We start from the raw sequence: 288,358 nt of genomic DNA, 5'->3' as shown, positions 1-288,358 counted from the left end.
TGTACCCCACGAAGATCCTACCTATATAATTGCCAAATCTAAAAGTATGGCTTGATACACTGATGAAAGAATTATTCTTGGGCTCGACAAAGCTCTTTTTGTTTCGCGTAACTGTATCAGAATATTTGTAGAAAGTGATACACAAAAATAAGTAAAAGTAAACTTTTCAGACTATTCGTTCGCTGTAGCTTACAGCTGAAGGCCAATTCATGGAATATGGCTTCGTTAAGCAATGTGTATTTCACGTGTATTTTATTTTTAAAATTTGGTTGTTCGGATGTCAAAAATTCAATGAAAATGAAAATAAATAAATAACCAAACGACCAGGAAGGATCCTTTCCTTTTGGCGTTCCTAGTGAGGAACCGAAACGGCACCTGGGAATTACATCCTGCCGTATGCAGTTTGGAGCTTGCACAACTAGCACCGAGTGTGTGTCATGAATGCGCCTTGGCTAAACGGTTGACTTAGACTTATACTCGTACCAATATAGTCAAAAGAAATAATGATCATTTAAACTTAAACGCGTTTTTCTCAAAATGTTGTTTTCAAAGTCGGTGACCAACATTGCTCGAAAACGCCTAAACTGATTAGTCTCAAATTTTAACACGAGCTTCTTAAATATATTTTTTAGTAATTAATCGAAGATTTTTTCGCACCGATAAATAAACAATTTAACGAAAAATTTTGGTCACAAATCGTTTTTTTTTTTCTTTTATTGAGAAACCGCCATTTTGTCAAAAAAATGTATATTGTTCATTCCTTAAAATAATTACTAGACTTAACATTACTTTAACGAAATCTGTTTTTGTTTTTTCAATTTCAGAGCAACCAGTTCAGAGATATAGTGGGCACCGCAAAACGTCTTTTTTGAGAGGAGCTCCTGGAGATCAGCTGTAGCCCCTTTCCAAATAAATATTTTTACTAATACTAAGTCTTAAAATACAATTAAAAGATAACTTAATATGTGTAATCAGAAATGTAAAAGTTTTCTTAGAAAAAATTCTGAAAAATTCTTTTTTTTCGCCGTTCTAACTGTATATAAACCCTTAAATATAATAAAATAATTAAATTTGTAAATATATATAAATTTGTGTTGCTACTCCTCCAACTTTTGATAGGTGTCTTGATGCTATCATACAAATGTATGGGCCTATAGTTAAATGCCGACAGACGACCGCTATTAGAGAGAAACTTTTTCTCTCATTTGTAAATTGCAAATTACAACAAAAAAATGATGATATTCCGATAGTGATATTTTAATTTTTTTCTCACAATCTTCTGGAATCTATTCAAATCAAGGTGGATTTAATAAGGTGACAGCATTCACCCAGCTGAATTTTTCGCCGTAGGTATGGCTTACGTCAAAGTGATATGCTTTGTTTGTATGTATTGGTATGTCTACATTCGTATGTTTACATTTGCTTGCTGATTTTGACATGATGCTTGCACCAAACGCAACAACAAATACATGTAGTGTTTTACTTATATGTGTTTGCTGTCACCTGTAATAAATTCGCCTTGATTCAAATGATATACAGTACACAAAAATACTAAATAATATGGCATCACTTCCAGACTCAGCTGATCAATTGTCAAATCTATCCGCATTCACAGTTGCATCAATAGCTCGTGTTTTCGTAATATATATAATAGGGGGGTTTGCAAGCTGAAATATAAGCTTACTTTCAATTAAATCCAAACTCAACACAAGATGTCAATCCCTCCAGCAAGTGGCATTGGACGCTACTACAAGCATTCGGCGAAAATTATCCGCTTCGTCCGTCTGGGTTGTACAAATCGTCCGTTTTACCATATTGTCGTTATGGAGGTATGTACTACAGCAGTACTCACTAATTTATACTAAAACTTAAAATCCTTCCAGCGTCGAAAAAATCAGCATCAACCAGTCATAGAACAAGTCGGCACTTATGATCCAATGCCGAATAAGCAAAATGAACGGTTAGTTTCTTTTAATTTTGAACGTATACGCTATTGGTTGGGTTGTGGAGCCCATCTGTCAACACCAGCGGCAGAGTTACTGGGTATTGCTGGTTTTTTACCTATACATCCGCGCACTTATATGACCGCCTGGCGTAATAGGCAACGAAGTGCAAGTGAAGAAAATCAAGAAAAGGATGCCGTTGTTACATAGCACCATATAAACAAATAATAAATTAATTTAATGTTTGTAATTAAATATATAAATATAACCAGAAAACGCAAAAAGAGCTATAGATTTGTTAAACGTATGTTCGTTTAAAAATTAGTACATGCAAATACAAAGGCGTCAAGATAAATCATTCCACTTTTTCAATATTATTATGTCAGTATATTTTCGCATGCAGCTAGAAGCTCCATATGCACACAATTCAATTTGGCATTTGTGTATATGTATATATATATCTCTTCTTGTGTTATATATACCATTGTTATTGTTGTAGCAGCATGAACATTCCCCATACATGTACTGAAGTGACAAGTCTCTGGCTGGACATATATCCGAGTCGTTCCGGTAACGTAGAACCGACTTTTGTGCGAATGTTATGTACAGTACCTGCTTGACAGGTGTTCGTACCAGGTTTTTCTTCCGGATTTGTGGTGTGCTCTTAGAGTTCTTCTAAAATTGGACTAATTACACTTTTTACGATGCCTACTCCAAATGAAAGATGGGTTTTATAAGGTTTAAGACAGAAAATGTACTCAGAGGAGCATGTTAAGAGATGAGCGCTATTAGTATATAAAATATACAAAACAGATTGGCAATTCCCAAAAGCAATAATGAAGAGCATTAACTCTTTTTATTTCTTAAAGCGTTATAGACGAAATAACCAATTTTCGTGACATAGTTAGAAATTAGCATCCCGCCGTGGTTGCGCATATTGGATATTGCAATGCATTTTGTCTAAGAAATAAAAGAGATATGACTTTATTTGAATACGTTTTGAAAATCATCCACATTTAATAAATCGATTTTATTCGCTTTCGTTTTATCCAAGGCGCATTCGTTAAAGGTGGTGGCACTAGACCAACAACAATGTTCTGTACGTTTGATTGTCAAATCAAAGTATTGGGGAAACTGCAAAACAAATAATGAATTCGCCCTCTTTCATTCTGAGCTGACAGCCACATGGACACGACAAAAGAAAAAAAAAACAACTCAGCTGATTTACCAACACCAACGCCTTGGTTTTATCATTTTCTAAATAGATTAACAAAGCTCAAAAATCGAGTGCAAAGTTTTCAAATTTAGATTTGTAGGTATGTTTTTATTTTTTCAAGCATTAAAGCCAAAAAGTATTTACTTCCACTAATTTTTTTCGTTACAATAAAAATTTAAGCTGATAATACAATACAATTTTAAAAGCAACAACTAAACTTCTTAGATTTCCCCGCTTAAGTGCAAATATAACCCATCCAACACCTTTATGACCATCCATATTTTTTCATTACTTTCCACACGAGTAGGATTTTTACTTTAATTAGAAAAATGTAATCTACGTTTTTTTTTCTTCATACGTTTGCTGCTAGTGTATGACGCATTTACAAAAGAAGAAGGCCAAGTGCGAGAATAAATATTTAATTTAAAATTCTAATTTCTTTTTAGTGAATTTAAAAAATTTAGCCCTAGAAATACGACGATACCGCATATGATTAATGATTTCAAGTGTAAAACATTCTTTGCCTCTGTTCAGTTATTCGTGTCTTTTTGTTTACTTGGTGATTTTGTTCGTTCCACAGATTGTTGTTGTTGTTTTCTGATCCTTTCTGCTTTGAAGACAAGCAATTATTTCAAAATAAGGCGTAATTTAAAACACATATTATCGTAATTTATTCTTGTTTGGTGATGCTGGTGATGGACTCCTTGGCTTTAGAAGCCATCTTATCAATAAATTCATCAGCAGCTGAAAAAGAAAAGAATTTTATGTATTTATAGTTGATGGTTCAGTAATTATTACAAAACTCTTGATTCAAAAAAATAAGATATGAAATTGCTTTTGTATTAAAGTATTAAACGTTTAAAGAGGCTGCAGTAAAGCAAGGAAAAGTCGCATTCTACTCGTAAATTCCTTACAAAGAGACGAACTATAAATGAGGAACAGTGACTCAATCACTTTCGGGATATTATCCAGAATTGATTCCAACATATACACCATCTCTTCACTAGCCGCTTCATCAGCTTTTCTTTTGATCTGGGCTTGCCGAAGTAAAGAGTTGTTCAAGGGTCAACTTAGACCCCATACATTTTTCTGCAATGTGCGGACCGTTCCGAAAATATAGAATCGATACTAGTAGGGATGTTATTCAAGGCCTGGCGATATTCCATCGGACTTATAGGTTGTCATATGTAAATGATGTTCAGGGGACACCGGAATCATCACTACGAACTGCATCGTTTGGGACCGAATTAATTTTAGTACACTTCTTTGATTATATGACTTCGCGTTAAAGCGAGGGGAAAATATATAGTCTTTAAACCTAAAATATTGGTGACTGTTAAATTTAATCGCAACTTATGATTGCTACCCGAAACCGAAGTAAGGGTAAGGTTAGGTTAGGTGAGTCTGGCTGGTCTGAATAGATATCACATAGACCACAAGGGACCGTAGTGTTACCAGAGTTGACGGACTGGTGTTAAACATAGTTCGTGATGCATGCCTTGGCGGGTTTTAATAAACAGTTTAAACTTTTGTCAGCAATATCCTTCCGAGATAAAAAGTATACCGATCCCAGGCAGTTGTAACAAGTTCTGCTTAGAGCAGGACAGTGGCAAAGGAAGTGTTCTAATGTACCCCTTTCTTCTTCGCATAAGTTACACGCGTCGTTCTGGATCAAACCCATTTTAGCTGCGTGATATGAAGTGAGACAATGTTCACTCAGTATTCTACTCTAAGAAAGAAAGTCCTTTGGACTCCTCGCCATTCAATTTCCAACCTAAATTCCATTAATCTTCTCCATTATATCAACAGCCCTGGCTGGCAGTAGATATCTGCCTGTTGAAGGTCTCATAATGGTATCAAAACAGCGTTTCAATGCTACTTGAGGAGTGCCTACCTACTCCAACCAATATTTTACATTCCTTCGTTTAGGAGTGATAAAATAAAGTTGGTCGTTTTCGTGTTGCATGTTTGTAGCATTATTTTGGCAACTTCGTGGGAGGTCGATGCTTCCCATATAGACTGTGCTTCCAGAGTTAGTTCCTCATCTAGTTCCGCCTTTAAAACTGAGAGTGGGGGATACATGTTCGACGTATTCATCATAGGCAAGCGGGTGTCTGCCTTAACAAGCTCGCAAACTCTCTTATTCCCCCTATTCCCTTGTACCCTAGTACCCAGTAACCCATGTGACCTATCTATTCTCGTCCATTTTGGATCTACAGTGTTGCATGCATTCCGAGCTAGTCACTACAGCCCTTATTGCTTTAATACCTGCTTGACTATCGATGAAGATGCGAGTGTCTAGGGGAGTAAAGTCCCACACTAATTCAGCTACTTAGGTTACAGCAAAGATCTCAGCTTGAAATATGCTGCAGTGATAAGGTAGTAAGTGTACGGAAGTACAATACATAAAATCCTTATTTTTTTACTAAAGACTAATATTTAATTGTCTTTGACACATCATTTTTCATTAAAAGAAATAAAAAATTGTAAGAAGGACTATTTAGCCAAGTTTAGCAGAAATATTAATGGTCAAAGGTAATTTTTATCATCATATATCAGTGATGTACTGCAGAAATTTTAATAAATCGTTTTTAACCCTCCATTGGACATATTTTTTAAAGCCTACGGTTGGGCACTCGGATCGGGTATTTTTTTCGTACTGTTCGAGAATACTTTTTAAGTGATTATATCCATAAATTGATAGAAAATTCGATTTTAGGAAGCTACTCGGCAGCACAAGTCGTTAGCTATAATAGAAATATGTTAAATTTACGGCCAAAGCCGAAAAAGTTGGAAGAATGTCTAAATACATCTATTTCGAATTTGTACGCAAAACCGTCAGCCCGATGCGAGTGCACCAAAAACGTTAAACGCGTTTTTTTCGAAATCACATTTTTACAAAACGGCTGGACTAATAAATCGAATAAATTTCGACCGATCTCTTCAGTCTCTTATTTTAAGGTTTTTAGTGCGTAGAAAAAATTAACAAACTATGCAATTTTCCGCCGCTAAGGCCAACTTTGTGTATATTAATAAAGAAAATATAGAAATATTTTACCTCGGTGATGCTTCAGAAAATATGGGCGTACGACGCTTTGATAGATGACGTAGGAGCCGTTCTTTTCAATTGGCAGCATGCACCAGATGAGAAATGCGCACTGAAAGTTAAAATAAAATTCATTGTAGTTTTTAACAGGCGAAGAACCTATATATATAGTTTATTATAAATATCATAAAATCATAATGTAGAAAAACATTGCGAAAATTTTGTAATATAGATTTTCGAAATTTTGAAAATATGCTCTATATAAAAATCTACAATTTTTTTTATGGGGAAAAAAGCAACATAAAAATTAAAAAACTTATTTACGAGTACTTCCACTTTGAATCAAAAAAATTGTCAAAAAGAATTTCTGTTCTCATTTAATTTACGAGAACGTTGATAACTCGCGAAACCTCCTGGACACATAAATAGCACATCTTAAAAAATTCCAAATAAAAGCAAAAATAGTAAACAAATCAGATAGTTAAGTAATAATACTGTTTTACCAGTTTAGTATTTTGTACTATATCCACCGTTTTTGACTACTTATTCAAACATTCGCTCCATGCATGAAGATGCCTTTGGAATCGAAAGCCTCCTCAACTGCGGCCCACAAATCATTAAAATTTTAAAATTTTTGTTAGCGATTTTGACCTTAACATCATTCTAGAAATTATCTATTGGATTAAGATCAGGGCTCTGCGCCGGCCAATCCAATACATTAATTTTTTCGCTTCTGAGCCATTGCTTGACTATCTCTGCAGTATGCTTTGGATCTTTGTCCTGCATAAATGCCCAATTTAATGGCATAAACTCAAACACAAATGGCTCCATTTTATTCTGGAGTATATCCAGATACTGAACTCTATCCATTTTACCAACCACGGAACAATCGGCCCAACGCCATGCCAGGGAAAAGCTCCCCAAACCATGATGCTTCTTCCGCCGTGTTTAATCGACTTTTTTGTGAACCTAGGATTTAGCGCATGATTTTTTGGACGACGTATAACAGTTTTCCCATCTGGTCCCATCCTATTTATATTGGTTTCGTCTGTACAAAGTACGTTTTTCCGAAACTGAATAGATTTGTCTTTGTGGGCTTTTGTAAAGGCAAGTCGGTGTTTGATATGTCTTTTTGAGAGGAGTGGTTTTTCTTTGCTTATGCGGCTAAACTGCTGGGCTTCGTTAAGTCGCCTTCATACAAGCTTTCTGGACACCGTAGACCAGATTCTTGATCTATTTCAGCATTATTTGCCGTGCCGATTTAAAAGGATCTGGTTTGCTCTTGCTTATTATAGCTCTATCCATATTAACATCAGTTTTTCGCGGCTTTGGATTTCTTTCCATTTTTTTGCTTAGATAGGATCAATCTTAACTAGATTAAGAGCATTAGAAACGATTTTCCGAAAGCATATCAACATTTCAGCTATTTCTGCATAGGTTTTTCCGTTTTGACTCATACGGTATATAAGAGCTCTTTTCTCCGGCGTGCAAGGTTTTCCACGTCCCATTTTTAAGAAACAAAAAATTATACTAAAAATCGCTGAAACAATATTAAAGTTTTACTCTCCGCTGCACAAGTTAAAATGTGCTATTTTTGTGTCCACTTCAAAACAGCAATAAGCATAAATAAACTGGAACACAAAAAATTCTATCGAAAAAAAAAAAACGGTAAATTCCTCGCATAAATTTAAGCTTAATAAATGTAAACAAACACATTTTTTTGAGCAAAGCAGAGTTCGTACTAAAAACTTAACTTAACACATAAGGTTCCCATTTGTGCTATTTATCTATTCATGGCTGTAATTGTTAGGAGCCGTATTTTAAATAATATAAATACATAATAATAAAAAAATAGTGAAACCTGAAATTATAAATTTAAATTTGTACATGTTTTATTTGAAAGCAACATTTAGGCGCTCCTTTTGCTAGACCCTTCATTATTGTTTATATGCGCAACAAATATGCAACTTACCTTAAGTAGCCAGTAAAAAGGTATGACAGAGGTCAGAAAACCGGAAAAGTATTCAATCAGTGATAACATGGCGTATGTCACCCAGTAAATTAACCATCTGGTATCGTCCAATTTTGTACTCGACTCAATGGCATGTATTGAAATGTAGGCAGGATAGGCAACGCCAATTGTATTGCACAGCAGCTGAGCACCATAGCCGAAAATCAAATACAAAGCACAGAATGCAGACGCACCTGAAAATGAAAAAAAAAACATTAGAAAATCATCTAAAATATGCGCCTGAAATATGAACATTTTATAAACTATTTCAACAACTCATTTATTCAATATTTCGTTTAGACGAGTCTTGACCAACCAATTGCCACATTTGTTTGCTCCCGATATATTTGCAATAGCTTCTCTTGTAGTGGCTCAAACATTGCACTTAGATAATGTCTGAGAAGGGCCTTTAATATGTAAGTACTACAAAAATATTTTCACTAGCACAAAACTCAACACACTGACGCAAATAATTTCTACACTATTACAGCTGTTAAAATACGTCGAACAACTGAACTTAATGGGTCGTTTTGAATAAAAAAGGTTCAGCTGTATTTAGCCGCTAATGGAAATATTGTGTCTTCTTTGCCACGTGAAATAAAAATGGCTCAACACAGCAGCTTGCTAGTACTACAGCGATATTGAGAGATAGTTGAGCTGAAATAAGATCACAGCAAAACAGGGAGAGAACAAAGGTAACCAACCAACGAGCCGCCTATAATTACCGTACATTACATACATACACCAACTAAATGTTTTTTTCTGCGTGCTTAGCAAAACGCGAATAATGGGTAGTATGAAAAGTTCAGTTACAAATCGTCGATATACGACATTATACTTGAATATATATTTATAATTAATAATAATATTATTTTTTATTTTAATTATTATTACTATTATTTTTAATTAGTATTATTATTTTTTAATTATTATATTTTTTTTTATAATTATTATTAGTATTAATGGTCAGGTGCGTAACTACCATTCGAAGTGCGTAGGTTAGAATCCCGTGTATGAAACACCAAAAAAATTAAACAAATAATAATTAAAATAATAATTATTATTAAAAAGTAATAATAATATATTTTTAATTATTATTTTTTTAATTACTATTATTTTTTAATTATTCTTATTATTTTTTAATTATTTAATTTTTTTTTTAGGTTGTACATATGTAAATTTACATTGTATAAGCTTATATAAATAAATAAAATATTTTTAATTATTATTTTTTTAATTATTATTATTTTTTAATTATTGTTATTATTATTTTTTAATTATTATTATTTTATTTATTATTATTATTTTTTAATTATTCGTACTATTTTTTTTAATTATTATTAGTATTAGTGTTTCGGTGCGTAACTACCATTCGGAAGTGCGTAGGTTCGAATCTCCGTGTATGAAACACCAATGATAGAAAAAGTTTCTTCTAATTGCGGCCACCCCTCGGCAGCCAATATCAAATCTTCGCCGAGTGCATTTCTGCATTAAAAAAGCTCCCCATAAGCTCCATTTGCCGTTTGAAGTCGGCTTAAAACTGTAGGTCCCTCCATTGGTGGAACAACATCAAGACGCATACCACAAATAGGAGGAGGAACAAACACTCGGCCAAACACCCAAAAAGGTTCCGATTTATATCCGGCCAAGGACTGTCACCCTAACAGTATTCTCCAAATATTTATGTTACAACAAAAAAAAAAACAGCAACGGTATAGAGCTGATCTGCAGCACTGAACCATTGCTCCCTAGCCGCAATCGATGGAGGAGCAGATAGATATTTCAAAGCAATTTTTTTCAACAGGGAATGTGGACTTTGATAAAAGTACTTTAAATTTTACAAAAACTGAAAGTTATTGCACATTTGAACAAAAGAATTAAAAAAAAAAATACAAATTTTGGCTGTTTTTTGCCGAAATTGATCCAAAACTGAACTGAACTTTTGTGGCCCGGTTATATTGTGGCCCCGTTCTCTAGTTTATGTGCAATGTAAGAAATAAATCCTTTCTTGACTTTGCGCACATTTTTAAATATTTCTCGTAGAGAGAATACAGGCAAACTTGGATAGGCGAGAGTTTAACGCGTCAAATCTCTTTTTTTGTGCTTTTGGGGGATTTCCCACTTAACCAAGTTTCTGACTTATATTGTGGTGTACTTCTTAATACTGTTCGTTCTACAAATGGAGGGAATTAAATTTTTTATATGAGTAAACTATTAAATACAATTAACAATGCAGACAAGAATGTTTCGATCAAGCAATTCATCATATTTTTTCCACGCATTGAGACTGTGTTTAATTATAGAGAAAATACTGTGTTTAATGATAGTAGAAAATAAAGATAAATGCGTTAAAACCACTTTACATGTACATATATAGAGTGTTTACTGTACGAATATTTCCCTGTGCTACTGTATACATATGAAATTAAGGTATTATAATTGGATATCACAACTCATAAACAAACAGGCCTGCAAAATGAAATGTCATGTATAATAATTTTGCAAGTGTATACGTTTACATCCATACGAGCATAAATATACGAGTGCCCTTGCACTTTACTCAGAGACTATCTGACTGAATTATATTATTATAAAAATGTAGATTGGGAAAGAGTAAGAGCACATCTACATTGTGGCAAACATAACACAGATAAATGCGTACGATATGCATATAAATGTTCGTATTTTGTGCATTATCTTCTTACGTGTGTGTTTTTATATTTGAAGCATTGCGCTGCTGATTTATATTTCAGCAAATACTCAATACAAAAATAAATTCAGCTTTCATCAAACTGTTGCGTTTTGTATATGTGTGTTTGATGTAATATTTACGGACATACATATGTGTGTGTGTACCAAACTCAAAAAACATAATACATGACATAAAATCGATTTAAGTTCAATGTCTCTTCATATAAACCTTTTTGTTTTTAATTTTGTAGAAAGTTAAGATCAAATTACGCAAATAAATGTGTATAAGTATGCTGGATTTTTTCAATAACAAGTATCACAACACAAATTTAACCTGTTATCTTTAGAATATACATATTTTACAAGTTAGATTTAGAGTTAATATTATAAAACTTGATTTTTTTGATTTTGAAAACGCAATGTTATGGCACAAAAGTGGTCAATGTTCTTTGGCTGTAGTTCTTTTATGAATGAAAAACTGACCACAACCAGAATTTATGTCCGTATACGACTTCTACACCAATAACAACAACAACCGTATACGACAGAAGAATTATTTTGAACTCAGAACTCTATCAAAGGACTAAACAACCACTAAAAAATTATCAACAAAAACTAACAAGCTAAGTAAACGAGATAATTTTCTGAGCCAACAACAACTATTCGCAATGATAATCGGTTCTACGTATTTGATATAGCCGGGATTTTATCCGTTACTATTACAACCATTACAACAACAACCAAATTGTACTTAAGACTTAAAATTTGTATAAATTAGATGTAATAATTGACAATTCTTCGTTCCCGCCCTTTTTCCCCGTGCCCCTGAATACTGCATAACCGCTTAACGAAGCTGGGCGCATGCGTTTTTGTCTCAGGTAAGTAAAAGATCTAAATAGCCTCTATTGGAGCCTGCAATTTTGTCTAATTTATGAGATCATTTATTGGGAATTTATGTTTTTCCCAGGTTTATTACTTATGGCATATTAAAAAAGTCCATTGGAGTGTCTATTCTAAATAATATTTTTGTGGATTTCATATTCCAAATATCCTAGTTTGTATGCCTAAAATAAGACAATTATTAGAGATAAAACAAAAAAAGCGTGACTTTCTTTTTCATCTTTTTTTTTTTGTAATAAATAGTTTAATGTGTTTTTAAACAGGCTTACATAAAAAAACAAACATTTCTTTACAAATGTGAATTATTTTAAATTGTGGACCTGCACGGGTTTTTGTGTGACTATAGTTGGTGGTTCAAGGGTAGTAAAGGGTTATACAAAGAGATCCGCGGGATAGTGCGTTCTGATATGCTGTTCACTAGACAGGGCTAGTTTACTGGGGCGGCAGCCCTTGGTCGGGAAAACCCCCGAGTTATTCCGGTAACGTAGAACCGGCTGCCATGGGAATGTATGCGTTCAGAGCTGAGTGGTTCGAAGCTATTTGTTAACGATTTGTTTTGTTTTTTTGAGAAACTGTGTGTTGCAGGAACTATGCATTTGAGAGAACCTTTTTCCTTTTGTTGGAATAATTTTTAGAAACTAACAAAAATTAAGTAGTTATAAAGCACTGAAGGCCCTAGTAGCCTGTGTGTTATATTGTATATATCCCCTATAAATAATAATAATAATTAGTTATAAACCAAATATAAAAAACAAATCAAAACAAAATTAATAAACACACCCGTTCCAAATTGAACAATTGGCTCACTGAGCGCCTTTAAACGTTTTTCACGTCTTCGCCATTTAATAAAGTATTCCCAAATCCACATGCTTGTTGATCAGGGTTTCACAACAGAAAACAACGAGTCACCGCTCCGTACTTTGAAGGGTGATGTAGGTTATACGCATCTGCTTTTGTATTATATTATATATGAATATGTTTGTATGTGTAACTAAAAAGCGAGGTGTGTCAATTTGTACGAAACCCTCCAGAAACTATTGGAAGACACGAAAAGCTACAAGGGTAGCACACAAACTTTTCCTTCACTCTAAAAACATTAGTTTGATAAGGAATATGTGCCACGTATGAATTTATTTTTAGCACGGTTAAAACGATTTACACCTGCTATCACTATGACGTCAGTTGCTTATTGCGCTTTATGTTAAGAACACTAATTTTTCGCTTATAAAAAATGGGATAATTAGATGAAAGCAACAAGCAACTAACATAAATGTGATTTTCTGAACCGAACCGATAAAAGCCTTTGTAGTAAGCAAGAGAAAAAAATTGAAAGAAGCAACACGCAATCATGAGTAATTCTACTGCCCGAAAGAGAAATGCGAATACGACAAAAAACTAGTACAAGAAAAGTTGGTAAAATATTAGGTATAACAAATATTGGCCGTACTTTAAAATGTTCGGTTTATGTGCAAGTGTTTAAAAGTAAATTTATATTAGTAGCGTATGCTATATGAAAAGGTTATATTGCGCATATATGCATTAATGCACACGTTGACATCATAACATAGTCAATGTCGGCATCAGCAAACTACTATGCCGTACTTACCCAAAAATAAATATAATCTGGGAACGTTTGTTTTTGCTTCGACAAAGTCAAATGCCTGTGTCCAGGGCTTACTGCGGTCACGGAGTGCTTTTTCCACAGGTTCCCGGTACTTTTCTACTAATTCACAAGCCCTCTGTGCCATCGTTGATCACTGTTAAAAATTTAGTTGGCTCTCAAATTTATGAAATAACTATTGCTGCCACTGCTTCACCGCAAATTATTTGCCAGAGTACGATTCTTCAAATTTTCCAAAATCAAACTTTTTCTCTTCTTTTTTGACGTTTTGGTTGCGCGTGGATACCATTGACGTTAGCAAATGAAACGCCAATAGTGATGTTGCAATTAATAAAATTGGTCTGATAAAAATTGTATAAAATAGATACATATAAGTACATATGGAATCACTTTATTAAGTATAAATTAATAGTTTTATAAGTTATTACTTTTATATTTTAATTAATAATCATTGAAAACTTATACCTATATTCTTCAAATTTTAAATCGCAACTATTTGCAAAACAAAATGGTAATCACTCTTAAAGTACGTTCACATATGCAGTGATTAGCCATATGACAGATTCGCTGCAAAATTGACAATCAGCTGCCAGCACTGTTTTGAAAGGTTTTTCTTTATTGAGATTGGTTTGTGGGAATACTGTTTTTTTGTTTAATTATGATTAACGATATTTTAATATTAATAATAATTTTGGTTGGTTTAATTATTTTTAACGATATGAAAAAAGGCAAAGAGAAACTGTAGTTCATTTAATTGGGCCATTTGCTGATATTAATAGACGTTTGCCTTATCATAAGCAATAAGAAGCTAAAGCGTCTAGGGACACACGCTTTTTTCTGTAATATGAATACCTAATTAATAATATCTAAAAAAATGTTCATTAGAATTATGCCTACAAACATCTTTTCTTTGCCGGTGACCATTTTATTTAGTGTTTACATTGACATTTCTCCTTACATTCGTAATAATAATTATGGATAACACAGAAAACACAGAGTTTTACTAAAAAAAAGTATCTTTAGAATCTAATAATACGTTACTTATAAGTAAATGATCTACTTTTCGTGTGTCCTCTTATTACTTATTATAAAATGTAATATCGAATTTCGTATGCGTATTGCTGTCACATTTTGAAACGTCGTTTACGGATTTCCTCCAACTGTTTATTATTAGCAGCCAATTGCGCAATTAAATTAGCTATTCCTTCTCCTTGTCTTTTCTTCATATCGTTAATAATAATTAAACAAACCAAAAACACCGAAATATTCCACCAAAATAATTTCTATGAAGAAAAGCCTTTCACAACAGTATTGACAGCTGATTGTCAATTTTGCAGTTAATCTGCCATATGTGAATGGGTAGATTAATTTTGTAGATTTATTCGTAATTAATGCATATGCGAAAGTACTTTAAGGTAATTTTATAATCTCGTATTACGGATTAAAATTTTAAGGCAAAAAATCAAAAAACAAATTTAATAAGTTTTGTAAGATATTTATGTTAAAAAAAAGTATATAGTGAGAAGTAAATTGTAGGTAGTATTTCGGGCCTGACAGCAGTATAATACAACACCGGATTACGAATAGGGATGGCTCGAGTCGACACTTTTAAGTATTACAAGATACTCCGTACCGAAATATTTGTGTTGCTAGCAAGACCGTAAAATAGTCACAAATATAGAATAAATGAAATTTAGCAAACCTCACCAATCAAAAACACTGCTACAACAACAACTAGTGCAGGGGCTGAAAGCTGGGGGCATGTTGATTAATACGATATGAAAATTTTGTATACAGGATCTACGACAGGGAAAAGTTAATGATATAAATTTTTTGTAACACAAATATTGTGTTCACAAGTTTTATAAAAAGGAAGATTCAATTTTGAGTTTAAAAAACTAATGAATTTTTTTTTCTAAATTCGCATATTATCTGAATGTGATCATTTTTCTTTATTATATCGCCGACATTGTTAAAAGCTAATGGCAAAAAATTTAAAAAGAGCATTTTTTAAATTGCAAAATTGGTATTTTAAAATGTAAGTGCTTGTAATACTCGTCTTTATTTGCCGAACGTTATAATTATGCCATTGAGTCCAGCACGACAATTTTAAGTTTTTTATAGAGCTTTCCTTAAACGCACTTTTAGTTGCTCCAAAAATGTACTAAATCTGAATTTAGGGAAGTTCATTTTCTTGGTACAAACTGTGTGGTTTTGGCGATTTCATTTCAAAACGCAATGAATTTTTCTCAATTTGAAATATATGTACATGTGCGTCAACAACCATATCAACATAAAAGCTGAAGTTTTTAATCGGTATCGAGTACCGAATAGGAAACATTAAGTACCCAAATTTTATTAGGTATTGGGTACCGAAAAACCAGCATAACTACAGATAAAACGGGAATGAAAAAAATACAGGATTAATGACAAAAAGAAAAATGATGTAATGAAAGAAATGTTTAGCGAAATAGGATAAAAATGTAGTTTTCAAAATACACTATGGCTTAACTCTGGAAATCATGTGATTTAAAATTTTAAGTAAGGTATTAAAGTGAATCATAGCTAAAGTATACGCAAAAACTGACCTCATGCGTTGAAATGTCATGTCCGTCCGTATGTTTACGAATGCTGGAGCTCGGGCGGTAATTGAGATAAATTGACACACATTCACATTCAATGATCGTATTATGGTCCAGCAGGCATTTAAGCAATGTATGGCCGTAACACAAAAGTCCAAAATCTACAACGGAATTAAGAGTTTGTGCAAATGTATTTATTAAATTAATTTATGCGAAGACATACCGTAATGTGCAACTTTTCTTTTCAACGTTCTCTGAATCTTATCAGAAAGGTGGCGAAAGACAGAAGTATGGGGAAACAGTCAAACCTCGATATAACGAACTTCTGAATAACAAAATCGTCCCTATTGTGAATCATCCTTAAGGATGTTGATTTTTCCTTCTGTTTTCGTGCATTTTATTCTCCTTATAACGAACTTCCTTATAGCGAATTTTTCTTTACAACGAACGAGAAATTCGAACCGTTTCAATCTTCATATAACGAATTTATTCAAACTATATTTCTTTATTGAGCCGTAAGCCCTGGCAGCTAGTGCTCCTTTTTTTTTATTGTAAAATAATAATTTATTGTTATTTTCCATATATTAAATAAATAAATATTTCTTTATGCGTCTGTATACAGTTTTTTTCTTTTACAAAGAAAAGTATGCTGCGTTTATAGCGACAATTTTTAAGCATGACAATTGATTGCTAAGTCAAGTTATAGCTTTGACAGACGGTGGTGTTATTCCGGATTACCTGGGCAGATAATCTAATTAAAATATGTATTGTGACAGGCGGATTAGTGAGCAGCCGATTTATTTATTGAATAGTTTTGTCAGTACAAGATGGACCGCAGACAACAAATACAGGTATTAGCTGCCTTGATACTAAAAAAATAATTATTTATTTTAAAAATATCTAAAGTTTTAATTTCTCAAACTGCTACGGAATATCAAAAAAATTGCTGTTATATCGAACGAGTTAGTGCAAACTAGCAGGGCCACATTGCACAAAAATAACAATAAACACACTCTTCTTCTTGCTATTTTTTGACAGGTAACCTTGGTGTGTGATTGCTTGGTCTTTTTGCTTGAACGTATTGGCGGGGTTGCTATGCCAAATTCGAATTTTTATAACATTAAAAGTAATAGAAATAAATGCAAAATAACATCTTTGACTTGGAAAATTTACAATAATAAATATTTTTAATATATTCTTCAGCTATGCTTTTTAATAAGAAATATCTTAATTCTCAGCTGTGGGCATTTTTAGACAACCAGCTGAAAGTGTTTTTACTTATATAGGGGTTGGTGACATTCCAGCATGCTTGACTGCGCTTTGTATGTGTTAGTGCAGTGGGGTGGCGTCGTGACACACGTATTTGTTGTCGGCTACACGTACGATGCTTGATGAAAATCAAAAAATTTTGATATTTTCGTTTGACGCTTACTTTTTTGATCGTGTCGGAGTCTGATTGACAAAACAGCAGTGTTGTATTTATCATTGAGGTTAGTATTTAACGTGCGGTTGCCCAATAGTATATTACTCGTAAACACCTACATATACTAAAAATAAGCACAATCCGTATGAAATATGTACATAAATAAGCAAAAAATTTAAAAATTTATATGTAAATGAAATTATTTAAAACTGATATACATAAGTAATTTAATAATAATAAAGTTGTGAACCCGAAAAACATAAGTTATAATTAAAAATATGACTTATTGCAATTTTTTAATATAACACATGACCAAAAGCTCTTCAAATGTTTCCGAGTCCATTCGCATACAATTTTTATATTCGTCTTTACATGATAATTTTAATTCACTTAAAAGATGCTCATGAGTAAACTTTTTACGTACAAGCTTTTTATCCACACTTTTTTTTATCTCTTTTCTTCATTTTTTTTTAAAAACTGCAATAGTTGCAAGTAATAAAAATTCATCATCCGATGACGACATATTTACTTCTAAATACAACTGTGGATTGATCGCTTTTTGTTTTGAACGTCACCGGGCAAACGACAAGCACCCGACACGCACACATATAAAGTGCTGGACAAGCAATGCTGGACTGTTTACAGGGGCTAATAAATCTTTACAATGCATTGCACCCAGTCTTTCTTGTTCTTCTGTTTAAAATTTTCATTATTTTCCATTCACAATAGATATTAACTGTATTTTTTCGGCAGTGTTGCCGTCATCCCCCTAATCGGCTTAAATTGTGGGAATTAAGTCTAATAGTTGATCCGAATTAGTTGTACTTAATTCCTGAGCAAATTCCGAATTAAGTCGTTAATCCCGATCTGTCTTTGCTATTACTTTATTTTGCGCGATTTTGACAAGTCTGACCTCAGGCCCCTTCCCAATACAAAACAAACGAACAAAAGGAGGAGAAATTACATGTTTGTGAAAATTCAGTGAATGGTTTGGTAATATTGTGACTTAATATAAGATTTAAACTAAGCCAACTATTGAAATCGAAGTATCGTGTGTTAAACCGCGAAAGCACAAATGAATAAAAAGCTTCCAAATGCAGTTTGTTTGCGTTTTTAAAAACGTATGTGTGTATGCGTATAATTTCTTGTGTTTGGTTGTTTCCATTGCTTTCGCATACTCTTTCTCTACACAAACAAGCAATTCTCCTTTCCTTTTATTTGTTTATTCATGGAGCCTGACGATACAGCGAATTCCGAAGGCGTTACCTTGTATTCTATCATTCAAGAGGCAAATCTATAAAAGGGTATGTCGGATGATAAGAACAACTTATTTGATTTTTTTTCCTCAATGGAAAAGAAGTTTACTAAATAGCACTGTACAAAAAGTTTTCTTATCTTACTTAATATTAAGAAATTTTTACTCACACCTCGAATTACGAACGTGCCGAACAGGCAGAATAGTTTGCAATGATAATTGAGATATCGATCCTGTGGAAAACATGCTTTCAAGTCACTGAAATCATTATTCCCAAGAATACAGGTAATACTTTTTTAGAAAGAAGCAAATGACTCGATGTTTATTAAATTTAATAAAAAAATGTAAACGACTTGTAATGAGATATGTTTTTACTGTTTACCACTGCAGAAAGAACAATAACAAAAACAAAGCTTGCTGAAAAAATATAGAAACAAATAGTTTTCTTATCAAAATATGCTCACAGCTAAAATGATGCAGTGTATTTTATATTTTCTCTGAGAATGCAAAAACGGTGAAATGCATTTTTTTCTATTTAACTTAGCGTCTTAAGTCATTCTAAAAAAAATGTTGTAAGGAAAATTTGAAAAATGTAAAATTTTTAAAATGGGAAAACGGACCTCACTTGAAAAAAGGGAAGACGTTATTCGTCATTATAAAGAGGGCAAAAGCCAACGAAAAATTGCAGAAATTGTTGCTATTAGTTCCTCAACTCTCCAGCACATTATAGAAAGGTTTCGCCACGAAAATAGGATAGGAGATAAGGACAGAGATGAATTGTTGGCAAAGTTGAAGAAAAACCCAATTTAAGCGCTCCAAAATTAACGAACGTAGTCGAAAAATACTTATGCAAGATCTGTAGCCCTGAAACTGTTCGTTGGATTCTGCGCGAAGAAAATTTTCATGGAAGGACTGCCCGAAATAAGCCGTTGATTAATGCTCGTTATAGAAAACAAAGAATACAGTTTTGCAGACAACATTTGAACAAAGACATTTCGTTCTGGAAGTCCGTTGGTTTTGCGGATGAAAGCAAATTTAACCTTTTCAGATCTTTTGAATGACTTTTAATATAGTGCATCATTTAAGCGTGACCTCAAAACTGTAACTGAATTATTTTAATTTGCCATATCTTTCTTATAAAGAAACATTTTTTGTTATTAAATAAAACATGTTATTTAACAGTAAAAAAATATAAGATTTTTTTTTGTAATAGAAATACCATAAAATATATTTGATATTTTAATAATTGTTTTTGGCTGCACGAAATAAGCTGTGAGTCACTGTATATTTGCACGCAAACTTTTATTTATTTCCTGTATTGACGACACTCAAATGTCGAATTCGCCAAAAATAAAGTAGTGGTATTCGGTAGGCGCCGCCTTCTGTGAATCATTCCTCATTTTTCCGCCTGCATAATGGATCCCCGTCTTTAAATGTAAAGACGAGTTTAGATGGCCATATGATCACTAATTACGGCTACTAAGCCCTAATTTTTCGTTCTCGATTACGGTCGTCTGATATAACTTAATAAATAAATAAATATAAGGTTGGTTATAAAATGTCTCTATCCACATGAATATTAAATATATTTTGCATTTCGTATATACATACGAGTATATATGTGCAATGCGTGCACTTTATTTTTAGGTTATAAGATACATATGCGTTTATGTAATTACATCCGTATTTAGTTTAAGCTATAAATGTCTTTTTTTCTTTCTTGCCTCTCACGTTTGTAATATGGTAGTGAATATTTAATTATTTCTGCGACTGGATACTCCACAAACAATGCAAAAACAAAAGCAACCAGTTGCGTAAGAAAAAATGCTATTATAATCTGGCCGATCTGTAATTGGAAAAGTTACTTTTAATTTTGAAATATTAATATGAAGACTAAAATTACCAAATAAAAGCGATTTATATAAATTGGTTGCCTATAGTAACCGCCCATTAAACGCAAGACGACCAGGTGCCAGAGATAGGCTTGATATGAAATTTTTGAAAATACCCGAAGAAAGGGTAGGCAGCAGAATTCATAAGCGATCCCTATTAAAAAAAAAAATACATATATAATATATATTATATGAAAATATGTATAAATGTATCCATATATGTGTATTGAAAAGTAGCATTGCAATAATAAATGCCTTGAATTTTGATTCTATCGGGGCAGCTAATTTGTTGTTTTTTGTAAGGACAGATTCGCTGCCATATGGTATATCTAAGGACTGAATTAATATTTAACGATAATTTTCATTTTTGGTGTGCAAATATAAGTACAGGGTCCGGCACTCGAAGTGTAACCAATTAAAAAGGCCATAAATTTATTTTGAAAAATTACTTTAATTCAACTCAAAGTAAAAAATTTGTGAAAATTATACAAATTTAAGAACCAATTTACTTTTGCTCGATATGACCACCTTTTGTCTTGAGTATGGCCGTGAGATGGTCCAGAAACGAATCGCAAGCTGCCCGAATGTGACTTGCAGGTATTTTGGCCCACTCATGGACAATGGCGTTTTTCAGCGCCTCGAGACTGGTGAATCTTTTAGTTCGGACCCTTGCTCTCCAAAATGGCCCTAAGAGAATAATTCATCGGACTCGCGTTTGGTGAATTTGAGAGGTGTGGATGTTATGAAGTTCGGAGTTCTTGGTTCACTCTAGCTTTGTGTGACGACGCCGAGACGTGTTGAAACATCCATGCTCTGCCACCGAAATGTTTGTCTGCCCACAGCTTCAAAGCAACCTCCAGAATACTTTCCCGATAATATTTCGCATTTACCTTGACGCCAGACTCGATGGAAACGATTGGAGAGCGCCTATCTGCGGTTACAGCAGCCCAAACCATTACCTGTGGTGGGTACTGCCTCCTGGTGGACAATCGATGGCTCAAATTCGCGTATGAGCGGTCGGCAAAATAAATCCTATGGTTTTGGGAGTTTGTGAAGTGCTCAATTTGAAAAAGTTTCTCGTCAGAAAGCTTAAAGTTCGGAAATTGACTGCATTCGGTCAAGCGAAGCCACTCCTTCGCTCTTTCAAGTCTGACTTGTTGCTGCTTTGGTGTGAGATCAAGCGGCTTTTGTATTATATTTTGGATCTCTTAAGGCTCGACTTTGAGATCATTTTTCGGTATGCGGCGGATGCTACGGTCAGATATTTTCAGTTCTTTCGCCATTTGATTAGCACTTCGTCGGGGATTTCGTTCAAGTCGCTTCTTCACTTTTTAAACCATTCCACGTGACGTTGCAGTCTTTTTATGACCATCTTCATGACATTTCGCGATGATACCAGTATAATTGTAACGAGTAAGGGTGCGATAAACAAAAAATTTATTTACTTTGAGGTGCTCGAGCCCTCGAACAATCGCCAAATATAATGCGATCACACTATTGAGTTTGAAATCCATTACTGATTTTCTTTTTTCACGTTTACTCTGGGCAAAATGCTTCCGCGCCTTTGTAAACAATACTCTGGACTGTCATTTAGCCAACTAACAGACAGATGATGCCCGTGCGTCAGTTGCGCGAGCGGTCTGAATTTGGTTACACTTCGAAAGCTGGACCCTGTAGATGAATAAGTAGAAAATAATCAGAGCTGTAGACTCATTCAATTCTCAAAAACAAACAAAAAATCCATAAAAACGTCCTTCACACCAATTTAAAAGGGACCGCAATAACTTTTGTGGCCTCGCTGTTGAGTACAATTGTAAAAATTTTTAAGTATTAGTTTGGGGAAAAAGAAATCCATTATTTTAATTTTTATTTTTGTGCTAATGGTTTAAAACTATTTTATGGTCGATCTGTAGCTCCTGGGCGATGCACGAATATTAACATGCCGGTCAGCTTTCTGTGATTTTATTGACATTTCGACGACAGGCCTGGCTGTGCGAGGTGCGTTTTTAACATAAAAAATGCCAGAACGGAATCGTCGAAAGCAAAATTGCACTAATTAACTGTTACAGTACCGGCCCCATAAACACCATTCACAATTTAATTTATCGCTGTTATAGAAAAACTGTAAAACGTACTAAATTTTCCTTTTGTTGACTTCTTCGATTGTTAACACCCTGTAACCCACAACTGAATGGATCAAGCATAAAACAAGAAATGAATTTTTAGTATGAAATGTCACCTTGACAACGAGCGTAAACTGTAAATTGTTTGATCGCTACTTTACGATATAACGATCACCACAACCATCTACCGAGAAAATAATGGATTTCTTTTTCCCCAAACTAATAGAAAAATGCAACTTACATCCCAACTTGAGGCACATCCCAAAAACTACTGCACAACATATTAAAACCCATATATTCCGATACAAGCTGGCAAAAAGAGCTACCCAAATTGAAGGGTTTTCAAATTCGAACGACATAAAAAAGGCTCCGCCAAAAAGTAAACCAAAAGCCATTGGGAATAATAGCCACCAACTGAGTTCGTATCTCATTAGCCCACGATATTGTTTGGAATACTTTCGTAACTTCATATACAATTCAGCAGTTACGAAGCCGAAAAAGTAGCCACCAATATTTGTGTAAAACGGCGTGTATGCCTGGTAAAAGGTTTCAGCGTTGCGGAAAAACATATAACGGTAGTTTCTAAAATAGTAAGGCAAATGTTTAATGAGGACATCGGTTGAAATTAATTTGACACAGCTTACTCTGGATTCGTATGGTATATAGGTTTAAGTTTCAAAAAGTATGTAATAAATCCTGTTACCGTAAAGGTCAATACCAAGAGGATGGCATATATAACTCTACGAAGTTTGGGAAATCTGAAATACGAGTACGAGTAATGAAAGAATATATGAATTAATGAATGCTTGAATTGATTTTACTTACTTGCTTACGATGATTAATACAATAAGAAATAGTTCGAAAAGTTGCATGTCAGCAGCAAGATACCAGGTATGGTGCGAGCACTAGGTATGTACATACAGACAAAAAAGTAAATACTTATAACTCAATTAGTAAAATAATAAAAACGAGTATAATAAGGTACTGATGATACAGGGGTTAGGAGTAGTCAGAGGCCCGAAAAAATTATGATTTTTAACAATTTTGTTTTGCTAGTTAATTGCTTTATTTTAAAAAAGCATCAATACATCATGTTTCGACTTGACTTTAGCAAAATTTCAACAAAAAAATTAATAACTGTAAAAGTTATCATTGCTTGTATGGAGCCCGTTTCTCCAGAAGTCTCTTGCGGTAATCATCACAAGTCCTTAGAAATTCATCTACAATCAATCGGACAAGAGAAATTTGTTTTATTAATAGATAATCTTCTGTCTGATCGAAGTTTTTTTTTAAATTAACAATATGGTGGCCTCAGGAAATATTTTTCAGATTTTCGAGAAAAAAAAATGTTAAAAAAAATCGAAATTTTTGAAAAAAACCTTCGATCAAGAAAAAGTTTTTTATGTTTGTCAAAAGCAGTATACGTTTTATTGAAATCTACCAATCGGTTTTAAAGTTACAGTGCTCACCAGTTGAAAAAACATAGTTTTGAGAAAAACGCACTTAAAGTTTTGCTATCTGCTCCGGAGCGCCCGAGCGCCTTTGTTAATTGTTGAATAACTCGAAAAGTATTTGTCGGATTCACTTAAAATTTTCACACAATATTTTTAGGATAATATATTTTAAGAAAATGCAAAAAAATCAATTGTTTTTTTAATTCTGACTATCCCTAACCCCTTAAATAGTCAAAATAGAATAGTGATTTTTTTGTTAAATATTTTGCATAATAAATAGCGAGTACTGAAAAAGTGTTTCCGGTCATTGACCGGAATGTCCTTCAGGATGTCGGTAAAAGCCTTTTGGATGACCTGTACAGACGCAAAACGTTCTCCTTTCATTTCCAAAAGAATATTCCGAATAAATAAAAGTCGTAGGGAGCCATATCAGGCAAATACGATGAGTCATTGATGGTTAAAATGTGATTTCTAGTCAAAAAATCAGTCACAAGAATGGATCGATGAGATGGTGGATTACCATGCAATAAGCGCCAGCTTTCTCCTTCGCGATATTTAAGGCGAATTTGACGAATGCGATGTAACAAACGCTTCAAAACGCAAGATAGAAAATTGCCTTGACGGTTTTGCCCGTTGGCACGAACTCCTTGTGGACAATTGCCTTGGAATCATAAAAACAAATGAGCATCGATTAAATTTTTGACTTCTCCAAACTTTTGACCACCCCAAACTTTGGGTGGTGCCTCGTCTGGGGCCTTCCATTCCGCACTTTGATGCTTAATTTCAGGTTCATGTTAGAAGCACCACGTTTCACCTCAAGTTACAATGTTGTAAAGGAGGTTCTCGGCTTTTCTCGCCTCTTTAATGAAGTCTTTCGAATGTTGAATTCTGAGCAATTTTTGGTCCTCCGTTAGCTTGGGCGGAATGAAACGGGCACAAACCTTTCGTAGGCCCAAATGATCAGTTAAAATGCGATAAATCCATGTTTTGGAGATATTCAACTCCGATTCCATGAATTTCAACTATGATTTCGGTTCATTTTTCGTGATTTTCGAGTTTTCGGTGATTACTGATTTTGGGCGGCCCGGCCCATATGTTCATTGTCATTGATGTCCTCACAAACATCTCTGAAACGTGTAATCCACTCATGAACTCTGGTACGAGATAGACAATCATCGCCATTTACTTTTTTCATCAATTCAAATGTTTCGGTAAACGTTTCACCGATTTAAAAACAAAATTTGATATTAACTCTTTGTTCGAAACTCATTTTTGTACCAATGACACAAACCTACTGACACTTTAGACCCAATAGCTTCCCTTCCACTGAACCGATTGTCACCAAGCTTTCGCTGGAAGTCAGCTAGGGATGTAACTTCCAACGCACTAACTCATTAAAAAGATGGCGCTATCAAAAACATTTTTATGACGCCAGTCTTGTTTATTTTGGACTTCACCTTGTATATTCAAAGGCTTTAAAAAAATTGCTGAATTTGCATGAAATAAGCCATTTGGGAGCTCTTGGGTTCGCTCAGTACAAATTTAAAATTTGCTTTTGAAAATATAAAACCCTAAATGAAGTCTGCGTTTTAAAGAAATTGTTAAATTTTTCTGAAATTGCATAGTTTGGGTTTTTTTGCTACTTTGAATACGAATCCAAAATTTTTAATGTAATAATTTACCCATTTTTAAATCCAAGAACAGGGAGCCTTAAAACGAATTGGATTTAATTTGTTTGGAAAATTCTAGCTGATTTAACAACTGTTAATTTTTAGAGAAATTGATAGTTAACTTGACTTGATAGGCATAAAATTCGTGCTCAGTGTGTCCCAAAACCTAAAAAATAACATTTTCAAAAGGATTTAATATCCAAAAATCCTTTAATAGCTGTCAACACACATACTTCTTCCTCATAAAAACGCAAAAACCAGAATCTGGAGGCTTTGTATTAATTTGTGCTTTAACAATTTAACACACGGCACTTCGATTTCATTAGTTTGATTAGTTTAAATCTCACAAATCACAAAATTATCAATTTTCACCGAATTTTCACAAACAAACTTTCGTACTTTTGTTTGTTTTGTTCCATGATTCAATTATTAATATTGCGAACTGAGCTGACATCAGACTTGTCAAAATCGCGAAAAATAAAGTAACTGTTTTTTAATGGCGTCATCGTAGATACTCAATTCGCCTTGGCCAGCGTCGTTAGTTTTTTAGCAAATAAGTCGTTCAAAGTTTTCAATTTTTTTTGCAACCTTACAGTGACATTTACCAGCTAAAAGGAACGTTACCATAATATTGAAAGCTAATATGGGTGGCGGCCGCCGTGGCCGAATGGGTTGGGGGACGTCCATAAATTACGTGAGGTGTTTTTTTCAATTTTCTGGACCCTTCCTCCCCCCCTGGTGAGATGTCGTGAGATTTTATTCAACCCTCTCCCCCATCCCCCAATCTCACTTGAGATTTTTCAAAATGTGGGTTTCGTATGTAAACGCGTTGGATTGTTATTGTAAAAAGAAAAAAAATTTGCTTCGTGCTTTTATTTACGACTAGTTAAGACTAGTAATCAATATTGCTGAGAGTTATAAGTGTAATAAAAATTTAACAATAGAAGACTTAAATCATAACTACTGCGATTAAAAAAAGAATATCTACTCTAATTCAGTCCATGGAGAATCATGCGCGGTTTCAAGAGAGACTATTGGGACCAACATGTCCATATGATTTTCAGTAAAATCATGTGCTCCTTCAACTTCGTTCTAATCTAGCCACTCTAAGCCGTTGACGCTTGCGCACAGTAACTAATTAACTCGTCTTGTGACAATCCGTGAGGGTCGCACTTTGCGGAACATACGCGCTTGCTTAGCTGGTGCAATGTGAGCTGCTCTTCTGTGCTCTGCAGCTCTTGTGATAGATGCGAAGTAAATACCGCATGTACTGCAGCATATTTTCTCTAAATCATCACGTATACTTGGGCAATAGAGATCAATAGGCGTGCTGATGAAGGCATTCAGCGGTTGAATCGGTACGCGTATTAGAAATGGAGCAAATGATTTTCCGTCATGTTCTTTAAAGTCCGGAATTGTCAAACGTCAACCTGAGTGATAGGGCGTTCGGCTCATAGTGGCGCGAAAACAACCGACGGGCTACACTGTACCGCAAATTCAGATTAAATTGAGCTATTTGGTATAAAACAAATATGGTGGTTTGACAGTAGTAATGTATAACGTCGAAATATGAATGAAATTATTTTCTTTCGAACGAATTAGTGAATGATCTTAATCATACTACGATTACGCTTGAGATTAAATCTTAAGCATGTACAATTTTTTTGTTTCAATCAGAAAAAAAATTGCGTGATATTTGCCGAGACCCCCCCTCTCTCCAACGTAAGATTAGATGAGATTTGACTCGACCCCCTCCCCCCCTTAAACATCTCACGTAATTTATGGACGCCCCCTTGGTGCGTGACTACCATTCGGAATTCAGAGAGAGAACGTCGTTTCGAATCTCGGTGAAACACCAAAATTAATAAAAAGTTTTTTCTAATAGCGGTCGCCCCTCGGCAGGAAATGGCAAACCTCCGAGTGTATTTCTGCCATGAAAAAGCTCCTCATAAAAAAATATCTGCCGTTCGGAGTTGGCTTAAAGCTGTAGGTCCTTCCATTTGTGGAACAACATCAAGACGCACACCACAAATAGGAGGAGGAGCTCGGCCAAACACCCAAAAAGGGTGTACGCGCCAATTATGTATGTGTGTGTGTGTAATATATGATTTTCACCTTGAGCCAAAATGCTGAGTTAATTCAAATGCAATTAAAGTAAAATAAAGAAAGTAAAGTCATATGCACTTCAATTTGAAAATCGTCACAAATCAGATTGACACAAACAACGCTTGAATGTTAGAAAGCATATTTAGTGGCCGTTTCAAAATAGTCGTGTGCGATAACACAAAAATTTTCATATTATTTTTTTAATTTTTGGACGTAGACGTTCGTTAAGCCAAAAAATTATCCATCACTAAGAAAATTAGAGAGCAAAGTGACAGTTCGATGCAAGGGAGACGCTTATTTTGTGCTGGATAATATTTATATTGGGTTGAACTTTTTGTAAACAAAGAAATTTTTTTTTGTGAAATTTGGTATTTTGTGCACTTTTGCCTTTGCTCTGACTTGAAATTTACAGTTTATGGTGAGAAACGATAAAATGGAAACTCAACCTATACAGTCACTCAGACCTCATTTGATACTGTTCTATATTTCATACTCAATATTTTGCGAAAATGCATTTCTCAACATAAAAAAATACAAAAAAGTGTACACTCATTTCAATGTAATGCAAAAACAAAAAACATACAGAGAATTCACGCTGCAGTTTAAATGATACAATTTAAAACAGTGCAACTATTTATTTCCAATTTTTTTAATTTTATGGTATTCAATACAAGGGTACCCAACCTTTTTTATCAATTACAGCTTGAAGTCTACGTGGCGTGGACAATTTGCTTGTGTATTCTGGACTAATTTGGCGCCACTCTTGAATTATCGCCTTTTTAAGATCAGATTTGTTATGGATGCCAAGCAAGACGTTCAAATGAAATGAGTGAACACTTTTTTGAATTTCATGGCAAAATGAAATAAAGCAAAATAAATAAGATTTCTGCATACTCTGTTTTTCCCTTTCAGCAAAATATTGTGAAATATAGAACACTTCACAAAAAATCGTAACTGTATCAAATAAGGTGCGAGTGACTGTAGATGATCTTCAACCTTTTTTCGCCAGTGATGGCAAATTGTACTTTTTCTTCTCTTTGCGGAGAATTTGCGCTTATTTGGATTGACTGCTGGTTATGATTAATTTTGTTATCGAACATTGCTAATAATTTTCTTATTTTTCGAACAGTTGATTTGACAGCTATCAACCATAAGACTATAAATCTTATGGCCTATTCGGAACAGTCCTTCTAATTTCTCACGTAAAACATGGCCTACTACTATAGGGCCCGACTACAGTGCGAAGCCCATCACTTACACTCTCCTGCAGCAGGTAATTGTTAACGCAGAAAACATTCTGCCACCAATATTCGCGACAAAAGACGCGTTCTGCTTCCACATAATGTCTCCAAAATGGTCCATTTTGTAGACGCACAAGTATAGATGAATTGAAGAGAATTAGCATTGCTAGTGATGGTAAAAGCCTTAAACATGAGAATTGCATTATGAGTAAATTGAATTAAGATAATAAACATTCAGATGCATTTACCTCAAATACCTGTGAAAAAAAATTTTGAAGTAAACAATAATACAATTGCTTATGCTGGTGTCGGTGGTAACGAAATTTCTTTCGATAAAGTTCACATATAATAGAAATCCGCTCATAACAAAAAATATTTGAATTATAGCTGCGCCATTTTCAATTATGGCTGTTTCCGGACGATAGAAAAACTTCTCGAAGAATTCAGGGTTTTCAACTTGTATGGCCATGAAAAGTATTAAAGAGTGCGCAAATAATACCAGAAATACTCCTATTACTCGCAAGCCATCGAAAAATTGGAGGTCCGTTGCGGTTTGGCTGCGAGTTTTCGACGACGCGGTTAACCGGTAAAAATTCCGACAAATCGAAAATGAGCTGAATAGTTGTTGGGCTGAAAAGGGAAAGTATATATCACTGCTGATACAATTGGATAGTTTAAAAAATAATTAAAATGAAATAACAATTTTATTTAGAAAACGAGAAACGAAATAGTTATACAAGGTGAAGTCCAAAATAAATAAGGCTGGCGTCATAAAAATGTTTTTGATGGCGCCATCGTTTAAATAAGGTAGTGCGTTGGAAGTTGCATTCCTAGTTGACTTCCAGTGAAAACTTGATGACATTCGGTTCAGTGGAAGCGAAGTTATTGCGTCTAAAGTATTCATATGTTTGTGCCATCGGTACAAAAATGAGTTTCGAACAAAGAGCTAATATCAAATTTTGTTTTAAAATCGGTAAAACGTTTTCCGAAACATTTGAATTGATGAAAAGAGTTTATGGCGATGATTGTCTATCTCGTGCCAGAGTTCATGAGTGGATTACACGTTTCAGAGATGGTTGTGAGGACATAAATGACAATAAACAAACGGGCCGGGCTGCCCAAAAACGGTAATCACCGAAAACTCCATCGAAATTGTTCGTAAATGTATCGAAAATGAACCGAAATCATGGTTGAAATTCATGGAATCGGAGTTGAATATCTCTGAAACATTGGTCATACAAAAGGTCTGTGCACGTTTCATTCCGCACAAGTTAACTGAGGACCAAAAATTGCTCAGAATTCAACATTCGAAAGACCTCATTAAAGAGGCGAGAAAAGACGAGAACCTCCTTTAAGACATTGTAACTGGTCACGAAACGAGGTGTTTCCAACATGAACCTGAAACTAAGAGTCAAAGTGCCGAATGGAAGGCCCCAGACGAGCCGTCATCCAAAAACCGCGTTTGGAGAAGTCAAAAATCAAGTCGATGCTCATTTGTTTTTACGATTCCAAGGGAATTATCCGCGGCCGTCGTAGCCGAATGGGTTGGTGCGTGACTACCCTTCGGAATTTACAGAGAGAACGCAGGTTCGAATCTCGGTGAAACATCAAAATTAAGAAAAACATTTTTCTAATAGAGGTCACCCCTCGGCAGGCAATGGCAAACCTCCGAGTGTATTTCTGCCATGAAAAAGCTCCTCCTAAAAATATCTGCCGTTCGGAATCGGCTTGAAACTGTAGGGCCCTCCATTTGTGTGGAACAACATCAAGACGCACATCACAAATAGGAGGAGCAGCTCGGCCAAACACCCAAAAAGGGTGTACGCGCCAATTATATATATATAAATAAGTGAATTATCCATAAAGAGTTCGTGCCAATGGGCCAAACCGCAATGAAATTTTCTATTTAGGCGTTTTGATGCGTTTGTTGCACCGCATTCGTCGAATTCGCCCTGAATACCGCGAAGGAGGAAGCTGGCGCTTATTGCATGATGATGCACCTCCTCATCGATCCACTCTTGTGACTGATTTTTTGACTAGAAATCGCATTTTAACCATCAATCACTCACCGTATTCGCCTGATATGGCTCCCTGTGACTTCTACCTATTTGGAAAATTGTTTTTGGCCGTGAAAGGAAAACGTTTTGTGTCCTTAGAGGCCATCCAAAAGACTTGTACCTGAAGGACATTCTGGTCAATAACCTAAAACACTCTGTCGAAAAGCTTTTAGATCGAACAAAACAGTGTATCGAAGCCAGAGGGGACTATTTTGAATAAATAAACTCGAAGTTATCAGAACAAAGCTCCTGTCCTTTCTCTTTTAGCTCAGTCTGGTTTATTTTGGACTTCACCTTGTAAGATTTAATTTTTCGTGAGCTCATTACGAAAATATTATATTTACCTGGACTTTCAAGTGAATTTTTATAAAACTCTTCATTTCGATTATTTACAGACTGCCTGGTTTTCAAGCGATAATCGTATAGGGTTGAAGAGATTGAGGCCAAAGTGATAATGCCGAAAATGGCATAAGCAACAATGTCTAATGCATCTAAAAGAAAAGTCCCTTAAAGTAGATTATATTTTAAATAAAAACTATCAAAACATTTTACCATGTTTCAATGTTGTATTCGCTTGCTCGCAGTATTCAATGCTTGCACGCAATCGCAACCCATAATTATGTTGGAACTCGTAATTAAGACAACTTCTGAAGATTTTCCCATACTGAATGCGGTTGTCAGTTTCCCGTTTATGCACGTTAATGTAGTAGTTAAGAAGCTGGAATTTGCTTTGAATGTATGAGCTTTGACCTACAATTTGCTTACATATGATTTATAATTTCACAACGAACCTCAATGTCGCGAATTTCTCCACTTCCCGACAACTCGTTCAGACGAAATTTGGCGAATGGCTGCAATAGTTTCTTACAGCGTTCTAGGCATATTCCGAAAAACAAGTGATCGTGTCTGAAGTGATGTTTATCGTCTGCAGAGAACCTGGCAATTTTATTCCAAAGACTTGAAGATTCATTTACAACAACTTCCGCGTATACGACACAATACGTCGGCTTCGTATGGGAGCGGCTGTTTTCAACTTGAAGACACTGATCGTAGTCATCGAACTGATAAAGTGGAGGCATTTCCTTGTAAATAGTCACTGAAGATTTATAATTTAATAAAAAAAAATGTAAATACAGTAAATTTGAATTTCCTACAGTTACTTACTATCAAATTGTCCTACAACAGGGATAACATTTCCCCAAAAGAAAATGTTGTTAAGGAGGAATAAATTAAAATAAAACATTCTACTTCAGCTGCTTAAATTGTTCTAAGCTTCTGATTGGAAAATAAATAAGAATTGTATTTGCAATTCACTTTGAAAATTTTTGCATGCGATGTGTCACGCTTCAACAGTTCTAGTCAAGCAAAACGTGCAACCACTAATTTTAGTTTGATTCGATTTGAAGATTCACTTTCAATCAAAAGCGCAATAGTTTTACTTGCTGCCACATTTGCAAAGAGATAATTTATAAAAAGGAAGGAAATGTCTAAAATCGAGCGGAACTAAACTTTATATACGAGTACAGGGTTCTTCATCTATGCTTTGTAATTTGCACTCTCGATTTTTTGACTTTAACAGTTATCAGAACGTGTCAGAAATTTAGATTAAATGAATAGATCTATTGTGCAGCCATGTAGCCTACTCAGGCTATTACAATAATAAATCCTAAAACTGCTGTAGGAAGTTTGAATTTATAGCCCCATTTCCCAGATAATTTAGTCTGCGTCGTGTCACTGCTGGGCAATCGCATAGAACATTTTCTGCTCTCTATCGCACCTCTCCTTTCCATGTGATAATTAAGTTTACAGTGTGCTGTTAGTAGTTCTGTGTAAAGTTGTATGTCCTTTCTGCTTAGGTTAAGGATTGCTTCTGCCTTTATCCGTTCTGGATCTATGAGTCATTTCAGAGCCCGTTTGGGCTCTTCGATTAAGCCTCGTTGTTCCTGCACACGCAGAAAGGCACTTTTGAAGCTGTTATTTATCCCGCAGAAAGGTTCAGGGCCTATGAAGGGAGTGTTTGCCCTCTTTTTCTCTAAAGTGTCCGCAATTTCATTCCCCTCGTGCCCCTCATGTCCTGGAACCCACATCAAGGTAACAAAGTTTTTTGATGCTAGGGTGTTGAGGATTTTAAAACATTCCCAGACCAACCTTGATTGGAATGAGAAGCTATCCAGCGATTTTAGAGCAGCTTGACTGTCAGAGAGAATGTTAATATTGGCGCGTGCCTCTCCGTAGACATTCTCTGGCACACAGCTCTAAGGCGTCGACCTCCGCCTGGTAAATGGAAGTGGTTTTTCCCATTGCAACTGCTTTTTTGAAATGTGGTCCGACAATTCCAGCCCCGGCACTACCGTCTTCCATTTTGGACCCATCAGTACACCACACCTGTTCGACCAGTTTTAGGAATATTTCATTGAATTCTAGTTTCTTTTCCATCTTGTCGTGAACAGTCAGGCACAGAGAGTTCAGGATTGAACCCAGAATCCTTACATGTCCTGTAAGATTGCCTTCTTTGAGATGGAGTAGATTAGGAAGCTTTAGATTTTCACCGATTGCCATCTCTTTGGCTACAAGATATAGTGGAATGAGTCCAGTGGCCATTCCTAAAGCCGCTGTGGGGCATGTTCACATTGCTCAACGCTCAGACAGGCTATTCTGTATACTTTGTTAAGTGTTGTCTGAGTCTTTGTTTGGTATACTTTTGGCCACCATACCAGAGAGGCATAAATGTTCATTGGCACTACTATTGTTTTATAAGACCATGCCATCATCTTTGGCTGTAGATCCCATGTTTTACCGTATTTTGGCATACGCATATTGCTCTCAAAGCTTTGTTTGTGATGTACGATAAGTGATTTCTCTGGGTCAAGGTTTTATCAAGGATTACTCTCAGTATTTCATGCCTCCAGATAGAGTTAAGTCGGCCTGCCCTAGTTTAAGGGCCCCTAGACTTAATTTCTTTCTTCGGTTTAAGAGTACCGCACAAGTTTTGCCCTTTCTCCCGACACCAGTTTTGTGTAATGTCGAGAGCTAGTTGCATGCGATCAGTTATGGTAGAGTCCAATTTGCCTCTAACCATGATGACTAAATCGTCAGCAAAGCCCTTCGTATCCGAGATCGTCGAGAGTCTGTAGGAGCTCGTCAATGATCAATAGATTGTCGTTCTATTCCTCAGCATATTGAGAACCCATGTTATGATTAGTATATATATTTTCTTTCTAACCACACTTTCCCCAATAGAACTGAAAGAAGCATTGTCGAATGGCCCCGTAATATCAACCGATGTACAGAGGCCTTACCAGCCAACGCCTTTTCGATCAGTGAAAAGATAACATAATATGTGTAAAAATTTTTAGATCTATAAATTTAAAAGTTTTCTCAGTTTTTTCGACCTTCTAACTGTATATAACCCCTTAAGTTTTTACCTTTTCACACATTGTTATGATAAATCAGTATTAGAAACTGTGTGATCCTTCCGTTTTATATACCCACGAACATGTTTTGTTCAGTATTTTATGGGAAAAACAATGGGACATATTTTTTTAAAACACTTTAACACTCGCTTAAACCGCGTTCATATCGGTTTTTTTTTTTGTTTCTTCAACTCAAAAGGAGGAGACGAAGGAAGAAGACGGAAACCCATGGTGAAAAGAATTGAGAAGGTGTGCTCCATAACAGACCGTTTACGCGGCTTTGAACGGATTTGACAGAATCAGTTGATGGGTTGACATCACTTGTGATGTGACTGGGATTGTGTTGGTGATATAGGTACGAACAAAATTAACCAATGACACTTCGTTGTCGAAAATTTCGTGCTGAATTCGGCTGTCGAATCCTCTGTTACGTGGCAACCGATTTAATCGCCCAATCTGGTTTTTCACCATAAATGAAGAGCAAACCTTGTAAATCTATTGTCCTTGATGGACACCGAGTTGCTTGTATGGTGAAAAAAATTGAGAAGGTGTGGTCAATTTGATGGATGGATGGCAAGGCTGATAGATATACCAGGTTTACTCTTTAACTATAGTGAAAAAGAAAATTGTGAGGGGAACTTGGGCTGCCTCATCAGCCGAATGCTGCAGTAGTTGTTCAGACGGATGTTATACTGTATTGATTGTTTTCGTATATCAATCTCAGTTTTTTAATTTTTTCTTTAGCCAATCAAATCGCTGAGAGCTGATTAACGGCCCCACCTTCTGAATTTTTTCACTATTAGCTCCTGGTGACGCTCAAGCATGCATGTTCTGCAGCTTATATGTGTGCGTGTCGGGTGCTTGACGCTAATATCTAAAATTTTGGATTTTCATCATGCAAAAGCCGACAACAAGTATGTGTGACACGAAGCAAGTACGAGTGTCACCCGACACGCACATATATAAGCCTGCTGGACATGCATGCTTGAGCGTCACCAGGGGCTATATGACTAAAAACTAAATAAAACAATTGCAAGCAACGGAGTTACCGTTTATAAATACGACGGATTATACCGAAAGAGAATTTGAAAAGTTGAAACAACAAAAGATTGCATGTATGAACGCGGCCTTAATTCGCGGTGAGCGAGGTTTTGCTTACTTCCAACTGCCTTTTTTTGTAATATAACAGCTATTCTCTCATTTCATGGCACCTTTTATTGTGGCTACATCGCAATCGACCGATGACTTCAAGGTCAACATAACCCAGGCCACGGTTTAAATTACGCCTAATCTATGCGACAGAGTCACTAAAAGTTAAAGCTCTCAGATTCGTGCCACTGTGCGAAGCCACGCCGGCCATTTGAACAATGTCATATTCCATATATGCAAAATGGCATGCATAAGCTTTTCAAATAAAAAATAATTTCGCACACCTTTTATTCCATTTCGACCGAGTGGCCATATGTACAGTTTTCTAACTGATTTTCTTACCAAGCTTGTTTACACCGAACATGTTTGAAACTATTTGGGAATTCAATTCAATTCAAATAAATTTGTCAGACAATTATTTCTTAATATTCTAAATAATATTTCTGCAGGTATTTTATCATGACAGTGGGTTAAAGATCGCCATTTGTAGAGTTACCCTCACATATTTCCTGTTCACCAGTGCAACCCTGTGCACGAACAAATGTAAAAGAAATTAAGAAACTCAGAAATTAACACGACATCACGACATCATTTAACACTTGGTCGTCTAAGAATCGGTACGTTTCAATATTACTGCGCGGTGTGCAGCCAAAATCTAGGCACTTGTAAAGTTAAAATTTGTAGATAAAGAATAATTGTATAGAGTTCCATAGATTATAATAGATTTGCTGTGGGAAGTGTATTACACATTGGCCGAATTTTAGGCAAAGTGAACAAATGTGGTTGGAAAAATATGAAAGGAAAAGAAATTGAGGCCGCCTTTGCTGCAGCGGCGGTTGTCTCATTGTGATGTGCCACCAAGTCAAGCGCACTGGTGCGGCGACGTCGGCAGCGAGTTGACGTTTGCGTCGATGTTAGCAGAGTGTGGGCTAACACAAATACAAGCATGGAAATTTATGCGACTATTTAGAATACATGTGGAATGGATGAACGGAGTGGGCAATTTAATAACTTCGATAATGTCTACGATAAGAAACTTTGTTGAAACTGACATTAATTCTTGTTTCCTATTGATATTGCCATAAAGATTACCAATATTGTAGGCGGAAAGAAGTAGTGAATGATTTGTGAAACAGAATGACATTTGTAAATGAAATGGCAACACTGATGTTTGGTACGTGGAGGTTTTGTCGGCTTTGGATGTATGGCGACAAGCGTCGCAGCATTTTCGACTCTGTCACAGTTCGCGTCTACGTTGGCGCATAATGCCAACGATGCTGCGGAAAACACGTTTTTCTTTTCATTCTTGCTTTTCAAGTTGCAAATGCCAATGAAAGAAAAATAAAACTGCATTTTTTTAGGTTCGATTCAGAGTTAATTTTCTTTAAAGTCGTGAGTGTCGAACTGCTTTCAACACATTGCAGCCAAGAGATAGCTAAGTTTTGCCACGCAACATATAAATTAGTTGGAATAAAATCCAGTGATAAACGGAACAGTGCAGCACTTTCGCTTTAAAATACACATCTATGTGCATAAATACAGCAGACCAAATCATTAATATTGCCTATATTTACTGGGTATTAAAGTATGTAGGATCGGGATGCATAACTAATATGGAAACACATTTGTTATGCTCTTTATTTGAATAAATTTTTTTATCGTGACAGTAAAAGGTTGATAATAGCATTGCCACGCATGTTAATTCTCCGTATCACGTTATCATTATCATTGACTGAAAAGTGCACAATATGGAATGCAATTTATGAAAAAATAGCACATCAAATAAGAATGTATAGGCATTATTCGTATATTTTTGAAGATCATAAGCGTGCGAAGACATAAATTTCTTAGTGCAAATAACATTTATGACATAAAACCAATACGTCTACATGAGCTCCTTTGCATCTACTTGTATTTAATCAGAGAATCGGTGATAAGCTTAAGAAATTTTGAATCAGGACTTAACTAGTTATCTTTTTTTTGCTTTTGAAGTAAATTGCAAAATATACAAATAAGCATGCTTTTGTTAAAAAAATGCGTATCTACCTTACTTACGGCTTGCTCAATTCAATTTATTTTCAGTAGAGGACAGCCCAAGTTATCAAACTGGATTTCACCGCGGTAGCAGTTAAATAGGCCGGATTTTTTGGAATTTACAGTACAGTAAGTTGATAAATGTCGCTCTTAAATAGTATATCTAAGTAGAGTTAAATCCAATTAATTTATTTAAACAAGTGTACTTAATGCAAATATGCATATGTAAGTGCAGAGCTGATCACTTCACGAACATTTTCATTGTAATGAAAAGTTTCGTGGGTTTAGAGAGAATTCGTGTGTGGACATATGATCTTTGTGTTAGGAGTGAGGGCGCGTAAAGGAGTTAAATTTATGGCAAACTGGTAATACTAACACCAACAACACTAGAATAGCAGGTTTGAGCGGTGAAAGTACGTGATAATGTAAGCGACGAGTTTCTGTATATATGTACATACAAATATTTTGCTTCTACAATGTTATTCTGTTCCGGAGTGATCGTTACTATACCGTCTTGTCTTTTACGACTTCGCTTAGTAATGCAAGTGTGCATAAGCACGTTTTCAGTTGACTGCGGATCACGTCACGTCTGCACATTTTTGAAGCGAAGAATATTTTTTGTTTCAAACAAATCAAATTTGAAGAATGCCTAGTATTGAACTAATTTCCCATTCCGGCAGTATATGTATTTTGTTTGTGTACTGTATTATGCATTCACAAAAACTACAAGTATTAGCAAGTTGTGGAATTTAGCAGGGCGCCATAAAGTCATCTCTTATAAAAACGCTTACTTAATTCACCCCAGAGTTGTAGAAAATCTTCTAACTTTTGATATTTCTTAAACTTCTTTAGAACCCGCAAATTTAAATATAACCTGATTTTTATTCACATGTGTGTTAGTGCTGTTAAATAAAAGGGTATGCCTGAGTTTTTGAAACTCCAGTTAAAATTGTTTTTCCGAGTTTTATTGACACCTTTCTTAATCAGCTAATTTTTAATCGCTCAGCCATGTGACAAAAAGCGAAGTACGAGTATTTGCAAGTAGAAGTTGACAGCTGTTTTTTTTTTACAACGCACGTGGTTTGAGTAACACATTTTAAAACTCAACTGATTACTGTAAACAATAATCATAGATAAACATATGATAATTCCGTATGAGCGTTGTTGTAAGAGCATGAAACATTCCCCTTTTACTTTGAGTTCTTGACAGCACAAAAACCGGGTCGCCCGGTAAAGCTAACATAGCCGACTGCAAATGAAGCGAATAGCGAAAGGGCTCATCAGGCTTTTCTTGCTCCAGAAAGTAAATCTTTCTTATTTATAGCCTCTGGGCATAGAAGTTGTGTAGCATTGTAATATTGCACTCGGTTCTTGGATTATGGAAATAACCTTTTCAGTTAGACCTTCAGTCATGCTCTTACAACAAATAAAAAACATACTTCATTAGTTATCAGTTTTTTGTAGTAAATTTTATACTGTATTTTCAGTGCTTTTAAATATTTACATAAATGTTTAATTCCTTTCCAATATCCGCCTTGCCATGCAGTGTCTGGCTACGAAATGTACAGAGTCGTCAGTATAATCATTACTAAAGCATTTGGTGATAAGGTGGAAATATGAAAGTCGTGATATGAACAGTATAAAAAAAATGTGTATACACAATGAACGAGTGGGTAGAAGAAAAAACACCGCAGCCGCTGTCTCTAGCTGGCGTGCAGTAAGTACGCTTAGCTTCACGCAGTTGCTGACGTGATCGTTACGATCAGAAGCTTCCAAATTTGTGAAATGGTTGAATCGCGCTGACACGTCGACAAAATGTGTTTTCGGCGCTGCCAGCGCTATGTTGCCGATGGCGCTGGTAATTGTGACTGCGATGCTTATAACTTTGGTGCTGTCTTAGAGCGATTGCGTTTTATACACAAACAAACATCGAACAAAATGGACGTTAATGCCTTTGTTTTTGTATTTTTAGAAAAAAAAAATTCCAATACCAATTTCTTATGATTTTTAGTAACTAATCCTTTAGCTTAAATTAAAAAGTAAAAATAACACAGTAAAAATATAGGCGAACAAACAAAATATGTATATGACTAAATTATTTCAAGTCTATAAGCCGCAGTCAGTGAGTGAGCTATGCAGTCACACGTTTTACTAGTATGCTTTGAGAAATAGAAAAAAAAATAATTGAGGAAAAATTGTTGGTTGGTTTTACCTGTTGTCTACTCAAGCAGTCAACTGTTTCGAATACTCCAACAGGCCGTTCGCACGATCTACGTTAACTTGAATAAAACAAATATAAAAACGCACCAATACACTTGTCCATTGTACCGGCTTTACTATGCCGTGTCGTCTACCGCTACCGCCTCTTCTGCTGCGCTCCGTGTGAACGAAAGCTTGGCCAGTGTCTTGGCGAATATTTGTTTGATACTGGTATTGGTGGTGGCGTTGATGACGGCGGTAGATCCTATCCGGGTTTTCTTTATTTCTCCACCACATTCTTTTGACACATTTTCGTACCACAACTTGAAAGCAATGCAACAACTATTTAGCTTATTGCTATTAGCTAGTTGTACGGCGGCGGCGGTGCTATAGTTGTGCCATTCGCATACAAATGCCTGTCTGCATTTGTAGATTTGTAAAAAGAGGAATATGGGCTAGGTATGGTGCTGGTGCTGGTGCTGGTGTTTGGTATTTGGTGTTCTGCAACCAAAAGACAAAAAATGAAAAATAAAAATAAAAACTTAGTAAAATATAAATGCCAAGAAAGCTCACAATGACAATGGTCCAAATTGCCGTTTGCTGGCTTGTTTCTTGATACCAGTGCACTACCACTACCTTTGCTATGTTTGGATGGTACTTTTCGATTGTTGCGATCAGTTTCAGTTACACTGTACTATGAGGTAGGGCAATATTGCTAAACGCATTCTTCTCGGTAATAGGTAGGCGTTAACTGCAATGCTACTAAGATTCAACTCTTTTTGGTTTCGATTAATGACAGAAATCGATCTTGCAAATTGCTCTATAACCAGACATTGGACTGCAGTATGCATTTGTGGCTAACGCTCAACACTCTTGTGTTGTTAAATGAATTTAGTTATTTTTTGTTATGTTCCATCTGTGTATATTATTTATTAAGAATTGAATTAAACTATCTCCGACGACGAAGAAGAATATTATAATTTAAAAGTTGCTAGTTAGTGTCCCCCTTTGGACATATAAAGTGTATGATGACTTTAAACCGTTTTTGTAAAAAGAAAATTAAATACGTAAAGCCATGCAATGAGCATTTCCTAGAAACGTAAGAAATTTCATACATCTGATTTTCTTTTTACACGATAGATTATTATTTCGATTAGCTGTTTGTGCATTGCGATCTATTCGAAACAGTTTTAGGCTGTTAATAAATCTTAAAACCGCTGTAGGCTTAATTTCTACCCAGGAGGTTTGGATCTATAGCCCCATTTCCTATTTTTGCCGCTGCTGGGCATCTATCGCACCTATCTTTTTCATGTGATAATTAAGTTTACAATATCCTGTTGGTAGTTCAGTGTAAAGTTGTATGTCCTTTCTGCTTAGGTTAAGGATAGCTTCTGCCTTTATCCGTCCGGATCTATGAGTTTGTTCGATTGCAGCATGACCGATTGGACTCTGCAGTAATCGATTAAGCTTCGTTGTTCCTGCTCACGTAGAAAGACACTTTTGAAGTTGTTATTTCCGCAGAAAGGTTAAGGACCTATGCAGGGAGTATCTGCCCGATAGATACGTTCCCAAAAAATTCGTCAAAAAAACAAAATTCGTGTATAAAGAGAATTAGGTGAAAACAATATTAAAAAAATACCATTTGAGTTCACTTAAGAATTTATTTCGTGCTTAGACATTTTAAATCATTCAATTACTATAAGAAATAAATTATTAAACAGCGAGAGCAAAATCTGTCGAGTCTCAGATACTTTTACTGATACTAATTTAAACGCTTCGTACATGCGTCGAAAAATCTCACTCTATTTGCTCTATTCCTATATCTTTGCGATCCTGCAGGCAAGCAAAATGCTTAGGGAATGCGGGAGCGAAGGAGATATTAACATTTTCTCCGATAAACAAGCCGCGATCAAATCTCTGACGACGCCACGGTGCAGAACGAAACTAGTAAACTCCTGGAAGGAGGAGATCAAATCTCTTAGGTGTGCAGTTAACATTTCTCTAATCTGGGTTCCATGACATAGGTACATAGAGGGAAATGAAATTGCTGATGAGCTTGCCGGGAAGGGGACTGAATTGGCCTCAGAGACGTTCTACCCGGGCATCGGCATACCCCCGACAGTTGTTAAAGGAGAACTGCATAAATTATTTCTCAAGAAAGCGCAGAAAAGATGGACATCTATTTCTTCATGTGTTATTTTGAAGACAATTTGGCCCCAGTACAATATGTGGAGGACTCAGAAAGTCGTTTAGACTCCTCGCCATTCAATTTCCGAACTCGTAGCTGTGTTTACCGGTCACTGGACGATCGGCACATACGTGGAAAAGCTAGGCTTACCATTTAACTTCCATTGCAGAAGCTTCAGAGAAGGAGACTGTTGAGCACTTTTTCTGTAAATGTCAGAGTTTGGCAGCTAGACGATTAAAATCACTGGGTGCTCCTTTATTCGACAGTCTGGGGCAGTGCCTAAATCCCATCAATCTTCCCTGGCTGGCTGTAGATATCTGCCTGTTGGAGGTTTCATAATGGCTCCAAATGGCGCTTTAGTGTTACTTGAGGAGTGCCAGACTGGCATTTCAACCATTTCACCTACCTACCTACGTGCTCTATGAGATTCAAGAAAATTTAAAAAAATGTTGAAAATCGTGTTAAAACAAAACAATTCGTGTAGGAAAAGAATTTTTTTCTTTTAATACGTGTAAGGAGGAAATTAGGTGTATATCATTTCCCCAATATTCCAAAAATTTCAAACAAAAAATATTTCGTACAATTATTGTTAAAATTGTAAAGGTGTTTCATTTATTTTCAGTTGAAGTGAAAAACAATAATATAAATTCTTACTTTCTTTTTCACCGAATTGCTTCATATGAACGTCTTATAACGCCCAAATAATAGTCCTGACCTTCTGCCAAAAACTCGTGGTGTGCAATACCGTTGTAATCTATAAAATCCGTAATCATCGCTTCCTTTTTTGACTGAAAACGGTTTTTCTTTTGTCAATCTCGTCTTCCGTTTCGTTGGTTTCACTCGCATTAATATCAGGTATAAAATTACAGTTGTCAATGTTATAATCTGCTTCTGTATCAGAAGGATTCTCCTCACTGTCATTTCTGTCATCCAAATAGTCTTCTATCTGTTGCTGGGAAACATTTTTTGTCCGGTTTTCCATTTTTGACCCTAAAAAAACGAAATCTGTAACGTAAAATACGAAGTGGGGTAACTTGGGTCCCCCAAACGAAAAACTTACCTTATAATTATAAATAAATTAATAATAGAATGCCACTAATAAGTTTTTATACAGGATTTAAAATAAAACTCGACTACCTAAAGGGAAAAAGAGAGATAGAAATTATTTACGAAGTTATTAAAGAAAAACTAATCTTGGGGGACCACCTAAAGTCCCCCACTCCGTACTCTAAGGCTTAAATCCATAAAAATTTAAATTTATTTAGAATATTTTAGCGTTTTTGGTTTGTTTAATTAATATTAACAAAAATGTTGTAAATAAACTCAGCTGATATGTCTTCTTCTACTAGTTTTTGCAAATGATTGGAGAATTTTCGTTTACGCTCTATATTGGATTGATGGCTGGTGATGGCTTATTTTGTTATCGAACCCTACCATTTACTGAAACATGTGCCCAGGAATTTACTTAAAATATTACTAAATTACTAAATTTGGTTCATATAATAAAATAAGTTTTGCAAGCTGCTATAACGGAAAAAATTGTTAGTGTTATTAAACAGAAAAAAGTGGGAGGAGCATTAAAAGTGAAGTTGACTTAATTTTATTTAGAATAGGATTACTGGAAATCTAATGAATGCATATTTAAACGAAATCTTACCTAAACAAAAAAAAGAAGATATATTTATGCAATTTAGTCAAATTAGGCATGGTTCACCTAGGGCTGATATTGGCGACAGCTTCAGCTCACTTGCTATACCAGTACTTTAGTTATCTTAAGGCCTCTTCTAATCGCCATTTCTTGAATTCGATATCTCTGCTCGGCTAACGAGACAAAAAATTTACATGTGAAAGTTATCGAGCAAGATTCGCCGTTAGTGAGAGTGATTATACCTCATAAAACTGGTATGACTCATTATTTTACAAAAAATGTATTTTTAGGCAGCTCTATTCCAGCGCTACCCTGTTAAGAAAAGCATTTTTCTAATTTGTTGTGATTAAAGAAAAGCAAACGAGCAATGAACAAATGAACAATGAGCGATTAAATTTGGTAAGCGTAAGCATAATCCCTAAAATATCCCTCCTTATATCTGGAAACGCAGGTCTTAACATGCCGGTTGTGAGCTAACAGGCTAAAAACAAAGTTTCTTGAACATCGCTAAACTGATGTGGCTTCACATAAAATTCTCTCGCTTGGTGAGCGGAATGATTCTGTAAATAAATTAATGTATATGAATATGGCGTCGAAATTCTAAAAAATTTTATGTGGCTTTTGCCAAAGAGGTTTGTGCTCAGCATTGAAAAGTAGTAGTGGAATCGCGGTAAAATTTCATGTATAGCTGTGTTATTCATCTACCTTAAATTCAATTATAAAATATATTAAGTTCAATAGAATAGAAAAAACTTCTTCGAAACGACGATCATTGAAACTAGCGTACGTAAAATGTGGAGAAAATAGGACATCAAAAGGTTTTTCTAACAGCGGTTGTTCCTTGACAGGCAATTTGGAACGCCCACAATGTATGTATATTGTGTATTTGTATTATAAAGGGTGGGGTGATCAATTTAGAGGTGTCGGACAATCTTTATTATTTTTGTGTAGTACCATTCATTACATTTATTAAGAAAAAGTCTTTCAAATGTTGGCAGCAACTGTGACGTAATTTGGCCATCCGTAAACACCAATTTTGAATGACCCGCTGGAGGTCTTCGGTCGGTAGTTCGTGAATAACTGTAGGAATGTTGGCTTCCAATGCCTCAATCGCAGCTGGTTTGCCCACAAAGCATTTAGACTTTACATACCCTCAAAAATAAAAGTCCAAAGGTGTGATATCACACGACCTTGATGGCCAATCCACTGATCCGAGACAAGAGATAAATTACTCACCGAAACGACGGCGCAGTAAATTTATTGTTTCATGGGCTGCATGACAAGTAGCGCCGTTTAGTTGTAATCAAATGTAGTGGAGATCGCGGGCTCCAATTTCCGGCATCAAAAAGTCATTTATCATGGCGCGATAGTGTTCGTAATTACATTGGCGCCAGCCTCGTCTTTAAATAAATATGAGCCAATGATTCCTCCAGCCCATAGATCGCACTAAACGGCTGTTTTCAATCGATGTTATGGCTGTTCTTGAATGGCTTGATTTGTCAAAGAACCCTATTGGGGAAAACTACCTCCCAATCTGATCACCCTTTATGATGAAAAGGGCTCCCATGAAACCATCTGCTATTTTGCTATTTGGCCTCGGTAGTGTAGCGTAAGTGCACTAGCCTGCCATCCAATAGCTTATGGGTTCGACGTAAAGTACGGTCCTCGCACTTTTCCAATTTTACCTACTTGCCCTGTTTCTAACAAAAAAAAAATCCTGCAATTCCATTCTTCAACCCGAAAAACGTATCCTTTCCATCCTTGCTCCCGCACAATAGTCAGCGCATTATTTGCATTGTGGCTGCTAAGGCAAGCAAAAAACAAAGAAAAGCACGCAGTTGCACATTGCATCCGTGGCGCCAGGAAGAGGAAGCGGGCCACTGCGGTAATAGTGCAGACACACAAAATTTCGCGAAGTCCTTAACCAAATGCGATCCTTCTAGCAGAAAAATGTGAAACACAGATGGCGCTCCAAGCAGCAAGAAGGCGTTGTTCTTAAGCAATCACCTACCCTGTCAGAAATCAAAACAGATTAACGAAACTAACGGAAAACTGAGTCTTGTCGAGGCCAAATGCCCTCAAGAGGAGTGAAAAAGGGGAAAAAAAAGAATTTCTAAGTTTATGTAAGCTAATATCGCATGCCCGATTCATTAACGGCAGAAAACTTTAAGTCGTATTTTACACCCCTCCGAAAGCTTACTGATAGTCCTATCCGCCTTGAGACCCACGATCCATTGGATCGGTAGCCTGAGAAAGTTGTTCGTTACGCTAGGCATCCATTGAATAGACGAGTAATAACATAATAATAGAGCCAACTGGGAGCGAAAGTTAACACAAAATAAACGCAAGGATTAGCAATAATCAGGGTAATTGGACAAAATATTGGTCGCTATCTGAATACATAAATAGTATGTACGTGGAATTTTTCTCTTACTTTTATCGAAGCGCACGGTAGTGCATATGTATGTGTGAAACACTCCGCGCCTCGTACATATATAAACACCTAATTATAAAAAAAAATATGAATCTACATATGCCAACACAAGTAAAGTTATTAAATTTGGTCGACTCCTTTGGAAGCCTTATCATAAGCTTTTTTATACAATAGTTTTTTTTTTTTTTGTAATTTATTTAACTTACACTCATTTGTGGGCTGTTTAGCTGAACTAAACGCTTCGATTTTTGTATAATCATATACAGTTATATATGTACGTACATACATTTGTATGTGCTTCGGTGTAATTATCTCAGAGTAGTTGCTTATCAGTCGTGCAGTCGAGACCCTCAATGTAGTTGGTGTTTAAGCGCCAAGTAAAATGTGTGGCACATAAAAAGAAAACAGAAATATGAAATTCTTATCAGTTTTCAAAATATTATAGAACAAATAATGCCTTTTTCTGAGACGTGTACGATTTCACAATTCAGATCTGCACATGAAGTTGTCATTCACTGACAAAAGTAGGTTGATAAGAAGAGAGATATGCTCCCTGGAGTGAAGCCTGATAATGCAGCAGAATTTATAATACGAAAATTGAAGTTTATTCCAATTTAAGTCTAATAAAGATAGGAAAGTAAATACCTTTTTGAGGGAAAATAGTGATGGTACTGCTAAGTCTCTGTACATAACTGGCAACACATAACTAGCGGTGCCGATGGGCAACTTATATACATATCTTCTCAATGAGCGGTTTGCCCTCCTAAGCGACAGTCAAGTTTTAAGTGATTAGGGGTAGTCTGAGGCCTGAAAAAATTATGATTTTCAATAATTTTTTTTTTGCTAGTCAATTGCTCATTTTACAAAAATAAAAACATTGCATTAATACATCATGTTCCGACTTGATTGTAGCAAAATTTCAGAAAAAAAAAAAAAAAAATAATAATAATTGTAAAAGTTATCGCTCTCTGTGGGCATCCCGTTTCTCCATAAGACCCTTGCGGTGATCATCACAAGTCCTTGGAAAAATCAATCGGACAAGAGAAATTAATTTTACTAATAGAAAATCTTGTGCCTGATCGAAGCTTTGTTTTTTTTTTAATTAACAATATCAGGAAATATTTTTCAGATTTTCGAGGAAAAAATTGTTAAAAAAAATCGAAATTTTTGAAAAACAAAAATCCTTCGATCAGGCACGAGTTTTTTATGTTTTTCAAAAGCAGTATAAATTTTATTGAAATCTACCAAGCGGTTTTTAAGTTACAGTGGCCACCAGTTCAAAAAACATAGTTTTGAGAAAAACGCGTTTAAAGTTTTGCTATCTACTCCGGGGCACCCGAGCGTCTTTTGTTAATTCTTCAATAACTCGAAAAGTATTTGTCGGATTCACTTCAAATTTTCGCACAATATTTTTAAGAAAATGCAAAAAAATCAGAGTTTTTGAAAATTCTGACTACCCCTAACCCCTTAAGGGCCATTTTAATATCGTTTGCAGTAAAGTGTGCACTAGTCCTGAAGTCCATAGAGAGACAAAACTCTCTAGGGACGCGCAATCGCAACCAACTCCTATGGGTGCCAGGCCATAAAGCAGCGATTAGCCAGAGAAGTGACGGCGGCTACTAAGCTGCAAATTGTGGTGGACGACACACCATGCAAGAGGAGCTCAGGAGAGCATCCACATTGATTCCACTAGGTCCTTGCCAGGAGGTTATAATGTTGAAAAGTTCAAACATACACCTGCACGTGAACATCAACCCAACTTTTTTTTGTTATATTATTTTTTATTATGTTTACTATTATTTATAATTAAAAATTTACTAAAAATAGCAATTGAAAACTGAAACATTCATTCTCGCTCCTTTATAGTGGTACTGTAACGACTTGGAACGAAAAAGGACTCTTCTCTTTTTTAAGTAATGCAAGCAGCAGTGATGGAGGAATCAAACGGTTGGTTTTGTATGAATACAATCACTTAGTTCAATCATTAAATTGCATATTTTTCGCAGTAGAGACCGTTGAACAACAAATCAACACCAACACTATCACCAACAACCAGCAACAAGAGCAGGCCCAGCTCGAGCAACCATCCTCACCCACTTCTGTCGCTACGCCGACAAGCACCAATAGCGGCACCACCAACAATCCAACGCCAACATTTAGTTATGACGACTTGTTCCCGGCATTGCCAGCGAATACCGCCGCTCCACTGAGCAGTAACGCTGGCCCACCCTGTGTGCGTGTAACGACTACGCAAAAAACCCAGGTCAGTATAAAAAACTGTTAGATTAGATAGATTTTATTTGTATATACATAGATATGCATGTATTATATTCGTATACTTTTTATATTCACACGTATATGGACGATAGGTGTTGCACGTGTCTGGCGATGAGCGAAAAACTACTGAATCGGACAAGTTCGGCGAGGGTGAATCGAAGCGTATCTGTCAGCAAATTTCAAAGGATACAGGCGCTCAAATTGAAATCGCCACTGGCAAAAATCAATCTCTGACCTTCTTGATTAAGGGCAAGCAAAGCGAAATCTTGGATGCACGTCGTCGCATTCTAATGCATTTCTCAACTCAAGCCAGCAAACAGGTATCGATACCGAAAGAGCACCATCGTGTCATTCTCGGCAAGCGCGGCGAACGTTTGCGTGAGCTGGAGCGTGTAACCGCAACACGCATAAATATCCCTACTCAAACGGAGGAGAGTGAGGTGGTCACCATTTTGGGTACTAAGGAGGGTATTGAAAAGGCCGAGCAAGAGATCCGCCAATTATCGGCTGAACAGTATAAGAAGTGCTCGGATCGCACTTCGGTGCCAAAAGTGTATCATCCGTTTATTGTTGGCCCCAACAATGAGAACCTCGCCAAGTTGATGGAAGAAACCGGGGCGAAGATCAATGTACCGCCACAATCGGTACAAAAGGACGAGATTGTGATTTCGGGCGAGAAGGATGCCGTAGCCAATGCTAAGGCTAAAGTGGAAGCTATCTATAAAGAAATGGAAAAGAAGTGCTCCACTGTTAGTGTTGAAGTAGCGAAGTCGCAGCATCGCTATGTTATCGGTCCGAAAGGTTCAACGTTGGCGGATATTCTTCGCATCACTGGAGTTTCAGTTGAAATGCCACCCACAGATTCGCCATTGGAGACAATAACATTGCGCGGCCCGCAGGTGGCATTGGGTAACGCGTTGACCGTGGTTTACCAGAAGGCCAACTCCGTTAAATCGGTGGAAATAGAAGCGCCTAATTGGACACATAAATATGTGATCGGACGCAAAGGTGCCAATATGCGTCAACTGGAGGAGGAATGCCCCAATGTGAATGTCTTCTGTCTGGATGATAAAATCAAACTAGAAGGCGATCCCGAACGCGTTGATCAGGCAACAAATTATCTCAACGATATTGTACGCAACTACTTGGACCACTACACTTACGTGGTGATGACAGTGAATCCATCCTACTATAAGCATATCATTGGTAAAGCTGGCGCAAATGTGAACCGCTTAAAGGACGAACTGAAAGTGAATATCAATATTGAAGAGCGTGAAGGTCAAAATAACATACGTATTGAAGGGCCGAAGGAGGGCGTTCAACAGGCTCAGCTTGAATTACAAGAAAAAATCGACAAACTGGAAAATGAAAAGTCAAAGGATGTGATCATCGATCGCCGTTTGCATCGTTCGATTATTGGTGCCAAGGGCGAAAAGATACGTGAGATCAAGGATCGCTATCGCCAGGTTACTATCACCATACCAAGTCCTCAAGAAAATACGGACATTGTTAAACTACGCGGCCCCAAAGAGGATGTCGACAAGTGCCACAAAGATTTGCTGAAACTAGTTAAGGAGATACAGGAGTCATCACACATCATCGAGGTACCAATATTTAAGCAGTTCCACAAATTCGTAATTGGAAAGGGCGGAGCCAATATCAAGAAAATACGCGATGAAACTCAAACAAAAATCGATTTGCCAGCGGAGGGGGATACGAACGAAGTGATTATGATCACAGGAAAGAAGGAAAATGTACTTGACGCCAAGGAACGAATTCAAAAGATTCAAAATGAGTTGTCCGACATCGTCACTGAAGAGGTGCAAATTGAGCCGAAATTCTACAACTCCATCATTGGCACCGGCGGTAAACTAATTTCAGCCATTATGGAAGAATGTGGCGGGGTTTCCATAAAGTTTCCCACTAGCGACTCGAAGAGCGATAAGGTAAGGAGTAGTACCAAATGCTTTACACTATTAATCTACTTATCGTTTTGTGGTTTATTCGATAATTCTTGAAATCTATAAATCTTATACGCCATTTATTCCAGGTGACAATTCGTGGTCCAAAAGACGATGTGGAAAAAGCCAAAGCTCAACTTCTCGAACTTGCCAACGAACGCCAACTGGCCTCATTTACTGCTGAGGTACGTGCCAAGCAACAGCATCATAAATTCCTAATCGGTAAGAATGGAGCTTCCATCCGCAAGATCCGCGACGCCACTGGTGCGCGCATCATTTTCCCTTCCAATGAGGATGAGGATAAGGAGGTTATAATAATTATTGGCAAAGAGGACAGTGTGAAGTCTGCCAAAGAGCAATTGGAGGCCATCATCAAAGACATCGATCAAGTTACCGAGGGCGAAATTTCCGTCGATCCCAAGTACCACAAACATTTCGTTGCAAAGCGTGGCGAAATTTTGCATCGAATTTCGGAAGAGAACGGTGGCGTTATGATTTCCTTCCCACGGCCAGGTGTCGATTCTGACAAGGTTACCTTGAAGGGAGCCAAGGATTGCATTGAGGCTGCGAAGCAACGAATCGCCGAAATTGTTGCCGACTTGGAAGCGCAGGTCACCATTGAGGTGGTCATTCCGCAGCGACTGCATCGCACAATAATGGGTGCGCGCGGCTTCAAGGTGCAACAAGTGACCTCTGAGCATGATGTACAAATTAAATTCCCCGATCGCGATGCTACTAATCCTGTTGAGGGTCTAGTAAACGGTACCAATGGTAGTGGTGAAGATTGCGATGAAAATGCCGAACCGGTGCGTGAATGCGATATTATTCGCATTACTGGCCGCACCGAAAAATGTGAAGCGGCAAAACAAGCATTGATTGGCTTGATACCGATCGTTGAGGAGCTTGAGGTGCCCTACGATTTGCATCGTACAATCATCGGTCCCAAAGGTGCCAATGTACGTCAATTTATGTCAACCTATGATGTGCACATTGAGTTGCCGCCCAGCGAAACAAAGTCTGACCTGATAAAACTCAGCGGTACGCCGGCGCACGTGGAGGAAGCTAAGGCTGCTTTAGACAAAATGATCGAAGAGTACGAAGCAGATCGTGCTGATCGCGAGCTGCGTTCGTATGAGCTGAAAATCGATGTGGATACACAGTACCACTCCAAATTGATTGGACGCCGTGGTGCCGTTATCAATAAGTTGCGCGCCGATCATGACGTGCAAATCTCGCTGCCAAAACGTACAGATCCCGATCCAAGAATCATTACCATCACCGGCTATCAAGCCAATACTGAAGCAGCGCGTGATGCCATTATGGAAATCGTCGGTGATTTGCAGGATTTGTACCGCGAAGTCATCGAAGTGGACTCCCGCATACATTCGCACATAATCGGACATCGTGGGCGCACCATTCGAAAGATCATCGAGGACTATAAGGTAAGCACAAATTCATACAAATACGACTTGAAAACTTTGTGCACATATCAATAATTGTTCGTGACCCACAAATGTATTCTGAATTCTACATATGAGTGGGGGAGGTCAACACGTTTTGGAATGGAGGGCATAGAAAAGGGAAGGGGTGATTATTTTACATAGCACTATTTTTCTCTATGTAATTATAAATATTTGCTTAGTTTCAATCAAATCGGTTCATTAAACTATTGTTGAGTTTCGAGTCGTGTTTAAGTTCAAGTTCAAAAAAAAAAAAAAACAATCACGGATCATTATTCGAGTAGATCTAATTACAAGGGCACTGTCGGAAGTAAATTGAAGACGATCAGCGCTCAGGCCGAAGGATTCCCACTCTGGAGAGAATACAGAATGTGTGGCCAACATCAGACCTTTAAGCTGTTTTTCAGCGTTCTTGAAGAATTCTACTGATTTGCTGACGTAATAAGGATTGTGGCTGCGATTTGTTTACAAAAGGGGTAGAGAAAAACTGATAAACAAAAAAATGAATTCAGTGTCTGTCCATGTTACTTCGTTGCCGTCGGAACAACGACTGATTGTATTAAACTTAGCTCACTTTTAACTCTTTTTTTTTGTTTCATTCATCGCTTTCTCTCTGGCGTAACCCCTATGACATAAAAGCCAGAGTTACTCTCACAATATTGCTTGGGATGGCCAAAACCTGTAATCTATCATCCTTGGAGGCTTCCGGTCTTGTTTGAAAAAGAAATAAATCCAGAAATTTTTGACTATCATCTTGGTATATCTCAAATCAGCGCATGATAGGCCCCGCTAGTGCTCACTGCCCTGCAGAAGCCCCAGAGCGGCGACTGTTAGCGAAATTTTTTGTATCTGTAACAAGAACTGTAATGAATTTATGAATCGAATTGTTACTCGATATAAACTTTGGTTTCACCCTTTTGATTCTGAGTCGGCGCACGAGTTTATACAGTTTCAGAAAAAGGTGTTGCACGGCCTAAGAAGGTCAAGCTGTGTATCAATCGGCTGGAAAAGTTGATGGTTGCAGTTTTTACATTTTATTTTTCAGAAGGCATCTTAGTGGTTGCAATACGCCCGTTTACTAGAGTAATGATTCCATAATCTACGTTTAGCGCTTGCAGGTCATTTATTTTGAAAATGTGAGAAACTTTTAAAGGTACATACTTATATATTATATAATAAATTATATGCAAGTTCTGAGGAGTGTATTATTTATGCTTAAAGGATAGTACTTCGTAAAAGAAAATAATTTCATATCTTATTTCACATTCATTCCGCGCATTTTTTGATCTTCTGTCATAGCTCAGAAATTATCCCTTGTCATTGGCATGAAAACTACATTATCACAATTGATTTGTTCCTCTTCGATTATTGAAGCTAACAGCGTTTTGTCCTATATTACAGGTGGACATCAAATTCGCTTCTTCGGACGATGCTCAAACTAATCGCAATGCCGTAACAATTATCGGCAAAGAAGAGAATGTCGAAAATGCCAAGGAAGTTATACTCAATATGGCCGAGGATTATACCAACGAATATTTGGACAATTTGCCACCTTCGCCACAACCTCAAACAGTGGCAGCCTTCCTACCGGGTGGTGGAAACGAAAATGGTTTTGTCATTAAGGATGCACCATGGGAAAGAGCTAACGACAGGCAAGGCAAGAGCTCTGCACCCAACACTCAGTCGCAAGAAGATTTCCCAGATTTCGCAGCTGGCGGTCCCACACCAGTGGCTTCGCCCTTAACATCGGCATGGGGACCGAAAAACTAAACGAAATTAATTCAAACAAAGAAAAAAATACTAATCCGTAAAAAAAGAAGTTTACAAAAAGCAGACAAAAAAAAAACAGTAAAAATTGCAAACGCATCAAAATATATAAAAAATATGAAAAGATAGGCAAACGATGAAAGAAAATTCTTGAAACACAAACACAAGAAAACTGAGAAGGAGGAGCATATTAGGTAGGAGATCAGCAATGCACATACGCACACTCACCAACAAAAGTGAGTGCCAAATCGAAGGTTGTCCATAATAGCGTTTTTGTTCTAAAATCAAATTTGCGTTGCAATGACTTCACTAGAATCACTAAAAACAAATCACTAAACAAACAACAACAACAATCAACATCCCAATTTAAAAGACAGCATCGAAACATTAAAAACAAGTGAGGAATTTTATATGCTTGTAATTTGCAATTTACGCAATCCTTTGCAAGCTAAGTCCCAATGGAAGTGTAATGTGTATAACGGTTTAAAAGTAGATGTTAGCATTACGTAGTTATCGACAAATAAGAGCAAAAGTGTTAAGTTATAAGAAATGTTCTTTATTTGCGTAGGTTCACATAACCGTTAGTTTTTCGTATTTATCAGACAGAATAGCTGCCGGATTTTTTGACACTTGATCTTGCGTTGCCTAATTGCGTTAATATTATGTGAGAAATTTTTTGTTGTCGTTTGTTACGCCTTTGGAAGTTAACCGTGGAACAGGGCATTTCAATATCATACTCACACACTCACACCACGTACACATGTTCATTCTTATTTTGCATATCGTTGGTGAAAAGCTCAGCAGTTCAGTTATAGAGTTGACCTCTTTTCTATCAAACGCGCTTTTCATTTACATACGTAAACGCTCCAACGAAAAAATGGAAAACTTCTAAATCCCAAGTAAATCTGTAATTACTTTTTCGACTACGTGAATATGCTAAAAGAAATGTTATATGCATACATACATACATTAGGCTTGACTTGGTTATTACACACGCATAGATGCATGCAAGCATACATTAACCTTTGTCTTTTCTAGTGTCTGTAAAGTAGAATGTTTTTAAAAAGTAGATTTTTCAAATATGTTACAAATGTCTGCCCTAAAATGTTTTAATTTATATATATATACATACACACATACATATATAATTTATATAGGGAGCGAAGATTGCAAGTGGAAAATGCAACGAAGATATGAAATTATATTGAAAAGATAATTTTTTTAGTATAGCTGAAGAGAATGCAGATGATTTTAGTATTTGCCAACCTTCTTTGTATTGATCTTTTGGATAATCATGAACCGGAGACGGAGACGCTTCAGCAGAGAGTTAGTTAGCTGATGGCAATATTTTTTTCTTTAAATATAAAATCTTAATTTTGCGGAGTAATGTAAAAATAAAGTGTTTTATATTTGTATTTAATTATATATCAATTCTATATATATTATCTATTATATACATAATATAAAACGATTATATTATACCTATGCTCATTAAAATGCGAAATGTCTCTTTCAAATCCTACGAACCGATTCACATTATTATGCTGCCTATCATTGGTACACACAGCCACACACACACACAAACACACACCACAATTGAGTGCGATGGGGTCTTGCTTAACATAAAACTCTTTAAACTATTTCGAGAGCATAACTTTATTGCATAGCGAAGACCTTACAATTACAATTTAAATTTTCTCTTGCGTTTTCTTTTGTTGTATTTTTTGTATTAAGTCGAAAGTCGAAACAAACTGCGTTGTCATTTACAAGTATATATGCATATGTGCGTATATATTTGAAAGCAACAATACGATACCTCTTTACACAGTTCTCCAATCAAATAAAGCAGAAAAACAAACAAAACAAAAAAAAGAAACAAAAAACAACAAAACAAAAGAAAAACTGTATTCCTGTGCAATTAAAAGTCTTCATTTTTTCGGCTTATAGTTTTACATTTTTGTGCGATTTATTATAATTATTATTTTTTCTAACGCAATTTACACAATTATATAAAAATATGATATTTTTTTTGCAAAACATTTTAAACTTAACTGAGTTAAGGAGTAACAACGATTTTTATAAAATTTATGCATTGAAACCACAAATACAATACACAGAATATACATAAATAGTATAGACGTTGATGAGCTCCTTAACGCAAATAAATACGATTTATATTATTCATTGAATATAAATAAAAATGGAAAACATAGTTAAAATAAAAAACAAAAAAATACGTAAAACCAATTTCAGTTTGTGTTTTATTTTTTCTTTGCTTTTTTCATAGCAATTTACAACGATGTATAATTTTTTTCTTTTTTTTTTTTGTGGAATTTCGATTCCCATTATTTTTTTCACATTTTCTTTTGCTTCCTTCACTTGAATACACAGCTTATTGGTGAAACGAAGTAATGAAGAAACAAGTTTTAACGGTACAACCTGACGTATTTTTTTATAAGCATATACACATAAAGAAAATAATCGATTCCCATAAGTTATATTGCAGATTGCAAAAAAAAAACCAAAACCAAAACACGAAATTTAATTACATTAACATACATATGTATATTAAACATACATACATACATGTGCATATTATACAAATCATTTATAAGTATATGTACATATATATATACACACATATATATATATTTTCCTATATTCCAGACAAAATTAAATAAATAACAAATAGGTGAAACAAAACTAAAAAAATAAAAAAATAAAATTATTATAAATAAAATAAAATGAAACACATATACAGCGATTTAACTTAAAACTACAAAAAAAAAAGAAAAACGTGAAGTAAATTAGCATTTTGTCTCTTTTTGTTTTATATAAAAACAACTGGTTTGATGAACAAATGTTAAACAAAAAATTGACTGTAGTGTTGGAAACACTGAAATTACTTGAGCCAACAGCAACAACAAAGGCAGCATATTATGTGACCATTAATTATAAGGACATGTGTTCATGAAACATACACACATACAATTTATATACATACATGGGGGTACTAAATGGGTGTGTCATAATCGGTTGTAGAAAAATATTACAAAACAATTATTATTTTCCAATTTTTATTAAATATTTAATACTTTTACTATACAGTCTTCACAATTTTTGCTTTCATGTTTTATCATGTTTCATGTTTTATTTGTTTGTTCCGTAAATTCCTGATGAACTAAATGGTATGTCAACAGGAGGTTTCGTTGTAAAAATGCTTGAAAACACAGTTTAATACATTTTTATGATTGTTGCTTTATTAGACAGCAGCGGCCCTACTCATTGAGTTTTATAAAAATAAAAAAAATCAATGAATTCGAAATTTTTCAATTTGCGCCCTACACAAGGCGAATCTAATGATTAATAAATTAATGAATGCGTCTTGTGACCTCTATAAAATTAATATATTTCTGAGTCATACTGTATTGTTATTTCTAATCAAAAAAATAATAATAAAACTGATAGAATAATGTAAAGTTTTGATAAAAACAGAAACATTACAACTCACAAAATAATAATTTGTTCAGAGCGAAAAAATAACACTCGGAAAAGGAATTTTATTTTTGATCAAAAAAAATATAACGCGGATCTTCATTTCAATCATTTTGAAATATTAATATTTTAATTAATTAATTAATTAATTTTATTTTATTGTTATTTCTGATTAAAAAAAATTAAACAAAAGTGATAGTTTAAAAAAAATTTTTGATAAAACAAAAGAATTAACACTAAAAAAATAATTACTTCACATTATTTAAGAGCGAAAAACAACATTCGAAAAAGGAATTTTATGTTTGATCAAGAAAATTATAACTAGATGCATTTTAAGTGCTCAGCGGTTATTAACCCTTAACGGCCTAGAGCTTTTTTTTTGTAATACTCGCTCGAAAGACGACGGAAAATTGGGTGAAATTCTAAAACGTTTATAAGGATGAAAACTTAAACTAAACATTTAAATTTATTTAGATATGAATTTAATATATTTACTTCAGGGATGTTCAAAGTTGCAATATTTGTTAAAGAAAACTACAGCGATGATAAATAAATGAAATGAAAACTGAATTCCTTTCATCTCCCCGTATTGGGGCCTTTCGTTTTCTATCGCATAAGTACTACATATGTCCTCGTAGCGTGGCCTTTCGGCCATTAAGGGTTAAAAACCGAAATAAGAATCACCTTAATAAAAAAAGATGTTCAAAGATATCGTTCAAAAACGTTTAAGACGTAAAAGTTTGATAAAGAGTAACACAAAATATACATATATAAAGGGTGATCAATTTAGAGGTATCGAATTTTAAATTGAAATAAAACAACGAAATTTCAAATTGATTGGGCAATCTTGATTATTTTTGTGATTCATGACATTTATTTTTCAAAGATAATATCGGCGGACGCCGTAGCCTAGGTTTCGAAATAATAGAAAAAGTCGAAAATAATAGAAAAAGTCGAAAATAATAGAAAAAGTCGAAAATAATAGAAAAAGTCGTCTAATAGCGGTCGCCCCTCGACAGGTAATGGCAAATCTTCGAGTGTACTTTTGCCATGAAAAAGTTCCTCATTAAAATCATTTGCCGTTCGTAGTTTGGTTTAAAACTGTGGAACAACATCAAGACGCACAACTAGGAGTAGGAGTTCGGCCGAACACTTAACAGAAGTGGAAGCGCCAATTATTAATTTTTTTATTTTTAATCCCTTTCAAATGTTGGCCGTAATTCGTAATTCGGCCATCCGTAAGCACCAATTTTGAATGGCTCGCTGGAGGTCTTCGGTCGGTATCTCGCGAATAACTTTAATAATATTGCCTTCCAATGCCTCAATCGAAGTTGGATTATCCACAAAGCATATAGACTTTACATACCCCCACATATAAAAGTCCAAAGGTGTGATATCACACGATCTTGGTGGCCAATCGGCCAATCCATTGGTCTGAGACGAGAGAAATAAATTGCTCAGCGAAACGACCACGCAGTAAATCCTTTGTTTCACGAGCTGAATGACAAGTAGCGCCATCCCTCGTCTTGTTGGAACCAAATGTTGTGAAAATCAGGGCCTTCAATTTCCGGCATCAAAAAATCGTTTATCACGGCGCATTAGAGTTCGCCAACCACTGTTACATTGGCGCCAGCCTCGTCTTTGAAGAAATACGGACCGATGATTTCTCCAGCTCACAGGCCGCATCGAACGGTTGTTTATAATGGATGTAAAGACTGTTCTTGAACGCCTTCGGGTTGTTCTTCAGTCCAAATACGGAAATTGCTTTCAAAAAACCCCTATTGGAAAAACTACCTCCAATCTGATTACCCTTTATATATTCCAAATTATTTTGTTATTGGTACATTCGAAACTCAATTTTTTTTCATTAAAAATTTGAAAATAATTTGAGGAAAGAGTAAATATTTCGATTAATTGCAAACACAATGACTTATTTAAATTGTTGCCAGCAACTCATTTTGTTAATCCAGTTTTCCAAGGCCATGTTGACGGTTTCTGGCTCATCCCACTAATGGCTTGGTCAGTAGTTGCCTCTTCACAGTTTGGCTCATTTCTGGATTATTCGCGTAACATAAATCTTTAGCGACAACCCACAAAAAAGACTAAAGCCGGTTCTAAGACAGGCGACCAATTGGCATCATCAAGATGCTTAACGAAACGATTACCGAACATGGAGCTCTAAAGACGATTGTCTGCTGAGCTGTTGGTTATGGTGCTACATTCTGCTGAAACCAATGCTAATTAAATGATGGCATCGAAACGGCTTTTCCAGTGGCATTTTCGTAAAGAGACCACTGATGTCAGCACTCCAAAGTCTGTGGATGTCGAGTTGAAAACGTATATCGCCTGAATTTTGTTGTTGTGAAAAATACGTAATTTAAAAAGAAACCGCCAACCGATGGCGTATTACACTGTACGCTTACATACATACGAGTATACTTCACAGTGCGTTTAATAACTGTACCACAAGGACTTATTGACAAGTTTAGTTCATTCCACTACAAAACCTATAAAAAATCCACAAATATTTCAAATATAGTGGAATTTAAAAAAAAACGACAGTTTCATCAAAATCTCAAATTTTTTAAGCAGAATTTTTAAATAAAGTGAGAGTCAACAAGTAAAAGGAAAGTGGATCGTTGCTTTTTGAATTGGCAGTCGAGTACTCGAATTTTTTTTATGCAAGAAAACTCCTAAACAAGGCGCATTCATTAAAGGTGGTGGCACTAGACCAACAACACTGTCCTGTACGTTTGATTGCCAAAGCAAAGTATTGAGAAACTAGAAAAAAATACTGAATTCGCCTTGTTTCATTCTGAGCTGACAGCCACATGGACACGGCGAAAGAAAAAAAACAACTCTGCTGATTTACCAACACCACCTTCAACAGATTCGCCTTAAAAACTCCCAACACAGAAATTTTCTATTTCGAAAATCCACGCGATTCTTGAATTACTTCAAATTTACACTTTATTACACCAACATTCATTGAGATTTTTTAACTTTGTGTACTCGTATTTTCCCGAAAATTCTGATCAAAAAGTTTGAAATTCTTTTTTGATTTTTTTTTCAATTTGCCTAATGCTGAAACCTGGATTTATGTAAGTGATATTTTTTTGGGAAATAAAACTAAATAAAATAAATAAATAAAAAATAAATAAGTCACTGTGTACACTTAACATTTTTCATGTTTTTTTTTTTATAAAAGTATTCTTCCATTTGTGGCACAACATCAAGACGCATACCACAAACAGGAGAAGCAACTCGGCTAAACACCTAATAAAAAGGTGTAAGAGCAATTATATGAGCCATTTTCTTTGAAAGTGGTGTAAGTCCATTTTATATTATATGGAGATATTTAAGGGTTTGCATTTGAATGGTTTGAAAAATATTGGAATATGTTAAAGCACTGATTTTATGTTTTTTAAATATTAAATTGATTTAAATTTATAATGTAATTATTTTTTAAGTGTGATGAACAAAAAAGAAAACAACAGTGATTTGAAAACAACAAAAATGTATACTCTTAATGACTTCAGAAGGACTTAAACCACTTTCAAAGTTTGCAAAAAGTAAAAAAGTGAGCCGTTTTCTTTGAAAGTGGTGTAAGTCCATTTTGACAAAAAAATTAGTAATGATAAAAGCAATGAAAATTTTAACAGAATTTTTTGGAAAAAGTTGATAGTAAATTTCATTAATTTTCATCATTAACTAATTTTTTGTCAAAACGGACTTGCACCACTTTCAAAGAAAACGGCTCATGTCTTTGAAGAAAGTGGACATACACCATTTTCAAAGTAATTCTATTTGTAAATTCACTAACTACGAAAATTTGTAATGATAAAAAAAAGAAAATTTTAACAGATTTTTTTGGAAAAGAAAACGACTCATATATAGATTTATATTTTTTTAATTTTTTTTATTATTAATATTACCGTTGTTATTATGATTATTATTTGTATTATTTGTAGGAAAAAACAGCAAACTAATTTTTATAATTTTTTTGTACTGCTATACATTTCTAAATTTTAAGTATTTTTTTATTTTTCTTATTTTCATTGATGACGATTCATAATTTTATACTGAGAATAACTCAAATTTAAACTTAAATAAAATTATAACACAAGCCGAAGGCCCTGGTAGTGCTCCTTATTTAGTGTAAAAATAATTTATTGTTTTTCCTCGTTATAAATAAATAAATAAATAAAAATAAAATTATAACAGCACCCATTACAAAGTATGCTGCAAGGGATCTTAATTTTTTACTGTAATAATATTTTTTTTATTATTATTATTTTTTACCGAAATACATAAATATGCCCATACATATTTTCGATCTATATTACAATATTAAATACCTTCATTTATAAAAAGTTAAATCCAATACGAGTATATTTACATACATACAAATGTAGATTCATATATTTTAAAATGATTTACCAATATTTCGCTCTAATCGATTAGACTCACTGAATTTACAATAAATATGTATTAACTATTAAAAAAAGGAAGCAAAAGGACTTAACAGCATCAAGATGAAATAAAAATATAATAAAATAGTTTTAAAAGTTAATTTTACGTTTTAAGAGGAATTAAAAATTCTGAAGATTTTTTTATATAAGCCAACAAAACTTTAAAAATATATATATATATATATAATAAATTCATAATACAAAAGAGTGGATTGTATAATAAAATTATTTAAAGTCGTTGAGGTTATGTCTATGTAAATTTTTGTATTCGGGATGTGTGTTGCATTTTTCTTGCCAGTTATATGGGATGAGATGGGCTTCAATTCATACCGCTTTTATTATATTGAAATTCTTCTTTTTCGTAATTGTCACAATAACCGCTTACGCGATTTTGGCCGAGTTTAACAAAGCGCGCCAGTCGTTTCTTTCTCCAACTAACCGGCGCAGGTTGAAAACACCAAGTGAAGCCAAGTTCTTCTCCACCTGATCTCTTCACCACCTTTCATCTTTCTCTGCTACCACCAGCTGATACTGCATCGAATACTTTCAGAGCCGGATCCTTTGTATTCACTCGGACAACATGACCCAGCCAACGTAGCCGCCGGATCTTTATTCGCTGCGATATGGCTATGTCATCGTAAAGCTCATACAGCTCATTGTTTCATCGCCTGCGATATTCGCCGTTGCCAACGTGCAAATCTTTCGCAGAATCTTTCTCTCAAACACTCCAAGCGTCGTTTCATCGGATGTTGCCATCGTCCAAGCTTCTGCGCTATACGTTAGGATGGGCATGATGAGAGTCTCGTAGAGCGTTAGTTTTGTTTGTCGAGATAGGACTTTACTACTCAATTGCCTACTAAGTCCAAAGTAGCACTTATTGACAAGAGAGATTCTACGTTGGATTTGAAGGCTGACATTGTTATCGGTGTTAATGCTGGTTCCTAAATAAACGATGCCTCCTACAACCTTGAAGTGTCTCTTACAACTTTCAACAGTGCTTGATGACAGGAGGTACTTCGTTTTGTCCTCGTTCACCACTAGACCCATTTGCTTTGCTTCTTTATGATGATGTCAATATCATCGGCAACCTGATATTATTGCGCCTGAGCGATTAAGTTCTGCGGCTCGCACGCTCCAACATCAGGTTAAAGAAGTCACACGACAGCGAGTCACCCTGTCTGAAACCTACTTTGGTATCAAATGGCTCGGAGAGGTCCTTTTCAATTCTGACGGCGCTGCTGGTATTGAGCAACGTCATCTTGCATAGCCGTATTAGTTTCACGGGGATACCAAATTCAGACAACGCGGCATATAGGCCTTTTCGTACTGTCGAATGCAGCTTTGAAGTCGACAAAAAGATAGTGTGTGTCGATTCTCCTTTCATGGGCCTTTTCCAAGATTTGGCGTATTGTGAATATTTGGTCAATGGTAGACTTTCTAGGGCTAAAGCCACACTGATAAGGTCCAATCAGTTGGTTGCCGGTAGGCCTTTCACACAATATACTCGCTAGAACCTTATAGGCGATATTTAGTAGAATAAACCCGGGGTAATCGGCACAGATTGTAGTATCTCTTTTCTTGTGGATTGGGCAGAGCACACTTAAATTCCAATCGGTAGGCATGCTTTCATCCGACCATATTTTTCATAGAAGCTGATGCATGGACCTAACCAGCTCCCCGCCGCCGTGTTTGAATAGTTCAGCCGGCAGTCAGTCGGCGCCCGCGGCTTTGTTGTTCTTTAGCCGCGTTATCGCTATTCTCACCTCGTCATGGTCGGGTAGCGGAACGACAATTCCGTCGTCAACGATTAATATATTGGGATCTTCACATCTGTGACATGCGCAGCTATCACTATTTAACAGGTTCGAGAAGTGTTCTCTCCATAATTGCAGTATGCTCTGGATGTCAGTCACCAGATCTCGCCGTCTTTGTTCTCACAGGAAAACACCCCGGTCTTAAAACCTTCTGTAAGCCGCCGAAATTTCTGGTATAATTTTCGGGCGTTGTTCCTATTGGCCAGCATCTCAAGCTTCTCGCATTCACGTATTTCGGCCTCTCGTTTCTTCTTTAGGATAATACCTATGTCTCTGGCTGTCTGTTGTGATGGAAGGATTTCGATCAGGAGACAGCCAGGTAGATTGGTTTATCTTCTTATCCTGGAATCTGGTGCTGCAGACGACCATGTTTCGGGCCCTGGTGAACTCGATCAGCCTCTATCCGTTACTGGATGTTTCGTTGTGGATGCTGAAATTTCCGTCTGTTGGACCAAAAATTCCCTCCTTGCCCACCCTGGCTTTGAAGTCGACAAGCATGATTTTTATGTAATGGCGGGGGCATCGTTCATAGGGTGCAAATGAGCGATGTGTTAAAAAATCGCCGTTTGATGTGGATTATTGCGAGACGCTCGTTCACCGGAGTGAACGACAGTACTTAGCGACGAAGTCTCTCCCCCAAAACAAAATCCAACACCGAATTTGCGCTCCTTTACATGACAGCTGTAGTAGACGTCGCAAGGTCCTAAGTTTTTTCTGCCTTGCCCCGTCCATCGCATCTCTTGAATGGCAGTGATGTCAGCCTGTACTCTCACGAGGACGTCAACCACCTGGGCAGAGGCTCCTTCCCCATTAAGGAATCGAACATTCCAGGTGCATGCCCTCAAATCGTTCGTTTACAGCGCATAACCAGCTATCCTGGGAAGCTTCGCCTTCTCACGTTGGCTCGCTATCGAACGGGTGTTCGGAAGCTACGCAGAGGATACTTGGGCTAATCCCGGAAGTTATGTATTCCCAAAAGAGATAAAAAGTGATATAAAAACAACGCAAATTTTCATATTCATATTCCTACTCTTAGACTCCTCATAAGAATGAAGTTCGTCATGGTGAAAAGAGTTGAGAAGATTTGGCCAATAACAGAACATTATTCGGCTCTCAGCGAATTTGAAAGAATCGCTGATAGGCTGACGCAACTGGGGTTACGAAGCGGTTTGTTTACGAAAAAACTAAGATTGTGTTAGTGGTATACGCTTCATTACCGTCTGAACAACGACTGGACGAATGGACGAGTGTGTGAATGCATGTGAAATGATCGTGTAGAATTCGGCTGTCGATAAGATTGTGTTAGTAATAGACGAAAAAAAATCAACACAGTCTATGCCCACGTTGCTTAATTACCATCTGAACAACGCCTGATTGTACGAGTGGGGGAATACATATGAAATGATCGTGCAGAATTCGATTACCGAATCACCCGTGACGTGACAGCCGAAATTCCCCTCACAATTTTCTTTTTCACCATAGTTATTGGCCAAACCTTGTAAATCTATTATCCTTGGAAGTTCGTTAGTAAAATACGCAAGCAGTCTAAAAAACCGGACTTTCTTCCTCTTAGTATTTCCCATATTTTGGCGAATGTTTGCATTGAAATTGTGGCATATCAAAAACAAAAAAAGCTGTTGAAACAACAAATTTTAGCATCTTTATGCTGGTTTGACTTTATTTTTAGCACCCTGTGACAAAATATAATATATTTATTATGTTTGATTCACACTGTGCCAGCTGCTTGGCTCACTCGTTGACAGGAATAATTGAAGCGATTACCAAAACAACGAGACTCGTTATTTTCTGAAAAGTAAGAGATTTTCGTGAAAGAGTGCAATTACTTATCTGCAAAGAACAACGGATTATAATAATAAATCTTATTAATTGGCTGCATATTGCTTCCATTGAACACATTGTTTCTTCGATATTGAATTTCAAGTGCCCAGAAAAGTGAAGCAGGTTTAGCATAACAAGTGATCAGCAATAGAAGCAACGAAAAATGGAGGATCGTAAGTGAATTTTCCGTTGCGAAATATCCATAGCCAATATGAATAGTGGACGACTTAACATTAGAAAAAGCAAAGTGTAGTTCTAGTATGGGATTTTGTAATTGATAAAAGACATTGAGTGAGTTATGGCTTTCATGTGATTTACCATACGAAAAAGCATGTTTACTGTTAGTGCCTTTGAATGGGTTTGCGCAAATGAGTCACGTCCACTTCGACCGGGGCACTGTATTCGATTTTTAGCCATTGTTTTTACTACTTTGTTATGTTATGTATTACAATGTTGTATTAAAAATTATAAAAACAAATTTCCTATACGTAATTTAAACTTATATGTATTGTAAAACAGAACTCAAAACATTGTGATAAAATTATTTGAACTACGTGGCATATCTTTGTCATATTGAACAGCCTTAAAGTAGGAAAGCCCAAATAGCAAACATACAAACAAACAAAGGCGTAAATCAGCTTGGCGACCGGTAGGCGTATATTGCCTGCGCAGGTCTCCACAGCCCGTTCACACTGTTTATGTGTTGGGTTTTGTTTTCAATTATTTATTTATAGTTGTTTATATCTATTTTCTGTTTTATACTCTCTATATTGCTATTCCTTACGATAATTTACATTTACACTTCAACGTCCATTCGCACACCTCTGTATTCAGTTTAGAAAAGACAGAAATGCACATAAGTCGCTTCTTTTAGGGCTGTGGAATGCCTTACGAGTCGTGACAAAAAAGGGATTATATGAGATTATTTTTGTTCCGACCATTCCTGATAATTAAGGGAAGACTAAGATCGCGTGAGAAACGGGGCGTAACTGACGTTTAGGTAGTCAGGCCATAGCTGCAATTAGTGGTGCCGTAGCCATAACGCCATAGCCGTAACCATAACCATAGCCGCGTTTATTACAGTATGTGTCGATTAGTCATGCCATAACCATATAACCACATATATATATATATATATTTTCGTATAGTTCCTAGATGAAACATAGGGCCAAAATTGGTTTCTGTAAGCCGTTATTTTAAGATGAGTAGGGGATTGGCCATCTGCCTCCGATTCTGGATCCGGGGCTGCCGGACTGCCTCCAGGCTGGCATAGCGTAGGAATTTCCCCGTCGCTTGTGGAAAGGTTATCCCGCCTTTACTCAGTCGCCAGTTTTAAACAGGGGATGTCACGTGAATGAGAGGTTGACATTTGGGAGGGAGAGGCTATGTTTTCGCGTCACCATCCCCATTTGGTCATCTTGAATATTTTATGATGAGCTCCCCCCTACCATAATCATGAACAGCTGATATTGAAGTGGAATTAATGACAAAAATTGCATTTTTTCATAAAAACACGAATAATTTTCCACTAAGTCAATTTATTTTTCGTTGTCCATTTCTAATATTTAAATTTTAACAAAGCAAAGGTCAAGTATTTCACAATTGCTCACGGTTAGGGGAAAAATTCAAAAATCCATAGAAGGCTTGAGAAACTGCTATAATATTCGTCGAAGGTGAAGATAATGTTTCATGATATCGTTACGATGTTCTGTGATTCCTATCTCGTAGTTAGCATATGACAGCTTAAACATAATCAATGAGATCAGAATCTGCGTGAATCTAATTTGTGAAAAAATTGGGTATCAAATTTTGAGACGTTATATATTATATAATATATATATAATATAACCAGTCAGCCGTTTATATAACTGACGCGTACACCCTTCCAGGGTGTCTGGCTGAGCTCTTTCTCCTATTTGAGGCGTGCGTCTTGTTGTTGTTCCATAAATGAAGAGACCTACAGTTTCAAGCCGACTCCGAACGGCAGATATTTTTTATGAGGAGCTTAAAGCTTTAAAAATAATATATAAAATCTCTATAATAAGTGATGTTCACGCAAAAATGATCAATAGTCAAAAATATATATTCCCATGACAGCCGGTTTTATGTACCTACCCGAATAACTCAGGTTTTTGATGACCAAGGGATGCTGCCCCTAATTCCGATTTGTCTGGGGAATTTCACCCTTCATCTTTTATTTGGTCTACTTGCGAACACAGCTCTTCAGTTAATGGTACGTGTTTTAAGTTTTCCTCAAGTATCTGTTGTCATTTACCAGTGTTTATCGTTGTACCTATTAGAGTCAGCTGTCTAAGGCTATTGTAAGAAATATACTCAACGACTATTCTGTTTCAATTTGATTAGCCTTACTTCGAAAACACATTTTGCTGAATTTCGCCTCAAGTAATATACTTTTAGTCAACCAAGTTAGTTGATTTATTTTTATTGTCTTTTGACCACGGGAGGTGATTTTGACGTATTCTTATGATAAGAAGTGAGGCGAATGGTTCACGATTTAATTTCGGTACCATTTTCTGCGAATTCACCTTCTTGAAACATTGCCCTAATCTTCTAGATTATCAATTTAATTTTGCGTAAATTCCAAACGTTGCTTTTTCCCAATTCTGCACAGTTCTTTAAGTCGGGCAATTTAAAACAAGAACCTATGAGTATAAATGCATTACGTTTCAGAAACATCAAGCGTTTCTACTGCAATTGAGTTAAAACTCAGATAGTTGATTTTTGTTTACCTTTGAGAATTTTTGACACAGATGGCTACCAAGATGTCCGTAGTTTTATGTAAAGTTAACCATATTCAAGATTTAAGTTAGCACAGTTGTTATTGTACTTAATACTGGGCATAATTCCTTCGTTTATTCCATAAAAATATATTAAAAAATATAGCAAATAGTAATTTTAAAGGGGTGCCTCTTTACTCACCTGGCAGGTGGTTCAGGCTCTAGGAAATGTGAGAAATGATTCCTACTCACCTGGCAGGTGGTTCAGGCTCTAGGAAATGTGAGAAATGATTCCTACGCTAACGCCCATACGAAAATTGCTTTGCTTTGTTCCTTGACTGGAAGCGTGGAAAGCTCATTATGAAGGTATTGCAGGGAGACATCAAAAGTGATCCCGTGACTGTCCTGATAGCAGTATTTTGACAGTTCTGGAGATTTGGCCACTGCCAATCACCAGGCGACCAATAGGGCGCAGCGCAATGAGTGCAACGGGTGGTGCCACCTTAAGGCCTGTTTAGACCTTAAGATACATAGGGAGTGGTCCAAACGGTTTGTGGCCATATGTTGCTTCTCGCGTCCTTAGCTCTCACGGCTTCTACCTCGCGCAATGCACTGGTACAACCATTTAGCACCACAAATAGAACCTCTACGGTTTCTCGAAGCATACCCGAGCTACAGACCAGAGTTCCTTGGAACTTGACATCGGTCAAATGCAACTCTTGCAATGTTTGTTCGGAGATGCTCTGGCATACGCACCATTTGAGATTGGACACGTGACTATGTTACCCCCTTCTGTAGAGCTCTGCACTTAAAATGTGCCCCACGCGTGCCTCGCGCAGCGAATTGCATCTCACATCCCGAGGAAAAGATTATCCAGTGATACCGTTCGACCAAAATCCACACCAAATAATCAGCCGTTGTGGAGGAAACGGCTTCTACGTCATGTACGTGTGGATTTTCCGGCCCGCTAATGCGACACTTCTGTTAACATAGCTGCCGAGGTGAAAATGGGCTTCATCTGAAGATATGATTTTTCGTTTGAAAAGTCTTCAATCGCTGTTTTTAGTATTTTTTAATAATGTTCCAGCGAAAAGAAATGCATTTTATAAATGCATAACTAGATTAGGGGTTGGTTTGGATTGTGTCGGTACTTTTGAATACTTTTAGTGACCTTTCGAAATTTCGAAATTTTTTTTAGTGTTTTTTCAAAATTTTTCAGGACATTTAGGAATGTTACAGGTCAATGATACATATATAGATATATAATAAATATTTATAGAATACCTTTTTTTTACTAAAATTTCTTTTTATTATAAAATATATACGCCTGTTTCGTAGGCACGAGATAATGACACTTCGAATTTTGCTCACAAAAAAAAGTAATCTTAAATAAAAATAGTATATAAAATATAATAACTAAATCTATAAAATAAACTAGAAAAGTAACTCAGAACTACGAGGTGAAGTCCAAAATAAACAAGACTGGCGTCATAAAAATGTTTTTGATGGCACCATCTTTTTAATGAGTTAATGCGTTGGAAGTTACATCCCGAGCTGACTTCCAGTGAAAGCTTGGTGACATTCGGTTCAGTGGGAGTGAGAGTGCGTCTAAAGTGTCAGTATGTTTGTGTCATGGGTACAAAAATGGGTTTCGAACAAAGAGCTAATATCAAATTTTGTTTTAAAATCGATACAACTTTTACCCAAACATTTGAATTGATGAAAAAAGTTTATGGCGATGATTGTCTATCTCGTGCCAGAGTTCATGAGAACGTGTAAACGTTTCAGAGATGGTTGTGAGGACCTAATGACGATAAACGAACGGGCCGGGCCGCCCAAAAACAGTAATCACCGAAAACTCCATCGAAATTGTTCGTAAATTAATCAAAAATGAACCGAAATCATCGTTGAAATTCATGGAATCGGAGTTGAATATATCCAAAACATCGATTTATCGCATTTTAATTGATCATTTGGGCTTACGAAAGGTCTGTGTACGTTTCATTCCACACAAGCTAACTGAGGACCAAAAATTGCTCAGAATTCAATATTCGAAAGACCTCATTAAAGAGGCGAGAAAAGGCAAGAACTTCCTTCTCAATATTATAACTGGTGACGAAACTTGGTGTAGCCAACATGAACTTGAAACTAAGCGTCAAAGTGCCGAATGGAAGGCTCCGGAGGAGCCGCCACCCAAAAAATCGTGTTTGGAGAAGTCAAAAATCAAGTCGATGCTTATTTGTTTTTACGATTCCAAGGGATTCCACAAGAAGTTCGTGCCAATAGACCAAACCGTCAATGCAATTTTCTATCTAGGCGTTTTGAAGCGTTTGTTGCATCGCAATCGCCCTGAATACCGCGATGGAGGAAGCTGGCGCTTATTACATAGTAATGCACCATCTCATCGATCCACTCGTGTGACTGATTTTTTTTTACTAGAAATCGCATTTTAACCAACAACCACTCACCATATTTACCTGATATGGCTGCCTGTGACTTCTACCTACTCGGAAATTTGCATTTGGCCATCAAAGGAAAACGTTTTGCGTCCGTAAAGGCCATCCAAAAGGCTTACACTGACATTCCGATCAATCACCAACTCTTTCGAAAACCTTTAGATCGAACAAAACAGTGTATCGAACCCAGAGGGCACTATTTTGAATAAATAAACTCGAAGTTATCACCATTTTGGCTCAGTCTTGTTTATTTTGGATTTGACCTTGTATAACACAAACTGAACATCTGGTACATAACGGATGTTATTTTAGCCCTCAAAGTTAAAGAAATCGATAGTTGAAATTGCAAACGCTGTATGCACCACCCTTTGGCAGGTCCAACAAACATATTTTATTAAAATAAATTGCATTTCTAATTAGCAATTTACCAATTTTTCGCATTGTCACACTGCAACATATATTCGATTCAAATAATCGCTCTTCTGGTTTAACGTATTTTGTTGACTTTAGTCTTGCTAGTTGGTTTGTTGTCTTGGTGAAGTTTTGTTTATACCAGCATACATATCGTTTTGTGTGTATGCCTAGTCCTAGTAGAGGCTGCCTGTTGATGTAGCCGTTGTTAAGTTGTATGGCTGAGTCATAAGTTTTCTGTTTACGTTGTTGTTATTGTTATTGTTGGTTGCTGATGTGTTAACCAACTGATTGGTTAGTGGCTTGTTCTGTGTAAACGGCTATTTGGTGAAGTTGCTGTTATGGTTTACATACATACGTACATACATACATATAAATCTCACATCGTACTCCCCAGCGCTAAGTGCCAGAGTGGCAGTGGGGCTGAGTAGCGTTAGTAGATGCGGGCCGACTGAAATAAGCGGTTGGAGTTGCTGACATAAATTGTTATTTCGCTTTGTTGGAGCATTTGCACACGCTTTTCTACTCGTATTTTCGTTATTTTCTATCTTTTAATACTGGCTTTTATTACGATTTGCGGTTACTCAGTCAGATTTAAGCTGCCGTCGGACGAATAACGAACTAATGAAGTTGGTATTGTGCACGTATTGTTGTGTATTGGGCGTGCGGATGGCGATCACTTTGGTTTGACGCAAGATAAATGCAATATATTACCTATAATTATTTCAAAATGGCAAAAATGAAAGTAAAACAGTTCATATTCGATTTTGTGCTTAACTACGGAATTCGCTTACAGTGACTATAATTTCGAAAAGCAATCGCTACAGATGTTAAAATATTGCCACATAGTATACAAACTGCCCCAAATAAAACAAAAAAAAGTATTTTTGCTTAAAATGACATGTGATACAACAACTGCGATAGCTGAGAAAAAAGAGAAAGTATTTGTATTCTGACACTACATATGTGCGCTTAGTAGATCATGAATGATAAAGAGCGATCGTACACACATACATATGTACCTACAAATCTACTAAACTATTTACCATATTAATAATAAGAACAACGATTTCACTTTACGCTTTGCTGACCGCATGTGCTTGCCAGTGGTGTTCTTGTCGTTGTCGTCAAAATGACTGACTCTGAGCCAGTGAGTCTGGAATTCATTGAAGATCCATATTTGCCCAAATTGGATAATATAACTCCATCGCTAGATGAGCCTACCGAATTGGATGATCATTATGCCGATTTGGCCAACGATTGGACCAACGAGACTGAACAGTATTTAAGAAATTTAACATTAGATCAAATTTTCTACGATGTAGATTCGGATTATACGAACACGCTTGAGCTTCAGGCTGTGGAGACAGAATTTATAGCAACAAAATTAGCCAAGCAATTGCCTTCATCTTCGATAGCAAAACGTTTTCGATTGCGTTTCTTTACAAAACGCTCAATGCGTGAGGTTAAAGTAACGTTTATTGATTTCTCCAAGCCTTATTTGGCCAAGATATCGAGTAGTGAGAATTACAAGAAGTTCTTAAATATTGGCACTCCATCAGCTACCACAACAACAACAACAATGACTAAAACAAACAACACCAAAGGTACGCATCTTTTGATTTTCATGTCGACTTTAAATCGCTGAAAATATTAGTTTGGGTAAAAAGAAATCCATTATTTTCTCGGTAGAGCGCTGTGATCGATGTCTCGTAAAGTAGTGATCAAACAATTTACAAATTATGCTCGTTGTCAAGATGACATTTCACACTAAAAAAATTATTTTGCTGTTTTTTGTTTGTTCCATTCAGTTTTGAGTTACAGGGTGTTAGCAATGGAAGTCAAGAAAGAAAAAATTCGTTACATTTTACAGTTTTTCTTTGACTAAGGGGAAAATGCAAGCCAGGCCGCTGAAATTGTGGCTGCTGAATGGTGTTTATGATGCCGGTACCGTAATAGTTAATTACGTGCAATTTTGGTTGCGCCGATTCCGTTCAGGCATTTTTTATGTTAAAGAAAATGTTGATAATGTCGATAAAATCACAGAAACAATCAAAGTTGACCGACTTGTTATTAGTCGTAGCATCGCCCAGGAACTAAAGATCGACAGTTTTAAATCATTTGCACAAAAATAATGTATTTCCTTTTCCTCGAACTGATATTCAGAAGCAGCATCTTTCAGAGCGCGAGAAGGAATTTAACACTCAAAATTCATAAAAATTGAATTACTAAGTGAAGAAAAAGTTCTCAACGCTTTTTAAATTTCCTACGACAATGAAATTAACAGAGTTATAATTATCTTTATGCAAATTAGTTTAGATTAGATTTGATTTGAAGTTTTGCATTCGACCTCAATGTCTTTTGTGTCCTCTACTTATCATAGTACCTCATTCAAACCGAGTTCCCTTATTGAACTTAAGATAGAGCTGGGTTGGGGTTGAGCGAATATTCCTTTCTTCTGGCTGCAACTGACTGAGATGTCTCAACCGTTTCCGCGCTATAGCGTTGCGTCCAAGAAGCAGGTGAATTGGAATCTTTGGGGATTGGTCACAGAAACAATAAGAGGCAGTGGACCATAACCCAATCCTGTGCAGATTACTGTGCAATCTGCAATGACCTGAGAGAATGCCCGTGAGCTTTCTCAGTTTATCCTTAGAGAGGGCTATGAGTTTCCTAAACCTCCTTTGGTTGTACCCCCTTATTGTTGTTTATATTTCTCAATCTGTTTTATAGTGTGTGCGTAATAATTTTCTAAATATGTCATTGTTTGGTGTATTCTGCGAATTTGTAGTCTGTTTGAAGCTTTGCGTTGCTATCCAAATTTCTATCCAAATAAATTGCGCTTTTCTGAAATATATTTGGAATATCTGACATACATTTGTGAGTTTCTGAAATTTATTTGTGAGTTTCTCAAATTCAATTGCGCTTTTCTGAAATTCATTTGTGAATTTTTAGAATACATTTGTGAGTTTTTTTGAAATCAATTTTTAGTTTTTGAAAGCCATTTTTTAGTTTTTATAATATAATACATTTGCGCCTTTCTGAAATTCATTTGTGAGTTTTTGAAATAATTTTGTGTTTTTTTTTTAATTCATTTGTGTTTTTCCGAAGTTCATTCGTGTTTTTCTGAATATCATTTATGAGTTTTTGAGTAATTGTGTTTTTCTGAAATTCATTTGTGAGTTTCTGAAATACATTTGTACTTTTTTTGAAATTCAATTGAGTTTTTCTGAAATACATTTGTGTTTTGTGAAATTAATGTGTGTATTTTTGAAATTCATTTGATTATTCTGAAATTACATTGTGTTTTTCTGAAATTCAGTCGTGTTTTCCTGAAATACATTTGCCTTTTTCTGATTTTTCTGAAATAAGTTTAAAAAAGGTGTAGTACTCTGCTCTTCAGTCAATAAGTGATCTCTCACACGTTTTCCTTTAATACTGATAATAAATATCAGTGCATAATTAAACCGATTTAAAAAAAAAAAAAATTCTTAAACTATTTAATTGAAAGTAAAGAAAAAACTTCCTGGCACCTCAAAGTAACAAACCGAATCGGCAAAAGCGTGAAGAAACTATGTGCGCAGTAATTTAATGCTTGGTTTGTTACTATTTCTACTTTTCTTTTATATACGAGTATATTGCCAAATAAAAATAAAGAAAACTAAGAAAATTTAGCTTTTGAATAACTTTACTGAGGTGTATTCAACTATGCAAAGGCAACGCCGGCGCAAACGCAACTAATAATAATAATAATTTAACAAAAAATTCCGACTAGTTTTGGTTTTTTTTTTAATTTTTTCGTTTTGTTTTTTTTCTGGGTTCATTATTACCACCAGTGAGTTCACTCACCAAATTACGGTGTTTTTTGTTTTTGTTTTGATTTATTCGTGACTTTTCGTGTGTTTTCTGTACATATGTACACGAGTGTATAGTCTATATGTATATACATGTGTGCGTGCTCCTTTGTAAGTTGGCATTTTTGAAAACGGAGTTGATTGGTCCGCTAGTGGTCACCAAACAAATTCTGTCTTACAAAAGCCGTCTTATTATTTGTTGTTGTACTCAAGATAATTTCACTCAGTGAGCCATTCTGCAAATAAAAGAAATTTGCTAAAAAGAAAAAAAATAATTTTTTAATACATAGAAATGTACAAACCTATTGCAATTTCATATTAACGATATTTCGCATTTATTTCTTTCTTTGGCTGCTTTCGTTTCTCTCCCTGCTGCGTTCAAATTTGAAGTTTGTGAGTATACAAATATTTATATTTATAAGCCTATAAATTCAAAATGCATCAATAAATAGTTGAGTTATCTGTGTATATTTTTTGCTAAATTAAATTGATCCTCAGCTTATGATAGAGTATTCGAGGAGGTTGTCTTTCAAGGAGGTACTTACATATATAAATGTGAAAATGGGATTTTTAGTAATGCTGCATGATTGTCCGAACCATTTAAACTCAACCAATTTGCTTAATCTACATTATTTTCATTGGTTTTACTACATTACATTTTTCATTATTATGCTAGGCAAAATATTTGTATGTTTTCTTCATTATTGATCCACATTCAAATAAAAAAAAAAGTTGTGAAAGTATGAAACTAAATTTGAAACTAACCTCTAAACACTTCACAATGCAGATACTACTTCAAAGCTGTCGGAGCCAGCATCTCCAGTTGCATCTGTTGCATCCGCAGATATAGCTGCCGAGTTTGCTGCACTTAGCGTTGAGGAGCAGGAGAGGCAACACGCCGAATGGAGCCAAGTAAGTCACAAAGTTAATATTTACTTTTGTATGTATGTATGTACATCAATAAATATAATTATGTTGTTTTTGTTTTTGCTTTGTAGGAGCTTGCACGCGTTGAAGAGGAAATAAATACATTGCGTACGGTGTTGGCATCGAAAACGCGACATGCTTCAGATTTGAAGCGCAAATTGGGCATTACCATGTGGAAGGAGATTACAGACGATATGAATCAAGGCCTGAAGAATGTCAAAGAGAGCTCAGTGTAAGTTTGTTTCGGTTGTAAATTTATAAATTGAAATTGTCAATCGTGGCAGTAAATTTAATTAGTTTGGCAATTTATGTTATTTGATATTTTGAGCCAATATCTTTGAAGCAATGAATTCTCATTGAGCAATGATCATGTTTGACAGTATTTAATTTTTTTTGTAACGCTCACATAATGGTTATTGTTGTTGTTGTAGGTTCATTATTTTTCATTCTTAGTAGATATTAACTGCCATTTTTCGGTAATGTTGCCATCGAAAATTCCTCTAATCCGCTTAAATTATGAGAATTAAGTTTAGTTGTCAATCCGCATTTTATAAATCGACACAAATATGCGTATGCGCTGACGACATTGTAATTCTTGCGAGAAATAGGGAGGCTGTTCAAAATGTTTTCATGCGGCTAGTGCAAGCTACAAGACCAGCGGGTCTCAAGATAAATTAAGAAAAGACGAAATACATGATACGATCCTCTAATGACCGGTACATTAGAATCGGAAGTTATATTATTGAGCTCATGCAAGAGTTTAAATACTTAGGCGTAGTACTTAGCATAAATAAGGATCCGTTCTTATCAATATTAGACCGTATTCAGGCATCTAACAGATCATACTTTGGCAATATCAAACTTATCAAGTCTTCACTGATATCAAAGGTTGTTCCTTTGTAGCTCCAGATGTACAAAACTATAATAATACCGGTTCTTCCCTACGACTGTGAAACATGGGTCTTTAAAGTTAATTACGTGAATTTACTGATGCGATTTGAAAGAAAAATTCTCAGAAAAATATTCGATTAGAAGACTGTACATACCGTATCCGGTACAACCACGAGCTCAGTATCTTATTCGCGGGACGAAATGTAACGTGTTTTTTAAAGTCACTTAAATTACCGTGGTATGGAGACGTCCTAAGAATTAGCAGTGAAAGAGCGACCAAATAAGTTTTTGAAACATCCTGAAGGAGCGAGCCAAGGCGACGATGGTTGCAAGTCGTAGAAGACGATATGATAAAAGATGAGAATCTCACAACATAGAGCGAAAGCGGGCTGTCGAGTAGGATGGAGACATATTGTAGCATGGTCCATTCCGTACTGCAATGCCAATATAAATATCCTAATCCGCTTTAGTTGCACTTAATTTTTGAGATACGTCCGAATTAAGTCGTTAATCCCGATTAGCGTCACCGTCTGTCTAGGCTATTACTCTAAACTGTCAATCTTTGTTCATAGGCTTTGATATTGTAGGGGCCAAAAGCAAAAACAAAATACATGGCTTTGGTTATGTTTGCTCTGGTTATGGTGTATATGGCACAACTGTAAGAAAATTCACTAATTATCCCATGCTAACTTTATAATACATATAGATAAAGGGCCTTTCAAAAGGCGCGCCTAGATGCTGTTTTAAAATAAAACATGCACAAATTTAGATGCTCTCAGGTTTTGCTATTTGTATTGAAAATAGGTACCGTCTAGAAATTATTCACTACTGACATCTAGGCGTCACTTTTGAAAGACCCTTAAAATATATATTTTAATTTTTGTATGCAATTTTTGTTTTTATATTTTTATGAATATTGTTATGCAGCTTTTTAAGTATTTAGCTGAAAATTTCTTTTTTTTACTTAATTTAATTTAATTGTATTATTTTTTATTGATTTTTAAGTTTTCAAAGCGTCGAACAGAGCGTTGGTAATCTGACAAAGGCCGTACATGATGCCCCAATGTAAGTAAATGGGTCGAAAAATCTGTCCGCAAATTGTCTCTACTCTGACTACTAACTAAACAACTAAACTTTATTACTTCTATTCTGGCTTCAATTTGCACTAACTTACACATATCCATGTACTTACTAACAATCTTACTAACGGACATTAAATAACAAAATAATTACATCTTCTTCTTCTTCTTAGCGTCACAGTCCTTGGTGAACCATTGCTTCCTTCACAGCTTCTTGCAATCGATCTCGATTTACAGCCACTTCCCTCCAACATTGCACGCGCATTTTCCTAAGATCAGCTTCCACATCTTCTAGCCACCTTCTCCTCGGGTTTCCCCTTTTTCTTTCTCCAATTGGGCGAAGATCTAGTGCCTTTCTAAACAAAAATAAGTACCTACATATCTACAAATGTGGTATTAACTCACTATGTTGCCTCTTCTAAACGCACTTTCTCTCTAGTTTCAAAACTATGTCAAGGGGGTAAAAACTCATTATTTTGTTTAATTATTTTCAAGGCTGACAAAGCCGCTGAGCAATCCAGCTTTTCCTTATTTAAACCACCTTAATTATTTTCATTTGTGGCGCGCGTCTTGTTGTTGTTCTAGAAATGGTTCCATTTCATTTTACCTCACTTTAAGTCTAATCAGAACTACAAATACCAAAAGTAACTGTTAAGCGGTAGAAGTTACTTTTTTTTGAAAGGTCTTGCATTTAGATTAAGAAGCCCTCCGCTTGCACGAAAGATCAAACTTATAGCATCAGCAGACAAGTCGTTACTAAAAATGTTGAAGTTTGTAGGTGAGAGACCAGGATTGAAATTAAAATTAGAATTGGTCGAGCCAAGGAGCACTAAAAGATTTGCTGGCTCCTAAAACACTCAGGCCAATTGTATTTAGAGCTATGGGAAAGACCAGGATACAAATCGTGAGTTTTAGACATTTAGACTTTTTGGCTGAGTTTAAAAGTTCTTTGACATTTAGTTTTTCTGTAAACTGCGGAATATTTGACCTCAAGAAAGCAGAAGAAAATACATTTAGAGGCTGATTTGCGATAAATCTTTCTATTTTTTAACCCAATGTACAGCAAGGCGCACAGTCTCTTTAGCAAGGATATGCGGAGGTCTGCTTTAAATCCAAATGCTTGACGTAAAACAGTCAGTAGTTTATAAATACGTCTGGATATTTAGTATTCCTTGACAGTCCCAATATTTTCATCGCCAAACTTCCAACTGTATGAAGCAGGAATTCTGGTGCACTCTCTAAACGCCATACATTTAGGCTTAGACAAATTAACTTTAAGGCCCCCTTGGAAAGCTATAATCTCGCTTTGCATCGCCCATATCCTGTAGGTCGGTCGGAGACTCGGCTAGAAGCACTAACTCGCAGGCACTTAATGCAACGATTAGACACATTTATTCCACCCGGCAGAAATTCCTTTAAATCATTTAAGTAGAAGGAAAACAAGAGCGGACTTAACAGGCAACCTTGTCTAACTCCTTGATTTAAATACAAAAAGTGAGGAGAAGAGTTCCACATGCAGCCAAATCTGCTTTGTTGTATCTGTGTACAAAAGTTTTAGAATTTCGATTATCCGGCTCGAAAGGCCATAAGATGCAAGTTTATAAAAAAGCATACCTAGCGAGATAGTATCGAATGTACATGAAAAGTCAACAAAAAATGCTAAAGTGTTCTTCTTAGTCTTAAAGTTTAGATGCAGAATTGAAGACAGATTAGAAAGATTATCTATTGTTGAATATCCTCTCCGAAAAACATTGCAAGAAGACCAGTAAAGATTTTGTACTAAGTATCAAGCAGAGAGAGAGAGGCCCCTATAATTTGGGGGGAGGCATGGATTCCGTTTTTTTGAACAGACAAAAAAGCTAACAAGTTTGAACAGACAACGAGTTAGCTTTTTTTTTAATATTGTGTTGAAAATCGTCGTACAAAAAGCTTTCAGGTGCATATTTATAAAATTCGTTACTTATACGATTTAGGCTAGAGGTTTTATTGTTTTTTGCTTCCTTTAGCACATATTTTAGCTCGTACCTTTCAAAAGGCGCATCCAGAAACGGATTCGAGATGGCCGGCATGGTTTGATGTATAGGAAGCGCGCCATCCTGGCGGAACAATAAAGATTTGAAATGATCGAAAAATTCAGATAGTAAAGCGCTATTATAAACTCTGGGCGAAGGTTTTTTTTATGGAATTAGCGAGGCGCCACCGTTCACTACTATTACTGTCTGTTTTTAACTGGTGGATCTGATTACACTGGCACTCAGGCGCCTTCTGACTGCATAATTTGTTGTAAATGTTTCGGCAGTTTAAATATTTTGCTCTGTCTGAGTCTAAGTTTAACTTACGAGAATGGTTAAGGGTGTCCAACAGAAATCAATATATACAGTCTGTGTCAGAACTTCTTGTTGTAACTTCAAGATATATTTCGTTCTGCTTTTTGCTGCCTAATAGTCCCACTCAAGGGCTATGACACCAGTGCTAACTCAGGTTAGTGTCGTTCGAAACTTTCCCGTAAACGCAACCAAACAAAAATGAGTGAGAAGTACGCAAAGCGTTTTGAGGCGGTATTTTTATGGACGCATTCGAAAGGCCGAAATTATCTTACGCCGGGGCTGCAAAAGTAATTAAAAAATCAAAAAAAAATTATTATGATGTGGAGTCAGCGGTATAAGGTGTACAAAAATGTTGAAGACTTTTCCGAGCGCGGCTTGAAGTGAGTGACGACAAAAAAGCAGGATAAAGTGATCGTTCAACTTTTTAAGCGGGACCCTTCTTTGTGACTACGCCAAGTACGATCAGTTCTTGCTAAAAAGGGAATAGATGTAAGTATCAGCACCATCGAACGACGACTGAAGGGGGCGATCATATCCTAGCGTCCCACATCATCAAAACCACTGTTCTCAGGAAATACATTGAAAAACAACAAAACAAGAAAATATCGTCACAGTATTGGACTGGCCTTCTCAGTCCCCAGACGCCAACCCCATTGAAAATGTGTGGGGAACTATGGCATCGTACCGGAAGGCCAGTCCATGATTTAAAGCAACTCGTGCGTCAAGTTCGCAAAATCTGATCCCCTTTGTCGACGAGCTACGCAGAAAAGCTGGTTCAAAGCATGAAGAAAATGCCAGGCTTTACTCGACAAGCTATACGCGACACGTAGTTTTGTACCTACTTTCATGTAAAAAAATTTGAATCTTTAAATCTTTTTTACTTCATGAATAACCGCGGTTCCTTTTTTTGTGACACAGACTGTACTTATACTCACATAATTAAGCCACTTCATCTTTTTATAATATTTGCAATATTTTTCATGCTAAGTGAATACTACTTTCACATCGCATTCTAACAAAAAACCATCTTGGCCTTCGGTGAAGATTTGCGTTTAATTCGCTTGGGGCTCGATGTGTTAGTAGCGCGGCACTCTTCATTGACTTTCTTCGATAGTATTTTTCTATGTATGCAATTTGGTGTTGTTGTGTAGTGACAGCTTGAAACAAGGATGCTAGATTTCGAAGATTTACTCTTTAACTATGGTGCAAAAGAAGATTGTGAGGGGAACTTCGGCTGTCACGTCACTTGGGAGATTCGGCAGCGGAATTCTGCACGATAATTTTACATGTATTCACACACTCTTCCAATCAGTCATTGTTCAGACGGCAACGAATCAATACGAGCGAAAAATATTTTGATTTTTTTCGTATATCACTAACACAATCTTATTGTCAGACGAAATCTCCACGATCATTTCACATGCATTCACACACTTGTCCAATCAGTCGTTGTGCAGACGGCAACGAAATGCCATTGGTTAATTATTTTCGTATATAACTAACACAATCTTGTTTTTGTGTAAACAAACTGCTTTGTGACCACAAGTGGCGTCAACCCATTAGCTGATTCTGTCAGATTCGCTCAGAGCCGAATAACGGTATGCTAAGTAGCTCACCTTTGTCATCTTTTCACCATAAATATTTTCCGTATATCACTAACTCAATTGCCAATCATCGCACTCGTCCAATCAGTCATTGTTCAGATGACAACGAAGTGCACCACCAACACAAGCTTAGTTTCACTGTAACACTTCCCAAGTGACGTCAACCCATCAGCTGATTCAGTGAAATGCGTTCAGAGTCGAATATATGTATATCTGTCTGCTATGGAGCACACCTCTAAAAATCTTTTCACCCTGGCTTGAGAAGTTCCTGGTCGCGTCGTTCCGGTAGCATTAACTCGTCTGTCGAAGGAGTAGTATTTGATATGTGTTTTAGTGGTATAATTTATTTATATTTAACAGTTAAAACTATGCCCTTCTTATAGCAGTAAATATATGTGTGTGTGTGTTTCTATATGTTTTTTTTATTTTTACTCTAAAATTATAGCCGCCAATGCGTATTTCAAACACTAATATCACTAATCTAGTCGTTTAGACTTTTAACAACTCAATAGAAACGTAAAATATATTTTTATAATATCAAATTGTTTTTCATGCCTATATTAACTTTTACTTTACAGTTTCCAACGCACCGAATCGGTGCTCAAGTCGACAACGGAAAAGACCGCGTCGGTTTTTGGTAGCATAACCAGCGGCATTACATCTAAATTTTCACAAATGAAAAATTCCGAATCGATGCGTTCGATCGAAGAGAAGGTTGGCTCAGCCTATGAGAATGTTAAAGTAAGCTATGAACACAACAATTTTTTGTGTCAACCCCATGCGGTAACTATAAACTATTTTTACTCCTATCTATCAACTTTCAATACTATAATTAATTTATCTTTTGCCTCCTACTCCTGCCACAACATAATAATGAACAAAAACCTGGGACACACAACACTCTTAGCTAATGCAACATTTTAATATTATATTTTACATACATACATACATATGTAGATATGTATATTCTTTGATATGTTCTATGTTTTAAGAACTGTGCATTTAGTCGATGGAGCGCTAAAAATTTTGATTTGGATTTACTAATATTTTTATTTTTTTATGTTTATCGAACGTTTTAAATATTTATAATGAGGCCGAACAGCACCAAATGGTTTCATTTGTAAAAGAGTTGATCCCCCGAAAGGAAGATTCATTCGTGATTACTAGAATACGCGTGCCCAATTTCGTTCTGAATTTGCCTTAGCCCATGCCAGCCTTTTTCAATGTGTGGTAATGCGGTTTTTTCAATGAATTGAAAAAAAAAAATTCAAGTCTTACGTGCGTAAACGTCTTCGAATCGGAACTTCGAATTACCATTGCACCCATTTATTTATGAACGTCTTTCTTCAAATATTTTGCTGTACACTTAACATATAATATTTGGACTTATAGGGTGTGTACATAGGAAGACTGCTTCAAATCGTTTTTCATTCACGGAACGCATTTTCTAAAAAGGCTAGAGGAGTGATATGCAGCCAAATGCTGCTACAACAACAACTAGTGTTTCCATGTTGCAAGTGCTGTTGCAAGAATTGGAGAGTTATGTTCATAGAGATTGTAAAAATCCACTACAGAAATAGTTAGAGCTCTATGGAGATGTTAGGGAAGAGTCGCAACTTGCGCTGAATGACCTGACCACTAAGAAAATGCACTTTGTGTTGTTAATGTTGGTTTAACTTTTTTTTTGTTTTTTTTTTTGTTCTTTAAGAGGCTATATACAGATAGAAGGACGAAAAAAGCGAATTCGCCAGAAATTTTTCTGAGAAAATTTTTAATGTATTGGTCTAAAAATTTGTACACATATTACGTTCTCTTTTAATTGACTTAGTATTAGTAAAAATATTTTTTTTCGAAATGAGCTACAGCTGATCTCATTAAATTCGTTTTGAACTGAATCCACTGAAGTTAAAAAACCAAACAGATTTCGTTAAAGTAATGTTAAATCTAGTAATTAATCGAAGGAATAGGCAAAATAAATTTTTTGGACTAAATGGCGGTTTCTCAAAAAAACAAAAATCGGTTTTTGACCAAAATTTCGGCATTAAATTGTTTATAAAAAAATATTTATCGGTGAGAAAAATTTTCGATTAATGACTAAAAAATATATTTTACTAATCGGTTTAGCCGTTTTCGAGTAATGTTGGTCACCGACTTTGAAAACACCATTTTGAGAAAAACACGTTTAAAGTTTGCCGTGTACTTTCAAGCACTCTGAAACGCCTTTTCAAATTTGCGTGTAACTTCGAAAATATTCACCGGAATGATATTAATTTTCTGTGTGTATTCTTAAATATATGTACAGGGTGGGCCATGTAAAATTTGCTTTTTGAATCGGCTATAAAAAAAAAACTAATCAATATTTTTTCAAACTTTTTTTTTATTTTGAAGATTGAACATTGTCATTTATGAATAAAAAATAATATTGTTCAAATGGCTGCCACGGCTGGCTTTACAGTAGGCCATTCGATCAACCCAATTTTTAAACACATTTTCGATTGTTTGGGCTCCAATTTCATGAATGGCAACTTCGATTTCGTGTTTCAAAGCATCAAACGTCTCTGGATGGTTCGCATAGCATTTGTCCTTAACGGCTCCCCACAAAAAATAGTCCAACGGGCTTAAATCACAGCTCCGAGGCGGCCAATTGATATCGGAATTTCGGCTGATTATTCGGTTTTAAAAAACGGTAGCCAAAAAAGTTCGAGTGTAACTTTGGCAGTGTGACATGTTGCACTATCCTGTTGAAACCAAATGTGGTCCATGTCATCCTCTTCAATTTTTGGAAACAATCGTTGAGCATGTCACGGTAACGCTCGCCATTTACTGTAACCGCGGCTCCTCGCTCATTTTCGAAAAAAAAAAAAAAAACGGCCCGATGATGCCGCCAGACCAAAAACCGCACCAAACAGTGACTCGTTGTGGATGCATTTGCTTCTCTACAGTAACGTGTGGATTTTCTGAGGCCCAAATCCGACAATTTTGCTTATTGACGTAGCCACCGATGTGAAAATCAGAAAAGAAGAAGAAGACTCACCACTTTGGAAATAGGTTTTCAATATTTCCCAATTTTGTTCAAGCGTATAGCGTCCCATTTCGTAAATGACTAACCTTTATGTAAATTATGAACTGCCATATCAACACTCCTTTATTACCACAAAAAAAATTTGAACAATCAAAATAAGCAGCGTTGCTTTTTATTTTCGGTCTTAATGGACGGCGTATCCTTAATCAAACATGGTTGCATTTATTTAAAATGTTTTAAAGTTTAACAGTTTATGAAATGCTTTCACAATTTTAATGCTTGTTTAATCGATTAAACGCACAGTTTTTTTATTTTTATTTCGTGTCTTCTGTCTATTGCTCTTAATGGGAAGTTATAAAACCACAAAAAATACTATCAACATACTTACACACAACTTGTAGAAATCTTAATATACAGTGAACCAAAAAGAAACTGGGATTCCAATATTCAAAAAATTCAAATTTACAAAATAAAGAAATTATTCACAGATTTTTAAGAAATCATTTGCGTGTAATTCATTTCATTTTTAACTATTAACTATTCATTTATTCTATTTAGTATTAACGGTAACTCCGTTTATTTAAGGTAGTATACAAAAACATTTTTTTTTTACATATTTTCGACAAGCCACCTATCTTTTTCTTAAGATGCTTACTTTGCCGCCACAGTACTACAAAAAATATGTCCAAAAAAATTGTTTTTGTATACCATTTGATGTCAATAATAACATACTATAAAATCAAAATGATCGAATTTTATTCTCTTAAAAAAAAAATTCCTAAAATATATCTATAAAAAATTAGTATTTTACCTTAAGTAATAACCAATCGCAATTGCTTAATTTTTCAAAGTCAAACAAAAAGTGGGACACCCTATTTTTTCAGCACATTTGAGTAATGTGTATTCCGTTATTTTTTTATAAGTTAGTTTTATTTCTGACATTTTGCCATTTACGTCGCAAGTTTTTAGGGGTGAAGATGAATAGGCAAACATCGAGTGATTTAGAAGAACTGATGGTGAAATGCCATTCCAAAGGAAAAAGGGTGCATCAAATCGCGAAAGCTTTGGAAAAAACCAAATCGATTGAAAAAATGTAATGAAAACCATTATTTTCTTAGAAAGAGTGCTACTGGAAGAGTTTCCAAAATTAATTCGAATGTGACCAAGAGAAGAATTTTACATTTAATAAACGAGAACCCGAAAACTGCTGCAGTTAATATTACCAAATCACTTAAAAACTCGTGAATTATGGACGTACACCCACAAACTATCAGAAAATTTCTGCACAGTAACGAATACAGAGGATCAAATCTCTTGAGTGTGTAGGTAACATTTTCCTAATTTGGTTCCAGAACATAGGAACATAGAGGGAAATGAAATTGCTGATGAGCTTGCCAGGAATGGGACTCAATTGGCCTCAGAGACCTCCTACCCGTGTATCGACATCGCCCTTACAGTTGTTAAAGGGGAACTGCACAAATTATTTCTAAGGAAAGCACAGAAAAGATGGAGCTCTATTTCTTTATGTGCTATTTCGAAAACCATTTGTCCCCAGTACAATATACGGAGGACTCTGAAAGTCCTTTTTAGTCCTCGCCATTCAATTTCCAAACTCGTAGCGGTGTTTACCAGTCACTGGACGATCGGCACACCCGCGGAAAAGCTAGGGTTATCATTTAACCCCCATTGCAGAAGCTGTGGGGACCTTTCAGAGAAGGAGACTGTTGAGCACTTTCTCTGTAAATGTCAGAGTTTGGCAGCTAGACGATTAAGATCACTGGGTGCTCCTTTCTTCGACAGTCTGGGGCAGTGCGTCAACCTAAATCCCAGCAATCTTCTCCATTATATGAGCAGCTCTGGCTGGCTGTATCAAAACGGTGCTTTAGTGCTACTTGAGGAGTGCCAGACTGGCACTTCAACCATTTTACCTACCTACGAATACAGAGCATTCACTCCTAGAAAAAGTCTGCTTCCTTCAAGGATTAATGCGAGTGAAGTATGCTTAAGAATACGTAGCAAGCCGAATGAATTTTGGAGCAACATTATTTTAATTGACAAGTCGAAATCCAACGTATTTGGGTCAATTGGCTGCAGTGACTTAAATTAAATTATCTACAATTATTCCAGGAGCACATTTCCAAAACTGTCGACAAAACAATGTATTGCTCCATCCTCCTCAGAGCTCAGATCTCAATCCCATTGGGCACTTGTGGGCCCACATGGAAAGATAATTACGCAAGCGGCCATAGAAACAGTCATTGAAGAGATATGGGAAAATATTCTAAGAAATGTCACCAAAGCTCTAGTAGACCCCATCAACGACGTCTCCAAGCAGTAATTAGTGCAAAGAGATACTCCCCAAAATATTAGTTGATTAATTTTCTTTTATTTCCATATTTTCATTACTGTCCCACTTTGTATTTGAGTTGTAAAATTAAGTTAGTTATTTCGTTTACTGGAAAAGGTCCAAATAATTTAAATCAAGGCGTATTCATTAAAGGTGATGGCACTAGACCAACAACAATGTTTTGCAAAGTATTGGCAAAGTAGAAAACAAAGAATGAATTCGCCTTATTGCATTCTGGTTTGACAGCCACATAGGCACGGCGAAAGAAAAAAAAAACAAGTCAGCTGATTTACCGATACCACCTTCAATAGATTCACCTGGATTTAAATGTTAAATTTTTTTTGTTTGTTTTTATAATAAAATAATGAATTTAATACTTTATATTGGCTTTTGCCTCTTTAGCTTTTGAAAATCGATTGAATCGTTCTGAAGTTATAGAGGATTGAAGTCAGAACTAACAAGTCTCCCAGTCTATTTTTGGTTCACTGTACATACAAATTATGTACATACATAACGGTGCCTCGCAATAAAAGTTGCGGGTTTCTCCACTGGAAATATAAAATTTATTATATTATTGTATATTCAACAAAACTTTTTAACTAATTTGAAAGGTTAAAACAAAAACCTTTCCGTAATTTTATTTAATTTTCTTACTTCAACAAGATTTTTCTTTTATATACATATTTTTATGCAAATCAATATTTGTTGCCTCACAAAATTTGAACGATATCGCTTTTAGGCTTTTTTCAGTGGCAGGTTAATCATCTACCCTTTCAGAAATCAAAATAGATTAACGAAACCAACGCAAGACTGAGTCTTGACAGGGCCTGTGCTCCCGAGAGGAGTGAACAAGAAAAAAATCGTCTTTAGGTGGAAAAATATAACATGATATTATTATATTGGATCGTTTTGAAAATACTTCCAAAAATCGATTTTTTTTTTTAATTAAAATTGGAAACCTTAAAAAAATAATTACTGTCGAAGCTATTTTTGCGGAAAGTATGAGGTCAGTCCATAAGTTTGTGCGTAATTTACCCATAATTTCACTTTTGTACGATTTTTGCATACAAAAAATTATTCGCGGAATACAACGGAACTATTTATATTTTCTTTGATATATTGTGCACTCAACAAGTGATTTCAATCGCGGATAGGACCACGTGTTGTTAAAAAATAAAATGGAATCTTCGAACGCGTATAAGAGGTATATTTTGTATTTTTTTTATAAAAGTGGTAAAAATGCAACAACTGCTGCTGCAGAAATAAACACTGTGCACGGAGAGGATACCGTGAGTGTAAGGATTGCGCAAAAGTGGTTTTCAAAATTCCGAAGTGGTAACTGCGACGTGGAGGATGCCCCGCGCGCTGGTCGTCGTGAAGCCTTTAACTCCGACGCCTTACTCGAACTCGTGGAAGCTCAGCCAAATTTGACAGTCGATATGATAGCGCAGAGGTTAAATTCATCGCATGGAACAGTTCACAGGCACCTGGTTCAGTTGAGAAATGTTTCAAAGCATAGACTTTCCGTCGCCAACCTTCAGCAGAGAGTGAATGCGTGTTCTCAGCTGCTGCAACGGCTTGAAAATGAAAGTTTTTTGAACCGAATCGTTACTGGTGATGAAAAATGGGTCCTTTACAATAATCTTGTTCGCAAACGCCAATGGTTAGATAAAGATGAAACACCAGAACCAACCCCTAGAGATGGCCTTCACCCCAAGAAGATTCTCCTGTCTATTTGGTGGGATATAGCCGGTATTGTTTATTATGAACTTCTGGAACCAAACCAGACGATAACTGCTGATTATTATTTCCATCAGCTATCAAACCTGAATGAGGCACTTAAAAAAAATCGGCCGTCTTTAGTGAATTTTGGCTCCAAGGACAAACAATTTTTTGAGCAGGGAATTAAAAATTTGCCTAAACGTTGGGAAGACATTGTAAATAATGAAGGAAAATATATTATTGATTAATAAATACTTTAAACATCTGTTTTATTAATTTTAAAACGACCTTTAAAAAACGCACGAACTTATGGACTGACCTGATACTCGTATTACAAATTTCCAATTTTCACTTTCATAAAAGTTTTCGGATGTGGTTTAAGCGCCAAACAAAAATACCTCCAGAAACCGTCTTTTTTTTATAAAATTATTATTTAAAAATATTTTTTCCATAAAATTATCTTTCATAATAGAAGAGTTTATTCATAAAAGGTCTACACACAAATTTTTATTTTTTATTTTATCAACGGAATCAAAATAGAAGTACTTTCAAATCGGTTTTGCGCACGTAAATCTTAATATTTTCTAAACTAATTTGGCTTAAGTCTTAAAATATACCAAATACATTTTATAATTCCGTAGGAGAAATAGTACCGATTGTTTTGTTTTTTATGGAGAGGGATGCACTCTAACCTATATTTACGTTTATCTATACATACATATTTGTGGACTTATGGAAAAGCATTTTTCTAGCTTCAGGAGCTTTTACTCCAGATTAATGTATGCTGATCTTTCATAGGCAAATTCAAATAAAATTTTTTTTGCTACTCTTTATGTATGTTACTTTGTCTAAGTTCCACAAATACGTATGTATTTATGTATGTGTATGCACTAAATGAAACCTAATATTTTATTATTTCGCCTGCTAAACATCTTCAATTCCCTGTTCATGACTAACCAATTGTTTATCTTTCTCGTTTCATGCCATGTCTCCGTCATGTGAATTCTCTTCACTGTTTTTGTCGCCATCCCTCTATACATAGACACGAGTGTCCACTTCACGTTCGGGTTCGATTAACAGTTTCCCTGATGCCTTAAATGAAAACAATTCATCGTCCGGCCTGAATTCGCCAACCGATTCTGTTACAAAATAAACGCGAAACATTGCAACTCCTCTATTTAGTTTTAATATTACAAACCCATTTGCCGTAATTGCAACTTTGTATCTTGTACTTGTATTCATACTATATTGTAATTGTAATTGCAGTCGAACAGTTTTCGCAACAATTGCAATACAACTACAGCACACACATGAAGAAACAAAAACGAAACAGCTGATCCACTGTCCTCATGCAGCCATGAGTGAAAGTTTTGGAATTTTCTATAAATGTACGTAGTATTTTTATTTTTGCAATTTACCAGCAAAGAAAAAGCAAAAAAAAAATAAAATAAAAAACCCAACAAAAACAAAAGCATAGCAAGAAAATAACAACAATTTGTATACACACTTACTTTAACCCTGTAACTTAGATACATACCTATATTTATATGGAATTTTTCAAACTACTTAAATGCTAAAGCGATGCAAAGAAATTAGACGAAAACCTTAAACAAAAAAATAATTAGTTTTGGAGCTCTTTTTGCGGAAAGTATTGCAAATTTCAAATTGTCACTTTCATAAAACTTTTCGGATCTGTGGTTTAAGGGCCCAACAAAAATGTGAAGCAACTGTTGATATTTTAAGCTGAACCCCAATCAAAAAAACAAAAAAAGTTTAACGCATGTGTTTTTCATCTTTACAAGTATTTTTAATCAACTAACTAAGCAATAAATACTATTTTCCCATCATATTTAATTTGGTTAAAAAATACGATGAAATGTTAAAATAGCTTATGAATTAATTTATGTATGTACGTTAGAAATTTTTTCTTCATTTTCAATTATTGTATTTTGCTTTTTGTTTTAGGCTTTAACCCGTGTAATCCAATGGCGTTTATAATGTTTCTGTTTCTGTTTCTGTTTAGCACTTAATGCATACATAAATATTTGAAATCACTACTTCGCATTTGTTTTGAAAAATGTTGCGTTAATTAATAAAAAAAAACTACATAAGCGTGAATTGTGCTTAAAAAGTTGAATAATAAGCCGAGTTGTGTGCAGCAGCATTTTTGAAATTTATTTCCATAAAACTATTGATCTAAATATATTCCACTTTAATCATACAATAATATTGTTAAGTGTATTTTTGCTAAATAAATAAATAAATAAATAAAAAACAATTGAGTGTACATGTATACATACATACATTGACCATACTTGTATTCACGAACAATATTAGTTTGTGCTTTTGTTTTGCTTAGCCAATGGAAAATATGAACAAGCAAATAAACAACAAATTGTGAAATGAATTTGTGCGCCCACTTCATTGAAATGCCTTTAGAGTTAAAAGATTGACAGCAAATGAAAAATAGTTAAATAAACAAGAGAAAATGAAATATTTACTGAATTTGTTTGTTTTCGTAGCTGGTGCTATTCCATGATTCATGACTATTAAAGGTTGGCTCACTTTTGACATTAGAATTCTGACACTCCCTTACAAAACGTCGTATTTAAGAAGCGCGAAGAAAGTGGAAAAATTAAATATCTTTTTGGTAAAAACGGTAGAAAAAAATGTTCTGCTTTTACCTAAATTATAAATGGTACAAACGGGAATTGCCAGGAATGATATTAAAAAAAAGGTTATTAAGTTAAACCCAGATTGATATTTTGTAAATTAATTAATAATTAATTTTTAAATTGATAACTCATCACGAATCTAGGAAGTTTCGCCAATATGACGCTATTTATTACCTAAGCATTATGACCGTAAAGAAAGCATTTCAGAGGAGAAGCGAACTCATCATACATTTATGTAGGTAGTTGACTAAAAATAAGCTGTGAGCATACCCACCTCTTTCTTTACTATGCTACACCCACGTAAGTTTGGAGTTTTGACCCCCAAGTCGTGATTATTCTTGCACTCCTAAGTACTACGAACTACCCCGGATATGAAACAAAAAATGATAGAAAATGTTGTTTGTAATAGCGGTGGCTCCTCGACAGGCAATTGCATCCGAGTGTATTTCTGCCATGAAAAAACTATGGTGCTTTTCCAAAGACATATTAATTTGGGTAAAAAAAAATCTATTATTTTCTCAGTAGATGGCTGTAGTGATTTATCGACATCTCGTAAAGTATCGATTAAACAATTTAAAGTTTATGCCCGTTGTCATATTGTCTCAGATGACATTTCATACTAAAAAAATCGTTTGCCGTTTTTTGTTTGTACCATTCAGTTGTGAATTACAGGGTGTTCACCATAGAAGTTAACAAAGAGAAAAATCGGTTTACATTTTTTCTTTCATAAAGGCGAAAAAGCAAGCCAGGCTGCTGAAATTGTGGCCGCTGAATGGTGTTTACGGTGCCAGCGTCATCACATCGACTCTGCTATATGCAGCATCAGTATGGGTAAAATCCTTAGAGGTAAGGCCTGTAGAAGACCATACGAAGCATTGTCCAGACTTTGGGCACTGAGGGTGATAAGCACATACAAACCCCCTCGGACGAAGCTGCAATGGTGATCGCAGGCATGACGACTATCGATATATTGTCAGAAGAGCGAGCAAGCGTGTACGCAGCAGTGTCGAACTAACATAGCAACGATAACGAAAACAGAGAAGGCTATATGCTTAGTCAAGTGGCAAGAGCATTGGGAAAAACTCCACAAAGGGTAGGTGAACCTATACGCTAATCCCAAACATCGAAAAATGGCTAAATCGAAGCTATGGTGAGCTTAACTTCCACCTAATACAATTCATGACAGGTCATGGTTGCTAGAATGGTCGCCTTAGAATACGTGAACTCGCCTGTATGTCCAGTATGCCACGAAGAGGAAGATGCAAGGCATGTGTTTTGCGTATGCTCACGATTTGCGAGGCAATTTAGCTGCACTATCAGAAGATCCGATAGTACCAGGAAATATAGTCGACATCATGATGTCTTCAAGGTATGCGCGAGATAAAATTTCGTCGGCAATCAGCGATATGCAACATGCATTAAAGCACGCAGACATACACGAGGTAAACGGCAGCTAAACAGACGATACTTGACAAATACACGGACTCTAAAGTCGAAGTGTTACAAGTATGGTGGGAGGGGGTGGACAGGTCCAACTGGGGTGGTTTCCTTCGGGAATAAACAAATTTAGGGTCTTACATGCAACGTTGACGGACTGCATGTGAAGAGTAACAGACGTAGATTCTAGTGCCCAACCGCCTTCCCGACGTTTTACTTAAGTGTTGTACCGGGAAGGGATCGGTACATTGACGGTAGGAGGTTTAGTTTGGGTAGAAGTTCTACACTGACAAGGTACTGGCTTTCGATGCATCCTCCTTGTAAAAAAAAGGTGCCGATACTGTAACGGTTAATTACGTGCAATTTCGGTTTCGTCGATTCTGTTCAGGCATTTTTCATATTAAAGTTGCACCTCGCAAAAAATTGTAATCGTGGGTTCCATGTGAACAAGAAAAAAGTGCTGCCAAACACAAATGTTAGATTTTGATATGCATCGACAACAGCTCACTTCAACACTTCAAAGTGAACAAGACAATTTAGCAAATAATCTATAGGTTTTTTGTCAAATTACCTGAATTTTCAAATTAAAATGTATTCGTTGAACGATACGGATTTACATACTTACTTACAGTTTGTCTTACAATTCTTTTCACAATTTAATTTAATGAGGTAGAATCATTCACTCGCTAGCGGTAAATCTTGCTCGATAACTTTGTTGTTGCTTTTACATGTAATACATTTTTCGTCAAATGAGCAGTGCAGGGGGAGATAGCACACAGAGAAGTGGTGAATAGAAGAAGCCTATTGTATCATTATTTTCTTCGTAGACTCCCTTATGGAGTTCCTGAATTCCTTTTTTTTTGTAGCACAACACTTTGCTGGCACCTTCCATTTGTTCCTGTAAATAAAATTAGTTATTTTAACGTGCAATATGGATTTGTACTGGTAAAGAGTCGTTTACTTGTGAAAAATGCTCATCAATTGAAGGTTATACTTTTTGTTTTCAAATTACTGATGGCACTTCATTTCGATGATCTTTCCATATATTTTTAAGGACCCACGCCCTCCCTTTTTTTCTAAGGTCATACGAAAAATCTCTGCGAAATAGATTTTTTATATATTTTTTTTTTATGCGAAATTTCTTAGAAATATAAAAATATTGTTAAAGGAAGTTTTGACTGATGTGGTGCAAATTTTATTAGTTTGGATTTTAAAAAGGCAATATAAGAAACCTGAAATATTTGCTTAAAGGGTTTTCCAATAAGAGGTGTTATTTTGATATTCAAAGAAAAATGCTATTTTTTAATATAAATGATCGGATGTTTATTTCATTATAAAGAGGAAGGTATGCCGTTAATAGTGGAAATTAACATCAGGCAAATGACCACCACGACCACACTTACAGGACAATATCCTTTTCATGAAATTTTCCATAACCGAATTGCAAAGTGGCTACTATCACGAATTCCATCTTTGAGGTCTTGAATCGACCCTGGGCTGTTGGCGTAGACCTTTTTCACGTGGCCCCAAAGAAAAAAAGTCACAAGATGGCCAATTGTGATCACCTCTTCGAGAGATAACACGGTCCGGAAACTTTTCCCGTAAAAGATCAATGGTTTCGTTGCTTGTGTGGCACGTAACGCCATCTTGTTGAAAATAAACGATGACCAGATCAATACCATCTAATTCCGGCCATAAAAAATCGTTAATCATCTCTCCTGTTTAACACCTAACACCTGTTATTGGAAAACACTTATATACACATTCTTAAAGGTGGTAGCATATGCCGATGACTTGGTCGTAATGGTTTCAGGACCCTCCCCTCAGTAATGACTGAAATTTTGGAAGGTGCATCGGTGGGTAGCTCTTCAGAAGGGCTACAACACCGTTAAATTAGAGAGACTGCTGTCCTCTGAAGGCAAACAGGGTTTTGAGGGTTGTGCTAGGGCTATCTTTCTGAGCAGGCAAGATCGGAAGAGGGGAGAGTTGGCACGGATATAGGTACCTCTGTTTCCATTGACCGATCCTAGAAGGAATCTGGGCGGGGGTTTTCTCTAAATCTGCAAATATTTCAGTCTCTTTTAAGCTGCCGGAAACGAGCAGCGTTTTTCAAGCAGAGGTCTTCCCGACCTTGCAAGTATGCTTAGGGATCGCTGTTGAGAGGGAGACATTAATATTTTTAGCGATAATCAAGCTGCGATCAAGGCCCTGTCGCTGCCGTATTGCAGTTCTCTTCTGGTTAACTCCTGTAAGGAGGAATTCAAACGTCTCGAACGTGCAGGAAACATTTCCCTTATCTGGGTTCTTGGGCACAGAAATATAGAGGGAGAAAAAATTGCCGATGAGCTTACCAGGAAGGGGTCGATAGAACCGGTTTCAGTTGTCTCCTTCTCAGACGTCGGTATCCTCTTGACCGTTGTTAAAGGTAAACTGTACAATTTCTTTCTTAAAAAGCGTTTGGCCTCAGTACGACAGAAGCAGGACGTTTTACATGCTGAGAATCCCACGTCACTCAATTTCCAAATGCGGTGGTCACCGGTTTCTGGGTGATCGGAACTCATGCGGTGATGCTTGGAATTCCGTACAACCCCTATTGCAGAAGCTGTGGGGCTCCTGCAGAGAAAGAGACTGTTGAGCAAATGTCCGGCTCTGGCGTCTAGGCGCTTACCTTAGCGTGCCCTTTGGGGATGGCTTGAGGAAGTTCTCCAGCCTAGATCCCTTTCTCTCATCGACCTCATTAACAGCACTAGATGGCTGTACATAGATGGTTTTCTCTTCCCTATATTTTTTCGCAGGTAGTGATCCACATTATGGTATCAAAATGGCACGTAAGTGCTACTTGTAGTGTACCTGTGGCACTCTTGCCATCTAACCTACCTAACGCATTCTCAATTTCGAAAAATTCAGTATTTTATTCACATTAGATGGTTTTCTTACCAGAAAAGTATACACCCTTTCGTTTTTTTCAGTGCGCTGATTTGTCAGCTGATCGCCCGGCGAAAAATGTTGTGCAACAGCTGACAAGTTTATTTTGTTTCTTTCACTTCAATGTTCGAAAAATTAATTACCTTATTTTGTATATTAAATAATTAGTAGTTATAAATTGAAGTTAGCATGTTTTCCTTTTTGAAAAGTCGACCCGTATTTTGGGCAAGTGTCACGGGAACCACGGTTGGAGTGGCGTTCTTTATCAAGTAAGTGACTCGTTGAATTTGGTGTCAGATTGAACAGAATTTGTATTTAATTTTATTAACTAGGGATTTGATGCAAGGTGAGAAGTTCAACAATCCGGTAAAGGCAGAAAACAAAATCGTAATTGTGACTGGGGCAAATACGGGCATCGGTAAAGAAACCGTGCGCGAGTTGGCCAAACGCGGTGCCACCGTTTACATGGCTTGTCGCGATATGCAAAAATGCGAAGAGGTGAGCAAAATATCAGCTGTGTTTATGAATGTGGGTTTACAGGCGTTATAATGGTTTCTTTTGTTAGGCCCGTGATGAAATCGTTTTAGAGACCTATAACAAACACGTCTACTGCCGGCAGTGTGATTTAGCATCGTTGGAGTCGGTGCGAAAATTCGTAGAGAGGTCAGTGAATGTGTTGAATTTGACAACTTGACAAGGCGACTTAATTACTTTCTAAATTTATACAACAGTTTTAAAAAGGAACAACAACGACTGGATATTCTGATTAACAATGCCGGTGTAATGCGTTGCCCGCGTTCACTGACGAAGGATGGCTTTGAAATGCAGCTAGGCGTCAATCATATGGGCCACTTCCTACTTACAAATTTATTGCTAGATTTGTTAAAAGTATAAGGAAAATAATATTATCCTGCTACATATTTGAATAGGAGTTTCTCGTTTTAGAAATCTACACCCAGCCGCATTTTGACTGTTTCTAGTTTGGCGCATACGCGCGGTGAAATCAATGTAGCAGATTTAAATAGCGATAATTCGTACGACCCTGGCACGGCTTACAATCAAAGTAAATTGGCAAACGTGTTATTTACGCGCGAACTCGCTAGGCGTTTAGAAGGTGTTGCATTACAATTACATTACAACCTGTGCATCCAAATAGTAGAATAATTTTCTTACACTCCTTCTTCAGGCACCAGAGTTACGGCTAATGCGTTACATCCCGGCGTAGTCGATACGGAACTTTTCAGACATATGGGATTTTTTAATAGTTTCTTCGCAAAGTATAATATTTGATGTTTTCTCATAAGTTCACATGGAAATTTATTTAATTTAACGATTTCAGTTTATTTTTCAAACCTTTGTTTTGGCCCTTCATTAAATCTCCTCAGAATGGTGCTCAAACTACACTTTATGCTGCCCTGGATCCGGAATTGGCCAATGTATCTGGAAAATACTTCAGCGATTGTAATTTAAAAGAGGTAGCACCCGCGGCATTGGACGATGCTTTAGCAAAGTGGCTGTGGGCCGTAAGCGAAAAGTGGACTAAGCTGAATAATTAAGTTTATAATTGTATAAATTTAGTATATAAAAGTCTTTATTTTGCAAAATATTTCTTTTTGTTAATATATAATGTGCTGAATCACATAGATGTATTTTTGTTCAATGAAAAGAATGCAATTTATAAAATTCCTGACTTAAACTTTAAGAAATTAAAGAGTAAAGAGCCTTGAAAAGAATGCAATTTGTAAAATTCCCCAGAATTAGCTTAAACTTTACACACTAATAAGTAAAGAGCCTTACCATATTTTATAAACCCGGTGCATGTTCTTAATAAAATGCATAGGGAAAAGATTCATAAAAGAATTATATTTTTGAATTCAAGATCATTTATTTTTATAAACTTGTGGTTACATAGATTGCTCTAATAGCCATAGTAATATGGGTTGTATGGCTTCTATTGGTTTAATTATTTATTTTAATTATTCTTTAATAATTGGAGATAACCGAGGGCGATATTCGATTTCGAGCATCTTTTTTGGATACGTCATTTTTCAAGAGTCATAACCACTTCCTAAGACTTAAAGAAAATCGTTCCCACGACAGTCGGTTCTACGTAACCGGAACGACCCGGATTTATATCCGGCCCCAGGATTGTCACTTCAGCAGCATTCCTCGTATATGCACGGGGAATGTTTATGCTGCTACAACAACAACAACAACTTCAAGAAAATGTTATTACCACAAAGTTATGCCAAATTTAAAGAATATTTCCTTATGGTGTTAATGGTAGTCAGAGGCCCGAAAAAATGATGATTTTCAATTTTTTTTTGTTAGTCAATTGCTTTATTTTAAAAAAGCATCAATACATCATGTTTCGACTCGACTTTAGCAAAGTTTAAAAAAAAAAATTAATAATTGTAAAAGTTAGCGCTGTTTGTGTGGGGCCCGTTTCTCCAGAAGTCCCTTGCGGTGATCATGACAAGTTCTTGGAGATTCATCTAAAATCAACCGGACAAGAGAAATTAGTTTAATTAATAGATAATCTTGTGCCTGATCGAAGCATTTTTTTTGGAAAATTAACAATATGGCGGCCTCGGGAAATATTTTTCAGATTTTCGGGAAAAAACCGACAAGTAATTGTTTTTTTTTTTAAATTAACAATATGGCGGCCTCAGGAAATATTTTTGAGACTTTCGAGAAAAAAAACCGACAATTATTGTTAAAAAAAGTTGAAATTAAGAAACAAAATCCTTCGATTCAGTATACATTTTATTCCAGTAAAAAAAAATTAAATAATTGGCGCGTACACTTCTGTTAGGTGTTTGGCCGAGCTCCTCCTCCTATTTGTGGTGTGCGTCTTGACGTTGTTCCACAAATGGAGGAACCTACAGTTTCAAGCCGACTCCGAATGGCAGATGTTTTTTATGAGGAGCTTTTTGGCAGCTTTGGCAGAAATACACTCGGAGGTTTGCCATTGCCTGCCGAGGGGCGACCGCTATTAGAAAAATGTTTTTATTAATTTCGCTTTCACCGGGATTCGAACCAACGACCTCTCTGTGAATTCCGAATGGTAATCACGCACCAATCCATTCGGCTACGGCAGCCAGTATACATTTTATTAAAATCTATCAAGCGGTTTTTAAGTTTCAGTGATCACCAGTTCAAAAAACATAGTTTTGAGAAAAACGCATTTAAAGTTTTGCTATCGAACTCTCGAGCGCCATTTGTTAATTGTTGAATAACTCGAAAAGTATTTTTCGGATTCACTTAAAATTTTCACACAATATTTTTAAGATATTATGCTTCAAGAAAATGCAAAATTCTGACTACTCCTAACACCTTATGCTAACTGCTAAGCGCCTTCAAATTACATCAGATGGCCTTTATGAGAATATTTGTCTTGGTTCGGAGATTTGCTGGTGTTGGGCGATGGTGATCGCTACTAGAGCGCTCGTTCTATCATTTGATTTCTCATGCCCATAGTGGGTACCGTCCCTATTTGAATCGACTAGATTTTGCAATGGCCTTGTTTGTTTAGATGTTCTCTAATGCAACTCATACTAAACCGAGAACCTCTAAAACAGAGAAGTTGCTAAAGGTAGGTAGGTAGGTAGATAAGATGGCAAGTGCACCTCAGTCACACTTCAAGTAGCACTTACGTGCCGTTTTGAGAAGGTGCTACAACTCGCGAATGAAATGACACATGTCAAGTCTAATTAGATCAAACTTGAACCAATTAGATTTTGTCACTTTCTCTCGCTTAAATCACTCTTTCCCAATTACTTACCTTCGTCTTGTTTTTTATTTTGCATAGTCCCACTTAAAGAGTATAAAACTAGCTTTTCTGTCGGCGGTTAACTTAAAAAAAAAACCCTCCGAACAGCGAGATGGTAAAATACTGTAGATTCCTCTATTTGTAAAAAAACTTGGAGTATAACTGTGTAATATGTATTTAAGAAGAAATTAAATATATTATTTTCAAACGGTGTCCGCTACATTATAATTATTATACCGCACTTAGCATAGTTTAGCATACCAATATTTTTGCGTTACTTCTCACATTTCTAATCTTACGCCAACTTAATAACTGCATTAACTTCCATAATCTACTTTAAAAAAATCTGATTAGAATTTAGTTGTGTCACTGGTAAATGCAACCCTGTGCATTGGAGCTTCCGTATGTGCACTGTTGACGTCTATGCGCCAGCTGAGTCGCTGTCGTCGTCAGTTGTTGCGCCGTCGCTGCCTTGTCATCATCGTTTTTGTAATTTCGGTCGTTGTTGTGTGCTATTTATTTGGGAAAAAATATATAATCTGTTTAGTTATTTCATATGCTACACCCTTCATCAAATAGTAAAGTTAATCAAAATCTACAAAAAGTGCTTAGAGCGGTGTAAAAATACGTTTGTGCACCATAGCGGGTGGTAAAAGTAACAAGTGAAGAGGAAAAAATTAAGTACCTGTCATCATCTTAAGGTTTCCTTCGCTCGTATAAGCCACGCAAATCTCAAAGTAGTAGATCGTAGTTGATTTTTCTTGAATCGTATTAAAGTTACTGTGTAAACAGGGGGAAATAAAAACAGCAGATAAACGACATTTGTGTCGCTTTTGCAAACGAAATGCAAAGAATCCCCACACGAGGATCGATATCGTGCTTTTCTACTACTGTGTTCTTTATAAAATAATTACGAGTAATCGAAACAAGTGCCTTCTTCAATGTGAATAATTCAAATCAAATTAATTGCAAACAACAACTCAAAATAACAAAAATAAAATACTAACGGTATTAGCGAGAATTTAAGTAAGTTCATAACGTGATCTGTGCGTAGGTATGTGCATACATACATACTACGTGCATACTTATATGATGCATGAATATATGTAGGTGCACATGCTTATTCTTACTCAAATTATTTTTTTATTAGCATATGAATTGAAAATTTTATTAACATTACTCGTAACCCATTCTGCATAAGACTATCAGTGTATTATTTTTGACTACTTTTCACTTTAATACTCGCATTTTATTTCTTTGGACAAATTTTACATATGCATCTCTTTCAGCATTTTCTTGTTCACCTAATTTTACTCTCCAGTAAAAAATTAAATTATTTATTTTTTACCTGTCTTCCCTGACTTTTGCAGTGGAGCGACACAAATTATGCATACCTTTGTATATACCAATAACTGTGTGCATATACATTAGCACATTTGTATTTATATTCGTATTCATGCACACATACATACATATCTTTAGAGTATTGTCATGCATTGTGTGCCTTCGCATAGTAGCGTTCACGTCAACTTCAACGTCGTTGACGACGTCAGCGTTGTGTATGAAGTTGGCTGCGACAGCGGCTGCGGATACAGAGTTATTCTTCTTCTTGCGTGCCATTTTTCGTTCTACATTCAATGCTTCTGCTACGTTTGTCATTCTCTTTGTGTTATTGGCAGTTGAAACATTTTGTTGTAGGTTTTTCAGGTGGTTGTACAAACATACTTATATATAATATAACAAGCTCTGTTGTTTTAACTTGTTTTCTGCTGAGTTCGATTTATCTGACCAGTCAAGATTTCACTGACAGCGATTAGTGATGCACAAGAGAGTAAGATTGTGCTTAATAGCACTAGTCTACAGTCAAATAAGTCTAAGAACGCCAAAATCGTATTCTCACACAAAGCGAAAAAAGATAGATTAATAAAATTGTTTAATTCGATATCTTACCATTTATCTAAATGCAAGAAAATAAAATATATTTCACTCCAAATAAGCGCAAAATGCGCTGTAATACGATTATATCTGCAGAAATATAAATCGACAATTCATGGCAAACACTTTTATATTCGTTTTTAAACCTTTGTATACCTGTTTTATGCGCTGTTTTATTTTCTCTGAAAATGACAAAAAGTGTCCACATTTGAGTGAAGGAGAGGGTTAATATGTTCCAAAATAAATGATCATCGCAGTATTTCGAATAAAATAATTGCACATATTTTCGAACCCAGACGCAAATAGTTTATGATTTCATATGCCGTTTTATTCTAAGATGGGATAAATCTGGGCTCCACTAACATAAATTTAGAATTTTTATTTAATTGTTTTTATCCCTGGGTTCCACTAAAATAATATAAATTTTGAATTTTTATTATATTTTTTTATTTATTCTTTTGGAAAAGTTCGATTTTATTGTACGGTGTAATTATTTGTAAAATAGTGAACTATTCGATTCGATATTCGCTCGCTGTTATAGGTATGCCTTCAGTTACGGCTGTGAGCTGTGAGCGGCGATAGTGTGAAGGTTTTATTTTTAATATTGTCAATTGATACTTTTTACCGTTTTTAAATGCTATTTATCTTTTTTTATCTTCTTATTACCATACCTTTTAAGGCCAAACAAAGCAAGTTGTCATTGAGCAGGCTAATGAATTTATGTATTTCGATTCGAAACCGATCATTTTGGCCTGTTCATAAGAAGCGAGTTTCAAAATATGTTCACACTATTTTGTCAATAAATATTGGCTTTTTCCGAGTTAAAATGTTGGGAGTGAGAATAAGGCATAAATGCAAGCAAGGTTTGTAGTTGAGAAATTCAAATAAGGCCTTTGCATTTCGGCATATCTTCAAAAAATTGATCATCGTTATAAAGTAAACAGTTGAAAAGCGAACAAATTATTACGAGTATCTTACGAGAAAGATGAGTATATCGACTTCAACACAAGGCGCATTTATTGAAGGTGGTGGCACTAGACCAACAATAATGTTTTGTACGATTGATTATCACGGCAACGTATTGACGAAGTAGAAAACAAAAAATAATTCACCTTGTTTTATTCTGTGCTCACAGCTACATGGACACAGCGAAAGAAAAAAAAAAAAAAAATCAGCTGATTTACCAACACCACCTTTAAACGTGTTTTTCTCAAAATGGTATTTTCAAAGTCGGTGACCAACATTACTCGAAAACGGCTAAATCGATTAGTCTCAAATTATACCAGCTTCTTAAATATATTTTTTAGTAATTCATCGAAGATTTTTTCTCACCGATAAATATTTAACAATTTAAAGCCGAACTTTTGGTCAAAAATCAATTGTTTTTGAGAAACCGTCAAAAGAATTTATTTTGCTTATTTCTTCGATTAATTACTAGATTTAACATTACTTTAACGAAATCTGTTTAGTTTTTTTACTTCAGAGGATCCAGTTCAGAGATTTAGTGGTCACTTCAAAACTTCGTTTTTGATAGGAGCTCCCGGAGATCAGCTTTAGCTCCTTTCCAAATAAATATTTGTACTAATACTAAGTCTTAGAAGACAGTTAAAAGATAACATAAATGTGTATAAATTTTTAGATCAATAAATTTAAAAGTTTTCTCAGAAAATTTTCTGGAAAATTCGTGTTTTTCGACCTTCTAACTGTATATAACCCCTTAATAGATTCGCCTTGGCCCAAGAAAATATTTTTTTATGTCAAAAAGTACTTACGTTTTACTTTGTTATAGTTTTTTGAAAGTGAATCTCTCGCATTTCAATTCTGCTTTTTCACCTACTTGTGCAAAAGTGAGGTTATTTCGAAATGTCATAAAATCATAGACAATTTTTTTGAGTTTTATTATTGCTAAATATATATTTGTTGGATTAAAACAGTTTGAATTATTTTATAATACTTAATTTGGAAATTAAAATAAATCAAACTGCAATACCAAATATGGGCTCATAGCGATAAAGGGTTAAGAGCAATTAGGTCAAGGCACTGGATGGGGGGATAAAGAAAGGCGATGTTTCTTGAAATAAGGTCATCGTGTCTGTTAGTTGGCTAAATGACAATCCAGAGTATTGTTAATAAGCGCGCGGAATCATTTTGCCGAGAGTAAACGCGAAAAAGAAAATCAGTAATGGATTTTAAACAAAAAGTGTGATTGCATTATATTTGGCTGGCAAATTACAACCAGCGATTGTTCGTGAGCTCGGGCACCTTAAAGTAAATAAAGTTTTTGTTTATCGCACCATTACTCGTCACAATGATACTGGCAGCATCGCAAAACGTCATGGAGGTGGTCATCAAAAGACTGCAACGTCACGTGAAATGGATCAAAAAGGGAAGAAACGAGTTGAGCGAGTTAATGAAATGGAGAAAGAACTGAAAATATCTGACCGTGCCATACGCCGCATACTAAAACAGAATCTCAAAGTCAAGCCGTACAAGATCCAAAAGGCTCATGATCTCACACCAAAGCAGCAACAAGATAGACTTGACAGAGCGAAGGAGTTGCTTCGCTTGGCCGAAAACGGTCAATTTCCGAACTTTAAGTTTTCTGACGAACAAATTTTTCTAATTGAGCAATTCGTAAACTCCCAAAGCGATAGAAATTATTTGACCGACCGTTCATACGAGAATTTGAGTCATTGATGGCCACCAGGAGGCAGCACCCGTCAAGGTAAATGCGAAATATTATCGGGAAAGTATTCTGGAGGTTGCTTTGAAGCCGTGGGCAGACATACTTACATTTCGGGGTAGACCATGGACGTTTCAACAGGACTCGGCACTGTCTCACAAAGCTCGAGTTAACCAAGAATGACTAAAAAACAACGTTACCGAACTTCATAACATCCACACAACGGCTCTCAAATTCACCAGACGCGAATCCGATGGATTATGCTCTTTGGGCCATTTTGGAGTGCAAGGTCCGAACTAAAAGATTCACCTGTCTCGAGGCGCTGAAAAAAGCCATTGGCCGCGAGTGGGCCAAAATACCTGCAAGTTACATTTGGGCAGCTTGTGATTCGTTTCTGGACCGTCTCAAGGCTATAGTCAAGGCAAAAGTGGTCATATCGAGCAAAAGTAAATTGATTCCTAATTTTATATTATTTTCACACATTTTTTACTTTGAATTGAATAAAAGTAATTTTCCTAACTAAATTTATGGCCTTTTTAAATGGTTACACTTCGAGTGCGGACCTTGTACTATATTTTCTTTGTTTTTGTGTTTTAGTGTCAAGTCGTGGTGAAAGGTAAGAGTTGATTAAGCGTCGACGTCGAAACTTGCTGAATAAAATACAAGAAAATTACCATTGCCATTCATTTATTGATTGATTGAGAAATGAGTTCGATATACAGAAGAAGCTGGAACAAAAATTAAAATCTTGGCATAAACATTGAAATTGTTTATTTAATTCCTTATTTTTTTTCGGGGAGTTTTAAAAAAGGTGTTGATACTCGTGTAGCAGCATTAAGGTGGAGGAAATGGTTTAACAACTAATCCTTTGATTAATTTAAAAATAAATATTATATTATCGCACAAAAGATCGGTATTAAAAATGTAATAGATGAAGAATTAAAGTTGACTGTTAGACCAACACAGGCAATTTTAATCATATTTGAAATAATTAGATATTGGCATGGTAAATTTCGGTTGCGAGTGTTAGTACATGCACTGCATCTTCTCTGTTTTGGATGTTCTCTGATTCTCTGCTATATTTTAAGCTACTTAAAGCTATTAGTGTTGGCTGTCGTTGAACCTCTGATTCAAGCATTGTTTATGTCTAAAATCTAACATTTGTACCTATGAAAAGGTATTCATTGTATTTTACAGCATCTACAGAAACAACACTAATACAATAAAAAAAACTTGACCATAAACCTAGTCAAAAGGTGAGGGACCTTTTTTTAAAGCTCAATATTCGTAAATCACGAATGCTAATATAAGTCGCCGAAACTCAAAAGCAATTCTCTCTGATCTCTTTTATCAAGATATATGCACACGTAGAACTTGTGATCTATGTATGTATGTTTGTGTGTATTCTATATATATAAACCATCTAATGGAAAGCTAATTAGCATGCGCCTAACATTATTTATCCAAGTCTTCAGCAATTTTTTTTACTTTTTGCACGTCCATTTTTTGATAAACTTCACGGCACTTAACTGCGCTTAGCGATTTGCAAAATTTTTATATTCTTCATAATTAAGACGAAGAAATCGTTTCATGAATCATTTCCCGTAGCTTTCATATATACAACCACGTATACAAATATATGTGCAGACATACAAAGATCGTAGAAAGGTAAATGGTAAAAGTAGAAAATATTTCCAAAATCTTCGCCTTTTGCCGCTTTTTCCATTGCTGTTTACCTTCTAGCTAGTTTGCTTTGGCGGGTAGTACGAACAGAGAAGTAAACAACGATATGTGGAGCAGATTTCTAGAGAGAGAGAGAGAGAGAGTGCGCGTAATTCGTTGCTCAGCTAACCGGGTAGAAAGGCATATAAAAAAATATTTGTTAGTATAACGCGACTGAGCGACAGCAGCGGCCGAAACTGAGGCAGAAGCAGTGCTAAATATTGCAATGTTGCGTCGACTGTGGCTAATGCGAAAGCGACCGCCATCGATGTCATGGCAAAAAAAAAAAAAAAAAACACACACATACACATACTCCCATTCATGCTCGGACTATTAGAAATGACTATGTGGAGCTCACACACGTTAAACAGCTGATTTACTGCATTTTTGCGCAGAATCCACAATTATGCTGCCTTTCCCGCCCATTCAGCCGGTGTGCACAGCCCTGCTGTGTTCGCCAGTTCACCGATAGTTGACAAGCGACGCAGTTGGTCTGTTTAGGCACCTGTCCTCCGATTCCCGTTTCCAGTTTCCAGTGCGAGGATGTTTGCACACTCGAGTGGATGTCATTTTTGCGTATCGGTGTGTTGAGGGTGCGTGGTTACGCAGAAAATCAAATTTCGAACTATTTGTCGTCTGTGTATTACCTATAAAAACTTTTAAAAAGGCCGCTCGGTTGTGTTGTGATCGCTGCATATTTTAAGTTTAACAATTTTTCAGCACCTTCTTAGTTGCATAATTTTACTGTTATTTCTGTGCACACTGCTTCTGTTCGATGTACATGAATAATAACTACTCTTCTACTAGTAAATATGTTTCTTTCGTTTTCTTGCAGATAACAACAGCGAACAGCAGCAACAACGAGCCAACAAAAAAAAAATAAAATAAAAAATAAGTAAAATTAAAATATCAATATAGCAACAGTCGCAAAAAAGTAGAATAAGGTTACCAAACAACAACGCAACGCATTACTATCTTCAGTTCATACATCATTCATAGTATTCTCCTCATAAAAAAGAAACAAAAACAAAGATAAGCACCCAAATTAAAAGATAAAACACCGTTTGACGAAAGACGTGAATTCTGTGATAAACAGTGTTTCTCAAACTGCCTTAATTTAAAGTAAAGGAAAGTAAATAAAGAAGAGAAGGAAAGCAAAAGCATACAAAAAAAGTGGAAATAACGACATATAATACATAAATAAAAATAAAATAAAAGAGGTTTACAAATTTATACAAACGTGCTTCCTTCGCTTATCCTCAGAATAAATATCGCGCAGTGATAATTTGTGCCGGTAAATTTTGGTATAAAACTAAATTTCAAACCCATTCAATTGTAATAACTAAATAAAAATAATCCAAAAATAAGAAAGCAGCAAAATAAATTGTGAAACAATAAATAAAAATATTAAATTAAAAATACAAACTAGCTAAATCAAGCTAAATCGATTTAACTTTGTCTAACGTAATACAACGAAAATACTGTCAACATGGACTCGCAGGGTTATGAAAATGCACGCAATATGACGTTGCTCTTCTTCCTTGAGCGCCTCATGGATAAGGGTGAGGCACGCACTGTTCACGATTTGTCCTGTCAATTTGGTAGCAAGGAATTCACCAAGGAAATGCGTCAAATTGCTGGCGGTAGTCAATCGGGTAAGCTAATAATTACGTTAGCTTTTAACTGTAGTCATTTAAGAAAAAATTAACTGAAGAAAGAAGCAAGTTTTCTATGTTTGAAGTTCTTTTCGAATTTCGGAACATTTTTAAAGTGATATATAAAAAAACAGCCTTGAACTTCTCACAACACATCGCTAAAACCGTTATGTAACTCCATTGCTTTTCAAAGCATTGCGGTCGCCCTACATTTAACAACAGTTCAAGATTTGCTCTAATAAATTACGTAAAGGGAAACTAGAAGGTTATAGGACTTCAATGCAATATAATTGATATGCTTGGTAAGGTCTTTAATCTCATTTACGGAGATAAATTGATAAACTGTAACTTTGAGTAAGTCATGTGAAAGAATTTGCTCGAATTGAAAGAAAGCCGTAACTTAACTTAACATTTAGCTCAATCTGTTATATGAAAAACTGTGTTAGCGGTTAGTTACAATTTAAGTAAATTACTTAAAATACTTAAGGACTTGTAGATTTTAGATTCCTAAGTTTTGGCCTTACGTAAATTGAGTGCCGTGAGTGAATCGGGCATGCCATATCTTCGATTTTACTTACAGGGTCCGCCACTCAAAGTGTAACCAATTAAAAATGCCATAAATTTAGTTTGGAAAATTACGTTTATTCAATTAAAATAAAAAAATGTGTGAAAATAATACAAAATTAAGAATCAATTTACTTTTGCCTTGACTATGGCCTTGAGACGGCCCAGAAACGAATTGCCTGCTGCCCGAATGTGACTTGCAGGTATTTTGGCCCACTCGCGGCCAATGGCTTTTTTCAGCGCCTCGAGACAGGTGAATCTTTCAGTTCTGACTTTTCTCTCCAAAATGGTCCAAAGAGAATAACCCGTCGGATTCGCGTCTGGTGAATTTGAGAGCATTATGAGGACGTTATGAAGTTCGGAAACGCTGTTTTTTAGCCATTCTTGGTTAACTCGAACTTAGTGAGACGGTGCCGAATCCTGTTGAAACGACCATGGTTTGCCACCGAAATGTTTGTCTGTCCACGGCTTCAAAGTAACCTCAGAATACTTTCCCGATAATATTTCTTATTTACCTTGACGTCAAGCTCGATGAACACGATTGGAGAGTGCCCATCTGCGGTTACAGCGGCCCAAACCATTACCTGTGGCGGGTGCTGCCTCCTGGTGGCCAATTGATGACTCAAATTCTCGTATGAATTGTCGGTCAAATAAAACCTATGGTTTTGGGAGTTTGCGAAGAGCTCAATTTGAAAAAGTTTCTCGTCAGAAAACACAATGTTCGGAAATTGACCGCTTTTGGGCAAGCGAAGCAACTCCTTCGGTCTCTCAAGTCTGATTTGTTGCTGCTTTGGTGTGAGATCATGAGCCTTTTGGATCTTGTAAGGAAATCGCCCCAGTTACTTTATACAAATCGTATGGATAGATCCTGCCAGAGATTTTACAGGTCAAAGAAGCATTAATATAGGGTTTGTCAATAACAGGTGTTACAGGTGAATGGATTGCGCTATCGAGAGATGATTAACGTTTTTTTATGGCCGGAATTGGATGGTATTAATCTGGACAACGTTTATTTTCAACAAGACGGGGCTACGTGCCACACAAGCAACGAAACCATTGATCTTTTACGGGCAAAGTTTCCGGACCGGGTTATCTCTCGAAAAGGTGATCACAATTGGCCACCGAGATCTTGTGATTTAACACCTTGTGACCGTTTTTCTTTGAGGTCATGTGAAAGAGAAGGTCTACGCCAACTGCCCAGGATCGATACAAGACCTCAAAGAAGGAATTCGAGAGGCTATCGAGGACATAGGGCAGCCGTTTTGCAATTCGGTTATGGAAAATTTCATGAAAAGGATATTGTCCTGTAAGCGTGGTCGTGGTGCTCATTTGCCTGATGTTATTTTCCACTATTAACGGCATACTTTCCTCTTTATAATGAAATAAACATTCGATCATTTATATTAAAAAAAAAGGAATTTTTCTTTGAATATCAAAATAACACCTCTTATTGGAAAATCCTTTACATACGTGCAAGAGCCTTTCATTGCTACTTCAATGAAAGCTTTTTACTTCTCTCGATTTTCTTTCACTCTTTACTGTTTTAATACGGCGCAGATAAGGTCCTTGACATAACCATAAAAAACCAAAGTGCACAAATAACAAAAAAGTTAAAAAACAAAAAAAAAACAGTTGAATGTCAATAGCCCTGCAACAGGTTCAATGTCGCATGCCTCAAATTTCGCAATACTGTTCAGCTCTGCAGTGCACACGCACCTACACACACACACTCAGAGATGTAGTCAGCTGCATTTTCTTTGAGTATTTAGTGCAAAACAATGTCAACCCGTTTGTCATGATTCCATTTTAGATGACTTGTTGCTACAAGTTGCTTCCGATTCGTTTTTTCCTCCGAATTGCAATGCTAGCGTTGTTTTTGTTTTTGTTGTTGGATTCCATTATGTGGTTGAGGGTTGTTGGTCGAGCGATTGCGTTTTGTCAACGCACAAGTGCAGCGTGCCAATGTCGTAGACGTGAAATGCAACTAAGCTTTTGGATAACAACAATGGCATTTACAAAAACAACACCAATAACAGATAGCAACAAATAAGCAAACGTAACCAAAGAAAGTGTTTATTGAAATATGTGGTGTGCACATGCACACATACACACAAATATATTTGTAGCTGCAATAATTTTATGGCAAACAACAAGCAACAACAACATCTAACAAGGTGCAGTTTGGCCCCAAAATGCCATGTAGCTGTTTATACATACATACATATGTACATATATTCCTATAATAAAAACTCTGAAGAAGATGATTTCAAAAAAGCAAAAACATCCACACCACCACGTCGATGAAAGTGAAGACGACGAGGGCGCTAAATTGGTGGCGCTCCATTCAACCGAATTACCACTTGGATCACTGTAGTGCGGCTGCATTGGCGGTGTAGTTGTGTTGCGGCGTTGGGCCAACTGGTCGAAGTCAACAACATAAATGGAATGCAAACAATTACCGCCTTTTCCTTTTCTCGTTGCAGGCCGATAAAAATGTAGTTATCGACTGCTTGTATCACAAGGCTAAAGATTAAAAAAAATGCACATTAGAGTTTTAGAGTTTCAAACGTTTGAGAGAATAATACAAAAGATTGAGCGATGTGAATACTGCGGTATCTTAATTTGAAATTTGAAAAAGGCAGGTTAAGAAGTACAGAGCGATTTTGTAGCTCCGAAAACACACAGGCTTGTATTCGAAGCTCTGTAAAGTAAATGGGTAGATAGTCAAAGAGGAAACGAGAAAACTGACAGAGAGAAAGAGATGGGAGATAATATAGACAGAGACAGTGATAGCTAGTTAGGCAGGTGAAATGATTGAAGTGCCATTCTGGCGCTCCTCAAGTAGCACTAAAGCACCGTTTTGATACCATTATGAGACCTCCAACAGGCAGATATATACAGCCAGTCAGATCTGTTGATGTAATGGAGAAGATTGATGCCCCAGGCTGTCGAAGAAAGGAGTACCCAGTGATCTTAATCGTCTAGTTGCCAAACCCGGACATTTACAGAGAAACCGCTCAACAGTCTCTTCCTCTGAAAGGTCCCCACAGCTTCTGCAATGGGGGTTAAGTGGTTAACCTAGCTTTTCCGCGTGTGAGCCGATCGTCCAGTGACCGGTAAACACAGCTACGAGTTCGGAAATTGAATGGAGAGGAGTCTGAAGGACTTTCTAAGTCCTTCATATATTGTACTGGGGCCAAAGGGTTTTCGAAATAGCACAAGAAGAAATGGAGCTCCATATTTTCTGCGCTTTCCTGAGAAATAATTTGTGCAGTTCCCCTTTGCGAATTGTCAGGGGGATGCCGCTGTCTGGGTAGGAGATCTTCGAGACCAATTCAGTCCCCTTCCTGGCAAGCTCATCAGCATTTTTATTTCCCTCTATGTTCCTATGTCCTGGAACCCAGATTTGAGAAATGTTACCTGCACGCGCAAGAGATTTGATCTCCTCCTTACAGGAGTTTACTAGTTTCGTTCTGCACTATGGCGTCGTCAGAGCTTTGATCGTGGCTTGTCTATCGGAGAAAATGTTAATATCTCCCTCGCTCCCGCGTTCCCTAAGTATCATATTTTGCGAGATTTAGAGGAAACCCTGCTCCGACTCTCTTTTCCATCTTGGAACCGTTAGTGAAGACAGAGGCGCAAGCTTCTAGTACGACCCTCAAACTCTAGTTTGCGGGTAGAGAAATCTGTTCGAAGTTTGGAGAAATACGGTGTTAATTACCCGAAAATGCTACCATGTCCCTTGCGAGATTGCCTCCAGATGCCAACCTCCTATAACCTGGCATTTTGAGCTGCGATGGAAATAACGTAAAAGTCGATGGGAAGTAAGTGCAAAACGACATTCAAGTCAGCGCTGGGGCAAGCTGCGAATGTCCCCTCCCCAGTTCAGTGATATTTTAGCCCTTCCGAAGAGCTTCCCACCAAACCAGGCATCCATACGTTAAAATTGACGGAACCACTACGACCTGTGGCTTGAGTCCATACTTCTTACCGAACATAGATTTGCAGAAGTAGATGGCTATACCGGCCTTCTCTACCCGATTTTCACTGTGTGGCTTCCAATGGTGTTTGCAGTCAAGTAACACTATTGAAAGCTACACAATGAAAATCGGGTAAAGAAGGCCGGTATAGCCATCTACTCCTGCAAATCTATGTTCGGTTCGGAGAGAACGAATTTTGGTCATTCTTGTGGAGGTTTGCTCTCGCAAAGGCAGGACACTCACAGAGAAAATGCTCAGTGCTATCCGGCTCCTCTAAGCAAGCCAGGTATCACTACTCCATTCTGAGTGAATTTGGCAGAATCAGTTGTCATTTTAGAGTTTTTTTTTATTTTTCTGCTATTCTCTTCCTAACCTAACTTTTCATTGCTATTTGAAAAAGTTGCCTATTTTGACATTTTTCTCGCACACTAAGAGCACCTAAAATAACGTCACGGCAGAATGACTGTAAAAATGTCAGTAATCTTGGCGGCTGCCGTAGCCAATAAGTGCAAATGAAGAAACAGTTTTTTCTAATAGCGGTCGCCCCTCGGCAGGCAATGGTAAACCTCCGAGTGTATTTCTGCAATGAAAATGCTCCTCATAAAGAACTATTTGCTTACGGAGTCGGCTTAAAACTGTAGGCCCCTTCATTTGTGGATCAACGTTAAGACGCACCCCACAAATACGAGGAGGAGCTCGGCCAAACATCCACAAGCTAATACAAAGTGCCAAACAGTGCCAAAGACCTCAAACCTGATTCGACCGAAGGCATGGCAGACGCACAGGAAGTGGTCCGCCGTCTCATCCTCCTCTTCACAAGCTGGGCAGAGTGCACTGTCTGAGATGCGTTACTTGCCACACAGCCCGTGAAATAATGGATTTTGTGTGCCGTCGTTTCGGTGAGCAATTTATCTCTCGTCTCGGACCAGTGGATTGGCCGATTGTCCACCAAGGTCGTGTGATATCACACCTTTGGACTTTGGAAGTTAGTCGCGAGATACCGACCAATTCCTCCAGCGAGTTATTCGAAATTGATGTTTACGGATGGTCGAATTATGGCGGAGTTGCGGCCAACATTTCACATGGATTATTTTAAAAAAATAAATGTCATGAATGATTCAACACAAAAGTAATAAAGATTGGTCAATCGATGTGAATTTTCGTTTTTTTTTTTTCAATTTAAAATCCGATACCTCTAAATTGCTCACCCTTTACATAGAAATATGCACTCTTCCTCCTTCACATAAATTTTACTGATGAGTTAGTCCAGATGAAGCAAATTGCAATAATTTATTTTGTTTTTCCTAAGTACATACAAATGAATGTATGTATGTATGTATGCGCATAAGTGTGCATGTATTATGCTTTTGCTGAAACACGACCATTTTGTTAGCAGTTTGTAAGCGTTTAATCCTTCTTAAAGCATGCTATTATTGTAACACGTATGTGTGTATGTCTGTGTATGTATCAAATTCGGAATATGAATTTTCACGCATACCAAAGCAATCTAGTACACAGCAAATCACACTAAATCGAGTTGCGTCGTGACCCACTTAATTATCGTCGATTTGACGGCAAATTAAATTTCACACTTTAATTGCAGTCGTAGCCACAAAATACACCGAATAGTAATCGCTGGTAATTTCGCAAAGGAAGAAGAAATAATGCAAAAATAAACAAAGGAAAAGATAGGAAATAAGTAAAATTGTTGCATGACAAAGTACTTGGTACATATGTATGCACGCGTAAAATATACTTTTGTATGCATGTACATATGTATATATGTATGTATGTATATTCATGGAAGTATGTGCCTTTGCTTGAGTGTATGCATTTTTATGTGAATGAGTTGTGTGTCAGTAGGGAGACCCACTAAGCTACACACCCACATCGCGTTGTCTGCTTCAATTTGTGCCGAGCGGCTAGCGCTTGACGGCTGACTGGTGGCTGGTGGCAGGCGGCTACTTAACAACAGGCAGATGGTAAATTAAGTAGGTGGTAGTGAGCGAGCTGTGTTGTGTAGGTCGATGCCTGCACGCAATCGCAATTCGCAAATCGCATTGTAATGAAGTCGTTTAAGCAATCGGTGTTTATTGCGAATAACACAACCAAATGTTGCTGGGCGTTATCTCTTTTTAACTTCTATTGGTATTGGTTTTTGTTTTTTCTATTTTTTTGTTTTGCTTTGATGTTTTATGTCATTTCTAATTCGCCCAACAATCGATGACGCGCAATCGATATAATCGAGGTTTTTCTTTCTTTTTTTTTTAAATTAAGTTTTGTCAATTTGAACTTAATTTTCTTTGAATGCTGCATTTACTTGCTAATCGTGTTGCAATTCCGAACGGAACCGAAGGGGAACTGAGATAAATAGACAGCCAATATTCGCCAATCAGACCGGCTCTCACATGCAGTTCTCTTCCCATTGCTATGGCATCAGGTTGCTGAGAAGTTTTTGCATACGATTGTTGATGGTAACGGGCTTTGCACTCATTTTATGAATGCGCGACTTGTATTTGATTTTATTGAGCTAAGATGGAGTACGCATAAGAGGAGAAATACATATGTGGAGGTGAGTGTATAGTGAAACGAAAACTCAACTGGAACCCACACCTTACAACCGTTACCAATAAGACTGCAAAAGGGTATCTTTGTATGGTGTTAAGATCGGTGATGATTTGTAACAGCCTAGCCGGTGTCTGCAAATTCCATTGTTTAGTTTTTACTCACCTCAGGAGCAGCTATGCCTTCTTGCCAACCACCATTGCATATATTCTTCTTATCCATTTTAAATAAGAAAAAGCTTTGCGTGTGTCTTGTACTCATATAACCATTTGGAAAAGTGATGTTTGTCAGAGTTTCGAACGGGTTTCTGAATGACAGCAAAGTGATATCGGATTGGCAAAATATTGCTGACTTGGTGACGATAGATGCACACTCGTATTGATGGATGTTGAGTGTTAAAAATACGGGAACAGCTGTGTTTGTATCTAAATTCCAGAGAAATCTGTCAATAGGCACTTATTCCATTGTATTCTAGGCGCAGGTCATTGCACGTGTGGCAGTGGATGCCTTTATGTGAGCAATTGTGGCTAAAAAATCTATTATGCCACAGAGTCTGTATGCTTGGATGGCTGTAGATTCCTGTGAAATCACATCAAGTAGGCTACTGTAAAACCTTTCTGAACCAATTGGACAATCGCAACAGTGTAACGGGTGGATTCGGTGGCAACGAAGGATTTGTGTACAAGGTACGGCCCGTGTATCGAGCAAAACGTGCACTCAATTTGGTCTCTGCATGGTACAGAGTCTTATTTTTGTCGATGGTAGAATTGCTAATATTAGCCCCAAATGTTGATTCCGATATTTCAAGATATTTGTAGTGGTGAGAGTTATCCCGGGACTTAAGTTCAGCACAAATTTAATTAGCTGGATACATTTTAATATGTCATGTTTTGATATTTTAAGGATAAATATTTAAAGGGTGATACATTTTGAGGTATCGATTCAAATGAATGCCAAACGCAAAGAAATATACCGGCCTTTGTGAAACCTGGTGTGTGTTCTTCCTCGATACACGCCAGTAGTGATATCTCTCTGAATTTGCCCGGACTTTTCAAACGACCCTCGTATATTGAGATCGGACACGAAAGAAACTTCGATGATTAGAAGCACGGCATACGCTGTAGATGTGATTGATAAAAATGGTAAATTAAAGGGGCCCAGGAATACTCGCCTAATTTCGAGGTTGTAGGAGACTTCGATAATAAAGCCAGTCTTGAAATCCAACGAAGAGTCTCTCTTGGCAACAAGTGTTACTTTGGATCAAGTAGGCAATTGAATAGTAAAGTCCTCTTTCGACGAACAAAACTAACACTCTACAAAGCTCTCATCATGCATGCCCGAAGAGTAAGGACTCCTCTGCATTGGAAAGATCAGGTGGAGAAAGACTTGGCTTCACTTGGTGTTTCCAACGGGTACCAGTTTGCACGAGAAAGGAATGATTGGCGCGCTTTGTTAAACTCGAACAAACTCGCTTAAGTGGTTAATAATAAAGAAGAAAGGGGCTCACTGATAATAACCTGAGGAACTACAGAACGAGATTGAAATAGCGAGACGTTGTATTTTTGAGCGAGGCTTTGCAGTATCTTTCACATTGATAAGATCAGATGTAGTCAATGAACCTGGATTCTATCTTCCGATATTTTATTTATTTTAACGATTTTAAAAGAAACCGCCGAGTTATTGTTTTTTTTTTTGTCTTTATAAAGTATTTGAGGTATTTCGGGTAGAATCAGGATTAAAACAGTTGTGATCTAAAACCGCGATTTTCTCAAACAGCAGAATAGTCCAAGTCGAAAATTTCCTAACAAAAACTATTTAAAGAATTGACATTGGTCCATATAGGCGAGTACTTAGAGTTTTGATCTTCACATATGTACATACATATGTGTACATATACAAAAATACGCGTGTAAGTATGTATGTAGGTATGCAGCTTATATAATTAATGAAATATGAAAAAGAATGTCAGGGGTGAATTTCATAATCAAAGCAAAAGTAAAAAAAAGTGCAGAAAAATAAAAGTGAATGAATGAATGTGAACTGGATTATATTTGCAAATGAATGCCAACCACCAGCGTGGGCGCTTGTGTGTGTGAAAATAAAGGTGAGCAAATGTAAAGTCGAGTGTTGCATAATTAAAGATGAAAAACAAAAAATAACCGCAAGAACTGCACAACATGAATTCGTATTTGTACTTACATACACACACAAACATGTGCATGCGTGCATTGCATTATATTTATTTCTGGTGTTCTAATGAGATTCCATAAAAAAAAATTCCATCTATGTATATAAATAACATCATGACACACGAAATGGAAAATGTTCCAAAAGTTACATCAATTAAAGTTTGCGCCATCAAGAGCCTTCCTACCGGCTTTAGAGACCACATTTCGGCCATAAATTATTACAAATATAACAATTTGTCGGTAAGGTGTGTGTGAAAAAGGTGTGAATTGCGGAAACGCTGAAATATACACGTACAATATTTGCTACACAACAAATGTTAGAGCTACGTCCAGCGGCAAGGAGATTCTGCTATTTTTCGGCAATTTATTTTTATTGCGGTGGCCAACATAAAACCAATAACAAATCCATATTTAATGCATGCTCTACTGTTACTGTTATCTATAACACCTTTGGGATGGGCTAATATGCTTGTATAAGTAATACATGAGTATAAGGAGATAAGCATGTATGTATGTGTATGCACAAATGAGCGCACAGCTGTGAACCGCTATAATCTTTCTCCTCCTCTGCTACGCTGAATTCTATGATCCTTTTAAGCCACCCATGTGCACTCTCTCGCCTGCCATTGGGGTATAGTTGTGCTGCTATTAGAAATATGTAATGAGTGAGTGCACAAGAGATATTCAACAATCGACAGTTACGTGACAGAAATGTTAAATCGAATTTCAATAAAAAGCAATGAAGTCATTTTGTAGCCAGCTTCACACATACACATGCACAGTTGTGCATTACGCGGGCTTCACCTTCCCACTTTCCAAATTTGTTATTGCTGCTTACATGCAGGCATAGGTATGCATATGCACATATACTTATACATACTTAAATAGTAAATATGTGTTGATGTGGCTTCATTGCTTAAAAACCCATAACCATTTCAGTAAATATCAAATATTTTTTGCATTAATACACTCCATATAGTGTATCCGCATACATTTGTTTACGTTTGATGAGGGTTTGATTGGATATCAAATAAGAGTCTCTGTACTTGTAGGATAATTTTCATTTAAAAGTACAGAGGTGGCCCCAATAATAGCACAGCGACATTTTGCAAAGATTCGAATAGTTATTGAATTTTTATAATATACAGTTTTTTTTTATATTTTATAAAAATAGAGGTTATAGGTAGGTACTACAAAAAGTATATTTAATTAAGAGTTTCGCAGTTTGCAAATAATTAAAAAAAAAAATACAATAATTAAGATTTCAAACTCTTAAATCAGTCTTTTGACCAAAATTCTGGATATGCCGTTTATAGTCCACGCAATTTGATGTAATACCACGCAAGTTTAAAGTGGCTTAAAAATGGCTTTGATTTTTGGTAATATCAGATTGGAAAAAATATTCTTTTCTCGGTAGATGGCTGTAGTGATCGATTTCTCGTAAATTATCGATCAAACAATTTAAAAATTATGTCAAGGTGACATTTCACACTAAACCAATTCTTTTGCTTTTTTTGTTTGTTCCATTCGGATATGAGTTACAGTTAACAATGGAAACCAACAAAGAGAAAATTCGTTACATTTTACAAAGGCGAAAATGCAAGTCAGGCCGCTAAAGTTGTGAATGGTGTTTATGGTGCCGATACTATAACAGTTAATTACGTGCAATTTCGGTTACGTCGATTCCATTCAGGTATTTTTTATGTTAAATATGCAGCTCCAATCGAATTTGACCGGCATGTCTAGGAGCTAAATATCGACCATAAAACAGTTTTAACCCATTTGGCCAAAAATTTTACACAAAAATAATGGATTTCTCTCTTTCCCTAAACTCATATTATTATGTTGACGTTGCTATGCATTTTCTTCCATGTAAAAAAAATTTCGATCATTCGTTCGCAAAATGTTGCTGTGCTAATGTTGTGACCACTTCTGTATGTATTGAGTATCCTTTTAAGACTGGCTATTTTGAATTTTGCGCTTCTTTGTGGATCATTTTTTTTATTCCTTGATAATATATTTACATACTTTTAGCTGACATTTTTAGGAAGAACTAAAGAACTACTATAAAAAAGCATCTCTCTGCACGTATTATTGTTCCTATTTTGTTGGGTAATGCGTGTAGTAAAAGCGTGAATAATTTGCTTAAAATTTCTTTAGAATGCGTATGAAGTGGTATTAATCCCACCGAAGCGGGTACGATTTTGTAAGTTTTTAACTGCCCGCGCAACGTTCAACACCTACCGACAGCTGCCATTGGGAGAGTTTAGCGGGAGCTTCAACTCGCCTTCACGTTCTTGCTTAATTGGAATACTATGAAACGAGGATGGAAAAATCAACGTAATTTTCAAACCGAATATTGAAGTGGATTACGCAAAATGAATGGAATTTTGGTAGTAATTTTGCCATGAGGTAATTGTAGAAAAGTTCTGTGTGAGAACCGGTTGGATGGTGACAAATAGCGATTTTTTTGTAAATAAATATGAATAGTTAATGTAAACATGGAAGATAATATAAAAGAGTATAGAAAACAAAAAAAATTTAAACAAAGCCTTAAAATTACATCAGCTCTGACTAATTAATCGGAATCTATGTTCTCTCTAAACTCCGAATGGTAGTCACGCACCAAACCACTCAGCTACGGCGGCCGCTGACGACATACCTAAACTAATTTGGAGCGTACTTTCACGCGATTGTTTTTTTTTTTTTTTTGGTGGGTGAGGTAGGGCCACTAAAAGGATCCCTCCTCTCCTTCTGGGGCGACACCCTTCCCGGAACTGCTTTCTATATTAGTTCGGGAGGGCCAAGAACGGCATGCATAAAGGACCAATTCTATTCACCCACGTCTGAGTCCACATATTTGTAGCCTTTCATGCTATAGGCTCGTCTTCTTGTGTCTTTTTGTGTGCGGCTTCGCTTTGTTGCACTGTGTCGAGGTCAATCTTTTTTTTCGTGGTACGTTCTCGATGTATTTCTTTACCGCGTTTCAGTTGCCCTCGCGTCCTCTAGCGGCTATCAGTTACTTGAGTGATATCCGGCGTGGTGTGTTCACATCCTGGTCTCCTAAAAGTAGTGGCGTTTCCTGTGCTTGCCACTACAAACCCCAGTCTGTCAACCATGTCTAGTATATGTCTTCCCCGTATGTTCGTAGTAGGGGCGCCCCACTCGACAGCCTTGGCGTTGAGGTCTCCGGCTACGATGAAGCGGTCACCTGTTTCCCGAACCTTATCCTCAATAAGGTCTTGTTTTTATCAGCCATTTTGGTGAGGTGTCACCCTCCTGTACTGAGGTGTTAGAATACTACTTTTACTAGCCCATAGACTACCTAATCTAAGAATATTTTCCAGTATACCGTAATCAGGATCTTACTGGTCTCGACCCTGATGAGCTTTACAACCCTGCCGCTGGAGGTAATCGGGATATATGAGGCCTTTCAAGCCGAGCCCCTTCCTCTCCTGCCAGATTTTAGTCGCCTCTTACGACAGGCATACCTCACCGCGGATGTATTCTTTCCCCCGACCCGATGGAGTCGCGCGATTGTTTTTGTAGAGTGAAGAAACAGAAAATCAGCTAATAAAATTTTGGAGAGTCGCTAATAGTTTAGACATCCGACCAAGAGAAGCTTTCGATTGGGAAATCACGGCTACATGGGCTAGTGATAAAGGCATTGCCGGCTTTTGAGTGTACTTTTTCGTAAAAATTTATTTTATTACACACAGCCACACGAAATAATATACTTTGAAAAATATGTAGGTTCTAACATTTTGCTCTACCACATCCGGCGCCGGCCCAATATTGCATTCCAACTTTAATTAACAAGTCAATAAGCCAAAGTAAATCAGCGCCAGCTGAAGAGAACGAAGGAAAAAGTTTGAACTCAAAGTTCTAAATATAGATTTGCCTTGAAACACACGAAAGCCACATACACATACGCACACATAATTTTTTCACACACACTTGTGCATTGCGCACATTCATGCAGCACTCATCGCTGCTGATGCACGCACCAAGGTCTGCTTTTAGGCGTTGTGACAAGGTAGCATTTGCTGCTTTTCATATTTTTATTTTATGTTATTTTGTTTAGAAACAATAAAAGGTAAAGCCAAGTCGGAAAAGAACAAAAACAAATAAATCACAGCACAACAAAATCGAAATTAAGAATCCACACAACGCATTAATCGCATTCGTTTTCGCATCGCGGGTTCCTCTATTCCAAAATATGTATGTTTATGGATATGTACAACTCTTTTGTCTGCTTTTAGTTTACTAATTTCATTAAGAAATCTAAGCAACAGCACAAGAAAGAGGAGAAGGACTAAGAACTTATGCGCCAGCGGCACGCAAATGGTTGGCGTAAGCCGTTCACTGTTGCACGCCGCCTTTGTTGAAATTCAATCCAGCAAATGTACCGAGAAGGTCATATATAAAAGCTCAAACAACCCTTTGCCCCACAAAATATTTACAAATATTATTTTTCTTAGCATATATTTTACCAAGTGGTTGTACGGGGGGTGGGGTGTATAATGTAAGTTAGATATTGGGACGCATTGAACGATGGCATTGCCGGAGGGGCAAAAGGTGAAGGAGATGTCAGAATTGGTGCACATAAAATCAACAAATTTACGCAGTGGCTTTGGGCTCACGCTCGTAACACTGATTGCCTCACATCGTATTTGGTATAAGGTTCAGTATTGGCATTGAAATTTATGACACGCAAGGCGGTGTTGTCGGTAAAGAAATACGCACATCTTGGGGACTTTTTCATTCCTTACTGGAAAATATTATTTTAAGGCCTCCTTTGACACCGCAATAAAGCACATGTGTGGGCGAAATAAATGCGAAATTACTAAACTTATCTGAAGGTATTTAAATTCTTAGGTAGAAATATTTACATATTTTATAATTATTTATATTAAATCCACAACACAATGCAGCTTACAAACTACATTCCATTTAAAGTTAAGTTAAGGGGTCGCCGTGGTCTACAGCTCGAAAATGTTGGGTATTTTCAGAAATGTTTTTTACAATAAAAAAAAATAAAACAGATATATAAATTTTTTAGCCATTTTATTTAACTTCTTTTACATAAAAAAATTAAAAAACTTAAATCAAATTTTTTTTTGTAATTTTAATAATTTAAAAAATGGCGCAGAAGTTGACCCTCCCGAACAATTGGACCTCGACGGTGTGGTCCATTTTTGCTCTTCCATTTATCTGAAATACAAAAACAAAAAGAAAAATATTAATTAGTATGACTGAAGCTATGTCCCGTACTAGAGTAAAAAAAAAAAAATAAATTAACAAAATGACGCGGTTTTGAATTCGACACTCTAAAAATTAGGGGTTTTCATTTTTCAGGCATTTTTTTTGCAATAAAAAAAATAAAAAACGATATTTAAATTTTTTAGGCTTTTAAGGTTTGCATACAAAAATGAAAAACAATTTTTTTTAATATTTTTTAAATTTTGTTTTCAAATTTTTTTTTATTTTATTATTTGTTTTTTACTTTTAATATTTTTAAAAATGGCGCTCCCGAAATATTAATCAGTATGACTGTAGCTATGTCCCGTACTAGAATAAAAAAACAAAAAAAAATTTGGCAAAATGTCGCAGTTTTGAATTCGACACTCTAAAAATCAGGGGTTTTTCAGTTTTTTAATAAAAAAAAATACGAAATAACTGAAATAATAATATGATTCTAATAGGGCTGATAGCCATTGATGTTGTGAACAATATATTAAAATTTCAGACAATTTGGTTGAACAGTTGCACGCGGACCGCTCTCTACCTAGTTACTGGGCTGTAGAAGCTATAATATTGAGAATTTCCGCATGAAATTTTTACAGTATATTCCTAAGATGCCAAACTTTCGAAATATCGGATAAACAAAAAAATGAATTTTTTGAAATTTCTAGACCATATCGAAAGAAATTAGATTCTTCTTCTTCTTCGTGATTGGCGCGATACCCGCTTAAGCGATTTTGGCCAAGTTTATCAAAGCGCACCAGTCGTTTCTTTCTCTTGCTAACCAACGCCAGTTGGACACATCAACTGAAGCCTAGTCTTCCTCCACCTGATCTTTCCAACGCAGAGGAGGCCATACTTTTCCTACGCTACCATCAGCTTGTACCGCATCGAACACTTTCAAAGCCGGAGCGTTTGTATCCATTCGGACAACATGACCCAGCCAACGTAGCCGCTGGATCTTTATTCGCTGCGCTATGTCTATGTCGTCGTAAAGCTCATACAGCTCATCGTTCCATCGTCTGCGATATTCGCCTTTGCCAACGTGCAAAGGTCCAAAAATCAGCTGCAGAATCTTTCTCTCGAACACTCCAAGCGTCGCTTCATCGGATGTTATCATCGTCCAAGCTTCTGCGCCATACGTTAGGACGGGCTTGATGAGAACCTTGTAGAGTGTTAGTTTTGTTCGTCGAGAAAGGGCTTTACTACTCAATTGCTTACTTAGTCCAAAGTAGCACTTGTTGGCAAGAGAGACTCTACGTTGGATTTCGAGGCTGACATTGTTATCTGTGTTAATGCGGGTTCCTAAATAAACGATGTCTCCTACAATATTGAAGAGTCTCTTACAACTTTCAACAGTGGCGTGGGTGCCGATACGCGAGTGCGATGACTGTTTGTTCGATGACAGGAGGTTCTTCGTTTTGTCCTCGCTCACCACCAGACCCATTTGCTTTGCTTCTTTATACAGTTCGGGAAAGGCAGAACTGATAGCGCGGTTGTTAAAGCTGATGATGTCATGCCATCGAAATGCGTCAACAATTGGGCGCCTGGCTGAAGTGAATGGATTAAATTCCTGAAATCTTCGAGAAATCGGTGCCTTGCTTGTAAATTTAGTTTCGAAGCTTTTACCCTAAAATGAGTAAACATTTCGAAGACTTGTTTGTGGAACATTAAAGCTTATTCTCGCAAGTAAAATTCTTGCGAAATCTTTTGGTTTCCTTAAAATTGCCGAATACACCTAATGTTTTTCAGGCAGAAGTTTTTGCGATTCTGCAGGAATGCAAAATGCTTAGGGAAGGTGGAAGCGGAGGAGATATTAACATTTTTCCCGATCAAAGCGATTAAGGCTCTGACGACGGCATGGTGCAGGTCCAAACTGGACACCTGTTATAAGGAGGAGATCAAATCTCTTGGGTGTGCAGGTAACATTTCTCTGATCTGGATTGCAAGACTTAGGAACATAGAGGGAAACGAAATTGCTGATGAGCTTGCCATGAAGGAAACTCAATTAGTCTCAGAGACCTTCTACCCAACAAGACTTATTTCTCAAGAAAGCGCAGAAAAGATGCAGCTCCATTTCTGCATGTGCTATTTTGAAAACCCTTTGTCTCCACTACAATAGATGGAGCACTCAGAAAGTCCTGGGGACTCCACGCCATTCAATTTCCAAATTCGTAGCTGTGTTTACTGGTCATTGGACTATCGACGCGGAAAAGCTAGGGTTACCATTTAACCCCCATTGCAGAAACTGTGGGGACCTTTCAGAGAAGGAGACTGTTGAGCACTTTCGCTGTAAATCTCTGGGTTTGGCAGCTAGACAATTAAGGCCACTGGGAGCTCCTTTCTTCGACAGCCTGGTGCAGTGCGCCCCCTAACCTAAATCACATCAATCTTCTCTATTACATCAGCAGCTCTGGCTGGCTATAAATATCTGCCTGTTGGAGATCTCATAATGGTATCAAAACGGTGCTTTAGAGCTACGTGGGGAGTGCCAGAGTGTGACTTCAACGATTTCACTTGCCTACCTATGCTCTAGTGGACTTTCTTTTCTTAATTTGTTTTTTAGTCGTAATTTAATGTAGAATACGCAGCTGCTGCAAAATATTTTGGAAAAAAATCTGACCCGCCCTAACGTACATATATACATATGTATACACTTACATCTAATAAAATTCGCCTGCATAAAGTTGTGCGCACCCACAAAAGTCATGCACGCATACAAAAAATTTGATATTTATATGGACTTTGAAAAAAGTCATTTTGATTAACTTAAAAACTTTTGTACTTTGTGTAGGTAAGTCCACTCATCCATGTGGAATGTCATCCATAAAGGCCTTGTGATGCCCAAACTTGGATGATCAAAGTCGGTCGTCACTCCACAAAAATTTGAATAAAAAAATTGCGCGCTACTATTTTGAACTGAGTGACACTGGCAAAGAAACTGTTACCGCTACTGAAGCTTCGCACATATGTATGTATGTATGTGTGTATGTATGGACGTACTCTAATTTATTTAGCTACTGTTTGTTTTGTTTTTCGTTTTTCGTTTTTTGTTTTTTGTTTTTCTTCTTATTTTCTGTTTTCTCGCCAATTACAATTACTAAAACATACTTTTGCACGAAGCGATGCTTCAATAGGTACGCCATTGCCTGGCTAAATAGCTAAATGGCAGTTAAATGTTTTGCGAAAGTTTCGCTAGTCCGCACATACCTACTTAAGTACGTTTATATGTATGCACTTAGATAGTTATGTGAGCATAACTGTAGACCGGTACACGAAGACGAAGCCACGTTCATTGTCATTTGTGAAAATGTTGGCCAAATTGCTTTGTTAATGGAAGGTTTGTGTAACTGCACAATGCATTCATGGGTGGCAGAATTCGTGACTTCTTGCATATTTCTGGAATGAATACTTAAGTGAATTTACATTACTCGCTTCACTCCGATTAGTGCTGAATTGGCGTTGATATGTGATTGATGGTAAGTGGTTTTAATTTACCAAATTTCTGCGTCTTTTAGCTACATTCCTTTACCTACTAATTACACTTATCAATGTTGTTGCTGTTTATGAGTTTCCGATATGCTTTTAGTGCATATTACTCTGATGGAAGTTATCAAGAAATGATATATGAGTTTAGTTTTAGAAATCTTGTTAAATAAACTTCATTATTTTCTGCTGTGTGTTGTAGCAGCTTACAGATTCCTGCTTAGAGCGGTGAGGCCATCAGTACAGGGCACAACGTTCCGAACTTCATAACGTCCATACAATGGCTCTCAAATTCACCGGACGCGAATCCGATGGATAATTCCCTTTGGGCCATTTTGGAGAGCAAAATTCGAAGTAAAAGATTCACCAGTCTCGAGGCGCTGAAAAAAGCCATTGTACGTGAGTGGGCCACAAAACCTGCAAGTCACATTCGGGCAGCTTGCGATTCATTTCTGTAGCGTCTCAAGGCCATAGTCAAGGCAAAAGGTGAGCACAGGAAAATGTTTGTTTCGCCAGAGTCAAGACGAATTGTGTACTGATGGGGGCGCCTTCCCAAAGCAGTTACTTCCAGTTTTCGCAGTTTTGACAAGTTTGACGTCAGTTCCCTTCCAATACAAAACAAACAACGAACAAAACAAACAAAAGGAGGAGAAATTAAATGTTTGTGTAATGAAATGTAATCTTTTCCTTTGTTTATAACTGTGGCAGCGACGGATGCTCATTTTTGGCTGCTTGTTCCCCGATAGACCAGCATTCATCTCTTCGTTTCATATTTGTCAGTAGTGAAGTTTATTTGTTGTTGCAGGTGGGCCATAACTTTCTGCTTACTTTGCAAGTTGTCTGGTCTCTCCATCTACAATCCTCGATTCGGAGATAGTTTAAGGAAATTATATTTTTGGCTGCACCCAGTGGTGTTAATTCCGATTCTGCAAAAATGCTACTCATGGCAGATCCTCCTCTTGCCAGTTAATTTGCTTTTTCGTTACTTGCAATGCGACGATGTTCCGGAACCCAGATTACGGCAACGTTATAGTTCTCACTCAAGGTGGTAATGCTATTCCTACTTTCCATTAGTTTAGAGGTTGTTGCAGGCCATCTGCAGACTGAAACACAATGGGAACTGGTACGGCCCTTGTCCGGCATTGGAACACAGAGAAGGCATGAACATCGATCCAATGATTCTCTCCATGCCCCTTGACTCCATGCCATCAAGAGTCGTACTTGAAAAGAGATACAGTGTAGTGCTACCAGAGCCTCAGTTGTGGGAAGACTCAGAAAATGAGCCCGGCAAACACTGTTTTCGCATTTTTGCGGATGGCTCCAGGACCGAGCATGGCTCCGGCTTTGGGGTCTACGTGGAATCCAGCAGGGCAAAACTGCGCTTTGCTCTTCGAATGCATGCATCTGTGTTTCAAGCGGAGGTGTATGCAGTTCAAGAAGCGATGAACTTTGTTGTGGAAAAACGATGGAGATGGCAGATCTATGTATGTGTGTCTGCAGCGACAGCCAAGCTGCGCTTATGGCCTTAGACAGCCCTCCAACCACAAGTCCTGTAAATCTCGGCTGAACTATGTCGGTAGACATAATAGCCTGATGCTAACATGGGTCCGGGGACACGTGGGTATCGCGAGTAACGAGACCTCTGACTCCTTAGCTAAGATGGGCTCTGAGGCCAACTTCTTTGGCCCTGATCCCGTTTTACCACTCCCTTCTGCGGTCATCACAGCCACGGCTAGCAAATGGGTAATTACCACCCACAAGTGAGCTTCGCAGGCTGAGAGAGGCTGCAGATGGATTAATCTTATGTTACCTGTCATATCCGATCGACTGTCACAAACCCTTCTGTCATTAAGCAGAGGGGAGTGCAGACGGCTGGTTGGAATGATAACGGGCCACTTTCTGTGGGCGAAGCACATGGAAAGGTTGGGCATCTCAGACATTGTACTCTGCCCAGCTTGTGAAGAGGAGGATGAGACGGCGGACCACTTCCTGTGTGTCTGCCCCGCCTTCGCTCGAATCAGGTTTGAGGTCTTTGGCACTGATGTGTTAAGAAGCGACCTTCTAGGCTCCTTGGAACCACAAGATCTACTCAGATTTCTTCGGAGATCGGGTAGATTTAAAGAAAATTGAAATGGAATCCAAGTGTAGTACAATGGACTCAATTAATGTCTGAGTGCTGCACTTCCTCGTTGTCCTGACAAAAAAAAAAAAAAACAAAGAAATACTTAGATTGAAAAACCCATCTTCTTCCAAGCATACGTTCGCAGGCATATAAAGCAATTTCTGCTTTCCTTACCTGAAAAAAATATTAAAGGTACATGAAGTTCAAATTAAGAGGAATTATTTATACGTATACAAAGCATTTAGACTTCACATAGCCCCACAAATAAAAGTCAAAAGGTGTGATATAACACGTCCTTGGTGGCCAATCCACTGGTCCGAGACAAGAGATAAATTTCTCACCGAAACGACGACGCAGTAAATCCATTGTTTCATGGGCGGCATGACAAGTAGCGCCGTCTTGTTGGAATTAAATGTTCCGTCACAAAAAAGTCGTTTATCATGACGCGATAGCGTTCGCCATTCACTGCTACATTGGCGCCAGACTCGTCTTTGAAGAAATATGGGCCGATGATTCCTCCAGCCCATTTGCCGTACCAAACGGTTGTTTTCAATGGATATTCTTGAATGGCTGTTCTTGAATGCCTTCGGATTGCTCTTCAGTCAAATACGGCATTGAGGTAGCCATTAAGCCAAAAATGGGTCTAATCGCTTAACAAAATTCGGGTCCCAAAATACGGATCTTCTTTGGAAGATCGGCCGGCTTCAAGTCTTGGACTAGCTATATTTTATACGCTTTCAAGACAAGATCTTTGCATAAAATCGCCCAAGTAGTGCCATAGGAAACAGAGCCGAATAGATTCTTCCGGGTTTTCGGCAAAACTCTTCCTTACAGCCGCAATATTCTCTCCACTTCGGTCAGTACGTGGTATAATTGGTCGAGTATTATCCAGTAATGTAAAATTATTCTCAATTTTGCCGATGGTTTGCCGAATAATGCGCGATGAACACTTTTCACAGAGCGTCCATTTCCGTAATACGATTTGTAAACCTTGTTTAGCTGTAAGTTTTTCCATGATAAAATGTCATAGAATACTAAAAAATAATTATGTATTTAGTTTGACAGTAGTCACGTGCGATCTGTCAAAAAACCCTATTGGAAAAGGTACCTGCAATCTGGTTACCCTTTATATTTTTGTTTTTATATGAATCAGTATGAATATAATTGTCATATAATAATCACTAATACTAGCAATGCAAGGCATATAAACTTAATCTTACTACCAACAAAAAAATTAAAAAAAAAACAAGAAAAAAAAAGAATTAATGCCACCAAGATGATAAACGAGAAGAATTAGGTTTGTTTGAACAAAGAATGGTATAAGTGAAACCTCGAGGCAAACACAGATTAATATTGCATAACCACTTTAAGCGAATATGCGGGCGGAGCTTTAAAAAATATGAAAACAAAACACACGTACATACACACAAATGAATAGGCGATGGAATGTAAATAAGAATGGCAACAGAAGTAGACAATACCGCAGTACAAAATACTTTTGCCTAAGCCATAATCAATTTATATCACACTCACTCACCTCAGCCCGCATTGGTAGCCGTTGACTTGCCGGTTGCCGTTTACCGGCATTTCCGTTACAATTTCCAAAAAGCCAGTGGAAAATATTCCTTATAATTGCATGAAGCTCATAATTCAATTTAATGTTTGAAAATGCTTAGGAAAATGAGAATTTCTGCCAGCTGGGTACGTGAGCGCCAACGAATCGGTCGATAGCTACTCTGCCGGCCAAAACAGTTATACGAAACGGTATCAGTGTGGAGGGAGGATTTCATAAAAATGTAAACCCCATAAATGTTAAGCTGCTACAGCCGCTGCTATAGCAGTCACGGGCACATAGCCCAAAGGCCAGATAGGCTAATAGTACCCAAAGATATGAACAGCCGCCGCTGGTTGAGTGAGTGTCGTCGTTATGACAGAGAGGTGGTTTTCAAATTATTTTGGTCACCATAAATATTTGTGAGTTTTGCCAAAATAATAAATATTTGTTTTATTTTCTATATTTTTTTCGTAAGATTATAAATATTTTACCTATATAATACCTGGATCAAAAAGTTCCCGAAATATATTCAGAAAATTCAAAATACAAGTTTTGTGCATCACAAATGAAATTATCGCCTTTAAAGTACTTCTCATCAACTGCAACGCACTTATATGCCAGTGTTTGATCCAGCAGTCGAAACATTTCTGGAACTCTATGCTCGGTATAGTCATTAGATCCGTCTTCGATATTTCCTTCACTTCCTTTCGACTGTTAAAGTGCGTTCCCTGTAGTGGTCTTTTGACTCGATCAAACAGAAAAAAAATCGTAGGCAGCCGTATCAGGTGAACTCGACGGCTGTTGGATGTTACTCGTTTCGTTCTTGATAAAAAATTCCCGGATTATGATGGCAATGTGCGATGGTGCGTTATCATGGTGCAATATTCTCGAGTTTTTTTCCACAACTCCTTTCTTTTTTGGCGAATTGCTTCATGTGAACGTCTCATAATGCCCAAATAATAGTTCTTATTATAATTAGCCCTGGCTTTCCGTGGTGGTGCGTGGTGTATAATATCGTATACCATAAAAAGGGTGACCATCATTTTTTTCTGCAACTGAAAACGACGCAGTTTATTTAGTCTTGGTTCACTCGGAGCTCTCTACTCATTCGCCTGATGTCTAAATTGCATGTCGTACTGAAAAACCGACGTCTCGTCTCCAGAAATCAGCCTTGGAAATCATGTCTTTTGCGATATCAACGCGCTACTTTTTTTGATACCAATTCTGTAGCAACACGCCGCTAACCCAAATCTTTAGCTACAATGCCCTGAACGGATCCATAAGCAATGTTTAAGTGCACTGCCAGCTCTCTGATGGTTAATTTGCGGTTATTGATCAACTTTTCTTTCATCTTATTGATTTTTTCTGCTTGTAGCCGAATAGGTTGGTCTGTAGGATCGAATCTCCGTGCATGAACATCAAATAATAGAAACAATTTTTTTCTCATAGCAGTCGTCCCTCGGCAGGCAAAGGTAAATCTTCGAGTGTATTTCTGTCATGAAAAAGCTTTTCATAAAAACCATTTGCCGTTTGGAGTCGGTTTAAAACTGTGAAAACAACATCAAGACGCGCGCCACAAATGGGAGGAGGAGCTCGACCAAACACCTAACAGAAGTGATCGCGCCAACTAAGTTCTCGCTGTTTTTTTTTTATGAAAATACAACTTTATTCTCAAAAAAATGGTTGCAAGTGAATCATTGAAAGTATTGCCCATCGCTGGCTACTACTTTTTCCCATCTTTCTGGTAGATCTCGTATACTGTCGCGGTAAAACTGTTCATCTTTTGAGGCTATCCATGGATCAAGCCATTTTTTGATGTCTTCATATGAATGGAATTGCTGGTCAGCTAGACCATGTGCCATCGATCGGAACAGGTGATAATCGGACGGCGCAATATCTGGAGAATATGGCGGGTGGAGGAGGATTTTCCATTTCTGTGTTTCCAGGTAGGTTTTAACGGGTTTGGCAATGTGAGGCCGAGCGTTGTCAAGCTGTAGAATCACTTTTTCATGCCTCTCCGCGTATTGCGGAAGTCGATACAGATCCCCAGTGATGGTTTCGCTTGGTTTTAACAGTTTATAATAAATAACACCAACTTGATCCCACCAAATACATAGCATAACCTACGCAGCGTGAATATTCGGCCGAGGCGACGACGTAGAAGCATGACCGGGCAGTCCTCATGATTTTATTTTCTTTAGATTGCTACAGTGAATCCATTTTTCATCACCCGTCACGATGCGATGAAGAAAACCCTTCCTTTTTTGCCGGTGGAGCAGTTGGTCACAGGCGATAAACGACGTTCAATATCCCTTAACTCATAAAGAACCCAAGTCTCCTGTTTCTGCAGCATTTTCAAAGCCTGCAATCGCTTGGAAATGGATTGGCGGGTATCTCCTAATACTGAAGCAAGCTCTTCTTGCGCTTGACATGGATCCTCATTGAGCAATACTTCCAATTCAGCGTCTTCGAAGGTTTTTGACCTTCTTTTACGCGGACGGTAGTCAACATTAAAATCGCCGTCTTTGAAGCGACGGAACCAATCTCGTCACGTTGTTTCACTTAAAGCAGCATCTCCATAAACTTTTTGTAGCTCTCGACACGCTTCAGCCGCCGTTTTTTTCGAATGAAAGATGAAAATCAACAATTCCAGCAAATGACGATTAGTCGGCACAAGATCAGAAATTTTCACAAAACCAAAAGCATATGATAGCAAAACAAAATCACTAGGTTATGTCACGTTTAGGTTATGTTAGAATCAACTAGCACACACTGCTGGCGGCATCTATTGACAAACAGCGGGAACTTAGTTGCACACCTAATCGTTTTTTTGTGTGATGTTTTCGATGTCAATGACCTGCCACTACGTTCGTCTTCCTCGATGAACTCAGGATCTCTTCTGAAGCGTTCACACACTCTTGAAGGGCTGTTTTCTTTGGAGTATCATTACCGAAACAGTTCCTCAACAAACCATTCGAACGCATTATTGAATCCATTTTAGCGCAAAATTTAATTCATACTCGTTGTTGCATATTCAAATCCATTTTTAACACTGTAAAAAATCGAAAACACATCGTATAGAGGTAGATTTACTCAAGACGGAGGAACTTTTAAAAATGTCAAGCAATGGCGATATAATTTTGATCGGAATATTAATCACAGATGGGGTTAGGTTACCCCAGAAAGAAAAAAAAAACATAACTCAAATCAGTTGACTTAGAGCGTCACTTGGCGCTTGCTCCGGGAACTTTTTGTTCAAGGTGGTATGTAAATGTATTTTGTGAGACCACAAACTGGTGGTGCACCGCTAGTGGCGCATGACATGATTCTTCCACACTTTGCTTGTGTGCACTAACACACAACCCGATAAGAAATACTAGAAGGACATTTGCACTGCTCAACTGGCATACTTGCCACATTCTGAGTGTACTCCCACATACATACAAACATGCATACGAATACCCATACACGCTGGCAAACAGGTGCATTATGTGGCACGTATTTTACGATTTTACGGTTCCCTATTCAAATTTAAGATTATGCTCACATTCACATTCTGTATTATATTTACTCGCCCATATTGGAAGTGGCCTAAAAGCTTATTTGGTGTAATAAATATCTGTATTTATGTGCACTGAAATATTTACAACAGCGATAGCAGCACTTAAATCATTTTGAATTTTCAATAAAGTATAAACATGAAAATAAAATTTTGTTGCGTGCATTTAGAAGTGAATGAAAGTCCATGAGTATTATTTATTTACCCACACGTTTATATAAACCTTACTTATTTGCGAATTACTTTTTTGCTTTTAATATGTACGAGAATTGTGGTGCGAGCTGATCCTTCTTCATCCTCATCAAATCAAGAAACGATTGCAAGAGATGTAATATATGGAATGAAGTGAACGCAGCGAGCTCCAGTTAGTTCGAAGTTATATGAAAGGGATTAGAGTATATTTGAGTATATGGCAACTGTCAGGAGCTCTTCACTCATCTCAAAATGGACTGGCAGATTACCTTACGATTATAGGGTCCGGCACTCGAAGTATAAGCAATTAAAAAGGCCGTAAATTTAGTTTGGAAAATTACTTTTATTCAATTCAAAGTAAAAAATGTGTGAAAATAATACAAAATTAAGAATCATTTCACTTTTGTTCGATATGGCCACCTGCTGCCTTGACTATGGCCTTGAGATGGTCCAGAAACGAATCGCAAGCTGTCCGAATGTGACTTGCAGGTATTTTGGCCCACTCGCGGGCAATGGCTTTTTTCAGCGCCTCGAGACTGGTGAACCATTTAGTTCGGACCTGAGTGTGCTAAAGAAAATAATCCATCCGATTCGCGTCTGTTGAATTTGAGAGCCATTGTGTGGATATTATGAAGTTCGGAACGTTGTTTTTTAACCATTCTTCGCTCACTCGAGCTTTGTGAGACGGTGCCGAGTAACCTGTTGAAACGTCCATGGTCTGCCACCGAATGTTTGCTTGCTCACGGCTTCAAAGCGACCTCCAGAATACTTTCCCGATAACATTTCGCATTTACCTTGACGCCAGGCTCGATTACAGCGGCCCAAACCATTGCCTGTGGCGGATGCTGCCTCCTGGTGGACAATGGATGACTCAAATTCTCGTATGTACCGTCAGTCAATTAAAATCTATCGTTTTGGGAGTTTACGAATAGCTCAATTTGAAAAATTGTTTCGTCAGAAAGCACAATGTTCGGAAATTGACCGCTTTCGGCAAGCGAAGCAACTGCCTCGCTCTCTCAAGTCTGACTTGTTGCTGCTTTGGTGTGAGATCATGCACCTTTTGGATCTTGTAAGGCTTGGCTTTGAGATCATTTTTCAGTATGCGGCGGATGCTACGGTCAGATATTTTCAGTTCTTTCGCCATTTGATTGACACTGCGTCGGGGATTTCGCTCAAGTCGCTTCTTCACTTTAGAACCATTTCACGTGACGTTGCAGTTTTGTTTTTGACCACCTCCATGACGTGTCACGATGCTACCAGTATCATTGTAACGAGTTTTTTTCCAGCCAAATATAATGCAATCAAACTATTCGTTTGAAATCCATTACTGATTTTTTTCGCGTTTACTCTCAGCAAAATGCTTCCGCGCGCTTATAAACAATACGCTGGATTGTCATTTAGCCAACTAACAGACAGCTGATGCCCGTGTATCAGCTGTGCAAGCTGTCTGAAATTGGTTACACTTCGAGTGCCGGACCCTGTATGTACATACTTCTACTTTTTAAAGTTACATTATCTGAAAACCACTATGCTAAATACATTAAGAATTTCACTTTATACAAATTAAATCAAATTATATTAAAAAAATTTTTAAACTCGGTATTTTAAAAAACTCTTGGCAAATCGTTACTTTTTACAACTTCGGTAAGATTCGGGCCTCTTCAAAAACTCCAATCTCAGAGGACTAATGCACATTTTCTGTCTAGTACTTAGTCATCAAAATTCCTAGAGTTCCTGTGTGGAATATAGGACCGCTACGAATTTCTTCCATGCGGGTCTGTTTTGCGTCAATCTCTAAACTTCATTCCAGCTAAACTGCATGGCAAGTGTTTCTGACTGCAGCAGTCGTGCCCAGGTGCGGCTTTCTTGGGGGTTCCAGTCACTTAGTATGTATTACTTATTTATTCATTTAAATGATTTTAAAAATTTGAAAGATTTTCCCTTACATATTTATGCCACACCACGACTACTCCCGCTAATGCTTTCCCTTAAATCGCCGCCATCAGCATAATTTGACGTGATCGGCGCATTAAATTCCCATCAAACAACTATGTATCCATCTATCTAGTGTAGGTATGTACTTATGTATGTATATAGTGGAGCGCTACAGCCCACATAAGCACTACGGCAAAACAGTGAAAAGGCAAGCGCATAGGCAATTCAGCATAATTTATTTACATTTCTATTAATCACAGCTCATTTGCATGACAAGTACGCAGTGTATGAATGCATTTGAATTAATTCAATCATATTCCTTTATGCGCTCGTTCGGTGGCCAGGCAGACATACGCGGGCCCGGTGGGCGGTAGTTCATTGTACGCTGGTGAGTTAACATTGTAAGCCCATCATGCAACGTCAACAAAATTCTGTTATATAATCGTCAGTGTAAGTGGCGGCGGCTGTCATGTCACATTATGGGAAGGCATATAATGCAGGTTGATGGCTGAGGCGCAGAGGTTTGCTGGTGTGTTAGTGTCAACACAATAGTTGACGCTGCAGCGAAATTCACACTGGCAGCTGCGTTACTTTGAGTGTGACCTGATTTATGTTGGTGGCTGCCTCAACTACGGTTAGTGTGGTCTACTTTGCTTTGCTGCATTGTTGGACACTTCGTTGGCTGGTTTAACGTTTGTTTTGCCTTTTTCTGACTTTACTCGGCTGTACTTATCTCCAGGCAACGTCATATATGTATGTATGTGCGTCTGTGATATACGTAGCCCTCACATCACCATTACAATTCTCCAAATGACAATGCCGCGTTATGTTTGTGTTAATATGCTCACGGCGGTTTGTTTTTAATAAAAGATTGATTAAATGTTTATTAGTATTTATAAATGTATGTGTATGGCTGGGTGTTCATGGAATTTCTTCCGCGTCTACATATATATATACTTATACATATAACACAAGGGCTGAAAAGTCCCGGGCCTAACACATAAATGGCACTAGTTTTATTGCATTCACCTCTTTTTCAGTTAGTACTAATCTTAAAAAAAGATATGCTAAAATTCCATGGTATTATATTCATTGACTCGTGAGTTCTGGAGGTACTTACTTTTGGCCACTTACAGAGACACCAAAGCCAACTTTATCGCCAAGCTTTGAGCCATCAGTAATAAACCGTAAGCAGTTGTTCCGACTCACTCACGTCTAGCTTGGAATTCTAGTACTACATAAATAACCTATGAATATTTGTTTCATTCAAACAATAGTCAACTGGATTGTTTGGACCCAGCCTGAGTGTGATGACCGCGTGTTCAACACCTAAATCGCACCATTGATTAGTTGCGGCAAGCCAAGCGGTAAATCATTCTAAATCTAGGGGGAGGTAAGAAGTCAAGAGTATTCAGAGCATCAAAACATCTTCTTCTTAATTGGCGCGATAACCACTTAAGCGATTTTGGCCGAGTTTAATAAAGCGCGCCAGTCGTTTCTTTCTCGTGCTAACCGGCGCCAGCTGGGTCCTAAGTAGGTAAACAAAGTCTCTTACAACTTCAAAATCATAACTGTCAACAGTGACGTGGGTGCCGTTACGCGAGAGTGCCGACTGTTTGTTTGATGACAGGACGTACTTCGTTTTGTTCTCGTTAACTACCAGACCCATTCGCTTTGCCTCTTTATCCAGGTTGGAGAAGGCAGAACTAACAGCGCGGTTGTTTGGGGCCGATGATGTCATTTTATGATGATGTTTTTATTAAAACTCTGTCGACAGACCCTTTCAAAGTTCTGTATGTTTGTACCATGGCGGCCGCCGTAGCCGAATGGGATGGTGCGTGATTACCATTCGGAATTCACAGAGAGGTCGTTGGTTCGAATCTCGGTGAAACCGAAATTAAAAAAAACATTTTTCTAATAGCGGTCGCCCCTCGGCAGGCAATGACAAACCTCCGAGTGTATTTCTGCCATGAAAAAGCTCCTCATAAAAATATCTGCCGTTCGGAGTCGGCTTGCAACTGTAGGTCCCTCCATTTTGTGGAACAACATCAAAACGCACACCACAAATAGGAGGAGGAGCTCGGCCAAACACCTAACAGAAGTGTACGCGCCAATTATTTTTTTTTTTTTTTTTTTTTATGTTTGTACCATTCTATTCGGAATTCACAGAGAGAACGTTGGTTCGAATCTCGGTGAAACAGCAAAATTAAGAAAAACATTTTTCTAATAGCGGTCGCCCCTCGGGTGGCAATGGCAAACCTCCGAGTGTATTTCTGCCATGAAAAAGCTCGTCATAAAAATATCTGCCGTTCGGAGTCGGCTTAAATTGTAGGTCCCTCCGTTTGTGGAACAACTTCAAGACGCACACCCCAAATAGGAGGAGGAGCTCGGCCAAACACCCAGCAGAAGTGTACGCACCAATTCTTTATTTTTTTATTTATGCTTTCACGTTTGCCAAATTGGTTTTTTGACTGGTTAATGCTGGGAGAACGCATCCCCATGCACAGCTGACTATCAACTAACGCGCACGAACTTAAAATGAGCACGTAAATATAATAAAACAATCAGTCATTAGAAATCTAATAACTAACAAACAGTTAGTAGTCAATGCGACAGCAAAAATGTTGCCATCCAACCAGCCTACCAGTCAACAACCCAAACAGCGGGAAATCAAAAAACCGACATCATCATTTGACGCTGGCTGGCTGCTTCCTTTACCATAATTGAATGCTTGATGTGGTGAGTACATTCATATTTATCCACACACACATATACATATACATGTTTAAACAACATATGTTCGAGTAATCATACTAACTTCCATAGAAGCAAATGGGCATATCTCATAAACATCAGGCGCCTCATTTCACTTCACACCAGTTTTGTTGTAAAGTTATTGTTTTCATTATCGTTCGTCAGCAACTTTTCTTTTCGTATAGTTTTTTGCCCTGAATTCCCCTTTTCCTAGTTGATTATTTTACATTGTTTGCCGGCTCAGCTTGCCACATTCACTTTAACTTTTCCAGTTCAACCTATAAAGTTTCATCATTTACATTGTATTGTATTACCTACATACAAAGCTCATAAAAAGGGTGGGCCAAATATAAGAACTTTTGAAGGTAGAAATGTAATGCACGTAAATTATAAAAAATTATATCTAATTGTATACATCCTCTGTTAGTCGCTTTGTCGAGTTTCTTCTCGAATTTGAAAGGTGTGTTTTTTTAAGTTGTTCCTCAAAACCATTTTCAAGCGACAGATGTTTTTATGAAAATGTTGGGTTGGGGAATAAGTTCATAGCGTTTTTATATTTTCTTTTATTACACAACGATTTGTTTGCTGTTTGGCAAAGAATAAGTATTCATTCGATAGAACTCTTTCTGATCTACAAAAATATGTTAAATGTATTTTTGAGTTACTTAGTTTTTTATTAGTTTTGAGGCTTAGAAATGGAAATCAACATTTTCGCCCCCTGCTCTTCTTTGCTTTTCGTCGAGGTCAAAAAGCTGTCGAAGCAACCCGGGATATTTGCGACGTGTATGGAAAAGTTGTCATAGGCAAGTCTACAGCACGAAAATGGTTTGCAAAGTACAAAAATGGCGACTTTGACGTTGGTGATACGTCCCGCAGCGGAAGACCTTCTGTATACGATGTAAAACGTCTCAAATTACTTTTGAAGGAGTGCGGTGGTCAAAAAGCGGAAAAAATTAACTGCGATTATAAAACGATTCTTAATCACCTTCAGGCAATGGGATTTAACGAAAAATTGGGAGCCTGGGTCCAACACGAACTCAATGAAAAAAGCACAGAAAGTCGCCTACAAATTGCTTCTCAGCATCTCGCTCGTCATCGAGCAACTCGCAGTTCATAGACAGCATTTTTTGTACCGAATAGTCACGGGAGATGAGAAATGATGCCTATACATCAATATGAAGTAAAGAAATGAGTGGGTGGATCCAGGGTCAAGGATCAAGCCGGATCTTCATTCAAAGAAGAATGTGATATGTGTTTGGTGAGGCTGGGAGAGTATGCCACAATAAACAAGGAGTTCTGCATTGCCCAGCTACACCGCGTGAGTGAGGCTATTCGACTGAAAATACCTGATCGACATGGTCAAACCATACTCCTTCACGACCACGCCAGGTCCCATGTTGCACAATTCATCAAAGCTGCACTCGAAGAGCTCGAATGGGAGGTCCCTTAGCATCCGCCGTATTCTCCGGACCTTGCACCGTCCGATTACCATCTTTTCCCCTCCCAGTCAAACCATATGAAGGGCGTCACCTTCTGTAACAAGGAGATGCTCAAAAACTGGCTCAACAACTTCTTCTGAACACTAGAGCAGGCAATTTTTAGCGAAACGGCATCAACACATTGGTCGTGAGGTGGCAAGAGGTTGTAAACAGCAACGTCGAATATATACCTATTGATTAATTTACTGATATAATTATTGTTTTTTATTTAAATAAAAGTCTTCGGTAAAAACGCTACGAACTTATTCTCCAAATTAATACTTTTGAAGGGAGAAATGCACTCGAGGGTTTGTGTCGTTGCCTGCCGAGAGCGACCACTATTAGGAAATTAGTTTAGCATTTGATGTTTCATGCTCGCAGTGGGCAACGAGATCAGTACTAAGAAAGCTCAAAATAGGCCTCAGTTTCAGCGATAATGTTTTCATTCTAGCGAAATTTCTTATCGGCGAGAATGATCTTAAGGTCAGTGAACAGCCAGAGGAGCCAAATCTGGAGAATACGGTGGTTGTGGAAGATTCGACCATTGTTTTGATCGACTTGTGAGACGTTGCGTTGTCTTATTTTTGGTCAACAGTAAGCAAACGCGGCACTCACTTTGAGCTTTCACTCAACAGAGCTTTCTCATAGTCAAATGCTCGTGCAATATAGGTAGAGTAGAATGGGGTAAGATAGGTCATTTTTGTTTGGAGAGCTCTTGCTACGGTATTTTTGCATTGATTTTGAAAAATAAGCAAGGTTTTGAAAGGTTATTTATCTGCTAACATTTTGGTTATAATGACTTATGTTTGGCTAAATATTTTGGAAGCTGCATTCAATAAGACAAAGGGTCTTTTTTTCGATATTTTCAAAATCGGGGGGCACGATATGTGAGGAGAAAAGAACAATGTACATGGCTTGGAAATTAATGTTTTAACTTTTACTTATAGAGTATGAACACTGCACATGTTATAAAAGTTAAGAATTTTTCTTTAATTTATCACGCGAGCACGTAATGTTTCGAACGGAATTTTAAATTGTTTAGAGGCTGATCGAACACTAGCGCCATCTCGGACTGCCGCGATTGCGTTTTTTACGTCTTCTTCACTTCGTTTCGGCGTTTTTCGCACATAATTACGCACCATTTTGCTGCAAAAACAATTAAAATTTATTTTATTCAATTAAAAGTAGTGACCTATAATGCCCCCAGACGGCTGACCTATAGTGCCCCCAAGCACATGTTTTATGTTGGTGTCGATATTTTTTTTAAAAACAAAAATGCCAAAAAACTAACACATTATTCGTGTTCAGCATTATTTTCTACGTAAAATAAAACTCACCTGACAAATATTTACATACATTAAATGCACTGCACCGTAGAATAAAAAAAATGCTATGTCGGAGAAAAGCTGACAAAAAACTGAACGACGCCAGAACTAGGATAACTAATCAATGGTGACGGGCGAAATGACAGTTGCGAACGTTGTTCCCCACCACGTATTCAATTCACATAAGACGAGTGACCTCTGCAAAAACAGTGCGACGAAAACTCCACCTACCTATTGTGCCCCCATACCTATCTTACCCCATTCTACTCTACCTGTAAAACCAAGAGGCTCTTTATATATCTTAGCGATGTCAGCTAACTCACGCAACTTTACATTTCGATCATTCAAAACGATTGTGTGGATTTTTTGTTTGTTTTCTGGTGTTACCGTCTTATTTCGACGTCTACTGCGTTGTGCATCATCGATATCTCTAAGGCCACGTTTGAAGTTAACAAATCATCATTTTATTGTTGTGTTTGATGGAGCGGAGTCCCCATAACACTTTTCAAGCCATTTCTTCGCTGGAATAGTATTTTTCTCCACCAAGAAGCAGTGTAAAATTAAAACACGGAATTCTTTTTTATCCATTGTTTTGAAAATAACAAAAGTAGCGTCACTTTTAGCACAATAACTCACGAACTAATGAATAGAATATCTTTTTAAGGTTAGTACTAACTGAAAAAGAGATGAATGCAATAAAACTATGCCATCTGTGTGTTAGGCGCGTGACTTTTTAGTCCATGCATTACGTAAAAGGTGGTTACATTTCAAGGGCTGATGTTGAATGTGAACCACACCTAAACGTCAAGTTTTTTTCTTCATTTCATTTGACATTTCAGACTAACTCAATTTGAACCATGGAAAGATACACAATCGAGCAACGCGTTAAAGTTATTTAGGCTTATTATGAAAACGGGCGTTCAAATCAAAATGCATATCGAGCACTTCGTGAAGAAAATCATTTTTTAATCATTTGGGCGAATGATAATCCAAGATTTTGCGCGAAAAATTTGATGACTGAATAATCTCACGTCGCGGCGATGTCAATTGGCCGCCAAGATCATGTGATTTGACACCGTTGGACTTCTTTCTTTGGAGTTATTTGAAAGAAAATGTGTACGTCGATAAGCCAGCAACAATTCAAGAGCTAAAGGATGAGATAATTCGGCACATTAACGGCATAGAACCTCAATTATGACTCAGCGTCATCGAAAATTTGGATCATCGGATGGAGGTGTGCCACCGAGTCCGCGGCGGCCATTTGGCCGATATTTTCCATACGTAATTGAACCATACCGATGTTATCATAATAAAGAGAAATGACAAAAATTTCCTAAAAAAATTGTATTTTATTCAAAATCAACACCGGCCCATGAAACTTAAACACCCTTTACTTTGTCTTAAGATCTGTGTGCCGGTAAATTAAAGCTTTCCTGTTATTGTTTTAAATTTGGCTTTTGTTTTGCATTTTGTAAAAGTAAGCATTGATTTTCCTCACTCATATACTCATACACACTCACACATATACATACATATACACAAATGTTGGCTTCTATCAAGTCTTGTTTTACTTTAGTTGATGGTTTGCTACTTTTTAGTTTCTACTCTCGTATGATTATTATTTTTACTTTGTTTTGCTTCTCGTTTATTACTCTCCATACAGCAACTTACAAATATTCACTATACAATATGGATATTTGCTATCGGCGAAAATCTGTTGCAGCCCCATTTACTTGCTACTGTTGCGCTGCATTCTTGTTGTTGCCACATTTAACAATCGCACTATGAAAATGGAAATGGAAAACGCCCGCAATGCCATACAACAAGTTTTTCCATTTTATTCGATTGTAAAGTGGAGCGTGTCTTTAGTTCTTTAGCCAAATATTTACATATATACATACATACATACATACACACATTTAAATATGTAGAAGCACTAGTAGGAAAAGCAGTCATATTTATAAGTACAAAGGAAGTGAATGCTTGTGGAAATGGAGGGAAATAGAGTAGAGTGGAGTGGAGCGGAGCGGAGCGGACGTGCAAGTAGAGTAGGAGTAAATTGTCTTTAAGTTGTGGCACAACATGGACTCTTTGTCGTGTTACTTGCAAATGTGGCAAAGTGATTTTTAATCAGTGATTTAATTTTTGTGTTTATGCACGAAAATTCTATATACTTCTTTATATGTACATATACACATACTCGTACATATCAGATTAAGATATTCGCTGGCACATTTGATGGATGAAAGTTTCAAAAACTATTGAAAATATTCAGCCCTATCTCTCAATCTGTGAAAAAGGCATTAAAGTTCGAATGGCTACATCGTAAATTCGAAATTAATTCAGTGACAACACTGAGTTCATTTGTAGCGCCATTTCGTAGATTTTTCGAAAATATTTTTACGTCGCAAAGCTTATTGAACAGTTAGTAGCAATAGATACACGGCTATGATAATATTCATTATCAACAACGCATCAGTGGTCTGGATGAGCAGGAGTCGGGAGGACCTTATCGAGACTACAACGCACTGTGGCCATCTGTTGCACCGGAGCTTTTCCGAATACTTCAGGCCCGGCATTAGATGCTCTTATTGGTCTACCACCACTTGATGCTTTCATCCAAGGAGAGGCCTTGAATGCCATCTGCAGGCTGAAACACAATGGGACGTACATATTCCGTCCGTCATTGGACAACAGAGAAGGCAAGGACATCGATCCAACGAATCTCTCCATGCTCCTTGACTTCATGCCATCCAGAGTCGTGCTTGACAAGAGATACAGTGTGGTGCTGCCAGAAGCTCAACTGTGGTTAAACTCTGAAAATGAGCCCGGCAAACACTGTTTTCGCATTTTCACGGATGGCTCCAGGACCGAGCTTGGCCGGCTCTGGGGTCTACGTGGAATCCAGCAGGATAAAATTGCACTTTGCTCTTGGAATGCATGATGCATCTCTGCTTCCAGCGGAGGTGTATGCTGTTCAAGAAGCAATGAACTTTGTTGTGGAAAACAGATGGCGAGGCAGATCTATATGTACCTGCAACGACAGTCAAGCTGCGCTCATGACCTTAAATAGCCCGCCAACCACTTCAAGGGTAGTCGAGTTCTGTAAATCTAGGCTGAACTATGTCGGTAGGCTATTATAGCCTGATACTAACATGGGCCCCAGGACATGTGGGTATCGCAGGTAACGAGATATCTGACTCTTTAGCCAGAATGGGCTCCGGCTCAAGGAAGTTGGCCTCACTGCCACTCTGCAGCCATCAAAGCCACGGTTAGCAAACGGGTTACTCTAACCCACAAGCGAGCTTGGCAGGCTGAGAGAGACTGCAGATGGACAAAACTGATGTTACCTGTTATGTCCGACCGATTGTGCCAGTTCCTCTTGTCACTAAGCAGACGGAACTGTAGGAGGCTGGTTGGACTGATGACGGGCCAAGGCACATGGAAAAGGTGGGCATCTCAAACAGTGCACTCTTCCCACCATGTGGAGAGGAGAATGAGACGGCGGACACTTTCTGTGCGTCTACCCGGTCTTCGCTTGAATCAGGCTTGAGGTCTTTGGCACTGATGTGCTAAGAAGCGACCACCTTGGCTTCTTGGCACCACAAGATCTACTCAGATTTCGTCAGAGGTCGAGTATAATTCAAGAAAATTAAAAAGGGAAACCGAGTGCAGTAGAATGGGCTTAATTGTGTCTGATTGCTGTACTTGCTAGTCTATCTCGAACGTTGAAACATTCAAAAAAATAATACAAAAAAAAAAATAATACAAAAAAAAATAATACAAAAATAATAAGTTTTCGAAAAACGCTTAGCTTGAAAGTTTAGCAAGTAAAGAGACACGATCTGGGCAACTGACGCTCAAATACTCAGAAATCCGTAAATTTTGCTCCGATTGAATTTTGACACAATATGGTGGATGTATTATGCATTCATTAAGATGTATAAGAAGTTTGCAACAACAAAATTTAAATACCTTATAGGCGGTTAATTAACGTCACCTTTCGGCTCATTATTCAATTTTCGATTTCCAATATTCGGTTTTAATTTCGCCATTCAATTTCCTAACACGTAGCTGTGTTTAACGGTCACTGGACGATCGGAACACACGCGGAAAAGGTAGTTTTACCATGTAACCTCCATTGCAGAAGCTGTGGGGACCTTTCAGAGAAGGATACTGTTAAGCACTTTCCCTGTAGATGTCTGGGTTTGGCAACCTGGGACAGTGAGACAACCTAAATCCAATCAATCTCCTCCATTATATCAAAAGCTCTGACTGGCTGTAGATATATGCCTGTTGGAGGTCTAAAAATGGTATCAAAACGGCGCTTTAGTGCTACTTGAGGAGTGTCAGACCGGCACTTCAACCATTTCACCTATCTACCTACAACAGCAACCAACCGGTCGGAGGATGGGCCATATTTCGATCAGCTTTCCTGCAGGGAATAGTCACCAAAAACTTGTCCGTATATCTTAAGTGCGCAAACAACCAAAATCGTTTAAGTAAAGCAGCTGATTTGATCGGCCTTCACTTAATTTTGAAACGTTTTTATCTCTAATGACGCCTTCAACGGCCATCAATTAAGAGTACTTGATTGCCTAAAATGTTAAAAGTCTTGTCAGTCACCTGCTTTTTTGCTTATCTTTGCATTAATTATAATTATTTATATCTGTACATATGTATGTATGTATGTATGTATGTATGTATTTACTTACTCGTGTGTTGAAGAATACTTTCAGTTGCTTAGCTGTCAGCAAGTGACACACTTTCAATTGTTCTCAACCATACTTACAAATTGGTCCCCCCTTACTCATTTTAGGCTTGAAGAAGCTGCTTGCCCAGCATCCATCAATCTTTGTTATCGATGGCGACTATGTGAAGGTGAATACCTATCAGCACGCCTCAGAGGACGATAGTGGCTTAGGCGGGCGGCGTGATTACATTAAAGAGGCTAAAGACTACTTTAAAAATAAAATGCTACAGTATGGCATTGGTGTGGAGGTGCCGGTGCGTAGCTTGCTGGGCCACCGCTCGCAGGCATCGCCACAGGTGCGACACATATCAGGTGGGTAGCGCGCAGCATTGGAAGCATTCATGTGCAACGACGTTGAATAATTGTTTTCTTTTTTCAATTTTTCTTCTTCCATTTTTATAAATGTTCAGGTCAGCATATAAAGGAATTCACTGAGTTTCTGCAGAAGCATACGGATATCTTTAAAGTGGTCGACGATCACGTGATGCTTGTGGGTTGCGATGATATGACGGACATACCGGCACAGGACCGTCTGCACTTGCCGCAAAGCAACATTGATACTAAAGCCACCCAGCAGATGTTGGATTTCTTTGCGCAATGCATCGAAACGAAGGGCCCCATTTTAGTGGATCGCTTATTTCATTTGTTGACAGCGCGATTCCCGCAGGAGCAATGGTTGCGCATGTTCAAAACCCCCAATGATCTCTCGACTTTCCTCAAGCTCTTCTCCGATTGCTTTCACATACAAGCCAATCTAGTCACGCTGTTGCAGAAGCCACGGCTGAGTGATTCGTATATACAGCAGGCACAGGCGCGTTCGCGTGAACAATACAATTCGCTGAACAACAATATCAATAATGTGGAGTTCAAGAATCAGTCGCCACCACCAGCGGCAGCGCAGCCAGCACTTAGCGCCATACAACAGCGTTTGCAATCGTCAGCGATACGTAATTTTGCGAGCAACAACAATGCCTCAACGCCACAAAGTTTCAATGGGAATAACCTTAGCAACAACAACAACAACAATTGCAATATTACATCACCGAATTTCAAGCTGAACGCGCCCGTATACAATATGTCGAGCCCAGCAACAACGACGGACAATACGTCACAATCACGTTCAGAACCCAACTCGGGCTTTGACAGCTTCATACAAATGGCGGATGTGCACTTGGAGAATCTCTGCGATCGCAATTGCCCCAGTCCGAGCACTTGCTCCTCATATGGTCCGTCGGGCACCAATAATCAAAATCCGTTGAGTGGTCAAATCAATTTGAATTCACTGCAAAATGCCGCCATACCGACACAGGCACCCACAGAGCGCCTGAATAGTCTGAATCAGACATTGAAGCAGCGTGTCAATAACTTGGTGATACGGACATTGGCCGAGAACTATGAAAAAGACAAGCAATCGCTGGCAAATCAGGTTGGCGGTGCATCTGTTGGTTATAACCCCCAAAACTCCTCCTCCCAATCAAGCCCCGTGCATTCCAATAACATTAACGCCACCACCGCTGGTAGTGGCGCGGCAAACGCAAACTTAGCCTCAACTACAACGGCGTCTTCTAATAGCAACGCAGCACATTCACCTAGTCACAATTACTTCATCGGCGATACCTGGAAGATAAAAGTGCTGCAGAACACGACGGTCATTGCTAATGTGAAGCATTCCATGTTCGTCACTGAGGCGATGCTGAAGTTTGCGCAGAACCATCAGAGTATAGTCATTTCGCTGGACTTTGAAGGCATCAATTTGGGCGTAAAGGGTGAGATAACCCTTATTGAAATCGGCACCACGCGCGGTGAGGCATTCATCTTTGACGTGCGCAGCTGTCCTGAGATAATCAGTGACGGCGGTTTGAAGACCCTGTTAGAACATGATAATGTCATCAAGGTCATACACGACTGCCGCAACGATGCGGCGAATTTATATCTACAGTTTGGCATACTTTTACGGAATGTCTTCGACACGCAGGTGCGTCACTGGTCGTGTAATTATACAGAGCAATCTCGTCTTTATTTTAAATTATCCATTCTTCTGTTATGCTTTTCAGGCCGCGTATGCCATTGTGCAGTATCAGGAGACGGGCAAACAGGTATACAAGGCGAAATATATCTCGCTGAATACACTCTGCGAACAGTATAACGCCCCAATTAATCCGATTAAGGAGCAACTCAAGCAGATTTACCGCCGCGATCAAAAGTATTGGGCCAAGCGGCCACTGTCACGTGATATGTTACTCTATGCGGCCGGTGATGTGCTAGTCTTAATCAACGATCAACTCTACGGCAATCTGGCGAGGTGAGGTAACTGCAGCTGAAACTGCTGCATTTGGTTTGAATTCCAAAGCAGAATCAATTACGAAGCCTTCTCGCATCCAATGTATGTGTGTGTGTGTGTAATTTGTTACATTTTCATTTTCTAGACAAATTAAACCGGAGAATCGTCAGCTTTTCTCTGAGCTATGCACTGAGCAAATACTCATACAAATCAAACCAAATGAGGTGAAGACACGCAAGAAGCAGCGCAAAGTAACCACTGAGGTGGCTGACCTCAAGCAGAAACTGGAGCAGTCTAACAAGAGTATAGTGCTATCGAATCGCGAAATTCGCTTATTGCGGTAAGAGGCGAGCTAAAGAAATAGTAAAAGTTGTTTGTTGCGGTATTTACATTTACTTTTCATAAACAACTTGCAGCTACATGGACTTGACCGAGGAGGAGAAAGACCGTTTGAAGCGCAATAACAATAAATTAGCAAAGAAGTTTGAAAAGATGGAATCGGCGGGCAATCAAACTAGGTAATGCAGAATCTTTTGTATTTTAGAAAAAATAAAAATAAAAATTTGAATTAATTAAAACCGGTTTTTCAGAGATCAAAGTGATTCCGAGGACGATCAGGAACCCACTGAAAACGATAACTTCCCAAGTCTCGACTCAGTGCCATCAGATAACTCATTAACCGGCACATTTTCGCCACGCTTCAACTCTGAGCCACCCAGTTTAGCAGAGTCTATGCAAATGATGGATGAAATCTTGTCAGATCAGTTAATGGATCGGGTGGTGAAACTGGACAAATTGGAAGCGATATTGTCGGCTGTTACACAAATGCCAAACGACCAAGTAAGTGTGAAACTAAACTTGCCACGGCGGCCGCCGTAGCCGAGTGGGTTGGTGCCTGACTACCATTCGGAATTCAGGAGAACGTAGGTTCGAATCTCGGTGAAAGACCAAATGAAGAAAAAAAAAATTTTCTGATAGCGCCCCTTGGCAGGCAATGGCAAAGCATCCAGTGTATTTCTGCCAAGAAAAAGCTCCTCATACAGAATATCTGCCGTTCGGAGTTGGCTTGAAACTGTAGGTTCCTCCACTTGTGGAACAACGTCAAGACGCACACCACAAATAGGAGGAGGAGCTCTGGTCAAACACCCAAAAAATGTGTACGCGCAAATTATATATATACATATATATATAAACTTGCCACGATATCAGAAGACATCAATTGTAGAATGTTAGAGTTGGTATGCAATTTGAAAAGCTGTAGTTCCAGATAGCAGCTACGCCCATCGTACGTTTTACCACATTCTGCATAAACTTAGTGAATGATATTATGAAGGACGAAAGTATTTGAAGCACTGGTTTAAAATTATTCAATATCTGAGACCTAGTTTGCTGAGCGGTGCCATATGTCGAGTATCAGAAAGGACGCCAGCAATGTAAAGGGTGCCTAAAAAGTTAGCTTCAAGTTGAGCACTGCTAATTATTCGGCACTTAGGATAAAGGACATTTTTCAAGCCTTTGGCTTCATTGTCGTGTTACAGAAATGCTCAAAATATCATTATTTTTCTCGCTGGTGCAGTTCATAGCGCCATAATGTAGCAAGATGTTGTTATAACGGCATAAAACTGTCTACCAAGAGTTATAATGATATAATGTAATAAAGCGCGAAATGCACAGGTTTGCAAGATTTAGAGTGTAAAAGAATGAAACACAGTGCGGTGTAGTTCATAACTCGTTCTGGCCATAATAAAAGATGATCACTTTAGAGTTATCGGATTTTAAATTGGAATAAAACAACGAAAATTCACCTTTATAATTTCGGCGGCCCTGTAGCCGAATGGATTGGTACGACACTATTATTCGGGAGTGTCTATGTTCGAATCTCCGTGCATGAACATCAAATAATAGAAAAAGTCGTCTAATAGCGGTCGCCCCTCGACAGAGGCAAACATCCATTTCTGCCATGAAAAAGCTTTTCATAAAATTTATTTGCCGTTCGTAGTTCGGTTTAAAACTATAGGTCCCTCCATTTGTGGAACAACATCAAGACGCATAACTAGGAATAGGAGCTCGGCCAAACACTTAACAGAGGTATGAACGCCAATTCCTTATTTTTTTATAGTTTTAATTCCTTTGAAATGTTGGCCGCAACTGCGCCGTAATTCGTAATTCGGCCATCCGTAAGCACCAATTTTGAATGACTCGCTGGAGGTCTTGGGTCGGTAACTCGCGAATATTTTTAGTAATGCTCGCTTTAAATGCCTCAAACGAAGCTGGCTTATCCACAAAGCATTAAGACTTTACATGCCCCCACAAAAAAAAGTCCGAAGGTGTGATCTTGGTGGCCAATCCACTGGTCCGAGACGAGAGATAAACCGAAATGACGACGCAGTAAATCCATTGCTTCACGAGTTTGCATGACAAGCCGTCTTCAATTTCCGGCAAATGATGTACTTCATTTGACAGTAGTCGCGCGTGAACTGTCAAAAAACCTATTGGGAAAAGTACCTACAATCTGATCATCCTTTATAAATCTATATGGCTTTCGTTGTAGCCGAATTGGTTTGTGTGTGATAACCATTCAGTGTGGCTCGGGTTCGAAACCCACTAAGGGCATGAAGCACCAAATGATAAAAAGATCTTTCTAATATTGGTTGCCTTGCGGCTGGCAAAGTCTAGTGTGTATTTCTGCCATGAAAAGGTTCCTATTAAGAAACCTACTGCCGTTCGGAGGCGCCATAAAACCGTAGGTTCCTCTCCCTCTTCTTCGTTTGTTTAGGAAAATTCCTGTTTAAAATAAAATATTTGGATAATTTTTACTGTAAACCAGTGGATTCGGATGCCCAGCATTCTTGCCATCTCTTTGGTAGCCGCCTAGGGCTGGTCTAGTCCCGATTATTCTGCCGTTCACGGCCATACTTGATATGCGTTCCCTCGGCATTCTGCGAACATGATTTCTCCACATTTTTCTTCTTCCCCTTATTTTTATTAGTTGCTATAGCGGCGTCTTTGGACGCATTGTGCCGAAACAAATGCTTTATAATGTTGTCTATAGTACTTCTCGCTTTCGCTCTTAATTTGGGTTCATGAGGGAGATTCGTCAATTTCTAAAAATTCTTCGTTAAGGCTACGCCGCCAAGATCCTTTAGGGCGTCCCTTTTGGTGCGATCCTTGTGGGTTCCCATCCAGTGCCATTCTGCTTATGTCGGTCGCTGGCTTGCGCAAGGTATGACCACGAATTCCGACTGTTAACAATCCCAAAATTTTGGGTGTACCCAGTTTGCTCTCCTTCTTTGCGCACACAACCGCAATTTCCACTAAAGTCCAAAATTGCAACAACGTCCTCAAATCGTTTGCCGGCAGCACTGGGGGCAAAGACAAAGAATTGTTGCTATCGACATTTAAGGCAATTGGCTGGCCGGTTCTAAACTATGCTGCGACTATCTGGTCGCCTGGAATTAGCGACACGCTGTGGATAAAGCTCCAGACTTGCAAAAACACTGCTATTTGGACAGCGACGCGTTGCCTCCTGATGCCCGCTCTTCAATACCTTCACAACGAGGCACAGATGGTCCCAGTAAAGGAGCACAATAAACTACTCAGGAAACAGTTTCTGCTTGGGTGCTACCGCAGGTTTAACCTTTACAGACACCTGCTTGAGCCATAGCCGCCTTCCAGGCACCAGGAGACACCTCCTCAATTACGTCGACGCGATCCAGGACAAAACGAACAGGCATCTACTGGACCAGACGGTGTTTAGACAGACAATAAACGACATTCATCGGGAAACCATCACCAACCTTCTTACGCTGCCGACCACCGACCACCGAATGCCGTAATCGGAGTCCAACCACCACCTACAGTAGATGAAGAGCTCCAGCTTCCGCGTGAGACACTGGCATAATTACGTTCTGGTTACTGTAGCAGACTAAAAACTCCTACTTATCCAGAATTGACCCCGACATACTAAACATATCGCACCCTAAATACAAAAGGGGCACAACTCAAAATTTTCCACACTCGAGCTTGACTTGTTTACAGTAGCACAGAAAACAAACTATGTGACATATCACGCTGAAATTTGCCATGTAAGCTTATAACAGTCCTACCAAAAAAGAAAAAAATTTTTTTTGCCATATGTCATCCGCGGACCGTTTTATTGATAACGTCTCGTTCATATTTGAGCTTCTGCTCATTTTGAGTTGTGACCCTTTTGTATTTAGGGTGCGATATGTCCGAAATGTGAAGCCACCACGCACGGCACTAACCACCTTTTCACATGCCCCTCTAAACCCACTCATCTAACACGCCTCTCCCTCTGGACCTAACCTGTCGAAACAGGTTTCCTGGGCCTACCTTTAAATGAGTTAGTGAAAGACGACCGGTGATATACACTACACTGACAGGGCTTGTATTACTGCTACAACAACAACAACATCAACTGCTGGATTATGTAAGTGTCTATTCTTGTTTTCGCCGCATACGTTAGAATCGGTTCTTTCCATATCGCCGATCTTAGGCAGCTACATAGAGTTGCTGCTTTGTTTGCCGCTGTCTTCACTTCTTTCCTTAGATCTTTACTGCTAGAAATTTATGAACCCAGATATGTGAACTCTATAACTTTTTCCATTATCTTATTGTTAACCGCTAGCTTGCATCTTCTTGGCTGCTTGCATATTACCATTGCCTTGGTCGTTTCCACCGATATCTGGTCTCTCTGTTTGAGAAATAACATGAAGACGCACACCGCAAATCAGATATGCACTTATATAAATAAACTTTATTACCTTTCTATCATCTAATTGCAGATCATAACTTCCAATACAGCGCAGGATCTATTGGGATCAAACATATCCGCTACCGATAATGTACAAATTGTACGCGAGAAGATCAAAAAGTTAGTACTTAAACACACACTGAAATTAAACCAAATAAACATTTAAATTTGTTTCTAATTTTAGTGCTAAAAATTGTAACTGTAACTGTGAACGCAGCATTACGCCAACTATGCGTTTAGTGACCAATGAGAAGAAGGCTTTGAAATTGGTCGACGCAGCATCACAAACTCTTAGTACGGGCGATATTGTAATAACGAAGATCTTCTTCCAAGATGAGCAGGGCAAACAGAAGGAAAAAGTGCTGACTTCATCGCCAAAACGAATTGGAGGTGGTTCAACAGCCACGGCGACAGCGACAGCGACGACATCTTGAATGCAGGAGAATACAACCAAACGAGCTGCGAATTTTTCTACTTGTATTTATCAAAAAAATAACTAAGCAAACGTGAACGTGGCAGCTAATAACGGAGCGATAATGTTGGGCAATAACTGAGTAAACATATCGAAATTCATGTAATTCACCTACGTGGATACACACACATATTTACATATAAACACATGCAATATATTCAAAATATTCAAAAATTGTACTAAGTACTAAGCGTAAAGTGTTGCAAACCTACAACTACTTGTCTAAGTGAGTGTTGGTCTAGACTTGGACCGACTGCCACTTCTGCTACAACAACTACTTTTTTGTATGTACTTTTATTATATTTTATTATTATTGTATTATCTTATTATTATTACTATTATTTTCCTATTTTAATGGCAAAAGCTTAATTTACATAGCTTTGTTGCTTTTTTTTCAATTTAGCTGATTTATTATTATTTTGAACGTTTAAAATTTGTTCTAAGCGAGTATCAGCAGCGGTGCAACTGCATCAGAAAAGTGCGCCGCTGTGTCTCGTTTCAAAATGCGTAAAATTGTGGGCCGAATGCAAGCTTGCTTGACTAACTTTGCGCGCTGGGCTTAACTTTGGTTAACTTTGAAAGCTGTCATATGCAAATGGTAGCTTTGAATGCTGTGAGCGTTAAATTAAAATTAAAATTAAACTGTCAAAGGCCACCTGCTGCGCTGTGAATAGAAATTTGCGCTATGCGAAACTTCAAAGCGCTTCAAGCGCGTGAAAAAACTGCCATTTAAGCAACTCTCCGTACATTAAAGTATATTTAAATGAGCCCTGGCAGCTAGTGCGCCTCTTTTCTTAATTGTAAAATAATATTTGTATTATAAATAAAAAAATATATATTTCTTTGACAGTTGCGCTAGCAAAGCAAGCGCACATTGGGCCAGCGCCTTAATTGTTAAATGTACGCGCATACATACAAACATATTAAATTGCGTATGTAGTTGTAAATGCCTATGTATTTTACGCTGATTCGGTACATTCACTTTTTACTATTTACAAAAAAAAAAAAATCGATATTAAAAACTAAATAATTGTTTAAAAGCTAAAAAAAAACTATAAGTAAGAAAAACATTGTGAAAACAAAACGAACGAGGAAATCACTCTTCACTTATACTCATACAATTATTTATGAAAACTTTACGAAAGACGTATTTTCCTTATTGGTACGCATACTTAGTTGAGTAATGAGGATGGATGGATGTTGGTTATTGCGGAATTAAGGTAAGCGGTGGCACATGTACATATATGTATATATATATATATTTTGGCATCTCGAAATCTCACTTCTCACAGCTAAGCGCATGAGAATCTGATGTTGATGGGCAGATGTGGCGTGGCGTAAAAACGATATGGGGGAAAGAAAGGCGTGAAAGCTCCTCAAAAATGAAAAAGTGGTAGTATAAAAATAATACATACTGTGGCTCAGTCTTTCAGTGCTTACTTAATGTAGTTTTGACACATTTAGCATAAACACTAAACGTTTAAATGTAATTCAGCTGGTAAGCCAGTTAAAACTTGCGCTGATAAGCTGGACCTTTATAGGAGGCGGAATATGCGTAGAGTTGCATTTGCATTGCCCTACAAGAAATTAAGCGCTTAAGCAAAACATTTATTTATAACGAATTTATGAGATTTTTTTTGTTGGAAATATTGGGTTGTCCGGAAAGAAATTGCCGATTTTTTTAGAAGAAAGTAAATACATTTTTATTAAAACTTAGAATGAACTTTAATCAATTATATATATTATTCATTTTGTTCAATAACCTTTTGCCATCTTTCCGGCAAATTCATTATTCCGCGCTGATAAAACTTCTGGCCTTTATTTGCAAAAACCTGCACCAAGTGCGATTTTATAGCCTCGTAATTGCCGAAAGTTTCACCATTTAAGGAGTTTTGCAAAGACCGAAACAAATGGTAGTCTGACGGTGCACGGTTTGGGCTATATATGGTGAATGCATCAAAAGTTCCCAGCCAAGCACAAGTGACTAAAGATTTATGCGGTCTAGCGTTGTCCTGATGAAATATGACACCTTTACGATTGATCAATTCTGGTCGCTTCTCGTTGATGGCTGTATTCAATTTGTCCAATTGTTGGCAGTAAACAGCCGAATTAATCGTTTGGCTCCTCTGAAGCAGCTCAAAATATACCACACTCTTCCAGTTCAGCCAAACTGACAGCTTCTTTTGGTGAATATCAGCCTTTGTAGTGGTTTGCGGCGCTTCATCATGCTTGGACCATGATCTTTTCGATTGACGTTACGATTGTAAACAATCCAGTTTTCATCACCAGTGTAAAGCCGCTTCAAAAATGGATCGACTTCATTACGTTTAAGATGCATATCACAAGTGTTGATTCGGTTTGTTAAATGAATTTCTTTCAATTCCTGTGGTATCCCAAATATCAAGCTTTTTTACTAGTTCAAGATACTCTTTATATGCTCATGAACGGTTGATTTTGGTATATTATACTTCTATCTAATCTCACGCAAAGTTACATGACGATCCAATTCGATTAAAGCCTGGGTAATGTCTTGATAGACTGTTCACAGTTGCCGACCTGAACGTGGCTCATCTTTAAGTGAAAAATGTCCGGAACGGAATTTGATAAACCAATTTAGACCCTTTCTTTTAAGGCTTTATCATCATATAAATCACGCAACTTTTTAGCAACTTTCTTTGCGCTTTTTCCTTTATGGAAATAATAAAGTAAAATATGACGAAAATGCTCTTTTGTGGCCTCCATATTAAAATTGACGTCAAGCAAACAAATATAAAAAGAATTACGCGCACTTTTTTTGTAAAGCAAGCTAAAAGTGACAGCTAATAACTGTCAAAAGAAACAATTAAAATAAATGGTCACAAGCTCTTCATTATCAACGCCGTCTATATGTAAAATCGGCAATTACTTTCCGGACAACCCAATATTTAAAAGTGGCAGAAATGTTTTAATAACAAGCGCGAAAAATCTACTTTTCTAAACTGCACTTGCAAAAAAGATTTTTCTAACCGTTTCTGTTAGCTTAAATGGGCAGCTGTAATTACCCAATGCTTTGAAAATTATGTGAATATTCGAACAAAGTGTGCATTTTAGGGATGGTTAGAAAATTTTAATTTTTTTTGCTAGCCGCTGATGGGGTAAAATTGTGCATACAAATCTGTAGACTTTTATTGAGATAACAACTTAACTCGCTTTATTGTTGCAGCAGCTTACTAAAGCCGATTTGTTGTAACAACATAAAAGGTACCCAAAATATTGTTTTGGAGGTTGCTGCTAAATTGGCAATTCTTGGGCGTATTGAGATTCGAGTCGTTCTGGTGACGTAGAACCGATTGTTGACTGCCAGTTGTCGCTGTCGCCGGTATCAGCAATAGCCGTAATTGTTGATCCCCGAATATAGGAATATTTTTCAGAAATTCGATATGCTAAAATTTCATTCAGAATACAACTTTATTAAACTAAGCAAAAATCAATCAGCTTTTTCTTGGAGTTCCCAATATTAGCGCTTATTGTTGCTCCCCAAGAAAGTAGTTACTTCGTCGGTGTGGCACCAAAGGGAGAGAATTGTTAGTTGAGTACATACCATAGTTTCAGTACACTTGTGAGGCGCAGCTTCATAGCAGCTGCCTTCACATGCTGCTCCAGTGTTAAATATGTCGGTCGCGCTTCTGGATAGTTATGTATTTAAGCTGCTGCAGTATCCAGAACGCACTCATAATTATGCCAGAAGAGCTACGAAAAAAGAAAAATGAGCCAGCTTTTGAGGAGGTTAGACGTGGTGCTCGATTGCAGCGCATTCATGAGCCAACTGCGGTGGACGAGGACGATAGCTAGAGAGCGGAAGGCCGCAACTCACTAGAATTTGGATTCGTTTTTTCTTTTTCGTTTCCAGTCGCTGGACGAGGACGATAGCTAAAGAGCGGAAGGCCGGAACTCACTAGAATTTGGATTCTTTTTTCCTTTTTTTTTCTAAAAAAAGAAAAAGTCTGCATTGTATGCGTTGAACGCTTCGTATCTATACCAATTTGTTTTTCTTTCCAGGAGCTTTCAAGTAGCTTTCTAAAGTTTAATTTTCTATCAGTTTATGTATATAAACTTTTAAAAAAGATCCGCCAACAGGACGAAAAAATGGACAGACTCGAGTGCCGCCCAATCGACGGTTTTAAAAAAGGTGTGCAACGGAGGGTTAAGTTTGATTTGCTTTTCTAGCTCAACAAATGATAATTTTCAATATTTTTTTTTTTGCTAGTCAATCGCCAATTAATTGCTTAAAAAAATCGAAATTAAAAAAAAAAATCTTCGATCAGGCACGAGTTTTTTATGCTTTTCAAAAGCAGTGAAATTTTATTGAAATCTACCAAACGGTTTTAAAGTTACAGTGATCATCAGTTCAAAAAACATAGTTTTGAGAAAAACGCATTTAAAGTTTTGCTATCGAACTCTCGAGCACCCTTTGTTAATTGCTGAATAACTCAAAAAGTATTTTTCGGATTCACTTCAAATTTTCACCCAATATTTTTAAGATATTACACTTGAAAAAAATGCAAAAAAGTCCAATTTTTTGAGAATTTTGACTATTCCTAAGCCCTTAACAAAGCGCGCCAGTTGTTTCTTTCACCCCGCTAGCATCTCATTAGCTCCCGGCAATTTCGTGCCTCATAGGCAAAAAGTGCCAAGTCCTTTCGTCAAAGTTCTACAGATGTGCTGGACAAGCGAGTATAAGCATAGAAATGGGAAACTGGCTCCCCAGGCATGTAAACCGGCAAAAGGCTATCCAAATTTTCGATGAATCGAAGGTGCAATTCGTTTAATTAAATCCTAAATCCCTTTTTTTTAAGAAAATATTTCAAAAGGCAAAGCAACTTCAAAATCTAAGCTACATACATCACTCCGCGAAATTCGCAGTACTTGTCTTTTGACTTTTGCCAGCCCAACTTATGTGACTTTAACTCCTTCGTGCTTATATCAAAATTCAATTAGTTTGAGTTGCATTTGAATTCGTTTTTTTTTATTAAAATTATTATAAATATTAATAGAAAAATAATAAATATTAAGGCATTTTTCTGGTCTAGAGACGTGAAAATTTGAGGCGTTGAAAATTGAAGAAAAACAAGCGATATCAATTGAAAAACATTTTTATTCATTAGATCAAATTTTTATATCCAAAAAAAAAAAAATTTTTTTTCAATGACAATAATAAAAAAATTGCTTCTCCCGACGTAACACATGCCACTGGCGTAACTGATTGGGCTGCTTAAGTACGTCTGAAAAAAAAAAAAAATCGATTATTCATCAGGAGATGTGTCGCTATGGTGGGTAGCAGATTTACAAAAACCAAAATAATTTTCTACATATTTTATCTGTTTATTGGAAAAACAAAAAAAAAAGGATTCTTTTCACGTTCTCGCTCTTAAAAAAAATAGAAAAATTGATTATAAAAAAATAATTCCGCAATACCCGCGAGAGCCACAAGCCTACTCAATAACATATTAAAAATTCCAATCAATAGGTTCAGCACTTTTTGAGAAATTACCAACGCCAACTCGGAAAAAATAGTTTCGAGCGGTTAACGCGCTTATACCTGGGCGTCGTACTCCAAACCGGTCTCGTTTTAAGGACTGTAACATCTAAACTACAACGAATTTCAATATAAAAATTTGCAAGTATATTTTTGAAAGTATAAACTATCAAACATGAAAAAAGAATCGATTTTTTCGAAATTCTAGATCAGAAAGGTGCCTTAATAGAAAAATGAATTCCAACTCTGCTTGCTTAAATTTTGCATTAAAACTAAGTGATTAATGCTTGTTAGGTAGAAAGCGCAAAGTTGACTTTAGATGTTCTGTCAAAAGTCCACAGATAGGCAAATGTGTTTTCTTTTTAATCTTCATATGCAAGTAAAAAAAAACAACAACAGTAGCGATGTGTGCTAAGTTAGCGCCCATTCTCTATACGCCTTACTTTAAGTTACCGCAAATGACGAAAAAGGGTTTGCAATTTCTTAGCGCGGCTGCGTGGGAGTCAACATTAAAACTAATACGTGAACATTTTTTTGTTTCTTTTTTGTTTCTTCTTACACTCAAACATCTACATGCAAAAGTATTTCATAATTTTTTTCTATAATAGAAAATATATTAAGTATTAATGAAAAAATCTGCTAATTTACATAATTGTTTTGTTGATAGCCATATTAACTGAGTTACTATAAAAAAAAACATTAAATGAATTATTATATATAAATAAATTTTAAATTTGAAAAGTTAAACAATTTGTTAAAATATAAAAGAGCGCAAAAAAAACAAAAATTAATAAAACTAATAATGCATATTTAATGCTGCTCTAGAACGCATTAACGTGTAGTACTTTTTAAATATACTTAACAATTTACTTCAGTTTTAAAGTATGAAAAAAAAACAACAAAAAAAAACATTGTACTCTAATAACCAACAAACTAAGGCATATACTCATGCAGTTACACGTGTACATGTGTATGTGTGCCCAATCATAAATTTACATATGTATGTGTATGTAATTGATTTATTCGATTTGACTTAATGATTTATAATCCAAATATTACTAAATTTAGGGTGGTTTAAGGCTTGAAGTGAAAAATTTCACATTGACATACACACACACAGACATACATACGTATGTACAATACTTGTATTTAAATCAGCTTATGGACGAAATGTGTGCATTATACATATACATATAATGAAAGGACACTGGATAAACTAAATTAAATTATCAATACTATTATTATAAAAAAAATAGTAAATCAAAGATTGAAATAAAAAGAAAAAAACTACTTACGTTTCATGATTTCTTTTCACTTGGAGATGCACGTCGAAAATCTAGTCCTACAATGAGCGATTGTGGCCATGAATAAACAAAAAATTAAATAAGATAAGTTTTTTTAAGCAGGATGGTAAAGGTAATGGTTGTACGGTTTAGGCTAAAGCCTTTATACACCAGATCGAGTGCTAAAGAATCCTGGGGTTGGTTGGTTAAAGTGGTGACCCTTCCAGAATCCAATTAACTCTTCCGCACCATTTTGTTGCCACATCCTCGTTATCAACTTGTTTAACGATTATTTACCGCATGACTACGCATAGAGATGACCCAGTTACTAATGCCATTGCCCACCTCTAAATCTATCAACGCCCCTGTACTAACATTGTTAAAGGCGCTTCCTAAAGGGTGGTTAAGTTTTAAGGGCCGGTGTTGATTTTGAATAAAATACAATTTTTTTAGGAAATTATTGTCATTTCTCTTTATTATGATAATATTGGTATGGCTCAATTACGTATGGAACAAAATATCGGCCAAATGGCCGCCGCGGCCTCGGCGCCACACTTCCATCCGATGGTCAAAATTTTCGATGACGCTGAGGCATAATTGAGGTTCTATGCCGTTAATGTGCCGAATTATCTCATCCTTTAGCTCTTGAATTGTTGCTGGCTTATCGACGTACACCTTTTCTTTCAAATTACCCCAAAGAAAGAAGTCCAACGGTGTCAAATCACATGATTTTGGCGGCCAATTGACATCGCCGCGACGTGAGATTATTCGGCCATCAAATTTTTCGCGCAAAAGAGCCGTTGTTTCGTTAGCTGTGTGACAAGTGGCACCGTCCTGTTGAAACCACATATCGTCCACATCCGGGCCATAAAAAGTTCGTTATCATCACACGATAGCGAACACTATTCACAGTAACTGCCTGACCGGTCTCATTTTGGCCCATAAACCGCTCCAAACAGTCACTCTTTGTGAGTGCATTGGTTTTGCGGCAATCACTCTTGGATTATCATTTGCCCAAATGCGGAAATTCTGCTTATTGACGAATCCACTGAGGTGAAAATGTGCCTCATCACTGAAGATGAAGTGCGCGATATGCATTTTGATTTGAACGCCCGTTTTCATAATAAGCTTGAATAACTTTAACGCGTTGCTCGATTGTGTATCTTTCCATAGCTCAAATTGAGTTAGTCTGAAATTAAAAAATGTCAAATGAAATGCAGAAAAAAACTTGACGTTTAGGTGTGGTTCACATTCAACATCGGCTCTTGAAATTTAATCACCCTTTATATCCAAGAATGCCGCCATGGTATTGTTCGGATTACCTCGTGAAGCGCTGTCTCCGTACATTTGTCTTTAAGGTATGCATTTTGTGCAGTTGATGTACCAGAGCTCTCCAAAGAGATTCTGAGATATACAATATATCCAAAAGTCTTTCAAAGGTTTTTAACAGGAAAGACGAAAGACTGATTGGCCTATAGTCCTACGCTGATTTATGTCCCCTCCTACCTACTTTTGGAATGAAGACGACCTTGACTAGTTTCTAACTATCTGGAATATGACCTTAGTTTAAACACGCTTTAAAAATTTCCTCTAGCCATGGTAGGATACAGTCCAAGGTTGCCTGTAAAATCTTTGGAATGATCCCATCTGGCCCCGGAGATTTAAAAGGTGAAAAAGATTTGTTTGCCCATGCAACTTTCCCCTTTGTAATTATTTCTTTTGCAAGATGCTGTGGATTACCTACATTGGCTCCGCCTGATATTTCCCCTCCCATTTTCGTGGACGCAGCACCCCGGGAAATGCGTGTTTAGCAGAAGTTCTAGCGATTCCTCTGTCGTAGCTGTCCAACTACCATCAGGCTTCTTGACCCAAGAAGCCATTGTATGTTCTTTGGAAAGAACACGGCTAAGCCCAGCAGAATCCCTGGTGGATTTGATTGACGAACAAAACTCCCTCCAGCTCTGTTTCTTGGCGGCCCTAATTGCCACCTTGTACTGTCTTCGACTCTCTCTGTACAATTCCCAATTTCCTGTCGAGTAGCTGAGGTTAATCGTTGATCTAGATTTTTTTTTTAAGAGCTCACTGCTCCACCAAGGAGGATGAGTTTTTTTTGCTAAATTTTATGTGGCAGGACGTTTTGTAGGCCCTACTAAATGTCTTTTCCAGTGTTATAAGCCTACTCTGAAGGTTTTCGGTAAGAGTGATTTGGTGGATAGAAATCTGTCCTATCCTTTTATGTACTACGTTTTTGAACCTCTTCCAGTTGGTTCTTAGTGGATTTCTATACGGTTAATGTGGATCAACATTAAGATCCAGATCGTAGCAGATAGAGCTGTGATCCGAAAAACACCTTTTATTTGGGTACCTCATGTCTTGGTACCCAAATTAGGGAAACCTGATTATGAGGCGCCAGTTTGTTGAGTGCATTGTTACACTCTATTATGACTTGAGACTTCAATGTGAAGCTATTCAAGGCTTTGAGAACCGATTGGCTGTCCGAAAGTATTTTAATTTTTACTTTTTCGAACCCTCTTTTGGATATGATTTCCACTGTTTCCATTATGGGAAAGAGCTGCGCATGGAAAATCGTTGTATCTGTACTTAGTGTAAGGGATTTGTGTGCTCTAGGCCACACTATTCCTGCTCCTACTCCTTGGAGCGTTTTGGAACCATTTGTGTACCATTTTTGTGAGTCAGATCGAACATAAAACAGTTTCAAACCATTTGCTAAAATAAAAAATACAAATATTGGATTTCTTTTTCCCCAAACTAATATTTCTTGGTAACCCTGTATAAAAAATAAATTCTTATAAGTAAATAACTGGCGCATACACTGATCTTAGGTGTTTGGCTGAGCTCCTCCTCTATTTGTGGCGTGCATCGTGATGTTATTCCACAAATGGAGGTTTTTTTTATGAGATGCTTTTTCATGGCAGAAATACCGTCTTTTTCTGAAAATGACACACTGTCTTACTTTCTTTTTTGTCCCAAAATACGCGCTAGGGCTTATTTTCGGGGGAGAGTAAAAATAAAAGTATATTTATATATTTTTATTTTAATATTTATTTTACACAGAATACAGAAATTTAAATTTATTCAGTCATGTTATCTTCTTCTGGCACATCTTCATGAATAAAATTCTGAATTATATTCTGATATTCTTCCAAATCCATTTCCTGTTAAATCATTGGTGCGAATCTCTCATGCCTTGCGATGCAGTCATCGTTAAATGAATACTTCTTGTCTAAGTAGCGTGTTCGAAGTGCATTGGAAACATCACTATTAGTTATTTTGTCCCATACATTTTTTACCCAATTCACAACTTCTTGTAAGCCTGGTTTTACAAAATTTCCTCCATGTTTTCTCACCATTCTGTTTTCAATATATTCATTGATTTCCATCCGCAAATGATCCTTGAATTTCTTGTTTATTGCAATGTCAAATGGATATATCAAATTCAATTGTAGTTTCAAGAACAAATTTTTAAATATCAGCCCTGTGCATAGCCAAAGCTATTGCTCTCCTGGCTGCAATCCATCCCCAAATGCAATCTTCCAACTCAGAAAATAATGGCTGCCGACCTGATCTAACTCTCGTTTTTTCAAATTTCCTTAGTCCACCAGTTGACACAGGCAATCGTAGTCTGCACGCCATTTACGAACCATACGGAGATGCAGCATCTTATCTTTACAGAATGCTACAAGATTTACACCCCTGGAGTCTTTAACGATTCCCTTTTTGTACTCCACGGAATAGCTCTTTCGTTTTGTACTCATTTTAACTGGGACTAAAAATTATTCACTTTATTTTTAAATAAAATTATGTATGAGGAAATAACACAGGCCGACAAAATTTAACCAACATTCAGACCCAGAAACCAGACTATATATTTCCGAAGGTTTATGATGCGCTGAATCCAAATCTGGCCTCAGAATTGCTCTATTAGTTTGAGTTTTCGAGATATCCTAACCTAAAAGTGCAAAAAACCCCATTTTTTGCCCATATTTGAGGTTATGTAGCCTTGCAGATGTTTTCTTTCACCAAAATTAAAGGATGGCATCTTTAAATACAAGCCTTCTTTTTTCAAATGGCGTTTTGTTTGCTCAAATATCATTTTTTTTCGCAGAGATATCGCATTTTGAAATTTTCATGTTTCGAAATTTTCCTACACCTGAAAGTCGATTAAGATAACATAGACATGATATAGTCGATTACTAATTTTCTTGGGTTTGAGGGCCTGAAATATATGGATTAATAGTATGTAAATTTGGAGTTTGTGGGTAAGCCTGCTTGCGGCATGATAGGGGTGGTTACTAGGGGTTAGGGCTGTGCGTGACTCGGTACCCAAAGGTTAGATAGTGTAGGGGTGTGGTGAGTCAGCACACTTATGGTGTGAGACAAAATTTTAAGAAAAATAAGACTCAATTCAAGAAAATTAGTAATCGACTATATCATGTCTATGTTATCTTAATCGATTTTCAGGTGTAGGAAAATTTCGAAACATGAAAATTTCAAAATGCGATATCTCTGCGAAAAAAAATGATATTTGAGCAAACAAAACGCCATTTGAAAAAAGAAGGATTGTATTTAAAGATGCCATCCTTTAATTTTGGTGAAAGAAAACATCTGCAAGGCTACATAACCTCAAATATGGGCAAAAATGGAGTTTTTTGCACTTTTGGGTTAGGATATCTCGAAAACTCAAACTAATAAATTAATTTTAGTTATCAATCCGAATTTTGCATGGACAGAGAAGCAGATATTAGTTTAAATTATTTCGGATACTTTTCCTTGTAGACTAGTGTAATCAGACTTACGAGACTGAAATGAATGAACGTTGTATACCTGCACTGTCGTTCAATGTAGACTGCTGCCTTATGTTGTATTTTTAGGATAAATTTCAAGAATTAATTTGAAACGAACTGTAGAGGTAAACAATTAATTTCTGTTTCAAACATTTCTCTGAAGTACGAGTATTAGGAAAACTCAACATATTATTAGTTATACTTAATAAATCAACAGCATTTTTTAGCGAATTCTTTTTGTCACATTATTTTAAGTAGGGACTATTTTCGGGGGTTGTCTTATTTAACAAAAAGTTCCGAAAAGCACGATAGGGCTTATTTTCGGAAAAAGACGGTATACTCGGAGATTCCCCATTGCGACTGCCATTAGAAAAAAACAACCCTGGTAACCCTGTATAGTTTGCTGCTTTTCAATGGGTTGCGGAAACCCATTATCCATCGGAGACCCATAATCCTTCGGAAACCCATCATCCATGGAAATGCAACGACGATTCAGGTAGGTAAATAAAACATCAACGAGAGGAGTTTGTTAAAAATCACTTTTGCTTTTTTAAATTTCTTTTTAAAAAGTAACAAGTAACTGTATAAACTTTACAAAAGGAAATGAATACAATTTACAGTGGTGCCTGAGCATTTGCAGCCACAGGCAGCTCAGCTTGATCATAACAATAATATTTGTTGTTGTTTTATTAAAAGTATGTTTAAGTATAAAAAACTATTAACAGCACAAATAGGCCTTTGCTTGCCAATTGGAACATTCTTACGCATACAAACACACAAATCAACGGTTCAACTTTTTCGCAATTCTTTTTTACATTTCAATTAAAATCCAATTCACAAAAACACATCATTGCAAAATATTACTATTAATAACAATTTTTAAATTTTTATTTTCACCTAAAACAACCACGAAAACCATTTGCATTGTTTCATATTGATTGCAATAGTTTTTAAAAAAAATTTAATCTAATTAATAATTTTTACGTTGATAGCGGACAGTCATCTGTTTCAGCGCTCCGTGAAAATTTGTTTTGTTTTTGGGTTTGCTTAATTAATTTATTACTTATTTGTAAATGTTTATGTATATGCTTTTTCGTATGTGTATGTGTGGTTATATGTATAGGTATGTATGCATGTGCGTAAAAAGTCGTTAAGGGTTAATAAGATTTGTTTTTACGCGCTTTGTATTTCTTTTCGTCTTCGAACTTCTAATTTCAAAAAAACTATTTACGTCTAACTAATGCATGTGTGTGTGTGTGTGTTGGTGTTCCTCTATATTCTTTGTTTCAATGAAATTTAATTGGTTTTCTTTTTGGTTAATTGTTTTTGTTGCTCTATATAACATTAGTTGGCTTTACTGCATATAAAATATGTGTGTATATACACCTATATATGTATGTGTGTGTATATATATTTGTATATTTCATCGCACATCGACTGTTACTTCTCCTCTTCGTCTCTTTCCTTCTTGCACTCATCTCATTTCTTATTTGTTTCTATCTAAATGTGTGTGTGTGTGTTTTTGTAGATTTAATTACAATGAGATCATGTCATGTAGCGCATAATTTCGCGCAATGCATAAAGCAGTTCGGCCTGGTTGCGCGCCTCCATAATCATTAGATTAACGTGAACCTGCAGGTATACAAAAATAAAGAGTTTCATTAGTACTCTGGTATATGGTGTGGTGTATATAATCTCACAATGCATACATATTTATATTAGTGAGCATTCATTTCAATACAAAAAAAAATGGTACTGCCATTGACAAAATATTTGGCAAAATATAATATTAAAGTTTACATGTTGACAGTCAAGCGACAATAAAGGCAATAAACTCATATGAAATTTCATCTGAAAACGTTCTTAGGACCAGGGAAGCCAGCGAGAGACTAGCCGCAGACAGACGGTTGCACATCTAATGGGTACCCGGACATAAGGGCATTGCAGGAAACGAAATTGTAGATGAGATTGCCAAAAGCGCTGTTTACATACAATTTGAACAAGAAAACGACATACTGAAACCTTTACACACGGCATAGAATGACATCGCTGTGGACATGAATACACGGATAGACAGGAGATGGAATAATCTACCCACTTGTAAAATCGGGAAAATCATATGTACACAGAATGCAGATAAATTCGCCAGATTCGTATTAGCCCTGTCCAGAAAGGAAAGCAGAACTATCGTAGGTATACTGACAGGCCGTAATTTGTTAGCGGCACACGCATACAAGATGGGGATAGCAAACCATGATAGCTGCAGAACTCTTGAACACTCTCCATGTTCTTGCCCTGCATTAGTTAGGAGCCAAATTAAATGTTTAGGAGCTCTACAATATGAGAGGTTAGAATGTCTCTCGGAGTTAGAGCTTCAGAGTTTACTTAGATTCGCAAGACGCAGGCTTATTACAAGAAGTATCCTACAAGGAACCGTAAGGGTCAAGCTCCATCTGGTATTACTAAGGATCAATAGGTCTATGTGATGGCTTTCAGCCAGCCAGATCAACCTAACTCTAACCTAAGGTTTATATGCACTGCACCAATTTGAAAATAAATTTTTACCAAGTTGGTTTTAAAAAAAAAATATTTTTTTCCAAAACATCATCTTCGTTGAGTTAGAATTTAAAAGGGGTACATAAAAATGTTTCAACATTTTATCAACAGCATTGAAATGTGTAGAAAAAAAATTTGGGACGTAAATGAGTTAAATAAAAATGAAGAGGCTCAGAAAATTAGCCTAAAGAATGGACACGAAGAAAACTAGTCGTATTCACTTTTCTTAACTTCTACGTATTCTTCAAAATGTTTTCGATTGAGCGTGAGTTTGCGGAGAAAATTGTGCGCAAAAAGCAAGAAAATGGTAATTTATCGCACAATGCCAAAAAATTAAAAAAACCAACAAAATTTAAAGTAAACAAAGTTTCTGTTTACCGCACCATTACTCGAATGATACTGGTAGCATCGCGAAACGTCATGGAGGTGGTTGTCAAAAGATTACTACTTCACGTTCAAAAATTGAAGAATCGACTTGAGCGAAATTCCAGACGAAGTGCCAATTCAATTGCGAAAGAACTGAAAATATCTAACCGTAGCACTCGCCTCATACTGAAAAATGATCCCAAAGTCAAGCCTTACAAGATCCGAAAGGCGCATGATCTCACACCAATGCAACAACTCAGACTTGAGAGAGCGAAGGAGTTGCTTCGCTTGGCTGAAAGCGGTCAATTTTCAAACATTGTGTTTTCTGACGAGAAAATTTTTCAAATCGAGCAATTCATAAATTCCCAAAACGATAGGGTTTATTTGGCCGACCATTCATACGAGAATTTGAGTCATCGTTGGCCACCAGGAGGCAGCACCCGCCACAGGTAATGGGCCGCTTTAACCGCAGATGGATGCTTACCAATCATTTTCATTGAGCCTGGCGTCAAGGTAAATGCGAAATATTATGGGGAAAGTATTCTAGAGGTCGCTTTGAAGCCGTGAACAAACAAACATTTCGGTGGCAGACCATGGACGTTTCAACAGGACTCGGCACCGTCTCACAAAGCTCGAGTGAACCAAGAATGACTTAAAACAACGTTACCGAACTTCATAACATCCACACAATGGCTCTCAAATTCACCAGACGCGAATCCGATGGATTATTCTCTTTGGGCCATTTTGGAGAGCGAGGTCCGAACTAAAATATTCGCCAGTCTCGAGGCGCTGAAAAAAGCCATTGTCCGCGAGTGGGCCAAAAAACCTGCAAGTCACATTCGAGCAGCTTGCGATTCGTTTTTGGACCATCTAAAGGCCATAGTCAAGGCAAAAGGTGGTCATATCGAGCAAAAGTAAATTGATTCTTAATTTTCTAGTAGTTTCACACATTTTTTACTTTGAATTGAATAAAAGTAATTTTCCACACTAAATTTATGACCTTTTTAATTGGTGACAATTCGAGTGCCGGACCCTGTAAAATTTCAACGCCTTTGCCCTTAGAACTATGCAAACAGATTTTTTTTTTGCAAAGTAAATTTATACAATTTGGAGGCTTTGCTCTTGCGTTAAATGATTCATAATGACTTGTCAAACCTAACTGAACAGACACAGTTTGCCATTCTCAGCTGTCAAAGCATAGCTATCGATATCGATAGTTCTCATGCAGCCCAAAAAAAAAAAACACTTGATAAATAGTGAATTTTCTACTTTACTTTTGTCCAAAAAAATTCCATGAAACTGTGATAGTTGTGGCTAAGCGATGATAAAAACACAATTTACTTTTTAACAAGCAAAAAACAAAAAAAAAACAAAAAAAGAACAATTTAGTTTTTAAAAAAATTGCGTGCCACAAAAATGTGGCTTTGATTCGATACGAAACGAATTGCCATGGAGCTGTGACAGCTGTCAAATAAGAAAACAAACAACAGGAACAAAAATAAACTCGAACTTTAAAGACCCTGTGCTTCTTCATAGGCCATGAAAAATGTTATGCCAGAAAAAGTTAATTTTTGTTAATTTTTTTTTATTAATATAAAAAAAAAAAAATAAATAAAAAACAAACTGAATAAACTTGAATTTGGACCACTTTTGTTTGTTAAATTCCTTTACCTTTTCACTATCCTGTAGTTCGACGAGTATACTGTCGTAGTCCTTTGTTGTAATCCGTTCTGGAAAGCAGCAGGCTGTTTTTATGAACATTTTCAATGGACGATCCAATAACTGCAAAAATAAAAGTTTGAATTTTATGAAATTCTTCAAGTATACCTATATGTATAAATATTTATATGCTTCAGTGCCAAGTGTTGTGAAAGGAAATTAGCGATCTTTCTCCTAAAACTTAGTCGGAAGGAGCTAAGAGTACTAGTGGGTGTAATCAAAGGACACAACGCCTGAAGTCGGTATATCGCTCCCATGGGAATTATTGGCGACCCAACATCGCTATACTGCCGGGAGAATGAAGACACTTCAGAGCATTTTCTCTGTAGTTGTCCGGCATTTTCTAGAACCAGACTGAGGCTGTTGGGTGCGATGCTCTGAGTAAAGATAAAAATCATACTCTTCCAAATCCAAAATATTCGTAGAAAAGTGACCTCAAACCAATTTTTCCATCTTACCATCCGTACTGTATCTATCCTATCTCTCTATTCCATCCACTGTAATCTATCCGGGTGTAGTACAATGGTATTCCTGACTGGGTGCTTGGAATTGTGCAACACCCCCACAAATCGCAAATGTTTTTTTATGATTAGTTTTTACTGGTAGAAATGCACATGTAGGTTTCGCCATTGCTTGAAGAGGGACGATCGTGATGCCACATGCCACAGTGGGTTTCGAACCCGAGCCATACTGAACAGTAGTCATGCATCACCTCATTTGGCTATAGCGGCCGATAAGGGAATTTAAATGATACTACTTTTATAAACATTTAAGAGAGATTCTCTCAAAGTATATTAGGTACACGAGTATCTACCAAAAGTTGTATAGACTACTATAATTAGTGATATTTTTATTCAAGCCTGAACGCAGCGAAACGTCAAGCAAGCCATTGGATGATTAATTTAGCCCCAGGTTATACATATTGTAATATCGTAATGAGAAAGTATAAATTTTTCGCACACATCCAATTTAATGCCCAATTAGTTGGATTGAACATTGGAGTCAGAATGAAGAGAATCGGATCGACCAGCAAACCCATTTGCCATTGCCTGCCGAGGGGCGACCGCTATTAGAAACAACTTTTTCTATTATTTCGTGTTGGTGAATCTGATTACAATTGGAATATTGAAGATTTCATCCCAGACGAAGTAGAGACTAAACTGCAAAAAACTCACCAAAGGTTTATAAGGAAAATAGTGAGAAGGCGGACTAGGCGTAGTGCTAAATTCACAAGAAGCTCGGCGCTAGTAGATTTTCCTGCAGGGACTATTCGACCATTTTTCTATCACTGCAATACAATCAAGCACCACTGCACTACTGCTCACATATAAATAGCGAATAAGTGGCATTTGCATTGTAGTACGGAAAAAAGTTCACATACACACGCACGCTTTTATTTACCTGATTCACTTCACCGTAATCGTAATCGTCATGACGTATGCCATAGATGCATTGAATGTAATTCCAAATGGCCCGACGAAACTTGGACGTATCCACATTGCGGTAGCCGCCCATGGTGAAGTACGTCAGATTGTAGGCAGCGCGAAACTTTTGGTCCAGCAGAGTGCCCACATCGCTGTACAGGCTGCAAACACAAGAAAAAGAAATACATTCCAATTTTCTGCGTAAAATCGGCTTACAAGTCGACCAATCAGCTTACCCATTGACCAGAGAGTAGCCATGATCATCCCACGAGTAGTCCTGTACGCGAAAGGTGGAGGGTATATTTTCGGCACCACGACGTGCAAAGTCCTGATAGGTAAAATTGGGATCTTCGATGTAGTGCGAGATGATCGGCGGTACTTTGGCGGCGGCTTCGTGTGCGGCGGCGGGCAATTCGGCAGTTTGCATCTCGACACTCTTGAAGCGATTACTCAGCTCTGCTTCACTGCATTCATCTTGCTTCTGTGAGAGCACTTTCATGCGCTCCACCAACGCTTCCACGGGCACATTTGGTTGCGGCGAGCCGGAGGTGGCTGCAAATAGTACGAAAAAAAAGTTCATATAATAAACAAATTTTAATTGCGTTACTTTTATACGCTTACGACTATGTTTCGTGACACCATTGCTGCTGGCACCATTTATAGTGATGTCGGTGGGCGTGGATGTATTGCCGCCAACAGTTGGCGCATTGTTGTTGTACAGCTGATGGCTATTATGATCTATTACGTTGATGTTGTTGTTAATCGTTATCTCACTCAGGACAGTCTTTTGTTGTTGTTGTTGTAGATGTTGGGGTGGTGCTTGTGTTTGTTGTTGCTGTGGCAAATCTTGCTGCATCGTTGGCAGTGGCACTTGCTGTGCCGTCGACAACTGCTGCTGTGCACTTGGTAATATTGCGGGTGCGTTCTTTAGCTTCGGACTAGACAGGCCATCCAGTTTTTGTGTGAGACCGCAGGAGAATACGAATGAGGAAAGCGAATGGAAATGTGAAAGCAGAACCATTGCGTGAACCACCTCGGACAGCGACCAGCTGTTCTTGCCTTTTGTTAGGCCCTGTTGGGAAGTAGAAATAAGACAATAGCATAGAAGTTGGTACAGGGCCACTTGGTCAGGTCAGGGTCACTACTTCGTCATTTACATACCTCAATGTGTTCTTTGCGCAGCAGCCACGGTCGATGGGCCAGTATTTTATTTATATCATAAATGGCACGTAATTTAGATGGGATATAATCTAAGCCGTTTAACCACTCGGCCTTGCCGCCCTGATTGATGAATTTCTTTTCATACATTTTCACCAGGTAGGGGCACTGATGACGAGCGGCAGCCTAGAACAACAAATTAAAAGAAAGAGTTTAGTTATTGTGAAACCGACGGCATTTATTGTTGGCGCTGCTAAGCAATTATTTGTTGATTAGTTAATAGGACTATGAATAAGTTCGTGCGGTTTTTTTTCGAAATTTGAAACTTTATTGACGTAAAATGGTTACAAATTTAATATTCAAAATATTGTCCATCGCTTGCTACTACTTTTTCCCATCTTTCTGGCAATTCACGGATTCCCTTTGTGAAAAATTCGGTCGGTTTTGCCGCAATCCACGAATCGATCCATTTTTTGACTTCATCGTAATTACGGAAGTGCTGGTCAGCCAGGCCATGTTGCATCGATCGGAAGAGATAGTAATCGGATGGCGCAAGGTCTGGACTATACGGCGGGTGGGGTAGGACATCCCATTTGAGCGTTTCTAAGTATGTTTTGACCACTTGTGCAACATGTGGCCGAGCATTGTCATGTTGCAAAATAACTTTGTCGTGTCTATCGGCGTATTGCGGCCGTTTTTCTCGCAGTGCTCGGCTCAAACGCATCAATTGTCGTCGGTAGACATCCCCCGTAATCGTTTCATTCGGTTTCAGTAGCTCATAATACACAACACCCAGCTGGTCCCACCAGATACACAGCATAACCTTCAGGCCATGAATATTCTGCGCCGACGTCGATGTTGAAGCATGGCCAGGGTATCCATACGTTGCCCGACGTTTTGGATTGTCGTAATGGACCCACTTTTCATCGCCAGTCACAATTCGATGCAAAAAACCCTTTCTTTTGTGCCGTTGAAGCAGTTGTTCGCATGCCATAAAACGGCGTTCAACGTCTCTTGGCTTCAATTCATACGGCACCCAATGGCCTACCTTTCGGATCATTCCCATGGCTTTTAAACGTTTGGAAATGGTTGATTGATCAACTCCCAAAGTTTTTGCAACCTCTTCTTGCGTTTGAGCCGGATCTTGATCGAGCAATTCCTCCAATTCGGTATCCATGAACTTTGGCGGCGCACCCTCGCGTTCTTCGTCTTCCAAGCCAAAATCACCACCTTTAAAGCGTGCAAACCACTTCTGGCACGTTCGCTCAGATAGAGCATGCTCACCATAAACTTCCACCAAGATACGATGACTTTCGGCTGCTTTTTTCTTCATATTAAAATAATGAAGAAGAATTCCCCGCAAAAACACATTATTTGGCACGAAATTCGACATTTTCAAGTGTGGTAAAAATATTGTTGTTTACGCTTCAAATAAAAAACTTATACTGACGTTTGTGCCTTACGACAGTAGCTCTCCAATGAATGTTTGGAAATGTGGATCGATGGAATAATAATCAAGTTACGCCATCTGTTGTAAAACCGCACGAACTTATAAATAGACTTATTATTATTGTACAAATGCTTAAAAAATATAAAAATATTGGGTATGAAAATAAGTTTCCGTCCTTTCTAATTGGAACAGATGATAGTCTGAAGGTGAATGTCTGGGGAATAAGCCGGGTGGGGCAAGATTTCCTAATTTAGTTCCTCTAAATATTTCTGGACCGATTTAGAAATGTGTGGCCTGGCGTTGTGATGCAGCAAAGCCTGGGTGCCTCGCGAGTTCAACGAAAAAAACAAAGAAAGTCGCCTTCAAATTGCTCCTCAGCATCTCGCCCGCCATCGAGCAACTCGCGCTCATAAACAGCGAGTTTTGTACCGAATCGTCACGAGAGATTTGAAATGGAGCCTATACAACAATATGAAGCAAAGAAAGGTCCGTATTTTCTGGACCTTGCACCGACCGATTACCATCTCTTCCGCTCCCTGTCAAACCATATGAAGGGCATTACCTTCGATAACAAAGAGGTCAACAAGTTATTTGATAAACTTATAGATATATTTATATTTTTTTGTTTAAATAAAAGCCTTCGGTAAAAACGCTACAAACTTATTCCCCTTTTTGCAAAACTTTCTGAGTGGTAAGAAATTGATATCATATTCTCGCGAAAATCGAGGTACAAGACATCTGTGAGATAGTCATTATGAGGCTACCTTTCAAAGTGTAAGGAATTATTCCAACAAAGTGGTGCTTATTTGACCCAAATCGGACAAACCGAAACATCTTAAATAAAGTTTTCAATGTTACGCATAAATGAAGGATTTATCTTTCGCGAAACTAATATATTATACTCGTTCGTACCCTGCCGTTCTTATCTGGCTATCTGGCTATCTTATAACAGTCAACGTTACAATGCAGCGAAGAGCCCATATTGAGAGAAGAAAATTTGCAAGCCGCAAAAGCACAAATATTTTGGAATTCTTGCTCTTTTTCTTATAGATTTTGCTGGAATAGATGAAGAAAGTAGAGCAAAATAGATCTCTAGATCGCAGTGCAATTTCTCGATTACGTATATACCCTTGCCTTAACCACCATTAATTTGTATATCTACGACTTCTCTTACACACTTTGTTGCAAATTATAAATTCACCACTACTTTTATAAAGATATGGTTCATACTAAAACATAGACGAGCATAGTGTTAAAGAATTCAGGTGGTTGCTCTCGCTTATCCAACATCACGACACTACACTTTATTGGGTTCCCGGCCATTCTGGAGTGGAGGGACCTGAAAGAGTCGTTGAGTGTACAAGGAAAGGCTCTGAGCTTGACCTTCAGCGCGTGGTGGAGAACATAAGCATTCGTCTAAATGAAGTGTACACTGCGATTGACTTGAGCGTATTCGCGGAAACCAACAGAAGATGGTCTTTTTTTGTACTAACTGCAGGGTCTCCAAAGCACTCTAGCCAAAGCTGAATCTTGAATGGATAAAATGTCTGCTTGGATTCAACAGACCAACTACCAGCTTCCTCATAGGTGTTTTAACGGGTCACTGCGCTATCGGCACCATAGCCAGTAGAATGGGTGTAGCTTCTGCTAGAGATGAAGAAGAATTGAGTCGGCACAGCCCCTCCTCTGTGAATGTCCTGCACTTCAAAGAAGCCGTGCCGAATATCTTGGCGATTATTTCTTTGAAGACCAGGGAAATTCGCAAAATGTCTCACAGGAGGGATTAGTTAGTTACCTTCTTAAAAGGATCTAAGTAGTTTAAACAACTTAGTTTGGAGATGAAAATCAAATGCAGATATCACAATGGGCCTTAGTGCCACCACGTATCTTGTTCTAGGTTAGGTTAGGTTAGGTTTGGCAGCCGCATCGCACATAGAGTCAACGATGCCACTTAGACCCCGAAATGGGTCCGTTGTGAACTGCGGGGGCTGAGCTACATTTCCCTCTCCATATTAAACCATCCTGAGCTTTTGACAAAGCGTAAAAGGTTGTTGATACCTAAAATGTATAGATTGTCTATATTCGTTAAGAAGTAGGATTTTAAAAATCGGTTTCTGCTTCTGGCTAGAGCTGGGTATGTGCAAAAAAGGTGTTGAATTGTTTCCAACTCCTCCTCATTTCTGCAGCTACGACAGAAATCATGCGTGTAAACGCCTAATCTTTTTGCATGATTTCCTATGAGACAATGTCCTGTGAGGGCCCCTACTAAGGTCCTGATTTGAAGTCTATTCAGTTTTATAATACTCTTGGACAGACGTAAATTTAGCCTTGGCCAAGTTTGCCTAGCAATTTCACAGGTGTTAACGCTAATCCATCTCTGATTTGTCCTAGACAAGTCACCTGGCTAAGCTAACCATAGACCATATAACGTAAAGTTTCAAACTTTGTACAAAATTTTGAAAAAATTTAAATTACAAAATACGCCAAATTTTTCAAAATACCAAAGAAGAGATAATCAGCACGTAATATATTGGTCAGTTTTAAAGCACGCTAGGAATCGTTCATTTGGCGCAATATCCAGCTCAATGCAATCTATCAGCCCCGCAAACTTTAGTGTAAGTACTTGTACATATATGTACATATATATTATATATAGCATAAGTATATAGCACATCCTGTGACTTATCAAGCGACTGCCAGTCCAACGTACAACATTTCGCAAAATGCACTTTCAGCAACGGCGATTTTTTGTATGTAAAAACGCTTTTCACATAATTTCATGTTGCCTTCCTAGAAACCCAAATAGCCATTGCATTACGTGTCGGCAATAAATTTTTCATTGCACTTACATAAATTGCCAAAAAATAACTTCACAGACATGAGTAAATTACATTTTGAGAACAACAGATGAGCTGTGCAAACATGAAAAAATCTTAAGTATCACAAAAATAGAAAACACAAAATTCAGCCAAAGAAAAAGAAAGAATATAAACTTTTACAATTACGGCTCTGATTTATTGCATACCGTCGATTATTTGGGCTAATTTGCTGTAAACTTCTGCCATCAGGCAAAAAAAAGGTTTAAAAAAATTAAATGAAATTTTGTGTTGTGCGTTTTTCGTGGAAAAAAAATATTGCAAAGAGAAGAGAACTAAGAAAATTGGTCTACAAATAAATTCTAATGCAATTGCACAGCTGTACAGATGCGTTGGCGAGCCAACAGATGCGATTTAGTGTGGCTGCCAGGTTGGCTGCTCGGTTGGCTGGGTGTGTAGCAGCGTGGAAACGACACACAAGCCGTATGCCGGCTGGGCTGCCAATCACTGCGTAAGCGTGCAAATCACAATAAGTGCAAGGAATGCAAGCAAAAACGAGAGTTCGCGCACATAAGTGCGTTACACATCGCTAGAAAATTAGGTGGAAAACAACGATGACTCACTCACTCATGCGACGTTTTGTACAGGGTGCGGTTACGAAAATTCGAAAATTACACTGAACAACAAAATTTGAAAAATCAATTTAATTGCAGGGTTGGCAGCGCGTCAAAGCCTTCACCCTGCTGCATAGTTGCAAATTTTTATGGTAAATTGAGATAGGAAAATATTATCCTTATAATTTAAATGTTTGCTGTGTTCCGTAGTTCTATGTAAAAAACAAAGGCGAATCTTTGCGGAACATTTGAATCGTCGCATTGAACGTGTGAAAGAGAAAGCGGCATGTGCCGTGCATGAGCTAGCAGAAAACGATTCCCCACTGTTTCGAACAAAAACAGGTACATATTCAATGTTGTAGGGTTATCGGAGGAGTGAGTGTGATAACAGGTAAATGTGTATGAAACCAAAATAAAATTTTATTTACAATCTCAGTTGCATTTTTTAATAGCCACACCACAAAGAGTCTCCTACCGAGACCTCACTAACAGACTTTCTCAGGAAATTCTCAGGTCCAATGCTCCTCTTCTTTTTTTATGGTGTACCGCTGATCACCATTTCTGAATTCAAAAGTGACTACAAATAAGATTTTTGATTCGAGGTAAAAACCATTGAGTGCAAAGCTTTGGTTTTTCGTCAGGTTTTTGAGAAAAATTGTAGTAAAAATACCCAAAACAGGAGGTTTCTCTAAATCAGCCAATTTATCTATCTCCTTTAAACTGCCTAATACTGCTAGTGCATGCAAAATGCTTAGGAAACGCGGGAGCGAGGGAGATATTAACATTTTCTCCGATAGTCAAGCCGCGATCAAGGGTCTGACGACGCCATGGTGCAGAACGAAACTAGTAAACTCCTGTAAAGAGGAGATTAAATCTCTTGGCTGTGCAGGTAACATTTCTCTAATCTGGGTTCGAGGACATAGGAACATATGTAAGTAGAGGGAAATGAAATTGCTGATGAGCTTACCAGGAAGGGGACTGAATTGATCTCAGAGACCTCCTTCCCCGGCACCGGAGAAAGCGCAAACAAGATGGAGCGCCATTTCTTCATGCGCTATTTCGAAAACCCTTAGCACCAGTACAAGAGATGGAGGACCCAGAAAGTCCTTTGGACTTCTCGCGATTCAATTTCCAAGCCCCTAGCTGTGTTTACCGGTCATTGGACGATGGGCACACACGCGGAAGAGCTAGGTTTACCATTGGAGAAACTGTGGGGATCTTTCAGAGAAGGAGACTGTTAGCACTTTCCCTGTAAATGTCCTGGTTTGGCAGCTAGACGACTAGGGTTACTGGGTCTCCTTTCTTAGACAGCCTGGGGCAGTGTGCGAACCTGGGATAATCTTCTCAACAGCTCTGGCTGGCTGTAGATAGCTGCCTGTTGGAGATCTCATAATGGTATCAAAACGGTGCTTTAGCGCTACTTGAAGAGTTCCAGACTGGCACTTCAACCATTTCACCTACCTACCTACCCAAAACACGTTCAACTCGACTTTCTCAAAACCTTGACGTGATAAACACTACTGGACCCCAGAATCGTGTTTAGCGTGTAAAGGTAAATAAAAAAATTTAGCCCTGTGTAATTATTAGTGCTTTTATATGAATTTTGAAGGAGATGAAATTCAATTTGAAGGATGTTAAATTCTAAAAATACTTATAACTTATGCAAAAACACCAAGGAATTCGATGTTACGCCTGGGGATATAAAAAAATATTCAATTAAGCATATAAAGGGTGATCAGATTGGAGGTACTTTTCCACTAGGGGTTTTTGACAGATTACGCATGACTACTGTCAAACTAAAAATATAATTTTTTTCAGTATTCTATGACATTTTGTCATGCAAAGATTTATGCCTCAACAACGTTTACAAATCGTAAAATGGTATTATGAAAATCGACACTCTATGAAAAGTGTTCATTCATGGCGCACTTAGACCAACTTTTTTGGTTTAGCGATGAAGCCCATTTTTTGGTTAATGGCTACCTTAATAAGCACAATTTTTTGAACAGCAGTCCGAAGCCATTCAAGAACATCCATTGAAAACAATCATTTGGTACGGCCTATGGACCGGAGGAATCATTGGTCCATATTTCTTCGAAGACGAGACTGGCGCCAATGTAAAAGTGAATGGCGAACGCTTTCGCGCCATGATAAACCATTTTTTGGTGCCGGAAATTGAAGCCAGGGATTTCCACAACATTTGATTCCAACAAGACGACAGACGGCGCTACTTGTCGTGCAGTCCGTGAAACAATGGGTTTACTGCGTTGTCGTTTCGGTGAGCAATTTATCTCTCGTCTCGAACCAGTGGATTGGCCACCAAGACTTCTTTGCCACCTTTGGACTTCTACTTGTGGGGTATGTAAAGTCCAAATGCTTTGTGGGTAAATCACCTACGATTGAGACATTGGAAGCCAAAGTTACTAAAGTTATTCACGAGGTCTTTCAACAGATGCGCCTAGATATTGTTTTAAAATAAAACATGTCGATTTTAGATTATTTCAGTTTTCATGCAGTGCAAAATGAGCTTCATCACTAAAGATAAGTTTGTCCTTGTCCAAAGAACCAATTCACGAAATTTCTGCGTTGTGAAAATTCTTATGTTAATTGGAGTTTGTAGGGCTGTCAATGCCAATGTAAAATTCACCAACCAGTCAATTTACGAATGGCTAATTATTGAGAACGTCGCGATATCGTTGTTGGAGATTGTTCAACAACCCTTTGCGCTACAGCAGCAATATTCTCAACAGAAGGTCCATGGTCTGCTAATCCTTTTTAAGTCCAATTGGAGGAAGAAAGAGAGGCCGACCAAGAAAGAGATGGCTTGATGATGTAGAAGCAGATTAAAAGCAATAACCGGTCGTAGTTGAAGAAATGAGGCAAGAGAGAGACTGAATTGGAGGACGATTGCTGATGCAGCTATGGTCCACCACATATTGTGAAGCTAAGAGAGAGAGAGTCCTTTTTAAGTTTCTTGAAATTTTTTCAACAAGCATTGAATTGACGACTCATTCGGACGATAATTACGATAAAAAGAAAACGAATTTGCGATATGTTGCTCCTCAAGATCGATACTTTTCATAATAGGTTTCAACAATTTTACGCATTGTTCTAGCGTGCAAAAGTTTACAACTGGCTACTTGACAAATGCCAAGGATTACATAGAAAAAAGGTACCGTCTAGCAATTATTCACTACTCAAATTTAGGCGTTACTTTCGAAATATTTTATTACAAATGTCCAGAAGCACTTAAAATACGAGTAACACAATACAAAGGCACACAATTCCGTGTTCATTTTTATTTTGATAAAATCATTATTGTGGCCTGAAATTAAGGGCAAAATTTGAATGGTTCGTTTTTCTTTGCTGCTGTGTCGGCTGTTGTTGGTGGTGATGTTTTTGATGTTGCTCTTGCGCTACATCGTCGATGTTGTTGCTGTATGTAGTGATAGTAAGCTACCCATAGCTTTACATATTTTAATGTTTTCCATATTTTGTACTTCTAATTTAGTTTTCGTATCTGTATGTGCACCTACTTATACACCTGTATTTACATATCTACATATTCATGGAAATATGATTTGTTACCAAGTTGCTCATTAAAATGCAACCATAAAAATGCGAACAACAAGAGCAGTCATAATTCTAGTGGCTACAGCAATAACAACATGAGCATGCCCGGAGCTCATTAACATTTACAATCTAATGAAGTCTTATGTTTCTTTTGACGATTCACATTACTGTTACTAAACACATACATATCTACATACAGTGATGGCCATAAAAATACGGATAGCAGAAAAATTGAAATTTTTGCTGAATTATTAATTGAAATGAATGTACAAATATGATTTAATTAATATAATAATTCATTAAAAATGATAGTTTGAAATAAATATTCTATATTATTTGGTTGGGGATATGCATGTATGTATGTACATATATTATTTATGTTTATAATTTGTTAACAAAATTAAATAAAATAAGCTTGATAAAAATTTACTGATTAGCTGTCAGGGCTATCAGCTCTTCTTATATGAATGTAATGCATATAATTTTTTTATACTAATTTTAGATTGTTGCTTTCACAGCTTTGATAAAGTTGTTGATTGACATCATGTTCACTTCTTTGGGAATCTTAAGGAGTTCAATCCAATTGTGTTTGAAGAAGACGGTTTCTGGTTTCTTCGAGAGCAGTGCATTCAGAAAAAATGTGCTTCAGAGTCAAAACATGTGGACAGAGCGGTCAAGTTGGTGGTGGGTGCAAAGAGTGTGACCTAGGCGGAATCTTATGAACGTTTGAATTTGCTTTTATGAAACATTTGTCGGATAACTAGACGACGTGAGTTTTCAGTTTATGGCTGTGTAGTGGTGACTGAAATTAAACCAATTCTGTACTCTTACGTTTCCGATGTGGTTTAGAATAAATCGCCTGAAATCTACTTTTTCGACTGTTTTCGACTGTTTTCTTTGTTGTTACAGGTGTTGAGTTAGTCGATTTTGCGACACGATCTGCTGCTTGGTTGCCCATGATACCAATGTGTACAGGTATCCATAGCAATTAAATCGTTTGATCGTTTTCGATCAGCATATCTCTAATTGAATTGACTATAATCGAGGCATGGGTTGGGTTTTGGACTGCTTTCAGGACCGACAAGCTGTCGTTACATATGAGGTATTTAACGTCATGATAATTGTGCTGCGGATGGCGGTGAACGCAGATGCAATGTCTGGTAGTATTTGCATTTTTAGGACGTGACCAATTGTGTCGACAACTGCGTAACTGGGGGATGAGTCTTTACATTTGGAGCCATCTACGTACTATACCGCCCGTTTTTCCGCTTCAAAGCGAGCTTTACGTTCCAGGAATAACTGACGAAAGGCATTAACAGAAACCTTGGATTTTTTTACTTTTGAAAGGCTGAAGCCACATGATGTTTCTTTAATAATCCATGGCGGGAGGGTTAAAATACGGTTTCCCTCGGGCCAGGGAATATTTCGGAAATAATGTTGCGACGACGCTTATATTTGCAGACGACCAGCAAAAAAGCCAAAACTGACACCGTGTATGCGAAATCGGCGGAAACTTTGGGCACAACTTCACAGAGACTTCGTCGCGGAATATTGGAAAAAAGTAAGTTTAAAAAAACATTTTTTTCCTTTGTCAAATAGCAGTAAGAAGATGTGGTTTTTTGTGGTTTTGTTTTTCTTCTTACATATCATCTTCATCGATGAATGCCAATTGGAAGCGGTCACAAAAACAGCAAATTTTTTTCGCAGAAGTGCCGGTGAACGATATTCTGAAGATTGTGTGCTTCCAGATGAATTTATTTGTCAAACTTCGCGGGATTAAAATTTCGCTCTAGTTATTTTTTTCATGAGTTGGCAGCACTGTTAATAGCATCTGGGCCAACTTTCATGTGAATGTCATTATCAGTAATATATTTACGCTTGTGTTTACCAAACGACCAAGAGTGCATTTTTCGATTTTTACAATGTCTCATTTGATTGAGCAGAGAAGTGCCATCAAATTTTGTTTGCGGAATGAAATTTCGGCTGCAGAAACGTTTAGCATGTTGCAGAAGGCATTTAGTGATTCGACCATGTCGCAGAAAAATGTTTATAAGTGGTACAAAGACTTCAAAGAGGGTCGAGAACGTGTTGATGAATTAGAGCGCTCCGAACGACCATCGACGTCAACAGATGACCAACACGTCAATAAAGTGAAGGAGTTAGTGCTCAAAAGTCGTCGGTTGACTGTTAAAGACCTTACTGATATGATCGGAATATCAGAAGGATCTGTGAAAACCATTTCGAAAGACCATTTGGGCCTACGAAAAGTCAAATCTCGTTTGGTACCGAAAACTCTCAATTTCTTGGAAAAAGTCGTCGCGTTGATGTGTGTGAAACAATGCTTTCAGACTATCAAGACAAGCTCAAATGCATCATTACGAGAGATGAGACTTGGATTTATGCTTACGACCCTGAAACAACCGACCAATCAAGCGAATATCCTGCTAAAGGCGAGGCCAGACCGAAAAGAGCACGTCAAAGTCGTTCAAAAATAAAGGTCATGATGACAGTTTTTTTCGATTTTCGTGGTGTGGTGCACTTGGAACTCCTTCCACCTGGCCAAACTGTTAATAAGGAATATTATTTGAGCGTTATGTGTCGTTTACGTGATGCAATTCGTCTAAAAATACCAGAATTATGGGCCAAGAACTCTTGGTTTTTGCATCACGATAATGCACCGTCTCACACTGCACTCGTTCTTCGTGACCATTTTGCCAAAAATTCCACGCATATCGTTCCGCAACCACCGTATTCGCCTGATTTGGCTCCGTGTGACTTCTGGCTATTCCTAAAATTCAAGAGACTCTGGGGAGCGCGTTTCGAGTCGATTGAGGAGATAAAAGCTGAATCGAAGAAGGTGCTGATGGCTATACCGGATATGGACTATTTGGCATGCTTCGGGGAATGGAAAATCGTTGACATAAGTGTATTTCATCGAGAGGGGATTATTTTGAAGGGGATGAAATTGATTTACAAGAATAAATAAAGATTTTTCATTTTACAACCAAATTCACCTTACTTTTTGCCCATCGGTCATAATTCAATGGCCAGGTACTGTAAACGAAAATGTTTCATTAATCGGTTCATTTATTGTTATTTTAGATTCGAATACGCGCACTTTTGTATTACGTTATCTGACGTTGCAAAATCAATGCAAGTGAATAAAATTACTTTGAAAGATTTTTATTTTTTCCTGTAAAATTTGAAAAACTGAACTTAGCAATTTTTCACTCTAATCTAGCGATATGGCACAGTCAGTGCACATTCTTTGTGTTGGTTTATTTTTTGTAACTGTAGCATCGCAGTGTTAATAAAGCGGACAAATAAGCAAATATTTAACAGAAATTCTCTTAACATATATTATTTTATTTTTTATTTATTTTTCCGCACGTTCATTGGCAAATATTGCATTGAGCCGTAAATGAATTTCTTTGTTCTTTGTTCGCCAAGGCAATAAGTGGGAACACAAAAAAAAATGTGTGTATAAATAGGCGGGTAAGTTATGGCAAATAAAGAAATGTTATGGTTAAGATAAATAATGAGCATTGGTAGTGAGTGGGTGGTGGTTGGGTGGAGGCGGAAAAGTAGCGTCAGCGATTCCCCTTTTAATCACCGGACTTAGGGCGGGTCTGCTCAGAAAAAGTGAAAGCTTGTGGTGAACGGCTGAGTGGCGCGGTGTACGCACGCAAAGTGTTTGTGGTCACTCATACGCACTGTAGTGCAAAATGCTTTAAAAGTGCGCTATTTATAGCTGATGATATTTGTGACGCATTATTTGCCAAGTATAATAAATGAGTTATCAAATCATAGAATTTTTTTTCACTCACACTAATTTACATTTGCATTTCATGACTAGAAAATTCTACAATTCAACGTTATGTCGACCACAAATCATCAACATCTTAGCAACAACATAATGCGCTTACATACATATGCACATATGTGTGTGTGTGTGTGTGTATAACACCGGCAGCAGCCTCGATTGAAGCCAAGCTGTCTCATCCGACAAAAATCTGCATTCTAACAAAGAAGCAGTGGAATAAATGAAAACAAAAAAAAAAATGAATGTTGTTGATTTGCTCTGCTTTCTGTGCCAAATTTATTTCTTTCGGTGCTGGCTGTGAGTAAGAAAAAGTGCCAACCAACCAAGTGGCTTGGCTTACTCACACATCTTGACACTGTGGCTGACATGCCAAATAGCTGAGATGCACACGTTGTTGTTGCTATCGCTGCCAAGTGATTGTTTTTATTTACTTCTTGGCACTTTTTTTCTTTAGCTATTTTCGTTGCCTATGCGAGTGACTATTCGGCTTGACTCTATGCAATTGTTGTTGTTGTTGTTGTTTATTGCATTAGCCATTCGATGGTTTGCCGTTGACCGCTAGATCGCGCAGATGTTTCATGCTTACAATTAAGCAACATGAGCTGTAAAACTATAACAACAACAACGAATGCGCTAACTTACACTTCCTACTGAAAACAAAATATAATACAAAATATAACAACCACAACAAAAACAAAACAAAACAAAAAATGCGCTAATGTTGTATTTATTATGTGTAACGTGAAAGAGTGAGGGCAATAACCGGCAATAACCATTAAAGAGGAAGCGGCGAACATTGCGTATTTGTGTGTGTGTGTGTCTGTGTGTGTGGACTAGTGCACCGCAGCTGCAGAGTCTCAGCTACTTTTAATGTTGATTTCTAAATTATCACATGTTTCTATTTATAAATTTCGAATAAGTGCAGCTACAACAAAACAATACAACAACACATGTGTTTGTTTGTATATATACACGTCTGCATATATGTACGTATGTATGTATGCCCATATATATGAAGAAGGAAATTAGGGCATTGGATGGTAGACGTAGCAAATACGAGGTTTGTTCAAAAAATATCGCGAATTTTGTGTTTTTTCGAAAATTATTTATTTATACATTAACATCTATTGTGTCCCCTTCAAAGTAATCCCCATGAGATATTATGCACTTGTGCCAACGTTTTTTCCAATCTTCGAAGCACTTCAAAATATCATTGTTTTTTATCCTGTTCAGCTCCTTCTTCGATGAGGTCTTTATCTCGTCAATCGTAGCGTAGCGTTGTCCTTTCATGGGCCTCTTCAAAACTTTTACATTCGACCGAACTTGACGCGCTTTTTTCAGTCTTGGTTCGTGCGGAAGTTTCCATTGAGATGATTGAGCTTTGGTTTCCACGTCATAACCATAAACCCACGATTTGTCACCAGTTATGACCCTCTGAAGCAAATTTGGGTCGTCGCGGACAGAGTCCAATATCTCATTCAGCAGTGTTCATGCGATGCTGCTTTTGGTCGAAAATGAGCAGTTTTGGTACGAATTTTGCGGCGACCCGTCTCATGCCCAAATCATTAAAAAAAATCGAATGACACGAGCCAATCGATATGTCTAGGTCCTCAGCAACTTCTTTAACGGTGATTCGACGATTGGCCAATACTATTTTCTTCACTTCATTAATTTTTCTCTTGGTCTGTTGTTGAAGTGCTCGGGCGTCCGACACGCTTTTCGTCGTTCACATCTTCTCGGCCTTCTGAGAACATTTTGGACCACCGATAAGCGTAGCTTCTCCGTATGACACATTCAACATCCGCGCACTTAATTTCCTTTTTAACACAAAATTTGATACAGGTCTTTGATCCATCTTTGTGAATAGGTAGAAATTGAAAACGAGCCGAGCCACGTGCAAGCAAAGCAGCTGAACATTCAACATATCGCCACAAAAAAATCGAAATTCGAATATACGTAACCTGCGAAAATTCAAAATTCGCGATACTTCTTGAACAAACCTCCTATATTTTTCGTAATCACAATGAACTTTTCGTAATGAAAAAAAAAAAGAAAAACTTCTATATATATGAATATGTCTGTACTTATATATACGATAAGATGTGGGTAACAACAACAGCAACTAAACAACAACAAGTGAAAAAACTCATGGGGAAGACGAGAATATATTTGCATCTGGAAATAAAAAACGCATCCGGTTAAAGTCTATGGCAGAGATTCTTTGCCGGTCTTAATTATATGCAAATAAATGTATTTGATAACTTTCTAAGTACACACAGCGAAAAAAGTATTGACACAGTGTAAATACGAAGGTATAATTTAGCACATAAACTTACAATATTTATTTTAATAATTTTTTTTTCATTAAGCTAACGTCGTAATCCAGGGTATTAGGAGCAAAGGGTGTGAAGGAGCAAAGTCTTGCTGAAAGATTTATGAACTATCACCGCTTACACTATCATGCCGCAGAGTTCACTCGAAATCCTCTAATAAAGAAGTGGGTTGGCATGGCATGCCCTTTTTTTCATAATAAGTTTCAAATAATTTTACGCGTGTAAAATTGCACATCTTCCACTTGACATATCCCAAAGATGACATAAAAAAGTTACTGTCTAGGCATTATTCACTATACAGTAGAGTGGGCTGAAACATTTTTTTTTTAGGATCGAATTCTAATAGTGCGGAAAAGTTACACTGTTAGACTAATAAAGTGTGTGCCAAATTTCAGTCCAATCGAACGATATCTTCTGTCGCCAGTAGAGGCCTAAAATATTGAAATTTCAGTTAATATTCTGAAAAATTTTATTTTTTCAGGATCTTTTTTTTTCTCAATGCATACACTTCGGAGCACATTTCATAATAGAGCACATCCAAAAATAAGGACTATAAACTAATTAGACATAAATTTACCCAAGATTAAGCAGCTGTACACTGTAAAATAATAATAAAACATTATTGATTGTGCAGCTTTTTGCCTACTTTTTATTGCGAAAATACGAGTACATAAATATTTTTGTGGCCTAGAACCCACCACGTGGAGGTTGCTGCACTTTGGGTTCCTATTTTTTTTTTTTTTTTTTTCTTTTGTTTTTTTTGTTTTTAATTTTTGTTTTATTTTTATTTTATTAATTTTTTTTTTAACTGGTTTTGTTGTTTTTTTCATGTTTTGTAATATTGTAAAAAAATAGTACAATAAAAAGTATTTCAAGAAACTCGGCGTTTTTTAAAAGTAAAGCAATAGTTAATTTCATATTTATCAAATCAGAGGGAGTAGTGTGCTTTGTTGTCAAACTGAAACATAGTTTGACGGGATGCACCGAATCAATCCATACCGAGCGTCACTTCCGCATACTTGAAACGATGCTTCAGTATCGAGTTTCACAATTCGCTCCACTGCAAGTATGTGGCATGGATATTTGGAGAACGCCCAATTCTCGTACACATTGTTGGATGATAAAATCTCCGTAAGCATTTCATTTGTTAAGTTCTTTAGAACGGGGGCAGAGATTATATTTACCGAAGACCAGTTTATCATTTTGCTGTAATCATCAGCATCAAAATCGAGATGGGGTAGAGTGCGACATGCATGTAGTAAACTATTTCGGGCTTGCAAAATATATATTAGTTAGTTATATATATATTGGGTAGTCGAAAAAGTCTTTTCGTATTTCTAATCAAACTTCAACTAATTTTTTTTATATTTTTAATGAACTTTATTAAACCAAATATGTACCATTTTGGTCGACTACCTTTTGCCATTTTTCTTCTAGAGGCATTATTCCATCAATGTAAAACTTTTGTGGTTTCTCGGCGAAAAACTGCAACAAGTAATTTTCACAGGCTTCTCTTGACTTGCGCGGCATTCTTCCCCATTTTTATACAAACATTTCAAAATATAGCGAATTTCTGCATTATTTTCACTCATTTTTGAACAGCTATAATTTTTTTTCAACTTTTCCGAATTTAATTTTTTTTTGGTTAAATGAAACTTAAAATGTCACCTTTCTAACACCATATGATATGACACAATGTGATTGGTAGCACTGGAGATAGATGAATCCAACAACATCTATAGCCAAAATACGAAAAGACTTTTTCGACTACCCAATATATACATATATAGTTAGTTAGGATAGTTTTCTGGACCACAGAATTTTTTACGTGATAACGTCTATAATTCGATTTAACAGGCTGCACGCACGAAAAAATGTGTCGTTACCTTGCTCATTAGTGTTACCTTGCTCATATGTAGTTACCTTGCTCATTAGTGTTACCTTGCTGTTTAGTGTTACCTTGCTCATATGTAGTTACCTTGCTCATTAGTGTTACCTTGCTCTTTAGTGTTACCTTGCTCTTTAGTGTTACCTTGCTCATTAGTGTTACCTTGCTCTTTAGTGTTACCTTGCTCATTAGTGTTACCTTGCTCATTAGTGTTACCTTGCTCATATGTAGTTACCTTGCTCATTGCATTGAATGAACTGCAAATTCTTTCACCATTCGAAAGCTACATCCTCCACGAGTAACATGGATTATATTTTATTTTGGAAATAGGGCTCGAGATATAGGTCAAAACGTGGACCCGGGTAACCTTCGGATGTGTATGTACAATATGGGTATAAAATGGAAGCTGTTGGTGAATGCTTTAGTCCAGAGTATTTTTCATGCCGCTCCGTGACTAGGGTCTCGAGATAGAGACCAAAACGTGGAACCTAGAATGTGTTTGTACAATATGGATATCAAATGAAAGCTGTTGATAAGTGCTTTAATACGGGGTAATTTTCATACCTATTGATGACTAGGGTCTCGAAATATATGCCAAAACGTGGACCCGCCGTGTCTTTGAACCGAATTAAACCAAACTTACACACATTGTTAAGTAGGTATTGAAGATGATTTCCGTATAGTTTTAATACCTTTTGGTAGATAGGGTCTCAAGATATAGGTCAAAACGTGGACCCGGGTAACCTTCGGACGTGTATGTACAATATGGGTATCAAATGAAAGCTGTTGATAAGTGCTTTAATACGGGGTAATTTGTTATGTTATGTTATGTTATGTTATGTTATGTTATGTTATGTCATGTTATGTTATGTTATGTTATGTTGTGTTATGTTATGAATGCTTTAGTACAGAGTATTTTTCATGCCGCTCCGTGACTGGGGTCTCGAGATATAGGTCAAAACGTGGACCCGGGTAACCTTTGGTTGTGTATGGACAATATGGGTATCAAATGAAAGCTGTTGATAAGTGCTTTAATACGGGGTAATTTGTTATGTTATGTTATGTTATGTTATGTTATGTTATGTTATGTTATGTTATGTTATGTTATATTATGTTATGTTATGTTATGTTATGTTATGTTATGTTATGTTATGTTATGTTATGTTATGTTATGTTATGTTATGTTATGTTACGTTATGTTATGTTATGTTATGTTATGTCATGTTATGTCATGTTATGTTATGTTATGTTATGTTATGTTATGTTATGTTATGTTATGTTATGTTATGTTATGTTATGTTATGTTATGTTATGTTATGTTATGTTATGTTATGTTATGTTATGTTATGTTATGTTATGTTATGTTATGTTATGTTATGTTATGTTATGTTATGTTATGTTATGTTATGTTATGTTATGTTATGTTATGTTATGTTATGTTATGTTATGTTATGTTATGTTATGTTATGTTATGTTATGTTATGTTATGTTAAGTTATGTTATGTTATGTTATGTTATGTTATGTTATGTTATGTTATGTTATGTTATGTTATGTTATGTTATGTTATGTTATGTTATGTTATGTTATGTTATGTTATGTTATGTTATGTTATGTTATGTTATGTTATGTTATGTTATGTTATGTTATGTTATGTTATGTTATGTTATGTTATGTTATGTTATGTTATGTTATGTTATGTTATGTTATGTTATGTTATGTTGTGTTGTGTTGTGTTGTGTTGTGTTGTGTTATGTTGTGTTATGTTATGTTATGTTAAAGTATATTATGTTATGTTAATGTTAACTCATTCTCTATATCCATACAAAATATCTATCAAACAAATAAAATTAAAATTTTCTTTTGAAAAATGCAACCATTCAATCAGTATTTTCTTATGACGTTATCACGTTAAACTATCGTCAGTAAACCGGCTTTATAGACAACCTCTTTTTTTTTATTAGTACAGTACAATCGCGATAGTCCGACATTTCTTAATCCGACACGTTTGGTAATCCGACACGTTCGGTAATCCGACAACCTCTTAACGTCTATGGATGCAATTGGCATTATTTTATTTTGATCAGTCGTAGCAGAGCAGCAGAGGGGGATTGCGTCTGTTTCTCGGTCACAACGTATTTTTCATTAAATTTGAACGACGCCAGTTCTCTCGCTATTTCTGACGGTGTTGATGTGATTTTTTTCTATCTTTTCGTGTCATTAAATGGAACCTTCGGTAGTCCGGAATATTTGATAATCCGACAACGAGTCGGTTCTGTATGTGTCGGACTATCACGATTGGACTGTAATTTGTTTGGTCATGTCATAGCGGCGTCGTTGTCTTTCTATAAGTTTCTTTGTTTCAGGTATGTCCACTATTCCGATACGGAACTTTTCCGGCTATGATCAAAAAGGCCGGCTCTCTGTTTCCTCCTGACTATACTCCCAGTTCCCGTCTTTGGAAAAAAAACAACATCTCATTACATCTTCATAACTTGCTAGTTGATGATCTGGCAAATCTTTAGGACTTCCAAACAATGGACAATTAAACGTTTATATTACGGAAAATTTGGTTAATGCCATTGCCGTCATATAAACTTTTAATAAAATATTATAATTAAATGCTTTTATACGAAACACAAAAAATGGACAAAGTAATTGCTGTAAATTCAATTCAACTCGCAGTACAAGGACGAGCTACTGGGAGCTCCATAAACGTATTGCTTGATCAAACAAACAGAGTGGAGTGTAGTGAATTAAATTGTTTCGATGGGCCTTCTCATATAAAATTTGTATTTAACATATACCGGTATGATAACAAATAGTATTTTCAAAAAAGTTAATATTGCTCAGAATTTAAACTGAATTTTCAAAATTTTTGGTCTCTGCTGGTGATAGAAGATATCGTTGGATTGGGCTGAAATTTAGCACACACTTTATTAGTCTAACAGTGCAACTTTTCCGCACTATTAGAATGCGGTACTAAACAAATTTTTTTTCGGCCCACTCTACTATACACATCTGGGCGCCACTTTTGAAAGACCCTTTATGGTACCGTTTCTCATGAAATTGTGATTATTTTCAAACCTATAAATAAGCCACTTAGAATTTCATTCTAATACTTTAAAAAATTAATTTAGAAAAATGTCCGTTATACTTTTTAATTTACAATTATTTTCAAAAAATTTTCGAAGTGATGCTAACCAGTTAATAAAACTTAGGTTTTGTTTCTTGTTCGCCTCTTTTGTTCTTTTGTTGACTTTCGATTATTTTATTTGATTTTGAAATTATTTCTTTTGTTGTTTTTTGTTTTTTTTTTTTTAATTTTACACGGCAATAGTGTTGTTGTATTTATTTGCTAAACAGACACATAAACTAATATTGGACTTTTAAAATTCGTGTGCTACAACAAAAAAAATAAACAAAAACCAAACCTGAGAAGGTGGGTGAACTAAACAGTGAACGACCTCCAAGCCAGTGGAAGTTGTTGTTGGCTGATTGGCTGCCAGTGTAACTGACTGACTGAATGGCGAATGGCTGTTTATTGCCCCTGGAGGCCACTGCTGTTGTCAGCTGTGTCAATTGTAGTCATAAGCAATAAAATAATTCAAATACATACAAGAAAATAAGAAGAAGAAGAAACAAATAACAAACACTCAGACTTTAAATAGTTACGGTAAACAAAGGCGATAACAGGAGCGGCTATTTTATTACAAAAACAAATATCAGCTGCAATGTGTGAGGGCAAATATGCATTTATAAAAACAACAAAGCAAAATAATGCAATCAAATGCGACTTATCGCACAGTAGAGGCTACAATTGCTATTGTTGTTGTTGTTGTTGACGGCCACAAAGTGGCCACTTGACTGCAGTTGCTTCCTCTTATTATTGTTGACGTTTTTTCTCACTATTTCAACAGTTGTTGCTGCCGCTTTGTTTATCATTTGTGGCAATTAAAATAAGTTTTAGTTATAGTTTATTTTCTATTTTTTTTCATTTCGTTTCGCAATACTTCACGCTGTACTTCTGCAAATGCAATCGGAATTGTTGTGACACTTCAGTTCCGCTGGCAGTGGGGGAGCCTATGGATGTATATATGTATGTATATGCAAGTGATGTATTTGTATGTATGTATACGTGTATGTATGTACATGCATACATATATACATATGTGTGCTTGTGTTTTATGAGTAGTTTTTATTGTAATTAAAATGTTTTTTTCTCACAATTAATGGCAAATATGCTAAAAGCCTCCACATGTTGTTGTTGATAAATCATTCGAATTGTGCAACCACCACAAGCCATAACTCAATTAATGAATTATTGACGCATTGGCGCGTTAAGCGGTTGCGCTCAAGATCAGCCACATCATTATCGGGTATCATATTATATTTACATTTGTGTAGGCGTAGTTTGCTTACACAAGCGGCAAATTTTTTTATGTAACTTGTCTTGACTTACATAGATACAAATGTACGTATTCTAAACGCCAAGCGTATGGTTAGCCAGTTTGGATTACGACGGAGGGAAGAGCGAATACCACTGGCTTACAAATAATAAATAATTTTTTTTAACTAAGAACCAGGCCATTCAATTGCTATGTAAAATCGAGTAACAATTTTCTAAAGATGTTAGGAATTGGCAGTTTTATGTTTCAAATTTATTAACTTAGAATGAAAATCCACAAATGATATCATACAAATAAATTTTGTGTTTTCTCGTATTAACTTTACTTAAGGGGACAGAAACCAGTAAAATTTCGAAAAAAAAATTTTTTTTTTTCATAAAATCTTTATATAATCCTTTAAAAATATGTCCACAAATTTTTGGAACGTAAATTTAAGTATTTTTTAAGTATATTTTTCGAATTGGCGTACACGATAACTCGAAAAGTTATTGACCGATCTCCCTGAAAGTTTGCACACATCTTTTTTATTTTAAGAGAAATATTTTTTTCGAAGCAAAAATAGAGGGGAAAAACTTCGCCACAAAATTCCTTTTTTTTTTTTTTGAAGCATATTCCGCGAATTTTTTTTCCATTTTTGTTTAATTCATATAGAAATTATGACATTAATAAACAAACAAATTTTTGGTTTTTTGTATTCAGGTCACTGACGCCGATGCTACGATGCCCGAAGATTGAGAAGCCTCGCTGCGACTTTCCTGAAAGAATTGAGTGCACATCCGTCATTTTAAATGATTAAAAAAAATTATATTAATATATTTTAATGTATTATTAAACTCTATGCCAATTTTGAAAAAAATATATTGACTTCTTCATTTTAAATAATTTTAATGAAAATCAAGGAAAATATGCCCCCACAAGTAAGAACAATGAAAAAATGAGTATCTATGCTCATGCGAATAAATTGTATGTGGTATCTATTAGAGGATTTCTTCATTTATATCTTAATTTTTTTCTAGATGTGCCTATAAGGAGGAGGATAGTTCATAGACGCCTGGAAAGTAACCAACACTAATCCAGTTTTCAAAAGTGGCAATACAATCAATATTACCAATTATAGACCAATTGCTAAATTATCCACGGTTTAAAAATTATTTGAATTAATAGTGAAAGGAAAAATTTATTTTGCAGTTAATCGTTATATTTCAGCAGGCCAATACGGATTCATGAAAGGTAGATCTACTGTTTAGGCCACACCCTAATATTTAATATAAATTTTTAGCCACCCTAATGGTAACTGCGCCTACCGTTCCGACTGTTGCTAACCACCGTTTCCAGTCGCTGCAACGTGAAGGCCGTTAACCCTGGCATTTCCCCGCCGAACAGTTAAAACGTTTACCGTTTTAAACGTTGTTCGGCGAGGTTACTTTCACTTCAATTTTAATTATAACTTTCTCTGCGATTTTAGAACTCAAAGCATCAGGACGTGTCAGCCAGCTAAAGGTAATATGTTATCAATTATTAATTATACTTAATATGATAATCCATACACAATAATACGTAAGCAACGTATTGCATATACATTTCTATGTACATATTCTATGCATATATCTGTGTATATACTGCCAATAAAATATTAATGAATATATACTGACACGCCTTTGTGCTTTTTATTTTTATAAAATATATCATCGGAGCGACCGTGGAGGCCCCACATTTTAAACCGCCCATTGCGTCGCACTCCGATGAGAACATCTACTGTTTGAAATCTTGCAGTGTTCTCTGAATATTGTATATTGTATATCATCGTTAAAAACAAAAACTCAAGTTGGCACTGTTTACACAGACATTTTAAAAGCATTTGATCAGGTTAATCACAGGGTTTTAATTTCCAAATGGATTGCTGTAGAATTCCGGCAGAAATCTGTTAAACCTTCTCCCCAAAGCTCCAAGGGAAGATCTAGATCTCTCGGAGGGAGCGATCGATGATCTGGTGAAGATCTTCACTTCAGCTTGTAATGAGGCTTTTGAAAGCTCCTGCCCGCTTAGAAGTTCCCTAAGAAGGAAAACTCGCCTTGGTGGACAGCTGAGCTTAGGGCTTCGTGCAGCAGGCTTTTTAATAGGGCTAAAAGAATTAAGTCTCCCTCAGGAACGGAAGTGTATAAAGTAGGGCTAGGAATTTATAAGTTCGAAATTAGGAAGGCCAAGAGGGACTCTTGGAGAAGCTTCTGTCGAAGCGTGGAGGGCTGTCATGAATCTTCAAAATTTAGTCGAGTACTCACGAGGAACTCCGCTCCCTTGGGATACCTGAGGGACGAATCGGGATGTTTGGCGATGAGAGGCGAGGAATCACTAAAGTTAATTCTCGACGCTCATTTTCCGATGAATCCAGTATCTAGTGGCACCAGCCTAGGAAGTACATCAATCTGTCCTCGGAGCCGGGGCTGGCTGCTGGATAAGCGTCCCTGCATAAATTCGGTGCGCTACATCTACTGCATGAATTCGAAGAGTAAAATCGGCGTTGCTAAAATACAACAAACAGTTTGTTCCTGATGTTACAAATAAACAAACTAAAACCCTTCAAACATTTTGTGAGGTGACTCACACCCCAGTGTGTCTACCAAAGGTTAAAAATAATCATGTAAATGGACCACCCCTCACTGAGTCATCCTTCCATGCTCTAGTTAAGCATAAAAATATATAGTTTGAGTGGAATTTTGCCAATTACCTGTAACACCTTTTCGATTTAATTTAAATTTAATTTATTTAATTACACTCATTAAGGAAATTGCAGGTCATATTGCAGGGTAAATTTCAATATCGCCTTATACGCGCATACATATATGCACAGACGAGTACACGTACATATGCATACATATGTATAGAAGTATTTCTAAAGTCGGTGTATAATTATAAAGATTTGCGCCCACATTGCGTTGGAAGAAGCTTTTACTTATATGGAGTTATTAAGTTTTGATGCTAATGCATTACTTTTCATATTATTTGGCTAATTACGAGGTATGACTACACACATACGTTTACATATATACATATACAGTGCCTTCGAAAATTATTTGGAAATATTTTTTCTGAGTTATAAAATATCAGCAACTCCTTTCACTATGTATTTATTGCTCAAAAAACAATTCAGTCGTTTCATTGGGGTCTAAGCTTTAATTCAAATATAAAAATATTTTTATTTTTTCAAACAAAAGCGTACGTAAATAATGCATTAATTCAAAAAGTATGTGAATTTTTGTCACAAAAGTATTCGGAAAAAAAAACTTCAAGCTTACATGTAATTTAAAGTATTTTTAACTAATATTGGCCTATCTTTTCATATTAATAACTTCTCCTAATCTAGTCTGCATTTAGAAAACCAACTTTCGCGTTCTCACAGCTGTCATATCTGTCCATTCTTTGAGTATCGCTACGTTAAGGCTGCCCCTTGACGTAAATTCGTGCGTCCGAATGGCTCGCTTTAAATCTGCCTACAAGTGCTCGATTGGATTCAGATCCGGCGATTGAGGGGTTTCCTAAACATTCGGGGTGTTATATAATATCCATATTGCATATTGTGAGCTGCATACTTTGAGTTTTTATCTTTCTGGAAGATATTAATATATATAATCACCCGAAAGCACAAATTTTTTGGTGCTAGCACTTAAATTCTCATTTAATATTTGAATATAAAGCCGATGGTTAATTTTATCACTAATAAATTGCATGTTGTCGGCACCGTTTGCGCTCATGCATCCTCACACCATTACATTGCCACCACCATACTTAACTGAGCATATAGTCACATACCATACTCCCACTACCAACAACACACACTGTTTTACTCACGCTCTTCTTATTTCTCCTACCTTTATTCTCACATCTTTTCCTTACGTTTCGTAATTTGCTCCCTTATTAACTGTTTTTTTTTTTTTTTTTTTTTAATGACAATATCTACCAATGTATTGCTCTTTGTTGCATAACAACAACAACAATTTTTAATTTGTCTCTCACTATTAGTTTTTAAGCTCATATTTGTGAACTCATTATTATATTGCATTTTTAGGGTGCATTTCGAAAGTCACTTTTCGTCACACTTTATCGGGCAATCCGCAATTTGGCCCAAAAATGTGAAATTTAGAGTCATCATTAAATATGACTTTAAACTGAAACTCATTTCGTTCAACGTATTTTTTATGCGAATTCCAAACGCTTTTTGTTTTTTTTTTTACTTATAAGCGGTTTAACGCGTGTAGAACGCCCATTATACCCAGCAGCTCTAAGTGTTCCTCGCACAGTTTTATTGCTAATGTTTATTCTGCTAATTTCAGTGAGATTCCTATTAACTTCCTATTAAAACCGCGGCTCTCGTTTGGTTTTTCTAATAAAACGACCTTTACGCGGGACTTAAATTTTTCAGGTTTTCCTGATCGCTGTTTAAGTTAAACGAATTTCTCTTCAAAATGCTGTGAATGGTTGAAATGCTTCTTTTATGGAATTTGATATCTCTTTTAATGTTTTTCCTTCATTTCGCAAATTAAATATTATTTTTCTTTCCTTCAAAGTAGTTACTTTTGGCATGGGTAGAAAACTTTAAGCAACTTCTCGTATGCAATTGTGAAGTGAATTCAAGTCAGTTCATGTTTATAGCGATTTACACTAATACTTTTTTTGAGATATTGAATTTTTTTTTATCAATAGAAAGCTAAGTGTTTATATGTATTAAAAAATGAGTTTTGAATGTGAACCCGAGATAAAATAAGATTTTTTTGTTCTTTCTGCTAGGAAAATTAGATTTCCGCATACTTTTGTAAGACACTGTAAATATATCTGTTTTGTTTATCTATTAATAACTACAATGTAATTGTGTTTTTGCTGCATTTGCATTGAAATTCTTCACCAACTAATTTGCAATGCAAAACAGGTACATGTGTATGTGTGTGCTGTTTATTATTATTTATTCATTATTGCTGTTATTATGGGCAAATGCTGCTGTCCTTATAGTATTAACGTCAGCCAGCTGTTGTTGTGGTTGTTGTTGCTCGTATGTCGTTCTACTTGCATGGCGTCAAAGTCGTGCCGCATGATTATTTATCATTTTCATTATCATACGATTTAAATGGTATTCTCATGTGTATATAAAAATATTGTATTAATTTGTGTTCTTTCACCATAACGAGCTTTCGCTGGCCGATGCTAATACACACATGCACACATATACATATGTACTCGGATAAATACACCTTAGGGTGTTGTACAACATTGTTTTCCCGCTCTGAAGCGCTTAAGTGCTTGCAAAAGTAATCATTTTCTCAAGCAAATGAGATTTATGGTTTTCTATACAGTGCGTTTCATAACTATAGCACTGGCACTTTTTGACAAGTTCTGCACATGACCTAGACATGCACCTAGTAATTGGTTCGCGAGAAGCAAATTTTCAAAGTTTCGTACTGTCGAAGCTTCTTATTACGAACATCAAATTGAATTTTACTCAGAAGTGAAAGACAATCCATAGCTACAGTAATGATATGAAAAATAAGTGAGCACGAAAGAGTAGATCGTCTGTATTTTGTATTTGTATTTTTGAGTCAATCAATAAACATCGAGAGCGGTTCGATGGTATAGCTTCTGAAAAGATTAAAGATCGGAGCGCAAAACGAAGAAAAATTCTCTGCACTCTCTCAACCCGATTGGAGATACCTATTTAGTATGGTCTCCGAATAACAGTGGCGTACTCTAATCTGGATCTAACAAAAGCACAATACAAAGATTTGAGGGTGTGTGGGTTAGTAAATGCAGAACAATTTCGGCGTACGAATGCTAGCATCGTATATGATTGTTGTTGTTGTCGTCGTTGTTGCCGCAGCAAAACCATTCCCTATACATACATATGTACGGAGAGTGCTGCTGAAGTGACCGGACCTTGGCCGGATGTAAGTCTGGGTCGTTCCGGTTAAGTAGAACCGACTGGCGTGGGAACGCGTATATGATCGCCTTATGACGTGGTTAATAACTCGTGAAATTCAATTCAAAGTCAAAAATAATTCCCAAGCCTTTACTTTCTTCAACGGATTGCAGGGGTTAGCCAGCGATATTATACAAAGCATGTGAATTATTGGTTGATATAGCAAATTTTACGTGAAATCATTTCCTTATGTTTAGTCACAAACGATTTATGTAAGATGGATTGCAACTTTTCAGAGTCACGAAAAAAAAACCAAAAATCACCGATTTATTTATTGAAAATAAATAGTAGCCAATTCAACGATTTTTTTTTCTAACAACAAGAAAAGATCGATTTATTTACTAAAATAAAGAGTAGTATAGTACATTGAACGATTTTTCTTTTAACAAATCACCTATTCATTTACTGAATGAATGACTTTTTTTTAACAAACAAAAAATTACTGATTTATTTATTCTAATTTTAATCGAAATTTTGATTTTGACTAGACTTGTGAAAAATATATTTTCTAAATCCTTCGCTTAACAATAAAATTATGTTGTTAATCAAATTTGATTTTTATATTCCAGATGCTCCAGATTACCGCAAGATCCTTTTTGTTCAACTATATCTTATATAATCTTCATATTTTTATTACTTAAACAAAAATTTCATACTATTACGCTCATTTTCACTTTCGGATAATTTATTGAATATTTATAAAAAAAACATTTACGGTTTCGAGAGAAAAAATTAAAAAAAAAGGCTTATTTGCTTGTGCTACTAGCAAATATACCCGCTAAAGTCAATTAAAGAGCGATTAGCATTTTTGCAATCGAGAACTGGCTGACTGAAATTTTACTTCATAAAAATTGTTTGTTTTCATTTTCAAGTAATCCACATACAAATTTAAGTTCAAAAAAAATTCAACGAAATCGATAAAATAATACTTTGTGGGAAAGAGCTTTTTATAGGTCCGAGCAGAGTTTCTGAACTCACTGGCGCAGAGAGATGATATTGTAATAGAAATTTATTTCCATTTTGTGGCTACTAATGAAAAAAAAAACGATCGGCCGAATATACTTCATTTTACATTTAACTTAAATTCTACATTAAATGCATTTACTAAAATTTACTATTAAATGTCAATATAAATTATTTTTGGTGCTACTCACAATTATGGCCAAATAATAACGGTAATCATATGGCAGCGGTCCATCACCATCCATAATGAAATTTTGTGTGCGCAGAAAATGATCGAGAAAACGAGGATGATAGTTAATCACCTGTGTGACTTGATCCAGTTCCAGATCTTCCATGTTATAACCGTGAATAGAACACTGAAATCAAAGAAAAAAGAAGAAAACAGTTGTGGTGGTTAAAAAAAAGTTCAAACAAATTTGATTGTAATTTCAAGGGAAACACTGAAAAGCTTGAAAGGTGAAGTCGGAGAGACTAATAAGTTTTTGTATAAGTTAATGATGGTTAAAAATACTATATTCATATATGTACATATATAAAAATACCTATCCGTATAAGAAGCTTTTCAAAATAAAATAAATAAAAATTCTAGTCATAAAATAAAATGACAACAAACTCTCAAAATTTTCGAATTTAAGCTAGAACTCCATTCGTAGCGTTTCAGTGCTGAATGCCACACTTTTATGCAGCCATAAAAATTGTAGCGCCATCTGTGTTTCACATTTTTCTGCCAGAAGGATCGTACAGATGGCTTCGCTAAATTTGGTGTGTCTGCGCTATTACCGCGGTTGTTCCTAAGCAACCACAGGTGGGCATTCCCACTATTTAGGACTGATAGCGGCAAGCTAGTCACCTACCCTGTCTGAAATCGCAAGATAAGAATCTTGTCGAGGTCCTATGCTCCCGAGAGGAGTGAATAAGAAAAACAAAGATGGTTAAACCAGCCAAGAGCGAACTAGTTTTTTTTTTTTGTATTTTACTTTATATTAAATTTTATTTCATTTCATTTATTTATTTATATCAAAATCTAAAGATATAAAAAATTTTCAGTTACTGTTTATTGATGGATTAACACTAACCCTGTCGAACGAAGCCAAGTATCTCGGTATAATTCTTGGAAAAGGAATATCGAGGAAAGAAGAAAGAAAGCTTGTAATGCCGTCTTTATCTGTAAGAGGACATTTTGCAAAAAATGGAGTCTGAAACCGTATAAAAATCCCACTGAGAGCACAAAACGACCATCAAACCCATTTTGACGTATGGAGCTTTCGTGTGGTGGGAGGCGGTGCAGACACAATCCTACCTAAAGAATCTCATACAAGTCCAACGATTAGCCTGTGTAGGAATGACAAGTGCGCTCTGATCGACGCCTAAGGCTGCGCTGGAAGTGGTCCTACATATCCAAATCTGCTTCCAGGATTAAAGCAGCGGGCATGATAAAAGAAAACACGCACGGTCGTGCAGAAGTTCCACTATCAGGAATTATATTTAGCATTAATCTGTTTTCATAGTCTGTAAGAAATACTGTATTTTCTAAACTATTAAGTGAATTAAATAAATAAATACCCGACAGAACAGCTTGTCAGACCAGAGTTCTATCAGATAATAGTGGTCACCATTTCTATACTGACGGCTCAAAGTTGGATGAATGGCACACTTAAATTGCTCTTTTAGACTCTCAGACCAGTGTAGCATCTGCCAAGCTGAGATCTACGCTATGGACAAAGCAGCAAAGGCGATAAGACTAATGGAGTTACCTCCAGAAAATCTTACCATTTTTGTTGATAGTCAAGCAGCCATCAAGGCACTAGCCCCGGCGCACAAAAATTCAAGATGTGTTGAAGAATGCAGGCGGTCCGTGTCGCCTATTGAACAACGCAACACCACACTCTGGAGTGAAGGGACACGAAAGAGCCTATGAGTATGAAAGGAAAGGCTCTGAGATTGATCTTCATTCATCAGACTGGCTTTGCTTGCCTTTATTTTGCTTGACTTTAAAAATATTTATGGCCAAATTGGCACTTGGAACGCCGTCGCCATTTTAGGAGAAATAAATACATTGGCTGAATTAAAGAAACCCCCTACTCCTTCAATCCTGCCTACTTGGAAAGATTGCAATGGCACGCCTCTCAAACTCCAGTTTGTGGATAGAGAAATCTGTCAGAAGTTCAGAGAAATACGGTGTTAACTGCCCGAAAATGCTACCATGTCCCTTGGGAGATTGCTTTCAGAAGTCAACCTCCTTTAACTTGCTTGCACTTTGAGCTGCGATGGAAATGACGTAAAAGTCTATAGGAAGTAAGGCAGAACTGGGGCAAGTTCTATATGCTCCGGTGATGTCAATACATACAGGTCTTTGAACCCTCCCCTGTTTAGTGATATTATAGCCCTTCCGAAGAAATTCTCACCAAACTAGAAATCTATACATAAAATTGGCAGAACCACTACGTTGTACAACTAAAGCACGACCTGTGTCTTGAGTCTGCATTTTCTTGCCGAGCAGATCTGCCAGATAGATTTGCAGAAGTATATACTGGTCTTCTTTATCCGATTTTCAATGTGTAGCTTCCAATGGAATTTGGAGTCAAGTATCATTCTAAGATATCTAACATCCGATGAAACCGGAAGGCGTGGTTGTTTAATTTGGGAAGTGTAAAATATGGATGTTTATGTTTTAAGCTCAGCTTTGTCAGAGTTTACTCCAAAGGCTGCAACTGGCAGCTATGCTCCTGAGCACAAATGACCTTTTCAAAATGGTTCGTCTTCGGCTTCGCTTCCACTCTGTCTGCAACATAAATTCACAAATGAAACTAAACTAAATCAAATTAAATGAAATACAGGGTATTCAACTCCTAATGTCAAAAGCGCTGCAAATAGACAACTGAGCTATTTGAAACTTCGCCGTACTTCAAGCCTTTGAAACAAAGCTGCCATTTGGTCTGATGTTATATATATATTTCATTTTTGACACTTATCGAAGCCAAGCAAGCAAAGCTAGCCTGCATTGGGCCAACACCTTAATAAACAACTATGCGATTTTACATGCATGAAAACATTCGTAGATAGAAACATTTTATGCAAATGCTTAAGATGAAGGCTTATTTGTTGATCTAACTATTCGCGTGTGTGACTACATACAAATATGCGATATTCCTACAACTATGCAGTGTTCAAAGTAAAAGCATCTATATAGACTATAGAAGTTGCAGGTACTCGTATGTGTATGTAAATGAATAAATTTCTCTCTTAAGCCCGTTCTATCTGATTATTTGTTTATTTGTATTTTCTCGACAATGAGTTGGCTTTTGTTATTGTTTACTTTAGAAATTATCACCCACCATTAGAATAGGGAGGGCGCCGTTAAGAAGGTTTGCGCGTGCATGAGAAATATGCATGTTGCGGCAATGTGACGCCTTCTACAACATTGTAGCTACAGACACTTTTATAGTATTGCACTACGTTCAAGCGTACGAGTTGGATTGTGATTGAATTTTGATTAGTTTAACCCTCCCCGGTTGGGGTCTGGCCAGACTGGCTCTTCGACTTTGGCTGTGAATTTAATATTGTTCTTTATAGCTAACGACTTGAGCTTCCAGGTAACTTCCTTTAATTTAATTTTCTATTGATTTATGGATATAAAGTTTTAAAAAGGATTCTCGAACAGGATGAAAAAAAGGCCAGAACCGGGTGCCCAACCGAAGGTTTTAAAACAGGTGTCCAACGGAGGGTTAAAATCCGCTTATGGAAGCGTGTTACCTTTGAGTTGTGAATGCAGAAGATGTGAAAAGTATGAGGTATGAGTAATTTTCAAATGCTGCTCTGAAGCAACTGTGTGTGCTTGGGTTTTGTAAAAAGAAGCCTCTTTTAGAATTTAGATGAGTACAGAATATGTAGTGCCGCTCAAGTGTGTAAAGTTGTGTTGTACGGTGTTATTAAAACATGGTTAACATCATTTGCATCTAAATATATTTTAATTAAATAAATAAATAAATTGTTATATTTATTTGTTTTCATTAATTCTTATATTTTTATTTCATAACGCCACAGACTGGGTTACTACTGATAATAAAACTTCCCACATACATACATGCATGCATGCATACATACGCACATGTATCCAATACCTCTATATACCTTTGAGACAAATCACTTTAAACGAGATGTACCAGCTGCTTTAGTACAAAAGTATTTAGCATAAATTTGCTTTGCCACCGACAATGAAATGTCAACAACAGTTAAAAAGAAAACAAGAAACAAAAAAAAACGAGTCTACTGGCGCCTCATACCCAGACAAAAATGAATAAATGGAGTCGCTCGAAGTCTTCAGCCAGCAACACTTAAAAGATTTGCTCTGCAGTGTTTTGACATTTTTAAACCGCTCATCGGTTTATGTCATTGATTTTAGTGTTGGCTATTAATCATGGTCTTTCTACTCTTCACTGCTAATGTAGATGGCGCCAATGTTAATGAACTGTTGTGGCCGGCAAACACTTGCCCTTTTTCACTGGGCGTTTCTTCTGCATGAGGGAATTACATGAAACGTGAAACAATATGAGGATTAATCCGCTTGGGGCCTCATTCAATCTGGCGTCCAGGTGTGATAATTTATTTATTTAATTTAGTCAAAAAAACACAAACGTTCTTATTGACTATTGACTTACTGCTAATATAAACTATTTATTAAGTGTTACATATGTCCAGAATTTTCAAAAAAATCAATTTTTTTTACAGATTATTATTTTTTATGGTTTTAGGCGTATTTCTGTGGAAGTCGATTGTAAAAATTTCCCATAGATACAAAGTTATGGTAGAAAATGTAACTGCCCGACGAGAGTTTGATGTGCACAGGCAGCTGTCCTTCGTTTGAGGCAGTTGGCCGTTACTTTCAGAGCCTCTCAGCGTATCGGTTCTTTTGTTATTCTAAAGTATAGTAAGTAAGTAAATGGGGGCATCTATAAAACATTATGAGGGTATGTATAGGGTCGATATGCTAAGGAGAAAATTCGAACCGGCAAAAACATGCACGAATCCAGGCTATGAAAGCAACAAAAGGGGCCAGAATATCTCGTCGACTGGAAAAAAATAAACAACAATAATTGCTTACTGTTCAGGAAGGCATACAATATCAAGCTGGAATGGGAGATTAGACGTAAGTTAACAAAATAAATTAAAAAATTCATTTCAAGTTTTTGCTTTAAACGCGCAACTACGAGCGAAATGCACTCGAAACTTTAAACTCGTTTTTCTCGAACCTACTTTTTCCAGCACGGTCTGCATGATAACTCATACAGTTTTTAATATTTTTTGATGCGGTTTTTTTTTAATATTCGAAAGTGTTTTCTCTATAGTCTGTTGAGCCGGATTTTTGATATTTTTATTAAAAAATTTGATAAGCATAGTTAAAGTGGGAAAAAGAATGCGTTTTACGTCATAAATGTTTCTCGTGTGAGTACATATCCTGTGTACCTTCCCAAAACTTTGAAACACGTTTTCTCAAAACCATTTTTTCGAAAATGACGTGTAAGATTTAAAAAAAGCTACAAAAGTTATCGTTTCAAACCGATATAAAGATAATTAAAATGCGCAACTAAATAACTAGCAAAATAAAACAAAAATTCATTTTTTAATGTTATTTAACACCTTTTTTGAAAAAAATAGCGAAAAAAGCACTTTTTTCAATAATTAATTGTCTGTTCATTTTTTCATATTTTTATACAAAAGTAGTGTATTATATGCGGGAAAACCTTCTGAATAAGACAATATTTTTCTTTTGTGTTTCAGGTGAAAACTACGACCGCAATCTTACACGTCGCTTTACTAGCGCACAACGAGAAGCTGTGCGAGATCCCTCATATGTCCGCCATTTTAGTTTTTTATTTATATTATGTTAAAAAATTGTTTATTACTCTTCAATGATGGCTTCAAATAAATGCAAAAGATTATTCCTGTGTGTCGCTTTTTTCGCCTCGAAAAAAATTTGAAAAAAAACACTTTTTTTGAAGCCACTGATAAGGGACCTCCTTTAACCCTTTGGGACGGAGCCGATCAACGGGCGAACGCCGCTGAGGAGGAGAGGTATTAGTGTGCGCAGTAAAAAAAAATAAATTCGTTGAACGTTATAAAAACTAAGGTTTTATTTAACAAAAGAAAAATTTTTCGTAAAATCAAAAACGGATTTCACTTCTACTTGACGAAGTAATGCCATCATCTTCCTTCTTATCAGATTCAAAGTGAAATTCGTTGGCTTGAAAAAGGCAAATCGATGATGTTGCCTCTTAGTGTTGTTGACTTATTAACGTCTGATGCACAATCGAAATTGAACACATCTTTCATGAATTTGATCAATTCCTTTGCGATTCCATTTACCTCCTTCTCTATATCCATACAAAATATCTATCAAACAAATAAAATTAAAATTTTGTTTTGAAAATTGCAACCATTCCATCAGTATTTTCTTATGACGTTGTCACGTTAAACTATCGTCAGTAAACCGACTTTCCAGACAACCTCTTTTTTTTTATATATTTACCAAAGAATATAATAGGAGGAGAAGCTCGGAAAAACACCTAACGGAAGTTTACGCTTCAATTATGTTTCTATTTTATTTTTTTATTAACGAAAGTGCTCGTCGGTGCATGTTTCGAATTTGATAGACTAGTCTGAACATTAGGATTTGTTCATTGCGAATATATTTCTTTAAAGCCAAGATGTTGGATTTGGGAAGGCCATAATATCTTTTCTCATTTTCTGGATTTTTTATCACCCTTCATCGATTAAATATTACAATAATATAGGGAAATAGAAATACATTATTTGCTCGGTAGATGGCTATAGTGATTGATATCTCGTAAAGTATCGATGAAACAATTTAAATTTTATGCTTGCCAAGGTAACATTTCACACTGAAACAATTTCTCTTGCTGTTTTTCGTTTGTTCCATTCAGTTGTAAATTACAGGGTGTTAACAATGAAAGTCAACGCAGAGAACTGTAAAATGTATAGAATATTTTACAGTTTTTCTTTGATAAAGGCGGAAATGTAAGCCAGGCCGCTGAAATTGTGAATGGTGTTTAGGGTGCCGATTTGCTGTTACAATAGCTAATTACGTGCAATTTTGGTTTCGTCGATTCCGTTGAGGCATTTTTTATATTAAAGATGGACCGAAAATGACGAAAGATGTCGAAAATGTCGATAAAATCAGAGAAATAATCGAAGTTGAGCGGCATGTTAGTAGTCGTAGCATCGCCCAAGAGCTAAAGCTCGACCATAAAACAGTTTTAAATCATTTGCGCAAAATAAAAAATAAAAATAATGGAAAATACATTCGGAGATTTGCCATTGCTTGCCGAGGGGCGAATACTATTAGAAAAAACTTTTTCTATTTGATGTTCATACACGGTGACTTGAACCTACGCACTCCCGAACGGAGGTCACAAACCAATCCATTCGGCTATGACGAAACTACATATACTAATTGGTATAAAAAATTGCCATTAGCCTCTGCCCATTTTGCTTACCACGGTACGTTGTTCTTAGTCTAGGCCCATTTGGAGTTTAGTTTTTCTTAATTTTTTTTGACATGTTTATCTATGTGAGTACTATTAGTAAACATTTGTACGCAGCTAAATAATTGTAGAATTCAATGACATATTGTTTCAGGTATTTATAATTACAGCGCCAGATATTTTATGACTTCAACCCACATTCGAGTGCTCACATTTTCAAGTAATGAACTCAGCAATTCACATGCCGTGCACAGGTTAGTGGATATCCACATACATACAATATGTACGAGTGCAGCAATTTCATGTATGCGACAAAAATGGGCAAAGATAGAAAAAAATAATATTATTAACTATCAAATTAAAAAACAGTTTTCATATTCATAAGCAGCGTTAACGAGACATGCTTTCAATTAGCATATCACCGCGCGCTCGTGTAAGCCTTTTAGCTGAATCGAGACAAGCTTCAATGCTGAACTCTGTTAGTGACTCTGCGAAAATTTGCATAATTTTACAATTTCAACCAAATGCACATACATACAGACAAACATGCATACATAACGACTAACAACAAACAAACAGTTCGTAGAAACATGCGCGTACGAGTATTTCTAGCAGAAGAAGATCTACAGGCACACACTTCTTTCAGTAGGGGCTGATGGCCACTTTGCTCAATGAACTGATGAATTGTTTCGCTTTTTTGCAAAATTTGTAGAAGCGATTATGTATTTTTTTTTGTTTAAGGAACTAAGTTTTTTAATTTTTTTTATTAAATTTTTAAATTTAACACTAAACCTACCGGTATTTTATGTATTCCTATTCCTACCAAAGTGGGTCAAATGACCCGTCTTTAAAATATTATATATATTATTAAGATCATATATATTTCTCGGTAAAACAATTAGAAAGAGAATAGTAAATCTTCAAAAATACATTCGATGTATTTTTTAATAAAAGTCGTGAAGGCAAACGATGATTTAATAATGTTATTTCTAAGAACTTCTGACAAAAAGTTTAAAATGGGTCATTTGACCCGTCCATGGTAGGTTTAGTGTTAATATTTAAAAACAACTTTATGTGTTCATTATTTCCTGTTGCTTTCTCTTTTTTTGTTTGCTCTTCTTATTGTGCCCCTTCGCATACGATTTTTTCACTACGCCCAGGTGGCTGGTGAACGTGATTGTGTGAAACGTATGACAGTTTTGAATCTATCAAATTCGGACAACAGTGTGCGCGTTTTAAGGTGACAAACATATGGGCAAAGCCGACGAAAAAGAAAAACAAAGTAATAAAATTTAAATATAAAAACAGCTCGGTACTAAGCAGTTATGTGCAGAGATAGCTGTGAGTTGTAGCTAAACCAAATAGAGGCAGGCAGACATTAATAGATAATACAGATGTATGTATGTGTGATATACATATGGACGTGCCCTGTTTGCATAAAAACTGGCTGATTTATATTGGCTATTATTTATTTCCCTTTGCTCACAGTTTGATTGCTTTAGAGCATCAAATAAAGCCCTTCATGCAGTGTTAGCCCCTGTGTATGTATATGTTTTTCGAAAACTTCAAAAATGCTTCAAATGAATTGTGAATTTGGCTTAAAATCTTCATAAAATATTTCTCTTTTTTCTATTGATTTCCCTTTTAAATAAAGCCGTGCATATTTAGCGAGCCTGGCAAAAGAAATATCAGCGTAATATAACGTTTCCATGGCAGTTTACTTTTGGGCTTGTTGGCGTGTTTAAGCTCAAACACCCAGGGCGAACTAAGTAGCATAGGTGACGCACGCCCAAAACAGTTACTTTATTTTTCGCGATTTTGACAAGTTTGACGTCGGCTCCTTTCGCAAGACAAAACAAACAAATACAACAATTCCCCTCCCATTTGCTCGCCATGGCTCTGACGACACAGCGAGTTGGGAAGGCGCAAACATGTACTCTATCATCCTTTTCAAACTCCAGTGAAAAACCTGTCAAATCCCATACAAATGTCGTAACCCAAACTCACCTTTCACAACGTGCTTGTGTTGAGTTTGCATTCATTTAATATTGAATGGTGGCAATAGCATTCACTTACGTGATTTTCCCCTTTCGCTATTGCATTCTTATCGAAACATGACAACAATATTTTGCAACTTATCGACATCGAGGCATTTTGATTGGCTGTCTGCGTCCAAAATTTAGAGATAAACACACATAGGTACATAGACATACGCCATGGTTCAATAATACAAAGAGCTTTGTTCTGATAACTTTGAGTTTATTTCTTCAAAATAGTCCCCTCTGGCCTCGATACACTGTTTTGCGCGATCTAAAAGCTTTTCGAAAGAGTACTTCAGGTCATTGACCGGAATGTCAGTTGAGAATAATTGGATAGTTCCGACGCGATCGACAACATTGCAGGTTTCATTACAAGAAAGTTGGGATAGACGCAACTTGCTTCCAATGAGAGTACTCGTCCATGTTCAGAACAAGAAAACAATAACCTTTTTTCAAAACAGTGATGTAGGTAATAATGTAAGAATAATCGCGACTTGGAGGTCAAAACTCCAAACTTACGTGGGTTTTCTTTTTTTACCCTTATTCACTACACTCGGGAACATAGGGCCTCCACAAGACTCAGTCTTGCGTTGGTTTCGTTAATCTATGTTTGCTTTTTGGGAGGGTAGGCAGGCTAATGCCCCTACCTCTTACCACTTACGTAGGTAAAGCGTAGTAAAATAAAGTGTAAATATGTTGAAGTTTATTTTTAGCCAATGAAATGTATGAAGAATCTAATTCTTTTATGAAAACAAATCGAAACAATCGGTTGAAATTTCAAATGATTGACACGTGTGTGGAGCAGTGGACAAACCGATCGAAAAGTGACAAAGTTTGTTTTGCTAATATTTTTCTAAATTTTTTTAATTACTTTTATATTAAGTTTTTGTAAATTTTTTGTCAAAATTTTTTGTTCACTTTTTGTCAATTTTTCGCAAATTTTTAAAATATTTTTGTAAATTTTTCTATTAAGTTTTTATCCATTTTTTTGCAAATTTTATGTACATTTTATGTAAATTTTTTGTCAGTTTTTTATAATTTTTTGTTAATTTTATTATTAACTTTTTGTAAATTTTTTATTAATTTTTTGTTAAGTTTTTTGTAATATTTTTCATCAATTTTTTAACAAATTTGTTGCCAATTTTTTTTTCACTTTTTATCAATTTTTCGTAAATTTTTATAATATTTTTGTAAGTTTTTTTCGTAAATTTTCTTATCAATTTTTTATCATTTTGTTTTTGCCAATTTAATGTACGTTTTATGTAACTTTTTTGTCAGTTTATTATTATTTTTTTGTTAATATTTTGTAAATTTTTTATTAATTTTTTGTTATTTTTTTTGTAATATTTTTCTTCAATTTTTTATCAAATTTGTTGCCAATTTTTTTATTAATTTTTTGTTAACTTTTGTAAATTTATTTCGTAAATTTTTCTATCAATTTTTTGTATTTTGTTTTTTTCAAATTTTATGTAAATTGTTTGCCAATTTTTTATTAATTTTTTTTTAATTTTTTTGTTAAATTTTTGTCAATTTTTTATTAATTTTACGTCAATTCTTTTTGAAATTTGTTGCCAATTTTTTTGTTCATGGTTTTGTCAACTTTTGAAATTTTTGTTTGTAAATTTTTTTCGTAAATTTTTCTATCAAGTTTTTTCAATTTGTTTTGAAATTTTATGTACATTTAATCTAAATTTTTTGTCAGTTTTTTATTAATTTTTTGTAAATTTTTTATTAATTTTTTGTAAATTTTTTATTAATTTTTTGTAAATTTTTTATTAATTTTTTGTAAATTTTTTATTAATTTTTTGTTAATTTTTTGTAATATATTTCGTAAATTTTTATGAAATTTTTGCCAATTTTTTTGTTCATGTTTTTGTTAACTTTTGTTCGTGGCAAATATTTATTAGAAAAATGTAGAGAAGTAGACAAAAATGTTAATATAGAAGCTGTGGAAAAAAATCTTTCTTTCCCCTTTTCATTTCAAGCACAGATAAATACCATACATGACAATCATTTTTTTCCGCGTTCGATGTTCAATCAACAACGAACAGCGTGAAAATTAAATCGTCAGCAAATCCACAGGTGTGCGGCGAAATTAAAATTGTGGCAAAAAAACAAAAAATGTAGACGAATCTTGTCAAAATGTTGTGATACTGTAGTTTTTCGCGGTTCGAAAGCGGCTTTTTCGAAAGTTCTACAAATCTAAAAAAGTACTTCCAAGTATATTTTCAAATTGCAAATGTTGATTGCATACCAAAAAGCGATTATATAATATAATTATTTGTATGTAAATGGCCGCATGCTCATTTAAGCCAGCTGGAAAATGATTTAAAGTTGTCCAGTTTGCTGGGTCTCAAACTACAAGTATTTACACAAACACACACACACCCAAGCACATGTATACATGCAAATGTGTGTGGTAGACACAATCATCACATTTTCATAGTGTAAATAAACACTCTACATAAAGCCAGCATACATTGGGGCCCGTCATGGAAATATGCTACAAATGACGGGCGCTCTCAACTCAGTTGAGGATGTTGCTTTTCCTGTTGCTGCTGATAAAATGTAAATTATCGCTGCCACTGAGTGCCTACATAGCACTTCAGCTTTAGACAAAACAAATCATTCAGTTACTCGTACACTCGTCTATACACACTTATACTACATACACACATACAAGTTTTCTATGGCATAGCCACCCTACGTCAAAGCGGAGGGTATTGAGCTGTTTTTCGCTGAATGCCGGCACTTCAGATATCTATGTAAATGTGTGTGGGTGTGTGTATTGGCGAGGTGCTGTCTGTGCCCTTTCAATTTTATGAGTATTGCTTCGACTGGCTCTTGTTTTGATTAATTCACTTGTTGCCCATTTATGTTGTTGATGGAGATATTGCAAGCAAATGCAGACATATGGAATCTGTTTATCAGAAATGTTTACGATTAAAATGTTGCTCATACGCCATGGATTACTTGTCTTACACACATACGCATGTATGATGGTTTAGCGCACGTTTGTCATTATATACAATAGCAATATGTTACAAATTTTGTGTATAAAGAAATAAAAAAAAATTAACAGTTTTAAGATTTGTAATTGATTTCTTGCCAACGCTGCTGCTTTATTTAGCTTCCTTCAAAGCGTGCGGCGTATACGAAACTTTTCTTTACATTCATTTAATTGTGTTTTTTATTCGGTCTAGTGCCTTTAAACAATAATTACTTAATGACAGCTATGAAGAATGCTAAATATGAAGACAATAACAAATAACTAGCAATTGTGAAATGGATGTTTATAATAGAAACCGGTAAAAGTATTATTTTCCGTGAAACAATTGTTCCAAACAACTGTTGCCGCAAGATAATAAATATTTTTATTTACCTTAGCAATTTAATTCAAATAAACCAAAAGTCACCATTTTTACATAAAAACTAGCAGGCTGAAGATAATGCACTATGAGCTACCATCAAATCAGAGCAGATTGTTGGATATTAAAGAGACGAGATGTTCGACTCAACACCACGTTTTTGAATGACCCGCAGCTGACAACAGAAAATACGGTGCAGGCCTACTAACAAAAAATAGTTGTCTGCTATTTCACCTATTCGGCGATAGCTAAAACAATAAGGCTATGCATCTAAAAAATCACTAAGCGAAATATTTGCCCTTTTGTGACGATGGCTTCAATAGCCGACAGTCAGTTTTACGTTACCGGAACGACCCGGATTTGCTATATATCCGATCAAGGACTGTCACTCCAGCAGCACTCCCCGTAAATGCATAGGGAATGTTTTTGCTGCTACAACAGCAGCCACATGTTTTCAATAGCTCAGGGAAGATGTGTTACACAAGCACCTATCTGTACCGATTTGGTGTGCCACCGAGAGAAAAATAAGTTTGTTTTGTTTGTCAAAATAGGCAGTTAACCCATGTAAGTCCAGTTCTGAAAGAGTTGCAAAGAATAAAAGGCAATAATTGTCAGCCAAAGAAGTTTTGACAGAGAGAGTTATTTTACAATATTTGCATTGCCAATACAATATTTATTTTCAAATTTTTTTGTCAATTTTTATTAGTCAATTTTTTTGAACAATTTTTTGGATTTGTATTGTCTATTTGTTTTGCAAGCTTTCTTGTAAAGCGTTTAGTAAAGTTTTTGTTAAGTGTTTCTACATTTTTATCAAATTTTTTGAGAAATTTTTTTTGTTAATTTTTTTCTAATTTTTTTGTAAATTTTTGTAATTTTTTTTCAAATTTTTTGTCAATTTGTTTGCAATATTTTTTATAAATTTGTTTGTAATTGTTTTGACTATTTTTTTGCAAGTTTTTTGCCAATTGTTTTCAAAATTTTTTATCAAATTTTTTGTCAATTTGTTTTTGCTGATTGTTTTTGTAAATTGTTTATCAAGTTTTTTGCACGTTTTTGGTTATTTTTTTGTCAATTTTTTTTTGCTAATTTTTGACGTGATAACGTCTTATAATTCGATTTAGCCGGCTGCACGCACGAAAAAATGTGTCGTTACCTTGCTCATTTGTCGTTACCTTGCTCATTTGCCGTTACCTTGCTCATTGTCGTTACCTTGAATGAACTGGAAACGAAAGCGCGGAACGAACGACAAAGCAAACAAAGCAAACGAACTGCAACCTTCGACATCTTGTTCTCTCCTATTTAAGTGAGCGTATATATGTATGTATATGCGCATATGTACATATATAAATTCACGTATTTGTATTTGCATATGCCTTCTTATTGATTATTATTAATTTGATTTACTTGAAGAATTTAAAATAAAACCAAGTTTGTTAATAATACTTGTTGTTTTAATGTTATTATTATTAATTTTTTTATTATATATGAAGGAAAAAATGTATGGTATTGTAATATTTACCACATACCTTATAAGATATGTTGTATACTAATATATGTATATAAACATGCATATACATATACAATTTCGCGCAATTTTCAAAAAGAACAAATCTGTATGTAAAGATGCATACAAGTCATATGGACATATCAAATATGCGAATCTATTCCGTACGCAAGCAAATGTAAGCTAATGTGCTTGAACTGCAAGCGAGAGCGCGGAACGAACGACAAAGAGCACAATCGGCCCCCGCGTTCGGCAACGTTCGACATCTGGCTCTGTCCTACTTGAGTAAGCATATATATGTATGTATATGCGCATATGTAGGTATATAAATTCACATACTTGTGTTTGCATATGCCTTCTTCCTGTGTGCATGGTAATGAACCATTTCTCTGTTGAGAATAGGACGATGATAGAAAAAGTAGGAAATGAAAGGGAGTGTTTCGAGTGTAAAGGGTCTTGAAAAAGGCAAATCGATGATGGTGCCTCTTAGTGTTGTTGACTTATTAACGTCTGATGCACAATCGAAATTGAAGATATCTTTCATGAATTTGATAAATGTTTCGTCATTTTTCACGTTTGTGTAAATGTAACTTGACCTATTCCATTGTAATTCCATTTACCTCCTCCTCTATATTCTTACAAAATATCCATCAAACAAATAAAATTAAAATTTTGTTTTGAAAATTGCAACCATTCCAATAATATTTTCTTATGACGTTGTCACGTTAAACTATCGTCAGTAAACCGACTTTAAAGACAACCTCTTTTTTTGTCAATTTTTTGTCAATTTTTCTAATAAACTTTTTAGATATTTTTTTGTTTTTGCGAGCGCAGGACACTAATCGTAGGCACACTCGTACGAATTTTTCGTCCTCAGTGACACCAAATAAATTGGCTGCCTTAAATTTCTGTGAAACTTGAGTTCAACTCTCTACCTGCCTTTTTTATAACCCGTTTTCAGAAAAGATCAAAAATACACAATTAAGTAGAAATGAGTGGGTTAAAATATTCTACAAAAAAATGCATCGTTAAATTCTACTATAGAAACCTGAGAGCAGAATTTATTTTTGAATCTGTATATTTTGAGGCGTAGTATTTTTGATAAATCATTTTCTTTTCCGCCCAAAATTCTAATCATTTAACACTCCATAAAAAAGCTCATTGTCCCGAAGCTAGTACTGACTTCGGAAAAGTTGATGCTGGAGATATCTTCATGATAAGATAAGCGTATATCCTCTCTCATAAGTACATGCGTTTGCTCATATTGAGTAGCATTTGTAACATCTTCTTTTCGAATATGAATTTTTAGTTTTTAAAATATGTTATTGTATTAAATTTAGTTTGCATTCTCCACGAACAGTTCGTGTAAATATTTATATAAAAGAATAAATTAAATTACAAAATTTTAACTAATCACTGCTTTTTTTCAATCTCAAAATAGAACACCCTATGTATAAGTCTTAGTTATTATCTTCACATCTTCAGTTCAATACTTCGTAAAATATGTTGCACACCGAAAACAGAGTATAGGTATATAAGTATGTTTGCATATAGCGGTTCAATGAACAGTAGAGTTTATAAAATTCAATCGTTGACAGTTTTGATTGATGAATGAAGCATTAAAAAAAACGAAATAAATAATAAGTAAACAAACTTTAGAAAGAGTTCATCGATTCGTGAAATTGAATAAATGTAGGTTATTAGAGAGGAAACGCATTTTGTTTTTACTTTTCATTGGGCACGATAACTACAAGCACTTATACATACATACATATGTTGGCAACACAATTATGCGCACAAGTATATGTAGATATTTATTTACATACACCAAACTTTTGCTTTTCTCACACTTGCTGCACATGCCTTCGAGTGGTTCGCATTAATGGATGTGAGGGCAGTGTTAATAACCAATAACCAAATAAAACAAAAAAGTGTCACAAAATATTGCCCAAGATATTCGACCGATTCCATGTCAAGTGTTCAAGTATTTTGATCCAAGAAAATTTTTTTCTGAAAATTGGTTTATTTGTAGAGCCCTAAGTATATTAATAAGTGAACTGAAAGAATTTTGAAAGATATTTAATAATAATAATAGGACTATGAATAAGTTCGTTTCGGTTTTACAACAGATGGCGTAACTTGATTATTATTCCATCGATCCACATTTCCAAACATTCATTGGAGAGCTACTGTCGTAAGGCACAAACGTCAGTATAAGTTTTTTATTTGAAGCGTAAACAACAATATTTTTACCACACTTGAAAATGTCGAATTTCGTGCCAAATAATGTGTTTTTGCGGGGAATTCTTCTTCATTATTTTAATATGAAGAAAAAAGCAGCCGAAAGTCATCGTATCTTGGTGGAAGTTTATGGTGAGCATGCTCTATCTGAGCGAACGTGCCAGAAGTGGTTTGCACGCTTTAAAAGTGGTGATTTTGGCTTGGAAGACGAAGAACGCGAGGGTGCGCCGCCAAAGTTCATGGATACCGAATTGGAGGAATTGCTCGATCAAGATCCGGCTCAAACGCAAGAAGAGGTTGCAAAAACTTTGGGAGTTGATCAATCAACCATTTCCAAACGTTTAAAAGCCATGGGAATGATCCGAAAGGTAGGCCATTGGGTGCCGTATGAATTGAAGCCAAGAGACGTTGAACGCCGTTTTATGGCATGCGAACAACTGCTTCAACGGCACAAAAGAAAGGGTTTTTTGCATCGAATTGTGACTGGCGATGAAAAGTGGGTCCATTACGATAATCCAAAACGTCGGGCAACGTATGGATACCCTGGCCATGCTTCAACATCGACGTCGGCGCAGAATATTCATGGCCTGAAGGTTATGCTGTGTATCTGGTGGGACCAGCTGGGTGTTGTGTATTATGAGCTACTGAAACCGAATGAAACGATTACGGGGGATGTCTACCGACGACAATTGATGCGTTTGAGCCGAGCACTGCGAGAAAAACGGCCGCAATACGCCGATAGACACTACAAAGTTATTTTGCAACATGACAATGCTCGGCCACATGTTGCACAAGTGGTCAAAACATACTTAGAAACGCTCAAATGGGATGTCCTACCCCACCCGCCATATAGTCCAGACCTTGCGCCATCCGATTACTATCTCTTCCGATCGATGCAACATGGCCTGGCTGACCAGCACTTCCGTAATTACGATGAAGTCAAAAAATGGATCGATTCGTGGATTGCGGCAAAACCGACCGAATTTTTCACAAAGGGAATCCGTGAATTGCCAGAAAGATGGGAAAAAGTAGTAGTAAGCGATGGACAATATTTTGAATATTAAATTTGTAACCATTTTACGTCAATAAAGTTTCAAATTTCGAAAAAAACCGCACGAACTTATTCATAGTCCTATTAGTAAATTTAAAAATTTAAATAATAATAAATTAAATTTTTTTTTTAATTTTTAGGATTAAATATATTTTTGAAAAAACCTTTTTACTTAATTTCAAATTTAATTCAAATTTAAAATTTAATTTTTTTGTGAAAATTTGTTTTTTATCATTTTTCAAAAATACCCCACTCAGTATTTTTCCTTCATTAATAAATCAAAGTATTTGTAAGAAAGAAGCAATTACATTTTTTTAATTTTTTATTATTAAACGTTCTTTTGAAAAAATCTTTTTATTTTATTTAATTTTTTGTGAAATATTTTTTTATCATTTTTGAAAAATACTTCACTCAGACTTCTTTCTTATTTACTTCATTAATTAATCAAACAATATTTGTAAAAAACTCAGCCAAAAGATCTTCTCTAAGACTAACTATGTCCGGACAATGCGCCAAGAGACTTTGTGGTCTGGATTCAAATGGAAGGTGAAGCTACGTAACTCCACGAGTTAAAAGTCCTTCAGACTCATGAATTACTGTAGGGTATTTCAAGCTTAAATCTATGCCGCGACAAAAGCAGCTGTAATAGCTCAGGAATTAACTCCTCTTAATAATCGAACAAACATTTTCATTGATAGCCAAACGGCTATTGAATCAATTATGGCTTCTTGCACTAACTCGAAATGTTTTCAACAATGCAGATCCAAAATGGATGGACTCTGCGGAAATGGACAGATCACTATTTACTGTTTGATTAATTAGGATAAAGGTAAAGCCGAATATGTGGATGAAACAAATAAGCGCGAAGAATAAAATAAAACTAAAGATCCGAAAAGATGAAGACAAATAGGAGATAGATAGAGTAAGAGTCGAGATAAAGACAAAGATAAAGATAAAGATAAAGATAAAGATAAAAATAGAGCTAGAGATAGAGATAGAGCTAGAGATAAAGATAAAGACAAAGATAAAGATAAAGACAAAGATAAAGAAGAAATGTTGGAAATAAGGGACAGAATAGAAACAGAGATAGAGGAAGGGACAAAGTTACAAATAATCAAAGACAGAGATAAAGTTAAAACTGGTTGCGGCTGTGTTTACATATGCATTTATTTATAAATCAAGAATTTACTACTTACTTCACCTCCTAAATTAGGATAGTCGCTGATGGTATTAGAAATAGCTGACGATTGAAAACTAGTTGAATTGGTCATGCCACGATAAACATAAAATTATTGTTTTCAGGCGCTGAAATGTTTATTTGTTAGATGTATTAATTGTTGTTGTTTTTATTTTTTGTTTTTGCTTAATTTTCCTCACTATCGAATGTGAATTAACAAAAGATCGCCATGCATTTAAATTTCTTCACTTTGTTTTACACTAAACGCACATCTCTTTTCGTAATGTAGTTTGATTATTTTTAATATTTTCAAATCCTTTTAAATCTTCCTTAATACACAACAACACATAAATGGATTAGCACATAAAAAAAAAATTCAATATTTCGATGTTTTTAAATCCGTTGCTTGATGGCTCTCATTTTTGTTGTTACTTTAAAGTGTTGAAACCCTATTTTGCATTGGTGGTAATTAATTATTTTTCGAAATTTTTTGACATAATTGAAATTTTATGGACGATGTATGTGCGCGATAAATTAAAATTTTGCATACACATTTAGTACTCGCATATACGATATGTGAGCTGTTCCGAGTTTTTTTCACACACGAATTCTATTAATACAACTGTAGTACCTATGTGGCCAAGGAAATGGAAACACTGGAACATATTCAGGTTAAATTTTCAAATTTCTCAAATATAAACACTTTGAAGGTGCCTATTTTTAGTCAAACGCATTTTTGTCTGCTCAAATAAAGTCATAAATTTTGTGTTTTATGAACATTTCAAATAAATCTTTTGATGATTTCCAAAAAAAAATTATAAATAACTTAACACATTGAGCACCAAGTAGATTTGACGAAAATCTTCACCAAAGCCCAAGCAGGTTTTTTGTTAGAAGTTTGTGTGTGAAACAGCCACTGTAAGTACTCGTATTAGGTGGCGTACAAAAAATGTGCAGGATGGCACCCAATTTAAGAAGAAGAAAATAATAGATCGAATCGAACCATTTTGTGTATTTTAGTGGGAGTTTTCGAATAGGTGTTTTACTAAGAGAAAACTAATTTGGAATAAAAATACAACTTCTTTTTGGAAAATACCTATTTAGAAAAATATTTGTAGCAAAACCCGCAGTGATGTTGCTTTTAAGAATTTTAAAGGTTTAAACAAAATACTTTCCGTAACTTTATTTAATTTTTTTAATTAAACAAAAGTTTTATTTTATATATTTTTATACGAATTTTGAAAATAAATTTTTGTCTTACAAATTTTTAATTGTATCGTTTTTAAGTGGGTAGAAAAGAGAATAAAAAACTTCAATGAGCTTCCATTTGAAGGGGTCTATACTATTTTTAGTACAATTTTCGACATAAAAGTCTGGATAAGCAGGTAAGCCTCCATTTAAAGAGCTCTACAATTTTTAGTACAGTTCTCGACTTAAAAGTCTGATTAAGCAAGTGAGCTTCCATTAAGGGGCTATACAATTTTTAGTACGGTTTTCGACATAAAAGTCTGGACAAGCAGGTAAGCCTCCATTTAAAGAGCTCTACAATTTTTAGTACAGTTCTCGACCTAAAAGTCTGATTAACCAATTAAGCTTCCATTTAAAGGGCTATACAATTTTTAGTACAGTTCTTAATATAAATTTCCGGACAAGTATTAAAACTTCCATTTTCAATTCTCGACACAAAAGTCCGGACAAGCATTAAGCTGCTACTTAAAGGGATACACGATTTTTAGTACAGTTTTCGAAGAAGTAGAACTTGACACTTCAAAAGTGAAGAAATATGAGAGGAAGAGGTATGTGAAAAGGAGTTCTGATATAAATTGAAAAATTTCGAAAACATCAAGCGAGAATTCATAGAAGATGCCATGGTCCCACATACATAAGTTTGTAGGAACAGTTCATTGGAAATTTCAAAGCGCTGGTTTAACCAGTCGGCGTCACTGCAAAGTTCACTTTAGACAAGAAAACTGAGCGAAAAATGTCTCCATTGGCTTAACATTTTGATTAAAATGTATGGAATTTTATAATCAGACCAGATTTAGGCTGCAACTAATGTTACCGTAACCATAACTGCATGGCCGTAACCATAAGCATAGCCGCAGCATTGCATTAATTGTGTTGGTTAGCCATGCCGTAACCATAAACAGCTGATATTGAAGTAGTATTAATCACAATATTTGCATTTTGTCATAGCAACACGGATAATTTTCCACTACGCCAATAAATTTTCCGTCGTTCATTTCTAATACTCAAGTTTTTAGCGCAAAAATCAAAACAAATGTAAAGTATTTCACAGCTGCTTACGGTTACGGGGGAAACCAAAACTCAATAGATGCATACGGCTACGTTTATGGCGCTGGTGCTATGGTGCGGCACCTATAATTGTTTACAGGACATGCCCATATGTTTGATAAGAACAGCTGTTTGGTTTACGGCTAAGGTACGGCACCGCTAATTACGTACTTTAATCTTCTTGATACAGATGGTAAGCATACACAGTAAGGAGTATAAATAATGCACGCTGTAAAGGCGAGTGTGTTCGACGAGGTAGTAGCCGAGAGCCTCCAGGTAGAACAGAAATAGTCAAAATGTCTTAATGACCGACGCTACTGAAAGAAAGTTTTAGCATAGAATTATAGGTTTTTGCGTTCAAACACGATTCTGCGATCAGTCATTGCTTCACAAAGGTGGGTACAGGCAGCAAAATAGTTTAGAAATTTCATTAATTACAAACGTCTTTTTTGCTTTTTCAGGTAAAAAATTATTGCTCAAAAATACAAATTTTTGCACGGAATTGCCCTGTCGACAGCGCCGATCTTAATCCGGTAGACAAAGTCATTATACTTGAATGTAATTCTTATGCTGGCCTTATTTGCATGTCTGCAACTGTACAAAAATGATGTAGATTACAAAATAGCCGACTTTCTAAATGTAGCTGCTGCAATAGGCAATAATAATGAAAATAAAAGCAATTATTTAGAAAAAAATTTGGCAAGAAGCCGGAAAGATACCGAATTTATTGCTGATAGTTGCTATAACAACAACATATGTATTTTGATAACGCCTTGCCTGCATTTTGAACAGCTAACCCATATCAATATGGTGTAAATAAAATAAATAAATTGTGAAGCGGCGCTATGGAATACTACATACATACGTGCATACATACATACATACATATGTGTATATATATTTTATACGCTGGCAGTGCAAATGACGTTACGACTATATTTGTGCATTAGACGCATCACAGTTCGCACAAAAACAAAATCGGGCACTGTTTTTCCATCAGAATTTTAGAGTTTATTATTTTTAAAAACTAAAATTTACTATAAACCCAGTTTTTTGAGGTATTCTCAAATCTCTCACGGAAATCTTAACATTTTTCCGGAATATTTTGAAAATATATATTTTTTTTAATATAATAAAATTTATTGATCTGGTGGAAAACCCGCAATTTGTGTGCATTCTTTGTACATATATATGTATGTGCACATTCCTGTAAATTAAATTTTATTTTTAAGCAATTCAATTGTCTTCAGAATATTTCAGGTAGGTAGGTAGTTGGTGAAATGGTTGAAGTGCCGGTCTGACACTCCTCAAGTAGCACTAAAGCGCGGTTTTGATACCACAAGAAATTTATTTGTAGATTTGATTTTTCTACGATTATTGAATGTAGTTTGATCTAAGCAGCACAGGCACGATGAACTACCGTAGTATGGCTATAGACCGAAATGCACGAAGAAAATTTGTGGAGAAAGCTAAGGCTCACACCGAGCTGTAGTGCTATGCATGATGATGATGATGATGATTGAATGTACGCAAAATTTTAAATTTATGCGGTTAGAAATTTTTCTCACAATCAATAATTTTTTTTTTTTTTCATTTCTAAATTTTGCTCTTCTCAGATTTATATAAACGAAAAATGTATTTTATTGCGTGAAATATTTTTTTTAATTACTATTTGTTTTCATTGTATTTATTTATTGTTTTTAATTTTATTCCGCATATTTCTGTTTTGCATAATTTCCTTTTTATTAGATATTTTTATATATTTATTGATCGTTTTTCACCTTGCTTAGTTTAAAAGAAAAAATTATTTGTTTTCATTTCTTCAGGTATTCCCCTATATTTATGGAGAGAATTTTTACTTAGCGTAAGTTTTTTATTTTATTGTTTAAGTTCCATATTTATTGATCGATTTTTAAAATTGCATGATTTTTTTCTGTCTATTTAGTCGTTGTAAAGTGATTACAATATTTTTAAAAATTAAAAAAAATTTTTTTTTTCCATATCTATTCCCCTATTTTTATATTTATTGCGAGATTTTTTACTCCACGCAAATTTTTTAGTTTATTGCTTAAGTTTTGTTTATATTTATTGATCGATTTTTTATTTTATGTATATTAATTTTTTTGTTTTCATTAACTTCTTTTTATATTTATCTCACCTTTTCTTACTTGGATCGATTTTTTACTTCGCGAAATTTTTTTATTTCATTATTTAAGGTTTGGTTTAGTTTATTGATCGATTTTTCACTTTTTGGTTGATTTTTTATTTTGCATAATTTGTTTGTTTCCATTAACTTCTTTTTATATTTATTCCACCTGTTTTTAATTGGCATAATTTTTACTTCCGTAACTTTTATTAAATTTTTTGACAGATTTTTTAGTTCGCGTTACTGTTTTCATTTTATTATTTAAGGTTTTGCTCAATTTATTGATCGATTTTCCACTTCTTTTAATAAATACTAATTTATAAATAAAAAAGCTTTTTTTTTAAACATAATATATTAATAATAATAATAAAATTTATTTAACAAATACTAATAAACAAAAACTCTTATAATTTTTTTTTATATTTATTGCTCGATTCTTTACATTACGTAATTTTCTGTTTTCTAATAATTTTTTCTTTTATATTCATTCCGCACAGCATAATTTTTGTTTTCTTCACTTATTTTGTATTTATTGATCGATTTTTTACTTCGCGTAATTTTTGAATTTTAGTATTTAAGGTTTGGTTAGTTTGGTTTAGTAGTTTATTGATCGATTTTTCCTTTTTTTCATAAATAATAAACATTAAAAATAAAAATTATAATAACATGTATTTAATAAATAATAACAAAAAAATTGTTTTTATTAATTGTTTTTATATTTATTGATCGATTCTTTACTTCACATAAGTTTTTGGTGTTTAAAAAAATTTTTTTTTATATTTATTTCGTCCTGCATAATTTTGGTTTTCTTAATTTTTTTTATAATTATTGATATATTTACTTCGCGTAATAATTTAACTTATTATTTATGGTTTAGTGATCGAGTTTCCACTTGTTTTAATAAAAAATAATTAATAAATAAAAAGTTTTTTTTAAAACATAATAAAAATAAAATTTAATTAATGAAAAATAAAAACAAATAAAAATTTATATTTATTGATCGATTTTTTACTTTACATAATTTTTTGGTTTTTAATAAACTTTTTTTTATATTTATTTCGCACTTTTTTTATAATTATTGATAAATTTAATTCGCGTATTTTTTAATTTTATTATTTAAGGTTTGGTTTAGTTCATTGGTCGATTTTTCACTTTTTTTAATAAATAAAAAATTATTTTTTGAACATATAATAATAATAAAATTTATTTAATGAGTAATAACAAGAAAAAATTATTTATTAAGTTTTTTTGTATTTATTGATCGATTTTTTAGTTTTCAAAATTTTTGTGGTTTTTAATAAATATTTTTTATATTAATTCCGCACAGCATAAGTTTTATTTTCATAACGTTTTTTATAATTATTGATAGATTTACTTCGGTAATTTTTTAATTTTTTTAATAAATAAAAAATATAAACTAATTTCTTTAATACATAATCAAAATAAAATTTATTTAATGAATAATAGCAAACAATTTTTTTTTTATTAAATTTATTTTTATATAACTTTTTGGTTGTTATTAATTTTTTTATATTTATTTGATGCAGCATAATTTTAGTGTTCTTAACTTTTTTATAATTATTGATGGATTTTTTACTTCTCTTAATTTTTTTATTTTTTTTATAGGTTTTATTCAGTTTAGAGAACGATTTTTCACTTGTTTTAAATAAATATTAATAAAAGAAATTTAATACATAACAGCAAAATTTATTTTATACGTAATAATAAATATAATATAGTATATAATAGGACTATGAATAAGTTCGTTACGGTTTTACAACAGATGGCGTAACTTGATTATTATTCCATCGATCCACATTTCCAAACATTCATTGGAGAGCTACTGTCGTAAGGCACAAACGTCAGTATAAGTTTTTTATTTGAAGCGTAAACAACAATATTTTTACCACACTTGAAAATGTCGAATTTCGTGCCAAATAATGTGTTTTTGCGGGGAATTCTTCTTCATTATTTTAATATGAAGAAAAAAGCAGCCGAAAGTCATCGTATCTTGGTGGAAGTTTATGGTGAGCATGCTCTATCTGAGCGAACGTGCCAGAAGTGGTTTGCACGCTTTAAAAGTGGTGATTTTGGCTTGGAAGACGAAGAACGCGAGGGTGCGCCGCCAAAGTTCATGGATACCGAATTGGAGGAATTGCTCGATCAAGATCCGGCTCAAACGCAAGAAGAGGTTGCAAAAACTTTGGGAGTTGATCAATCAACCATTTCCAAACGTTTAAAAGCCATGGGAATGATCCGAAAGGTAGGCCATTGGGTGCCGTATGAATTGAAGCCAAGAGACGTTGAACGCCGTTTTATGGCATGCGAACAACTGCTTCAACGGCACAAAAGAAAGGGTTTTTTGCATCGAATTGTGACTGGCGATGAAAAGTGGGTCCATTACGACAATCCAAAACGTCGGGCAACGTATGGATACCCTGGCCATGCTTCAACATCGACGTCGGCGCAGAATATTCATGGCCTGAAGGTTATGCTGTGTATCTGGTGGGACCAGCTGGGTGTTGTGTATTATGAGCTACTGAAACCGAATGAAACGATTACGGGGGATGTCTACCGACGACAATTGATGCGTTTGAGCCGAGCACTGCGAGAAAAACGGCCGCAATACGCCGATAAACACGACAAAGTTATTTTGCAACATGACAATGCTCGGCCACATTTGCACAAGTGGTCAAAACATACTTAGAAACGCTCAAATGGGATGTCCTACCCCACCCGCTGTATAGTCCAGACCTTGCGCCATCCGATTACTATCTCTTCCGATCGATGCAACATGGCCTGGCTGACCAGCACTTCCGTAATTACGATGAAGTCAAAAAATGGATCGATTCGTGGATTGCGGCAAAACCGACCGAATTTTTCACAAAGGGAATCCGTGAATTGCCAGAAAGATGGGAAAAAGTAGTAGTAAGCGATGGACAATATTTTGAATATTAAATTTGTAACCATTTTACGTCAATAAAGTTTCAAATTTCGAAAAAAAACCGCACGAACTTATTCATAGTCCTATATTTTTTTAAATTTTGGAATTTGTTTTTTTTTTTTATTTTTCTATTTATTTTTTATTTTTCTTATTAATCATAGTTTTAACATCAGCACATCCCTCTCACGGATTTAGAAGAACTATTAATTTAATTTTATTTATTGTAATTACTTATTTATTTTTTGTATTCGACAGGAATGAATTATTTGAGTCTTTGCGTTGTTAATATATATTTTTTAATATTTTATGTTACACTCTCAAGTGGAAAAAACTACTTTGCTTTAGTAGATAAACTTCGTTTTCTAAGTCGAAGTGTGTTGTTTTGCGGTTTGTTGTAATTTTTGAGCATATTTTTCAAAATTTTTTTTGCTTATTTTATTGAATCTACTTTACTCTTTCATTACACACAATGAGTTGCTTTTATAAATTTTGTATGTGCATGTAATATATTAGTGCACACGAGTATTTGTATAATTTTTATTTTTTTTTTCTCAATTTAATTTTTTTATCTGGGATTTTTTATTACATTTCAGATTTCATAAAGAATTTTTCCTAAATTCAACTTTACAGATTGCGGCGCGCGTTTTTGTATTATTATGCAAAACAACAATAAAAGCCACTCGCACAACATTTTCGTAAACAACAACACATTTGCATACCTATGAGTAAGTATACAAAAACAAAGAAAAAGTAAAGGGAAAACAACTACAAAGTGGTAGTAGGCGACACACGCGTTTGCTGAAGTCAACTGGAAAGCTATCTGGCGGCTTACGGCTGGTTGATATGCAATCACTGTTTGATCGATCGACTGAGATGTTTACGCGCGCGTTTTGCACTATACTTCAACACTTTCGAAACACGCCAAGTAGTACGGCAGCAGAGTGGTTTCGAGTGAGTACCTTTCCGCATGCGGGCTAAAACAAGAATGCTCGAACTGAAAATATTTAAAAACAAATGTGTTCCGAAAAAATACTCGTACATGCATACACGTATGTATGTGCGTATGTGTGTACTAAAATACCCACAGAGTCAGTTTAGCAGCCGAACAAATGGCGAGCGTGCTCGAATAAAGGGCTTCGACGCGCTTTGTTTTCAGTTGTGTCGCTCGTGTATTCGGCCACAATCGGCGGCTATTGTTTGCGCGCGCGTATCTAAATAACCTACATTTATTGTTTTATTATCTGGCCTGTTGCTTTTATTGTTATTGGGTTTATTTTATTTTTTTTTCATCTTCTTTTTGGTCTTTTTACAGCTGAATAAATAAATGACCTACCCGCACAAATTTCGCTTTTGTTGCTTTGCTCAGTTCGGTTGTGTTGATTTTTGTTGTTGTTTTTTTCGTAAGATTCGCTAGCAATTGCCCGTTGTTGTTAGTATTCTTTCGCTTTCTGTGATTCGTGGCTGTTTATGTACGAAAAGTTACAGATTCGGTAAAAAAATATTATCGGACTACGCCCTAGGATTCGACAAAAGTGAAAAACACGCGCTTGTTGAAACTTTTGTTGTTGATAGAATACAAAGCACATGGAGAACTATTTTGAGCGTAGAAGAAGCATAAGCGTTACCAACAGTTCAGCACAATGCTTGCTACATACATAGGTATACATACATATGTGCATACATACTTACACGGTGCAACAGCCAAAGACGGTGTTGTGTGGAAGCAATTGTTAGGTTAATGTTTGCTTCTTCTAGTTAAACTCAAATAAGGAAGATATCCATAACACGCTACTTATTGCTTAATTAGTGCTGATTTACTAAATACATAAAAATTCCACAGGGTCTTCTTAAAGGTAGACACGGGAAATGCTCTTTTGATGTTTCATTCCCGGTCACTCGAGCAAAATTGTTTTCTGCAACATTCGTTGCTTTTCACGTTTACTTCTGAAGTTTGTCGAATATGAAGCACAAAGCATGTCACCAATAAGGGAAACAAAATCCCCCCTCTCTTCCCCATTCGTGCTTCTCCCACGAACTAAATGTTTCCCTGTGTAAATCGGCATTTATGCGAGCCACAAACACGCACCAAATCATAACAATCGAGAAATCCAGTGCACTTCTAGGTAATTTAGAATATCCGAATAATACAGCCCAAACTCTTATTTCAATACAGAATAAAACTAGTGCCAGCTATGAATTAGGCCCAGAACATTTCAGTCCTTGTGTTATGTACGAGGAATAAGGTGAATTTTCATCTTTCTCAAAAAATATTTATTTATTCATCAATTTCTTTTTATCTCCTTCAAAGTAGCCACCTCAGGTATAAATACACTTGTGCCAACATTTTTTCCAATCATCGAATCAGTTCTGATATGCACCTTTTGGTATTTCCTTGAGCTCTCTCAGCGATTCGGCTTTTATCTCCTCAATCGTCGTAAAACGCCGTCCTTTCATGCGTCTCTTCAATCTTAGCAACAGGAAAAAGTCACAGGGGGGCAAATCTGATGAATACAGTGGGCATGGTGTTGTTTTTGGCCAAATAATCCCTCACAAGCAAAGATAAGTGAGCAGATCCATTTTTGTTCCTTGTTCACTCCTCTCGAGAGCATAGGGCATCGACAAGGCTCAATCTTGCGTTGGTTTCGTTAATATATTTTGATGTTTGACAGGGTAGGTGATTAGTCTGCCGCTAGCAGTCCTAAATAGTGGGGATGCCCACCTTCTTTGCTTAGGAACAACGCCTTCTTACTGCTTGAAGTGCCATCTGTGTTTCACATTTTTGTACCAGAAGGATCACACAGATGGTTGAGGACTTCTGCGTTAGTACCGCGGCTGCCCACTTTCACTTGCTGGCGCCACTAATGCAATGTGTAACTGTGCCTTTTTCTTTGTTTTTTGCTTGTTTTAGCAGCCACAATGCAAGTAATACGCTGACTATTGTGCGGGAGTAAGGATGGAAAGGACACTTTTTGGGTTTGAGGAATGAGGTTTTTATTTTATTTTTTTTTTTTGTTTAGAAACACGTGAAGTAGGTGAATTTGGAAAAGTGCGAGGATCGTACTTTACGTGAGATTTGAACCCACAACCTCTGGGATGGCAGGCTAGTTCACTTACGCTGGATTACCAAGGCAGATGCATTATCATGATGCAAAAGCCATAAATTCTTTTTTCCACAATTCCGGGCGTTTTTTCGTATTGCTTCACGCGTACGGCGCATAAATTCCAGGTAATACTCCGGAGTTCTTACGATCTTGTGGTAGGAACTCCTGATGCACTATTCCATGGTAATCTAAGAAATCAGTGAGCAAAACTTTGAGATTTGATGGAACTTGGCGTGCTTTTTTTGGTCTTGGCTCTCCTGGACTCTTCCATTGGGAAAACTGGGTTTTGGTTTCAATGTCATAACCATATACCCATGATTCTTTACCAGTTATGACTCTTTTTAGCAAATCAGATCATCGCTGACATCATTCAATAATTCCTGAGCGATGCTCAAGCGACTTTGTTTTTGGTCAAAATCAGCAATTTTGGAACGAACTTCGATGCCACACGCTTCATTCTCATAATAACATGAGCCAACCGATATGCCGACATCCTCAGCAACTTCTATAATTGTGATTCTCCGATTCTCCATAACAATTTTCTTCACTTTCTTAACAATTTCATCGGTTGTTGATGTGCCGGGTCCTCCAGAGAGAGCGTCGTCATTCATATTTTCTGGATCTGCTGTGTGAAAAGCGTGTAGCACTTGTGAACCTTTGTTTGACTCAGAGCACCTCCCACTGTATGCAAATGTCAACATTTCAAGTGTTTTTAGCACTTAATTCCATTTTTTACACAAAATTTGATGCAACTTCTTCGATCCATTTTCTTCGATAGCAGAAAATCGCCGAACACGCAAAACACTTTCTTATTTATGTCTCTCACAAACAAACTAAACAAAAAAACCGCAAACATATCTTTAAGACGAGTGTACCAATATAAAAAAATAATAATAATCGAAAGTCGAATATACGTAGCCCGTGAAATTTGAAAATTCACCTTATTATTTGAACACACCTCGTATATGTACTTATGTGTGTATATGCACATTTACCTTGTGGTAAACAAACAAAATCATTAGTCAGAAAAACGTATTGAAATCAAATCAGCCAGAGCAATCGGCTATCCAATCTTTTTGACGCGACAAGAGAGCGAAAGACACTTCATAAAAATTAGAAGCTCAGCACTTTTTCCGTCTTCATCTGCGCGTTAAGCCGGCTTTCGTACTATTCTAGATGATTGAAAAATGATGATATGTACGTACGTATAAGTCAAATTAAATGATAATGTCGAATAAATGTAAATACGTATGTGTGTGTGGTTTCTCGTATAAACATCAGCCTGCCAAATGAGAAGCTTCGTGTTAGTTAATTTAGGTGGGTGTGTTGAAATCTCTTTAGAGCTTATATAGGGTGTTTTTTGAAGAGCTTGAGAATCTAAAATGATAATAAAAGACGGAATTAATGTTGGAATGCATTTTCTTTATTTTAATATGGTAGATAAATGCATGACTTTTATTTTTTGAATATGACACCCGGCATATGTCCGCCACGGCCACAAGTTGCATGGATCATTCGATCAGCCCAAATTAGTCAAATTTTTGACTACTTTTTCCAGTAAATCTGGACGTATGACGTCAATGGTGGCATGAAAATTGCATTACATTGATTGTAAAGCGCGCTGTAGGGCAAGTTGCACCGTCTTGTTGGAACCAAATAACGCCGATGCTTAAGGGGTTGGAGGTAGTTAGAATTTTCAAAAAATTTAAATTTTTTCCCATATAATAATTTAAAATAAATTTTTTAACTTAAAACCGGCTTGGTAGATTAAAAAACTCGTGCTTGATCGAAGGATTTGCTTTTTTCAAAATTTCGATTCTTTTTAAACAATTAATTGTCGGTTTTTTCTCGAAAATCTGAAAAGTATTCCCTAAGGCCGCCATATTGTTAATTTTGAGAAAAAGCTTCGATGAGGCACACGATTATCTATCAATAAAACTAATTTCGCTTGTCCGATTGATTTTAAATGAATCTCCAAGTACTTGTGAGGATCACCGCAAGGGACTTCTGGAAAAACGGGATCCACACAAACAGCGATAACTTTTAAAATTATTAATTTTTGTTTTTTTTTTGAATTTTTGCTAAAGTCAAGTCGAAACATGAAGTATTAATGCTATGTTTTATTTTTGTAAAATAAATCAATTGACTAGCAGAAACAAAAATTATTGAAAATAATCATTGTTCCAGGCCTCTGTCTACTCCTACTCCTGATTATTTTTTGGAAACAAAAATTTAGTTAGCATTTCTGGAAAGCGCTCTCCATTCACCGTACCATTTTCCTCATTTCGAAAGAAATAACGACCGATGATGTCGCCAGCGTGTAAACCACAGGTAAAATGGACGAAGTGCTCTATGAACTTCGCGAAGAAATTTATATATTTTTTTCAAAATAAATTTCCACAATTTGGGAGTGTTGTTCTAGCGTCAAACAATTCATGACGATTTGCTAAACCTTACTGCATAGAAATGTCAACACAGTTTGCCATTCTCAGCTGTCAAACCATGGTTATCGACATCGATAGTTCTCATGCAGCTAAAAAACACCCGATAGTCAAAATAAAAAAAATAAAAAATTTGAAAAGATCTGTATGCGCGAATGCTTACAAAACTCGTTTAGTCTGAGACACAATGAAATAATTTAAAAACATAATATTAAAAGTATTTGTATATTAAAAAGTTATTTCCATGAAATTCTTATCAAGGTCTTTCATTTTTATTTTCGTGATAGATGGCAAACTAAAAAATAGCAGAAAAAATTATTAAAAAAAAATTGCAACCGCTCTCGCACCACAATCGGCATATCTCGCGCTCAAATATCATAGATTGCCAGGATTGCTATTTAGCTATGGGTGCCACGTCACTTGGGGACTCGGCAGCCGATTTTGACATGAATTCATGAATTCTCCGAATTCGTTTGTTTTTAGTTCCCAGTATAAAAAAAGCTTAGTGTAAATATATATATTTTTTAATAAGTGATTAAATTGAGTGGACTATAAATAAATTGAATATAAATAAATGAAAAACATGCTGTCTTCAATATAAAATTAGTTTATCGCTAAAACAAACTCTCAGGGTTACATTAATTTCAATTAAATATTCCCTCAGAGTTGGTTTATTTTTTAATCTGAAACAATGTAAAGTGTTAGAAAAACAAATTTGTTTGTATACAAAAATATGCACACATACCCGCACTTCCATATGTAAGTCAGTACATAAGCAGGAAATCATAAAAATTAACCAAGCTTGAACCTGTCATGTTTTCAGCAGCTGCTGTTGTTGCTTGCCGCTTGCTTCATTGTTTTCGAAGTACTCTCCGCCACCAATGTTTTACGAGCTTACTGAGGTGGTTACAAGCGCGAGTAACTGAATTTAGCGTTTGTTGCTGTTGTTTCTATTTTTCGCATCAAATTAGTATTAAGTTTGTGACCAGCAGATATTTACCATCAACTTTTGTGTATATTCGGTATGTAGAAGGGTGTGACGGATTGTTGTAAATAAAACTGACAGCAGCAATAAATTAATTTTAATTTCTTTATTATGCCATGTGCACATACCATACATCTTCGATAATGAGCATTTGAAACAATAACAATAACATACGTACATTACAAACCCATAAGCGCTAGTGCGAATATAAAACGCACACACACATACATGCGCACGTACTTTCCATGTTTGGTAATTGGTAAATAGCCATAAACAGCAGCCGTGTTATTAAATGTCCATACTGAAGTTCAAATTGAAGTGTGTTGCTATTAAAAATCCGTAAACAAACGTAAGTAAAGGGGGGTTTCAACAGGAACACAGCATAACTTTTGTGGAGCCAAATTAAGAGACTTAACTTGATGTTGCAAGATCTTCATGAAAAATGCGGCAAAAGGGGGACTAAGAGATTCCCAATTCCAGTTAGCAGCGTGGAAACGACTGATTTGGGTAATTTTGAACTGCGCCACTTACAGTCCGGTTCACTTTATTAAGGGGTTATATACAGTTAGAATTTTCAAAAAATCGATTTTTTTTATGTTTTCGTTCCGGGAATATTTTCGAAGTTACACGCAAATTTGAAAAGACGTTTCAGAGTGCTTGAAAGTACAAGGTTGGAGCGACAGCGCTTACCTGGAACGCTGTCCCTTTTATGCACCTGCCTATTGTAAATGTTCCCTTCTAATATATTTAGATGCATACTCGTAAAGCGACAGTGTTATAGTTTTTTTTTATACCTGCAAAGTAAATTTTTATTTTTCTCTCCACAAACTGGAAAATATTTAAGAGTGGTAGTCAGTACAAGCAGCTAAGCCAAGCAGTAAACTTGTGAGTTCGTTAATATATTTTCTGTATTTTTTCGTGAAAATGAAGTCTTATGTGAAATGTAAGATCTGTGGCGGAAATGTTAAGTTTCAAACTACTTCTGAACGAGAACCTGATTTTAAAATTGCTTACGTGTACAGATCGTAACATAAATTCTAGTCCTTTTGTTGCGCACTCTTATGAAATAAATCGACGGCCACCGAAAAACTTTTTCAACAGGCTTGTACTGAAGCGAAAAATTTGACTTCCGAACATCAACAGAATTAACTGTATCTGGGGATGGCACATGGAAACAGTGTGGGTTTACTTCCTTTTACGGTGTGACATCGATGATCAGATACTATTCTGGTCAAATCATTGATATTATTGTAAACTACTGCCTACTGCAAAACAGTGTGAAACTTGGAGGAAAAAACTCGACACCGAAGAATATAATGAATGGTATGCAGAATGTAAAAGTTCTTGCACTGCATATCATTCTGGTTCTTCTGGGAAAATGGAAGTAGATTCAGTCGTCGAAATGTTCCAACGTTCATCGAAAAAACTTGGAGTTATGTACAAAAATTACAGAAACGAATGGGCACGCGACTCCGAGATTGTTTCAAAAAATAAAAGAAGCAAAAAACTACAAAAAAAACCGCTCGGGGGAAAAGGCAAACTTAATGGAAAGATGATCGATAAGTGGACAGTTTATTAAGACCGTCGATCACATTACTCGAAAACGGGTAAGCCGATTAGTCTCAAATTTTAACACGAGCTTCGGCCGCCGTAGCCGAATGGGTTGGTGCGTGATTACCATTCGGAATTCACAGAGAGGTCGTTGGTTCGAATCTCGGTGAAGGCAAAATTAATAAAAACATTTTTCTAATAGCGGTCGCCCCTCGGCAGGCAATGGCAAACCTCCGAGTGTATTTCTGCCATGAAAAAGCTCCTCATAAAAATATCTGCCATTCGGATTCGGCTTGAAACTGTAGGTCCCTCCATTTGTGGAACAACATCAAGACGCACACCACAAATAGGAGGAGGAGCTCGGCCAAACACCTAACAGAAGTGTACGCGCCAATTATTTATTTTTTTATTTTTTTTTTTCATAAATATATTATTTTAGTTATATGTTAGTAATTAACCCAATATTTTTTCTCACCGATAAATATTTTTTTATAAAAGATTTAAAGAGAAACCGCCATTTTGTCAACAAAAATTATTTAGCTTATTCCTTCGATTAATTAAGAAATTTTTGAATTTCAGAGGCTCCAGTTCAGAGATATAGTGGTCACCGCAAAACGTCTTTTTTGAGAGGAGCTCCCGGAGATCCCCTGTGGCTCCTTTCCAAATAAATATTTTTACTAATACTAAGTCTTAAAATACAGTTAAAAGATAACATAATATGTGCATACATTTTTAGATCAAGAAATTTAAAAGTTTCCTCAGAAAAAATTCTGGAAAATTCATTTGTTTTCGGCCTTCTAACTGTATATCACCCCTTGAATTACAGAAACCCTTTTGTTACTTGATCAAATACGGTTGCTTTAATAACCATTTTCTTCCATAAAAATTATTACTTCTAATCTCGGTGCACTTGATTGAGACCCGTACCTTATGTCACTTTTACAGCAACTTTTAATAGTTTGCATTTTAAAATGTTAAAAAACAAAACCTTTTTGAAATTGTATATTTGGTAAACTATCCCAGGGGCCCAAAAATTAAACCCCACATCACCTCAAAATGCACAAAAACGTGAGTAACGTTTGTGAAGAAGTCACAGAAGGTGGCGCTTTCCGATAGCCGCTACTTGTTCACGCAACCGATTATGCCAGTGCTGCGAATAAATACGCGAAAGGAAGAGAAGTTGCTTGCTTGTGAATATTCAGTGAAGGGCTTGGTAACATTGTAATTTTAAGATTTTTCACAGATTGCACGAAGTTTGAAGTTTGTACTTAGATGGGTTTTAGATGAGAATAATGAAGAGCTCGACTGGTCAATAAGTTTAGCGGTTCGAAAAGAAAAATACAATTTTATGCTTTGAAATACACTCTATTATTCAGTATAGTCTCCCTGAACGCCAATACACTAGTTCCAATGAGACTCTAATTTATGAATTCCATCCCTGAAGTAAGAATCTGGAAACACAGCTAAATACGCTTACACAGCTGTTATGACCTTACCATTTGATGAAAAACGCTTTCCATGCATGCAGTTTTTTAGGTCTGGAAACAGTTGGAACTGACAAGTGACCAAATCTGGTGACTAGGGTGGATGCTCTAACAATTCAAACTTAAATTCATGGATTTTAGCCATCGTCAAAATGCTCTTGTGATTCGTTGATTCATTGTCCTCATGAAAAGGAATTTTTTCTTTTGCAAACTGAGTCTTTTTTCACAATTTTTTTCTTAAGCTGGTCTAAAAGGTTACAATAATATTCAGAATTTATTGCTTTGCAAGTTTGCAAGTAATCCACAAACAAAATTTATTTCGCATCCGGAAAATTCATTTCGCATCCCCGATTGCCAATTTATGGACACGAACTCGTTTCGGAGCCGATGAACCAGGTTTGACCACTCTTTAGCTTCTTGTTTTGATTTAGGATCATGGTGATGGACCCAAGTCTCATCCATAGTGAAGAATCGACGCACAAAATCCAGTTTATCCTTTCGAAAACGCTCTAAATGTTGCTGAGAAAGTCGCACCTAAATGTGTTTTCGTTTCATTGTTAGCGAATGCGGCACCGACTTTCTGAAACCCAATACCTACACTTGCTTACACTACCCGATGAGATGCCTAGGCTATCTACTAAATCTCTTTCAGTTACACGACGTTTTTCCAATACGATTTCCCGTATTTTTTCTACGGTTTCTGGTGTATTCGTTGCTGCTGCTGTTTGTGGACGTTTTTGACGTGGATCGTCTGCGAGCCATGTACGACCTCGTTCAAAAATTCAGCAACACATCTTTCTACTGTTCTAATTGTTAGCGAAAAGTTCTTAGACACTTTCAACATTCGTTGAAAAATTTCCTTAGCTTCGAAATCTTCCAGAAGTAAAAATTCAATCACTGCACAAAACTTGAACTTTTCCATTGTAGAAAGTACTGTGGGACATCGATACTAAATGGCTTGTAAGCAAAGAATGAATCGACAGATTGAAATGAAACGTCACGTGCGTTCATATGAAGAGGGTACCAAGATAACAAAAAAATGTAGGCTAGTAACAACGCCCTCTTATTGAACCGCAAAACCTTTTGAACAACCTAGTAATGAACTATATTAAAAAAAATTATTAAAATTAAATAAGAAGCAAATAAATTATGAAAACTTGTCAGTAATAATTAGTACTACAGTTAAACTCAGCAGATCTTTAAGGGCATTTGGTAGCCGACTCACCCCACACCACTTCGAAATGGACTAGTTCATCACTAGTTCACTAACAATCCGTTTTACTGCAATGTATTTGCAGGGTTAGATATTCATAAAAAAAAATATTCCTTAATTCTAAATTTTATTTTTGTCCTTTCAGTTGATATTTTTTAGAAAATACTATAAAATTACATGCACATTTGCATACTTAACAACAACAACAAAAATAACAAGTTAATAATGATTGGAAGTATTACTTATTTTTCTACAAAAAAAAAGTATTTAAGTATTACTACTTACTGACGGTTGACTCATAAATATTTATTAATCTACTTTAATGGGGATGCTCATTTGCAATGTGAATGACCTGGAAAGGCACTCGACATTATAGCAACAACACTTAAGATAAATATTTACTTTTCAAAACAGAGTCTACAAACAAACGTATTTATATACACACAGACATAAACATGCATGTGCATACCTTAGCTGTGGCGCTAGAATACTGCATAAATATTTATAAACGTTAAAACTTTAAGGCCTCCCAAATGAGATCACCAAGTGGCAAATAATAAAAGTCACAATAACAACCCCCACCCTTCACACTTGATTGCACTTATGTAAATATATTTTTATGGTAGGTAGATTATAGATATTGATAGAATAGATAGTATGGACATTAGGGTGGACCAATTTTTTTCGACCTCCATCCTATCAGATTTGGATTATAAAAAAAATTCTAAGAGAAAAAATGCACTACACCATAGCTCTAAGGTCAATCTCGAAATTATATGAAAGTACTTTGAATGTTACTTTTTTAATGCAAACTTGTACTTGAAGATTTTTTATTTAAAGAATGGCGTCTTGCTGACGCTATGTCATTTTTATTACAATATTATAATAGGAAGGTAGTCTAAAACCCACCATCAACCCATTGATTGGACCAGTGTGGCTCTAGACCTGGAAAATCTACTATCGGTCAGATATTCACAATGCGCCAAGTCCCACAAAAATACGCATTAAATGAGAATCGGCACACACCATCTTTTCGTCGACTTCAAAGCTGCATTCGACGGTACGAAAAGTTAGTTAGGACAAGTTACCAATATGCCGCGATGTCTGAATTTTGTGTCCCCGCAAAACTAATACGGCTATGCAAGATAACGTTGCTCAATACCAGCAGCGCCATCAGAATTTGAAAGGACCTCTCCGAGCCGTTTGATACCAAATGAGGTTTCAGACAGGGTGACTCGCTGTCGTGTAACTTCTTTAACCGGATGTTGGGGAGGATCGTGCGAGCCGCAGAACGCAATCGCTCAGGCATAATTTTTTATAAGAGGGTACAATTGTTGGCGTATGCCGATGATATTGACACCATCGGCCTTAACAACCGCGCTGTAATTTCTGCCTTTTCCAAACTGTATAAGAAGCAGGCAATTAAGTACTAAAGTCCTCTCTCGGCAAACAAAACTAACACTTTATAAGGCTCTCATCTTGGCACGATGAGACGGCCCTTGAAGTGTTTGAGAGAAAGATTCTGCGGAAGATGTTTGGACCTCTGCACTTCTGTGACGGCGAGTATCGAAGATGATGGAACAACGAGCTGTATGAGCTTTACAACAACAATGAATAAAGATACAATGGCTTCGTTGGCTGGATCAAGTCGTCCGAATAGATTCAGCGCTCATAGGAACGCTCCAAGCGCTCATAAAAGGAATCTTTAGTCGCATCGTCCTTCTCTTCCGTCGGGGCGTAGGCGCAAATTAGTGAGATGTTAAAAAATCGCGATTTGATGCAGATTATTGCGAAACGCTCGTCCACGGGAGTGAACGACAGTACTTGGCGACGAAATCTTCTCCCACAACAAATACGACACCGAACTTGCGCTTCTTTACATGGCAGCTGTAGTAGACGTCGCAAGGTCCTATGTTTTTCTTGCCTTGCCCCGTCCATCGCATTTCTTGAATGGCAGTGATGTCAGCCTTTACTCTCACGAGGACATCAACCAGCCGGGCAGAGGCACCTTCCCCATTAAGGGACCGGAATTTCATATAGATTCCGAATCTGCTATGATTGATGTCGCGAAAAATCGTCCCATACAAACTGACCCACACTACTGTACAAACATATACAACCGTGTGTATGTATGTATGCGAATCATCATCTATGCGAGCAAATTTATATTTTGCGAACATTCAGCTTATGCGATTAGGTATCAACAAGTGCAAGAATGGCATGTAGATGTGTATTTGTTGTTGTAATATAAATTGCAATTCGCGCACCCCTTTTTTTAATTGATTGAACGGCAGTGCTGCAGTTAGTTTTAGGATTGAGGGTCGGCTGATCGGTACAAATTTACCGCGCGTGCAATACAAATGACCGAGATTAATAGGTATGGAACGTGCAATGAATAAATTAGGGGGAGAGGGAGAAACATAATGAGTGGTTGGCTCATGAGCAGCTGTTTGGTTTGGTGTTAACTTACTTGTACGAGTATTAGGAAGGTAATGGCAGGTGCCAGTAGCACTTAACACTGCAATCTTCACACAATGAAGAAATGAAATTAATTGATAAATGACATGGCGTCACTGATTAAATGCTACTTAAGCGCTTACAGGCTAAACTATCCGAACTAGTTGAGATGTTCGTGACTGGATGAGAAAATGCTATATATCTATGTGCTTTTATAGATATGAAAAGGAAGCGTTCTAGCGAAGATCGGTTAATAGAGACCATCCTCAACATGCAAGAATTTCGCAAAACTGCCTAAGGAATTCATGTGGAGAGAATTCATTGAATTCAGAGTTCACGAGTTTTTTAAATTCCCACTAAACCACTAAATCCCCAACGATCAGGTAAGAAGTCACGCTCGACTTTAATTTGCTTTTGTTTTTAGTCCTACAGGAATAAAGGGTCACTATTTTTGCAACCTAGATTTCATGTTAAAGGTCGTCAACTTTGAGGGGAAAAATACCAATTTGAACTCAATTTAATTGACTAAAATTTATTTTAACGGATAAGGCCCAATTTCCTCTTCCGGTTCAAACGGCACGGTTGACTGCAAGAGAAACACCTCCCATAAGATTACTAAATGGTATTGGGCACTACAAAGTGGTATAGGCTGAAACTCTTCAATAGCTAGTTTAGGTTAGATAGATTACCTCCTAGGAGACGTGAGACCAAGAAGGAAAGGACAAGCGTTAGATGGATGTGACAAACACTGCGTTTACTGAGGCTAATATCCAAGCCTAATAGCATTTTTAGGCAGTTAACACCGTATTTCTCTGAACTTTGTACAGATTTTTCTATTTGATAACTGCATTTTGAGGGTCGTGCCAGGGCAAACTTTCTGCACCTGATACACTGACGACTTCACCAACGGCTCCAAGATGGAATCGGGAGTCGGAGCAGCCAATTTATCTATTTTCTTAAAATTGCCGAATACTCCTAGTGTTTTTTCAGGCAGAAGTCTTTGCGATCCTGCCGGCATGCACAAGCTTAGGAAGTGTGGAAGCGAGAGAGATATTAACATTTTTTCCGATAGTCAAGCCGCGTCCAAAGCACTGACGACGTCGTGGTGCAGTTCCAAACTGGCCAACTCCTGTAATTAGTTCCTGATCAGGGTTCCAGGACATGGGAACTAAGAGGTAAATGAAATTGCTGACGAGCTTACACGCAAGGGGTCAACTAAATTGGTCTTGGAGATGTGCTATCCTGTAATAGACATCTCCATGACAGTTGCTAAAGAGGAATTGCACAACTTATTTCTCAGGAAAGCGGAAAAGAGATGAAGCTGCATTTCTTCCTGTGCTATTTCGAAAACCCTTTGGCCTCAGTGCAATAGAAGCAGGTCGCAGAAGGACCTGGTAGGCTAGGTTAGGTTGCAGCGATTGACCACTGTGGGACACACCCAGGCTCATTGCCCATTGTAATACTTTTCAAAAATTTTGTAAGATCCTTTATTCCGACAGAACCGAGATCTTTCAATTCATTAAAGGATTGTCTGGATAGAGCAAGGCAGTGGCACAGAAGTCACGTGTTTGCACATCCATTATCTGGCCGTGCCTACCGATTAGGCAGTGCCCCGTAATAACTGAAATCAATTTTTTAAGACTGTGCATATGCCTTCTTAGTAGAAATTCCGTGCATTTAGCATTGAAAGTCGGCAATAGCTGTCGGGCGATTTTGTAAGTGGCTTTATTACGCCATCTTTCACTCGGTACTTGTACAATTTCTTCGAGGATACGTCCTGGTAACTCCACACCACTCAATTTCAAAACATGTTGTGGTTACCTGTCATTAGACGATCGGCACACACACGGAACGGCCAGTTTTACCAGAAGCTGTGGGGACCTTTCAGGGAAGGAAACTGTTGCGCACTTTTTCTGTAAATGTTCGTAGAGGTCGGCTTCCATCTTGTATCGCTAGGGACCAAAAGGTATATGCGTGGCTTAATGCCAACCAGTCTAACCTAACTTAACCTAACCTTGCAAATCAGTCAGTAGTTCGTTTAGGTAGTCATTACTCTCCTGTAAATATCTTCTAAAACTTTACACTTGACGCAGGATTTAAAAAAAAAAATTAATTTCTCTATACCACTCATCATCCTTATTAGAAGCATAATGTAACTAGTTTATGTATGTATATATATATGGCTAGGCCTGGAGTATAAGATGATCAATACCAGACCGTCTAATAAGACTTCTTTATTTACCAGTTTAATGATAGTTTTATTAACACTAATTACATAAAGAAGTCAATAATAATGAAAAAAAGTCAATAATAATGAATAAAAACAGTGACAAATCGTCTAGACATTATAAACCAACAGCGTAATAATTAAACAATGCACGTGTGCATTGTGTTTTATTGATATTGTTGCTACTGCAATTAGTCGTGCATTCTGAATGGGACAATAACTGAAGTCAGTAGGTAGAAGCAAAAACTTACTTTTGCAAATAGGCAAAATGCCCAGCAGGAAAAAACCGTGATACGTGTATTACCACAGGACATTGATGTATAGGTGCTTTGACTACGCTCGGCTATGTTGATTCTTGCATGTTAACTTTTCCCGAGCCGTATGGGAATAATACAATTTTCTTAGCCGCATTTTGTTAACATTTAACACTTAACCTTCCCATTCGTTCCTGAAGCTTCTCTGTACATCAATGTTCTCTGTTACTATTATTACTATTTCATTCTTCACTCGTCTGCCTTCAGAGTGTTTTCAGTGCACTCTTCGAAATTCGAAGTTCGAAGACCAAAAATCGCACACTATCGGGTGACGCCTTTAAACTGATCAAACTGGCTGCAAAATTTTTTTGAACTGCAAAAATAAATCGCTTAGACACCGGGTTTTATAGGATCGCAGATTTTCTAGTGCACCACGGCAATATTGGCATCATCGATATTTCCAAAACTGCATAAAGAAGCAATGCGAATGAACGTGGAGATGTATGGGAACAGCTGCTTTCTTCGGAAAAGATTCAGCCCACATCTCGGCATTCTTGTCACTGTTGGCAGTTGTTATGATGAAGTCGCAGAATTGTCAGCACTACGAATAATGTCAATACTGAAATACAATGGAGAACCTCTTCCATGAGCAAGCGAATTTGGGACTTGTCTACGTACTTAAATTCATCTCCTGTTTAGCAAAACTCGCACTCTATAAATCCCTCAACGTATATAGCTTTAGCTGCTCGGACTGAAAATATTCAGCAAGTCTGCAGAAAGTCACACATACGAGTACGAGTATGTGAGTTTGGCTTAGGCTTTTGGGTTTGGACTACGCTTAGCCAATGCGAACATCGTAGACGATGTAACGATGCTCATATAGAAAAGAAAAGGAACATAAACTAGTCTTGGTTTTAAACTCACGAGAAGTACCCCAGTTCAATACAAATAGATTTCTTGCCTGGTTCTTTTAGTCCTCATACACTAACATGCATAAAAAACTCTTAAAGGTTCATTTGTAAACAGGTTGGCATACAAATATACATATGTATGTACATATGTGCAGATGATCGCGCGTAAATATTTGTAAGCGTATGAAATACATAGAAAACTTCAAGCCGGTGTAAGTTACTATCGCTTTATTTTAATGCCAGTGCTGTAGTATGTAGTAAGGGGTAGATATACCTACTAGTATATAGTAGACATGTAGATAGGTGTTAAGAATGGAAAAAAGGGCAAATTTAGTTAAATCCGTCTATTGATACACTTCGGCACATAACACATGGACTGAAAAGTCCCGGGCCTAACTCATAGATAGCATTAGTTTTATTACATTCAGCTCTTTTTCAGTTAGTACTAATCTTAAAAAAACAGCTGCGAAATTTTCATGATATTATATTCATTAGTTCGTGAGTTATTGTAGCGCAAGTTGAGTGACGCTACTTTTGTTATTGGATCAAAAAGAATTTCGTGTTCCAGTTTTACACTGCTTCTTGATGAGAAAAAAATATCGTTCAAGCGAAGAAATGGCTTGAAAAGTTTTATGGGGACTCCCCTCAATCAGAAACAACAATAAAATGATGGTTCGCTAATTTCAAACATGGTCGTAGAGACACCGATGATACACAATGCAGCGGACGTAGAAATGATGCGCCTATATCAGGAACCATCAAAAAAATCCACAAATTCGTTTTAAATAATCAAAAAGTGAGGTTTTGGAAGTTAGCTGACATCGTAAAGATATCAAAACAATGCTTTGGCTTTATATTCAAAGAGCATTTGACTATGATAACGCCTTTGCTCGCTGTGTTGATTCATCAAGACAACGCATCGTACCACAAGTCAATCAAAACAGTGACAAACCTATATGAATCGAACTTCGAATTGCTCTCACATCCAGCGTATTCACCAGATTTCTGTCCAGCGACTACTGGCTGTTCGTAGACTTTTTAGGTCGCCGATAAGAATTTTCGCTCGAATAAAGATTTTATCACTGACACAGAGCCCTTTTTTGAGGCAAAAGATAAATCGTTCTACAAAAGAGGTATTGAAACGTTAGAACGGCGCTGGAATAATTGTGTTGTTCTTGATGGAAATTACTTTGATGAATAAAGCTAATTTTGAAAAACAAAAAAACATGTATTTTTTTTTTAGGTCCGGGACTTTTCAGCCTGTGTGTTATATAGCGATAAATCAAAAGCAAAAAAAAAATTGAAATCTGGTTGAACTCATTCAATGCTCCAACCAAAGGTGCTTTCGAGGCATAAAGAGGCGAGAAGATAAATCGTAACTCAGAAGATTTTTTTGGGGTATATGAAAATAAATGCGCTCTAATGCGCTCCATTTATAACATCGAAAACACAGCAGAGTGAAAGTATATTTATCCTACTTTATAACGATTTTAAATTTAGTATTGCACACCTTGCATTGTATAAAGGAATCGGATCAATGAAGTTTAAAGATCTGAGAGCGAAATGAAGAAATTTCTTTTAAATGCGCTCAAGTCTATTGATGTGGCACTGATGATATGAAATCCAAATAAAGACGGCATACTCCAGCTTGGACCGTACGAGCGAAGTTAATATTGACTTCAAAGGGAATGGATCTGTAAAATCGGAAGGCAAGTGTAGAATACGATTTGGCGACGACAAAATTCAAATGACTAAGAAACTGAAAAGTGGAAGCAAGGACTACTCCCACATCAATAATTTCATTAATAGTATTTACACGCGAGTTCTTTATAAAACTCGAGGTAAAAATTAAATGACTGAATTAGACATAGACTTAAATGAATGATTTAGAAAATGATGCAAGAGACAATTTTTTAATGGCGAAAATTTCGAGAACGTTGATGAAATCACAGAAATAACCTAAGTTGACCGGCATTTTAGTAGCATCATAGCATCGCCCAAGAGCTAAAAGTCGGCCATAAAACAGTTTTAAACTATTTGCGCAAAAATAATAGATTTCTTCTTCCTCAAGCTATTGGGTTGTTCGGAAAGTAATTTCGTTTTTTCCCGGGCGTGGATTTAATTGTATTTTCTCACGGCTAACTTCACACTTAAGTCGCATTGTCATTATATATTTTGACAGCTGATATAGCAAGGATATTGTGTAAATAAGTTCAATTGACTTTACGCAGTAGTTTTTGGTCGGTGCCCTTTTAAATATGCAGAGCAATAAACAGCATTTTCGTCATATTTTACTTTTTTACTATAGAAAAGATAACAATGCCTGAAAGAATTTGACCGATGTGTATGGAGAAGATGTGTTGACAATACGCCAGTGCCAGAACTGGTTTGCAAAATTTCGATCCGGCAATTTTGATGTCGAAGATGCACCACGTTCTGGAAGGCCGATTGAAGCTGATAAAGACGCGTTAAAGGCATTAGTTGATGCAAGCCGGCGACTAACAACACGTGAGATCGGTGAGAGGTTAATTTTATCGAATTCAACTGTTTATGACCACCTGAAAGGCCTGGGTTTAACCCTGAAGCTCGATATATGGGTTCCCCATATCCTCACGTAGAGAAATTTGTGTCGTCGCGTTGACGTCTGTGATTCACTCCTCAAACGTCACGAAAATGATATATTTTTGAAACGCATCATTGCTGGAGACGAAAAATGGGTTGTATATAACAATGACAAACGCAAGAGATCGTGGAGCAGAAAAGATGAACTGGCTCAAAGCATTTCAAAAGCCGATATCCATCAAAAAAAGGTGATGCTTTCTGTTTGGTGGGATTTTAAAGGAGTCGCTTTTTTTGAGCTTTTAGCGGATAACACAACAATTAATTTGGAAGTCATTCAACTCTCATCAGCTGGAAAAACCGAATGTTGCACTTCAACGGAAAAGGCCAAAATTAATCAACAGAAAAGGTGTAGTGTTCTATCATGACAATGTAACATGCCACACACATCTTTGGTCACTCGCCAAAGGCTTTTACAGCTTGGATGGGATACACTGCCACACCCAACATATTCTCCAGAACTGGTCCCATCGGATTATTACATGTTTCGGTCACTGCAAAAATTTTTGGACGGTAAAGCCTTTAACTCAAATGAACAAGTCAAACATCACCTGGATCAATTTTTGGCCAGCACAGACCAAAAATTGTATGAGCGAGGAATCAGGCTACTACCAGAAAGATGGCAAAAGGTCTTGGATTAGAACGCCCAATATATAATTTAATTAAATATTTATTCATTATACGAAGATCGTCTTTCATTTTCACCACAAAAAAAGCAAATTACTCTCCGAACAACCCAATAATAAAGGGTTTTCCAATAAGAGGTGTTATTCCCATAAAAGATCAATGGTTTCGTTGCTTGTGTGGCACGTAGCGCCGTCTTATTGAAAGTAAACGTTGTCCAGATCAATACCATCTAATTCCGGTCATAAAAAATCCATTCACCGTAACTTTTGCTCCAACTGCATTTTCGAAAAAGTTAGGTTCAATGACTCCACCGGATCATAAACCGCACCAAACAGTCACACGTTGAGGGTAGAGAGGTTTTTCAACAACAACTCTTGGATTTTCTGAGCCCCAGCTCCGACAATTTTGCTTGTTGACGAAGCCACCGAGGTAGAAATGGACCTCATCACTCAAGATGATTTTTCGATGCAATTCCGGATCATTTTCATGTATTTCAACGACCCAATCAGCAAAGACACGACATTGTTGATGAGCGGCGACGTGCACGGATTCTATTCTTCACATCACTAACTTGTCCCAATAGCTCGAGTTTTTTCACCAATTTCTGTAATGCGGTCCGACCAGGTGCTTCACGATGACCCAAAAATGTTCGAGTTTTACAAACCGTCTATGCCAAATTTTTACCATTTTTATAATTTTTAATTTTAATAATTTCAATGCGTTGTTTAAGCGTGTATCGTTCCATTTTTATTAATGGCGTACTTTCTACTTGTCAAATATGAAAAAATGACAGCTTCAAAAGTGACATCTACCGAAATAGCGGGGTATTCAAAATAACACCTGTTATTGGAACAGTCTTTATTTAGTTGAAGTACATTCCTATCACACCATGCCACGACGTTGCTGAGGCATGTTTTGATTGATTTTAACTCTTGTCTAAGTAATGTAATAATAATATAATAATAATTTATCCTAGTAGGTGGTCCAATGACCGACACTGCGACCTAAAAGATCTTTTGTGTCAAGCTACCTAATTTAATATGGATGATCCTTCTGATCATCCGCGAAAGTTACCCGACCACTACATCAGGTTCTAGTTTGCCTAGTTGTTCTCTGCCTTTGGAAAGGAGTTGGTTGAAAGCCATGTTCTTCCAACAATTTTTCTGCTATACGTATAAACCTTAGTATATCTGTAATAGGAGCTTTCTTTATTTCTTCCGGATCCAGTTGATCACGGTGGAAAATTTGCATTCTGGTTCTAGCCAGTGCAACGCACTCGCACAATAAGTGCTCCGTTGTTTCATCATCCTCAAAACAGAGTCTACACTCAGTGTCCCTGAGAAGTTGAATTCTGTTAAGATGATAGTTTAGATAGTAGTGGCCCGTAAGAAAGCCTACTATTTTCCTGATATCTACTTTCCGTAAGTTAATCAGTTCCTTTTTGTAGGTAAAAGGTCTAACCAACCTCTTGGCTTGACGAAGTTTCAGATTATCTTTCCAGTAAGCTATTCTGAGAGTATGTTCCCACTGGTCTACCCTAGATTTAGCTTCCGCCCAGTTGATACCACAATATGGTTCTGGTCCTATAAGGTCTGATGTCGATCCAGCCCTTGCCAGTTCATCAGCAATTTCGTTACCCTCGATTCCAGAGTGACCTGGAACCCAGCAAAGTACAACCGTATTTTTTGTACTTAATTCTTGAAGATTGTTTACACATTCTTCCACTAGTCTCGACTCCAAAGAATGAGACATTAGTGCTTTCAGTGCCGCTTGGCTGTCCGAATATATAGTTATGTGGGCCCCTTTGATACCCCTTTTTAGATTTGTCAGTGCACAGATCGAAATCGCTTGGATTTCGGCCTGGAAGACACTGGGCCATTTGCCCATGGGTTCTGAAATTTTTGTGTTGGGTCCAAAGATCCCGGCACCAACTCCAGTATTTGTTTTTGAACCATCAGTGAACCATTTCAGACTTTTTGGGTTAACCCAAGGTCCTCCAATTTCCCATTCATCACGGTCTGAGATAATTTTCTCATAATTTCTATTGAAGACCCGTTTCGGAATCATGTAGTCTGTTACTGAACAGCTAATATCCCTATCCGGTATTTTTCTTAGAATACTCATATGACCAAAGTCACTGTATTCTTTATTTGACAAGATTTGCATTTTTAGTGCATTTCTAGCTGCACATTTCCATATGAATATATGCAGTGGGGATAATCCTACTATCGCTTCAATTGCAGTTGTAGGACAGCTTCGCATGGCACCTGTTATAGACAAACAGGCCTGCCTTTGAAGACTTGCCAGTAATTTCTTGGCTGTTTCTTGTGTGGTTTTGGGCCACCAAACAAGGGACGCATAGGTAATGATTGGTCGAATCATCATAGTATACATCCAATGAATCATTTTGGAGTCAATACCCCATGTTCTTCCCAGGAGACTGCGACATGCCCACATGGCTCTGGTGGCTTTATCTATCACCGATTTAAGGTGAGAGTTCCAATTTAATCTTTTATCCAGAACAACTCCTAAATATTTGACCTCATTGGAATAGTTTATATTTGTTCCTTCGACAGTAATTGAACCAAGGTCCAACTTATATCTGTTTGTGAAAGGTACAATAATAGTCTTGCTGGGATTTATAGAAAGTCCTTCTGCACGACACCAGTTTAGAATGAAATTTAATGTTTGATTCATAATGCTGGATATTGTTCTGTCGAATTTGCCAGGAATGATCACTGCAATATCGTCAGCATAGCCAATTACCTCCAAGCCTAACTCACTTAGTTTGACTAGGAGGTCGTCAATAACCAAGGACCATAATAAAGGTGACAAAACACCACCTTGGGGGCATCCTTTTAATGCTTTGACTGAGAGGAGCTGATTTCTCTGCTTTCCAGCATTGCCTTTACCCACCCTATGGTCGGCTTGTCAATGTTTTTATTTTGTAATGCTCTATCAATCGAGCGATAATCTGTATTATCAAATGCACCCTCGATATCTAAAAATGCGCATAAGGCGATTTCCTTAGAATAATGAGCTTTCTCTATCTTTGATACGAGAAAGTGAAGAGCTCCTTCTGTAGATTTCCCTTTATTATATGCGTATTGCGATTTATGCAAGGGTGTGTTCTTTTCTAGATTTTCTCTAATGTGAAGATCCACCAATCTTTCCATTGTTTTTAGGAGAAACGAAGTTAAACTAATAGGTCTATATGACTTTGGAAGTTCACTGGACCTCTTGCCCGTTTTTGGAATAAATATCACGTTGACCTTACGCCAAACGTTTGGTATGTATTCCATACTAAAGCTATTCCTAAAAATGGCAACAAGTGGTTTTATTAGTATTTCTATCCCTCGTAAAAGGAGGGCTGGAAAAATACCGTCTACCCCTGGTGCTTTAAATGATTGGAAGGACCCAACGGCCCACCGTACTTTGTTTGGGGTAAAGATACGTCCTGACAGACTCCAGGATTTTTTGTTAGCCACGACCCCTTGGTCTGGTGTTAACTGATCATCCCTCACTGTCGATGACGTATCTATAGATCCCGGGAAGTGTACTTGAAGCATATATTCCAAAGTATCTTTCCGATTTTTGGTATACGACCCATCTGGTCTTTTTAAAGTTGTAACACCGTTTGAGTGTTCCTTGCACAAAGCTTTATGGAGCCTGGCGCCCTCTGGCGCCTCGATAATACTTTCACAGTATCTTCTCCATGACTCGAGACTTTCTCAATTCTTTGTTGTAATTTGTTAGAGCAACCCTGTAGTCGTCCCATACCTTTGTATGTTTACAACGATTGAAAAGTTGTCTTGTTTCTTTACGCATTTTGGCAAGCTTATCATTCCACCATGGGACCTTTCTAGTCACATTACGTGTTTTGACTACGTTGCTTTCGTGGTATGCTGAAATTATGGTATCACTTAGTTGAAACGCTGCCTCATCTAGTTCACCAACAGAACTTATGTTGATAGGCAGTGAATCGACCTTTGATTCTAGTAATTCCTGATATCGTTTCCAATTTGTTCTTTTAGGATCGAAGACCTCATTTCTGAGATCACTTCTACCTGGTAGATCAAACCTTATGTGTAGATGGTCTGACAAAGAGGCTTCGTCAGACACATGCCAATTTCTCACAAAGTTAGCAATGTATGGGCTTGTTAGAGTAAGGTCTAGTACCTCCTCTCTAATAGCGTTAATAAACGTAGGTTTAGTACCTTTATTACTAATGTTTACGTTTTTGCTTAACAGATAATTTAAGAGAGACTCACCTCTATTGTTGACATCCGAGCTGCCCCAGATACAGTGATGCGCGTTTGCATCGCATCCGATCACGAACTGTATGTTCCGAGAGTGACAGTGCTCAATAAGTAATGTAATGAAAAAGCAAATGCGTTTAAGGCCAATAAAAAATACTAAGGCTTATAATGCATACGAAATTTCCAACAATGATACTTTTATGACTTTATGACTTGACTATGAGGTCTACGCTCCTTAGGGATCGGACGGCTAAGCTGAGCTCTAAGCTACCGGGGGGGTCGGCAGGTTGCGGATCGCCGGAAGGCCTGCAGTAGCAGGGTAGTTGCGAATAAGTTTTTAACGAATAAGCAATCCCCGACAGGGAGCGGCTGAAACAGAGGGCGCGGCACAAAAGCTAGCTAGTCCAATGAAGTCTCAGTGACAAAGGCGAATAGACACCGCCCTTCAATAACTATGTGTCCCCTTCATCATGCGTGGGCATGGTGAACATACAAAAACCCAGAAGCGTCTGACTCATAGTGAGCGGCTTTCTGGTCAGCGTCTGCTCTCCTAGTTGGAGCGGCTGTATTCACACCATCACACACGGAGTGTGATGTAACAAGCGGAAATGGCAACGAAACGGACATAGATTTTGACAAACGAATTGGATTAGAACACTTCGGGCTGACGGATACAACAGTCTGTTACCTTAGTACACAGGAGTGAAATCCTGTAGAAACGGCTCTCAGGTTAATGTTGTAGACCGCCTCCGTCCTGTTAAACCCGTGGCGGGTCTTCAAGTACGTTCAATGAGAAATTCCTGACTTATGCCATCCTGGCTCTGAACGCAACAGCTCATAAGGCTTTGCGTCAAACCTTGCGCGGCCTCCCTGCATAGCATAGATAACCGCGGGGATAACACGGCAACTGTACATCGAGCGGAGATAGCGGCTTGAAGCGGGGACCCAAATACGATGAATACAAAAACTCAACAGACAATTAAGCAAATGATGTCAATACAGCAAAGAGGATCACCTGGATACGAAGGCTTGGAAGCTTTCCGAAGGAAAAGCAAGATCCAACATTCGCCCCCACGGACTTTTGGGGAAAAAAGCAGACCCACCGAGAGGGCTGACGTCTCTCTGACACCGTCCTTACCTGAAACAAGTGAAAGACAAGCGCTTGACACTCCCACAGGTGAACAAGGCCTACATCCCGGAAAAAACTCACCGAAACAGGAGTTTATAGCGAAGATGAGGATAGGTGAAGAAGAAGCTCTCGCGAAGTGCCGCCTCACTCTTAAGAAAATGAAGCTGGCAATGCAGAAACAGAAAAATATAAGCAGCGATGTAAAGTCCGGAGTATCCGAGTTAGACGAGCTCTTCGACATTATCGAAAGTCTACGACGAAATTGGACAAAAGCGGAAGAAGAGGCCGAGAAATCAAGGGCGGCGAAACCACCAAAAGCACAAACTGCGACAAGCGACCTGATGACCCCGACTGCTGCATCATCAAAGCGGAGGGCATCCAGCCCGGTAGAGCAAGGGGCGAAGAAAAAGGTATGCGAGACTGGTAAGACGGAGTGGCAAACCGTGACAAGAAAGAAGACGAAGAAACAAGACGTAGAAACAAAAACCAAGCAGAGACCCCAGACAAGAAAAGGCGAAAGGAAAATTAAAAGACGGTCAGAAGCGGTACTCTTCAAACCAGCAGAAGGACGAAGCTACGCTGAAGTTTTGCAAAACCTCCGGCAGTATGTTAAGTCAGATGAAAACCGGGTGGAAGTTCGAGCAATAAGGAAAACGAAAACGGGCGCGCTTCTCCTTGAACTTGACAAAGGCGCAAAAGCCGGCCCAGAATTCCATGAAACTTTGAGGGGCAAGATGAGAGACATAGCCTCCGTGAACGAGTTGAAGAATAAATCAACAATAGAAATACGAGATCTAGACTCGCTGACTACAGCAGACGAAGTTGTAACAGCAGTAAACCGAATACTAGACGAAACAAATGTGGAAACCATGGTTAAGCTATCAGCACCAAACAGCCGAGAACAGCTAAGAGCGTACGTGACGTTAACCTCTGAAAACGCGGGCAAAATTCTCCAGAAGGAACGAATAAAGATCGGATGGATCAATTGCAAAATGAGGCTCTGCATTGACAAAAAGAAATGCTACCGATGCTTTGAAACCGGACACTTACAATGGGAGTGTAAGGGGCCTGATAGAAAAGGTAAAGGCCTGTGTATACGATGCGGGAAGCCAGGGCACAAAATCAAGGAATGCAGCAACCCACCAGACTGTTGTATATGCCGCGATAAAGGTCTTGCCTACAATGACCACATTCTAGGGTCAGCTAGATGCCTAGCATACAGCGAAAATATGTCGAAATGATAAAAATTCTTCAAGGCAACATGCACAGATGCACTACCGCAGATTTACTCCTACCACAAATCATGCTGGAACATGAAGTAGACATAGCAGTACTAAGCGAACAGTACGCCTCTCCAAGTGCTGGCTGGTTTATAGAAGACCTCTCTTCTACAGCAGCAATATGGTGCAAGGAAATTTCCAAGCTCCATGTGACGAATAGCGGAGCAGGAAATGGATACGTCTGGATAGCGAGCCATCGCCTCACAATCATAAGCTGCTACCTTACGCCAAGTGATACCATCGTGGGTTTCCAAGCTAAATTGGAAAATATTGAAGATTTAGCTCGCCAAATAAGCGGAAATCTCATCATCGCCGGAGACTTTAACTCCAAGGCCATGGAATGGGGTAGTCGAACAACAAATTCGAGAGGCCAACGAATATTAGACATGGCCGCAAGACTAGGGCTCGTCGTTGCAAACGTGGGCAACAAAGCAACCTTTCGAAGACCTGGCTGTGAAGGCACAATACCGGACATAACTCTAGTGTCTGAGAGTTACTCTAGTAATATACGTGAATGGACAGTTCTTGAGGACTACAATGGCAGTGATCACCAGTACATCACCTACTGTGTTGGAGAGACAAATAGCGCAACGAAATACAACAAAAGCTCACGAAAATGGAACGCAAGAAAGCTCGATAGACCAAAGCTCATCGCCAAAATTGACGAAAACGAGTCAAACCATGAAGAGCCAAATAGCGCCAGACTAAAAATACAGATAACCCTGAGAAGGATAACGCAAGCGTGCTCAGCAGCAATGCCCAGGATAAAAGGCGCACACCCGAAGAAGTCCGTGTACTGGTGGACAGATGAAATCTGCGGTCTGAGGCAAATATGCATCAAAAAAAGGAGGAAGTACACAAGAGCACGTAGAACAGGTCTCGCCATAGAAGAGCACGCCGAATACAAAGAGGCAAAACGCATCTTAAAGACGGTCATCCAGAAGAGCAAGAAAGAAAAATGGGAGGAGCTAAGACGCGATATAAACCAAAACCCCTGGGGACTAGGATATAAAATCGTGCTAAATAAGCTAGGGGCAAGGCAGCGCCCTCCTGAACTTAGCGAAGCCACTATGGAAAACATAGTGAATACACTCTTCCCTACGCACGACCTCAGAGCAGATAGGGAATACATAGAAGAAAACGACTTGCCACCGTCTTTCACGGTAGAGGAATTGAAGGCAGCAGCAGCAACCCTCAAAAATAACAAAGCGCCAGGTCCTGACGGAATCCCATCGGAGGTGCTGAAAGTCATCGCAAACGAACGTCCGCAAGTACTGCTAAACATGTATAATGTCTGCTTATGTGAAGGAATCTTCCCAAAAATCTGGAAGAGGCAAAAGCTAGTTCTCATAAGCAAAGGTAAAGGAGACACGGAAGCCCCATCAGCGTACCGCCCCTTGTGCATGCTCGACACGACAGGGAAACTGTTAGAAAGACTGCTGAAGCCACGAATAGCAGCAGCGATAAGCAAATCGGGTGGCCTCTCAGATAGGCAACACGGTTTTAGGCAACGCAGGTCGACAACCGGAGCAATTGAGGATGTAGTGAAGAGTGTAGAAAAAGCACGGAGCAGAAATCACTTCTCCCGACCGATCGTGCTCTTAGCCACGATTGACGTAAGAAACGCCTTCAACAGCGCAAGATGGGAGGATATGATTGACGCACTTGAGAAGCGTTACAAAATACCTCAATACCTGATGAAGATGATCCGTAGCTACCTCAAAGATCGTGTACTCATTTACGACACAAGTAGAGGACAACGGACAAAAGTGCTAACTTCAGGTGCGGCCCAAGGTTCAATCTTAGGCCCTGATCTCTGGAACGTCAGCTACGACGGCATCTTCAACATCGATATGCCCGACGAATGTTATCTAGTAGGATATGCGGATGATGTTGCAGCAGTAATTACCGCACGCGATTTAGACGCGGCAAGACGGAAACTCTCACAGACGTTGATAAGAATCAAGACATGGCTGGGCTCGCACGACCTTAGCTTGGCTCCGGAAAAGACGGAACTAATTCTACTTACGAGGGCGCGCATACCTCTAGAAGTAATAATGCCGGTCTACACGGAGAATATAAGGACTTCAAAAGTGGTGAAATACCTGGGCATCAGACTTGACAACAAGCTGACTTATTGGGCACAAATCCAACACGCTGCTGAAAAATCTGCCAAAATAATCACAAACTTATCACGATTAATGGCTAATATCGGAGGCCCCATCGCAAGCAGGCGGAAGCTGCTCATGGACACAACGATATCCATCTTGCTATACGGCTGTGAAGTATGGGCGGACACACTCAAATCAGAATGTCGTCGGAAGATTCTTGCTAAGGCCCAAAGAACTGCTGCCCTCCGTGTTGCCTCAGCTTACCGCACGGTATCGGAAGCAGCAGTACTTATCATTAGCGGTACGATACCCATAGACCTCCTAGCGAGGGAACGAAAAGAACTATGGGACCTCAAAAAGAGCGAGACAAATGACACAGACGACCACACATGCGACCGCACAAATACCAGAAGGCAACAAGCTCGATCACGCACACTCCAAATATGGCAAGAGCGCTGGGCGTCAGAGGTGAAAGGAAAATGGACAAAGAGACTGATACCAAACATAGATAAATGGTATGACAGGAAATTCGGTGAGGTGAACTATTACATCACCCAGATGCTATCTGGACATGGGTACTTTTATAAATACCTCAACAAAATAGGGAAAGCAGAAACTGCTGAATGCATCTACGGAGATGCACCCATTGACGATGCTGATCACACATTTTTCAAATGTGAGAGGTGGACATCAGAGCGCAAAGCAATAGAAGATAGGCTAGGCCCCTTAAAAGCAGACAACATCATCCAAAAAATGGTCGAAAGTGCAGAAAGCTGGCAATTTATTGACACGTACGTGGAGCGCATCCTACGTGCCAAGAAATTTGACATGGATAGAGATGATCAATATACATACACCCATCCTACCTGAGTAGAAGATGAGCCGATAGCGTGATGCTGGCTCCAAAATTGGCGACCCTGGACGCAGGGGGAGTAGAAAAGGCTTCTTTCTGAACAGAACGCCTACTTGGATCTCCTCTGCCTACGATGAAATACTACCGTAGTCCCGGGGCAGAGGAAACATCCGGGAAGGAATGGGGAGGGATTGTTTTAGTGGCTACACCATTCGACGCAGTAGACGACGGTTACTGTAAGTGCGAAGGCATTTTGAACCCTACCTCACCGCCAAAAAAAAAAAAAAAAAAAACTATGACTAAAAACATTTCATGACATGGCATTTAACTAAAAATATGCGCTGGGTATAAAAACTCGGCCACTTGTTTGCCTATTTGGTTCTAGCTTTTCTGTATACTATTTCTTTTTTCTATTCTTCCCTGCTTTGCTGTTAACGAATTGTAAACAGAACAATTAGATTAAATAAACATACAGATGTACGAGTGTGTGTGTGCGCTTAGTAAATGTTGTCATCCAAGCTGTCTGAATATCTGTTTAACTACTCATATTTAGCAATGCGACAGCTGGTTTATTTCTAAATAATAACCCAGTAGAGAACTTCATGCGTTCCTAACTGTTGCTTTTCTACTGAAACTAATATATGTTTGTTTTTGTTTTTTTGTAGCAAGCAGCTGGTGAAATCTATTCAGCGAAGTCTGTGTAAATTCTTGATAATAAAATGTAGCAAAAACTAACTGGCAAGTTTACATACATACATATTTGCCAGAAAGAAAGGGAAATATAATACTCAGATATGCATGTATGTGTGTATGTAAGTAATGAGACGCAGACGACCTTGACTGGTTTAGGTAGAAAACTCTACATTTGATTCACGTAAGTGACAGACAGTTACCCATTCCCTAAAAAGTATACAAGTGTTTATACGAATATATACGTATATATGTATGTGTGTATGTGTTGGTAAACATCGGCATTACAAACAATCGTCATTAATTTTAGCTGATTTATGAGTTTTACTAATGTGCGTCAGCATGATTTCGCAAGGCATGTTGTCAAGGGGGAAATTATCAATTCGCGATTTACATTATTGATTACTTATCAGTAAGTAAACAATGAATTACTGGATTATACCAACAAATGAGGCATGCACGCGTTTGTGTATCACTTTTTTATAAGTATTTTTATAGTTTGTAGTTTGTATTTATACACATACATACACATACAGTAGTATGAACTCGAATAAGGTTTGTAGGGCGCGCGAGATCAACATTACACAACATGCACATATCATGTCTTTGTTCGAAGAACCATATAACCCGAAACACTAAATTATCAAGAAACCCAATTGCAAAATTTCTAAATTATTATGGGCAGTTTTCTCAACTAACGTCTAAGCTTAAAGGCCACATTGCAATTTTTTTTTGTTTGTTTTAAAATTTTTTAAATTTGTTTACAAACAGCAATGGCTGAAATTTTGGTATGTGCGATGGCTACATTCAGTAGTTGGGCTGCCAGTTGCGGTCTTAGAGTCAACTCTGACAAAACGGAGTGGATGCTATTCACCAGGAAATATACATAAGCCTCTACCTTTTAAGCTTCCAAGACTACACAACCAGTGTCTTACTCTTTCATCGGAAGTTAGGTATCTTAGAGTGGTACTTGACCCGAAGCTCCACTGGAAGTTGCACATAGAAAATCGAGTTAATAAGGCCAGTATAGCCTTCTACGCCTGTAAATCTATTGTATGTTCGGCAAAAAATGAGGTCTCAAGCCACGTGTCGTACTCTGGCTGTACAACTTAGTGTTTCTGCCGATTTTTGGCACAGAGCGCTATTAAGTTGATGGAGATTGGCCTCTTGAGGCAACTTCCAGTAGGACATAGTAACATCTTGAAGCAGATTTCTCCATCCGCAAACTGGGTGTTGAGGGTTGTGCTAGGACTATCTTTCCGAGCAGACAAGATTGGAAATAGGGGAGAGTCGCCACGGATATAAGTACCTCTGTTTTCACTGACGGATACAAGATGGAATCTGGAGTGGAAGCGGGGGTTTTCTCTATATCAGCCAATATTTCGGTCTCCCTAAAACTGCCGGAAACGAGCAGCGTTTTTCAAGCAGAGGTCTTCGCGATCCTGCAAGCATGTAAAATGCTTCGGGATCGCTGTTGGGAGGGAGACATTAATATTTTTTTCGATAGCCAAGCTGCGATCAAGGCCCAGTCGTCGCCACATTGCAGCTCTCTTCTCGTAACCTGCTGTAATTACGAACTCAAACGTCTCGAACGTGCAGGAAACATTTCCCTTATATGGGTTCTTGGGCACAGGAATATAGATGGAAATGAAATAGCCGATGAGCTTGCCAGGAAAGGGTGTCAGTTGTCCCTTTTTCTGACATTGGTGTCCCCTTGACCGTTGTTAAAGGGAAACTACACAATTTCTTTCTAAAAAAAAGCGTAAGACAGCTTAAGGTGATGAGAATCCCCCCCATTCAATTTCCAAACTCATTGCGCTGCTCACTGGTCACTGGGTGATCGGTACTCATGCGGAGAAGCTTGGAATTCCGTACAACCCCTATTGCAGAAGCTGTGGGGATCCTGCAGAGAAAGAAACTGTTGAGCACTTTCTCTGCAGATGTCCGGCTCTGGCGGCTAGGCGCTTGTGATTCCTTAGTGTGCCCTTTGAGGATGGCTTAAAGAAATTCTCCAGCCTAGATCCATTTTCTTTCGTCCACTACATCAACAGCATTGGATGGCTGTAGACGATTTTCTCTTCCCTAAATTTTTTCGCAGGTAGCGGTCCACATTATGGTATCAAAACGGCACGTAAGTGCTACTTGTAGTGTACCTGGGGTACTCTTGCCATCTAACCTAGCTATCTACCTTAAAAAAAAAAATAATAATTGGCGCGTACACTTCTGTTAGGTGTTTGGCCGAGCTCCTCCTCCTATTTGTGGTGTGCGTTTTGATGTTGTTCCACCAATGGAGGGACCTACAGTTTCAAGCCGACTCCGAACGGCAAATATTTTTATGAGGAGCTTTTTTCATGGCAGAAATACACTCGGAGGTTTGCCATTGCCTGCCGAGGGGCGACCGCTATTAGAAAAATGTTTTTTATAAATTTTGCTTTCACCGAGATTCGAACCAACGACCTCTCGGTGAATTCCGAATGGTAATCACGCACCAACCCATTCGGCTACGGCGGCCGCACCTATCTACCTTACAAACAGCAAACTTCTGTTAGTCAATTTGAGTTCAAAATGGTAATCTCCAAATAAACTGCTCGTGCTTTGCCGCAGTTTCGAAATTTACAGATTTTTATTTGACGGAGTGCTGGGAAAATGAAAAGAGTCAAAGAGCACATATTGAAGTGAGGAACAATTTAACGTCTCGGTGAGTAAGTCGCACTCTATTGGTATGAATGCAATTGTTTACCTCCCTCTGTTTCACGGTAGGGGAATATGAGTAACTGTAGTAGTAGGGAGTACGAGTAGAATAACGAATGAGTTGACGATTTAATTATTTCAGAGCAAAAAAAAACAAAATTTCCAAAACAAACTAAATTTAATACTTATTATCTTAAAAATATCGATCGGCCGGCAACTACAGCTGCCGACCTTCTGAAGGCCTTCACATTCAGACTATACATACAATAAGGTTTGTGAAAGAAATGTTTTAGCTAAAAGCAGTCGTTTTTGCAAGTGTTTCCTCTTTCGATATGCCTTGAATAAGACCCTTTATGTAATTGTTGAACCAAGACCGTTCTGCCATAAGTTATGTTACAAGTTAAGTTCAGCATAGATATGAAATTACAATACTTTTTTTCAGTGAAGTTAGATTTATTTAATCATCTCAATATTCAGATACAAAATTGCAAAAAAATTTTCATTCAAAATAATCACCATTTGCTTTTACACAAGACTTCAAACGATTCCGCTTCATTCAGCTATCGCAGTACGCATGCCTTCCATGGATATTGACGTCGCTGCTCGAACCAAAGGTTGGTTGAGACTCTCAGACCATGTTCTCCAATTCTGACCACAAACTCTATTCCAATGGATTCAGATTTGGACTACCACACGGCCAATCTTCTGCGGTTATGAACTCAATAACATTGTTTTTTAGACACTGCGAGGTGGTTTTTGCCTTGTGGGCTGGAGCGGAATATTGCTGGAAGATCCAGTTGAAGAGAGTACTGCTCAACTCAAGACACTCCCCACCAAACCTTTACGGAGGCTGGATGTTGGCCATGCTGCATCCTTGGAACAACATTTTTTGCGTCTTTAGGATTTTTGTCATTTTGCTTATTAAAAACTTCTTCAACAGTGAAAATTTTCTCGCCTGTCGAAAAGAATATTCTCACGACCGTTGAGCCCGTGCCGCCGAAGAAGCTGCTTGCTTCTGTCGAGTCTAATTTTCGAGTCAGGCGCATTGTCGAAAGATGACCAGTTAAGCGACGGAAGGATTTCATATGGAGATCATCTGTAATTAGTCTTGACATGGATCTCTTCAGCATCATCATTACTCCTTCGTCTCCGTTGCGGAGCATAGGATCAAAGTAAAATTTCCATTTTGTGCGATTCCCGGATATATTTTTTACTTTCTGCCAGGTCATTGTTTTGTTCACGGCTTTGTATTCCTCTTTAGTCTGGTCGTTATTCCTCATGGATCTGGTCGACATGATTGGACATGATTTTCTGCTTACTAAGGGGATTTCTGTGAATTCTTTCTCGAACGGCTTTTATGGCTGCACTGGTTCGAATCACGCGAGGACGACTACTTCTTTTTCTGTCTGTCACTTCAGACGTTTAGGAAAAACGTTTGATCGTGTGCGGTAAACAAACATTCTCGAAATATTAAGTTTTTTCAGCAATTCGTATATCTCACTTGCACTTTTACCACACTTTTGTAATGCAATCACAAGAATAGCGATTTTCCTTAGCTCCCCACTCCATTGAAGCGAAATTAGCCATGAAAGTGATGCATAATTTATGAATAGACAATACATACAACAAAAGCAAAAATAACGGAACTTTTATTTCTGCGAATTCGTTCACGCCGTATGCATTGTAAAATTTGTCACAGAATTTATGGCAAGATGTTTTTCTTAAATAGTTTTTTTTATTTTCAGATGAGACTGTCATATAAATGTAAAATTTATCAAGGGATAAAAACAAAACAAAAAAGAACAATTTATATGCCCAAAAGTAAAGAAAAATTAAAATATATTGGAAATTGTTTGATTTTTTTCGTTTTTTTTTTTTTGTTTTTTGTTTTAGTAAGATCAACTTTTAAAACCTTTGCCTACAATTTTAAAATTTTGTACTTGTTATTTATTACAAAAACTACATTCGCTTTTTGGTCCGAAAAGTAAGCCAATAACGGACATAATTAATTAGTTTTTACTTACAGTTCCAATAAGTAGACTTCAGCTTTTTTTTGGACTACCCTAGTACTCAGTTATTATTTAGTCGATAATAAAATAAACTATAATGCCTACTCAAACTGTAAAAAATTTGGCTCCCAAGTAAATAGGTGCATAACTATTTTCCACATTAATTTAAGCTTCCAATTGAAATTTAAGTTTAGTAAGCGAACAACCAATTCAGTTTAAATAAATGGACAAATAAATAAGTGCAGCATAGGTCTAATTGGTCAATGGTAGACTCAGTGGTCACTAGCATGGGCATGGATGAACCACTCAAAATTTGTGTGTACATACATATGCATATAATACACACAATACGAAGCTTGGAATGTATGTATGTACTCGTATATCACTTACACGCAGGCCGCGATTGAGGCTTGTGGCTCGTTGGCAATTGGTTGACTGCTTGATTGACCGTCAGGTTGGTGTGAATGATAGTGACGGTGTCAAGTTGAAATTGTTTTCAAGGTTTACCAAATATGCACTTACACAAAAGCCCCTCAGATGGCTTGTTTATTTACAATTGAGTACAAGTATATTTAATACAAATATTATATTCGTGTCAAAAAATTTCTTCTAATAGCGGGCGCTACTCGACAGGCAATGGCAAAACTCCGAGTTTATTTCTGCCATGAAAAAGGTCCTCATAAAAAAACATCTGCTCTACGGAGGGGGCGTAAAACTGTAGGTCTCTTCATTTGTGGAAAACATCCACTTCAAAAGTGTCAAATATCACTGACGTACGACGCCTTTTGCAAAAATTTAAATTTTTCGATAGGGTGATTAATTTTGCGCCACCTTGAATAAACAACTCGGGGGAGCAAAAAACAATGGCTAACGAAAAAACGAATAGAAGCCTTTAATAATTTGAATAAAACCCAACAGTGAATAGTTGCAAAATAGACTTTTTCCTAATCTCATTTTGAAGTTTTATATGTTTTGTACTTATGGATTGAATTTTCACTGTACACTAATTTTGTTTTATGAATTAGTTTTGTTTTATAAATACTTATGTCGTAGGTATTTTTCTCACGATTTTTTTGGCAAGCATTTCTAAAGAGTTTAAATAATCTAAAAACAGAGTTGGTTGTAAAGGGTGGTTAAGTTTCAAGGGCCGGTGTTGATTTTGAATAAAATACAATTTCTTTTGGAAAATTCTTGTCATTTCTCTTTATTATGATAATATTGGTATGGCTCAATTACGTATGGAACAAACTGATGGCCAAATGGCTGCTGTGGCCTCGGCGGCACACCTCCATCCGATGGTCTAAATTTTCGATGACGCTGAGTCATAATTGAGGTTCTATGCCGTTAATGTGACGAATTATCTCATCCTTTAGCTCTTGAATTGTTGCTGGCTTATCGACGTACACCTTTTCTTTCAAACAACCCCAAATAAAGAAGTCCAACGGTGCCAAATCATATGATCTTGGCGGCCAATTGGCATCGTGAGATTATTCGGCCATCAAATTTTTCGCGCAAAAGAGCCATTGTTTCGTTAGCTGTGTGACAAGTGGCGCCGTCCTGTTGAAACCACATATCGTCCACATCCGGGCTATCAAAAGTTCGTTATCATCTCACGATAGCGAACACTATTCACAGTAACTGCCTGACCGACCTCATTTTGGAAAAAATACGGCCCAATGATGCCGCCGGCCCATTAACCGCACCAAACAGTCACTCTTTGTGGGTGCATTGGTTTTTCTGTAATTACTCTTGGGTTATCGTTCGCCCAAATGCGGCAAATGTGCCTCATCACTGAAGATGATTTTCTTCACGAAGTGCGCGATATGCATTTTTATTTGAACGCCCGTTTTCATAATAAGCCTGAATAACTTTAACGCGTTGCTCGATTGTGTATCTTTCCATGTTTCAAATTGAGTTAGTCTGAAATTGAAAAATGTCAAATGAAATGCAGAAAAGAACTTGGCGTTTAGGTTCGGTTCACATTCAACATCGGCCATTGAAATTTAACCACCCTTTATCGATTCTAATTGTAGCTGAGTTTTGCAAAATTACAGATTACAAAGATTTCTTGCACATCGGGACTATCATACATTTACCTAAGTTTTCCAAATTTTATCAGGAATTCAACCAACATTCAGTGCCTGAAATCTTAAAACTCAAGGATTTCCCCCGATGCTCAGGCGAATGAGATATGTGAGAATATATCAATGGGCTACGGAAAATGCTTAGTGGAGTTTTGCCCACAGCGAATATATACACAAACAGGTATCCTAAAACTAATTTTTTTTTCTCCTAAGCCTTTTACGTTTTCTTAAAGTATAATATCTTAAAAATGTTGTGTCAAAATTTGAAGTGAATCCGACAAATACTTTTTGAGTTATTCAAGAATTAACAAAGGGCGCTCGGGCAAAAACAAACAAAAACAAAAACTATAAATGCGTTTTTCTCAAAACTATGTTTTTTAAACTGGTGATCACTCTAACTTAAAACCCACTTGGTAGATTTCAATAAAATGTATACTGTTTTTGAATAACATAAAAAACTCGTGCCTGATCGAAAATTTTTTTCCTTTTTCTTCAAAAATTTCGATTTTTCTTAAACAATTAATTACACTGTGAAAAAAAAAAAAAATTAAATATACTTTTATGGAGACCTAGTACAACTTATGACTATAGAAAAACTAAACAAAATGGTATAGGAGAAATTTCCAATACACCCCCAAAATCTCATTTTATGGCCATAAAACCGTTTTTCAGTAGGTTGATGTGAAAAATCACTCCTAACTTCGCCAATTTCCATCCGATTTCAAATTTGTTTTTTTAGTTCGAAAGAACAAAAACAAGCTTTTTTGACAGTGTGTTGACAATTTTTCTGAAATGACAACTGACGAGACTGTAGATGGAAGTATTTGGAATTTTTTATTTTTTCTCTATTTCTTCAACTTTGACATCATTTTTACGATATTATCCGATATTGAGGATTTTTTTTAGTACACTACTATTATAGTAAATTTAATTTTGCGTCGAATGGGCTATATTTGACTGTAATTGAATTAAAATGAATAGAGTTGTGTGAGTTTTAAGATTTTTTTTATTTTTTTTCTACTAATTTGGTATGTAAGTATAACTGACGCTAAATCGGAATGGGAATAAGGACGTGTTTTGATGCATTATTATAGATACGTAATATTTATTGGAGTATATATGTATACATAAGAGTACACTGTACTGCATACAACAGAACTGGTTGGAACTTACGAAAATATCTGACATATTATAGCACTTTTTTTTCAATAGAAATATGGAAAAGCTCCCAACTGTACCAAAGTTCACACTGTACATTGATTAACAAAAGAAGTTTGTTACTATAATTTAACCTTATTAAAACGTCAAAGTTTTATTGTTTGTTTCATTGAAGTTCAAGAGATATAAATCAAAACGTTGCCAGAAAAGTCGAATTTCTCAATATTCTCCGATGATGTGGCATCATCAGCCTTATCATAAACCAGATGATTGTTATTTTTATAAAACGGACGTAAACGGTCATCATTATAAAGCTCGAAAGCACATAAAGTATGCTGATGTTGCAACTGTTAAGAACCCCGTAGTCTTAGACGATTTGATTGACTCAACTGCAGGTCACGCACAGGAAGTTCAACTCATTGCTGATGATGATCAAACTGATAACAATAAACCTGATAATGAAGAGTACTTTCCGTCTGGTTCTAAGTCTTCAGAACGACACATTGTATCAAATTCAGTTTTTCGGGGATCTTTCTCGTGATTTACTTCTATCGGGAAGACAATCTGAAACGCTCCCTTCTCGATTTAAACAATGGAATTTAGTTGATGACGACTTCAGATGAATGATGATGATCGAATTTCTTACAGAGAAGTATTCAAAACTGATGAAGAGAATGACAAATGTACCATAACATACTAAACTCCAAAGGGTCGTTTCCAATGCATTTTTAAGTTCGGAACCAGTTCCGTTGTGTACTGCACCGTACCGCACCGTACCTACATACCAAATTAGTAAAAAAAAATAAAAAAATCTTAAAACTCACACAACTCTATTCATTTTAATTCAATTACAGTCAAATATAGCCCATTCGACGCAAAATTAAATTTACTAATATATAATAGTAGTGTACTAAAAAAAATCCTCAATATCGGATAATATCGTAAAAATGATGTCAAAGTTGAAGAAATAGAGAAAAAATAAAAAAATTACAAATACTTCCGTCTACAGTCTCGTCAGTTGTCATTTCAGAAAAATTGTCAACACACTGTCAAAAAGGCTTGTTTTTGTTCTTTCGAACTAAAAAAACAAATTTGAAATCGGATGGAAATTGGCGAAGTTAGGAGTGATTTTTCACATCAACCTACTGAAAAACGGTTTTATGGCCATAAAATGAGATTTTGGGGGTGTATTGGAAATTTCTCCATACCATTTTTCTTAGTTTGACTATACCTACAAGTTGTACTAGGTCTCCATAAAAGTATAAAATCACTGTCGTACAGTGTTATCGGTTTTTTCTCAAAAATCTGAAAAATATTTTGATAATATTTGATAATTTTGAAAAAAAAAGCTTCGAACAGACACAAGATTATATATTAATGAAACTAATTTCTCTTGTCCGATTGATTTTAGATGCATCTCCAAGGACTTGTGATGATCACCGCAAAGGACTTCTGGAGAAACGGGGTCCACCCAAACAGCGATAACTTTTAAAATTATTAAAATTTTTTTGAAATTTTGCTAAAGTCAAGTCAAATAAAACAATTGACTGCAAAAAAAAAATGATTGAAAATCATAATTTTTTCGGGCCTCTGACTACCCCTAACCCCTTAACAGAAGTGTACTGATTTTTTTAAATATTATAAATCGGTATAAGGGTGTTTTAAGATTTCGCGAATATCATATAAAAGGAGCTCCGAGAGTGCAGATGAACCAACTACACTTCAGAACTTGAAAGCCAATATTCGGTGCTTATTAGCAAACTAAAGTCGACTTTACAAGTTAAAATGCTAAAAAATTGGAGAGACCGAATGGTCTTAATGAAACACAATCAAGCCAAAAATAGCCAAAATAGTCTTGTCATTTAACTCATTTATTTATGTGCCCTTTTCTATAATAAATTTAACCCTCAGCCGTATTTTGCAATCAAGAAGTTGCTTCAAATAGAAATTACTTTAGTTGCTATGAATCAATTGAATATTTTTCATCCCCATTTTTCATTTGAGTTCCACTTCATGAGAATACGAGCTCCGTACACGTGTTACGCGCAGAATCTCATTTAATGAGCGTCTATTAAACTTACAATTAATTATCTACGCGTGCAGCTTCCCGTTGCGGGCATTTGATTGTGCCATAACTGCGGGGAGAGTTGATATAAATAAGTGACGCAATGTTCCTCTTACAAAGTAGGCATTTATCAATAGTTGAGGAAAGCAAAAAAAAAACAAAAAAAAAACACATATAATTCTTTTCTTTTTTGAGTAACACAAGTAATTTCGTGTTGTTTACGTTGGAAATGATAAATTTGAAATGATTTATGAAATAAAGCCTTTATTTACCTTCAAAGCAAAAGGGTCATCGATAGTCTAATGGAAAGTGGTAAAAAAAATATATGTATGAGCACACTTACAACCTGTTATCTTCATAATTCAACAAACAAATCTTTGCATTACAAATATTTAATATATATAGACAATCAGAAGTTTAACAAAAAAATTAGTACACACAACACCGACCAGTGCTTTCGATATTCTGGCATACGCCCAAAACTGTTTTCTCACTTCAGTCTTGTGTACGCAAGCATATCTGACGGCGCTTACTAAACAACTTATCTGTTTTTGGAAGATTTCCATTTAGGTCAATATATAAATCATGATTTCGGAAATAAAACCGAAATATTTTTAATACATTTTTGTTCAACTTTTCTTACTACAGATTCGTGAGCGAGAGCTAAGAGTGATTGATAGTTTGAACATTGCATTGGAACCCAGTATTTTAGGGATTAAATGCTCCTTATTGCCGAGCCAAGTTATTTATTTCGTCAAAAGACCACATAAACCATGATTCAATAACAGAAGGTTTGCTCAGTAAGCAGCTTTCTCGTGCCCTCTAGACGAATCGGATCCCTTAGCAATACACTGGGTTGCTAACTCTACAAAATTTGTAGGAAAAAAATTTCGCTTTCAAAAGCGTGTACTTATGAGCAAAAACTTGTTCGGTATGTCCAGCACCAAAATGATATGCAATACATCCTGACATATCACTTGAAGAAGGATATCATAGAGCTTTTTTTTTGATATATTTATTTTTACCAGTTGCTTCATCTATTCGGCAATTGCTAACGCTTGGCGAAAAGAAGAGGCCTTATGTAAACTTCAAACCACAATATTTAATAGCTACAGAATACTTGTAAGATTTTGATCGAAAAACGTGGGCGCACAAACTCATAATAGTAATTGACATACGAGGTAGAAATCGTTAGGAAAACTCACACCGCTGTACGATATTTTATACGGCGTGCGATAAGATTGTAAGTGACTTTTGGGAACAAACCACAAATCAGTTATCTATTGCACGCGCCTACGATTTCAACAAATATCTTTGTAGTCATTAAAAATAGACATTCAAAATTTCAATGCGCCTGACTACCAACTACCTCTGTGGTCAGGAATCTTATTATATGAGTATGGTCTCTCAATGTGTGTGTGTACATATCATATACAAGGTGCAGTCCAAAACAAACAAGGGGTATATTCAGAAACGCATTATAATGCGCAACGTACTTTTGCAGTGTTGGCAATGCGTTCAGAAATGCAAATATGGCAGTACTGCAAATGCATCGCGTTCCAAAACGCCATTTTTGTATCAAACGTCACGCATTATTTGCAGGAAAAATTTTAATACTGCCGCTGATTACGCTAATATGATGTCTGATGAAAAGTGAGTATAAAACTAATTTTTTAGCTTTTAATGCAAAGATATATTAAATATACGTTATTAAAACAATATTTTATTACATTTTTCTTGATTTTAGCGATTATGTAAGTACATCGGAAGTAAAGTTGCTTCTCAGAGTCCGACTGAGCATGGAAAGTGAATTTGCTTCAGGGAGGAGGAAAAAGAGTGTTTTGTGGAATAAGGTGGCGGAAGAAATAAAAAAAGTGAATAAAGATTTGAAAATAGACGGGCAAATCGCGCAGCGAAAATTTTCTAATTGTTTCAAAAAAAGATTTTTTTGGATTTTTTTTTTTGAAAATTGGAAAAGTAATGAATTACAATCACAATAAATTAAAAAGCATTAGCGACTAGGAAAAAAAGATTTATTTTTGGGAATTTTTCGTTTTAATGAACATCATACTATATGTGATCTTCTTTTTAGCTTTACACGTCTTTTTTTTCTTAAATTTAGCAAAAAACTATCACTTTTTACTTCAAATATATCGTCAACAACTAAACTCAATAATACTTCCATTTTAGTGTAAAACGCGTTCATAAATTCAAACAAATCTTTTTGCAAATCTATCAATTGCATCACTTGTCACATTGGCAGTGTTGCCAGCGCTGCAATTATTGCGCATTTATAATGCGTTTCTGAATATACCCAAGACTGGCGTTATATAAATGTTTTTGATGGCGCCATCTTTTTGATGAGTTAGTGCGTTGAAGGTATAATACATCCAGTGAAATAAAAAAAAAATAATAATAATAATAATTTTTTCTTCAGTTTCGATAGAATCCACAGTATTTTTGCGTAGAACTTCTTTTCGCGTGGGCGGCCTTCGGCTTGTACCGGCATCCTGAAGGACTATCCGGATTCCGGTCAATGACCTGAAACACTCTTTCGTAAAGCTTTTAGATCGCATAAAACAGTGTATCGAGGCCAATAGGGACTATTTAAAAATAAATATACTCAAAGTTATCAGAACGAAGCTCCTAACGTTTCTATTTTAGCTCAGTCTTGTATATTTTGAACTTCACCTTGTATATACATATATATGAGGTTAGGTCAAAGTGACTGCTGCGGAAGCCAACGGTGAACTTAGATGTCAGAGATGGAGGTCGGTTTTAAAAACAATTATAAAATAATAAAAAGGCTTCAAATAATAATAATATTAATATTAATAGTTTTATTTTTCCTCATGTCTGTGAATTTTGCATTCGTTTCGATCATACCCGACAAAGCCAACTGTTATTATCTAATTATATTTATATATGCTTGGTGCGTACACCATTTTTTTGGGTGTTTAGCCGAGCTCGTCCTCCTACTTGTGGTTCGCGTCTTGAAGTTGTTCCACAAATGTAGGGACCTACAGTTTCAAGCCGACTCCGCACGGCAGATATTTTTTATGAGGAGATTTTTCATGGCAGAAATGCACTCAGAGGGTTGCCATTGCCTGCCGAGGGTCGCCTGCTATTAGAAAAAGTTTTTATATCGTTTGGTGTTTCATGCCCCAAAATACGAATCTATGCACATCAGTCATCGGCCGCCAACCAAATAACCGTAGGAAATATGTAAGACTGGATCTGAATTGTTAAACAAATTAAGGAGATTATGAAATGAAGATGAAAATATTTGTTATTCACTTAGAACACGTGCACTTAGGAAGCGATAATATTTAATTGCGTTCGGTTGACAAACAACAGTTTCACCGAATTAGCGACTGCCAGTCTACATCAATATCTTTAGACAAATTTCAAGTGAAGTGATATGAGCCAAGTCGGAAAGACCGTCGCAGATAAGCAATAAAGAGGAAGGCGAACAAAACAAATGTATGTATGTGCATACATATGTATGAGTGTATGCACAAATAACTGACCGTCACAGGAAGAGGTCTCAGGTGCAGTGAAATATTAGGCAGACAGTAAGACAATACACGTGAAACTAAGAAAACTATTCACTGTTTCTTCACTACTTAATTTTTCCCTGCAGGGAAATGCTCGAGCACTCAATGGATGCACGTCTAGTGTATTTAGAACCATGATTAGTTACCGTTGTTCATTGAAACTGTTGCTCAAACAATATTGCTAATGTACATACAACAGCCGTAAGAAAATCCCTCATAGCAACTGTAAACACAGCTGTGTACGGTGAAACAAATTTGCGGAGCTTTTGTGCCGATGTTGCTATGCTGATTCCTACAATGCTTTGTGTTTTTAAGTAGTTTTAAGTAGTTTATGTCCAAAGTTTTTTATTTGGTACGACAAATATTAATTGTTACGTTTATAATATTAACTGATAATTTTGAGCGTTTGAAAATGTGTACACTGCTTTTCTCGTTATTTCGCCATATTTTGCCTGAATTAGATATAAGAATTTGTTGGATTTAGTATTGTGAAGTATTTTGAAACTAAATAATACAAGAATTAATACTCTAATATCAAACAATACCAATAATCAGTATTCCATATATGTACCCGACTAGAATTACAGTGAGGCATGCCGAAGAATCAGTTAGGACCGAATCAGGCAGGTAAAGATTGGCATGCCAGAACAATACCAAATTTGGTTGTGGTCACGAAAATCTGTGGCAGTGTCTCACTTAGGCATAAATTGGAATCCCTAACTGATTTCTAGAAGGGCATCCGGAGTAGTACCGAAGTTCGGTTTTTCGAACCTGCGCCTAATGAGGCAGATGTATGGCGATACCTTTCGGGACTTGGGCCTAGTTTGGCTGCGGGCTGCCTTATTTGCGCCTAATCAGCGCCTTACCAAAATTTCTAGTCGGGTATATGTAACAGATACAAAAATCAGAGAGCATATATTTTTAATCTTTGTTTTGCTTTTATACCTTTAATTATTAAATTTTCTAATAAACTTGTTTTAATTTTGCAGACATGAATTCAAAAGCATATAGTAATCTAAATTCAGCAGAGGCTGATGCAGATGACTCTGATTGGGACGCAGCCGAAGATGTATCGATTTTTAAATGATTAATTGAATTGAAATGTGTGCTGTACGAGTATGTGTTGGCGAGTAATGTTCGAAAAATTGAATCTTCAAAAGTATTATTAAATAATAATAATTATTATTATTAGGCTACTGCCCCTTAAGCTTTTGGGTTTTATTGTTCCATAATTTATATGGACGCACGGCGCCACGCAAAGCAACCAGTTACAAGTCTTTAGAGTACTTTGCTGAGAGAAAGTAGCTTATCGGAAATTCCAGCGTTAGGAATTGCTTTTCACTAACCGGTGGAATTTCGTCAGTGTTCAACGAATTTCTTCACCTCCTACCTCCTGAGAAATTCATAAATGTGGCCTTTACTAGCCACACTGGATATTAGAAATGCTTTCAACAGTTTATGTTGGGGCGACGTAATTGAAACCTTAGAGGTAAAATTCAAGGTCCCTATTGAATCTATTGAAGATTATTCGTATTGAAGATTATTCGTAGCTATCTAAGCAATCGCGTGTTCTTATACGAAACACGAGAAGGATGCAAGACTAAACAAATAACAGCAGGTGCGGCCCAAGGATCAATACTCGGAAGCCAAAAGGAAGGTAAATCAGGTGATGATCCGAGTACGAGACATGGCTAGAAGACCATGGCTTAAAGCTGACCACAGAGAAATCAGAGCTAATCCTTCTAACCAATTAGTACTCAATGCCACTTTATCAACAAAAAGAGTGGTCAAATACCAAGGAGTGCAACTAGACACGAGACTAACTTACTGGGCGCACAAAAAAAAACATGCTGCCACAAGAGCTGCCAAAGTAAGCGGCATGCTAAGTAAGCTCATGGTAAACCTTGGAGGTCCAACACAGAACAAGCGAAAACTTTTAATGCACACGACGAACTCGGTTCTCTTATACGGATGCGAAAAATGGCAGATTCGCTCAGGGTGCAATGCCGGCGGAAAACTCTGCAATCTGTGTAACCCATCTGCGCGCTCAGAGTGCTTCTTCATACAGAACAGGAATCCCAGTACCACGCTTTTCCGATATTAGAATTCAAACGCTCACACTTTGGCAGGAAAGATGGAACTCTGAACGGTACGGTAGATGGACAGCGAGACTAATACGAGTACCCGATCTAAAAAAGTGGGTAGAAAGAAAGCGCGGTAAAGTTAACTTTTACCTCAGACAATTTTTTTACGTGCACGGGTCCTTTCCCAAGTATTTGTGGTGAGCCTACCAAATTGCATTTATGGAGATACTGAATACGATGATGCAGAGTATATCTTCTTCACATGTGTGAGGTCGAACACAGAGAGAACAGCTCTTCTACGAGCAAATTACCAATAGCACCTGAAGAAATAATCGAGAAAATGATGATAGACGAAGAAAAATGGAATGCCGTCGCAAAATTCCTAGAGGATATTATCCGAAAAAAGACGCGTGAAATGGAAACTTTTGCTGAAGAGCATTGAGCATAGGTTTCTCAAAACAGGCGACCCTGGACGCAGGGTGAGTAAGTAAGTATCTTTCTTAGAACGCCGTCTTGGCTCTCTACCACGAAGCAATGCGGAAGCAGTCCTGGGGTGAAGGAAAAAATCCAAGAGTATAGGAGGTATATTTTTAGTGGAATCACCACAAACGTAGTAGCGACGGTTATTATATGGTGCGAAGGCATTTTTCACACAACCTCACCGCAAAAAACAATCAATTAATATGGCCTTTGTAAGACCACCGCATGTTTGCCCCAGTTTAAGCTAGATGGTTGTTGTTGTTGTTGTAACAGCATAAATATTCCCCATACATGTACGGGGAATGCTGCTGGAGTGGCAGTCCTTGACCGGATATAAATCCAGGTCGTTCCGGTAACGTAGAACCGACATTCGTTGGAACGTTAGCTAGATGGTCCGCTATTTCTTCTCCCTCATGTCGCTTGTGTCCAGGAACCCAACCTAATAATATTGTGTTGAAGTTCTCTTGCATATTGAGAAGGTTCAGGCAGTTATATTACGTTTTTTGGGTGATTATAGGTGATAGAAGAGCTTTCAAAGCAGCCTGACTATCTGAAAGTATATAAATGTGGGTTCCTCTCATTTGTCATGTCGGAGACATTCCCTCACACATATCTCATCAGTATACCATAACTGGAATCCAGATTTGAAGGTTATAGAATTATTTTTCCAGATCGTACATTCGTTAGCAAGAACTTGAGAGTTTCTAAAGAGAATTGGCTTGGGAAATAGTGTAGCAAACCTAAAAAGAACAGGAAGTATGCCCAAATACAATAAAAATTGCATTGTTTCCACAACACATTAGGGGTGTTCTGCCACCCATTTTTGGTAGCGGTTGGTCTGTTGGTGGCTGCCATAGTCGAATGAGTTCGTGTGTGACTACCATTCGGAACTCGGAGTACGTTGGTTCGAATTTCCGTGAAACACGAAAATGAAGAAACAGTTTTTAAGATCTAGCGGTCGCCCCTCGAATGGCAATGGTAAACCTCCGAGTGTATATCTGTCATGAAAAAGCTCCTAATAAAATTCATTTGGCGTTCAGAGTAGGCTTAAAACTGTAGGTCCCTTCATTTGTGGAACAACATCAACATACACACCACAGATAGAAGGAGGCGCTGGGCCAAACACCAAGAAGGGGTGTACGCGCCAATTATAAAAAAAAACTAAGTTGTTGGCCATCAGAGACTCAGTGAATAAAAAATTTCAGTTTTAAGTAAATAAAAATGTAAGTAGATTTTTACAAGTTAAGAGTGTTATGCCTCCTCCTGCTACCCTAAGGCACCGATCAGGGTCTCATCTGTCGGCTGACCACTCAACATACCTCCGGTAACGCTCTTCCAAAATAGGCCCTAACTAAATAATAACGAAAAAATGTCACTGGCTCTTCTACTAGTATGATCTCTGATTGGGATTCAGTGTGTTGAAAACCTTTTGAAAATTATACCCTGCTTTCTGGTATAATTTCTTGTCGGCCTGTGCAATTCAAATTATTGCATGACAAATAATGTAGATACTAAGTTTTAAAGTAGTGTACGAGGATGTTTGTTTGTATGTGTATATAAATAGTATCTATACATTATGTGTCGAGATTTACTAAGCACATAAGCAGCCAAATATGAATTTCCTAGCACTCCACCGATTGACGTTTGCAGTCCCAAAGCGTTTCGCTTATCACTCGCCTTTTTTTCTAATTTTTGCAAATTCGTATTTTATAGCGGACTATTTAGCGAATATTAAAAATGGAACTATAGTTTTTTGCTAAAAAAAATCACTAGTCTGATATTTATTATCTGTACATATGTACGTATGGCCAACCACACAATCGCACGACGTCTAAGCCGTCGACAACAACAGTGCAATAAACTAGCAATTAAACGACTGTCGCAGCAGTGAGGCCATTGAACTTTTGAGGCAAACGCACACACCCACACTCATAAAATAAATAATACGAAACTATTTTTATACGTACACTCAATTATATATATACTTATATACATAGAAAAATTAAGCCAATAATAAGAAAGTCACCAGAAGCTCAGCCAAATTAAACTAAATTAACGCAACGGCTTTTGAAATCTGAGTGGGGGCTGCAATCTAAGCGCTGTATGTTCTTCGCTTGCTTTCCATCAAATATTTATCAGTTCAAAAGCGTTTTAAAAATAGATTAGTTACTAACATTTTACAAAGTATTTGTGTTTGCAAAACAAAAACTTCTTTTTTTTTGTAATAAAACATTTGTTTGTTTGAGTATTCTTGGCAAGGTCGATAGTCTAGGAATTTCTTAATTATTGTACTTTTCCGTGTTGTAAAAACAATAAAATACCAAATGCACGAATAGCGAACTTGGCAGGAATGTGCATATGTATATACAAGGTGGCGCAAAATTAGTCACCCTATCGGAAGATTTATAATTTAGTCAATTATATGAGTCACGACGGTGGGCGCCGTAGCCTAATGAGTTGGTGTGTGACTACCATTCGGAAGCGCGCAGGTCAAGTCTCCGTGCATTAAATATCAAATAATAGAAAAAGTTTTTTCTAATAGCGGTCGCCCCTCGGAGGGCAGTGGCAAACCACCGAGTGTATTGCTGCCATGAAAAAGCTCCTCATAAAATTTATCTGCCGTTCAGAGTAGGCTTAAAACTGTAGGCCCACCCCTCAACATCAAGACGCACATTACAAATAGGAGAAGGAGCTCGGCCAAACAACCAAAAAAGGGTGTAAGTGGGTGTAAGCTGTAGTCGTATTTGACACTTTTTCAGTAGACAGCAGCAGCATACAAACAGACAAGCAATAAAGGTCAAAATAAAGATTTCTGTTACCCAAAATAATTTTTATTTATTTTTATATTTGGTAAAAAAGTCATTCAAAAACAAAATTGGATGATTATTTTTGCGCCACCTTATATGTACGTACATACAGGCACATAGCTCGAGATCGAAATAATTATTATTAATTATCCGCTTTGTTCCACGATATAATTTATTGAAGAAAATGTATAATTAGACAAACTGGGGGGAGTGCCTAAGACAACTCTCATTTTGCGCATGAAGTAAGGCTTTTCTAGCGTGATAATGATTTGAGACAAATCAAAACATTGAAAGCTGTAAGTCGAAATAAAAAAATAATCGGAGTAGCCTAAAATAGTTTTCAGCCAACCCAAAAGTATAGAATAGGTTAGAAAAGGCTTAGACTGCCAGCGAATACAGAATGTACGGAGGCTAATCTAGGTTGTTTAGTTCATTTTGTGGACATTGAAGGCTAAACTCTTGGTAATTTTTACCTCACCCTAAAATTGAGCCATTGAGTTTGCTTATGATATTCGCTCACTCAAGGTGTCTAATCATTTGAAATCTTCTTGATTGGCGCGATAACTGCACACGCGATTTTGGCCGAGTTTATTTCTTTCCACCTGATCTCTCCGATGCAAAGGTGGTCTTTCTCTTCCTCTGCTATCACCAGCTGGTACCGCATCGAATACTTTCAAAGCTGGAGCGTTTGTATCCATTCGGACGACATGACCCAGCCAACGAAGCCGCTGGATCTTTATTCGCTGCGCTATGTCTATGTCGTCGTAAAACTCATACAATTCATCGTTTCATCGCCTGCGATATTCGTCGTTGCCAACGTGCAAAGGTTCAAAAATCTTGCGTAGAATCTTTCTCTCAAACACTCCAAGGGACGGATCATCGGATGTTGTCATCGTCCAAGCTTCTGCGCCATACGTTAGGACAGGCATGATAAGAGCCTTGTAGAGTGTTAGTTTTGTTCGTCGAGAAAGGATTTTAATAGTCAATTTCCTACTTAGTCCAAAGTAGCACTTATTGGCAAGAGAGATTCTACGTTGGATTTCAAGGTTGACATTGTTATCGGTATTAGTACTGATTCTTAAATACACGAAGTCTCTTACAACCTCGAAATCATAACTGCCAACAGTGATATTGGTGCCGATACGCGAGTCCGCCGACTGTTTGTTTGGTGACAGCAGGTACTTTGTTTTATTCGCCACCAGACCCATTCGGTTTGCTTCTTTATCCAGGTTGGATAACTAACAGCTAGGCAACTAACAGTGCGGTTGTTAAGGCCGAAATTCGACAAAATACTTATGAGAATATTGGTAATAACACACAGAGAAGATTAGACCAACCTCAAACTTTTAACCGACTCTCAGCAATTTTGAAGGAATCAACAGATTTGCTAACGTTTATAACAGAGGTCGGCAAAACCTGAGATTATGATGATAATATACGAAAAAATCCACGGAGCCACTACTCATTTTACGTCCTTGCCGTTTGAACAATGACCGATTGGAAGACTGATCCAACTAACCTCACTTTACACATTTGGTTTTCATTTCATGCGCCTCTCTCTCCGTCTAACAAATCCCCCATAACGTAACAGTCAACGTTACCTTCACAATTTTGCTTCGGATGCCCAAATCTTGTAATTTGTCTTCTTTGTCTACACCGCAGCTCTTCATTCTCTCCGGTCCGGTCGAGATGTATTAACAGGCTGTAACTTCTATCTGACTTCTTAACTGACAGATAGCTTCCGTGGTCCATCAGCTATTTGGAACTTCATCAACTTTATGCCAGATTTTCCTTGTTTTGTTTGACAGGTAGCTTTCGTGACAGATGTCCTTTTCACCTTTTCATTAATTTTATACCAGATTCGCTCATAAATAGTTTCTATTATTAGCCTTTTTTTACAGACTTTGACTTATAGCTTCCGTGGTTCGTCGGCCATTTGGCACTTTATCAGCTTTAGGTCAGATTTTCCTTATTATCTTACACATAAATGTCGTGGCAGATGAAGTACATCTTTTTATTTTTTTGATGAAATCGAACGAGCTGTTACTTACAAAAAAATACTTGGATGCATATCTTTTTAGCCAGAATTTACCACAAATTCTTCTGTACCTTTTCGAAGTGCTTCCTCCCGGGCCAAACACCATCAGTAACGACGCACTGTCGAGGAACCCATCCTTAGGCAAATCAAACACAGAAAGTTATAGCATCACAAGAATGGCACTGGGCTGGAACCCGAATGGGAGCAGAGGTCGCAGTCGACCAAAAACACTTCGAGTAGGTCGATGTTGCGCGAACTAGCAGATGCCGACATCTCATGGGACGGTGCAAAAACAACAGCACAGAACCGTGTACGATGGAAGAGTCTTGTCTTGCTTATGCTCCCGAGATGAGTGAACAAGGGAAAAGAAAAAATTTTGATAATAATAAATATTTTATAGCAGCTTGACTGTTATTGCAAATGGTAATAGACGATCGCTCAGTAGCGATTGAAGTTGTGAACTAAAGACTATTTTATATTTAATTTTTATTTAATTTGTTTACCAGAATTCCATGGGCTTTAGATATTTTCCGTGTTTTTTTCTATCAATGCAAAGCATCTTTAGTAAATATTCTTGTAAAACCGCCTCGGTCGAATTTCTGGCTACGCCCAATTTCATATGTGCATACTCTTGTTTATCAATTTCAAAAAGTTCATCGCCCAATTCCGCTAAATAAATAAAATGAGCCAGTACTTATTTTTGTTTTGAATGTGGCTGCGGTTTCAACATGAAAAATCATTAATTTTATGGTTGGAAGCAATTGATGTGAAAAAATGATGAAAAATACATAAATTAGCATCAAAGTCAATCGTTCGTTTTTTCTTTGTTCTTTTTTTTTTTGCATAAAAACAATCAAAATAACTTGCGGTATTTGATTTTATTTTGTGTTGGCTATTTTTAAGAAAAAAACTACGACTCAAGTAATGTTTTGAGTTAAAAATAATTTGTTTGAAAATGCATGTGACGATGGAAGCCTCGAATTTCTATAAATTGCCTTGCTTATTTTAAATTCCTTTAATTAAAACAAATAAGGCAATTCAAAAATACATTCCAACCACGACTTAAGGCAGCTGCTGCTTATTTTCATAACAACAATATGCAATGTTCAACTGTATCATATATATATATTATATATATATATACCTATAATTGGCGCGTACACCCTTTATGGGTGTTTGGCCGAGCTCCTCCTCGTATTTGTGGTGTGCGTCTTGATGTTGTTCCACAAATGGAGGGACCTACAGTTTCGAGCCGACTCCGAACGGCAGATATTTTTATGAGGAGCTTTTTCATGCCAGAAATACACTCGGAGGTTTGCCATTGCCTGCTGAGGGGCGACCGCTATTAGAAATTTTTTAATAAAAATTAATTAAGTACTTTACCATCAAATTTAAAAATATACCGAACTTAAACTCGAAAAAATTAATACGCACATTTTTTCGCCAACTCACAATAAAACGAGCACTTTGGCTATTTCTACCTTACCAAACACCAGATGATTTTTATAAAACGATCGAGGAACTGATTGTAGAATGACTGCATAGCAACTCTTAAGAATTTTTTCTTGTTTTCGGTTTGTTTGGAAATCGGAATCGAATCCATTTCTTTAGAAACAGCAGGCGAACTTCGGTTACGATGACTGCTGTGCACAAAGGGCGTACGCTGAAGCCAAAAAGTTGAAAAATATTGCTTATCTTTAGAGGTTTATTTATAAGTAGCTTTAAGGAGTATCAGCCTTACGATAACCAAAGCGAAATAATCTTCAATTGTGAAGTATTTAATAGTTTACAGTATAAGTTTGCAGTATTAATTGGCTTGTATTAGCTAATTTTTCAGATTATGCCAATTGGTTCTTAAAGCCATTTCCGATATATTCAAATATTACACTTTCCACATTGCCGATTCATGAGCTTAATTTTTCAGCTCTAAATAGGTCAAATGAGAATTTTAAATTTGGTGCGCAAGAATGCGAAATCGATTCAAACTAACCTCATATTCCAGTTGAATACTCGTATATCAAAATTATTTTATCTTAAGTACTTATAAAATTGAGTGCTTAATCAAAATTTCATCTGCTAGTATTACTCACATGCCTAGTATGAACCACCCTTTTTGTCTAGCGAATGTAGTGCAAAAAAAACTTAAGTTCATTGCCAACTTTTTGTTTCTATTCAAGTACAACCGCACGTGTAGGCCAGTTTAAACTGAAATAAAATCTATAGACATAAAATTAGCTTATCAGCTCTTGTTTGCTGACATGAAAAATAAAAGAGTGGGAGTAAAGCTATATTTTGCGTACACAAATGCATACATATATGAATCCATGAATGCCTTGCGGGAAAAATGAAACAAGTAAATACAATAAAAAAACTACATAGTAGCATTTCAATAGTTTTCACAATTTGAGGAGGAAGCAAAGCAAATGACTAATCTGGACAGCTTCAGCGTATTGAGTTCATTTTGCCCAAGGCTCGGCGAAGAAACCACACGAACTTTAGAATATAATAAAAATAGTTCTGAACGAGAGTTGGCGGGCAAGATTTAATGCAACTAGGCAGAGTAATGGCGCTTTTCTTTCTCAAAAAAACCCTCTGTTACACAAACGACAAACGGTTTTCGAAAAGGACATAAATGTATAACTACGAAGATATTCGTGAGTCCATTGACGAGGAAAAAGACACTTTTCTTACCCTACTCGGCCATACAGAGCCATTCGGCTCAGTTAAGCACAGTATCTTTTTGGCAAAATTTAACAAATTTTGTTGTGCTTTCCCCTACTAATAATTGACGCTTTTCTTCATGCTGTTTATAGAGGGGAAGTTCCGCAAGGATCTATACTGGATCCTCTTCTCTTTTCTTTGTACATCAACGACCTTCCAACAAAATTCATTTTCAGTTGCATGCAGGTGATGTCCAGATTAATCGATCTTGCCACCTCAATGAAATACAGTCTGTGTCAAAAGAAAAGAACCGGTTTCATTCTTGTAACTTCAAGATATATTTCGTTCTGCTTTTTGCTGCATAATAGTCCCACTCAAGGGCTACGACGCCAGTGCTAACTCAAGTTAGTGTCGTTCGAAACTTTCTCGTTAACGCAACCAAACAAAAATGAGTGAGAAGTGCGCGGAGCGTTTCAAGGAGGTATTTTTATGCATGCATTCGAAAGGGCCGAAATTATCTTACGCCGCGGCTGCAAAAGTGATTAAAATATCAAAAAAGTTTGTTTTGATGTGAAATCAACGGTATAAGGTGTACAAAAATGTTTATGACTTTTTTGAATGCGGCTTGAAGCGAGTGATGACAAAAAAGCAAGATAAAGTGATCGTCCAACTTTTTAAGCGGGACCCTTCTTTGTGACTACGCCAAGCACGAGCACGTCTTGCTAAAAAGGGAATAAATGTGAGTATCAATACCATCGAACGTCGACTAAAGGAGGCGAACATATCCTACCGTCCCACATCATAAAAACTACTTCTCTCAGAAAAACAAATTAAGAAAAAACAAAACAAGAAAATGGCGTCACAGTATTGGACTGACCGTCCCCGTCTCCAGACGCCAACCCCATTGAAAATGTGTGGGGAATTATGAAAACGCATCTTGCCGAAAGGCCAGTCCATGATTTAAAGCAAGTCGTGCGTAAAGTTCGCAGAATCTAGTCCTGTTTATCGACGAGCTACGCAGAAAAGCTGGTCCAAGCATGAAGAAGATGCCAGGCTATACTCGACAACGACGAGGACTACACGGCTTATTTAGTAATTCTGACTCATAGTTTTGTACATACTTTCATGTAAAGAATTTTAAATATATATCTTTTATACTGCATGAATAATCGCGGCTATTTTTTTCTGACACAGACTGCATATTCTTAAAATACACCAAAATGCATGCCGCATTAGCAAATGGGCATCCGACAATACACTAACTCTTTACCCTAAGAAGTCTCAAGTGCTTACTTGCCCCCGTAAATATGTCATGAGACATAACAATATAGCAAAGATCCTCCACCAATAACTTGCGTTAAAACATGGTCTCTTAAAAGAACAAGTCTTATATTTTAAATATGAACCAAAGGCAATATTGGAAAATGCAAATTTTGCACTGTACTGGAACAGATATCCACAGATCAAACCGCAGCTGCCAAACAAACCTGACATCATCTTGTTCGACAATGCAAATAAAACAATCGAAGTACTTGATACAGCGCGTACTCCACTAAAATATCAAAGTATGCAGTTTTGGCCATAGGCGAAGCAAATCAGACGCAGAATGTGGCGATGAATAGGGCACACATTGAGAAAACCACCAGATAGCATCACGAGAATGGAATCGGACTGGAACCCGCAAGGGAGCAGAGGTCGCGGTCGACCAAACACTTGGAGAAGGTCGATGCTGCGCGAACTAGCAGATGCCGACATCTCAAGGGCCGGTGTAAAAACAACAGCACAGAATCATGTACGATGGAAGAGTCTTGTCGCGACCCTATGCTCCCGAGAGGAGTGAACAAGGAAAAACAAACAAAGCGAGGGAAGTGAACATAATTCCAATAATTATATCTTCCACTGGATTAGTGCCTAAGCATCTAATAAAAAACTTGAAAAAGTATGACTGCCAACACCTTTTAGAAGACATGTAGAAGTCAACTATGCCGGACATATGAGCAATAGTTCCAAGATTTTTAAATATTTAAGCAATAGCAATCGCTTGGGTGTAGAACTTAGACTACGCTGTATCAGAGCACAATCTCTTGACAATTTCATCCGGGATGTGTAATCTCCGGCAATAGCCGAGTTGGATTAAACTCAAATAAATAAATGACATTAGAGACTGCTCCGCACAATAGTGCCAATGACGGTCCGGATAAAATACCATCTCGTTCACATTGTACACTCATTGACTTAGTTCGCGCTTCAGTATTACAAGAAGACTATAGCAGTCGCACTAAAGAAAAGGTCGGCCAAGTTCGACCTCGTTTAATTTGTTCGCGTTATTTTGGGACTGGTTGCGAGTGGAATGGGGCCGAACTAGAGTTTGACTGTTACGGATAGTTGGAATGCACACTGGTTTTCTTACTTTGAAGGGACCAAGGACTCACCGAGTTCAGCACTATGACATTTATTATTCTATACTATTTTAGAAAGAAATATTGAACGAATACTTACAGTCGGACATTGACACTAAGAAGACAAGACTGGACGTAAAATTAAATTAATAGCATTGACAGACGACGGCGTTAATCCGGATTACTGGGGCAGTTAATCTCAATAAAATTGTAATGTGACAGCCGGTTGTTACGCGGATCAGTGAACAGCTGATATATTTATTCGATATTTTTGTCAGTAGGCGACAAATACAGCTATTAGATGCTCTGATACTAAGAAATAAATAGTTTTTTAAAAAAATCTTTAATTTTAATTTCTCAAACTGCTTCGAAATATCAAAACAATTAATGTAGTTTCGAAAGTGTTGGTACAAACTAGCATTGCTAGAGAGAAATCTGGGAAATTATAAGTTTGATAATATACATATAAGTACAATTTATAGGACTGTCATTCGGAATTCGGAGTACGTTCGTGGCAAACCTCCAAGTGTGTTTCTGCCATGAAAAAGCTCATCATAAAAAATATGATGCGAGAGTGACGTGCGTAGAATAGACGACGTCTCACTTTCGCCTCATACTGTTCCAGAATATTAATGCTGCTATGATTGTTTTCAGTCTTTCTTGTTCTCCTGTTTAATAGTTTGATCATCAGTATCATCATCATCATCATTGTTAGCCCAACAACCCGGTCCGCGTATGGGCTTGCTGTAGCATTTATCTCCAGCGCGATTTATCCCTCGCTTCAGTTCTCCAATTATGTATACCAAATAACTCAGCGTCTCCATCTACGGCATCCAACCATCGGAGTTTTGGTCTTCTTTTGTCTCTATTTCTTCTGCATATACCCAGTAGAATTTTCTTCAGTGGGTGTACTTCATCTGCTCTTATAATTAGACCATCTTATCGTGGGCAGTTAAGCTTGTTAAGCTGTCGTGATAATGTCTGGACATTTATACAGTCTTTAAAGCTCGGAATTAAATTGAGTTCTTCTCAAATATTTTGCATAGGATTTTACACCCAAAAACGTTGAGTTTTTGCTCATCGGCCTTGTTTAATGTATAAGTTTCACTAGCGTTTTTATATGTATTTAAGTACTGGTACGATAAAAATACTATAAACTGGTCCTCCAAGAATGCGACGTTTTAGGTATTTTTGTAACGCAAAGTTGCATCGGTTCGCGGCAAGTATTCTTTAATCCATTTCAGTCGTTATGTCGTTTTCACAGTCGATTGTGTTACCGAAATATTAGAATTCCTGAAAAATTTCGAAAATGTAGGTACCTAATTTAAGACTTTGGCCGATATGCTTGTACTGCTTATATGTACTGCTTGTCATCTGCAAATGTCAGGATTTGTTCTGAATTGAAAAATGTAGTTCCGTCTATGGTTACGCCAGCTTCCCTTATTACTTTTTCAAGGGCCTGCTAAACAGCAGGCATGAAAGACCATCGCCTTTTCTGAGGCCATTCCGCTGATAGCGAATTTCCAATTTGACATTTGCTATTGATGATTTTGTTAGTCGAATAAGTTTGTGTGGGATTCCAAATTCGTCCAAAGCAGCGACGAGATGGGTTCGTATTGCAGTTTTGAAGTCAATAAAGAATTTTCAGCATTGCCATCGAAATTACACTTAATCCGCTTAAATTATAGAAATTAAGTTCTGCCGTTGATGCGGACTAGTTGCACTTAATTCTTGAGATAACTCCGAGCCGAGATAAGTCGTTAATCCCAATTAACGCCACCGACTGTCGATACTATTGCGGATCTGAACAGTTTAGGCACAATTTCTCTGAATGGACATCATAATAGGTCTGTGAGCACAAACAGTGAACGCTTTTTAAGAGTAGCTCGTTTCGAATAATGGGTTAGGCCACCCACCTAATCTAACCTAACCTAAAATCGTAAATTTTAATCAGTAAAATAACCAAACATTAAACTTAGTTTCTATCGCCAGCTCCATTTATAGGTGCGTTTAAGCGTAACTATCGAAGTCCACTAAAACATCAAACGTTAGAAGAAGTGTTTTCTAATACGAGTAGCGATGGTCGGTGGACAGGCAATGCCAAACCATCAAATTTATTTCTGTCATGAAAAACCATCTCATAAAAAAACATCTGCAGCGCAGAGGAGTTTTAGATCGCTCCACGTATAGGACAAGAGTTTAGCGTATTAGGGTGATCCACCAAATATATTTCTTTCTTTATTATTCAACATTCAGGAAAATTTTTGTTCCTAATTTTTGTTCTAAAATTTAAAAGTACATAAAATGATTTGATAATTTGAAACTTGATTTCAGATAAAATAAACTTAAAAAAAATGTTTGCATAGGTGGTGGGTGTGGTGGAGGAGGTGTTTTCTGAATGACACAGCCCAGACCCAATTAGCACAAAAGATGCCATTTTGATACATTACTTGTAGAACCACTACTTTTTATTAGTCGAACCATCTTGATTTGACTATGAATCTGCCTATGTCGCCTATTTTCTTTTCTGTAATTTCTTTCAAGTTCACTATCGAGCATTCTATGTCGTAAAGCACCCAGACTTGGGCACTCACACAGATAGTGAAAGACTGTTTCCTTAGATTCTTCTTGATTACAACTTTTACATCTATCATTGTACGGCCACCCCATCTTCATCATCTTATTGTTGACGTAACTCTGAATATGTCTGTTCGTGGCTTTCTTGAAAAACTCATCAACTTTGGACTTGTTTGAATTGAGCCACGTTTGCTTAGTTATTTTGCAGGTATCCGTGTTAGTCCATCTGTCAACCGCCTGCTTCTGGAATAGCGCGAAGACCTCCCTTTTGAGCACGCCTTGGCCACAGCCTATTTCTACCGCTTCGGTTTCGTCATAGGATACCCCTGTCTTGTGAATGTTCAACATCCTTCTCATTTCCTTCTATGCTCCTATGGCTCGGTTACCAGATGAGAGTGATGTCTACCGTGCGCGCTAAAGCATTTAGATCTTCTTTGCATTGGCTGACGATTTTTAAATTGGTTATAAGTGTCTTTAAAGCTAAAGCTAAGATGGCTGCTTGACTGTATGAAAAAAAACATACTTGCGATAGTTGTTTTGGATGGTTTCTAATTATACTGCCAGCTTCCCTTATCCCGAAAACTTTTGCTTGAAAGATAGTATTCCAATTTCCCAGCCGAAAAGGCTTGGATGTTTCGAGGTCTTCCGAATATACACCGTCGTCGACGCAGCAACCCATTTTGGATTCGTCAGTATAAAGTGTAGTTGTATTTTCTTTGTATACTGAATTCAAATCCCATTCCTTTCGCGTGGGGAACTTTACCCTAAACTCTAAAGTTTAGGGTAGCGATAGTGGAATCTGATGAGTTGCTGCAAGCCTTTGGCTGTCTAACATAGTACTAGCTAGGCCTCTGTTATTCGCCATTTCCCCTCTAGCTATCTCTATGCTCGATAAACTTAACGAAAAATTTGCATGCGAAAGCAACAACAAAGTTGTGACTATAGCTCATTAGACTGGTAAAGCACGCTGCCTTACCAACACATGTAATTTAAGGCAGCTCTCTTCCTGCGTTGCCAACATATGTTCATTTGTACCAGTTGCTTCATCTATTCGCCACTTGCTAACGCCTGTATGACCAAACATCCTAGCATTCCAAAAACCACCTTCTTTTATTCTGAAAGCGGTACTCGTTGCTGTTAGTCGTAGTTGTAAGTCTATTCGTATCATGTAGAGCATGACATTAAGTGGCTCTGCTGGACACGATTTCATACATCCTGTTATTCCTGCACAGGCTGTTTGATGTACGTGGTGCGTAGCATAGCATAGGTACTCCTTCTTCAAGAGAAATAATAAGAACGGACCTAAAAATTTTCTCTGTCTTGTAAAGGACGCGACTAAATTTTGTTTTGAAGTGAAATAATTTAAAATTCTTCTAGAATCTTTCAGGTCTCACTCTTTACAGGTAAAATTCGCCAAACAGCCGATTCACGAATGCGTTGAGATAGTTGAGATATCGATATTGAAAGTTGTTCAGCAACACTTTTCGCTAGAACTGCAATATTCTCAACAGAACATCCAGTCGGTCTGCCAGTCCTTTTTCTATCCTCAACGGTATCAGTTTCATGAAATTTTTTCACCAACCTTTGAATTGTCGGCTCATTCGGACTATTAGCTCCACCAAAAAAATCACGAATTTTGCGATAGGATGTGCGCAAAGATCTACCATTTTCATAATAGGTTTCAATAATTTGAAGACGTTACACTTTCGTATAAAATCAAGCGTCTGTCTACTTGACAAATGTCAAAGATGATAAAGAAAAAGGTACCATTTAGGAATTATTTACTACTGACATCCAGACGAACAAAACTAACACTTTACAAGCTCTCATCATGCCCCTCCTACCCTAAAGCACAGAAGCTTGGACAATGACAACATTCGTTGAGTCGTCCCTTTGAGTGTTTGAGAGAAACATTCTGCGGAAGATTTTCGAACCTTCGCACCTTAAGCAACGTCGAGTACCGTAGGCGATGGCACAATGAGCTGTATGAGCTTTAAGACGACGTAAACATAGTGCAGAATAAAATAAAGATCCAGCGGTTTCGATGGTTGGGTCATGTCGTCCGAATGCATACAAAACCTCCGACTTTGAAATTATTCGATGCGGTACCAGCTGATGGTAGCAGAGGAAGAGAAAGGCCTCCTCTGCGTTGGAAATATCAGGTGGAGAAGGACTTGGCCGGTTAGAGCGAGAGCGAAACGACTGGCGGGCTTTGTTCAACTCAGCCAAAATCGCGTATGCGGTTATCACGCCAATCAGGAAGAAGAAGTCATCTAGGCGTCACTTTTGATAGACTCTTTATCAAAACAAAAGCATGAGAAATCATAACAGTTAAAAATTTTGAAATTTTTCTAGTTTTTTTTTATATTTTATAGAATAACTCATTGTAAATTTTTATTATTTATTTGTTTAATTTTTTGATATTTTTAAATATTTTTTCCAAAAGAACAAAACAAAGGCATGAGAAATCATAACAGTTAAAAATTTTGAAATTTTTGTGGTTTTTTTATATTTTATAGAACAAACTCATTGGAAATTTTTATTCTTTTTTTTAATTTTTTTATATTTTTAAATATTTTTTCAAAAAGAACAACACATAAGAAATCATAAGTGTAAAATTTTGAAAATATTCAATTTTTTTTTTATATTTTATACAATAACTGATTGTAAATTTTTATTATTTATTTGTTTAATTTTTTAATATTTTTAAATATTTTTTCAAAAAGAACAAAACAAAGGCATGAGAAATCATAAAAGTTAAACATTTTGAAATTTTTCTAGTTTTATTTATATTTTATAGAACTCATTGGCAATTTTTTTTATTTATTTTTTTATTTTTTAATATTTTAAATTTTTTTTTCAAAAATAACAATATATATAGTTTTTTTTTTTTCAAAGTACAAATATTTTTTTTTTCAAAGTAAATATGTAATTCTTTATATACATACATATTTAAAAAAAAAAATTGTATGCCTTTACTTTTATGTTTGAGGAAAATATGAGGCAAATTCACTCGTAGCGCACACTTTCTGCATTAGCGGGCCTACCTACAGGGTGTGTACTTATATGCATACATACATACATATGTGCATTCATTTAATGCGTGTGCGTAGCCAAACTACGCAAATCGCACACGTCCGACATAAGTAGTAGAAATCTTAAATTTGAAAAAAAAAAAAAAAATAAATAAAAATATATACATATATTTAGTTATTCGAATTCCCACTGCTGTTGGCAAATTTATAGCGCATCACTATGACTTTTGGGTGTTGAAAGCCTGTTGTTGATGTACACCATAGAGGAGGCATCGTAGGAATTTCACAACAAAGCAAAAGATGCATAAACATTTTTATGTTCGCATGTGTGTTATATCCTAAAAATAATCAGCCGTCATAGTGTGCGGGTGATTTAGTGATGGAACGCACAAATTGCTCATTTTATACAAAGTATACACACATACATTTATACATAAGTACAAAAAGAAAAAAAAACTTTTATAGACGCAGATACACACACACATGTATAGTTGAGTATTGCCATACTTATAGTTGATAGAAAAATATATAGGGCATATGGCAATGGCCATAAAACTGTGGTTTTGTGCGACATTCCTTTGAATATATGACAATTTTTACTAGAGGTTTTTTGCCTTTTATTCGCCGCTCCACAAATAATTCAACGCGTGGCGTACAAATAACAAATCATTACTATAAAGTCCACTTAATTAATTTAGCACACACAGACATACACAAGAACTGACGCACTCAAAAGTGATCTGCAGAGAATAGCCAAAGTAGTTTACATATAAACTTGCTAGATCGTAACACAAAAACACGTCAATTT

At 36.8% G+C, this 288,358-nt stretch overlaps 8 protein-coding genes and 1 long non-coding RNA gene across 29 annotated transcripts; 5 read left to right on the top strand and 4 right to left on the bottom strand.

Moving 5' to 3' along the window:
- The first annotated feature begins 1,591 nt into the window (after positions 1 to 1,591).
- On the top strand, positions 1,592 to 3,536 carry LOC128865997 (probable 28S ribosomal protein S16, mitochondrial). Its single transcript, XM_054106449.1, has 2 exons — positions 1,592 to 1,829; positions 1,884 to 3,536. Exons 1-2 carry the CDS (start codon positions 1,713 to 1,715, stop codon positions 2,151 to 2,153), a joined length of 387 nt encoding a protein of 128 aa, XP_053962424.1. The 5' UTR covers positions 1,592 to 1,712; the 3' UTR covers positions 2,154 to 3,536.
- On the bottom strand, positions 3,247 to 16,106 carry LOC128865996 (receptor expression-enhancing protein 5). 3 transcript variants are annotated; one of them, XM_054106445.1, is made up of 5 exons: positions 16,017 to 16,106; positions 13,414 to 13,769; positions 8,178 to 8,410; positions 6,218 to 6,317; positions 3,247 to 3,903 (listed from the first exon to the last, which is right to left on the bottom strand). In XM_054106445.1, the coding sequence occupies exons 2-5, from the start codon at positions 13,553 to 13,555 to the stop codon at positions 3,830 to 3,832; spliced, it is 549 nt and encodes a 182-aa protein (XP_053962420.1). In that variant the 5' UTR covers positions 13,556 to 13,769; positions 16,017 to 16,106; the 3' UTR covers positions 3,247 to 3,829. The 3 variants fall into 3 exon arrangements, with proteins under 3 accessions (XP_053962420.1, XP_053962421.1, XP_053962423.1); XM_054106446.1 differs by lacking the exons at positions 13,414 to 13,769; positions 16,017 to 16,106 and adding an exon at positions 12,588 to 13,102; XM_054106448.1 differs by lacking the exons at positions 13,414 to 13,769; positions 16,017 to 16,106 and adding an exon at positions 8,533 to 8,823.
- A 4,177-nt stretch (positions 16,107 to 20,283) lies between these two features.
- Positions 20,284 to 32,492, bottom strand: LOC128866786 (nose resistant to fluoxetine protein 6). Its single transcript, XM_054107768.1, has 11 exons — positions 32,396 to 32,492; positions 32,023 to 32,327; positions 31,784 to 31,949; positions 31,576 to 31,722; positions 29,423 to 29,804; positions 29,192 to 29,357; positions 23,529 to 23,608; positions 23,348 to 23,461; positions 22,945 to 23,285; positions 20,592 to 20,734; positions 20,284 to 20,534 (listed from the first exon to the last, which is right to left on the bottom strand). Exons 1-11 carry the CDS (start codon positions 32,472 to 32,474, stop codon positions 20,376 to 20,378), a joined length of 2,082 nt encoding a protein of 693 aa, XP_053963743.1. The 5' UTR covers positions 32,475 to 32,492; the 3' UTR covers positions 20,284 to 20,375.
- Positions 32,493 to 36,349: 3,857 nt separating this feature from the next.
- Positions 36,350 to 56,008, top strand: LOC128868563 (vigilin). 3 transcript variants are annotated; one of them, XM_054110799.1, is made up of 7 exons: positions 36,350 to 36,410; positions 37,876 to 37,956; positions 48,163 to 48,243; positions 48,303 to 48,559; positions 48,666 to 50,519; positions 50,624 to 51,976; positions 53,396 to 56,008. In XM_054110799.1, exons 3-7 carry the CDS (start codon positions 48,213 to 48,215, stop codon positions 53,762 to 53,764), a joined length of 3,864 nt encoding a protein of 1,287 aa, XP_053966774.1. In that variant the 5' UTR covers positions 36,350 to 36,410; positions 37,876 to 37,956; positions 48,163 to 48,212; the 3' UTR covers positions 53,765 to 56,008. The 3 variants fall into 3 exon arrangements, with proteins under 3 accessions (XP_053966774.1, XP_053966775.1, XP_053966773.1); XM_054110800.1 differs by having other exon boundaries at positions 36,364 to 36,410; positions 37,879 to 37,956; positions 48,306 to 48,559; XM_054110798.1 differs by having other exon boundaries at positions 36,364 to 36,410; positions 37,879 to 37,956.
- A 9,328-nt stretch (positions 56,009 to 65,336) lies between these two features.
- Positions 65,337 to 91,052, top strand: LOC128867394 (tumor protein D52). 9 transcript variants are annotated; one of them, XR_008454986.1, is made up of 7 exons: positions 71,442 to 72,593; positions 75,628 to 75,752; positions 75,839 to 75,999; positions 77,664 to 77,723; positions 82,247 to 82,451; positions 89,802 to 89,966; positions 90,026 to 91,052. XR_008454986.1 is itself a non-coding variant. In XM_054108572.1 (6 exons), exons 1-6 carry the CDS (start codon positions 65,545 to 65,547, stop codon positions 89,910 to 89,912), a joined length of 672 nt encoding a protein of 223 aa, XP_053964547.1. In that variant the 5' UTR covers positions 65,337 to 65,544; the 3' UTR covers positions 89,913 to 91,052. The 9 variants fall into 9 exon arrangements, 7 of the variants coding, with proteins under 7 accessions (XP_053964547.1, XP_053964546.1, XP_053964543.1 ...); XR_008454985.1 differs by having other exon boundaries at positions 89,802 to 90,147; positions 90,725 to 91,052; XM_054108572.1 differs by lacking the exon at positions 71,442 to 72,593 and adding an exon at positions 65,337 to 65,554 and having other exon boundaries at positions 89,802 to 91,052.
- LOC128867397 (uncharacterized) lies at positions 71,625 to 100,344 on the bottom strand. Its single transcript, XR_008454987.1, has 5 exons — positions 100,254 to 100,344; positions 99,581 to 100,080; positions 75,143 to 75,263; positions 74,836 to 75,076; positions 71,625 to 71,700 (listed from the first exon to the last, which is right to left on the bottom strand). It is a non-coding gene; the product is annotated as an uncharacterized LOC128867397 (long non-coding RNA).
- On the top strand, positions 95,877 to 97,674 carry LOC128867395 (retinol dehydrogenase 13-like). The gene is made up of 7 exons (XM_054108573.1): positions 95,877 to 96,065; positions 96,129 to 96,294; positions 96,362 to 96,459; positions 96,528 to 96,684; positions 96,742 to 96,910; positions 96,983 to 97,073; positions 97,136 to 97,674. Exons 1-7 carry the CDS (start codon positions 95,986 to 95,988, stop codon positions 97,350 to 97,352), a joined length of 978 nt encoding a protein of 325 aa, XP_053964548.1. The 5' UTR covers positions 95,877 to 95,985; the 3' UTR covers positions 97,353 to 97,674.
- Positions 99,998 to 158,131, top strand: LOC128867389 (uncharacterized). 3 transcript variants are annotated; one of them, XM_054108555.1, is made up of 10 exons: positions 99,998 to 100,594; positions 106,744 to 107,563; positions 145,331 to 145,576; positions 145,675 to 147,239; positions 147,319 to 147,566; positions 147,691 to 147,885; positions 147,962 to 148,063; positions 148,136 to 148,385; positions 152,351 to 152,439; positions 152,504 to 158,131. In XM_054108555.1, the coding sequence occupies exons 2-10, from the start codon at positions 107,398 to 107,400 to the stop codon at positions 152,751 to 152,753; spliced, it is 3,111 nt and encodes a 1,036-aa protein (XP_053964530.1). In that variant the 5' UTR covers positions 99,998 to 100,594; positions 106,744 to 107,397; the 3' UTR covers positions 152,754 to 158,131. The 3 variants fall into 3 exon arrangements, with proteins under 3 accessions (XP_053964530.1, XP_053964532.1, XP_053964531.1); XM_054108557.1 differs by lacking the exon at positions 99,998 to 100,594 and adding an exon at positions 106,392 to 106,490; XM_054108556.1 differs by lacking the exon at positions 99,998 to 100,594 and adding an exon at positions 106,399 to 106,501.
- A 6,788-nt stretch (positions 158,132 to 164,919) lies between these two features.
- Positions 164,920 to 226,724, bottom strand: LOC128867390 (sestrin homolog). 7 transcript variants are annotated; one of them, XM_054108559.1, is made up of 9 exons: positions 226,433 to 226,724; positions 218,348 to 218,777; positions 199,638 to 199,802; positions 171,621 to 171,803; positions 171,081 to 171,531; positions 170,696 to 171,011; positions 170,437 to 170,620; positions 168,988 to 169,098; positions 164,920 to 166,026 (listed from the first exon to the last, which is right to left on the bottom strand). In XM_054108559.1, exons 2-9 carry the CDS (start codon positions 218,420 to 218,422, stop codon positions 165,940 to 165,942), a joined length of 1,572 nt encoding a protein of 523 aa, XP_053964534.1. In that variant the 5' UTR covers positions 218,423 to 218,777; positions 226,433 to 226,724; the 3' UTR covers positions 164,920 to 165,939. The 7 variants fall into 7 exon arrangements, with proteins under 7 accessions (XP_053964534.1, XP_053964533.1, XP_053964535.1 ...); XM_054108558.1 differs by having other exon boundaries at positions 218,348 to 218,657; XM_054108560.1 differs by having other exon boundaries at positions 218,348 to 218,653.
- Between the last annotated feature and the right edge of the window lie 61,634 nt (positions 226,725 to 288,358).

Source organism: Anastrepha ludens, chromosome 6, assembly GCF_028408465.1.
Source record: "Anastrepha ludens isolate Willacy chromosome 6, idAnaLude1.1, whole genome shotgun sequence".
Taxonomy (NCBI): Eukaryota; Metazoa; Arthropoda; class Insecta; order Diptera; family Tephritidae; genus Anastrepha; species Anastrepha ludens.
The sequence above is the reverse complement of the archived record's forward strand: the minus strand, read 5'-3'. Positions and strand labels throughout refer to the sequence as shown.

Bases quoted from the DNA above. Each gene is read 5' to 3' on its own strand.
- LOC128865997 (XM_054106449.1), top strand. From the start codon at position 1,713: ATGTCAATCCCTCCAGCAAGTGGCATTGGACGCTACTACAAGCATTCG. The intron at 1,830-1,883 runs GTATGTACTACA...AAATCCTTCCAG, and splicing joins ACCATATTGTCGTTATGGAG to CGTCGAAAAAATCAGCATCA.
- LOC128865996 (XM_054106445.1), bottom strand. From the start codon at position 13,555: ATGGCACAGAGGGCTTGTGAATTAGTAGAAAAGTACCGGGAACCTGTG. The intron at 8,411-13,413 runs GTAAGTACGGCA...TTTCATTTTCAG, and splicing joins CAGATTATATTTATTTTTGG to GTGCGTCTGCATTCTGTGCT. The intron at 6,318-8,177 runs GTAAGTTGCATA...TTTAACTTTCAG, and splicing joins CTTTTTACTGGCTACTTAAG to TGCGCATTTCTCATCTGGTG.
- LOC128867395 (XM_054108573.1), top strand. From the start codon at position 95,986: ATGTTTTCCTTTTTGAAAAGTCGACCCGTATTTTGGGCAAGTGTCACG. The intron at 96,460-96,527 runs GTCAGTGAATGT...TTTATACAACAG, and splicing joins GTGCGAAAATTCGTAGAGAG to TTTTAAAAAGGAACAACAAC. The intron at 96,911-96,982 runs GTGTTGCATTAC...CTCCTTCTTCAG, and splicing joins ACTCGCTAGGCGTTTAGAAG to GCACCAGAGTTACGGCTAAT.
- LOC128866786 (XM_054107768.1), bottom strand. From the start codon at position 32,474: ATGTTTTATTTTAATTTATTCCTCCTTAACAACATTTTCTTTTGGGGA. The intron at 23,609-29,191 runs GTAAGTGATGGG...GTACATACCTAG, and splicing joins ATTACCTGCTGCAGGAGAGT to TGCTCGCACCATACCTGGTA. The intron at 23,462-23,528 runs GTAAGTAAAATC...CTCGTATTTCAG, and splicing joins GTATTAATCATCGTAAGCAA to ATTTCCCAAACTTCGTAGAG.
- LOC128868563 (XM_054110799.1), top strand. From the start codon at position 48,213: ATGCAAGCAGCAGTGATGGAGGAATCAAACG. The intron at 48,244-48,302 runs GTTGGTTTTGTA...TATTTTTCGCAG, and splicing joins AGTGATGGAGGAATCAAACG to TAGAGACCGTTGAACAACAA. The intron at 50,520-50,623 runs GTAAGGAGTAGT...CATTTATTCCAG, and splicing joins GCGACTCGAAGAGCGATAAG to GTGACAATTCGTGGTCCAAA.
- LOC128867390 (XM_054108559.1), bottom strand. From the start codon at position 218,422: ATGACCAATTCAACTAGTTTTCAATCGTCAGCTATTTCTAATACCATC. The intron at 171,804-199,637 runs GTGAGTAGCACC...TTGTTGTTCTAG, and splicing joins GTTATTATTTGGCCATAATT to GCTGCCGCTCGTCATCAGTG. The intron at 170,621-170,695 runs GTAAGCTGATTG...TTGTGTTTGCAG, and splicing joins GGCTACTCTCTGGTCAATGG to CCTGTACAGCGATGTGGGCA.
- LOC128867389 (XM_054108555.1), top strand. From the start codon at position 107,398: ATGGACTCGCAGGGTTATGAAAATGCACGCAATATGACGTTGCTCTTC. The intron at 145,577-145,674 runs GTGGGTAGCGCG...ATAAATGTTCAG, and splicing joins ACAGGTGCGACACATATCAG to GTCAGCATATAAAGGAATTC. The intron at 147,567-147,690 runs GTGAGGTAACTG...TTCATTTTCTAG, and splicing joins CTCTACGGCAATCTGGCGAG to ACAAATTAAACCGGAGAATC.
- LOC128867394 (XM_054108566.1), top strand. From the start codon at position 72,119: ATGACTGACTCTGAGCCAGTGAGTCTGGAATTCATTGAAGATCCATAT. The intron at 75,753-75,838 runs GTAAGTCACAAA...TTTGCTTTGTAG, and splicing joins AACACGCCGAATGGAGCCAA to GAGCTTGCACGCGTTGAAGA. The intron at 82,452-89,801 runs GTAACTATAAAC...CTCTATACATAG, and splicing joins TTTTGTGTCAACCCCATGCG to ACACGAGTGTCCACTTCACG.